Consider the following 288,358-nt stretch of genomic DNA (forward strand, 5'->3'; position numbering starts at 1 on the left):
TGAAGTAGAAGGTGCATTACATAGATTCACTTAGGTAATTTTTGTCATTCTTTGTAGTTTTGGTATACATATGACAAATCAGATTTATTAGAGAAAATGTTGAAATTTTTAAAAGCATTACTCAACCACATTTCGAAAACTTCTTAAAGTACTTTTTTTCCCCAAAAAAACCTCTTTAAGACAGAACAATACAAAAAAATATTTGTTATCTGTCTTAAACAAAAGAAGTCGTTATGAAAATTTGAATATTGCTGAAAGCTGAAATGTTGAAGTACTACAGCAGTGTAAATATTTGCATTCCAATTAAATGAAAATTAGTGCCTGCTTCTTTGAAGTTTCCCTTGAAATTAAGCAAGTGGACAAGAACTAATGTGGTCTAGCATGGAAAGAAATATAATTTTTAATACCCTGCAGCAGATCGAGCAAAATATTCGTATTCCAAACATTATGTCATTAGAGTTGATCAGGATGATTAGCTTTGATTGGGCAAAAAAATCCAAACACCATAGTTAATTATTTATTCAGATGGAATGATGGAGAGAACTTTGAAATTGTTGTTGGGTGTTGGGTGTTATTTTTATGGTAAATGAAAACTGTGCAGTTATAACCATGTTTTACATTCCTCACTACTTGAAGTCTGCTTCCCTACATTTGCATGTGGACGTGAATTTCTGGCGCTGTTCTGAACATCTACTGGTGAACAGGTCCAGCATAGCATGTATAAATAAAAGTGAAGGCACTTTGACTCTCCATAAAGCTAAGGAAAATGTAATTAGTTCTGCTGCATAGTGCCCAGGAGGAGTCTAATTGACTGTGAGGTAACCACACAAGTGTTTTTCCTGTCAAGAGGCCACCAGATCACAGGAAACAGTAGCTAAAGTAGAAAGACTTTGTTTATTCTACTCTTTTCTTATACATGTGCTGGAGGTGGGTTTTGCCAATTAAATTGGCCTACCAACTATTCATAAATACAAATGTAATTTTGCAATATTCAAGCACTGTGATATATTCATATAAAGGAAATTTATTAAAGTAATGCCAAAAAAAATCCTTTAAAGGCAAATATAAAAACAATTATTAGCTGCAGTAGTAGCATACCCCATTTTTGTAAATACTGAAGAAAAAGTAGTCTTACATATGAAGAAATTATTATTTAAGAAAAGACAACAGACATAGCAGTAGAGAGCTATGTCTACAAACCAAACAGGCTCGTAGCTTGTGGACTAGCACATGCCAGTGCTGTGACATTGCCAGTGACATCCAAGGGGTTTCATCTGTGTGACTGGCACCAGACAATTACTGCTTTTTTTCCAATCTCCACCCTTGACTGACTTGATTGGACCTTCAGTCATCTGAGGAAGATGGTGATGATGATGATGATGATGATGACGATGATAATGATGATGATGATGATTAAAATGCAACTGTTTGAAAAGAGACAGAGAGAGAGCTCACTGTGAAAGGTTTACTTCAGGCAGTATAGACCAAACAGCTGCTCTGCCTCCACACAGCCAGCTTCCAAAAATCCTGTTGTCAATGTGCTGATGCTTCTCCAGCCTTACCATTTTCTGTGAGGAATACTGTCCCCATCAGATAAAAGACTGTATATTTGCCGTCATGTTTGCTAATGTCTTTGATATCCTGAAGGACAATTCATTGTTTTAATGCCTGATGTAGTGCAATTCATCATGCAGCAAGAACAATGCTAATCCCCCTTCCTGTTTGCACCAACCATCACTCTTCAGCCACTATTGTATCTGATTCAATCTGAGCTCGTTTATATTAATCATGAGTTGTTTGTACAGAAAAAAGCCAGTTGCAAATTGTATGCATAGGTACCAGACTGATGAGAAATATATAGAGAGTACTAGAGAAGATAAAAAGAGGAAGTGAAGTGTGTTTTATTTTCTTAGCTATATAAAGCAAATTAAAAGGTTAAATAAACAGCACATAAAAATGTTGCAAAAAAATATTCGGGAAATGTAACGTGAAAATGCAGATAAGCTCATTAAATTGGAAAAGACCTTTCAAACTATCAGAAGACTTAAAATTCTCTAATGATTTGCACTCTTGAAGAACAGTAATTTGAACACTATAAGATGTTGCATATACCTATTCAATGGGATGGTCTCTAAGATACCAAATTCAATACTTTAGCAGTAAGATTTATCAATCTTTCCTTCGAGTGTAAGCTGGACATTTATTTCTTGTCATTTCCATTATTACATTTCCATTCTTACATTATACATCATGTACTGGGATGAATGCAATATTCTATTGGTTGTAAAAAAAAGATTAGCTTTGACTCTTCAGTTTACAATTAAACCTAAATATAAATGCTTCTTGCATTTATTCGTTACAAAATGCATATGCCTAGTCTTAAATAAAAGAAATAATTTTATATCCAAAATAGTAACATTGAAGTTAAGTGTACCATCAGAACTGAACTATATTCTTAAATAATTTTCTGACTCAGGGCTATTATATCTTTGCATGGGCATAATATGTCACAAACTGGTGTATTTTAAAGTTGACAGAACAAAATAATCCCACAAAATATTTCATAAGAATATTTTTCAATGTAAAGTATAAAACCAGGGAGTCAAGGTGCTATATCAATTAGAAATAATTGATCAAGAATTCTTATTTTTCTCTTTATCTTTTAATATTTATAAACCTGTTAACTTGGCTGCAAGTCAAAGTTGATTTTCATATTTCTGCTAATGACTAAGACATTTTCTTTCCTAGTCTGAAATCCCTTGTAAGGTTAATGCCCATTAGATATTAGGAAACCAATACGAGAATACAAGTAATCTTGATGTCAAGGTGATATTCAGTAATCTAGTCTAATATGTAGCAGAGTATCAGCATTAAAATAACCACAGGGAACAGAAGAAAGAAAAAACACTATTTTGAATGAAGTCACTAGATGACATTTTGGTAACCAGATCAGGTAATGGTGTCACTCTAAGTGCCATGAAAATGCCATGATTCTTTTTGTTTTTTTTTTAATTCACCAAATGGTCATATAATACAGCTGCTTCAAAGATATATGCTTAATTTCTACCTGCTAATGTTCAAGCATATGATGCAAGTAAGATTAGAACTCATTCGTACTGAAAAATTCCTAGTACTGCAAGGATTGTATTTTTGTGTAAACTACTTCATGAATTTTTCATGGAGTTTTATTTGTTTGTTTGCTTTGGTGGTTTGTTTCAGGTTTATCTTCTTTTGGTGTGAGAGACTGAAGAAAGCATATTTTTAAAATTGGCAGCTGCCCTCAAAATGAGATAAATAAAGGTGGTATCACTCCAACAATTTCGTTACACTGGACTTGACCTTAGGCTGAAAGTTTCAGGAGAACAGTAATAAAGACATTTAAGGTGCAGCAATAGTCTCATCTACAGGTTTCCAGGCATGATTCATGATATGTAGGGGACTGTTGAGACTGTTAATAAAAACAAAATTTCATAAAGTTTTGGGTGAAAAAGGCTTGGTCTGAAAGGTATCAATATTGATAGGAATTATTGAATAGACAGGCAAACCATTAGATTATTACAAGATACAAAAAAGCCTTTAAAAAATTCTTCCATCTGAAACAACATCAGAAATATATTGCTGAAGATATTTTTTTTGAGCTGGATATATGTTTTGCAATGTAATTCACGAAACAGGAATTCCATCATCCTCTTTATTGTTTCGGTAGCTAAAAAAGAATGCTTTGAAATGGCAGTTTTCTTCTAAAATTAAGATTTATTGAAGACATAATCAGAAAGATTAAACTTGTCAATGTCTGCTGGATGTATGGTCTGAACAACTCATTTTTCATTTTGCTAAACCATGCTTTAAGCTTATAACAAGTTTCCTAAAACTCCCTTCTTTGCTTGAAGTCTTATTTCAGTAACTTTTTCCAAAAGAGTAATGAGGTAACTCCCAAGTTTCTAAGCCATCAGAAGCAATCCAAGACTCCTAAGCATTCTTATCGTACTTCCAGGATTATAAGGTGAAAACTTTGCTTTATTCAGTTTTATTTCTATTCATTCCTTTATTCCATAGCTTTATGTAAATATATATAAAAGAAGCCTTGATAAAATCACATTATATTTCTCAAGCAGAATGAAATTCTACTGGTATCCCCACTGTTTGATTCATTGTATTAATTAATAAGTCTCATCACATACTAGCAGCCCTGGAACACGACAGGGAAGTAAACTCCTCATTCTTATTACTTGCAGGGTATTTATATATTTGTCCAATTTTTTTCTCTCATCTACAAATATATTTGTGCCTTACATGATTCTTTGAGTTTACGACTTGCATATACTGTTTCTGCCTGAATATCAGATAAAAGCTTAAAGCAAGGCTTGGTGTTTCAAAGGAAAATGCTTTTCTCACTTAGCAACAATTCATCATCTAAGCCTAGGGCCTCCTGAAAGCTGCTGCAAAGAAAAGAGTGGATGTTCTGGTTTTTGCACTTGCTTTCTGGCTGTCATTTATTTTATTAGCAACACTACAGGGGACCAATTATAGCAAGAATAAACAAGATATCTATTTAGGTTTTTCATTATTTGACTGTTGCAGTTCCTTTTCCTCCATTAGAGTTTTTCAGCTGAAAACACCCCATGGTTTTGCCTATAAACAGGATTTTGGAAGCATACTTAGAGTAATAGTAACCACTGGTGCAGAATAAACTCAATCATAATGTTAAAATTAAGTCTGTGGATTTGTTTCTGCACAACTACAAGCTTCAGTGTGAATTTAAGTCTGGCTGCACCTTACACTACCTTTAAAAAAACAATAGCAATGCTGCCTTGTTTCAAAGACTTTGCTAGAAAAGAACAGCTTTAGGCAGTGGTCCTCTGTAGAGCATTCAGGAGATGTACTTGAGTTAAATAATAGCTGTGTCCATGTGTCTAGGTCAATGTTGTCAAATTTACAACCTCTGTCAAAGGCAAGGCCAAGTCCTGACTTTGTTGGCCCATATGACTTACAACATACCTTGTACATCCTTATGGCTTACAGTATTTGTCCTACTATAATAACCTTGGAGAAGAAGAAAAGCACACAGTGTTGCACTCAGCCAAAGAAAAGAGTTTATACCAAGACACTGGCTAGTGATTGGGCATGAAATTTTGGAGAATGGACCATAAAAAATGAATTAAGTCTTTTGTTCCCTCAATACTCCAAACACAGGCTGTATGCAATCACAAGGTTTGCTCTTGCCAGAGCTATTTTTGATGATTGAGATTCCAGCCATAATTTTCTACTAAAGACCAGATATTTAATACCATGCAGACAAGAATTCAAACTGAGGGCAACTATTCACACTATTCACACTAATTAACACTTACCAGATCCGTGAGAACCTTTGAATAAAACTTTTCATTTTTAGTTTCATCTTTGTTTTTATTTTCCTGTTAAGTTTTCCTGCCTTTAATGCTTATATGCTTCCCGAGTTAATTTGTCTCACAGCTGCCTCATGTCTCTCTAAGTCTGTGAAAGATCTTCCCTGCCACTATATATAGGCTTATTTCTTCTAGAAGACCAAAACCCACCAGCCTATTTAACATCTCAGTATCAAAAAGCAATGACAACATTCATATTAACTATTCATAATCATGTGAGCAGTAGGATAAGTTACTGTCCTTGTTAAGTGTAATTTCTTATCCCTTATATGTATTTTATATAGACTATAAATCTTCTGGACAAGAACTCTTCCTCTGTGTAGGAAAGGATTAAGAGTTGTAGCTGAATGTTTTAGAAAAATGTAGGGCAAGGGTAACAGTGAGGATGGTGCTGTGGATGTGCTCTGCAAATCTCATTTTTTGAGTGTAACTTGATAGCTGAAGGTTTTGGGATGATGTGCATGTCTGGAGGTCATACCAATATAGATTGCCAAAAATTGGGCTGGAAATTTTTTATGGAAAGATAAGGGCCTTGGGGTATTTTGGCATATTTATCTGATATTGAACTTTGCACTTCCTTGAAAATAGCTGCTTCTTTTCAACTTAATATAGACTAATAAAAATACTATTTCTTCATAGAAGGTTCAGTACAAATAAGCATTTCTGCATTATTTTTGTTAAGTAGACTTTACATTTATATTGCACAAACTTGCTCTACACTTGACGAAAAGCATGAGAGAGTGCAGTGATTTTGTTTCAAATCCATATGAAATTCAATCCAGCACTGAATTTCACCCAATATTATTTAATAATTTTATGAACGTACTTAGAGAGTTAAAAATAGTCTGATTGTGGTATTACCACACAGGCTTGTGAAGCCTTCTCTACAACTACCTGAAAGGAGGGTGTAATTCCAGAATCTAAATTGCATTTTTCCCCAATGTTTTTCATTATTTCTGGATAGAAGAAGGAGGTTAGGAGGATTAAAAGCTCTGAGTTGATGTGAGAACGACATTCTGCCTTCTTGATCCTGAAAGACACCACAATTGGGTATGTTTTACACTGTACTTAAAGAGGACCTTTGTATGAAAAATTAATAGATAAGTTCCCTGAACAACAACAACAAAAAATCTCTGCTTGTAATTTGGGTACAGACTAAACATTGATATTTTGGTAAAGTAATTAAAATAATCAAAATATCAATTATTTCAGTACTACTTTGACATGGAATAGAGCTCTTGGTCTCAATGGCCCATCAGAAGCCAAAAAAGAAAATTTTGCTTATGAAGGAACTATTTTTCTCAAACATAACTCTTCAAAATTTATTGATCTGACGATTCATGTATGGCAGTAATTAGAATTAAGGGTCTCCAGGAAAACAGCTAAGAGATTATGAGCAGTATAATGCTACATCTAATCCTTAAGGCTGAATAAATGACATAAATGATTGCAGGTAAAGGTTCATTGGGGTGTAAATTCTGTGAAACATTGAGTCATCCTTCAGTAAAGCAAATTTCATGCAGCAATAGGTTTACTACTCCCATTTTAAAATCCAAATCCAGTAGACTCTCCCCACTGCTGAGAAACTTTTTGGTATGTTTAGAGTGCTTCGGTACCAACATGATTGATTATACTTAAACTGTGCCTAAATAAATATAATCTATCTGGCAACTGATTTTGCTTTCCTTTCTACTCAACTTTTCAAAGAAAATTAAGGCTTCTTATGCAAAATAAATTAAGACACTGTTTCTATATCTGCCTATCTCTTCTTCCCTACCGACATGTAAATCTGTTGATCTACTTTTACAAGACAAAGACAGTGGTTTAAGTTTCTACAGTGAGTAGGTTACTACAACCTTCATGAATATCGGCACCTGGAAGGATGATACCCAAATATGCTCCTCTGATATGGGGGAGACGGAAATTCAGACAGAAGGAGACAGTTATTGACTGCATTTGGAAGCTGATAGCCTCACAAGCATGCAGCTAGGACCATGGCTAGCCACAGCACATGTTTCTGGTGAATGTCACGAGATGATGGAAAATTTGGGCTTAGTTTTCTCGGAAGAGTTAGGTGATGACACTAAAATCTGTAGGAAATGAATCGTTAATAATTCAACAACTACCACTGTCTCCCTAATGTGTTCCAGTACAATCATCCTCATGATGAGGATTTCTGACATAACTGCTAAACTTCCAAGGAGTTGCTTGAGATTTAGAAACACTACTCTCATCGACTTTAAAAAGATTAGTGAGACTCTACTGCATGCAAACCTTTGAAAATTTAAGTGGAACCATTAAACATTAATGACTACAATGGTTAGACTCAAATAAATTAAAACAATTGAACTAATATTACCATAGTGCATCACCAGAATTCTGTGATTGTTTCCCATAAAATATTTTATTTTGTCCTTCCTTCAAATATTCCTTTTTGATGTCTCCTGTCAGGCACGATAAATAATTCCCACAGTAGTACTGTTTACTCTATTAGCGCTGTAGAAATGGGTAAGTGCTCTTTTGTTTTCTGTTATTTATAGAGAATTGCAAGCATTTTAGAGCTCTTATAAGCTATTGCTTAAGTATTTGTCATTGTGGTACTATAGTCAGTTCCAGAATATATTTATATACATACACATATGCACATACATCTTGAGCTTTGAGGAGATAGAAAAACAATGAAGGAAAAATGAAAATTGGTGAACTAGTTCTGAAAATGCAATATTTTTCTTAATGTTACAATGCATTTTAGGGATGGATTGGGAAAATTGATGGAGAAAGAGTACCAATTTTTTTGATAAAGTAATGACAAAAAGAACAAATATGGGGGGAAAAGCCCCAGTGTACAAAAATTGAAAAATAAATGTCAGCATTTACTGTGATAACAGGAAAGAGAGGATCACAGCCCTGGGAAGTCTAGAATCAGATATTTTGTGTGCAGGGGAATGAGAATTCTGCAGCCAGATGCACACATCTGAGTGCATCATGGGAGAAAGTGGTGGAAGAAGTAAGGGAAGCATAAAACCAGAGGAAGTCTCCATCTTGTTTTCTGCCCATCTCTACCTGCTCTTGTCCCTAACATCTCTCTCTACTAGCCCATCTCTGGATACTTCCTGAGAAACGTGTAGCTAAGTGGAGAACAGGATGTTGTGATTCCTCGGTGGAAGAGGGATGTATATGACATTGAGGAAGACCCAAATATAGAAGAAGTCCATGACTGCTGTGCTGTTGTTTGCTCAGGTGCTCTGCTCTCTGCTGAAAGGATCATGAGCTCCAAAGTGTTGTTCCTGTAGAAAGCTTTGCATAGAAGAGGACTGACTTGTCTGGGAAACCAAAGCAATCCAAGCAGTCCAAGCAATTTCACATGTGAAGCAATTGGGAGATATTGCAGTCAAACCAGATTTTCTTGGTCAACTGTTCAGACATCTGGAAGTAGAAAAAAATGGAGTAAATCCTGTATCCTTTGTTTTCTGAGCTTTCCTAGGAAGACATCTTATTAACATCAGATTTTAAAATAGCTGTAGCATGTGACACAGATAAAGGGCTTAAAAGTCCATGTGTTCTGGATAGTACAGTGATTGGCAATTAGAGAATGACTAGCAAGAGTGAGTAGCAAGAGTGAGTTCCAACCATTTCAATGTTTCCATACTCAATAACTGTGTTCCCTAAGCTGTAATTCATCACAAACTTTTACAGATACTTGGAGTGCTGCTGATTTGCTGCTCAGATTTATGGGGTGAATGATGGGATTCACAGGCTACATTGTCCTTCATGGTAAAAGACATTTTTGTCAAGTAGTCATATTAAATTTGTAATCAAAACTAACTGCACAGTAGCTACACTTTAAGGGTTTGAACCTATGAAAACATACTCATGCAAATAACTTGCCTACTAATTTAAGGGTGTACATTTTGGTTTCAGGGAGGTTAGTCATATGAGCAAAGTTGTGCATGATGTTTTACATATATTAATTTGGATCACATCATTGTATTTTAGTTATTTCTCTCTTCATGCAATATATTTACTATTCTTGGACAATCCTGCAGGTTATATAAGCAAAAAAAAAAAAGTCAGTGTAGACAATAAAGCTCTCCATATATGTTTTTGTAATTCCCCTAATTTTAAAGTAGCTGACTTCCCTCCCCCTCTTCTGTATTTGTCATTTAAATAAGTAAACAAACTAACAAACAGCAAGTTTTGCTTCTGGACTTCATTTTTCTGTCCTTTTTCATCATCTAACAAAGTGCTGAAGTAGTTTTATAAGAGCTTTGGTATAAAGATGTTCTAACTGGTGCATAGATGACTACAAAACCATCAGTTTAGCTCCACAACCATCACTAAACAAAGGAATTTATGTATAAACTATATTGTTTCTTCCTGAGTTAGTTTCATTCTGACATTTATTTCCATTTGTACTTATTTTATTTCTCACTGATTAAATTATTTCCCAAATCACCTTGCTTTTTCCATCATTCCTTATAGTTAAGCACCACTACAAAATTGGTTTTACTCAAGTTACATAGTAAATGCAGTAAAATGTGTTACCACAAAAGCACATGCCTCAGAATGTGACAACCTGAAAACATATAATTTTCTGTGTTAAAGTGGGTTCAAAAACTGTGATTTTTTTTTTTTTTTCACTTTAGCCAGGCAGCTAAATTTGCTCTATTTCTAGTCTGCCCTGGTCAGTTCCTAAAGTAATTTCTAAGCATCTAGCTCACAGTAAGAGAAATACTTCATTTTATATAAGTTAAGTTTTTCAGTTAAAAGTTGAACATCTTGGCCTAATTAGGTGCTTATTCAAAATATTCTGGTGACAAGGCAAATCTAACAGCACTGGTGAAATTGCACTGAAGACAAAGCAACTATATTTTAATTTTATCAGAAAAGTAGGTGAGAACTGTAACTACAGTATAGATTTTAATACAAGCCGTGATGGCTAAGCAAAAATTCCCAGTGTTTCAGTACATGTTGGCTAACTTGAGTTAAGCAAATCCATTTTAAATTAGTCATGATTACAGTTCTGTTGATATCATAAGTGCACCTAAGCTGCTGGAGACCGCTGGGCTCGATGAGTCACTCATCACCCCATTTTTTAGGCTCCTCATTCTCAGTCCTTCTCTGCTTCATGCCAGAAGCATGTGCCTGCTCCCATTTGGTTATAAACTGCAATACAGGAGCCTTGTAGGGCTTTAAAGCATCTCTGAACCTTTAATGCCGACCATTCATTGTACACTGATTCCTCTGGATCTGTGTTAGGCTTAACAAAAGGAAACTCTGAGCATATCTGGGCAGTCTGGGTATTTGCTGGGGTTGTCAGGGAAAAGAAATTGCACTGAGACAGAACCAAGATGCAGAAGATTGGGGAATTATGTTATTATAAGTATGAAAGTCAGAAAAGAAAAAAATAACATTTTGTATTAAATGGTTGCCAATTCACTTAATTTAAGGATATGTTATTGCTTTAGACAACATGCTACTAGCTCTATCCATTTCTAGAACAGAGCTCACCTGAACCTCAGCTAATTGCACTTACTTAGGACCCCAAATTTTGTATATACACTGTATTCATTGATAGCAATATATCTTTATGCATTTATATAGCATTCTAAATGGAGAGTTAACAGTATATATTTGTCATTTTCATAAATGCTATTCCTAATATCAGAAGAGAAATTAATAAAGATAATTCTTCTCACTGACCCCACTGACCTTGAAGGTATTTAGTAGGTAAGAAGGTTTCAAAATTTTAAGCCAAGTAACACTTTTATTGAGTCACACAGAAGACATGCATGTAAGCATGTAGTGAATGGAACGGTGCTAATGCATACACAAAAAAACTAACCCAGTCAGATATAGTTTACAGTATACTCATATGGTCAAGTAATAAATATCAATAAGTGCTGAAAAATAAAAGAACCAAAATTACTGAGTTCCTTAATAAAATGACTTAAAATAATTGGTTACAATTTTGTGCAACTACTATTAAAAAAAGCACAATTATTTTTAGTATCTAACTATTTTGATTTGAATTCCATTTAAGACAACACATTCCTGATAATCTTGTAAGTTTGTGTGCTAAGGTTATCTCAATTTCTGTTTTGTTTTATGCATGGTATAAAAAGGAGTGCTTTAAAAAACCAAAATAAATTATCAAAAGTTTAAGTTTTATATTCCCTTAGTTTATTAAGAAGCAGTACACCTAAAAGTACTGCTTAATTAAAAATCAGTATATGATTCCTTGGGGTTTCACTTAAAGGACTAAAAACTCACCATGCAGCATTCAGTTTTTCCATTTCTTTCACAAAGAGTCATTGAACAAAAATTTATTGCATTTTTCTCTTTACCACCTTGGCAGCCACAGGAGATGGAAAGCAGGCCCTTGAGCCTGGTCAGGTATCCAACAGCACTGCTTATCACACAGTTTTCTCCTCAGTTCCCCCTTCCAACAATGGATAAGGGTAAAGACTATCTGCATGCAATTACAATTTTTGGGCTGTCTTACGGTGACTTTGGTTTTATGTACCTTGGTTAAGGCACAAAAGGCTAATGGAAAAATAATCAACTTCCTATTTCAGTTGGAGCCTTGACAAATGATTCTCAGCTTTTCCCACAATTTATTAGATACTCCAGTTTATACCTAGCAAATGGTACAGATGCTACAAGAAATGTTTTGAATCTTTTTCTTAGGCAGAAGACTTTTATACAACTTCACATTCAAGGATCATGGCTTTTTACTTTTTCTTCAATAGTTAACTGCGTTACTCTATAATGTAACAATGCAGTTCTTGTTAGTGCCTGAACACTTTGTGCTCAACTACACGTAATAGTTTTCTTTTTCCTCGCAGAAGGAGTTGCTTGGGACAGGAAATAATGCAACACTGGAAAAGCAAGTCTATATGAGCTTTGGGAGTACGTATTCATGTAGTCATTGATAGCTGTATGGTCAGATATCTCTGACTAACAGAATGGTTGCTCTCATTTCACCTCGCATTTATTAGGCAAATTAATTTAATTTATTTTACAAGGTATTAAGTTTTGGTTTACCTCACTAATACCAGCACCAGTAGTTGATTCCACTTAATGAGACAAGGAGACAAGGACTCTAGGTACGTAGAATAGAATCATAGCATAGAGTCTACGCGTAAACTTTTCTCTCAAATTATGTGCTTTCTACATGCAAATCTTTTTCTTGTAGTTAAGCTTCAGTTTGAGAGACAATGACACCTTTGCATAGATGCCCATGTTTTATTCCATACTCTTCAGCATTTTCAGGGAAACAGCCATTTGGAGAGTTGGTAGATTCATAAAGAAATTAAATGAGACATTCTTACTGAAATTTGATTATGATTCACAGAATCTGAAACACAGGAAGGGAGTCATGTCTGGATGATTCTAACTTTGCATCAGGACTAACTTACTGGACATGGGTCTTATGACACGTGTGTACAGGGCACGATGCATATGACACACAGCAGTGTAGGGTTTGTGCTGAGCATAGCATTCCTCCAAAAGGTTTCTTCACAGTCCCAGTTTCTTAATAGAATCTCTTTATATTCCTCTGCTGTTCTAGAAAGCTTTTTTCAACATCTATGCTATCTGCTGGATTTTGGTCATCTGGCAATTCTGAAACTGCTTAAAATCAAATACAAAACTTGTTTCTTCCTTTTTTTTTCTCTTCCCTTCACTACACTTGTCTCTATATACAATCAATTTATTGTATCTTTCCTACTCTTTTTTATTCCTTGTGTGGCCACAATGCTGAGTTTAGGGTTGAGGTAATTTTACACATGTTTATCAGTTCCAGTGTTAAAAATAAATTGGACCAACTCGGTGTTTTCAGCTCTCAGAGTTCAAAAGTGAGAATTATAACCATCCATGCTGGGAATCAGAGATTCAGTGAACTCTAAGCTTTTCTTTAGGCAGAGGAAGCTACACTCATGCTTGTCAAGGAGATTAACGAGAAATCTGATTGAGTCTGGAAGACTATTGCTGCAGTGGATTACAAGTTTGATCTTCTCTTTTTTCAGGGATAAACAACCTCAAGGGCTAGGACACTGGCACAGAAAAGAAGATAATATCACTGTCTGTGAAGAAAAACTGTGGCCATATGGCAGGCCCAATAAATGAAAGTAAATGAAAGTGAAGACATTCATTTGATAAAAGAATTGTTGTGTGCTATTTTACAAAATCGTCACTTTTACTTTTGTATTTGTAGATCTTTCTCCAGCTCCTTCCTATCTTATTTATTCAGACTGTCATGGCTAGGCTTCGCGAACGAAGATCTGGGGATTCAGACTGTATACTCTTTAGGAAAGGCCAATGTAGTATTAGGAGTATGCACTGGATCCTGGAGCTGTCAAAGTGCAAATGTTTAAAATTGAGTATTTGAATAGTCAGATTAGAATAAACATAGGGATAAAGATTTATAGCTGCTATTGGAGTGTGGAATTTCTAAAACTGCATAGTACACTACATAAAAAGGAGGGAAATTACAGAGAATTTAGCAGCTGACAAAAGAGATGTCCTCTTACTCTTTGATCTCAAGGACTGTAAGGGTATTCAGAGAACACTTACCAAATAAAAAATTCATACAAAAAATTGAGATTGTCAGAACTGGACATTTCCCTCTAGACTGCATGTGTTACTTATTCTTATGCAGGTCTTATTTGTGAATATAAAAACAAACAAAAACCCCACCAACCAAGCAAAAAGAAAAAGATAATAATAAAAAAGCAGGATTTCAAAGTCCTCCTTTGTAGTATTTATTGTATTTAAAAGCTATTGCAAGACAGAACAGCACAAATATATATTATATATACTATATATATATACATATACACTTATTAGTAAAAATAGGGCTATCCTAGAATAACACCCAGAAAGTATACCACAGTAACACCCAACAGCATTAATTTCAGTGATAGCACATTTGCACAAAATTCAGCTTTCTCACTTCTCAGTAAATGTTTTCCGCGTAAGATCAAGAAAGGATTCTGATGGGTTTAACTCTGTCCTAAAGCAAAATGATCACTGAATCAGATAAACTACTAATCTGTTTAAAGCTTGTTACTCCTATTTTGCCAAGGCTGAGATGCTTTGCAGCAAAAAGCAGCCAGCATACTTCCTGCCAAGAACCAGACATCTCATGCATGTTTCATAAATATGTTTCTCCACTGAAAACACAAGGATTAAGCAAACACTAGTTCAGTTTGCGAAAGCTTCCACTAATGATTTTTAAATAACTCCAAAAGAAATCTTGGCTCTATTTAAAGCAACTATAAATTTTACCTCTGATTATATGAGAATAACAATAAATCGCACCAGTGTACTGAGTATGATGATGCCTATTTTTGCTACACTTGTTAAACTCCTAAGTATCTAAAAAGATGACTTTATACTATTAAGTAAAATCTCCTTAAGATTTGGATATGTAGATTAAGCCAAGATTATACCTGCATTGAATATTCATAGAAAATATTCACTGAAAGAAAGTAAGATTTCATAGTAAAACTCTGCCATTTATAAAATAACATAACATCACCATACACCAAAATTTTTTGTGAAATAGGTCTGTTCTCAAGGAAGATTAAAAACATTTCAACAGAGTAGCATGCTATATTAAAAAGAGTGTTGATAAAGAGTCCTTCTTTACTTTGAAAATCATAAACTTTATGCAAGTATGGAGAAATAAATATAAACATCATCAAGATTTCCTTTTCAAGTATGCTGGGATACCAACATGGAATATTAAAACACATTAAGAAATAGGCTTCTTGCCTGATACGCATTATCAGTGTAATCACTACCATAGCACCTCACACACCTGGGAACTCAGCTGAGGAAAGATAAAGAGAAATTTTCCTTTCCAGGCAGTAAAATGGCAAGAGAGCTGCTCACAAACAGCCACTGGGTGACCACAGTAGCCTCCGCTGCTCTAATGATGCACAGATGTAGATGCAGCTGGAAGGGCTTGGAGGGCTGGCACAGTGCACTGCTCGATGGAACATTTCCAGCCCCAGCTCAGAGCTCAGCCCTAGAAATCCTGCCTGCTGCTTCCCACAACATCAGTGCCTCTCTTTTAAGAACTGATGTCCCCATAAGATTCAGCTGCAAAAGGACACACCATGAGAAGAGCATATGCCATTTAAATGCCACAGGAGATGAGCACTCTACAGTGGCTGCTTGCGTGTCACCATATTAATGCAGAACATATCATCTGAAGTGCAAATATTTAAAATTTTTCATGTCTGTATACTATATCTATATACTAGGTATGCGTTATGTGTGCACATATGTGCACACTTTAGTAGAAAGTATTTTATACTCACAGCCTTACAAAAATCACTTATTTATAATGCACATTCTTTGTCCTGTTTGCATTTTGTAGTGTGCAAACACAAAAATAAAAAAATTCCCATTGTTCCTTTTTTCATGAAACAGTCTAGATCCTTCAGCCTTGCCCTTTAAAACCGTTAAATATGTTCGAGACCACACAAATTCATGAGGCAGAGTGAATAATTGAGGTACAACAATAATTGAGATAGCTCTTAACAAGCTGGCCTGGAGACCTGAAGCCATGGCCTTATGGCAGCGTTAGGCACCTCTGCTAGTCTGAGCAGATGTCATGTGCTACGGTTGTGTGGCTAGATTGCCATCAGTGCGAAAAAACAGGCTTGTTTCCCCAAAGTCATAGTGCTGCAGAGCACAGCATTTTGTGGAACAGGTTTCCTTAAGGCTTAGGGTGTACTTGGAAGCGAGCTGCATGGTCCCTCAACTGACGGCATTGGCCAGAACATCCAAGTTCACCTCTCACCAGAAATCAGAAAGTAATTTTTCTTCTCTGTTGAAAGTGGCATGTGTTAAGTAGTCCTAAGAAAATTAATACAGTCAAAATTCCTTAAAAAAAAGCAAAGTCCATTTGGCTTAGGAAACAGAGATAAAATGCAAAATAGTATGCATACGACAGAATTAATGTCATTGAGTCAAAAAATTATGTGAAAACTGACCTTGCTAATGTTGAATGTATTTGTGTGCATATGCAAAATAGTAAATATATGAAGTAGTTCTAAGAGTCATCTCTGAGACTTTGGATTTGTAAAGCAGCTTTTGTGAACCATATCTACCTGTCATGGTTTAACCCCAGACAGCAATCAAGCCCCACACAGCTTCTCTCTTACTTTCCCTCAGTGGAATGTGGGAGAGAATCAAAACAGTAAAAGTGAGAAAACTCATGGTTTGAGATACAGACAGTTTAATAGGTAAAACAAAAGCTGCAAACAAGGAATTCATTCACTGCTTCCCACGGGCAGGCAGGTGTTCAACCATCCCCAGGAAAGCAGGGATCCATCATGCATAACCACTACTTGGGAAAACAAAGACCATCACTAAATGTCCTCCCCTTCCTGCTTCTTACCCCAGCTTTACATGCTGGGTATAATGCCATATGGTGTGGAACATCCCTTTGCTCAGTTGGGGTCAGCTGTACAGGTTGTGTCCCCTCCCACCTCCTTGGGCACCCCCAGCTCACTGGTGGCATGAGGAGCAGAAAAGGCTTTGGCTCTGTGTAAGTGCTGCTCAGCCATAGATAAAACATCCCTTTGTTATTGACATTGTTTGCAGCACAGATCCAAAACACAGCCCCATACTAGCTACTATGAAGAAAATTGACTGTATCCCTGCCAAACCCAGTACATTACCCTACTGAAAATCCAGTCCTACAGGGAAATATTGATCTCATTCAAAGCAATTACAAACCTCCATTTGGCTACAGTGACATGAAAATATCACCCTGGATATTTCTTCCCTCCTCCCTGAACCTGAAATAGTCAACAGGCTTTTAATACAAAGCCTTCTGTAGATGATGGGGAACTTTTAATTTCAATAAGGCACCACTGCTTGTACAATAATAAAAAATATGGTTTGAAGCAAGTAGCTTTGTATGTGTCACTTCTGGATCTACAAAGATCTTTCTTGGTATTACCAGTCTTTCAGTAGAAAACAAAACAATATGATACAGGGTACAAATATCTTTGTGTCCTTTACAGTTGCACTGTTAATATATATATTTTATTATACTCTGTGTATGTGACACTAACTTTATTTGGTTTTATGGTACCAAATCACATATGCATACAATCTTTAAAGAGTTAATAACATTCTAGCTATTCACAGTGATATTGTGTTGTCCAGGATATGATACATCTTCCTTTTCAGAGAGAACAGGCTTCCATCACTGATCCTCAGTTTGATGGTAGACATTTTGGTACCAAGGGAAGTTTCTATTGCAAATTCTAGAAAGTTTTACTGAGATAACTTAACTTTCCTGCTTACTCAGAAGGCTGGTAAGATGTTGATGGGAAAAGATTCTATTTCTTTTAAACTCAATAGTAGCCATTGAGCCATGAGCCACGATTCTAGCATATCAGGAAATGGCACAGCCTAAGAGAAGGAAAGCTCCTGACAAGAAGAAGATATATGAGTGAAGAGGATTTCTCCAGCTAGTAAGCAGAAACCTTGGTTATCTAGCTGAGGAAAGGATGAGAGAATAAAGACTGAAGACAAGAAAAATGGAGATTGAAGCAACATATCTATACACATTTATATACTGCTGTCACTGAACTTTTTCATTTTCAATAAATGCAACATATAAACAAACAAAAAATCCATCCAATTTTCTGTGTCAGAATTCATGCACGAAAACATTTCCCTATGACACTAATTTGCAATGGAAGAATTCATTACACTTCCACTGCACATTTTACATCCTCAGCTTTCCTATGCCTGAGTGAGTAGGCTGCTTGTTTCTGTCTCTCCATTCTCCTTCCTTTGGATGTAAAAATTTCTCTTTCTGAGGTCTCAAAAAGCCCATTCTTCTTTCACATAAAAGCTCCCTATAATGACTGAGAAACGCAGTAAGTAGAATTCCAAGTAGAATTTCAGATGCGCTACTGGACTATTTTGCATTTGATGTGCACACAGGTAGATAATGGAATATTAAGCTTCATCCAGAAGAGCTCCACTGTTTCTGAAGCATACTGTTTAAATTCCACGAGCCAGTAAATGCAGCTACATGACTCATTCGACTACTGGGGCAAGAACCTAGACTGCAAGATTAGGAGGTCTATTGCTGAGTATGATAAAAAACGCCTACCTGCCTGACCACTGCATAATGTGCTCTGTGGTGGAAATAGTTATTTGGCAAGATACTCTAAATTTGAGGATCTCATATTAATTTTGCCCATGGTTCTCTATTCATTATCAGCTCAAGTATAGGTCAATAAATTGTAGAATTTCTAAAAACTCAACTAATCTTTACTCTGGTTACTAGGCCAGCTGTGAAAGATTTGCTTTGATATGGGAAACAGGCAAGGTTTGAGTTTTCAGCAAGGTTTGAGTCATCTTTTTTATCTTCACCATGTAAACACTGCATGGTCAGTCTAGAGCCCTTTTAAGCACTCAGCTGTTGTAGTCTGGGCCATTAGTCAGCTCCTGACCCTATTCTCCTCTGCCAGGGATTGACAAAAGCAAACAACTGCCAGAGTCCTGGATAAAATGCAGGTTGGGTTCTTCACAACTCATCCATGAAAAAGAGTTCTTCCATATTTAGATGTTGCACCATCTGCATAAAACAGCTCCTGGAAATTTTGTCTCTCTTTATTTTGGGAAGAGTCATATCCAAACATTTACTTTGCTACATTTCATTAGAGAAAAAGTGATGGGGTCCCTTCTCTGATGCTGAGTAACAATTTGCCGAACGTCTCTTTCTGGTGATGCAGGTGTTCAATTTTCATACATAAAAATAAAATTAGATTTAAGATGGAGGAATCTTTGAAACCCTTTTTCTGTTTGAAAGTGTAAGACAAGTTTTCTTCAGGAACAATAATGTAGGGTGAGATATAAAACACTATAACCTTAAACTAATATAAACAGTTAATGAAATCATTAAGAGAAAGCATATAAAATTAAAATACATACAGTTCAGACACAATTCACATGTACATTTTACATTGTTTGAATGTTTTAGATATTGTGTTATTATGAGTCTATGCAGAAAGAAAGAGTGCTATTTTCAAAATTAACCATACACTTGTCTTTTTTATTTCACTCTATGGCACTAACACAAACTTGTCATTAGCAATCTAAATTCAGAAGAGGATGCACCAGACCTTCTTCTGTAGTTATTCTGCTATTGTTTTTTTATTTTATGCAATAATTTAAACCCATTGGAATATTATGCTTTTGTTTTTACTCTCAGTCTAATTTTCACTGCATTATAATAGGCCAAGCAGTCATGGTAGGTGTAATGAACAACTTTTGCATTGCCAAATACATGTAGAAATTGAAGGACATAAACAAGGAAAGCTCCTGCACTAAACCCACAAACTTACTGTAATTGATATACAAACTGATGCCCCTCCATCTGCCTAATCCATCACATGTCTATTGCTCCTTTTTTTTTTTCTGGAATAATTCCTGATCTTACCTGGGCTCTTACAAAGGGGAAGGAGAGAGGTGATTTGCACGTGCAAAAACCCTACTTCAATGATCCCTGGTCCTTTTAAGCACATTGTCTTTATTGTAGGTTGAACTTTCCTCCCCTAAGTTTCCAAAAGCTAAGAAGTTAGGTTTGTTTGACACAACATGAAGATAAAAACATCTGAAGCAAATTATCCCCTTAACGCTCTATCAGAATTCTACAGATAATCCTGAGATGTAAGTGGTACTAGTGTAAGAAGTTTGAAACTGGGATGAAATTCCATTTTCTTCCTGTTGATGAGTTCAGCTACCTTCCTGCTCATAGTCTAGGAAAAAAAAAAGCTATCAGTACTGGAGAAATCTTATTAGATTCAATCCTATTTTTAAATAGCTAGGATCAAAATCTTCATTCAGACACACTGGTGCCACCCCATTAAATTCCAGCAGTGGCACCACTGGTAGAGAAAGAATGGCACTCAGATTTTTCACCATTAAGTAATCTGTTTTCATTACCTTCTCAGCAGTTTGTTTCATTTGCCTGCAGTAGGGAAACTAAAATTAGAAAACATTTCATGTTCATAGTTAGTTTGCTTCCAATGCGAAAAAAACAAGTCTATAAATTTGTCTGTTGGGTTATGGCTTGTGCAGTTCTCTTGTAAAGTTGTCTTTACATTAAAGTGATGAACTGTAAATGGCGTAGTGTATTATTTTGTCCAAACTAATTCAAATTAATGACCCTAGAAATATTATTTTAGGTGTCTGTTATAAAGCATTGATAATACCCATGAATATTAGCAGCAGAATTCCTATTCTTCTTTGTAATGTATGCGTTGCCATGTGTCAACAAACTTTTCTGATCATCTTCAGAACTTGCTGCCTCTTGCAGGAGTTCCACTTGCCAGTCTTGTGTCAGTTCTAGTAGCAAATGAATGTCAGGTAGCTGATAGCAAACTATCAAAAGTTTGAACGCATTTTTCTTGCCTTGACTTGCATACTTAAGTTCACATTTCGCATTACCTAAAGTATTACTGAAAATAGAAAAAAAAAACAAATCCAAGAGCAACTGTGGTGATCTCTTAGGCTCTTCACCTTTTAACTGTGAGAATAATGCTCACTTAGAAAGTCTAAAAATTACTTTATAGTTTCATTTACATGAAACTTTTAAAAAGGAGAAAAAGAAAAAATGTGGAATACTTTTCTGGCTCATATAAATGTTATTCTGGATGCTAAATATAGATTTGCTTTCAAGAATGAAAGAGTTGTGCATTTTCTAGCATTGTACTGGCTCTTGTTGCTCTTACTAAGAAAGTGTTAAGCCCTACCAACCATAGATAATAACATTTTGAAATTATTGAAAAAACCCCCACCAACTTTCATCCAAAACATATGGCACCAGAATTAGCACACATTTGGGAAATATGCCATCATAACAGTGTCCAGAAACACTCTCAAGAAGCTTAAAGATCAGAGGAGGAGATGAAGTGATTTGAGCTTCACAGGAACTTCTCACGACTAAATGATATCAGGACTATGTCTAAGGAAAAGTGGATGAATCATGAAATCCCAATGACATGAAGTCAACCAACTTCTGGATTTCAAAACAGAGGACTGAAGAGTAAGCTTTCTAGGAAGTAATATAAAAAAACCTAGTGTGGCAATGTTGCAAGTGAACACCAGTTTTCCAGAGTTCTCACAGACCTGTTGTGCTTCAGTTTGTCCTGGAAAAATGGTTCTCTAGCTCATCCAGTTGCTTCCATAGTAAGGCTGGTCAACAAGTAGAAACAATAACTTTGTCTGTACTCACACATCTCTAATTTTTTTCAATAACTCATTCGAAATGCATTTTTTAAATTTCTGTAATAACTTTTCCACCTCTCTTTCTGACAAAGTATTACAGACCAATCAGCATTAAACACACATTTGCTCAGTTTTAAAGGTCATTCAATAGTCACACACCAAGCTATCTTTAAAGGTAAAGCAGAGCTTGAAAACATATCTGGAATGTATGCCTCAGATGACATTTGGGTATAAATCCTAGACAAAATTTAAATTATTCTTTTAATATCAGGTATACCTTTCTAATTTCATAGAGGCCGCTAGATTTTTTATGCCCACAAGGAGCTTTCCTTACTGCAGGCAAATAAATCCTACAACATGCTGCATGGAGTATGTGTTCATGTGCAAGAACTATGAAAACCTGTAAGTCTTTCTGTCCTAGACGGGCAGAATTAATTCCAGATTTAGTCATCCTGCTGCATATCAGGACCACTGACAAGGAGGCACAGAATAACTGTGTTAGTAGAAATATGGCACTGGCAGGCAAAATGCTGTACTGTAAAAAACGAGAGGAATCTTCTGTATGTGGCTCATGAACAGGACACGCAGGTCAGGCCCACACTGATCACTCAAAAAAAAAAAACTGCCACAAACTGAAATTTAGCAGCTGTATCCATCTCAGTCGAAACTAAGACAGCAGAATATCAGTCTCTTTCAGATACAACATCTGCTCAAGCAAAATGACATACCATGGTGTTAATGAAGGATTTCAATTTTCCTACTGATGATGGGCTTTGGTTGTTTTGTAGAAGTTAACAGCCAAAGATAAACATAAGAAGCTGGAATCCTAAGAATTCAAACTGCACTTGTTTCTTCATGCTGTCTTCAGGGAATACCATCTTTGGCTTCCTGAAGAAAGAAGTATATTATGTGTTTAAAGAAGCAGCTTTTAATATTTTAATGCAGATAGAATATGGCCAATCTGCAAAACAGTTTCTATTTCAACAACAGCACCCTACGAAAATGCAAAGACACGTACGGGATACTGGCAGACCACTATCAAGCAGTTATAAACTAGGGCCAAGCAGGCATTTTGGTTTTGAATGGAACAAATGGTTCCTCTGTCCCTAAGGAAAACCCAGAGTGAAAAAAACTAATCAGGAATTTATGGCCTTGCAGGACTGCAATTTTAAGAACAAAAACAACATACAAAGTAAGAAAACAACAAAACAAAAAAAAAGGGAACCAGGGAGTAATAAAGTGCATTTATATGTTTAAAAAACCAAAACACAACCCATAAAAAAAATAATGAGGAACTAATAACAGATCATAGAACTGAATTACTAGTTTACTATGATATATCAAATATTGTGGAACTTTTCTTTCAGGAATTTGAAGAACACACACTGTAGTGCTACCAGTGAAGTTGGTGGGGTTTTTCTTGATTTTTCTACGTCCTAAAGCTGAAGATTTAAGCCAGTGCTTAACTTCTGCCCACAGAGCAAATTTAGACTGACTTGCATTAGGTAGCATGGCCTAAAGCCTTACAGGTGTGAGGGTTCAATACTAAGAAAAATAGCTGCAGCATACAACATAGTATATGAAAATAGTTATTGGTTGAGCTGCTAACTCACACAAAAGATGCAGCATTCTTCATTTGACACAATTTCCAAAAAGAAACTATGTTACGTATTTTGAATATTTCAGTCATTAAATATTGAGAAAGAAAAAAACCTCTTAGTATGTTTTATTAGTTTCAAGTAGAACAAGTAATGGTGACTATTGTCTGTTACTACTTAACATAGGACAAAAGTATACCCCTAAAAGGAAAAGGTGCAAGTGTCCCCTCAAGATAATGACTTTTAGAATGATTAAACCTTGAAGACTTTAAGTTTTGTACATTTTTTGCAGCAAGTATGCTGCAACAAGGAAAGACAAGTAGCATTGAATGAATTGCCTTTTTGTTTTCTAGTCAATCCATGAAGCTTTAAATAGCTTAAATAATTGTTAAATATATTTGAAACATGTCAAGGGTAGAATATTTATTTTATCTTAGGTGCCTTTATTAAGAAAAACATGAGCCTACACCCTCTTCAGCCCTGCCCAAAAGGAACAACCTTGTCTCACCTAAGAATCAGCTTTACTTCCTGTATATTGACCAGAGACACAGTCTGCACTTGAAGACATAAAATCTAAAAGAACTGCCAACCAGAAAGTTATAAAACAAACTTCCATTTTTACATGACATACTTTTAAAACTGAACAACTAAAAGGATTGCAACAGAATGGTCTACTTCCTAAAAATATTTTGATTCAGATAGCAACCAGTCCCCAAGGACACCTACAGATTTTGCCCACCACTGTAAACATCTCTCACAACTTTTTCTTCTTCAAACTCCATCAGAGCCTCTCAAATAACCAAATGAAAACTGTGAGTAAATCTGACATTTTGGTATATGCAAAGATAACCTGAACTGCTACCAAATAAACCCCATCAACTTACCTGCAAGATTTTTCCATACAAAATATGAAGTCTTCACGCAAGCTATTTTGCAATTACCACAGAATAGTTTTTCTTCTCCAATGGAAGTTCTTGCTCCTTGATTTCTTTGATTCTATCCTTATTATTTATAGCAGCTCCTATTGTTACCTACATTTTTAGAGTCTACTTGAAGTGTTTCAAGATACCAACAGCTGTACTCTGCCACAGTCCAGAATTAAATTCCTTATCCAAGGAAATGCCAGATGTTCATAGAAAAGCACAAAGAATCTACCATTAATTACAGACTTGCCAAGATAATTTCTTTTAGTCTTCCCAGCCAAGTACGAAGTAGAAGATTTTTCCCTTCCTAAAGGTATTTTAGTTCTTACATCAGTAGCTAATTATTTCTCGAAACCTGCACCCTGTTCCGTTGTGTGCATCCCTTCCTTAAAACTGTGATCCACATGAAATCTTGAGTATGTGTTTAGAATTTTATTTTTTATATATTGAAAGTTGTCTTTCGTTTATTAAGAAACTTGACTGACTTCAGAAAACAAACAAAAGAAAAGAAATAAAAGCTTTTGGAGAGAGCTTGGCCTTTTTTTTTTTCCTTCTTTCCAGCAATATATGGCAAAATCTATTGCCTCCCTGCTGCATAATGACTTCTTGGCATTGACTTCTCTGCTACCAAAATTTCTTGAAGTGGCAAGCAGATAAATTCAGGTGCAATTAAAAACAAATATATATATATACATATATATATACACATATATTTATACACACACATATATAAATAAGTACTTTCAAGTTCTTCTACTTTGGTATAACAGCATGTATATGCAATTATTTCTCTGAAGTCAACAGACTAAGTATAAAGCCCATCCAAACAACTCTGCTTTCTTTTTGAGGAAATAAATTCCCTTTTGTTTACTATCTGACACACCATACAGCAAAAACTGCTAACAGGAGGATATTGTCATTTTGTAAAATGAAAGAGCAGACACTTCAAGTTTCAAACATTTATTAAGCCTCAACAAAACAGTTTTAAACATGACCTAGTGCTGCGTGAGGCAAGTTTGATTATTTCCTGGATGATTAAGCATGACAACTGTGCGGACGGCTTCCGGAAGACCTTTCTGTGCAGCTTATGGACACGAGTGTGTTTTCAGAAGTCAGGGCGGTCCTTTTTCAGTTTACTGTAGTCTACATTAACCGAATAGAACTAGGAAATAGAAGGGGAAAAAAGTTAGTTAAGAAGCTTGACTACCCATTTTCCCTGGTATTTACTAAAAATATGCATCATTTGAACTCAAGTCAGGAAACTGAAATCATATTTTGAGTGTGTGAACTGGACAATAATAAATAAATAAATACAAACTTTTCATGTGCAGTAACTTTTTAATTCTCCATTCGGTATTAGAAGCTCTTCATTTAAAATGAGGCAGTGCTTATGTCTTTAACTAGAGAAAACCCACAGTGTTTCTTCCTTAACCCCCAGAATCTGAAGTCCATTCAGAGGAACTTCTTACAGTACTGCTGTAAGTGAACACACAGTGCCACATGGGAACATTTAGAGCCAAGTTTGCAAAAGGCAAGTTTGGTTTAAGCAGCTGCATCTAGAACTGCAAAGGATGACAAGGAAGAATGAAAGTAAAGAACAGATCACATGCTCAGTTTATATTAATATAAGTGGATCCTATTACAAGCAATTCAAAATAACCAAAAAAGGCACTGAGCACAATGAATTTACAGGCTAAAGGCAGATTTTGGCCTCCCCACATGACTTAATATCAAGCATGTGATGCTATAGTTTTTCTTAAAAAAAAAGAAATCCTTAATTATTAGCTTGATTATTTTTAACTACGCACAATTTTAAATTTGTTTAACCTTTTGAAAGAAAACAAGACAACCTACAGCACACTCAAATTACAGCTTCCTGTGCAACTCCTACAGTAATGATCAGGTCTTCGACTCTTTTATTTGAGAAGACTCAGGAAGTTAATATAACAAAGTGAAGTTTACAACAGAAAAACAATCTCATCAAAAGCTAAAACTTTTTATACCAGAAGATTTTACTAAATAGTCATCCTCAGTTTGGAGTATCTGTCTTTTTCATTTCCCACAGTGCAGATTTGGAAAAAAAAAAATCCCCAATGATACACACACCCAAATATGGCAAACCCCAAGGCTGTGTTTGCATGCTAAGGCAGAAGGGGAATGCTCCACAGGGCACGCACTCTTTAAAAGAATTTGTGCTACGCACTCTGCTGAATTTGCCTAATTTAGATATTTAAGAAACTACGACATTCCAGAAGCAGCAATGAAAACAAAGTACTATGTTCTTCCTGGACTTTTCAGGGAACAACAATATATTTTATTATGAAGTGTGGGGGTTTTTTGCTTATTGCAATGATTGGATAGTAAGACATGGTACCAAAGAGACACTAGCTTTGAAAACACATTAGGTTTGATTTTTAAGCAGCTTGAGAATAATCTTCAAATATTCTTAACAGGAATCTACTAAAACAGCGCTTCTGTAAAACATGATTAAAACATGATTCGTGTCCAGAGAACGGCACCGAAGCCGGTGAAGGGTCTAGAGAGTGAGCCATATGAGGAGTGGATGAGGGAGCTGGGGCTGCTCAGTCTGAAGAAAAGGATGCTCAGGGGAGACCTTATCACTCTCTACAACTACCTGAAAGGAGGGTGTAGAAGGTGGAGGTTGGGCTCTTCTCCCACGCAAAAAGCGACAGGACAGGAGGACATGGCCTCAAGCTGTGCCAGAGGAGGTTCAGGTTGTACATCAGGAAGAATTTCTTCACTGGAAGGATTGTCAAGCATTGGAATGGGTTGTCCAGGGAGGTGGGGGACGTGGCACTTTATTGCCATGGTCTAATTGACAAGGTAGTGTTTGGTCAAAGGTTGGATTCAATGATCTTAAAAGGTCTTTTCCAATCTAAATGAGTCTGTGATTCCATGATTTCTGCAGATTTTCTTTGCATGCTTCCTCATTAGTTCAATGAAATAAACTGAATATCAGTTAAAGAACATTTCTATTGCATCCAGTTACTTACAATTGTTTTGTTTTCAAACAATCAACTGGAGAACTGAATTAGTGTTTCTGTTAAACACTGACATTTTCCTGCAGTGCTTCTCATGAGTAAAGGCCAACAGGTTAGACCTTAAAAAGCTTTAGGTCACAACTTCTGAAGTTTTGTCCCTCACCCTGTAGTTTATTTCTTAGTATTACGAGTTAGTATATTCTTCCTCTCACATATAGCTCCTCTTTTTCTTACAGTGCTATATATATATATATATATATACACATACATACATATATATATATATATGACTGCTTTCATACAGACTCCATTATCAACCAACACCAGGAAAGTTTTAAATCTCAAACTCAAACCTCTCTGCTGTGAGTTCTAGAGACAAAACAAATGTTGCACAGCAGAGGAAATACATCACTCATGCAGCTACTTTCCAATATAACCAAACATCCTAAACAAACAGGCTACACTTCTGACATTTTATTTCCTAAAAATCTGTATTTCTCATTTTACCTTGTACTGGTCACTGGGAGACATTTTGTTCCATGGTTCTGGGTTATTTTTCTTGTCCCAGCTATTGAGAGAAATGCAAGATATGAAAGCATATTATGAGAATCACACTATCTTCAAAATGTAAAAAAAAAATTGCATGTGTACTGTGATTATTAGGCCATGGAGTCACACATCCAAACAAGTTTCCATAGAAAAAGGCATAGTCCTTCATCAGCAGTTTCTAAATATCATACAGTAAACTAACTGATCTCTAAATCAAAGGAGTCTTCACACAGTGTCACTGGTACTGGATCAAGACATTAAGGCCTCCGGGAACACAAAAATCAAGGCAGTGAAGTCTAATATATGGAGCAAAAGGACTGGGCACTGGGAATTACTGTGTAATTACTGTATACATACCTGACTTCAGGGTTGAACACTGCCAAGCGCATGAGATACAGGCCTGCGCCAATGCCACCAGATCCAATGATCAAAAACAGAGGGATCAACTGGAACGACGACAAAAAGAAATTAAATATCATAGCACAATGTATTAAAATAGTATTAACACACAGCATTACTGATTTCCACAATGGCAAACTAAAGAACAAGCTCACACACTGCAAGACATATCACATGGCCCTCTAAATCCCTGGCACAAGCTCCATGTGTGTGGTACATCCCTGAAATCAGAGAGGAACCATCATCTGCTAAGGCATGAATGAAAAAAATACTGCTGCATGCAGAATAATCAAACCAAAAATACTGTAACAGCGAGGTTCTGAAAGACAAACATCCAATCTTCCACTGCCAAAACAGCCCCTACCGCTTGTTCTCCGATCATGCAGTAAAAACATGGGAGTGGGGGCGTTGAGGGCAGAGGGATGCACAGCGAGAACGGAGGAACCACCCTGGGCCTAGCGGCACAAGCAAGGCCGGACAGACCGGAGGCAAAAGGGACCTGTCCGTGTGTGCCTGCCCAGCGGCCCGGCATCCACAGGAATGCCAGGAGTGGATGTGCGAGAAAGGGGAGGCCGGCGGGGCCAGGGGCACCGAGCGGCGAAAGGGGAGGGGGGGCGCAGGGCCGGGGGCTGGCCGGGCACTCACGGCCGGGTGCTTCTTGGCGTGGGTGACGATGACGCGCAGCATGGTGGCGGTGGCAGCGGGCGCCGCGAAGGTCTCGCTCTCTGCAGGCTCCGCAACTGCCTCCCCCGTCGGCCGCCGAGCCCCAATGTCACCGAGGCCCCCGCCGCAGCAGGTGCCGCCGCCGCAGCCCGGATGTAGCAGCTCCAGCGTTCGCCTGCTCGCCCTGCGCCGCTCTCCCCCGCCCGCCGCCCGGTCCTACCGCTCCCCGCGCCCGCTCCCGCCCCACCGAGCGTCCCGGGCTGTGGGGCCTCGTGTTATCGCGGCTCCGGCCCGCCCGCACCTCCGGCAGCGCCGAGGGGGAACAGGCAGCGACCTGGGCACCTCAGGGAGCTGGGCAGGCGGCAGCATCGCCCCTACCGCCCGCTGAGCGCGGCAGCGCCTGCGCCAGGGCCGCCCGGGGCTGGCAGGGCGGGGGAGCCGCGGCCGCCGGGATCGTGGGGCTGTCTGCCCGCCCCTCACAGGGCCACAGGGTGGGTCACTTTGGAAGGGACCGCAGTGGGTCACCTGGTCCTGCCTCCCTGCTCAGGCAGGGTCGTCCTAGAACACGTGGCACAGAAGTGCATCCAGACGGTTTTGGAACATCTCCAACGAGACTCCACAGCCTCTCTGGGCCGTCTGTTCCAGTTTGCGGCCATCCACACAGTAAAGAAGTTCTTCCTCGGATTCATTCGGAACTTCTGTGTATCAGTTTTTGCCCCTTGCCTCGTGTCCTGTTGCTTGGCAGCACCGGGAAGAGCCTGGCTCCATCTTGATGCCCCACTTTAGATATTTATACACAATGATGAGGCCTCTCAGCGCAGCCCCAGCTTAATAGGTCTAACTGCCTCAGCCTGTTCCTGTAAGAAGGATGCTCTAGTCCCTTAATCACCTTTGTTGCCCTCTGCTGGACCTGCTCCAGGAGCTCAATGTCTCTCTTTTACCGAGGAGCCCAGAATTGGACACAGTATTCCAGATGGGGCCTCACTACAGCTGAGTAGAGGTGCAGGATCACCTCCCTCGACCTGCTCCTCCTAATGCATGCCAGGATACCACTGGCCGCCGTGGCCCCAAGAGTGCTGCTGGCTCATGGACAGCTTGTTGTCCACCAGGATCCCCTCTTGGTGCTGTCCTCAAACTGCGTGAGAGCCCACTGCGGCCTTCCCGAGAGGTGCCTGCCCTTCCCGCTGTGGCACCAGGACTGCCCGGGAGGTGTGTGGAGGCAGCGGGTGCACACATGCACTCCTGTGTCTGCCCCCCCGGCAGGGCTCACCTCGCTGGGAAGGGCTGTGTGCTCACCATTACCCAGGTTAAAAGTCAAAGGGGTGATTTAAAGGTGAGACAAGACAGTTAGAGTTTAATTGTCCTGAAAAGGGTACAGAGAGTGAAATTCATCATAAAACTGCCAAGTTAATTATTCTGCCATAGTCAGGGTGACAAAAATTGGGCACGTACATGGCATTGAGAGAGACCTTTGACTTTCAAAAGTGGTTTATAATGAAATGTTACATACAGGTGATTCTCCCCCTCTACTCCACCTGGAATACTGCTTCCCACTCAGGTCCTCAGCACAGGGAAGGCATGGATCTGCTGGAGCGAGCCCAGAGGAGTCCACGATGATGCCCAGAGGGCTGGAGCACCTCTCCTATGAGGAAAGGCTAAGAGAGCTGGGGTTGTTCAGCCTGGAGAAGAGAAGGCTCCTGGGAGACCTTAGAGCACCTGTCAGTACATAAAGGGAACTAACAAGAAGGCTGGCAAGAGTAAGGGCATGTAGTGACAGGACAAGGTGGAATGTTTTCAAACTGAAAGAGAATAGGTTTAGGTTAGATATTAGGAAGAAATTCTTTACTGTGAGGGTGTGAGGCACTGGAGCATGTTGCCCAGAGAAGTTGTGGATGCCCCATACCTAGAGGTGTTCAAGGCCAGGTTGGATGGGGCTCTGAGCAACCTGGTCTAATGGAAGGTGTCCCTGCCCATGGCAGTGGCGTTGGAACTAGATCACCTTTGAGGTCCCTTCCAACCCAATCCATTCTATGATTCTATAATATTTTTGCCAAGGTTGGGTTGGATTAAATTATTTTTCTTGGTATATAATTCTAAATGAGCAACAGGGTTATTTATTGTATTGTGTCCAAGTGCTGCCCTAGTTTTTTATCGATTACTGTGTATCTTATATAGAATTGGGAACCTAGTGCCTATCTTTGGGTAATATCACCAGCCACTTTCATGTGTGATTTCTTTCACAAAAGGTAACTCAAAGGTAAATTTGCCCCTAAGGCATTACAAAATGCATTATTAGGTAGAGGCAATATCAGCATGCTACTAACCCAAGACAGAAAGTGTTCCTTTCCTATGTTAGAAGCAAAATAACTTTATATGTATGCTCATAGTTTCTGAGGCTGTATAATGAAGTAAAGTTTTGAAGTATAAAATAACAAAATGGCAGAGAATAAATGTGTCGAAGCAAATGGTCTTCTGTTTCACTTACTAGTTCCACAGAATGGCTTCTGCTTGTTTTTAAGAATTGTCTCAAATTGTCACAGTAAATTTAAAAAAAAAATAAAATCATATTTTTTCAGTTTGCCAGAGCCAGTTTAACTTGAATAACAGCTAACTATAGACAAGACAAAAATTCTGGCAGTTGGCATTATTCAGTAACTTGAACAGATGCATTTGTCAAATTTTTTGATTGCACCAGAAAAAAATTATAACAATGATTTCTTGGGAGTAAAGCAATCCTATTACCTGTTTCCTTCATTTGTTCCAGAGCTGGTAAACAGAAAAGGAGCATAGCTAGCATGCTCTAGGAGTTTCTTAACTGTTCCAGTATTCATTTTGTGGGGGGGACAGTACTTTTGATGTTTTTTCAAAATGACAAGAGCAATTTACTTATGCTAAAAGTATGGAAATTCACAGTATCACTGTCATTCTTTTATAAAAGATAAATACCTGAAACCTCCAAGAGTAACTTGGAAGGTTACTCATCCTCCAGTATAGTGGCTGAACTTTTCACCATATATTTGGATTGCAGGAATTACCAGTTGCCAAAGCAGTTGCAGGATAACCAGGGAGTGACCTAAGGGTAGATGGTAGCCAGAAACCATGTGTGGGTGCTCAGCAAAGCTCGCCTCAGATTGAAACAGTCTGCTTTCTTCTGCACAGCTGACATATGGCTAAGTGCAGAAATTCGGACACCTTGAGTGTCCTTTTTATACACTAGTGAGGCAAGATCAACAGGGATACATTATTTCCACTAGGCTATGTCTTGGGCACATATTTTTAGGAAAAACATTATGGTTTTTATATGCTTCTCAATATAATTTTTTTCCCAATGATTTATATTATTAGCTGTCTTCTTGTGCTTTTGTGAATTTAAACAGAGGCATAGTACCTGATCAGTTTGCAAAATTTCTCATGCATTTTATAGGCTTTCATAAATTTTTATCATTGTGTACATCAGCTTTTATTGCCTGGCCCTGTATGGCTCAGCTGCTTCATCATTCATATATGTGTTTTATTATTTATGGTACTTGAAATTTTGTGTACAGGAATGAATTTTGCAGATGAAAAAAATTAAAGAATGAAAACAATCCAAAATGAGATTTTTTCATTCTAAGTTTAGAAATTGAGAGTTAATATTCTTAAATATCACACAGTGCAAGCACTGCTAAAAATTCAGTCTCTCAGTTGTTTCATGTGAAATTCTGAGCATAAACTCAAGGCACTTCTTGGAATCTTGATGGTGGATCTGTGGTTCCTAGAAATACCTACTTAGCTGCTGTGTTTGTGTGCTTGTACTATGCCATAGTTATATAAATTGTATGGGTTAATATATGATAATACTGTCACTATATTGGCCATACTTGAAGACTAACAGTTTTCTATTACTCATCAAGAATCCATCCATTCCCAAAAGACAGTGAACACTAGATAAAGTTAGAGAATTTTGCCACCTTTTTCTCTGTTTCTCAGCTACTCAAGCTGAAAGTAAACACATCTATTTCCTCTTAAGGTTTGGTGTCTTTGCGTTCATGCCTGACAATTAAATTTATGATGTTTTAGTTAGATATGTCACTTCCTTTATTTTAAGTAAAGTTATTTTCGTGTAGGTTTCTGCTTTTAAATAAATTCTTCAGGTATTTCAGAATGATTTTGTGATGAACCAGTCAATTAAGAATTAGGAGATAGATTTCCAGTAGTGCTCGGCACTTCTGAAAATCCAAGTCCTCAGTTTATTCCACTGCTTTATCATTTACTTTTTCCTCTTTTCTTTTGTTCTGTACAGCCTCACCTCATGCCTTCTGTCTCTCACTTGTTCCTCTTTGATTGCTATTGTACCTTGTTCCTGTCCTTAGGCTCATTTGAGCATTTGATTTCAGAAACTTTTCTTCTATTCCAGATGCTTTGTTTTAGTATTTGGTGGCCTTCCTGTTTCTAAAGTCTTTCTTCCCTAAACCTTACCTGTTATTATGAACTGATTCATAGAAATCTGCAGATTTCTTCTCTGTTCAACATCAGTTATGGTGTGCTTCATTTTTTTTATATTAAAACCAATTGATTTTAGCCACAGATATGGTCATGTCTGATCTCCTGAAGAACAAGAATCTGAAGTCATAATAAAATCAAAGGTTATTTGAAGAATTGCACTCTTAAGGTTTGACAGAGTCAGTTCACGAAATAAAAGAAACAGAGACAAAATTGTAGTCAATTTAAAGTTACATATTTCACTTGGAGGAAAATAGGAAGGAGAGATGACTAGGTTTGGAGATGTTCCAATTGGTCACTGATTAAGAAACTAAATTCATCATGAATTGCCCTACAGCATCAGGACATTTCTCTGTTAATCAGAACAATGTATAAACTGAGGATTTTCTGTACAACTTATCAGTTTTGGTAAAAAGGCAAGGACTTTTAAAAATAATTCTTAGCAGAGAAAAGGAATTCTAGGAGAGCAAAATGTATTTAAAAACTTTGAAAAATATGTAAAAATGTAAATTTGGCTTACATGCAACAAATACACAAAATATTTCACTTTGGTGTTGTTTTGTTCCGATTTGTATGTCTGTTCCCTCAGTTGTAAGTCGTTCTATTCCTTTCTCTGCACTTAGCAGGGGGCAACAACAGAACAGGATATATTTATGCAGACCTCTGCCAAACCCATTTGCAGTGGTTTGCTTACATCTTCCTTAACATCTGACTTAAATTTGGGTTTAAGGCTGTTAAATGGAGTGGCTGCATGTTCTATTCTGGCATCCCTGCTCTAAGGGCAGAAGGGAACGTAGGGACTGAGGTGGAAGCATAGGGGCAGTAACATTGCACTATAGCATCCTGTGATAAATCTTCCATTAAGTGTAAACATTGTAACTGTTCTGCAAAAAAAAATCTTAAGAATTTCAGTATGTTGCAGTTAGTTAAGTGAACTGTTATGCTTACAGGGGAAAAAAAAAGGAAAGAAAAATTTAAGGATATAAACAAGATTTTTTTTTTTTAAACACCACCAAAAATATTTAAGAGAACTAGGGTGAAAGGGAAAAAAAAACTACTGGAAATTTTAATACTAAGCACAAGGGCTATAAGAGAGAAGAAATTAATAATAAGTGGTACCGAAATGTATGGCACAGAAATATTCTACTACTCTCCTTTATGTCCGTCAAAACTATGGGTTGGTAAAGGGTCCTGTCTCCATACATCCATTGAAAGAACACAATAATATTATACAGTTTAGGGGCATGTTATGCAGCATAACCTGTTAACAACCATATAAGCAAAATTTCTGTTAAATAGGGGTGCTAGAGATCTGGAAAACAAAACAAAAAAAAAGGTGAAAGTGGTTATATGTTCTATTACTAAAGGAGGAATTGTTTTATAGAATTTATAATCTGCTCAGCAAGCCAAAGAGTAAATACTCTACTAGGACAGAAAAACTTTTTTTTAGTTCACTTGTACTTATGTATATAACTTATAATTATTCATTTATATTAAAAATACAAATTATGTCCTGGATTTTTGCAGTGCTATTTGTAAACTTAAAAGTTTTTAGCCCTAATGTACAGATCCTCAGTAATATTACACTTTTAATAAGTGTAGAGTTATATAGACTGCTGTAGCATTAAAGTAGCTATAATTACCTTAAAGCTAATAAATCCTTACTTTAAAATGAAGGCTTTTAATTTAAAATGAAAATAAATACATTCTTGACACAATGAGAGTGGCTATGTGAATATGTGCTATTTAGCAAAAGTGAAATTGCCAGTAATAAAATGAAAATTCACAGAAAAATTCCTTAATTTTTCTTTCCCAAACTTAAGTATCTTGTGGCAAAATATGGATATATTTTCAAGACTTTAAAATTTTGTCCTTGAACATAATTTTTATAAAATCCTAGTTCCTCAGCTGTCGTAAATTTTAATTGGTGAAACTTTATAAAAAATCTAGAGGGAAGTTCTTTGTTCATCCATACAGAGTATGAAAAGAATCATTGGACAGGACATTTCTTAGCATAAAAATGCTCTTCCCCATTCCTCGCATAGAAAACGTATTAAAGTGTATATTGCACAATGAACCAGGTGGCTGCATGGGTTGTTCATAATGGAATACTGAGGGTTTGTATCTTCCAGTTGACAGATTCAAATCTGGCTCAGTAAATTTTCTTTAGGGATTTTTGGATCAGCATGAGACAGTGGGCAGCAACTCCGGTAACAGATCCTGCAGAAGCAATCAGGTCACAAGCAAGAGTTTGCCTTACCTATTGAAAATAAAACATGAAAGAATTCAGTAGTTATGGAAGAGAATCAGAAATAGAGATGTGTAAGAGTATAAGACATTCCAAAATGGATGAAAGTATTCAGGTTTTAATTACCAACATTTATAAAATGGATGTGGTGGTTTGTTTGTTTGTTTTTTAATGCAGTATCACTCCATGACTATTAGGAACAGAAACTAAGAAGAATGACATGGCAGAAGCATAACAGCTGAGAATCAAATCCTTAAAAGGAACTAAATTATGGTCCCTGCTTACTGTCTAGGTTCAAGAGAACAAATGAAGCAGCTGGTCTTTATATTTAAAATATATTTTATTTTCAATTATATAATCTGCCAAAGGTTAGGATGCAGAAATACAGGCCCCTCACAGCTTGCGCCCAACTGGGAGACTTGAATCTGATCAGAAGTTGTTACTGGAATGATACCCTAAAAACTTTGCTCATCCAGTGCCCTTTTATAAATAATTTCTTTCATGCAATTGCATCCATACATAATGGTATTTCCCCGTAAGCTGCTCTTGTGTTTGATTTGAAAAACTATTCAACTCCATAATAAAAGATACATTTAATGCCTCAATAGAAAATCAGTATCTTCACTAAAAATGTAAAAAAGGATGGGTACCTGAAATTGCTTTTAAGTAGATGCTGCTTCAACTACTCAGAAATAACTTACTGGAGTCAAAATAAAGCTGCTTCTGTTTCTAATGCCTATAATTGTCTCAAAGTATTTGATCTTTCATCCGAATACAGGAAGTTTTAATTTCTGGTATGGAATAAGGAGAAGCATGCTTGAAAAATCCTTCCAGGACCATTCTGTGACATTCTTTTACATATGCTGGGGAAGAAATAGATAGTCCTAACAAGTCCTCTGCTCTGATGTTCAAAAGTTGTTAGCTGTTAGTAAATCTTTTGTTTGCATATGGTTTTACCAAAATTTATTCAAGTGTTTGGTTGTTTTTGTTTGTTTGTTTTGGGTTTTGTTTTGGTTTTGTTTGGTTGGTTTTTTTGTTTTGTTTTGTTTTTTAATGCTTGGAATCTACACTGACTGAGACAAGTCACAGATTTTCAGGTCTGGCATGACAGTTAGGGTCACGCTAGTAAAAACTTATATTTCATCAGCTATCAGATAATTATTTATAAAAATCTGATCAGAGTTTGCTCTCTGAATAAAGGTATTCTCCTTTACTGGAAAATAATAGTTTGGTATTGATAGCCCTTTCCAGGACATATTGCTACTTAGGAGAAACTGATACACCTGCCACAGGAGTGACTTGAGCAGACAGTCTGGGAACAGAACAAACTGCTTATAGGCAGCTTCTGAACTGTAGAAATACACACGCATACACACAAAGTATAATTGACTGTGCAACAGCTGCATGGAATGATACATGAGACCTCACATTCACTATGCATTCCAAACATTAGAGAGAACAATATAATTATAACACAAAAACATGAAAACTGTGCATGTTTATAAAGTATAGTCTTATTGCTGTGGCACTACCTGCAAAAGCTGTGCCAACAAAAGATTACATAGTTAGGAAAGTATAAATAGATTTGGTATTCTAATTTATTTTTCTGTATTTTTTTTTCAATGGAGAATGTCAGTATTTTAATGGAACCACAATTTATAGAAAAATAAGACTTCCAAATCTAACAGTTTCAATAAGCCAAAACTTGTTCTCATTTACGACAATGATAGAGCCCTTAGAGAACAGGATGAGACATAATTCTGATCAAACTATTTTCCACAAACCTAGGCTGGAGAAAGTTCTCATTCATCTTCCACTAACAAGGACTGTATGCTTTTGTTTTCTTTATGGAAAAGGTAAAGAGGGATTCTTGCTATTTATGAACAGGACAAATACTGCTATTTTGGAAGTAAGAATGTTATTCATGTAGTTTCCAAAGAAAACATTATTTGCCTTCCTTTTCTGCTGTAGTTTTTAGAGGAAGGTTAGTGTTTGCAAAGTAGAAAGGAGTACTGAATTGAAATTGCACATGAATGCTTTTCAGGTAGCTGAGAAATCCAGTATGTTTTATGCATTGCAGCACGAAGAGACACGTCAATTCAGCTGCTTATGCCAAATGACAGAACTATTATTGATTACTTTAGGAGTCTTGAATTATGTTGCAGAAGCTGGCACTGTTGGGTAACACAGAGCCATCTGAAAAGCATGGGTGTGGAGCGTGTTCTACATGTGTTTCAGGGAATGACAGTGCACTGGGGCAATACATGTAACAAAACTTTAGAAATGCAAAAGTTAGGAGTTTAGTTTAAGCAAGTCTCGCTTCTGAAATCTGTAGAAAGATACAAGTGGTTCCCAGAGGCAATTTAAACTAGTTAGAATAAATCACTCATTCAGGATGTCATCTTTGGCCCTTGCCAAAATCACTGGAGATAAAAGCTGATGCATGGGGATAGACTTCAGTTGTATTTCAGAAGGTGTAACTGGATAAATCTCATGCTTTTATTAACCTTCAGAGCAAAACCAGGATATCTGCAGTATCCTGGTATGAACCTGGTAAGACCTGGAATGCTTGTGCAGAACATCTGATAAAATCTGTTTCTTACTATTTTCACATGGTTCATGCTGTGCAAAAACATTAGTTTAGGGGTTCCTCCTACGAGGGCTATGATGTCAGTCAGCGCAAGGGCTGATGAGTTTTGTAAGCAACCTGATTTTGCAGACAGTGGCATATAAATGAGGATAAACAACTGATATCTTAAAAAAGGTTTAAACCCTTTTATGGCTTTTCCAGCTGAAGTACAATTTAGACATAAACAAAATTGGCATGGGAGGGCATAGTGACAGGTTCTTGTAAAGAAGCAAGTAGTGGATCCCCAAGCCATTGCTCTTTTACAATATCTCAAATTATCACATTTGCTTGAATCATTAGTACTTTATGCTGATAATTTCTAGCATAACAGAATATGAAATCCAATCCCAGCTGGCATCCTTTCTGGGTAAATACTAAATAAATATACTGTACTCTATTTGGAAAATATAGCCTTTTTCAGACCATGTTCAACCTGGATGCAGATTGAAGTGCTGCATTGTACTCTTAACTCATCTGCCACACATTTTGAGGAATGACATTTTTTATCTGTGTATGCATTTATCTGGATTAGTACAAAACATTGTTCTGTTTCTAAGAATACCAAGCATGGCATAGTCTCTCTCTCATAAATCATGAAAGCTTTATCAAAAAGTGCATGAAAGAAATTGTTTTGGTTACTCTTGAGTTTTACTTACTTTTTTTTTTTTTTTTGAAACTTCTACTCTGTTAAAAATTGTGTGATGTACCACTTATTGAGTAGTAGTATTCTCATATTATCCTTTCTTTAAATATAGCTTCATTTAAATGTAGGGAATGGTATTATTATATTTATGGGAGAAGGATAATACCATTCTTTGATGTGAGAATGAGTCTATCCTCTGAATAATATATACAACATATCTGTAGGATTCACACTGTATGATTGCATGAAACATATAACTGTAATCAGACTTCTGAGCAGGAATTTATTTTATTTGAACAACAGACTCCTTACTGAAATTAAAATTATGTGAAGGGAAAAACTACAGCATGCCTTGATATTTCTTCTTATATGTACTGAGACATCAAAAATTTTCTTTGAGAACAGGCAGAACGTAAGAGTTAGCATATTTAATTAAAAAGAAGTTTCGTAAAGTATTTTTTTCTGTTAAAGGCTCTTTTCTCCTTACATAACACAAGAAATCAGATTAAAGACAACAGAATGTTTTGTTTACTTGCTCGTTTCAGAACATCCTTGGTCCAAATAAGTTGACTGCTGTCTTTCACTAACCTATTTGTCTGACTAACTTATAAGCTTGTATACTTTGAGATGTTACTCCATTGATGCTGTCTTTGCCCATCTGTTTTTCCTCTTTGGGACCTGCCCTTAAGAAATAGGCTGCCGTCCCTATTTACAGAGACATAAGCAGAACACTAGCACTTGTGTGAAAGAGCTGTCTTAGCAAACACACGTTGTACTCCTAAAGTATTCAGGCACCCAATACTCTTGCCTTTTCTCTGTGGAATGAAGAACAGAGGTGGATGAAATTAATAATTTTTAAAATTGTTATCTTCTGCAAGCATAATTTAAAATTCTGTAGCTCTGAAAAGCAATAATCTTGTCAAAAATATGTCCCATAGGAGATATATTTACACAACCTCTTCATAGCAGAATCATTACTAAGGGAAAAAAAACTTCCTGTAAGAGGCCAATCTGGAGATGAATTAAGTAAAACAAGTAAGTCCTTAAGAGAACCATCTGTCATATTGAACTTGAATTCAGTATATTTGTTTGTAGTGTGAAATGAGCTTCCATTAAAAGTTGACTAAATTGATATGACTTGTGATTTTAAAATCAGAAAATTCCAATGCAATGAGTTATAAAAGAAGTAATCCATACTGCATTTCTAAAGAAACAAATCAGTGCAGTGGGAATTTTTGCTCCCTGTCTCTCCCTCTCAGTTCTCCCATTTGATTTTAGAGGGGAGGAAGCATGATTATCAAGGTTATAGTTCTTTTAAACTGACTTCCTGGTATACTGTTTCATGACTGCAGAATCTGGAAGAGAGAGGAGAATTACTTGAGGGGCAACAGAAAAGACCGTGCACTGTGGATTCCACAAATCTTTTTTCTTTAGAGACACCTTGCATCACAGAATACAAACAAATAATAGTGAGAACACAGACAGGTATGGTTTCATTACATGGAACAGTAAAGGATGTAGTGAATCACTTAGGCCAAAGTAACACAGTCGTTTTAATTCACAGTAAGCTGAAAATGCTACTCTGAGAGACAGTTTTATCCTTCCTTTGGTCTTGGGTACTCATGTTCCAGTACCAGTTCACATAAGGTGGTGCAAAAGAGATGAAACAAAAAAGTTTTATCTGGACCAATTCCAGGTCACTTCTAGTGCAAGCATAAAGGATGTGATTGCAAAAAACATCCAGGAGAACTGAGTGGGAGAGAGGAGATGAGACCTGCAGTCAGATCTCACGACAGACCTGACTGATCTGACCGTACAGCTGCCTGTGTGTCACACCTGATCTAACATGGATTGCTGGCAAGCTGGGCGTTCGTGCCTGCTTTCCTCTCTCCTTCAATTTCCTGACCCTGTGTCCCTGACTTGCCCTGAATCAGTTGGTCTTGGAACCACAGGGCTTCTTCATAGGGTAGATTTCTGTCAGATCAGAAACTGGCTCAGTATATGGTTCAATAATTACAGAATTGGATATAGGTATTGAGAATGGAAGATGTCAGACTTCATGTGAAACTGCACCCTACCATCAATGTGACTAAGGAGACATCATTATGGTTAGACATTCTCATTAAAAAAACAGTTATAATCATGCCACTGTAATTGAAAAGAACTTTTCTATTTTAATTTTTATGGCATTTCCCGAGTTTAACAAATATTTAAAGCAATCTGGAAACCAACTCCATTCCCTATAATTGTCACATGTACATAATCTGTAAAAGCATAAAAATTATCATCGTTATTGTGTGTTCATCATACAAATATCTTGGAATAACGGAGCAGAATCTTATTGCTAGAAGTCTTGTCCATGTTTGGGACTGGAGATGTTCAAGTCTCTTCAGGATTTCTGTTTTACGAACTGTCAAAATTACAGTAGATTCCCCCTCCACTTAATACCACAAAACCCTCCAAAACTAAGTACTGCCAAACTAATTTCAAATAATATAGAAAAAGCCAGTCAATGTTTCCCTTTTTCACATTGAATGGATCATCACTCTGAATGTCTGGCTCAAGCAATATGGAAGGAAATCTGCCTCTTTTTCAGAAGTTTTGCAGCAGGATGATTTCATCCCAGTTCTCAAGAAATACTTGAAATTGAGACTGACCTGTAAAAACATTTAATTACTATAATATTATTTATAATAATATTGTTATTATTATAATATTATTTCTTAAACATCTGTATGCATTTATATGCTATTATTTCTTAAACGCTTATACCTTGAAAGTTTTATTTAAAAGTAGCATATAAAACACAATTACATAGAGACTTCTGTTGTCCAGCTCTAATAAGAACTGTCTGGGGGGCTCTGCCATCACCTAGGATGGTAAAATCTCTTTCTCTGACTCGCAAAATCAGTTCACCTTCCCACATCTGTTTTCAGGAACTTGTGCTTCTTGCCAAGCAATTGATGGTCACAGGCTGTAAGGCTGGCCTTCCTGTAGTCTATTTTCTCCCTAGCCATAGTATGAGATCAGATCTATCAGTTCTTGCTGCACTTTCCAGGCAAGGTGCCAGTAACTTTGCCATATGCCGCCAGCAGGGAACCTTAACAAAGACATGTCTTGGCGATTGCTTTTCCTTTTTAACAAAGAAAGAAAATTCTGTATATGTGTCTTGATGAAGGGCAGCTGTAGCAAAACTGAATGCCTTTTCTTTTGCAATAAATTGGATCTTAAATCAGCTCAAATTCACAATTTTTCAAGAAAAGAAACCTGCACAAGTTGGCAAAACCAGATTAAAAACAGATTAGATGCTATAAAATCAGTGACGATAAAAGACATCTTCTCTGTCTTTGCTAAACATTGTGTTAATCAGTGATATAATAAGTATCAGAAAAAGCAGCAAATTGATTCCTAAGTGTCACAATTACATTTTAACAAGGAACATTAAAAGCAGTTACTTCCTTTCTTTATTGCTTCCTGATTTTAATTGTAATTTTTCATACAAATCCAAACCAGGCAAGCTCAGCTTCTTTTATTTACAGATAATGAATAAATAGAATTTAAAAGGAAGCTGTAGAAATCCCTTCAGTAGAATTTATTATATAGTAATTCACAAAGATTTTTCTCAGAACAGCTGAAGCATTTTTTTGTCCTCAGCAACACCAAAACAAGATTGTATTGGAAAAGCTTTATGTGAGAAGGGTCATTGGCACTCACATTCAAAGTAATTATTCTTGTAAAATTAATTAATTTTTTTTTTTAATCCAAGCCCTTAGAATACTTCCCATTAGTAACAGCAGGTCTGTGCTTTTTATGTTCGTTGTGGCAGATGTTCTTTACATCCCAGCTTTCCTCAGAACAACGGAATGGTTTGATGGATGAACAACTGCATCTGGAAAAAGTGTATCAGTCAGCATCATTAAAAACCTGAGCTAGAGCCCACTGAAATCAGTAGGAATCACTGGCTTATGTTCACATTTCTCATATCTTGTTAAGAGGGAGTAAGTCTTGATTATTAAAAAAGAATAGAATGACATTCTTTACTGGTATTGCACATAACTTCTTTCTTTAACAGTGAGGAACAGAAAGGCTGTGTTAGTGAAATAATGTGTCATAGCACTTACAGATTGCTGGGTTTGGGATCCCATTAGGCTTACAGGTTTGCACAGTGATTATCAGGTGGCAAACACCCTTGGAAAGTCTGGATAGGCTCCTAAGAAGTGCTGGGAAAGGGTAACTGTCTGTGGTGCACCAGTACTACTGAGGAAAGGGAAGAACATTTAAGCAAATAAGGAAGCTAAAGACTCTGCTTTCTATGATAGCATTTTGTACTGGTTCTGGCCAGGACAGGGTTAATTTCTGCAGTAGCCAGGAGGGGGCATGGCTGGGACCTGGAGGTTATTCCAGGTCATTCTACACCACCTCCAGTCATTTTCCAGGGACAGGGAAAGGGACTTGCTTCTGGGTCAGGGTATTGTGGTCAGGTCGGGCTCTGCAGTGAGCATTTTGCATGTGAATCACTCACCTGTCTCTTGTACACTTTTGTTATTAATATTGTTGCTGTTACTGTTTATTTTCTTATCTCATTGCTGTTTCCAGTAAATTGTTTTATGTCAACCCATGGATCTTTACCTTTAATGCCTCCAATTCTTCTCTCCAGCCCATCACAGGGGAGGGGAGGGGAGGGGGAAGTGAGGGAGTGAGTGTGATTTCAGTGGGAGCACTAAATTGGAGAATACCATTCCTAAACCATGACATATTTTGTAAAATGCTTTTAGTAAAATGCTTCCTGCCCTCCTTGGGACCATGGGAAGAGGTGGAAAGTCAGATTTTTTACTACCTTGATAAGTTGAAAGAATGCACATTTACTACAAACCAAGAACAGTTCAAAAATAAAGGGAGTACTTTATCTGAAATTCATCTGAATGAAACATCAGGGAGCTGCAGGGGAGAGTTGCTCCCTGAGGGGAAGTGAATGAGAAGCTGGTGCTGACAGCAAGGTAGTCAGAGCAGAGCGCCAAGGCCCAAAGAAATAGAGCAGAGCAGATCTGGAGCTGGTAGCCAGGGTCAGACAGTGGTTTGTTGACTGCCAGCCAAGTACACAGTGATGAGGCAAGATCCTGCTAAGACCAGGCAAGGCAACACAATATTGTTGGGGCAGGAACCATGTGTAAGACCTGAGTTTCAATACAGCTCCAGAGCTGCAGAGCCCCCTCAGCAAGGCTTCTCCCAGCACTTTCTCACACAGTTCTTTCTCCAGAGCCTGATCTAAGGTCTCAAGGCTGCATCACATCACTGGTCTTGATCACTGGCAGGCACTGGCTGCCCTGGGAAGTTGAGGAGCACATTGGTGCAGGTCCCAAACAAAGAGTGACACTGTGTGATTTTTGACACTTAAAAACTAGAAAGTCATAACTGAGAGAGTTATTTAAACTGGAGAATGTGAAAGACTGCACAAATGCACAGCACATGGTTCTGAAATGGGGATCCTGCTGAAAAGAAAAACTTGGAAGTTCTGTATCTTCCAGTAAAGGACTGGTCAAAGGATATAAATGCTCAGGTAGGAAATGGGAAACTAACTCATTGTTATTTAAACAAGTTCCCAAGATGGGAACAAAACAGAGATACACATGCTTACAGACAAATCTTAGAAGTTAAGGAAATAAAATAAAAAATCAGGAATGTCCTCCCTTATTTAAAAAGAATTACTTAGCAGGCATTGGAAACTTGGCAGGCAGAAGACCATCAGTGGCACACTGTAATACCAAGACAGATATATACATGAGATTACAGAATAAACCGTGTCCAGGGCTAAGACATAGTATACATTCAAGAAATCATAATCAAATAAAATCAACAAATGAAACACCTCACTGAATTTGTATGGATTGAAATTCCAGGTCTGAATTGAACAGAGGTAGTACTGGGTCTCTCTTAATAACAACTCAGAAAGTGTGCAATATTCTGAGAAAAATCAGGAAGAGAGCAGTTGTACTGTAGGACTTCAGTTACTTCCCTTAAGACTGGAGGAACATGCTGCTGAGATAAGCAGAGATGAAAATGTCAGATGTTATGAGTGACTCTTTCACAGAATAAGTGGTTAGTGAATCCACTCTCAAAGATACAAACCTTGACTTAATACTCCAGAACTAGCAGGATCTAATCAAAATATTACTACTGAATTACTCTTCTCTAACTGTGACCATGTTCTTATTCAGCATTCCTACAAAGGCATCAGATCTCAAAAAATCCACATTTCTTGTGCTCTACTTCAAAAGGCATGTATAGAAATGTTAAGAAGGAGCTTCTTAACAAGACATTTGAAAGGGGTATTCCAAGGAATTAAATTCTTGTAGGCATGTAAGCTACTGGAGAACACTATACTGCAATCACAGCATTATTGTTTATCATCTATGTAAATGACAGTGTAAATATAAAAGGAAGCTGAAATCACTTTCCAGCAAAGTCAGGGAGACTACTATGAACAGGAAGGAATCCTTCAAATTGTATTTAAAACAAGAAAATAAAAAGTATCATAAGCTTAAATTTATTAAATGTAAAAATATGATCAATTAGGCAGACTGGAAAAAGAATTTGAGAATCAGCAAGATAAAAGCATCAAAATTAGTACTAAGACATATTTAAAACAGAAATCCAGCATCCCTTGGGCCAGCAGATGATTTGTATGAAACATGTACTCAGGAAGATGAATTCTCTCCATCACTACTTTCTGTGGAAAAGAAATGAAGTTGCTCCCATGCCAGAGTGCTATTCTCTGGGGGGAAAGGGCTCAGTGGACAATCTGTCTGGATTTGAAGTTATTGTGGAAGCAGCTACAGATAAAACAATAAGAAAAAAAAGATAAAATTCTCTCATGAAATACTAGGAAACCAACACTCTATCACAACCACTCTAAATGAACTTGGGTATGAAACAGTTCAACTTCTAATGGTGTAAACTTTTACTTGACTGAGCAGTAAATAAAATAGCAGATGCAATTCAATCTAGATAAATGCAAAGGAAGTGAAATGCAGTATAAATAGATGTAAAGAAATCTACGCTTCTGAGGAAAAGCAATCCTAGCTTTCTCTGTCTACTTAAGTTAGATATACCCTTAATCTGAATGAGCACAGCACCTCTATAGTCTAAAACTTTTGTATTACGTTGTTGTTATTATTAGTAGTATCAGTATTAGTATTTAGTATTCTTATTTCTTTACACAGTAACCCAAATGATATGTATTTATAAAAAAAGAACATTGCTTGTTGGATGAGTTTGTTGTCTGAAAGTCACATGGTAAAAATTGTTAATATTCCTTCTCTAGCTTTTATGTTTAGGAGCTTTAATCATGACTTAAAAGTCTACCACACCTGAAATAAATCATAGACAGAAAAACAATGCAAAAATGGAACTACTAAGTCTGCCCCAAATGGTTTGGTAATACAAACATAGAACAAGAAACAAAAATAGACAGGTATAGCACAGTACACTTGCTATACTGCTATATGTGTATAGCAGCTGTACAAATAAACTGTGAGACAATATGAGACACGATATTAATTTGATTTTACAAAATTTTTTGGGAATATGGTGGTAGAAGGGTATTTGAGAGGATAAATGAACCCAGTTTGCAGGTATTTACATGGAATACGTTTTAAGTATGAAGGATGTCAGGTAAGAAGCCCAAAAATTTGTCTGAAAATTCAGCAGAGAACAGGAGGCCAATGCATTGTGTTAAACAAATTTGTATGGCAAATGTTGTCTGCTGTAAAGAAATGGCAGATGAAAGGAAGAGTAATCTGTGAAATATACTGAATTCAAACTTAAGAAATTTATGATTTATGCAGCCAAGGTGAATTAACTGGAGGGATTAAAATGGAAAAGAAACATGGTAGACACTGAGGACAATCATTACAATCGATATGGCAACATCAGAGCTGCATTTTTGAAAACCAGAGGAAAGAACATTCACATAAATGAGAAGGGAGATGAACCTAGACAAGAATTTTAGCTGAATGGGCAGATAGGAAAGCTGCACATGAGGTATGTTTTGCAATGAATGTTTCAAATGTAACTTCAGTGGCAGAATCTGCCATGAGGTCTGAGTTGAGGATCATGTCCTTTGTACAGGCATGAGTGACAGGGGGTGGTCTCATAGTGGCTGAAAAGTAGGTAGGCATATAGATCCAGGTGGGAATATATATATAAATGTATGTATATAATTCAGAAAGCTCTACTTTTCCTGGACTCTTTTACAACATGTGTACCATACAATCAAAAACCCCCCATAATTAATTGACTGAGGCTAAGCATGGCCTTAGGACTGCAAGAAATCTCTCAATATCTGATGGGAACATTCCCTGGCAGCATTTGACTGCAGCAGACCTTGTAGCACTCTGTAGTTTATTTCAAAGTCTTATTGTTGGAGCCTATTCATACTGAACTTTCTCCCTTTGTAATTTAAAACAGCAAGGGCATCTGATTCAGTCTTTTTATATTTTACCATATAATACTAGACAAAAGAGCAGAGATCATTTTAACTGTAATGGCACAGTTAAAGAGTAAAAGCTGGAAAAATTCTCTTTGGAAAGATATTTCAAGAGGTCAGTCTCCCTACTATAGATGGTGATGTTTTGATGGACAAAAAAGAGTTTGCTGTTTGGATTCAGACAGGTAGGTCATGCCTATAATTGTCTGCTTACTGACAGGAAAAAAATAGATACAAGATTTCAAACTATTATTTCTCCATTCACAGCTGATGGATGAGTTAAAAACATAGTTACTCTTGAGTTTATTCCCTACTTGAGAAAATGTTGTACTTCTTCCTTTGAAAACTTGACAATTTCATTAAACTAAGAATGATATTTTTAAGGTAATTTATGTGACTGTGACTGTATTCTCTGCTGTCTTGCTATTGTGTAACTCCTTCTGAAATGGTCTTAACAGAACCACAACAAAAATTCTTTTTTTCTTAGGGCAAAAGTACAGGCAGAAGATACTATTTTGTCTCTTTCTCTAGCAGTTGAAGAGCAGCACTGAAATGGAGATTCAGACACCTACTCTTGCAACAGGCTGTGCTCTGAAGGCTCAACCTAAAGAGAAGCACTGAAATGCTGAGATAATTCAAAGACCTGATGTGCTTGACATGACCTGAAATACTGAAATATTTCTAGGCATTTTTTTAGGTATTATGTTAGTGATGGAGCTGCCGTGACATTTTCATACTAGATGTACTGTTTCAGCTCTTCATAATTTTCCTCTAAAAATGACCTTTTAAGATAATATTTTGTATATGCATGAGGGTAGTACTTAAAGGTGCTAAACTGACAACATTTACAATCTATTTAATGGATATAGCAATGTCAGTACAGTGCCCAGCTCCCAGCAGCATGCCAGTAATACCTCATTTCTTCAACCAAAAAGGCAACTGAACATTTCAACATTCTTGATTATCTGCTGAGATTGGCAAAGGCCTCGCAGAAATAAGGGGATTACACATTCTGAAGGTTCCTTTCATTTGGAGCATGAATTCTCCCTTCTTTTCCCCTTACTTGAAATAATCTGACTCTACTACAGGAAGTTAGCATCTACTAAGGGGGAATTACCTTTTAATAGGTGGTGTTTTAATAGCCAGAATCTTCCAAAGAATGATGACCAAAAGAGAAACTGCTAGTTCTACTTAATTTCTATGCTGTATGTTTTATTTACTTCTAATTACTACATTTGGAGTATTTGTTTGTAAGCCCTATGTTTGTTGCCCAGAAGGATACGGAAACAGTGAATAAATTTTAGTCACTTCACAGTTCTTTTCATTTTATTGATGTGGGGTTTTTTTTCCCTTTTGAGAAATGAGGGCAAAGTATGCAAGCTGAGGACAGAAGATAACAAAGAGTGTGTGCATGCTATTTTCAGAAATGAAAATGTGAATATTCCTTTAGAGACGGAAAAAAGGGGGGGGGGGGGGGAAGGTTTGAGACAAGAAAGAGTAAGAGAAGGGCCAAGAGGGCTTGAGTAATGGTACAGAGTACATAAGAGGAAAGGAGGAAGGAACAGCTGGGGAATGTGAGGTGCTAATGAGGAGCAGGGGCAGGCAGCCATTAATTATCTTCTGTTTAGTCACCTATTCCTGCCAGAATGATGTAGGTAGAGACTGGAATAATCCCAGCTTTGCAGGCTGCCCCAAAAGGCTGAACTGAAAGCCAAACAGTCCATACATCTGTGCTGACATTCATATTTAAGGGATTCGTAAATTCCTTCACTGTTCTACTCGGTGCTCCTCTCCCCTTGCCTTGTGCTGAAATCTCTCATTCGTCAAAGCTGTCTGTGCCCCTCATTCTGATCTTCTATTTGGGCAAATTTGGGGGCAGTTCTTTACTTTTCCTTCCCCTTACACGTGACTTGAGCTGTCCTGCCAATGACCGTGTATGGCACAAGATCAGGGGTTTGACCATTGGCAGGAAGGGAGTTCTGCAGAACTCGTTGTTGCACATGTCAACATGGATCTGCAGAGCCTAAACGAAGGAATCTGAGCCCTGCCACTTGTCTTTTAAGACTGAAATAGTGTGTGAAGGGAAAGTAGGATGAGGATGCCAGTTAAAAGGAAAAAACCACTCAGGGAGTGAAAAGCTAAGACATATGCAACTCCTATTGAACAGGGAAGCTGATCAGCATTTTGAAGAAAATACTAGACTGCATGAGCCAATAGCATATTTGGGTAGAGCTGGCAAAACCAGGTTCAGGATAAGAATTCATTTTGCAGTCATCCTTCCTATGTAGCCAAAGAATTTATGGAGGAAACAGGTGGTGTCAGTGTGAACACATCAGCTGTGAATGTGATAATGTGCTACAAAAAACCTAGGAAATTCAAGCACAGAACTAACATAGAATACACACTTATCTGTGGAATTTTCTGTCCTTTCAAATTACTCAAAATTGGAAACATAGGAAATTATTGTTGAAAATATTTCAGCTGCATAATTGCATCATTCATCGACTAGTCATCTCTGTGCTCTATTTAAAAGCAGAATGCTTATACACCAATGACACACTACCCATCTTTGCAATATCAAGGGAAGTTTTGGCTGTGGGAATGCTTGTGTGGGTGATACATGCAGCACTGTGCTAAATGTAATGCAGGCTCTGGTCATGGGTTGTACACTTGCCAAACTTTATGCTCCCTCCATGCTTCATTGTAGAACTAGTTTGGCCCTACTTGCATTTATCCAGTGTTAAACACACATCTTCCAATTTTAAAGCCCTTACAATTCTGCTGGAAGTTTTCATGTTTAGCACTATTCTTGATCCTTGAGCTCTTGAAATCATACCAGTGTGCCAGAGCATCAGTTAAGATGCCCTTGTTCTTCTAATTACAAAAACAAGTTTGAGGAAGAAGCCAACCTCAGGTTGGGGGGTTATTCCCTCAGGTCCTTTTAAACACCTCATAAAAGTTTTGTGGTTCATTTTGGCGGGGTGGGGGTTCTGGCAAAACCGCGTGTGGAACTGAGGCGAAGTTAGGACTGTTGAACAGGCAATGGCTCAGCATTGCTCTCCTTTGCTGTCTGTCTCCCACCATTAGGTCTTGTGCTTTTGAGCTCCCAGGCCTGTGTGATGTGGTCAAACAGTAATCCCTGGGGTTTGTTTTGTTTGTATTGTCGTAGAATCATAGGACCACAAAATGGTTTGGGTTGGAAGGGGACCTTTAAGATCATGTATTCCAACCCCCTTGCCGTGGGCAGGGACATCTTCAACTAGACCACGTTGCTCAGAGCGCCATCCAACCTGCCCTTAAACACCATTTCCCTCCCCTTTTTTTTTTTCTTCCCAATGCATTGGGTTGCTGTTCTTCGAAAGCGCAAGAATAAGCTTGACAATACAAGAAAGTCCATGAGGAACGCAGCTCATACAGCGGGGGTTAAATGAGTAGAGCTTTATAGCGCTTCCTTTCCACGCGAGGGGAACGGAAAAGTGCCAGAGTAGGTTCTTGAGGTAATACAAGAGATCCTGAGCAGACAGCCCCTGAGAACGAATGGCGTTGCTCTGAGCCCTTGTGAGGGGCTCCCGGGACTGCCCGTACCTCCCCCAGGGACGATCCCCGCCACGGAACCGCGGCCGCCGGGAGCGGGTCGGGCCCGGGCACGGCCCCTCCTCGGCTTCGCCGCGCCTTGCGCAGGCGCTGGGGCGGCGCGTGCGCGGCGGGGCGGGCGCGCGCGGGTGTGCATCCGGGTCGCCGCCGTGTCCATTGTCTGGGGAAGGGGCCCGGGGCTCGGCGGCGCTGCTCCCGAGGGCCCCGCCCGCCCGCCGCACACCCGCGCAGCCTTTAGTAAGTCACCCGCGCCGACCCTGCCGGCCCTGCCCCGCGGAGCTGTCGCGCTGCCCGTGGAGCGTCCCCGCCCTCGGGCGAGCGGGCGCATCCCTCGGGCGTCCCGCGGTCCCGGCTGCGCGTCCCCCCTGTCTCGAGTCGCTGGCGGATCACGCCGAGGCGCTTCCTCTGGGGATGCTGGTGGCTCCAGGGGTGTCCGGCCACTCCAGTGCCCGCCCAGCGCTCCCGGGGCCGCGGGCAGCCCGCGGTGCCGGTGCCGTGCGGGTTCCCGGCGCCTGCAGGGAGCACCCGCGCTCCGCCGGGCGGACCCTGCCCTGCCTCGCCTGTGCGAGCGGCTGTGCCCGCGCTGCGCTCGGGACTGCCCTGCCCGTCACCGCCGTGCTGCCTTTTCATTTAAATGCCCGTAGCGATGCTGAATCCTCATTGTGCCACCCTATAACAACACTGTGGTTTTTTTCCCTGCAGTGGACCGCAGTTCGAAGAGGAGACAAGTGAAGCCTTTGGCAGCTTCGCTGCTGGAAGCTTTAGATTATGATAGCTCTGATGACAGTGATTTTAAAGTTGGAGATGCTTCAGGTAAATATGCTTTCTCATCTCCTCGGTTCAGAATTTTCTCATTTTTGGTTTATGGTTGCTTATTTAATATTATACAGGAGACAGAATGCTTGTCGTGAACTGTTGGGACTTGGAGCCCCTTGAAGGGAGTGACATGATTGCATAACTGGAAGTCAGTAGTTCAACTGTGATGATTTTTTTTCTCAGTAGAAATCTCATGATTATCAAACAGGTTTTGGTAGAAGCATTTGAGTAGCTGCTGTGCAGATTGCCTTAGGTGTATTTATTGGTTTTTATTTCTTCAGTGTAGAGATTTGTTTAAAATATTTACTGTATTTTATTTTGTATTCAAATAAGAAATATCTAAAGCCATTTTGTTTAGAAGAAGTCTGGATAATAGTTGGTTGTGAACTTAGGAACTTGCCTTTTTCTCAAGGTTAATTCCAGTGGGTAAGAACCTAAAGCAGAAAGATAATCTGTTCAAGCTTTTATTGTTTTTTTACAATAGATAAACTTAAGATTTCAGACAGTTATGCAGAAAGGTGTATGCATTTCATACTAGATGGAAGTCCTTGCCCCAGTGTTGTTTTGCAGTCTTTTCTATATGTGCAGATTCCTGTATCTTCGGTGAACGTTCACAGAAACTGAAAATAGACAGGATGTCAAAATAAAATTAATAAATTCAAGAATAGTTGGAGGGAAGGAAAGGGAAAGAAGGGGCAGGACCATGTTTGTCAGTAAACTGCACATTGGGTGTTCTGTGGCACATGCTGGGGGAAAGGAGGGAGATATTATTTTCTTATATTAACATATACGAAAAGCATTATAACAGCTTATCAAATAACTTCACTTTATTTCTGCGCTGGGGATGCTGATGTATGTTTTCATGTGGTTTACAGAGCAAAAATACTCCCCATCTCCATTTAAAGGCTTATTTATTAACATTTGGCCAGGTCCTCTGTATTGGTGAACTTAAAAATGCTTAATAATAATTTATCCAGTGTCAGTTTTAAGATATGCGTTAATGCTCCTTGTCTGTGGTTTGTTTTGGTTTGTTTGGTTTGCTTTTCCTGGTGTGGTTTTTAGGGGTGGGGGTTGTTTATGTGTTTTTTTTTCCTCTTCCTTTATCCCCCAAGCTTAGACATATTTTCCTTCTGGTAGAAGCAGGCTTCAATGGCATGAGAGAATAAAACTGATGTAACCTTACCAATTTCATGCTAAGACTGTTGGGGACTTGTTTCATTTACTCTTTTAATTTTGTTCTGGGGATTTTTGATCCTTTCTTTTGAGTAAGGTACAATTTGCCATAAAAGGAAATGATTTTTAATTACCAGAGAAAACCTCCCTGTTCTGGAACAGCAGTGTAGACAGGACTTAAGGGAAAAGATTTGGAAAGGGAGTATGGGTGATGAACACATAATTCAGAGCAGTATATTAGTTGATCAAAAGACAGTCATTAATTAAAAATAATGAATACAGCTTCCTGACTCAACAATGTGTAAATGCAGAATATTCATTTGTAATTGATATCCTTTTTGACTTTTAGGATACTGTATGTATGCTTGGGGGTCAGGTCAGTATCTAGCCTTTAGAGTCAATCTCAGTTTCATTTTGAGGAAGTTGAATGGATTTTCCCTGAAAAGCACAATGCTGAATTGAAAGGAGTGTATGAGGAAAAACTCAAGTTCTACTTAAAAAATGTTTTTCTAGTTGCTGTTTTGTGTTCATGTATCTGATACAGTGTTGTTTTAGCATTTCTAAACCTATATCTATTATTTATAGGAGAAATGAATGTTCTGTTTAGTAAAGTTTAAAATTTAGTGAAAACACTGAAATAGCAAGAGAGTTTGATATTTTACACTATATTCAAAGATTTTTCAATGTGAAAGAACAAAGTTATGAGCATTTGGAGAAGCTGGGGAATAGAAAGTTATTACAAATAACCTCTTCAGTGGAAAGAAAAAGAAAATATTTCTTCCATGTAATACAAGTTAAATGAATAGGTGTAGGATATTTGAAACAGAATATCTGTGCTGATTTAAAAGGAAGCTGGTATAACATACTCTTAAATTTTGTTGTACTTAGTCCATTTAGATTTGGATGGAAGAAGTGATGAAATAAAGGGACTTTTTTATGTGCACACACACATACATACGTATAAATAAAATGGATCATTTCAAAATTTATATATATATATACGTAAGGAATTTGTGTGTATGCGCATAAGCAGCCCTACTAGACAAGTTCCATATTGTTGCTCATAAAAAACAGATTTTCCTTTTTCTCACTGTGAATTGAGCCTTCAAAGCCTAATGTGCATTTTTCCAGTACACTCAGAGATGTTACTCTTTTTCTTCTTTTAATGACTGTAGAGGTCTCTCCATGTGCAACCTGTTGCAAATCAGTATTTATTATTTGTTTGAATTCAGAATGACGTGATGTAGTTTGCTTGCAAAAGGAAATTAATGTGTCAGAAGGAAGAATCAGTTAGAAGTGCTTTGAAAACGAGCATAAATTCTACTTATGCACTCAGAAAAGTCCTGTAAGTATGGTAGTTCCACAGCTCTACAATATATGTTTATTTCATTCACAAATACATGTAAAGGTGTTTAAAATAACAAAACAAATTTGAAAGTTAAAAGTTAAAGAATTATTTAAATACTGAATTAAAAGAATTTTGAAGTTGTTTTCTCCCTGATGATTGTGTGATGTCCATATGTATGAGATTTAGGATCTCCAGTGGTATATGCTAGTACATGATACTGTGCAAATCTATGGGGACTGAGCTCTGAACAGTTAAACTTTTACACATGTTCATTGTTCTGCCAAATTTCTGGGAACGTGCAATGCAGTAAGTATTTGAGAAGTTGTTATTCAATACTTCTAGGAAGGAATTGGCATTTCTGAATTTTTGTATTTGGAGTTCTGGTGCCTCGGTAAATTTTTTCATTACAGAAAATATTTCAAATCACCTAACCTCCATTTCCACCAAAAAATCCATAGGAGATGTGGCCTTTACTTACAGTGTAGTTAATTTCTCTTCTTTTGGATTTAGATCACAACAATAGTCAGTTACTGCCTTTACCACTTTAAAGATCTCAACATTCTGACATCTCTTTAGGGAAATTGATTTTAAAACTGTTATATTTTTGTAAATTTACTTAATGTAAATAGTTTTCTGGCCTTCAGGCTTTTCATTATGTTAATATTGGACAAAGCAATTTTTAGTGACTTCTCTGTTTCTAGTAGTAATGCCATGTTCTAAAGTACTGTATTCTTCTGTTTTTTGTAAACATCTTGAATAATTTGTTCCTTAAGAAGGAATGTAATATGTAATCTTAATGTGGGATCAATCAAAAAACCTATCCCTCTGGAGTCGGAATGTACAAATATGTGATTTGAAATGATGGTACTGTAATATACACAACTGAAGGTTATTTGAAGTTTGACTTTTAAGTTAACCAGAGCATGCTTTAGAGGTTTTTTTGTTGATTTTTTTTTTCCTGCAGAGAGAGCAGCTGGAGATATACTGATGTCAGAAATCAGAGTATCGGTGTAGAGTAATTCCCAGCAGAACTCCAAAGCAAGGATTTACCACTTTTCTTCTCTCTTACCAGTGAACTCAGTCAGTTTTGTCAGCACATATACTAAAATTGAAATGCACATATACTAAAAGAGAAATGTAGTATAGTCCCTGAACAATAATAATATGTGAATTTAAGGACTGGCTCTCTCTTGCAGCATAGCTAAGAAGAGCACAGCTGATTGCTGCCTTGAAGAACTGATCCTGTCACCACTTCTGCTACAAGTCTTGTAGACTCAAATTTTTAGACACATTGGTAATTTTTTTTTTGATGTTGAGTGCAGAGCCTGACTTGCATATGTATTCTGTACCATTATTGCAATTGAAGTCAGTAGGAGCTCTGTTTAAAACATGTAATGATCTGCATAAATGCTTATATTAGGTATTCTGAAAAACCTGTGACTTGATCTAGAAATAAAAAGTTGCAAATATAATAACCTTTCTGTAATTTGTTTCCTGTTAGCACAGTGGAGATTCTGCTTTTATTTTCCTGTACAGAATGTTATAATATAAAGAAATGTTTGCAAAACATCAAAATACTCTAGTGATAAACAGTACTGAAATCTTGATGAAGAAAGTAATACATCTGTTTTTGAGTCTAAACTTAAATGATATGCAACAGTAAAGTTGTAGGGTGTTTTCAGTAGACAGTGAACGTAAAAGAAAATATTGATGAGTTAATCATTGGTAAATTATCACATAATTACATATTAATGTGTAGTTCCTCAGATTGGAATTCACAAGGGCTTTTTCCAATTGAGAAAATGGAAAATGCAAGCATTATTTTCTCTTGGATTATTTTCCTTTCAAGTAAAATATTTGTCTGTACAAACGTCTGCCACTTGAAGCAAAACTTTGGAGTGACTGACAAGCATTTCGAACTTTCATTCCCTTTGGAAACACTGAGATTTCTGTTATTCCGTGTGCCTACTGACAGCAGAGGAGATATGTAACAGAAATCTAGGCTTCATTCTGGTGTCTGTACAGGGTGGATTTAGTGATGGAAAAACATTATTTTTCTTTGTTTTTGCCCTACTGTGACTTTTTGTCCCTTGTCTTACCAGTCTGTCTTGCCGCTTACAGACCCCTTGCTCTTTGGCTCGGTGTCGTTCTGCTTGTTCACTCAGTCTTAAACAGGATTTTTGTGGTCTCCTACCTTACTCCTACTATACTTTCTTTTACATCTCCCCTTTTTTTGTGTGTGTGTCCATCTCTTGTGTATTCCGTGCCACATGGAGAAGATTCTTTTGTATTTTAGTAACTCCAGCTTGGTGGGGTGGTCTTTTTGTAGCCTGGACTCCTCTGAGAGTCTAGACATGCTCAGTGAGGATGCGATGTTTCAAGTGTTTCAGGAGCATGTACTTGTTACAGGGCATCAGAGACTTAGTCTTAATTTGTTCCAAACGCATGTTCATCTGTCTTTTAAGAAGTCACTTCCCCTGTACAAGATGTAAAACTCTTAGGGTTTGGGGTTTTTTTAAATATATATTCTAGCTTATTATTCAGTTATTTGTATTGGAAGTCAATTTTATGGATTATTTAGGACTGCAACTTTGCTGGGGAAAGTCAGGGGCTATGCAGTACTTCATCCCAAACAGATATTAAAAATAGGGAAACTGGAAAATGTCAAGGAACTTCAAAAGGTAGGGCAACCAGTTTCATCTGTGTTATGACATTGTCCATAAGGCACTTCCTAATGACTCAAGTCAAAATTGGCAACCTTTAGTTTTGAGTGGTTTTGTGACTTGAATAAAAATCTACTGAAATGCCCTATAATATAATTACTGCTAGTGTAAAAGGGAAGAAACTGCTTACTAAATTACTTTCCTTTGTGTTCCCTTCCCATTGTTTTTTCTATTAAACTGAATACTTGTTTTCTGAAACCTGTATTCACGAATCAGTGGTCAGTTCCATTTCCTGCTCTGACCAGTCTGACTTCCTTTCAAAACATTATTTGAGAAACATCTTTCTCTCCATAGAGCAGTAGGATCTTAGTCTTTATTGGTTTGGTTTTGTGTGTTTTTAATCATTTTACTTCGGACAGTTCAATTTCTTTAACTGCCAGCATTACTGTGTTGAATTGCCGGTAGTCTACCAGTGTTTAATCATCATATGCAGCAAAATAGCACAGAAAGCCGGGGGGGTATATCTAACTGGTGTTGAATACTCTTTTTTGAACTTATTTTGAAAGTGAGGTATTAAGCTCTTTCAGTTCTTGCTTATATTTATATCGGTCTTAGCGTAATGGACTTCTGTGTCTTTAATCTAATAGACAAATGTACCAGTTACACAACTTTGCTGTTGGCAGTTTAAAACTTCCTATTTTCCATGTATGATCTAGGTTTTCCTGCCTTTTTTTAACATCCAGTTATTAATGTTGTAACTTCCTAGTTAGTTTAAACATTTCCTTAAGGTATTCTGGAGAAGTACAGCTGATTTTACATGTTTGGTATAGCACATGTGCAAAGGAGTTTTTGTGAGTCTGGGGTTGTTCTTGTAAGGAAGTTTATGGGCAGAGGCTGTTCCATCTGTCAGGATGCAAACACCCTGGATAAGGGGTTGTACATGGTATGTTACATGGTGTTTTAACAGAGATACCTAGAGAATTTCACCATGTGAAAGACTTGTTCGCCTTGTGATGGGGAAGAAAGAGGCTAAAGGACCGATGGACAAAGTGGTGGTGCTTGAGTGACATTAACCTCACCTGTATCATGGTTTTTGTTACTGCCCTCAAAAAGAGGCTACTGTGGACTGGATAACTTGTCACCTGATGACTGTAGGTTATTATTAAACAATACTATTTAGTAGTAATAACTTGGTAGTTTCTTTCTGTATTGCATGCTCAGTTTTTCAGGTTTTTCACTACTTTTCAATGTTCCATGATCCTTGATTGTATTCTTGGTAGGCAGCTTAGAGCATGCGGGTAAGACTCAACCAGATAGGACTCAGTGCAAATAAAAGAACTTTCTAATGTGATTCCAAATGCTTCTTGTCTACTATTCGGAGTCAGTTAAGCTTTATTAATGGAAGAGGCAAGTCCAAAATTGAGTCCATGATTGCCTTTAACTAGCTTATCATTTAGAGTTCACTTAAACAATAAATCTGCTTTTTACAGAGCTGCTTGTTAAGCTAAATACTGAAGAATTAGACTGTCTCCTGTGAGTGGTTGGCTATGTACTTATGTTGTGCAGCATTTACTCTCTGTATAGATGAATTTTCTTAGAATGTTAAAAAAAAAATAAAAAATTCTGGGGTATCATGTTTAGAGTTGTTTGTCCTGCAAAACCCTGGGAGGATTTCTTTTTGACTGCTGTAGTGATTTTAGTAGCTTTACCCTGAAGTCTTGTGCATAGTACGTATTATACAAGACTCCACAACTGAGTGGAGTGTTTCTTTATTACACTTTTTTTTTGGTATGTTAATTCTGTAGCATAATGATCTGTTATGGAGAATTCCTTTCAGAGTTATCCTCTTTGGATTTGACTGCCACCTGCTGTTGTGCTTAGTAAAGCTAAGAATACAAGGTGTAGAGGAATAAATGATGTCTTTCTCCCAACTGTTATCTTTCATATTTGTTCTCAGTGGAACTCTATATTCTTCACTATTTGATAGTGTATCTGGCCCCATCTTTCACTTAGAGTAGCTTGACTTCTTTCCCATAGGAAATGACATGATATGGTCGCCAATTTGAAATAGCCATTCTTTAAGCATTTCTTTCAAGGAGAAAATTGTATACTGCAGCCTCTTCCTCAGTAAAAGTACAGCTGACAGAAGAACGCCTGAAAAAATTGCTGTTATCACAGAATAGCTTTTTCTGGAAAAGCACCTATCACAGTGGGTGCATTCAGACCTTACTATAGGTATCTCTTGTGTGTATATGAATGCAGAACGGAGAGTACAAAACAAAATGTGCAGACAGAAGGCAAAGAGAGTTTGAAGGAGAGACGTGAATGAAAATAGTGTTCATTTGTTCTCTGCTTTAAATTGTTTGCATGGCAAAGTATTGATGTACGAGAATCACTGTTAGTAATTTAGAGTGCTATTAAAGATCAAACTATACTCAGACTAAGATTCTCCACAAAATATAAAATGGAAGCTTAAATTGACAAGAGGTTTAAGCATATTTAGAAACTCAACAGCACAATTAAAGCATCAAAACAAGTATCTCTGATGGACTTATGGTAGGGAAATAAGAGAAAATAATAAGAGCTAACTTAAAAATCCAGTTAATTTTGACATGGCAGGATCCTATACTGCCTTATTTACAGTGAGACAAGTAGGGCACATAAGCACTCGGAACCTGTCAACAACATCAACAGCCTTTCTGTCATCTGCTAAGAGGGTCATCTTGTCATAAAAAATATTGGGTTGGTCAAGCAGGACCTGCCTTTCACAAACCCATGCTGACTGGGCCTGATACCCTGGTTGTCCTGCACCTGCCACATGATGGTACTCAAGATAATTGCTCCATGACCATCCCTGACACTGAGGTCAGGCTGACCGTTTCCCCTTGGATTATGGGTGCTTCATTCTGCTCCCTCTCTTTGCCTTCCAACTCAAGAGGCTGCGTACCTGGAGAACAACTGGTCTTGCTATTAAAGACTGAGGCAAAGAAGGCATTTAGTTTCTCAGCCTTTTCCTCATCCTTTGCCACTATGTTTCCCCCCACATCCAGTAAAGGATGGAGATTATCTTCAACCATTTAATTGATGATGTATTTATAGAAACGTATTTTGTTGTCTTTTATGGCAGTAGTCAGATTAAATTTTAGTTGGGCTTTGGCCCTTCTGATTTTCTCCCTCACAACATCCTTGTAGTCTTCCTGAGTTGCCTGCCCCTTCTTCCAAAGGCCATAAACTCTCCTTTTTTTCCTGCATTCCAACCAAAGCTCTCGACTCTGTGTTCAACCAGACCAGTCTTCTGCTGGCTTGTCTTTCAGCGCACGGGGACAGCCTGCTCCTGCGGTTTTAAGATTTCCTTCATGAAGAATGTCCAGTCTTCCTCTGCTGCCTCCCAAGAGACTCTGTCAACCAGGCCTCTCAACAGGGCAGCATCTGCTCTCTGAAAGTCCAAGGCAGCAGTTCTGCTGACTGCCTTCGTTACTTCTCTGAGAATTAAAAAACTATCATTTCAGTTTTGCTCTGCCCAAGACAGCTTACAACCATCATGTCAGTTCTTCTCTGTTCACAAACAACAGGTCCAGTGGGGAGCCTTCCCTACAAGGCTCCCTCACCAGCTGTGTCAGAACAGTTATCTTCCACATGCTCCAGAAATATCTTAGACCATTTCCTCTCTGCTGTTTTCAGTAGACATCTGGTAAGTTAAAGTCCCCTATGAGTATGAGAGTTAGGGATTGTGAGACTTCTCCCAGCTGCTTATAGACTGTTTTGCTTTTGTCTTCATCCTGGGTGGGTGGTCTTTAACAGACTCCACCTTGTTGGACTTCCCCCTAAGTCTTACCCTTAAACAACCCTACTGTCACCATCATTACGCCCTAAACAGTCAAAACACTTTCTAACATACAGTGCTAGTCCACCACCTCTCATTGCTTTCCTGCCCCTTCTAAAGAGTTTATAGCCATCCATTACAGCACTCCAGTTGTCTGTCATCTCATGTCTACATGATGGCAACTCTGTCATAGTTTTACTGCTGCACAACAGCTTCCAGCTCCTCCTATTTCTTACCCATGCCGTGTACATTGGTGTAATGCACTTCAGTTGGACTGTTGATCTCACCACCTTTTTGGGGGGACAAGCCCTAAGTCTTACATGACTATTTTTAGTTGCTTCCATGTTTTCTAACACATCAAAACCCTTGTATCTTCACTGCTACATGGATCTCCATTCCCTACCTTCACAGAAGCCACAGACCAAAGGACTTTGCTAGCACTCTGTCCCTCAAACATTGGTGTGCTGCCCCCAGGTATGTCTTTAGTGAAGCTGGTTTTATCCCTTTCCCCCTTCTGATCTAGTTTAAAGTCTTTCAATGAGCCCTACTAACTACTCTGCAAAGATCCTTTTTCCTTCTTTGAGACAGTTGTGCCATATCTGCTGCCAGCAGGCCTGGTGTCCTGTAAACCAATACATATCCAAACCCCAAAATTCTGTTGACAACATCATGGTTCGTGTTGGAAGGGACCTTTAAAGATAATCTAGGCAACCCCCTGCCTCGTCAGGAACATCTTTCACTAGTCCAGGTTGTTTAAAGTCCCATCCCACATAACCTTGAATATTTCCAGTGATGGGGCACTTACGGGTTCCCTGGGCAACCTGTTTCAGTGTCTCTCCATGCTCACTGAAATGTTCCTTGTGTCTCATCTAAACCCTTCCATCTTTCCTGTCACTACAAGCCTTGGTAAAAGTTTCTGTTTCTCTCTCCCTGGAGCCTTCTCTTCTCCAGGCTGAACAACCCCAATTCTCTGAGCCTTTCTCCATGGAGTGTTGCAGCCTTCTCACCATTGGCCCTTCTCTGGATGCACTCACTCATACTAGGGAAGGCTGAGGGATCTGGGCCTGTTCAGCCTTGAGAAGAGAAAACTAAGAGGGGACTTCACCAATGTCTGTAAGTATTTGAAAGGGAGGGTGTCAAGAGAGTGGAGCCAGGCTTTTCTCGATGGTGCCAAGCAATAGGACAAGAGGCAACAGGCAGAAACATACACAGGAAGTTCCACATGAATATGAGGAAGAACTTCTTTGCTGTGCAGGTGACCAAGCACTGGAACAGATTGCCCAGAGAAGTTGTGGAGTCTCCTTCCATGGAGATATTCAAGAACTGTCTGGACACAATCCTGTCACATGCGTTCAAGGATGACGCTGCTTGAGCAGGGAGGTTGGATCCGAGGACCCACTGTGGTGCCTTCCTGCCTTCCCCATCCTGTAATTCTGTGATTTTGTATCCAGACAAAGTTATTATAATTGAAAAATAATTTTTTAGACTTCATAGTATTTAATACTGTTTTTTTATTTTTCGTGCATGTCTAATGAGAGTTGAACTATATGAACTTCAGTTAGTTATGTTTTACTTTGATTACTACAGTTAGTAAGGCTGATAGGTGTAGGTAACTGACTGAACTACTCTCTTCTCAAAAGATTGTAAAATAACTTGGTTTTTTACTGGGTTTCTAAAGGTTAGAACATTTGTTGGAAACTTTTAGTTTCTATTAGCTTGTGAGGGGATGGATAGCATCAATGTCCTGATCCATAATAGCACTGATGGATTATTTTTGTGTATAATTTTATAATCTCCTCACCAAACAGTTCCATATGCAGGTATATGCAGACAAAGACAAAACTGACCATTATATTGAAGTAACAACTGGCTAATCATTGGCAATGTTCTGTGGGGTGGAAATAAATGCCATGTGAAATGTGTAGCACACTGACCCCAGTGTTTGTTGATTTGGATTTATATAGAGATGGATGTGCACAGAAATTCTCTGTGTAAGGTGATGCTGAAAGGTGGAGATTTTTGGCTGGTAGCTAAAGCAATTAAGAATTTTTTTTAATTTGCAAGCATCAACATGTTTCATCTTTGCATCTGTATGACAGTGGATCAAAAACTTGGTAATGGCTTTGAGCAAACTGAAAACTGTAACCATTGCCTAATAGATCCCTGCATTGGATCAAGCAACTTTATGTTTTCCTTTTTATTTTAAAAACCATTTTCTGAGTTTTCCTTCAATAAAACTAGTACTGCGAATGAAAAACAGTAGGTGCCCATAAGATGAGAAATAGTAAAGGTGGATGATGTTTATAAAATTTAACATGTTCACTTCATTTTTCAATATTTTTTACATGTACTTTATAGTAAAATACAAATCCTCTTCGATTGCACAGTTGGCCTGTGTTAATTAATGGAAATAGTGAGTACACATAGAATGATACCATGAGTGGCATAAGGGTAGAATTTATGCATTGTTGTGGAGCTGCAACACTGAATGAGGCACAGCTTATATGGGATTAATAAGTGAAATAACACTGGAAATTAAAAGAGACCTCAAACCCAGAAAAACAAATATATTAAAAAGGAAGGTATGGGATTATCCATACCGTTACTAGTACTTGTTACGTAAACTCTTCATTTTGTAATTTCTCTCTATTGGATAGCTGTTTTATTTTGAAGATGTAGAAAATACCTACAGAAATTAAAAACTGGAATGCTGTTTCTTTAAGGTGCGACTTCACATGGAAATTACTCTGTGCTACTGCTTATTGTTAATATGAGCTGCAGTTCAAAGGAACATATAATGCTCATTTAATAAGTTCTACCATCTTTTTTTTTGGCATCTTAAAATGCATTCATGTTTAACAGATTCTCAACATACCACTTGAAATAGCAATATTTGGATACCAGCTGAAAAAAATAGGTGGAATACCTTATAAGGGAGGATCAGGCATCATTCTTTTGTTTAACAACTTGCTTCAACAGATTTTATTTTTGGGGGTACATTTGTGTCGGAACTTTTTTTAAATTTTCATATGCTCAACAGATTCTGAAGGAAGTGGTCATGGGAGTGAAGATGCATCAAAGGACAGTGGTGAAGGTTCCTGTACTGAATCAGAAGAAAATATCTTGGAGGAAGAACCAGCAGAAGAGAAAGTAGAAGAGCAACAGCCAAAAAGCTCCACTGAAGAAGAGGTGCCAACAGCAGAGAAAGAGGTAATTAAAACTGAAAAGAAAGAGCAAGAAGATGAAGAAGAAAAGCCAAAAAAGAAGAAAGAGAAAGAGAAAGCAGCTGAACCTGATGCTGTAGCTGATGAGCAAACAAATGAACCAAAAAAATGGAATTTGCGCAGGAACCGACCTCTGCTGGATTTTGTATCGATGGAAGAACTAAATGATATGGATGACTATGATAGCGAAGATGACAATGACTGGCGGCCTACTGCTGAGAAAAAAAAAGGAAAAAATGCTCTGCGAAAAGAAGGGAGTGATGGAGATAATGAGGATGATGAAGATGATGGGAGTGGAAGTGATGAGGATGACAATGATGAGGAAGGTAATGAAGAAGATAATAGCAGCACGGCTAGTGATGGAGGATCCAAGAAGAAGAAGAGTAAAGTTCTTAACAGGAATAATGCAGATGATGAGGAATTGACAAATGATAGCCTGGCTCTTTCACAAAGCAAGAGTAATGAGGTAGTGCAACCAACTTTCTATAATATATCTCTTGACAAATGGAAACTACTCCCCAGTAGCTATTCTGTTAATTTGAAAAGTTAAACTGATTGGCTGGAGTTGTGTTTACAACACAATAATAAGTGAATAAGTGAAGAAACAAAATTATGCTAAATAGGCACTGCGTATGAAATAACCTTGCTTGGACCATTTGGCTAGCATAATGCCACTAAAGTCAATAGAGAGACTTCTCTTGGCTTTAGGGAGGTTGGATTAGTGCTAAAATAAAATAGGAGGTCCGGTATGCAAACCAACATGTATTAGCAAGACTTCTAGTTCTGTTTGAGTGTAAATGCTGCATATCTCTAATGTTCTAAAAGTTAAAGGCATCTGTGACATAATCATAAAATAGATAAAAGATATGTTATTCTTTATCCTAGCCCTTTTATGACAGACATCAAAGTCTGAACACTAAGTTCACTAATAGAAGAATTTTAAGTAAAGAAATATGCACACTGGGTTTAAAATCAAATAGAATAATTATGATAATTTATGTTGGGTTTGCTTATAATAGTCACAAATGAACTAATTTCTTACCATACTAAAAAGCATTTGGGAACTATGATTATTATATCAAATATTTTCTGATTGCAGAATGTGAAAAATATATGTAAGTGTTTAATAAAGCAACCTTTTTTTCCCTATGCACAATTAGTGTTGCTTTGAAGGTTGTGCCTGTGGAAAAAATTAAGATATCAGGTTGTCAGTATGGCTGACTTCATGTCCTGCAGTAGCAAAATTTTGAACAAAGTTAAAAGAATTGCTGTACTCTTTTTCAGGATTCAATTTTCAGGAAAGAATTGTAATGTCAACATAACATTTGAGAAGTAATAGGGATATGGCATTATTTAGAGTTCTGCTGTTCCCTTAAAACTTTATTTACATTTGTAAAATTATGGGGAACTGCACAATATTTAAAAGAATCAGCTGTGTCCATTTCAGATACTTTGGTATGTATTGTATATATATGATAGTGAATGAGCTGTGCTATTTTAATTACTGGTAATAATTGGGATTGAAAAAAAAAGCATAATTCTTGTTAGGGTTTTTTTCTTTATTAACTTTTTATGTGAGCATATTCTTTCATTGTTGAGCCCTGTGATTCTGGTATTGTTACCTGCATTCTCTTGGCTCAGGAGCTGAAAGTGCTCTACTGATGATTAGAACTTGAAACAGAGATAGGCAGTTTTATTTCAGAGTTGTTTCCCATATCAGAATCGAGCTGTGAGTTATGTGTTCTTAAGTATGGCTGTAATTTCCATTGATTTGAAAAATTAGGCCTGTTTCAGAAGCCCAGAGCTGTCTCTGATGTATGTTCTGTGAAGCTTCTTAGTATTCATGGACATGAGGTTCTTTCTTGCTTTTAGATTTAGGACAGTGATCAGAAGATAAAATCAAAATTTGCACATTTGAAGTTCAAATTATACTTTTGTAACCGATATTTTATCTTTATTGCATGTAAAAGAAAGTACTGTACTGTTTATGAGTAGGACTTGAACAGGAAATCTTGCAACAGTGAGTATCTGTAGACTGAATTATAGACTTTTTTAGATTTCTGTGATACTCAACTGTATTGTAACAGTATACTCTCCACTGCTACAATATTTTAAAATAGTAAAAAAAAAAAATTTTTTAAAAAATCTTGTCTAGCAGACAAATCTAGCAAAATCTGATTACACTGCAGAAGCTGAGTTCTTAGAAAACCAGATATTTGAACGCATAATTAATTTATGATAGAATGTTCAGATAATTAACTCTAAACATGTCGTAGTCCATTTTCCCTTCTTACTTTCCTTTACTCACTTTTGGAGGGTGGATGTGGGGGAGGGTGTTGGGGATAGGTTGGTTCTTGTTTCTGTGTGATTTTTATTTTTTTACATTTTATGAAAATATGTTGAGGTCTGCATTGATGCCAAAAATCCAGTACGAAGAACTGCTCAGAGACTTTGGATCTTTTGAGCAGCAAGGTATTTATTACAATGCTGGGAGCAAGTGTGGTTTGCACCACAGAAAGCTTGCTCGGAGGTATCACACAAAATCAGGGGTTTTATACAATTTTCATGTGTGATTCTTATACATATTCATATGATCGCAACACCTGTCTATACTTTTAATGATAGACATAGTATAGGCGGAGCTCAGGTGGAGTTTAGGGCAGTGCTTTTCTTGGCCCCCAATTTCGGTGGGGGTTCTGGCCTTCAGCCCGGGTTTTGGGGTCTTCTCATCTTCATCGGTCTGACCTCTCTACCTTTTCATTGTTCTCGGCCCGCGCACTGAAGCTTGGAGAAAGCCTTGCCTCCAGGCCTATTTCTCCTATTCAAATGTCTACCTTATCCTAATTTATTACCTCTAGGCCAATTGTATACTGCTTCTAGCATTCTTCTAAATTTTGGTCCAGTGGGCAGAACAGAACGAGTCTTGGTAGCTGAGGCAGAGTAGATGTTAGGGGGCCTGAGTTAACTTAGGGCTGACTCTTGTTTCAGCGTATACAATATTTTAACGTGTGCTGTAATTAAATACAATGTGGTTTTCTATTGTATTATGCACAGAATAAAAACTTGGCTTTCTTTCCTGCGATCAGGCATTGTTAGTAGATAAATGGTGCTTTTCTGTTTTTATAGTTACTACCACTTTATAGGATTCTCCTATTCTCAGTGAGGTGGTCATTGTATTTTTAATTTTTTTTTTCCCTTTAAAGTTAGGAGTCTATGGGCATATAGTTTGAAATGCTCACTTTCTTCATTAACACCGCAAAAATGGGAATTACATAGTGATTCATTACATAGTGAAATCATTTCTCTCACCTCAGTAGGGAGCAGGACTAGTTCAGGAGTTGGCAGCAGTTCCTATCTCTATGTAGATGTTCCCTTGTTTTAGACAGGTATGGTCTTTCAGGTGCTTATATGGACTAAAAGCAGGGGAGAGCAGCATACTTTCCAGATCACTCCTTCTCTGTGTCTGGATAGAAAAACAAGTTACTCAGCTGTTTTGTTTGACCTGTTGACTGTGTTCACGTAAGGTAAACCATAATGGATGGGGATCCTATCATTAGATCAAAAATTTGATGTCCTTTCATCATTGCTTGTTTGTTGGGGTTTTTTTGTCCGTGTTTGCATATGTTCTCACTGCCTAGACAGCTAGTTTTATTTCAGTGTCGTTTTTGCAATGCAATCCTGTGTATTCAATCTAAAGTAACAGTTTTGTTTTACTGCTTTTTTTTAATTACCAAACCTTGGGCTTCCATAATAGTAGAGATTGCAAATTTCCTTTTAAACTTCTCTTAGCAAAGCCAAATAACGGTTGAAGTCGAACGTACTCTCAGAATAAGTTATATCTGTAGAGTTGTGAGATACATCAGGGAAACCTGTGCTATTGCATAATTAATCTGCCATTTGCCTATCTGTAATGTGAATGGTAAGCTAAACAAGGGTATTTTGAGTAATGGTGGGCCACAGTAATGTCCCAGTTCATTCCTTTCCTTGAAATGCTTTGTTCTAAAAGGAGGGTGTTTGAACTCTGTAGTGGAGAATCTTTTATTTTTCATGGTTAGCTGCCTTCCTGTAAGCAACATAACTTCTTGAATGTTCTTTTCTACTTCTAGATGGTTTCTTAGGCATGGTATTGGTGCTGTATTTTATGTCATTAATGGGAGGTTAGAATTAGAAAATGATGTTTGTGATGGCATCTTTCACTTTTTTTTTTTTTTGTGTTGATGCCACAGAAGTTTTGGAGTATTTTCACATCTTTGATATTTTGAATGGATACCATTTAGGCTTGAACTCTCAGCCTCTGATTTGAAACTATTTATTGCTATTTCTTTGTACTGCACGGAGGCCATGAAACTGCAGAAGATACAGTGGCTGTATCTCACAATGAAAATAGTGAGAGTCTTAGAGAGTGTTTATTAAGAAAATTAAATTTACATACAGCTTTATTTGGTTTGTGAAGCACTCATCTGTGTTTCCTTAGAAAAATTCTCTGTTAAAACCCACATTCTATATAAGATCTGTAGTTCATGTTGCAGGTTGTCAGAAAAGGGGAATGTGCTTGTTCTGCAAATCCTTACTCCTGTATATAGTCAGAACAACGTAAGTTGTTGTAGTTTTAATAAATCATGAAGTTTTGCATGGAGCCATATAAATTTGCATCACAACAAAATCATACTGAGTTGATAATTTGTTATATTATATGTAAGTGAAAACTTGGCAGGCTTGTATTTAAAATTTTAACAAAATGAAGCAACTTTTCTGAATATTGGAACATTTGAAGGTCACCTGTGGCCATTTTTTTTATTTTTATTTTTGCTTTTAAATGGTTTCTTACGTATCCCTTGTTGTAGAACATAAATGGTTTGCATACATGTTTCTTTCTGAGGAAGTAACTCTTCTCTGGCCTTTGAATCTTAGCAGAACTATAACTTTATAGGTTTATCGACATCCATCCATCCATCCCAGTTCTTGTATTCGTGGGTGAAGTGTTTGAATGTTTTGACAACAGAGAAACTTATAGCCTTGTGAAAATAATTTTCCATCTTTTTTTGATTCTTGTTCAAAAACTGGGCAAATAACGGATCTTCTCTTTGCTTTAAATAAAATCGAAGTTCCTGGTGTAATCCATATGTGTCTTCATTTTTCAATATTAGGACTCATTGATCCTTGAGAAGTCTCAAAATTGGAGTTCCCAGAAAATGGACCATATTTTGATTTGTTGCGTTTGTCTTGGAGATAACAGTGAAGATGCTGATGAAATAATCCAGTGTGACAACTGTGGAATAACAGTGCATGAAGGTAATACAACCCTTCATTCTCATTGCAGGAGGAAAGCATATGCTTTGCCTTTAATAAAATTTTTACTTGGTTTCTTCAAAATAAATGAAACTTTTCAACTCTGGGGGGGTAATTTTTTGTAACACTACATGGATCATTTTTAGTGGTGTAACACCAATCTTCTACTTCAGCAAAGCAAATATAAACACCTGTGGTCTGCAGATACTGATACAATGAATCAGTGTGCAGATGTTGGAGCTATACTGTACATTGTATTTTCAGGGCTTTAGGATGTTCTGTTCATGTATTTTTGTCTTAGCTATTTGAGTATATGAAATTGATTGCGTAACTGGGATATAAGATCATAAGAATAGGAGGCTTTATAAAAGGAAAGGTTATTTCAGCTGTGTTTTTGCTGTGCCAAAAAGAGAGATGGGGAAGAGGAAAGGAATTGTCCATGGCATTGCATTACAAGTGAAAACAGCTAGTCTTGAACTTCCTCATAATTTTCACTGACAATTTGAAACAATTTTGATGTTAGAACATATTCAAGTAATTGTTTCGCTAATTCCTTCAAAATCTAGACTGTATGTGTGTAATGAATGTAGGAGATCTGGTTTTAAAGAAACACTTCAGGAATAATAATTTAGGTGAATATATGGAATTTTAACAGCCTTACACGGAAGATGAGGCTGTATTGTGTCCTGTTGCTCTTTCTCTTGAGGTTGGAAGATAGGGTAGATACTGACATAGAGAGGCACACCTTTTTTGTTAAAAAAGAAAAGCTGTTTTTTTCTCCATTAATAAATTTGGGCTTTTTTCCTGATATCCTGTACCATTTTAGAACTTCGCTTTTGTTTTCTAAGGTTTCCCAAGAAAATGAGGTAGGCTACTTCAATTCTTGAAATTAAAAGAAGGTAGGCTTTCATTTATGTGACCCCCTTAATTTAGAATTTTTTGAGCTGTTTAGCATGCCTTTCCAGCTAGGAAGTGGTTTTATTACTCCTTTATTCCCCTTTGGTTTTCTCATACTCGACTGAAAATTGTTTCAAAATAGTATACTTTATGGCCTGGGATGTAGTTCGGTTCTTTGCTTGACATCAGTTTGAAAACTGAGGATGGAATTTCTTCCTCAGGTTCGGGTGCCTTGTATTAAGTGTCCATGTGTACTCTTAACCCCTAAACCTGTTGTGGACTTTTGAAGAGCTAATCCTTGCTGTCAGTGGAGCTTAGAGAGCAGTTTAGTTGACCTAATTTATGATGAGCTGACTCACACTCCAGGTGCCTTTTGAGGGTGTTAATCAGATCTTATTGCCTACCACAAGTGTTAGGCTCCTAAATTTGGGTTTCTTGATATTCTTGCATAATTCCTTCCTCTGTGTCCATGATGCTTTTTGGAAAGTAATGTGCGGAATATATTTGATTTGAGATGCAGTAAGTGACTAAAAGTTAGTTTTATAGAATCTCAATAGATTACTGCCCCCCCACCACCCCGGCACAGTCTAATAATAACTCACAAGGAAAAAAACTTGTAACTGTCTTTTGCTGATGGTTATAAATGCCTACTATTCAAGAGGAATACACTAGAATCCCAAAAAGATCACTTTCTCATTTTGTTTAGTTTACTAAACCTGTGTCCTTAGAAGAAGTAAGATTATAGCTGGCTTTCATGTACAGAAAAATAGTTCCATAGGTCAGAAGTCACTTGAATTTCAGTCATTCGAAATGTCTTTAAAAGTAATTGCTGCTATTCTTCATTTTACTGTGTTACAAGCAAAGATTCCCTATAGTCCCAGGGATACAAAGAGTACAATATGTAGGTTTCTTTTGTTATTATTGCAGTAAAATAAATTAGATTAATTGAGAAGATTTAGTTTGCTAGTTTGTTCTGATAAGTTCTACAGTCTGTACCAGCTAATTGACTATAGATGTTGGTTAATTTTTCACACTTATGGTTGATTGTTTAGCTCTTTGCAATTGATTTTAATAATAAATACTTAAAAGCATACATAAAGCAGTTTTGTGTTCTGTTTGAATAGGTGAAGTCTTACAGAAAAATAAGCAGTATCTGTAGGTGAAAGTAATTGATGGCTGTGAAAAAAATGTAAATTTCCTCAGCAACAATTTGAAGCTGAACAGTTTGAAGTTTTACTTGATGTTAAATGTGTATTTTTCATTGCTAGATGTGTATATCAATTTGTAAATATATTAATATAGTTTCAAGTTGAAATAAACATTTATTTTGATGTATTGTTTCTGTACTTTGATATTTTGTAATGATAAGTAAGAGGAGGTGCTATTTTAAATCAGAGCTTTTTTCACTAATTTGTTTAAGTGATTGCAGCAAGTAAAAATGTTATAAAAAATTTGAGACATTTGAAGCTTTAGTTTGATATAGTGATCATCTATATCTACATCTATATATGTATCTATGTTCAATAACTTGGAGATTTCTACACTACCCCCAGAGGTCATTGACTCACTCTGTTACTTCTAAATGCATGAGTAATGTATGAAGATGCAGCCAGTCATTAAGAAGTTGCAGTCAAAACCAAAATGTGATGCAGCAGTTGCTTTTTGCTCCTGTTGACCTAAACATTCAGCTTGGGTGATTTCCACAAATAAATTAAAAATTAGTTAAAGAGATAATTACTGTCTAATCATATAAAGATTGCTTGCAAACTTGAGAATTATTTAAGTTAATAGAGGGAAGGTTTACTGTTAATATCATTGGCTTTAATCTATACCTTGTAACTGTGTGCCCAGATCATGGGTGTAGACTGTATTATGAGAAGTCCTTTGTACTCTTAACATGCAGCTGCTTTGTAGTTTAAAAAATATGTTCCAGTGATAAGTGAGTCTGTTTTATAAACACATTGAAATTCAAGAATTTATTTTTATCTTTGCAGGTTTGCTTTAGTAGATAGGTTGGGGCAAATGCAGACATCATACTGTGTCCTGAAATTTGTTCTAATATTTCAGCTTTTATGTTTTTTATAAAATGCTCTTTCTAGCACAGCATTGAAAGAAGAGGCTCCAGTTTTTGAATTGGACAGAAATCAATGCAGTGATGTTTACCAGCAGTTGGGAAGAGTAATACACCCATTTCTTGCAAACTGATTTTGATTCTTAGCAGTTGTCTTTTCCCTAGAATCAAACCTAAGATGCCAGGTGTCCTGAAATGCTCAAACAAAGCTGCTAGAATACCACAGGGGTTTTCTTCATAGTTTTTGTATGCAATTTCAAGTAGTATTGTAAATGAGTATGTTTTCTTTACTTTTCTATAGCACGATAGATAATTATTTGGAAGGAAATGTGCTCCTTTCACACCTTACTGATGTCCCACCGAGGGACTCAGGTAATGAGGATATTGGCGATTTGATTGTTCTTTCCCTGAAGACTTCTTTTTCTCCTTCCTTGTTGACTATTAACAGAAACTATTCTACTTCTCAGGGAGGGCTCTTACACCCTTGAGTGTCTGCTGAAGTGGAAATTTCTGTCCACCACAGAACCTTTCAGGTGGCTGGGAAAGGTTTTTCTATGACAGCTGCCTCTGTTTTAATATGAAGTTATTTACTAGCCATGAAAATGCTGCCCCTGATTTGAACCAACTTATTTAGGACACTAGGGCTCCCTCCCTTCACAGGGGTACTATTGCTCTATTTTTAGCTGTTGGTCAAAGTGTGGCCCCTTCACGTAAAGATGAACCTTCCAGTTGCAGTCTAAAAGTGGCTACATGCCAGCATAGTTGTTGACAAGAATCTGTTACCCTCCTTCAAGGGGGGGTAAGCTAATGCTGCCTTCCATTTTAAAAGTCAGACAGGGTCTAGATCTCCATTCACTCTTACTCTGCTAAGTTTTAGCTCTTCTAGTACAAGACAGCTTGTCACTGTGCATACTGCTCAATTACCTCTGCACTTGTGTGTTTGGTACCAGCACCTTTTCCTTTTGAGTACGTGGTGCAGTGGCTGCCTGTTCAGTCATGATTTGTGTTCTGTTGGATTGTTTGCTTCCATTAATGGAGTATTACATAAGGTCTTCCATGGAAGAAGAGGGGTGATAATTCATCTGGGAGCAACTCTACCAGCGCTCATGTGGAAACAGCAACATGGCCAAGGGTTAGACAGGGGTTCTCATTCAGAGCTGGAGTCACAGAGCCTTACTATACACCTTTACTTGCTTTACTGACAAGTTTTGTGATTGTGAGAAATTCAGTTTCCTTTCCAAAGAAACTATTTGCTGTGGAATGTTCATATCACCTATATGGCCTGCATCACTTGTCCAAAAGCTGCCTTTTGTCTGCAGACACGTGTACAAAAATCTATTCTTTGTGGAGCAAATAAATTGTTCAAAATGTAACTGCCTTTAAAACTGATCAGTAGCATACATGTAATGCTAATTTAATTCCCACTCTCTGTTATGTCTAAACAGCCTGTAATTAATTCATAAGTGTGTCAATTAAAAATTAATTCTCATTTCACATATCAGTCTATCCCTGTCCTGTCCCCGCCCTGCCAAAAAAGAGAAAAAAAAGTCTTTTTTACTGAATTTATACAGCTGTTCTTCAGAGTTTTTACTTATGTGTGAAGATAATTGTCATTTCTTTTTATAAAAGTCTTCTTTAGGCACTAATCTGTCATTTTGGATAAATGGGTTTGTGGTGAGATCTTGTAATAGCAGGACACCCCCAACTGTGTTGTCAGGTTTTTTGACATATTGATTGCAGTGTGTCTGAAGAAAATGTCTGGCACGCGTCATAGCATGTGCCATAACTGTAGGTAGTACACTTGCCAGCTGTTGCCCTTGGGTTGGTTGCTGTGAATTAAATGAGAGAAGTTCTACATTATTTCAGCTGTTTCTTTTCCATCCTCTGTCTTTGTTTCTTACTTTACTTTGATGTGTATGTCAGGGAATAAAATTTTTCATGCTAAAAGCAATAGTGTAGCCACCACTACATGCTTTACAGTGTAGTAAAACATTTTGCATTTTAATTTTGCCCCTTACTGTGGTCTACTGCTGTCCAATATAAAAATTCGCTTTTCAAAATCATGTACTTTAGTACTCTCCATTTACTAAAGAAAAATGCTGTTCTGAATTTATGATGCATGGAATTATTAGTGTATTTATTTTAAAGTGTTGGTCCAGTTAAGGATTGAATGAAATGTTTTGAATACTCTGATCTCACAGATTTTTGTATGGTTTACCATAAATTTCATGTTTTCGTGATTTTTACAATGAGATCGTGTTTCAGAGTATCTGTAGATTTAGTTAGTGTATGCAGATACCCTGTTTGGCAAAGATTACCCTCCCAGAGAAATGGAGGAAGAGCTGCAGCCAAGGCAACAACTGGGTCTCTCTTCTTATTTCTCTCAGTCATATAAATTTCAGAAGGATAGTTTTAATGGTAGCATTTTGAAGTGTTTGCAATTTCATTTCATTTTATTGACAGTCACATAAAAAAAATTAACTATTGACAGAGTACAAGGACTTTAAAATCAGGGAATAAAAAATATTGTTTTCTGTATATAGTGACATACATTCAATAGACAGCTTGACTGTAATCATAGTATATAGATGCCATTAACAGAACAGTAAATGGTGTGAGAATTGTAACTTCTTGAGTTTCATGTGTATAAATTCATACTAAACTGGTCTTATCATTTAGGGTTAAAGGTGTTCAAGGAGGTGTCAGACATAGAGTTATGATACAGTAATCTAAGAGTATACAAACATGAGGATTTAATGAAGTTTAGTTGAAAAGGAGCTCTTAGTGGTATTCTGTAGATCCAGACTTCAGAATTTTTGTGAACGCTAGGGAAAGGCAGGAAGCATTTTAAGCAAAGTAGTTACAAGTTTTTTTATTTTCTTCAGCATATTTTCCCATCAAAGAGGTGGGAGGTTGAATTAATGCCAAATAGGTCAGAGGCGCGGTGATAATATTGCGAACTAAACATGGCCTTTACAAGTTGTGTAACCTTTCTTCTGTTGTCCTTTCAAGCTTTAAGGAGTCACACTGTCTGTACAATCGTGATGCTTTTAGAAAGACCCTAAAGATAACTTCCTGATGCTTTTGCTTGTAGTGAGCCCTTAGGTTGCCTTGTGTTCCAGCACCAGCAATTCCCGATAGTTCAGTGGGACTGAACAACTTCTTTTTGATCATCAGCACAGCTGTTTAATACTAGAATGTAATGATTTACCAAGCAGCAGCTTTGTATCTACATCTCTGTGCATTTTGAGGAGTCATAAAAATAATGCTTTTTAAAGTTTTTGGTAATTGGACCAAAATAATTTTTTCAGCATAGCAAAAGAAGGCAGATAGTAAGTTGAACCTTTGTTGTATTCAGCATTTTTAAGGATCCTAAAATGATATATTTATAGAGGTATTTGTCTGTTATAGATGAAAGAATATTCCTGTGGTAAGAATATGAAAATACATCTGTTTCTAAAACCTCAGAACTCATCATCTCCATATTGTAACTTTTTTGACAGATTTGGACAAAAATGCATTTAGATTTTATATCAAGTGCTTTTTGTACTGCAGGTCTCATTTAACACATAAAAAAGTCAGTTAAAACCATGCAGTAGAAAACACCTTTTTTTCTCATTTTTAAAGGGGAAATAAGGGAAATATTAATCCTTTAGCATGATTATTATAAAGGTACTTGAAATGGCTAAAAGCACAGAGTTCATCTTTTTCATTAGCGTTAATTAATTGCGTCTTCTTGCTTGAATGTATTTGATAATCTGTTTATCTACAATTCTAGATTTTGACAAGGTGTTCATAGCATTATATTATTTAAAAATGTGGTGTTAATCTGACCAAACTACTTTTTTGCTGGCATTTCCTATTGCAATTTGTGATTACAAGAGAAGAAATAAAGCCAGAATATTGAGTGGGTTTTCATTATGGTTGCTAGTTAATACTCAGAAAATAGATTTCTTGAAAAACTATAAGATATTGAAGTTTTTTTTGTTTCCTGGTATGTTGGAACAATTTTGACCTGCTGCAGTTAGGCTGCAGAATTAGTAGACATGTAGTACAATAAATACTATAACGTTTATATATAGAAGTGATGCAACTTGCAGAAGAGACTGAGTTAGTTATTCTGGAATAACCAGCACACGTGATGACAGCACTTACTGTGGGAGAGTAGATTAATGTACTTGCTCTGTTTTTGACTGGGCAGAGACTTCAGTCTTCCACATCCCAGGTGAATGCTGTAATGATCTTAACTTTTTATTGTTTCAAATATACTTGGAATGAAATTCAAACTTTTAACAAAATGGATATATTTCTACAATAAGGTTTTGTTCTGAAACTGCTTTTGCCTTCCTATTTCAACTGAAGTGATATGAAGTGGGGTTTAGTTCCTTGTACATCTGAAAAACAAATACTACATCTGTTCCTGCACACACTTGGCATCTAAATCTTAAGCAATACTATGATTGTGCTAGATGTCATTGATGTCATCAAATTACATTGATGAAATTTGATCTCTCCTTTGATTTCTGTTATCACTTAACAACCCCAAAGCAGCAAATGACTCTTTTTAACAAACATAAGAAAAATTCTGAGTTAAAATACTCGCGTATCCTTAACAAGTGGTTTCTAATAAATTTTGAGACTTAACTCTTCATTGTAGTGAGTATTATTAGATCAAATTTAGGCTTCAGCTGTTGGGTCCCAAGACTTGAATAGAAAGTATTTAGGGAGTACTGCCTAGTTACCTATTTGAAAGTATTGTTCACAAAACTGACTTTTGTTTCATTGTTTCTATACATTAGTCCGAACTCCTCCTAGAAAGTAAACTCCAGACATGTATTTATCAGCAATGATTAAGGGTAATCTAGTCTGTTTTCTCCAGCTAAGGACCACCCCTTTTACTGGTTGTAACAGTATTGTGTTTAGCTTGTGCAATTAAGGAAGGAATAAATGCCTCCTTGTCTGTCAGAGATCTTAAACTCTTTAAAGCTGTCACTAAGTTTTATATACAAATTGGGACAAAAAGATTGAGTTAAAATTATGGACAATTTCTTTTTTTTTACTTCTTACTGTAGAAAAGGATCTAGATTTGAATTATATAGAAATCACATTTAATGTCAACATGTATGATAAGGATGGAAATAATTGCATTACATTTGTGTAATTTTCTAGGAAAAAGGATAAAAAATAATCAGGTATAAATGACTGATAAGTATAATTAGGCAGCTATTTCAGAATGAAGACAGACAGTTCGGGGAAGTCATCATTCTGATTTTAGCAGACTGATGGCACTTAGGTTAGAAAAGCAAATCTAATTACTTTTGGTCGCTGAAGAAGCATCAGTGTTTGAAAGAAACTGATTTTATTTTGCCATGTGGATCAAGGACAGTATTACTTGTTCTGTAATGTAAAGAAATTTTGAGTAGTGTTTGGAAGTCTGAAGGAATTCTAAAAACGTTAATGATTCATCAGCTCTATGATGTCAATGGACTGTGTGTTTGTACATGAGTGTTATTGCTGAAAAGGAGATTTACTGGCATGTAATCAAGATTGTGTTATTAGAACTTAAAAAAATTACTTTCTGGAAAGCTGCTTAAAGTGATATCACATTATAAAATAGAAGATGGAATTAACCTTATGTGTGAGCTGGACAATCATGTATATCTCTAAAGAAATTTGTCTGTGAATGCTCTTCTGCACATTACTTGTCCTTTCATTCTGGAATACTTTTTATAATGAAAAGAAACATTCTGTCTTCTTATTTAATTCTTATTGATGAGCCTCATTCTTAATGAAAGACTATATTTCTTAAATGATTCCTATAGTGTTGCTTATGTCGTTTCATTCACTCAGGCTTCTATTTCTGTTGGAAGGGGAACTAGAGCACTGTTGGCTATTTTGTTACAGCCAGCGGGTAATGAAGCACAGTAACAAATCATGTTGATATTTAATTGCAGAAGTCAATAATTTAACTGCTCTGAAAGTACAAATGTTGATTTGATCACTATATTTGACAAATAGCTGAATTTAATCTTTTAGTAAAGTCACTACTGTGTTTTAAGTATCGACAATTAAATATTTTTTCTTTTATTGCATACCAGCTAAATGTTCAAAGTGTGGGATATGCAAAAATATAGTTTTCTGGTGACTAGCTTTAAGATTTTCCATTTTGTCATTTGCAGTAGCTCTTAGTCTTGTGCAAAATTTAAATAACAAGCTTCTAAATCACTTTAAAAATACTGTTTCCCTAAATTTTTGGTAATTAAGCATGCATAAGCACCTTAACAATCATAAAGAATACAGAAGAGGAGTGGAGAAAGTGAATGATTGAATCTAGGCATATTTTAAAACCAGGTACAAATGACAGTGCTTTAAAAAAAAATCCATTCTTTATCAATCACCAGTGTGATGTCTCAGAATTGTCAGTCTGTGCTCCAGAAAGTATATGTCGGTTTTGAAGTTACAGGAAGCGTTTTTAAGCTCAGTCCTACAACTAAAAGTAGTCAAATAGTGGCTTTTATTTCATGTGTGTGTTCTCTTGTCTTTGATTTGAATGCTGAATACAAGGTGGAAAAGTGGAGTGCATATTTGTTGACTGGATTCTACTGACATAATGAACCTCTAGAGAAAAAAGCAAACTAAGCACTCTCCCCTTCTCTCCAAAAAATGGTAATTTTCAGAGAGAAGAGCTTGTTGCATTTAACTTGAAATATATTTCTTCATTTGAAAAAAATGCATTGAGTTTTTCTCAGTCTTTGTTGGTTGTTTTAAGTCTTGTTTTCTTACTTTCCTTCTTAATAGAAAGTCTGGAAGAAGACCAAGTGTTGCTAGAAGAATAAAGTAGAACAGTCTTTTTCTTCTTGTTTTTCATTTGTAATCTAAGACAGTCACATAAAATAGGTTACTTCTTAGAATTAAAGTCTCTTTAAAATGTAAATTTGACACTAACAATAATATTTCTAAAAATATTTTAAGTTTTCTTGGGTATCTCAGTATTTTTCTGAATATCATTCCCCTGAATCTATATGTGTGTGCATCCTCCTGAAGTCCTAACTAGCAAGTGTCCACTTGTACAATTGTCTTTTCTTATATTGCTCTTCCATTTATCCCGTATGTAGGTTGCTACGGTGTTGATGGAGAGAGTGACTCTATCATGAGTTCAGCTTCAGAAAATTCCACAGAGCCTTGGTTTTGTGATGCATGCAAATGTGGTGTCACACCTAGTTGTGAATTGTGTCCCAACCAGGATGGGATCTTCAAGGAGACTGATGCAGGCAGGTAAGACTGAATAGGTGATGTTTTGAATTTGGTGTCATCTTACATTTAAAAGATTAGGTTTGTTCCTGTAGGAGACAGTTCCTGTAGGAGACAGTTCCATAACTTAAACCTTGTACAGACTCTACTCAAGTCTATTGACTTTCAAGTATGATATAAGTGGGAGAATTACATGCCTTTTTTTTAGGAGAGCAAAGGACTGGATCTGTAATGCCAGGCAATTGTAAAAAATAGCATAAAAAATTATATTGAAATTATGCTTAAGGTATTCAGACAGACCCAGTATATTATGATTGTTTTGAATTATAAAAATTATATTATTGATTTTTGAGAATATGCTTTGCTTATGATAATTTCCAACCAGAGGTGGGCATTTTAAGATGGAATTCAGGTCTAATTTGAGAATAAGCAGATTAATTCTCATGTGATGTCTTCCATTCCTGTCACATATTCCAATCCTGTCACATAAATTAAGCAGTAAATATTAATGGTAACTAATTCTCTCTAATAAAGGAGAGCACTAGATTATAGGTGATGTCTGATTTATGGGTAATGTTACTGGTTTTTTCTGCATGGTTTTGTTTGCTTCTTTTTTTTTTCTTTACAGACCATGACAAGTAAATTCTTTTCTCATACGTTTTATGGTTGTATAAATTGCAGATGTGTGGTAATAAACAAGCTTTCAGATACTGAGCTTGTCATAAGCTTTTAAAAACAAATGTTACAGAAGTGAGTCAGGATTTATAGTGAATAATTTTGATCCCATAGGTGCAGTAGTGCTTCTTGTTTAATACTTATGGGGTTCAAATCCTTGTTTTCTGGTCTGTATTAGGTTCAAGAGTGTCTGTGCATCTCCCTTATAAAGCTTTTATACAATTAAGCAGATTATGCTTTTCCCAGTTGTTTTAATAATAATAGTTTTATAAGCAAAAAAAAAAAATGTTTTTAAAGACTAAAAGTCAATTGCGTACCTGGCAAATTTTATTTTAACTTTTTTATTTCTGTGTTCTGTAAGCAATCGAAGCACTATATATGTGATTTCCCATATAACCCTAGTAGAATCTAGAGTCAGCATTTTAGAAATTGCTTAAATTTCTGCTTGTAAAATGGTGTTATGCTTTTGGTTAACCTGGAAGTATTTTCTTTGTGACATTGGTTGTCTATGCAGAAGCACCTACCTGCCTTGGTGATTGTGGACGTTATCACAATAATTTTTTATTGTTATTGTATCTTTATCTGCTAGATAATGTGATACTGCTATCAGATGAATAGAGCCTATGTACTAGAAAATACAAATGCCAATTCGTAATTACTAATTCACATTACTAATATGTGAAAATTCCTGTGCTCTCTATTATTTATTTAAAAATTTGAATTCTCAAGGATAAGGGGACACTGTAGATGAAGGGTAGTGTCTTGGGACAGTATCCATGATGTTTTCATTGTACTCAGTAAACTGCAACCCAGTTCAGTGCTTTTCTTGCAATATTCACAGGAAGAGACTACCGAATCAAGATTCCTTTAACTCACCATAGCTCTTCATCCCCTTACAACCTTTTTAAAATAAATTCTTCATATACATCAGTGCTGGAAATTACACAAACCAAACCTATTAAGTTTCTCCTCATAATCAAGTTGGAATAACTTCTCTCTTCCTACATGAAAGGTGAATCATTAGAATAATGAGGTGCTTAATTTCTCAGCAGAAGCCTTTTCACATTAACCTCACAGTATCACAAGTATAAATATGAATTTATGAAATTTTACTTCTCAAAATGCTATTATCCAAAAATATAAATTCTGTCCTTGTTTCGGTATGGAGTTTTTCTTCTTCCCTAATCAACATCTGTCATCATTGCTCCAAGCTAAATGGATGGTAGAGTAACAAGAAAGATTATTCTTCTTTGATTACCCAATTTGTCTTAATTACAAGCTTCTAAAACATGTGCAGCTAAATAAATGAGCAGGAAAATATTTAGAACTGGTATTAAAAGCAGCTGAAACTTCTTCAGCTGTGAACTTGACTGACTCATGTATGTTTTTTAATAAAGATTCAGGTCTGAGTTCACATATAGGTGGTTAAAGAAATGAGGCACTTGTGTGCCAATCACACTGAAATGGCAGTTTAAATCTGTAATACTGCAATACTTGGGTGACATGTACTAAAACATTTTGAGAAGGTCAGTATGAAGCAAGCAGCCAGCTGTTGGGTTTATCATAGATAAACTCCTGCGGAGTGCAGCAGCATTCAGTACACCAGTGAAGCATGAAAAGACTGTGCAAATTAAATTGAGAAAGCAGCTGCTTGTAGAAGATGTGTATCTTCATATTGAACTTTGGAGGGTACATTTAGGAGTCTGTATTAAAACTTACTATCAAAAATCTCCAACCAGAACCTTGGATTTTTGTTAAGAATAGTAATTGTGGAGATATGTAACTTCAGCTTATAAAGATTTGTTCTATATTACACATTTTAAATTGAAGGAAGAGTATAGAAAGGAAGCCCTACTGAATTCAGATTTTTTTTTTTATTTACAAACAGTCTCTTTAGCTCAAGGTTACAGGTCTCATTCTGCATGTGGTATTTTGCTTTTAAAAAAATTTTTTTTTCCCCTTTTGCAAACAATTAAAATATGCTCATTTAAATGAGGCATTTGTTTTAGTAAATGTCTAACATTTACCAAAGTACACATTTAAGCACATACATAGGCTTTTTCTTATAGAAGAACATTTCTTTAAGGTATAGTAGTGATTTAGGCTGTGCTATTGCCACTTCCTGATACAGTGTGGAAGGGCAGAAGTGCTCCATTGCTCCCCCACAGGAATATCTTGTGCCTCCATTGGATAAGTGAGGAGTCAGACAGGAAATGTATTTTCCATATACTAGTAAGAAGGATCTTATTTTTTGCATATAGCATTGTATTAAGTTATGGGGTTGTGCTGGCATGCTGCAGTGTTTATACTGTAATAAAACCTGTAATGAGCTGTACTCCTTTTCTGAGCAGCAAGAAGTTTGGCAGAACGCTTGAGTATCTCAGCTTGTTCTCTGGCAGCTAGCAGGCTGTCATATTTGTACTTCATTATTTACAGACAAAGTTGTAAGTCATCTTTAAACTTTAAATTTTCTTTGCATCTTCCAGTTGTTAAAGTGCTGTGACCAAATAATTTTGTGCAGACAAAAATCTGTTCAGACAAAGCAATGCAGTTCTTGCATGTAAATGTGTATTTGGGATATACATTATTCTCACTGGTTTAAGTTTTTGTGTTTTAAAGGGAATTTACCACTTAGCGTCTCAAACCTGAGTAATTTAACTGTAGGGTAAAAACTTGTTTTCAAATACACAGGTGAAAAGAGTCTTGTCAGATATGATACTATGGATCAGTCAATGTTGTGGCTTATTTTAGGTTTACTGAGAAATTTCTTATAGAGTGATGCGACTTCATGGCTTTTAAATTGGTCCATCAACCTTGTGCATTGGAAGATCATTGCTTTCTTTTGTAAAGACTGGAATATATATGTATTTTTGAGCTTGCTACTGAGCCTTTCATGTTTTGCTTTTTTTGATTTTGTTTGGATATATGATTCATAAGTAATTAGTGCAAAACTTAATAAATCTGAATGTGATAAATTCCAGCATCGTAAGTCTAAGGACCATTGATGAGAAGCGTGCTGCTTTGGGAAACATGGGAAATCAGGGCTACATGTAGCTCCTGAATAGTATAATCATCAGCTTCAGTATTTCTCTCATTTGTAGACAGCTAGTTACTAATAGGTTAATAAACATGCTGTTTTAAGTGCACCTGAACTCTGGATGTTACTGCTCTGGTCTAATTGAATTTTTTAGATTTGAATTGAATTTTTAGATTGACATACAAAGGAAAGAGGAAGGAGAAGAGATAGGCTAAACAGTGGTAGAAGATTGGAAAAAAAGAGCACAGCAGGATAGATATGGATTTGAGTAGGTGGTTACAGGTCTATACTGAAACCCTGGTGAAAGGGCCAAGGGAAGAAGTGTTTCTCATATCATCATGAGTCTTCTTGAATACAGGGAGTAGTTTTTATTATTTGATTAGAATAGAACAGAAAGGAGTTTTAGTCTTCACTAGTGACATATTTGCTGTTAAACATTAATGACTGGTAAGATTGTAAAGTGCTGAATTAACATACTTGCTAAGAGTCAAACACAGGAGATTTCAACTTGGTTACGTCTGAAGTCCCTATGTCATGATTGTATCCCATGTCATGATTGACATGAGCATTGAGGAGCTCATAGGTTCAAGGTGATAGCTACATATCTCTGCAATGGTAAGGCCATTTTCTTGAATATTTTAAGATAACAAAAAATAGCAGTCTTGACCTTTTGTCTATCACAGTTTGCAAATAGTTGCAGAATTTTGATAAAATTGAAAGATTATTTGAAGTAATTTGTCTTAGTTAATTTGAGTCATGCATACTGTCTGTGCAGGACAGATTTTGAGTGTCCCTAACTGATGGTTTATGACAATGAGAGTTGGATCTTCAAGAAAGTGTTCATTACATGAAGAAGAAGAAGATTTGTCTTCTGCTGCAAGGCTCAGTTTTGGTAGCTGAGAGTTTCAGGAGATTAGAAAGATGTCTGTCAAAGGCAAACTTAAAGCTGAAGCCTTTACCATCGTGTGGTATTTCATTACTAGACACTGAGGTCCAGATTCATGCTGTCTCATTTTCTGCCCTTCCGGGCTGAAGATTTATATTTACTACTCTGCAGTTTGTTTACGGCCCGTGAAGAAGAGTCCAACTAAGTGACAGTCTGTTCACCTGAGTTTCAGATAGGCCTTTCTGTAATACCACCCAGATGTGTTTATTACTGAATGTAGGTCTTATCCACATTGCTTAAAACTAGTTAGTTTTGATGATACTAACAGATGTAACTAACAGTGCAAAGTCTGACTGATGCTGTGTTTTAAGTACTTCATAGCTGTATGCCCAGAGCTCAGAGTTGCTGTGACTACCTGGTAATTTTGTTCTTCCCCTTCTTACGCCCTGCCCCATCATGAAAGTGTCTGTCTGCCTTACCTTTATAAGTAATATCAAAATCTTCATATACCTTTCATGTTGCATGAAAAGTGTGTGGAGCCCCATGTGAAAGCCAGCAGAATAGAAAGGTGATGGTAGCCCAGCCCTTGATCCAGACAGGCAGAGCAATGCCAGTGGCTTTGAAAGGCCTTACTCTGTGGCTCAGTGTCTGAGCTGCTGAATTCCAAATAGGCACTCCGTCCCTGTTTCTAATGTACTTTTCTTCAAACATGTTTCTTCTAGGATCTGCATCTTTTTTTGGTTTTTTGAAATCTGCAAATGGTGAGTATACTACAGAATCAAAATGTTGATAACAGTAACCTAATTTTATCTGCTGTTTTAGGTGGGTCCATATTGTTTGTGCCCTCTATGTTCCAGGAGTGGCATTTGGAGATATTGACAAGCTGCGGCCAGTAACACTAACTGAAATGAATTATTCAAAGTACGGTGCAAAGGTAAGTTTAGAAGAGGTGCAGTGCTAACAAGTAGCTCTATTGTATGTTTTTACATAAAATAGAATAACATACAATTTCCCAACTTTAATTTTGGTAGCAATTTCACTGAGGTTCGTATCTAAAAATGAGATAAAGTTTGTTCATTGCTGTTATACCACTGCTCTTCCCTCTCTCTTATCAGTTTCCTTACCACTGTTCTCCATAATTTCTGTCACTGTTTTCCCCCAATTTCCCTGCTTTTTACACAGGTGCTAATTTATTTTAAAGGTAGTTTGACAACATCAGTGTAAAGTGAAGAGGATTTATGAGATGAGAAATGGGAGGTTAAGTTGATTAAGAAAGGGGCAGATGTACATTCAATAAAAATTACTTTAGAGTCTATATATAAGCTAGAATGAATACAAGCTAGAATGCATACAAAAAGGTTGCTGCAAAGCAGTATTTACAAAAATCCAAAGCAACATGAACCCCTCAGCATGAACCAAAAAATGTCATGAAAATTAAAATGGTTTAACATGTAAATGTTTTCAATCCAGATCAAAAGTGATCATGAACAAATGATACAGAAAACCATTGCAGTGGGCAGAGGACAGCACTTGGTAATTTGCTAAGTACTGTTTCTGTGGCTAATGTAGAGAGTGTGGAGAAGACATATCTATCAGGCTAACGTGAGGGAAGGTGGTGGTATGTCTGCAACTCTAAGGCTTCATTTCTGCAAAGTCAGTTTCATTTTCTGGAGTGTCAATTTGTTAAGTTGAATACTAAATGAAAATATATAGTGCATTTTTTAAAATACATACAGTATATAAAATAAATTAAAACACTTTGGATTGCCCATGTACAACATACCTGTATCAGGAACATGGACCTGCTGAGGCATTTAGCATTTTTTAGAAATATTTGTATAAAAAAAGTTTGGAGCAAGCACCCCAGACCCTGCGAACTATTGCTGCAATGAATCATACCCTTTAATAACATGAGTGTGTATAGGAGCAGGACAAAGAGTTTGAGCATCTTTTCTTTCTCTGAGTAAGGCGAAAAGTGAACTGTACGGGTGATGACTTATTAGTCTTGCAAAGCTATAAATGCTATTTGCTGTATTAAGTGTGGAAGTTACAACTTACTTAGCTAAATTTCCCTCTGCAAAACCAGCTTAATATAATAGTCTTTTTAACTTAATTTCTTATCTGTTACGTGTTGCAACTACTCAGCTAAAAGGTGCCCTTCTAGTGTAACGAGTGGGTGTTTTGAGGTTCTTCCGTCACAGAACTTTCCTTGCCATTCCTTTCTGTTGGTGTTTAACTTTATACATGGAGGTATCTTCTGTAGATGATATACACCTTTGCTCTCTATTTAACGAGTAGGAGACTTAAGAAATGCATGCCTGTATAAATTTAGATCATCTTTGTGCACTGGATAGCAGCACTGCTTAAGCAGTCTTTCTGTTTCCTGCTTGTGTGCTCATCACTCTAGTTTGCTGACACAACTGTTAGGTATGAAATTGTGGTGAGGAATGGATCTGACTGAAAAATAAGTTTGTTGGCTTTTTCCAGGTCACATTAGGGAATGTCAGTTTGCTGTATTGCAAATGACTGCCTAGAATGCACATATCTGAAGCCATAGTGCCTTAATTAAGTGAATTGCAACCTTTCTTACTTATATTTATGATTTTTGAGTATTTTTTCTGCATTGTCACACGTCGACTCAGTCATTGTTTATGAAAAGGATAGCTGCATAATTATCTATATTTTTCAGTCCAGAGCACTGCTTTTTTTTTGTTGTTTGACTCTGAACTTGTCGAACAATCGAACTTTTGCTGAGGAATATTGTTTTTTATGATACCACAATATCAAACCTTATATAATATGTACATATATACCTTATATAATTAATTGTGCTTGAATTGCTTAGGTGGTGTTTAGTTGTTTCTCTGAAGGGAAATGCAAGATGTGGAGGGTCAAATAAAAAATCATCCAACATATACCGTTTAGGTTGTTTAAGCACTTTACCATTGCTTGTTGAAAATAAAATCAGTAGTGGGGGTTGAGAAAGCATGAAGCTTTAACTAATGTCAGCTGTTGGGAGCATACTCGGTTTCTGTACCACACAGGAATAACCTACCAGTTTGATTTTTATACGTAAGATGTAAATTATCAAAATGCACCTGAAATATTTACTGTGGCTTTTTCCATTCTTCTTTATAAAGGAATGCAGTTTTTGTGAAGATCCTCGTTTTGCCAGAACTGGTGTCTGCATTAGTTGTGATGCTGGGATGTGCAGAGCTTATTTCCATGTGACCTGTGCTCAGAAGGAAGGCCTCCTCTCAGAAGCAGCAGCAGAAGAGGTAGTTATGGAAAGGATAGAATAAAAGCGCTCTATTGAAAGCTTATGAAGACAACGTGAAATTGTGGCTTTTTTGTTCACAGACCCTGAACACAGTTTTTGTAAATAGGTAACAAGGAGACTGTACAGGGAGAGCTGTTTGTTCTCCAGATTGTCCAGCCTGTGAAACAGAGTGGAAAAAAGGATAGAGAAGGTTAACACAGCAGTTGGCTTAAGACTATCAGTCAATAGAGACATGAATTCTAACTCTGTTTCGTGAACTTCACCTAGGGTGACATACTTACCTACCTGTTTGTGTAGTGTAGTCATCTCTGTTTCATGCCAAATAGGAGTTTTGAGAAATTAACTACATTTCTAATGTCAGTTTTTTTCATGCATGTGTTCCAGTATTTTCTTGAAATTGCACATATATGACTTTACTTGTGGTAATACTAATCTTGGGAATCAGAATGAAAAGCAAATATTTCTGACTTACTGATAATTTCTTAATATCTGTTCTTAGCACTTCTTCCCTGTAGTATGATCCAAAGCAATTTAGATTTGAAGCTTCAACTTTCCAGTTCATTTTTGCGGTATAAGTACTTTTAGATTGCCCGATTTCATCCTGATATGTATCATTTGGATTAAGCCTGTCATGTTTATAGCTGCTCAATTTAACTTATTGCTTTAGGAAGTACCGTAGGTAGCACAAATACAAGCATTACTTGCACTGTTGATCTTGACCCTTTTGTTTCTGAAAACAGTGGACCACTAAGGGTTTCATAAAGGGATCACAAAATACTTTGTTCAGTTAAGCTCATAAATACAAAGATAGCACATTGCCTCATTGTTATTGTCCTTAATAAATTATGTGTAATGTTGATTCTTCAAACACTCAGTGTGAATTTCTTCTAGATGTATGCATTTACTTGCCTTTCCAGCTTAAAGTGTTACGTGTTTTCTGTAATCAAAACATTTTTAATCAAGACCGCACACAATCTAATTTTAGAGGCTGATAATTTTTGGCAGTAAGCTGTCACATACTGTGAAAATCTAAATCAAAATAAAATGTGCTTATAAGGAAAGTCTGTGTAGATTTTATTGGTCTATGTTTTATAGGTGGAGTAAGGGAAAAATTGGTAGGCAAATAATTTATTAATATTTGTATTACTTTATGAAGGTAGACTGCTTTAAGTTTTTCTTCTTAGTCTATAGATTTATGAGTGTTTCTACACTTTTGAAAATATGCTGGGAAGGAAATGTACTTCTCAAACCATATATCTCCTTGTGGCTCAGATATTTCTAGTCTGCTTGCAAGTTTTGCAGGTGCTAAAAGTTGCTATAAACTTACAGCCATGACGATCTGAATATCTGATGGAATGAACAGTGAAAAATGGAAAAAAACCCCATCATCTGAGAGATGATAAATCATGTGAGGGTATAGCCACCAAAACAGTTGAAAGAACGTTTGAGAAATGCACTATATTGCCTTTGATATTATTCAGAATTGTTAAGCCCTTGTAGGATATGGTGTAAAAGACACAGTGAAGCAACAGGAAATTAACAATACATGTTATGTGTTAAAGGGATTCGTACTTACAGATTCATTTTGCTGCATTTTTTTTTCTGGGAATGCAAAACAGCGCAGAGAGTTAAATAGTTAATGCATTTAAAAACATTTCAGGTCATGCGATAAAAACAATGTAAAACCAGCTTATATTGTAAATTGCATCAAGATGAAAAAATTGATTTAGAGTAATAATTATTTTAAAAACATGTCCATTTGAACATGTGAACTGATTGTCAGAATGTTTGTGCTGTTCAAAGCCTTTTGGCCTCGTATGTCTTACTTTATTTTCGTTCCTTCCCCTTTGTTTTCTCTGAAACAGGATATAGCTGACCCTTTTTTTGCTTATTGTAAACAGCATGCGGACAGGTTAGACAGAAAATGGAAGCGGAAGAACTACTTGGCATTACAGTCTTACTGTAAAATGTCCTTGCAGGAAAGAGAAAAGCAGCTTTCACCAGAAGCTCAGGTATTGTATTCATGACACAAGTGCCTCTGTTTAATCATCCACGCTAAACAATACAGAAATAGAGACAATGGAAAAATGTTATTATAGTAGGAAATTAAATGTGAAATATATTGATAGTTCATGGTCATTTAACAATGCAGCTAACTATTTGTAGGTTTTAGAGTCTAAGAACAATTCTCAAATATATATGTATATTGCATATTTCAGTAAATATCAAATATGGATATCTGTGCTTGTCTGAATTGAAAAATATTACTTTGGTTTTGAGGCAAAAAGTTGGTAATTACTTTTCCATTGTAATTTGTAGATTTTGTTTAATATTTTCTTCAAGGTTCTTAGGAAAAAAAGACAGCCAAACAAAAAATTAGGCATATTTTTACATCTAAGATCAGTATTACTTCTTTCCTTTAATATCTTGAACTTGACAGAAGAGTTTAACTTGACTAAAGTATTGCCTGAAGCGATAAATGTCCTGTTGATATCAAGATTTCAGTCCCTCTGAGGGAATCTGTGTACTTTCATATGTTTCGATATGTGTTCATTATTATTTTTCTGATTCTGAAGAATTTATGGCATACTTTACTTCACCGCTTAGACTGAACTGCATTCCATGTAAAAAACATACCTGTGTAGAAAAACATCTTGTTATCTGAATGAATCCTTGTCTAATCTGTTGTAGCAATTAACAGGTACTGTAAATAATGGAAGTCATTTATGGGAGAGAAGTAACTGCTTTTTTTCTGACCTCAGAATTGTAGTGCGATGATTGGAAAATAAATTTCCGTAATATCAAACTTTCAATTTTTAAAAAAATCATACCTTTCTAGTTCGGCAAAGATTTTTGAATAGGAGAAGAGAATATTATTTGAAAATTACCTGTACTGTTGAGAATGATTTTGAGCATGAGGAAACTTAGTGTAGAAGCATTTTGAATAAAGTATTTCTGTGGAGTGTTGAGCTTCATGTAGCTTGATTTAAAACTGGTTTCATAATTCTTGCTGAATACACTTAGCTCTCAATTGCATCAAAATGCAACTGTGTAGGGGAACCATCACAATGATATGAATACTACCCAACATAATGGTAAGTGCTCATTGTGCAGAATCAGTTTGGGTATAACGGGGCTTATTAGCTCTGCTTTCAGGCATATATTGTACACTGATGATAATGCTGATAAGTTCCTAGCATTTCTCTCTCTTCCTTCTCTTTCCCCCAAACCAAGACCCTGCAGTTATTTAATCTAAATTATTTGGATTAAATGTTTTGAAATGGAAAGAATGAATGCTGAAAACTGCAGGTAGAGTTACTTGACATGGTGTCATAGGCACCTTGTTACAAACGTGGTAACTTGTGTACATTTTGTGCAACCACTTGTTTTCACTATTGATGGCTTTGGTATTGTATGAATTTTCATTAGTATTGTGTGTATGTCTGAGTTTATGTGGATGAAAACAAATTGGAAACTTGAAAAATACATATCCATGTCCAGTTGCATGTACTGGGATTTTATGAAATATTTGTCTTCGAGTGGTTTCTGTGTCATTAAAGTGCAGAACTGTAAGGGATACTTAATGCATACTAGAAATGTCTGACTGGAGAGTTGACACAGAGGTGTCTAAATTCACCCCTTACCTTACCATATGTTGTCTGCATGAGGAAGTTAAGATCCCATCAGTAAATTCAACCATTTTTTGTTAAATAAGGATTTTGTCTGAGAAATAAGGATCTTGAGACAGCTTACTCTGGGAAAAAAAAAAAAGGATTAAGAAGTAAATATATGCATATTTATATATGTATATACATATTTATATATATAGGTAGTGTGTGCATATATATATGGACATACAACAGCTCATTGCCAGAGGATTTTTTTGGCTTAAGTAAGATTTATAAACATTGACCTAACATAAATAAGTATACAGTTGTACAACAAAGGATATTTGATGCTTTGTAGTCCAGGCAGGAAGAACTGAGACAATGGTGTGGCCCAAGAAAGTAAATCCCTCTAAAGAGTGTAATAACAAAGCAGTCTAGGACTGTTACTGATTGTTGAAAGGTGTTCTATGTTGAAATACTCTATTAAAATATTAATAAAAGAAATGTACATTCCTTGAGCAAATTATATACTTGAAAATTGCTTAAATCCAAGTAACTTGAGGATTCCATTTAGACATTAGTCATTTTAATCTGTTATCTATAATAAGGCTCAGGGTATACAGTTGTATGACATCTTAAATGACCTCAAAGGTCTCAGAATTGAACATGTAGTCAGTAAAGAAGCATCTTAGTCGAGGAAGCTTTGAGCCATCCTTGGTCCTTCCAGTGGAGAATAAAGCGAAGTGGTGGCTGATGCCTGCTACTGTGGGTCCAAGAGAAAAGCCACTGGGGTCAGAGCTGAACTGTATGTCACATTTGCCATGTTTCTTGGTCATTAGTGTTCAAGGCCTAGTAAGGTAATGTGTTAAACTATCTGCAATATTACCTTCAAGGATTCTGTTTGTAATCAGAGGTGTTCCCTAACCATAGCGTGTATATATATGCACACTTTTTTACTTTTGTCTCAGGAGTATCTCACACCATATGGTGGAGCAGTCACATTAGTTTAGTTTCTTCTTTGTGCAGGCAAGTAAACAACTTCTAGCTGATAGTCAGCTGGAATTTTGCCTCTGAAGGTTTGTATGTTGATGTCATTTTCTGCCAGAATTGCCACTCCATAGAGTTCCCTCAAGACAGTCTTTTCCAACTGTCAGTAACAGCTTGATCTGGGGTAAATCTCCCAGATGCTCCCAAATGTGCAGATGTCATCAACAATATATATTGTGAGCTTCTCTTGTCTACTTTGCTTCTGTTTGGATTGTGCTTTTGACAAATTATAATTAGCAAGTTTAACATTTATAAGGAGAAGTGGCATTGAGAAAGGAGTTCCTATGAAATTATGTCAAATATGGCAAAAATGCTCTTCATCAACTGTTATTGCTCACATAGATAAAAATTTAAAATGTATCTAAATGTATTTATGATAGGTCAACCAAGGCTTTTTCCAGTAGTGAGTTTTCACAGTCCCATCAAATTATCATTAGAAGGGGTTATCTGAAAGCCAGCGGTCATCTCTGCTATTTTCATTGGTGGGGAGATCTCGTCAAGAAACATGTGCATAACTCCAGAACCTAGTGAAAGGATAATGTAATTTGTGTATGTATTTTGAAGTAAAATGAAATGTCTGGTTTTAATGGCTGTTTCTTGAGTTGTAGAGTTCTGGAGTGAAAACAGCATTGATTAGATTGTGTGGCTTCTGAAATGAAAATAAAACGTGGATGCATTCCAAATTATAACTTAAAACTAATTTCGGATTGTTCCTTTTATGTTTTTAATTTGTGGAATTCTTTATTGCAGGCTCGAATCAATGCCAGGCTCCAGCAGTACCGTGCCAAGGCGGAGCTGGCCCGCACCACCAGGCCACAGGCCTGGGTTCCCAGGGAGAAGCTGCCGCGACCACTCACCAGCAGCGCTTCAGCGATTCGCAAGCTCATGCGCAAGGCCGAGTTAATGGGAATTAGTACAGACATTTTCCCAGTGGATACTTCAGATACTAGTTCCAGTGTTGATGGAAGAAGAAAACATAAACAACCAGCTCTCACTGCTGACTTTGTGAATTATTACCTTGGTAAGGGTGAAAATGGCTTATTTTTCTCAATAAAAAAATATCACTTTGCTACATTGAGCTGTGCTAATTCATTGACTTTTTTATTTTACTTGTGTTTGGTTGTTACTAATAGATAAATGTGAATTATGACTTTGTTTTATGTCAGTTATTTAAGTGCTTGGTATCTCTATTTACACAGTTATTTTTTTTAAAAGACATTTCAGAAAAGAATAAAATCTTTCAAATATAAATAGGAGACTAAACTATCTTATTTAACAGGAGGGAATAGAAGCTCAGATACCTTTTGGTATAATATTTTTTTCTTTAATTCCTCCTCCATGTCTATGTGGAATAGCACAACTTCATGACTGTTTGCTAGATGGCTGATCAAAGCTCATAATTTAAACAACTGCAATATTTATGCAGCAAAATGTAAATGTTATGACTGTTCATTCTACTCAGTCTGTGTAATAAACCAGTAGGCCAGTTTTGTGTCTTTGTATAGTTATGATTTTATACTTTCCATTGCTTTTTTTTTAGTGCATAAAACTTAAAAATATATATTCAAGAATAAGAAATAATGCGATTTTCTTTTCAATAGAGAGAAATATGCGCATGATTCAAATCCAGGAGAATATGGCTGAACAGAAGAATATCAAGGATAAATTAGAAAATGAGCAAGAAAAGCTTCATGTGGAGTATAACAAGGTGAAATAAAAGGGATAATAAACCATTGTGCTGTTTTAGTATTGCTACTGTTAACTTTGATAGCATTTTTCTTTCCATGAAAGAAAATGTATTAGATGGAAAGCTGCACACTATTGCTTCTTTAAAAGCAATACTTAAAAACATATTTCTTCTTTTGAAAATAATCAGTAGTCTGTCTTTCCTCATACAAGTGGAATCAACTTGAAATGTTCTATGTTGACTGGACACAAGCTCTTTAACTGACCCCTCTGAGAGCTCCAGTACATGGACAGACAGGTCCCTCTCAGGAGTCAACATGTGTCATAAGGTCCTTCTTTTTTTCCTTCTTTGTATGTATTTCACTTGAGACTTCAAGACAATGGAGTTTGACTCTTCCCTCTTTTTCTCTTTTTCTCTTTTTCTCTTTTTCTCTTTTTCTCCTTTTCTCCTTTTCTCCTTTTCTCCTTTTCTCTTTTTCTCCTTTTCTCCTTTTCTCCTTTTCTCCTTTTCTCCTTTTCTCCTTTTCTCTTTTTCTCTTTTTCTCTTTTTCTCCTTTTCTCCTTTTCTCCTTTTCTCCTTTTCTCCTTTTCTCTTTTTCTCTTTTTCTCTTTTTCTCTTTTTCTCTTTTTCTTTTTTTCTCTTTTCCTCTTTTCCTCTTTTTCTCTTTTTCTCTTTTCCTCTTTTTCTCTTTCTCTCTTTCTCTCTTTCTTTCTTTCTCTTTCTCTTTTCTCTCTCTCCCTCTCTCTTTGTTTGTTTTATGTTTTGTTTGTGTCTGATTCAAGGTTCTTTATGAACCTACTTGGTTCTTTGCTTGGAGCCTCCCTCTCTCTCTGTCTCTCTGTCTCTCTGTCTCTCTCTCTCTCTCTCTCTCTCTCTCTCTCTGTCTCTCTCTCTCTCTTTCTCTCTCTCTCTTTTTTTGTTTGTTTTGCTTGTGTCTGATTCAAGGTTCTATTTGAACCTGCTTGGTTCTTTGCTTGGAGGCCTACTTGATAACTGTCAATCTAGGATACTTCGAGTGTTATTTATTTGTGTCAGTTCCAACTCCAGTTGTGTTCATCCTAGATTTAATGACTTGACTAATTTTTTGGGTGGAAATAATCGGTATTCACACACCTATAGTGTCTTCTGCATGTTTGTTTTGAGTATAACAAATTTGTGGTCCATAAATTATCGCATTGTTCCCCCAAAATGTTGCTCATGTAATTTTTAATTCATCATCATGGTTAAAAAAGAATTTTGTGCTTTTTTACTTAATAATAATTATTTTTTAATATTTAAATATTTGGAAACATAGAAATACTGTACTTTTTGTGACAGATGACATGCTGCAATTCTTGCCGAATTCAGCAACCTATCAAGTGATGGTTAATGATGAAAAAAAATGGTGTAGCTTCTAATTCTTGAACTGTGTGTTTTAAATGAGAACATATGGAAAATGTAGCAGGAGATCCTTGTGAACTATGCAAAGATGATAAAGGCAAAGGAAATTGTGCATGGAGCTTTTTATTGTGCATGGGGCTTCTGAGTGGGAACTAACAGTTACTTACAGAAGGAAAAAAAAACTTTCTTTTTACTTGTCCCTTTGATACATTTTATCTCTTTCTGTGAGTGTGAGTGGGTGTTCTTTAATATGGCAAAACACAGTTTTAATCAATTTATATGTTCACTTGTTTATAATCTCGCTGCTTAAGTAGTGCGGACAACATATACAAGATGTTGCTGTATTTTCGTTTTGCTCTCTACTTGACTTTGTGAAACCTTATTTGCATGCTGAAATGTTTCAGATCTTTGCAAAACAAGTGGCTACCCTGATTTTTGGTTTAGTTCTGTTGTATTACTGAATGGTTGCACTGATCTCAGCTATATTGATATGAGTTTCATTGTTTTTTTTAATCCCACAGTAAACTAATGCACCCTAGAGAAGTAAGAGGTTGAATAAATTTTATTAAATAACTCTTAATAAATTTTTATTCCTGTTTTTTTTTTTCCTGTAACTTTTCAGCTGTGTGAGTCCTTGGAAGAGCTACAAAATATGAATGGAAAACTGCGAAATGAAGGGCAAGGCATTTGGGCTCTTTTGGGTAGAATCATTGGACAGGTTGGTTGGTCGTCCCTGTCCCCGCCCCCCCACTCTACAGAAAAAGGCAGAAATACTTTTCCAAGAATAGCCCTTTTTGTTTCTGTCTGTCATTTCTATGGCCGAATAAATTGATTTGATTTGATCAGACCCAGGCTTTACTCTGGGGATAATGCTTTCTGATTGAAGTACCTAGCCTTCTGCAAACCACCTACTGGGAACCCGTAGCTTAATTTTGTTGTTGTAATAGTGTTCTTGTTTGCAAAATTCTTTCATTTGGTGGAAGTGATTGACCTGTCATTTGTGATGAACCTTAACATGAAGTGTTGGGTTAATCCTACTGGTTTTGTATCCATATTGTCTTTAGTTACTGTAGGCTTCAAATAATGTGTTAACTCCTTATGGCTTTTGTAAGACATAAATCCTTTTAAATGCAGTGATGGTGTGCAACTGGACAGAGCGGAATATTTTGATGAAATGAATATAAATATCTAGGACAGTAGAAGATTTGGATTACTTCCTGTTGCCAGCGATTATCTTTGTTCTCACTGATACAGGAAAAGAGAGAAGTGTAGATTCTTGCAGTGTTTTCAAATATGTTTTATGTCAGAGGTATTAAAAAGCAATGTTTTGTGTATGAGAGGGAGATTGAAATAATTTCCAGTTATGATTCAAGACTGAAGAAACTGCTTATTGTGAAAATGCAGTCATACAGTTAGGTCACAATTTTGTTGTGCCCTTTGTTAGTACTGAGTTTGTGCTGCTATTCAGAAAATGAACCTTATGCTTTATTTATGCAGTAGTAGTTCCAAAAATATGCAAGCTTTTTCTAGTTCTGTTTGTCTGCCCATCTCTCCTGCTTGCATAGAAGAATTCTAACATAGTGTATCTTTTGAACGAAGGATATTTTTTCTTCCTTTGAGTAAGTATTTAGAAATATATTTCCTAATGCAAATGTTAATAAATTAAAAAAAAAAAAAAGAAGAGTTGAGCAGAATTCATTTACACAGCTTGCATGACATTTTTTTTCCAGTTGGTTGAACAGATGCAGACCCATGGGACTGCTGAGAAATGACTTTGATAGATGGTTGCTGTCTGAGAAGCCAGCATACTGCAGATTAGTAGAAATCCGAAGAGAGTCTCGTTTGCTTTGTGGAGGGCTTGGTCCAATAAGATAATTTTTCTAATTAACCTATCGAGCACCAGTGTAGCTGCAATGCTGCGGAAAATAAACTGCCTCAGTATTCTGTCAGATTCGTGAATTTGCCTTTGCTTGTTTCAACTGCTTAGACAAATGAATCCTTGTCCATCCCTCTATTGGAAACTTGAAGAAAAATTCTAAAAACTAGTCTTTCTGTGTGTTTTTTTTTTTAATTGAAAAAATGAATATAAGATTACTTTATATTACAGAATCATACTGGGATAAATGTGTAGTTCTCTTGTCTGTAAAATAGCTAGCTAAGCAATCTCCCACTCATTTTATTTGTCCTTCATGCATTGACATTGAAGTGGTGTTCTTTAAAAGTGTCAAGACTCATGTGTACTGTATTTCTTCAAATCCAATAGAAATTGAACATACCAGCAATTTTACGGGCTCCTAAAGAAAGGAAACCAAGTAAAAAGGAAGGAGGAGCACAGAAGACATCTACACTTCCAGCCGTACTTTATAGGCAAGTAATTAAATCTTGACAGAGTAGTAAGTTATGGTTTCAGAAAGGTGTTCAGAGAAAATTATTTGCTTCAGTTTTTAATTAACAAAATGCTTTAAAGTTGTCTATACATTTTTCTTACTTTTGAATGCTAAGTTGAGTAGTGGTCCATTCTTCACCCTAGCACACATGAGTAAGATTTGGGTGTTTTTGCTAATTTGATGGCAGTGCTTCAATGGCAAAGGTAACTCTTTGCGTCTGAAATAGAAAGGTCCTTATTTTCTGTGATATGAAAATTAACTGTTCATCTTGTTTTTTGAATGCAATCATCTAAGTGGATGATTTTGTGAACAGTGATCATGCTATTTAGTCACAGTGGCTGGGTGCATAAAACACTTGTCATGTAAGAATTTTTACTTTTTGCTCATACTAAATTGCCCTACTTCTGTTTTTATTAATTCCCAAGAATATGAAATGTATTAACTTACTCTGTCATTGTTCCAACTTTTCCCCTTCTCCATAAGCTATGAAACTACTGACTGGGTTTTTATTAAACCTGATGGTGTATACTAGGATTCCAGAGCATGACTGTGCAAAGTACACGTTGTCTTGGATCTTATTTTCTCACCACAACTGAGAAGCGACGTGGTCTATCCTTATGTAGAGAGCAGCAGCCAGGCCTCCAACCACAGCAGGTGGTGTCTTGCCCAGCTAGAAGGCTAAATGAAGATGATTTACATAAGCAAAAGTTAATTTTAGTACTGCGAGAGGTAGAAATCTTAGGAATATGGCAGTGGGCTGGGGATTTGGCAATTTAGATATGTACACAAATAAGAGTCATGCTTTACTAGTTCTGTTTCATTCAAATCCAGTCATTTAGTTTCTCCCATGTTATAGTGCAATCAGTGAATACCTGATCTTTTCAAAGTAAGTTAAATTTCAGTTCCAGTAAAATAACAATAGAAAGGAAATGTAATTTGCTATGAGTTGTTACACTGCCCAGCATAACAGCAGCACAGAGCTGTTTCAGGGTGGTTACCTGAATAAGCATATGATTGTTACAAGTGATAGTAGCAGCATAATTTTATGTTTAAACATTTGATGCTTAAGTTTTTGATGAAGTTATTTCAATTTGCCACTGGTACATTTTGTTGAAGTATTGAGTGATTACTGATTTTTAGAAGTCCTCAAAAATTTAAACTTAAAACCATTTCTTTTTTTAACTCTGTTAGGTGCCGTTTATGCTTTACTGTATATAAGTAGAAGCTCCTTAAAAAAACCTCAAAAATTACTCCATAATTACTCCAAAAAGTAATTATGCACTTAAAAGATGCTTTCAAATTGAAGTTACCACATATTTGTATTGAAACTGGGGAAGGTGCTGGGGTGTATCGCTTATTCTTTATGATTTCAAATGTAATTGTAATGCTTTTCTGCTGTCTACATTAAGTTGTGGAATTTGCAAGAAGAACCATGATCAACACCTATTGCTACTGTGTGACACTTGTAAACTCCATTATCATCTTGGTTGCCTGGATCCACCTCTTACAAGGATGCCAAGGAAGACCAAGAACAGTTACTGGTAAGAATGCAGCTGATGAGTTGTCTTGTGCTATCTCTGTACTTAAAGTAGGATGTAAACGTGAATAGACTGGCAAATTCTAAGTGGTTTAGACATTGCTTTAAAGCAGTCTGAACTGAATTGTTTTATTTTCAGGTTATAAAAAAAAATTAAAAAAAAAAAAAAAAGTAAAGATTTTCTCATTATTGGCCGCTCTGTAGAAATAGGGTGTAGCTTTAATTTTCTTAGCTTTTGAGTTTGTTTGTGATTTTTAATGCTGCAATATAATAGCGGTAGGAAACTATAGGCTACTTTCAGTAAATGAAAGGCTTGGTTTTCTGTTTATCTTAGGACCCAGATATGCAACTTTGTCCAGATCTTCAGGAAAATACTTGTAAATATTTTAAAATAAATTTGTAAGTAGTAGATCTGTTTATTGCAATACGGGAAATGTTGGGTTTCCTGCTGTCTCTGTAACTCAAATGTGCAATGGCAAAAGCATGTGCATAACTGTACTTGTTGCAGTTACATTTCCATGAATTAAAGTTCTTTCTGCACCAGTGGAGCAGAACAAAAGCTAAGTGGTACAATGGAGAAACGATAAGGTGGCAAAGGTGTTGATTTCAAAACTGTCATAAAATTAGCTTGCTGCTGTATAGTGTTAGCATTCTGCATCTTGAAACTGCTCTGAAATGTGTTAGAAGCAGTTATTCGGAAGCAGCTTTTTAGCTGGCAAGAAGTTAGTGTACAGCATCTCCAGGAGTCATTCATCACCTTGTTTGAACATTAAGGTACCAAATCAGAATAGTACAAGAATTCCTTCTAAAAATACAGTAAAACTATTTTAATAGAAAAAAAAATTGGTTTCTGTTTTTCTTCATGTATCTCTAACTTTTTTTTATTATTTTTTAAAAACTTGCATAAAACATTTACTTAAGCTGTCTGGTTAGTTTTGAAGATTATGTGCAGAACAGGATGGTCAGTATATGTAATGGGAGGCCTGTCTTTTTTAATATCTTAATGTGACAAAACCTGGATGTACCTCAGTAAATTTGCTTAGTAAATTAATAGAGATTTCATTTAAAAGATGAAAGTCTCAGAAAGATTTTCACCATAATTAACATTTTTCTGAAATTATTTTTCCTTTAATTATTTAATATAGTGTATGATTTTGGACTTTCCATCTCTTTGGTCAGATTTATCAAGTAGTTATTTTACGTGGATGCCTTTCTTTTTTTTTTAAATTTTTTAGATAACTTCTGCATTTGCACGGGAGGTTTGATTTTTGTTCTGCTTTTTAACAGAGTTGAAAAGGCTCACTTAAAACTATCAGTCCAAAAGATGTAAGACTATAATTCTCAGTAGGTGTTAAAGGCAGCATAGGTCAGGTTAGGCAGTAAAGCTCTTTCATTTCAAAGCCCTAACTTATCTTTGTTGTGAATTTCATGCTTCAGTTATATCTCAGATCACAAACTTGGCTTTTACTTCTAATTAGCTAAGGCATATTCTGGAGTGTGAGATGATAGCAGAAAAATTGAGCTGCATTGATTGCATTCCTTTCATCATTGAACATGCCTTTATGTATTCTTTTCAGGATCAGTAGAGAGCATATAGAACAGACTCTTAATCTAAGTTTGAGTTCAGTAGGTCGTTCCCCCCCCACTGTTTTGAATACAATTTTTCTTTTGATTAAGATATGAAGAAAAGTGCAATTTTTTTTTTTAGATGGGGGCCATGTACTTTTCACATATTTGTATGGGATATAATGGGAATTTAGCAAAAATATAAAAAAAAAATTGGTATAGTGGAAAGTTCCTTAAAATACTAGGCAGGTTGGAAGACTTTATTTAAGAGTGTTTAAAAACATTGAGTTTAGTTCTCTTTTAAAATAGTAAGCAGGAAAAAGTTAAAAATAATGGTTTCCTCTTTTTTTTCCTGTTCCATTATCACTGCTAATAATTTACACATAATTACTAACTTTAGCCCTTGCAAAAGGTTTGATGATTGGAGTCATATACTTTACCAATGCTGTGGTATAATTTTATGTAAAAGTTGGGAATTTTCAATTTCTTAGAAATCCTGTTGATTAAACACTAGAATATTATTTTGATTCACATGTTATCATAATAATAAACCTTATCATTCTTCTTGACAACTTGTGTGTTTTTATGGTCCTGACCATTCTGGATGGACTGGAATTGTGCGTTTTCCCGGTAGAGAGTGATCTTAACTGGTACGAAAGCAATGCACAAGTGTTGACAGACAATACAATGAATCAAAATCTAATTGGGAAATATTGACATTTTCATTAAGAAAATACTTGGCAGCTACCAACAGAGATTAGCTCTTTCTGTTGAAATGAGATTGCTGAAAAACAATGATAACTTCCGGTAGCATATGAAATGCTGGAGACTGAGATGAACAAAACAGCGACTAACAATTATATTAAGCTTGATGGCTTTATTTTTGTTGGAAGGCCAAACTGTTTTAGTGGTGACTGCTGTGGGGAGTATTTGCCACAGTACAGAATGAACTGTACTGTTCTTGACCAGTACTCCCATGAACACACATTCAGTATCTGGACATTCATTCATATTCATGACCTCACTCATTCAGTACTGATCCAGCACATCTTGAATGTTTTTTCATCTGAGTCATTAGAAAATAATATAAAATTACTAACTTTTTTAAGCATGAGCAATGTGATGTTGCATCTAACATATACATTTGTATGTATTTGTCACTTTTCCTAGTTGAAGGATGTTTGGGTCATTGCAAATGGCAAATTTAGAGTACGTTTACTGTCTGTAAGAAGCTCATTGAAGCTCTTTGGCAAACTTTATTTGGTTCATATATACTGTCTTTTATCTCCAAATAAAAGCAACCCCTACCACCTCCAGTACGTCATTCAACACGTGTAATTTATAGAGCATAGGTGTCATCTTAAAGCTGTAGTCCATGTTTCTCAAGTTCACAATGGTTCAAGTCTTTGTAAACATGGCAAGAAGTGATTTTTGCACAGAGTATGTCTGTGGGACCCGTTTCTTCCTAATTAAAAACAAGCCACACTCTCCTGGAAGCATTGTAGTGTATTCACTAATCACAGAAGATTTAAATTTACTTTTTTCCCAACTCATTGCTAGTGAGTTGATGTTTGTGAGATGGGAAGTTGTCTCTGGTACCATTCATTCTTGTACCAAGTTAGGTTGAAAACACAACAAAATCACACTTCCTTTCTTCTGTTGGTTGTTAGTGCTTAATCAGAGACTTCCTGTATGATTAAAAAGTTTCAAATCAATACTGAGATTTCTTGATGGAACAAACGCTTCCAGTAATTTTAGCAGTAGGCACATTTTAGAAATAGACATATTATTGCTTACTACTGATTTTCTCTGTGAGTCTAGATTAGGTAAGTTCAGACTCAAAGCAAAACAAAACCTGTGTAGAAAAAGTTGAATCTTTGGCACAATTTCTCCTGTTAATTTGTTTATGGTACATGGCAATGCTTGATAATTTAGAAGTAGTTAAAGATTGTTGGAGGAGTTGTAAAGGTTGTAAAGACCTGTGGTGGCGGGTTCTCTGTTTGCTGCTTGTCCTTGAAGAGATGAAATTAAGTGAGCATGACTGTAGCATAACCAAAAAGAAGTCATAAGGCTACTTTCTATCAATATATTGGGATTAAACAGCAGAATAGGAAAAAAGTTCTTTAAATTCAAGAACCATGTTGAAATAAACGATAATAGGAGATGAAAGGAGATTGTTTCCAAGTCAGAGGAGTGTGTGTCTGTAATAGCTTTTCTGTGGTCCTGTGGGAGCCACCAACCAAACTGCTTTGTAGTTGAAGCTTGTCTGCTTTATAATAAGGTTGAGATGTGGTCGACTGATAGTAGAGGCTATTCCAGTAAATCAAGAGGTTGACTGTAAGTTCATGTTTATAACTTTCCTTTTTCCACCTTACCTTTGGTGTATTTGTGAAGTTTTGTTCTGTGACTCACACAACAAGCACCTCCACCCCCGTCATACTGTGATTTTGCTTTTCTTTTCTAGACGTAGCTTTTCATAATTTTGATTGCTGTGGCACTTGCACCATATGTTTCAGAGTAGGTGACACCTGTTTCTTGTTCATAAAAATGGAATTTAGGAACTTGCATGGAGTACCTCATCTTTTGATTGAGATGTTTCTTGTCTTCCTCAGTAACATCAAACTTAAAATACTTCACTTATTTAAATTTAAATAGGATAGTAATGTAACTACAGGACTTTACTGATCTGCATGGTTATTTTCTGTACAACTGTCTGAACATATGTAGATGAAAACCTGAGTAATTTCCTTTTAATAGCACAGAGCTAAAGAACAGGAATTATTTAAATCATAGATGCAGGGTGGTAGATCCAAGAGACTGGGTTCCCAACTCCAAATATTGTCGTATAACCATACTACTATTTTTTTTGTCTTACAAAAACTTGACTTTTAATACAGCTCTTTAGTTGTGAAATGCTTATTTTTTAATTTATACATAGCACATATTTCCACCATAATAATTGGGAAAATATATGTTTTGTAAGAACTTCTCATCACAGTATTTTTGAATATTTTTATAGATACTACTTACATCTGCATAAGCAGATCATAGTAGATACTTTCAGTTGTGCTTTCCATTACATAAATTACTGTCATGACTGATGCTGCAGTGATATATAGGGCTGTGCTCTCTGGTGCTTACCAAACAGAAAATCACCTTAAAGCTTTGAGTTGGAGAGCTTGAAGACAATGTGTCTTATAAAAGTAAAGAAATCAAAGTAACCTTTAGCTAAGCAGACCCAACATTTTGAGGGAATGTTGCTATTCAAAGCTTCTTTCTCCTGTTACATCACTGGAGAGCTCTTCTCCATAAAATCTTAAAATAGTAGTAGTTTGATCTGTGTGCCTTTGTTTATTTACTTTACAAGTGCACGTGAATACATAGTTGTGTGTGTATATTCACACAAATTTGTGTAAACATATAACTGTAAAAAGTAGCATTTTGTACCTTATATTTTTCTATTGGTTTTATATTGTAGTGTCCTGAAGAGGTCTAGAAGTGTTAACAAGTACTGGGTGTGAACTGAGGCTTGTAAAGAGTAGGAAGAACAGAGTACTATACACTTATATACTGACCCAAAACTGTTTGAAAAGTGTATAAATTGACTTCCTTGTGTTTTGGCTACTAATAAAGCCTCCATACTGTATGAGAGAGGGGAAAAATTGTTATCTTTCTTGCAGTCTACCCTGTAGTACTTCTGCTTTTCTAGACCAGCAAGTATTATTAGCACTTGCATGTGTCCTATTTACTGCAGACTTAAATGCTTTTGAGATAAGAGGTGATGAATTTTCATAACATTACAATGTAGCCACAATTATCTAAATTTTACATGTGGAAAAGTTGAAAGAGAACAGTCTTGACTTAGTCAGGGTTACGCTGACATGTTACCCAGTCCAGGATTAGATCCCCTCTATTTTGACTTGGTAGCCACCAGTCTGTCTCGCAGACATTGGTGACTCCTGTTGTCTTCAGGTGTAACCAGGGGACATCTGAGATTCTACTGCTTGGATTAGTTTGAAAGAATTAGAAAGCATGGAGAGTTGATGGAGTTGATATTGTGTTAGCCCTTACTAAAGTTCACAGGAGAGGAACTGTTGCTGTTGAACACGTAAATTTGAAGAAATCGGCTCAGACACAACAGACGTATCTGACTTTGTACTTTTGTTTATGCAGGATGGATATACCTTCTTGTCACAAGTGTGTATTAACATTTAACTTCAGATAATTGAGTACACTGGTTTTGTTTGTCTCCTTCCAAAGCAAATTTGCTTCTTCATTTAGATAACTTTAACGTGCTTATCCCTGCTAACACCACTCAATAGCAGAACATAATGTTGATATTTTGTTTGGTTGGTATATTATTAGAAAAACATGTTGTCATATGAGAACAGTGGTTCAAATGAATTGGGATTCATTTGAAAAGACTTACAGTTTTTTGAGTTTGAAATGTAATGTGAGAAGTAATTACAAAATTGGCTCCTACCAGTGAGTATAATTTTTAAGTTTTCATTAACATATTTTTAGTGAACGTCCGCATGTATGACTTTGCATAAGATGATTTTCTGCAAATAAGAACAAATCTTGATGAATTCCTATCTCGTTAATTCTGTTATAGAGCTTGTTAATAGCATTACTTTAGCATCTATTAGTTTTTGGAGTTCTGATTGTGATTTTTTCAATTCAGTGTTTAAAGTTTGTTAATTTATGTCTCTATCTTCTGTATTTTTAATTGTCTCTTAACTATTTTTTTGGCTTTAAAAGCTGCTCCCTTAGAAAATACATATTAGAATTTATTTTCATAACAAACATGTCTTCTAAATCCCTGCCACTAAAGCATGCTGTCATCGGAATGAATTCAGCAGCATGTCATAGTAAAGATTAACAGTGTGGTTTAGTGGAGGTGTCCCTGCCCATGGCAGAGAGATGGGAACTAGATGATCTGTAACATCCCTTCCAATCCAAACCACTGTATAATTCTATGATTAAACTGTGGCAGCAGTTGCAGTAATGAATAGATTACAGATGTGGTAGAATGAAAATGGTGAAATAGGGTGCATCTTTCTTGAAGATTAATTCCTACCTTCAAAATCTTGGTTTTCAAAGTTAAATAGTGTCAGGAATATAAGAACGTCTTACTTGTGTTTTGCTTGGTTGCTTAAAATGTACGTTTGAGGGACTTCTTGAGGTGTCCATTTGATTTATTGACTTTTGAATTTATCTTAAACCCAAACACTTCAATATATTTCTTTTTCTGCTTTTGTGACTACAGTCTTAAAAAGAAAATCTTACACTTTGCAGGCAATGCTCAGAGTGTGACCAGGCAGGTAGCAGTGACATGGAGGCTGATATTGCCATGGAAACCCTACCAGATGGGACCAAAAGATCAAGGAGACAGATTAAGGAACCAGTGAAATTTGTTCCTCAGGATGTGCCAACAGAACCGAAGAAAATTCCAATCAGAAACACGGTAAATGATGGTGGAGTTGTTGTTATGAGGCTCATGTTCATAATAATAACATGGTTTCAGATGAGTTATGTTGTGGACATTCTGAATTGCAGGATTTCAGTTTGATTGATGTTCTGTTTTTGTTATATATTCCATTTCCTCTGTTTAATGCTTTATTAGTTATGTTAAATATATAGTTTTGCTAAAGTAAAAAGCTGGGAAATAACACTACTGAACTGAAGAGCTCTACAAGCTTAAGGAAAAATTCAGTTTGCACTTAAACTTAGCCTTTACAGCTCTTCTTCACTGTAGTACTAAGGACACGTACTAGGCTAGATTTTAATACATCAAATTGCCAGTTATAACTGTAATTAGTAATTTCCTTATATACAGGCAATCTGCTGACTGACTGCACGTTTTGTGTTATCATGAGACCCTATTATTTCAGTTTGCTTGGCTTCTTGGTCTTGCTTGTCATTGTATGTTTTCTTAAACTTTCATGGTGGATAGTTTTTTTGAGAAGAGAAGCAAAAGCTCTTGCTTTCTGTGCTGATGAAATATTTAACATCTTTCATTTGAAAATAGAACTTTTTAATTAGTCACTGTGCTCTTTTCCATAAAATTTTGTTCTCCTGCTTGTTTGTAAAACAAGGTTTTTCATGTGTGGTGTCTCGCATCACCTATAAAAAGTACATAAAAATCAAAGGGCATTTAAGTCCAGTTTAGGGCATGAGTAGTGTTCCCATGACGCTTTGGACATCTTCCAATATATTTGATTCATCTTTCAATACATTTCTTAGTATCAGGGATTATTTAGACTCTCTCATGTTAGGGTTAGACAAACTTCAACTCTCATGAAGCACAACTTTATTTTCTTCACAGAACTTTCCAGGCTTCTTATGATTATACTAGGAGATACTATACTTAACTTCTGAGCATACACTGATAGGATTAAGCAAGTATTTTCCTGATCTAACCTTAAATGTTTGCTTTAATTTTGGGCCACAGAATTGATTTCCCTAATGGCTTCTCTTTTTTGGTCTATGACTAAGAGGAACTTTAACAATGACTACAGCCAAACTCATTAATTTAGTTTAAATTATTAGGATTGTGAGTAATCCAAAATTAAAGTTTGAGAAACTTTTTTTTCTTTCTTCTTCTCATCAAGGGAAAGTACCCTTCTTCCTTATGTGTAAGAACACATGGAATCTTAGAGCTGCCTGGGTCAGTTGAACTGACTGTTACCATGCTGTTGTTCACCCAGAAAGACTTATCTCAGTTCTTGCTTACTGAACCCTTTGCATCTCGTCTCCCCTTTTTCTTGTCTCTCTCTTCTCTCTTTTTATACCTAATGTAGTGGTATTAGGCTGTGAGGATTCATGATTCTGGGAGGACTAAAGAGAACCAAAAGTATTGCAGGAAAGACATTCAAACAAAGGAGTGATAGATAAGGCATTGTTCAGAAATCCTCCTTTGGAAGACAAGATTGGTTTATTCTAAGGCCTGTGTAACAACTGCCAAGCTTCTGTGCTAAATGGAGGGAAGTCTGATTGCTCCTAAGTGTTCCTCTAGTGCAGTGACACTGTTATGAGCAAGACAGGTGCTACACTGGTGATTTGGCACCTCATATGTTAACATAGTATATCTGCACATATTATGGTATGTAATGTAGAGATTAACTGACTTTGAGTGGACTAGTGTGTTGGCACTGTATGGAATTACACTGTGGAAAAATTACTGCTACCAGTTTGAGAAAGATTTTGTTCCTCTACTTGAATTTTTAGTCTCAGTTCTCTCCAGTTCTCTACTTTTCTGCAGCATACAGATTTGCAAGATAACATCTTTACTGCCCTGTTGACAGATCTACTCTGTCAAAGAGGAGCATCAAACACTGACCAGCCTGTTCCCCGCTCCAACGATTGGCCCTCTTGTGGGTAACTCCCCCAGTTTATGTACTGTTACAATGTTCTGTGGTGTGGAATATCCCTTTGGCCAGTTCTGGTCAACTCTCCTGGCTATGCTCCTTCCCAGCTTTTTGTGCAGTTCCTCCTTAGCAGAGTATAAGACACTGAAAAGTCCTTGACTTGGCTATGCATAACTTAGCAACGGCCAAAACATCAGTGTGTTATCAGCATTGTTGAGGCCAGATTAGCTCACTTGGTTAGAGTAGGGTGCTAAAAATGCCAAGGTCATGGGTTTAATCCCTGTATGGACCATTCACTGGACTTCATGATCCCTGTGGATCCCTTCCAATTCAGAATACTCATAGTAAATCCAAAAACCACAGTACTATACCAACCACTAAGAAGCAAATGAACTCTGTCCCAGCCAAAACCAGGACAGATGGCCAGAGACCCGTGACAATTGAAGTACGCTACTGTTCACAACTTCTGCATGACGCTGGAAGCTGTTTCCTCCTGTAATTTGGAAGTGTGAGAGAACTAAGACTGAAGCAGGTTATTCAGAGTCAGGACAGTGCTTCTCCCTTGTACAGTTCTCTACATTAATTGTGTGTCAGTGCAGTATTTTATATCCTAAAGCTGTATAACCTTTTTAAAAGTACTCTGTAGTATTTCCATCTATTAGTTTTCAAATATTTCAGAATATATTTATGTAGAATCATAGAATTACAGAATGTTCTGAGTTGAAAGAAACCCCCAAGGATCATCAAAGTCCAACTCCTGGCTTTGCACAGGACAACTCCAAGAGTCACACCATGTGCCCGAGCATTGTCAAGAAGCTTCTTGAACTCTCTCAGGCTTAATGCTGTGACCATTTCTCTGGGGAGCCTGTTGCAGTGCCCAGCCATCCTCTGGGTGAAGAACCTTTTCCTAATATCCAACCTAAGCCTTCCCTGACACAACTTCAGGCCATTCTCTTGGGTTTTGTTACTGGTCACCAGAGAGGAGGGATCCGTGCCTTCCTGTTGCTTCCCTTCATGAGGAAGTTGTAGACTGCAATGAGGTCTCCCCTCAGTCTCCTCTTCTCCAGACTGAACAAGCCATTCTTTGAATGTCTTCCCCTCAAGGCCCTTCACCACCTTCATTGCCCTGCTTTGGATGCCCTTTGATAGCTTTAATAGCTTTATACCTTTATTATATTGTGGCATCCAAAGCTGCACCCAGCACTCGAAGTGAGGTCTCTCCAGTGCAGAGCAGACTAGGACAATCACCTCTCTCAAATAACTGTTGATGCTGTGCCTGATACACCCCAGGACATGGTTGACCCTCCTGGCTGCCAGGGCACTGCTGACTCATGTTCAGCTTGCCATCAACCAGGATCCCCAGCATGACACTGCTCTCCAGCCTCTTATTTCCCAGTCTGTCTGTACACCCAGGGTTGCCTCATCCAAGGTGCAGAATTGGCCACTTGCCCTTGTTAAACTTGATACGGTGGGTGATTGTGCAGCCCTCTCATTTGTCTAGGTCCCTCTGCAGGGCCTCTCTGCCTTCAAGGGAGTCAACTTTTTGACATTGGTTTGTTTGACATCAGCAAACTTACTTAGTATACCTTAGAGTCCTGGGTCCAAGTGTTTATGAAGGTGTTGAAGAGAATTGGGCCTAAGATGGAGCCTTGCAGAACCCCACTAGTTACCAGTTGCCAATCTGATGCTACCCCATTTCCTGTAATCTAAGGAAATTAAGTTTGACAAGGCAGACTTTCCCCTCATGAAGCTGTGCTGGCTGTGAACGATGACCTTGTTGTCCTTCAAGTGTTTTTCAGTATCTCCCAGAACAACCTTCTTCATAATTTTACCAGTCATCAAAGTGAGAATGACAGGCCTGTAGTCAGGGTCATCCTTCTTGCTCTTCTTGAAAACTGGGACAATGTTAGCCAGCTTCCAGTCAGCTGGGACCTCTCCAGATTCCCAGAACCATTCAAATGCAGCTGAGAGAGGCCTTGTAATGACATCAGCCAGCTCTTTGATTATTCTGTAATGAATCCCATCAGCTCAAATAGACTTACAGAGATCCAGCTGGAGCAGCAGATCCCGCACAAGTTCAAGGTTGACTGGGAGTTGATGATTTTCACAGCTGTGGTCTTCCAGCACTGGGACCCCCTTAGCCTGTCATTGGTGTTGAAGAGAGGGGCAAAGAAAGTGTTAAACATCTCTGCCTTGTCTCTGTCCCTGTTTGTGAGGTGACCGTCCTCATCCTGTAATGGGCAGATGTTATTTCTGCACTGTACAGCAGCTGTTTCAAAGAAATCGAAGGACAGAGAGAAGATCCAGCTGTTTGGACTGCATTGTTTTGGAGAGAGCAACTATCATATTGTACATTAAAATTTTAACTTAAGTTTACAAGGATACCTTTCTGACTTTAAACTTCCTAAGAAAGACCATATATACAAGGGTAAATTTAAATACATCATAATTTTACTCTGAGCCAGGCTCTGTGCAAATTACAAATGAATGTAAATGAACAAGACATTAGGTCTTTATACTTAGTTCTGTTGTATAATGGCTGTATCTGTGGACAGAATTGAATTAATTGTTTATGCTTTATATAGTTAAAGCCCTATCTAGTGACCTTTTAGGTTTATGCATTTCAGTGCATAACTCTTTAAGATAGGTTTTTTTAAAATCTGTAATCTCTGTAATTCCAATTTCACACTTGTATAAGCGTCACAAATTATTATCTCTGCTGGTAGTTAATTTCAGAGAAATTAATAGCTGAAGATTAGCTAATAGGTAATAGCAATCAATAGCTAATTGCATAAACCAGAGTTCTATAAACACTTTTTTTTCTTATAAATCTGAATGTTTTTTAACACTGTCTTTTCAAAATTGTGCAATTTTTTTTAGTTTTTTTTAATGAAGATTAAAAATGCAAAATAACTGTTTCTTTAGAAAATACTTTAAAGAAATGCAGAAGTGTTTTGCAGCAGTAAGTTGAGAGATTAATGCTTCTGCTCTGCTCAGCTATGTATATTCCGGTTTTCAGAGTCTTTTTGAGGTGATCCATATTATAAAAAATCAGCTTTTAATAAATGTTAACTTCATTTGCTATCCTGGAATTAAAAAAGAATACACAGGTTATTTTTTTTATTGAGCATGTCATTGCTAAAATAATTTTTGTTAGTCTGGTGTCATATTTTTGCAAAATAAGGATTATCCTGTCCTTCAAAAAAAATTTTCTTAAGTGTATTTCAGTGAATTTTTTAAAATTTCGTAAACTGTGCTTTACCTACTGTACATGCTGTTGTCTGGAAGTGTAACAGTTTCTGTAAGAAATGTCATATACATACATGCACATCTTCTAAAGCAATTTTGTGCAGTTGGAGCTAGCTGTGTGCTCTAAGAGGTGGTAAGGAATGCTTTTTCCTGTGATTTTGCTGTATCCTTTAAAGTTAAGTAGTGTTTGTGGTTTTGGGTATTCCATCTTTCAATAAATACTGTCAGATCTTTGTACTCTTAATGAGCATTTTAGAGGCTGTTTTCTAGTTTTGTTTCTTTTTTTTTTGGTTGGTTGGTTGGTTTTTTTGGTTTTTGTTTGTTGGGTTTTTTGGGGGAGGGAGTTATTTAGGTTTTTTGTTTGGTTTTTTGGTATGTTTTTCTTTTTTTGTTTGTTTTTGGTTTTTTAGTGGAAATTCCATTTTTATTCATTTTTATTGAGAAGCAACTATCTACCTAGTGTTATAAAGGCGAAATCCATTTTGTGAAGGCATTTTGGAAACTTAATAGTTGAGACCTGTAAATAAAGCCTTCTGATACTCTGATATAAAACACAGTTTTGTTATTTAAAACCTGAAAATCTTTTTCTGTAAGTGGATTGGATAAAATCCAGATGAACAGATAGTGATTTTTCTGTTTAACCGTAAAAAGTCTGCATTTTGGGGAAAGAATTAGTAGCCAACAGTATTCTGTTCATTCTTCAGAACATGGAAGAACCTAAGGGACTGTAATCTAGGTAAAAAAAGTTTAAAAAACCCAACAAACAACCACAAACCCCCAAAACTAAACAAACCCCCACAAAATCCAAAAGAGAAACAAAAACCCCCAAACTTGACAAAGCACCTGCAAACTGTTCTTAGCATAGGGGCTTTTTTGTGTACTGCTTTTGTTTTACAAATGAATACTGATATTTGGAACAGTTTAGTATTTCTTGCTGTTTTTTTCTAATAGGAAAAGATAGCAGAAGAGTGATTTGTTTTGTTTTGTTTTGTTTCCAAGTATATTAAAGATAAAACAGGATTGTTATCTTGTATTTACCTGAAGCATTTCTACCAAAGTGGTTTCCAAACATCTGTCCTGTAGTTTAATTATGTGATGTCATAGATTCAGGTTTTGGATAAAACTTGCCTACAAGGGGAAAACAGATCATCAGTTCCAATTTGAGTGTAAGTATCAGTGCTTCATGAAAACAGCAAATAATTTTAAACCAGCTATCCATACTTATCAGTCATAATTTTAATTAGCATTGCCAATGATTGGCCAACTCATTTAAATATGACTTCTAAATAAGTACCTGGAAGACCTTTTAAAGCAACTATTCGTAGTGATTTTGACATAATGAAATTAAAAGATTAATTGCAGTCGACTGATCATTATTGCTCTAGAATAAAAATAATCATGAGTCAGCTTTCTGAAACTTAAGGTTTTCATTATAAAGGACATTGTAAAATACTTTGTTTTCTTCATCACTGAATATAAAAACTCAAATGAGTCTATGACATGTCAATGCAAATGTAAAAACTAATTCATTTAGCTTGCCAGATACATGGAGATGTGATAGTATAGGACTCTTTTGGCTTCAGATCAAATATAAAAAGGACACAAGTAAGATGCAGCTTTTCCACAATGCTTGAAGTGAATTGAGTGTATCAGAGTTTTGTGGGTTTGGGTTTTTTTGGTTTTTTTGTTTGTTGGTTTTGGTTTTGGGGTGGGTTTGTTTGTTTTTGTGTGGGTTTTTGTTTTGTTATGTTTTGGTCTTTTGCTGGGGTTTTGGTTTGGGTTTTTTTGGTTGGTTGGTTGGTTTCATTGGTTGTTTTGCTTTGTTTGGTGTTTGGAGATTGTTTTGGTTGGTTGGTTTGGTTTTTAAGAAAACAAGGAAAAAACCTACGGATGAAAGATCACTTGTTTTTAATGTAGCAAAGGCATGAAGAGATGGAAGTATTTTCCAAATGGTATTCCAATGGTGTAAATATTAGTATGTCTGTAAGTAAAGGTAATTAGCATATCTGTCACTTCTGTAGATAAGTACAGTTAAGTTCAGTTTTCCAGGAAAGAATCACTTGTTTTAGCAACACCCTGCAAACTGAGTTTTTCTGGCTTTTTTGTCCTCCTTCTGTTTCAGTTCTCCAAATGTGCATTTGGAGGAAATTTGTGTTAAAAAAGGTAGAAAGCAATCCTGCTAGTTCTCAAATTCTGTTTTATGTTTAAGCCTGAAATGGCAGTTTCAAATTAATTGCTAGATTCAGTGATAGTGTAGCTTGACAGCAGGAATGCTGCAACGGTTTTGCTTTTCTAGAAAATGAAAGTTCTCAGGAGAATGGGAACTAAAAAAGTAGAGAAAATGTAATTCTGTGTAATTAGGCTTCATGGTTGATTTGTTTCTCCTTATAATCATATTTTGATTTACTGCTGTTTCTTCTTCTCTGACAATTCCCTTTTTATTACTGTCATCTTTCTGGAAAATTAAATAATTATTTCAGAGATAGATTTTGAATAGTAGTGATGTGTACCATTTAAGTTGTTCACTTTGATCTGTACTGAACGAGTGTGCCATCTGGTGTCTGCGTAGCTCTCCTTACCTTTATTTAAAGTAATTTCATACCTATGTGGTACCATCAATTGAACTTTTTTTTCTACCTTTTAACAAAGCAAAGGGAGTCAAAGGGATTTTTTTCTGCCACTGGCTTCATTGTAACTTTTACCTTTGCAAAGGAAGTTTGTAACGTGGAACTCTTCCTAAGGAATGGGTGACATCGTGGGTTGAAAATTGCTATCTTGGCACGATGGTCATGGTTTATGTGCAACATAATAGAGAACGCAGTATCTGTGCAGTTTCAACCTGTGTGTTTTTTTGGAAATCTGTGGTTTGCTTTATGCATGCCATTGATAGTTACCATAGTGATCTTGTTAAGTCTGTTTTTTGGTATAGTAAAGGTTTTGCCAGTTCTGTTTTCTGAGAGTGTTCAGTTCTGCTTGTGTTTCATATCAGAGTTGTGCTCTGTTCTGTAGTAATAAATGACTCCTTGCCATGACCTCTTTGTTTCGTATGATTCTATAACATTCTAATGTTTACTGATTTTTAGATTCTCCTTAACAGTATATGATAAAGGCTGTGTAAGTGAGAGAGTTGGGATTCAAAAGTTTTTCATATGTGTGATATGTATCAATGAACCATAGTTTGATAAAAAATAAAACTGTGGAAGTATATAATTAATATTAGTGTGTTAGCTATAAGTTGACATAAGATAAAAATGCCTGAAGAGCTTAGATAGGAATCAGAATTAAAACATGGCTGTAATCTCATACTGGCCCTCTTCACTGTGTATTTCATGTAGCTACAGGTTTTTTCAAGCAGTCATTGTAGCTGCAGGTCTGTTGGGGAAACAGAAATCAAATATGTGCTATTTCAGAGAAGAAATGTGAATTTACAGATCCACAGAAATTGAAGCGTCTAAAGTCCTTCACATTTTTCCCTCTTATAATTGCAACACAAAGCAACAGCTACAGACTTTTACAGAGGAAAGAAATAACCATAGTACCAATAGTTTTGAGAGTCAAGTGTCTTTAGTAATTTCATCAATTTTTTATTGTGAACTCTGAGACTAGTTTTGAACTATTTATATGAAATTCTCGAATGAAAATGTGCGCTTTGCTAATGATGTCATGTACCACCAAACTCCAGGAGCACTTGGACTACTGACTATATTTCCTGTGCTCTTGTGAAGAAGAGTAATGCTTGCTTCACAATGCCACCACTGTTAGCAGTATCAGAAACTCAGTGCCAAAAAGAAGAGCCCTGTGTATATGACAGTATTGTTTCTGTGACATCCAAGAGGTATAGAAGCGTGAGCATAATGAGGATCATCATCTTTCCTGTCTGTTGGCACAAGCAGTACGTGCTAACGTAGTGAAACCCCTGAATTTACACAACTGGAACGGTGTCACCAGGTGTGCCAGGCCTCTTTGCTGCCTTTGTGTGCGTGTGCAAACAATTAAAATTATAACCAGTTAACATATTAAGGAAAGGAGAAACTGGGAGCAGATGTTTGAAATAGTTGGCAGAATTAATACAGCTTTTGCAAATGACTGGGATTTGCTTATGTTCTCTTAAATATTGTTCTCTAACCCCTCCTAGGTTTCTATTTTCTTTCCCAAATAACTTTTGAAATTGCTGTGCAGGTATCACCATTGATTTTTGGAAAAACAGTGGCTTAGCAAATCAAATCCAGAACCATGCTAGTTCACTTTATGTGGAATGGAATTGAACCCTTGCCACTGACCACAGATGCTTTCAGTATTTCATATTCTTTTCCATGTATTATTAATACTGTTAACTCCTCTATATCTTCTCATGTAGAAGATAACTCCTCTATATCTTCTCATGTAGAAGAAGAAATGAAACAGGTGACAGAATAAATTTTTATCCTCCAGTATCACTTTAATAAAAGCTCAAGACGAGTACATACTTGTGACTCTTTGGAATCACCTCCCTGATTTTCTTCAGTTGACCAGTTCTGGATCAGTCATGTTGGTGGGTTTTTTCCAGCTGGCAAAGCAAAACTTCCCCGAAAGAAGATTCTGCCATTTATTACTGTCTTTGGATAAACTGGTTTAATGCATGTGTCTTCCAGAGACGTAACAATGGGTCCAGGGTGGCTTTGGGTAATTCAAAGTCTTACGCTCAATGCATTATCTAATCTTATTGATTTTACATGTTTCATGTTGTTGTACAGTTGTTACCAAGTTGCTTATAGACAAAAATGTGAAAATTAAGCATTCACTTCTAGCTTTTCCAAGTTCAGAGTGGAGACACCCACTTCAGTTGGGTTTGAACCTGTTGTTTATCACGTTTTCCCACAATATTTTTTCATTCTGTTTTGGACAGTTCTTTTTTTGCAATTGTCTGATTTTTTTTTTTTAAAGTGTCTCGAGTTCTTTTCATGGTCACCCCATATCCCTCATACATTTGGTCTACATCATGTTGTATTATTTATGACCTCATCATTTATTATTAATTTCTTATGTCAGTATTATGTATTTCAGCCATTTATATCCTGATTCATTTAATTTCCTAAGCCAATATGCAATTTTCCACTCTGTAACAGCAGAGTGCTGCACAGATGGATACTTTTGTGACACAAAACATGATGTCTGAAGGAAATCAATTTTTTATTTATCTTTCCCTTGGCTATGGAAGCGTATGCCCTAGTTATCCTAATTTTTTTTCTTTTATTTTTTTCAGAGGCTTTCTCTAACATTTTTAATTGTGTTTTATTGCTTGCATTATATATTATAAAATAATATGTATTTTATGGAATATTTTAGTAACTGTCAACTTAGATCATTACAAACTAGATTAGATGGGAGCAAACCAATGTTGGGTTTTTCCTACTTCTCTTTCTTTCCAGGTTTGATAGCTATTTGTATGTGGTGTCCATCATGGTTTCTCTGTAGGTACTCTTGTAATGATTGTATGAATTTTTAGAATGTTAGAGAGAAAGAGGAAGGATTTTTTCTTTTCCAAATAATAAATACAAAGTCAGAAGTTAATGAAATAACTAAGTGAAATGGTGTATGTCTTACTGCTGTGAGATGGTTCTTCAACCTCCACAGATGGTAAGTTTTGAAGTAAAAGACAAAAAGGGTCATTGTTAATCTTCAGGTTTCATTTACTCAGAGCATTACTCTCTTCAGAGTAAAGTCATTTTAATTGATGTGAAAGCTAAACCTTAGTAAGATATTCTTGGAGAAGATGGCTTGCTTTCACCTTGATGATTTCATTGAATCAAATGACTTAGTCTCTTTACCCGAGGAACATAATCTTGTGGGGGATTTTAAAGAGTTTATCTAGAAGTTCATTTGATTATGAAATGTTAGGCTAAAGAAGACTCATGAGAAGAATTTAATCTCTTTTATCTTTTATCATTTTTATCATCAAAGTTTCTCTTTTCTTCTTGTTTAAAAATATTTCCATTTTATGCTTGCATCTTAATTTTAATTCATTGACCTTTCTTTGTCTGCTCAGATTATTTTAGGATGTATTGCTAATGAAATAAGGCACTACTTTTCTCTTTCAGTTCAGTGTAAGGTATGTTCTTTGTGATGCAGCAGCTAGACCGCTTATTTAAAAAAAGAATAGCTTTTAACTTGATTTTCTAGCAAAAATAAGTTATGCAGTTACCTACCATTATAGTAGCATTGCCTTTAGTAACCTATAGACCCATTATTTGTTTGAGAACTGTCTAGGCCTAAGGTAATTAAGTACTGGAGTATTTTTTAGAGCAACTGGATGGGAAGGATGAGACCCGTGTAAGAAAGATGTTCTCACTTTATTTGGGGGGACATAGGGAGAACTTCGGTGTGGTTTGGATGAGGTAGAGAAGGAGAGGTTAAGAAGTCATTGGAAAAGGGGAGGAATAGGAAAATTATGGTGTACTATCAGGAGGTCAAATTTTATTAGTTTGGCTGGTTTTAGCATCAGTTTATTAATTTATTTGTATTATTTAACTGCCACAGTGAAAGGATACGAAATGAAAAATAGAATCTGCACTTTTATCATGGTTATGACCTTGGCATGTTTGTCTGAGAATCAACCTATTGCTATAGGCATATAATTCTAAATCTTAAGTTGCCTGCAGAACGTCAGTCCCTGCATGGTGATTCCATTGATGCTGTAAGCTCTAATGCTCAGTGGCTGGAATTGTACTATGAATAGTAGGGAAGTGTCTGAGCACATAGCAGAGTTAGCTCTTACTTGAGTGCCCACTGAATGAATTCCAAAGCTGTGGATGAGACACAACCAAAGACTTGCCAATCACCTGTCATTATATGTCAATAATAGAAATATTTTTTGAAAACTTTTTAAAATATTTGAAATCATTTTGCACAGATACCTTTTATTTCTATATGTAGAAAATTATATTGGTACATCTGTCTAATCCACACCTAGCTGTGTTTTGATCTGGACTGAGTTGTCCATTCCAAATGAGAGATGTTTTGCAGCATATCTACCTTTTCCAGTGAAACAGAAAACCTGTTGGGATAGTACTGGCGTTGATGGGGATTTTGTTTGGGTACTGATAACATGAGGTTTTGCTTTCCTGACTTACCGTTTGAACACTTTTGGAAATGCAGGGACAGATTTCACAAGACTGACTTGCTCCATTTTGTGGTAAAGGGAAATCCTAAATTGAACATGTCTCTAGTATTGAATTGCCAAGTGTTTTGATTAAAAATCACTGTCTTTATTTGCATCTTTAACTGGATAAAAGTTATAAGTTTTGAATATGATCAACTTTATTACAGTTGTAATATATATTATATAATATCAAGGTTCCTTTAGCTTGTTTTTAATAAGAAATCTTAAATTTTAAATAGTTTATGGCAAATACATACAGCTCTAGTATTTGATGTTTATTGTCTCTGATGTTTTGATTCCGAACCTGCTAATGACAGAAATGATTCAAAGCAATTTAAAATGCAAATACAGTGCTTGGAGGCAAACAGCAGTGAATAATACTGGACAAAGTAACCCAGGTTTATCTAATTCTTTTCTGTCAACCTGTAAGGTAACTTTAGTGAAAACATATGTAAAATTACAAATGCCAAATTACTGGCAGGCTGTTGTTGAAAGTCACAGAATATTCAATTTTCAGTTGTGAATTTGATGTTATTTTCCATGGTGAATAGTGGCAATAGTATAATGATGTGAGAAGTGTCGCAAGTATCTTTAACTGTGGAGGTCAGTTTGGAAAAAAATAATGTAAAATTATGTTATTTTAAAAGCATATAAAGTATCCTACAAATATGTGTGCCAAAGGTGTTTGTTCTCTAGTGATTGTCAGACAAGCTTAAGTATGTTTGCAGGTTTAGAAAGCTAATGGAAGCAAGTGTAATGTAATGTGACATTCCTGGTCATATACATCACACATTGTATAGTAGACAGGTGAAAACCAACATTTTTGTGACCAAGGTGACTAAATTATTTATAAATCTTGTATCTCAATTTTGCCGAAGTTTAAATATGATTCATCACTCCTTAAAACGGAGTTATTAACTTGTAATATTTTCCACTTACAATAAAAAGTAATGTCATTGTTACCTAGATTTCCAAATTATATATAATTTTTCAAGATAACACTACTCTGATAGTACAAAGCATGCACTCTTGTCTCTTGCTGCTTAAACGTGAAGAGTGAGGACCATCTCACTGCCTATTTTGGCATGCACCCTTACAGCTACTTCTTTTTAATCTTTATACAACTGCATTCAGCAGGGCCTACATGGTTTAAAATTGCCAAAGTTTGAAAGTGTTCTGAGGACTAATGCCAGAGGCTGAAAGTATAAAATTGGCAGTTAATGTACTGATGTCTGATGAAATTTTTTTTTTGGTCTAGTTTTAATTTGCAGTGACTTTAGGTTGTGTAACATATAATTAACATGTAGCCAATGTTAAATTAACTCCTCTAATATGACACTGATGAATTCAGTTACCTGTAATAAATGACTTCTTCCAAATTCGGACTCTTGTGTGTCTACTGTGTGACTTGTGGAAGGTAGAACACTGCAATTATGACTATATTATTAATTGTACAGTAAATATTGATATGTATTAAATAGATAAGGTTTTACATTTTTTCAGAAATCATCCTTAGTGAAATGTGAAAGAGAATCCCAATGGTAATTAAAGTATTTTAAAGAGGCACAAAATAGACTAGTATTTTCTATTCTGCTACATTCAGTGCTACTACAGTTAATTCCTGTCTAATAAAAGAAAAAACTTCCCAAACAGTATGTTATTAACATACACAGATCAAAATCTGCATAAGTAGAAAGATATAGATGTGTTGGAGTGGCAGGTTTATTTACAGTTTAAAATAGTGAACAGTCTTAATTTGAAGATAATATAAATCATCTTCACAGAGGATCCCAAAAGGAGAAGCTTGATATTACTAACTTCTTTGGAATTGGATTTATAACTACTTGTGCATCTAAACTGCTGTGAGATGTTTTTTACTTTTTCTGAAATGCACACCAGCTGTTTAAAAAAATTTTAAGAAATCATAAATTAGTCAGTGACATTTTACAATATGACAAATTACTTCCTAATTTCCTCCCAGAAAAACAAGCATTTTAAAGTTTATTTATTTATTTTATTAGTGTCAGTGTATCAGACATTTTGGGTTGCTTGAATAGTCTCAGATGTCTCTTATTTCTTCCACATCCTTTCTAATATTCTTTCCTTGTTAAACAAGAACGAAAGAGTGTGACATTGTCAACTTTTGGCAGTTCTTTAATGCAGGAAAGTCATAATGCTTCTGTTTCAGAAATAATACATAGTGACTGCATCTCAACTCACGCAAGTTGTGTGTGTTAACTTAGAGCTTGTAAAACTTTGGTGCTTGCTGTCATAGTCCATGGAAACATCTTGTCCTCCACACTGCTGGTATTTATATTTTTTTGGTCAAGTGGAATACTGAAAAAATATCTACTTTTTTGTGTCACCCATTCCACCTGTTGTGTGCCACGTACTGGTCATATATTAGTAAATGCTACAGCTGTATGAGCATTTGCCGTATACCCATTATATTAAGCTGTAGTTTGAAAGCTGTAGTTCTTGTTACTCCTCAAAAACTGTAAGAGTTATTTTCTGTTTCTGTTTTGATACAGTTTTGGTTTTAATCTTATCACTTGACTTACAAATAAAGCACTTTTCAGTGCTCAGGAATTTATTTTAATACACTGCTCATGTCAAATTTCAAATTATTAGGTTTGGAAGTTTATGGAAAGTCTGTAAGAGATTTGTAGTTCTGCTGGCAGTATAGTCTTTTTTTAGAATAAGACTGAACATGCTCACATCACATGTTTATATTTACTTTTTACCTAGTTCTACAGATTTATATCCAGAATGTTCTAATTGTTGTTCTAATACTGGTTAATGTAGTTGTCTGGTAGTGGTTTTGTAGTTAATGCTTTAAGTTACTTCCTACCATTTGTTTTTGTTATTGTTAGGAATAATAGATAAATAACAAAAACATTCTGTTACCTAACATTGAATTTTAAATATATTCTCTTCTAGAGAACTAGAGGACGAAAACGAAGCTTTGTGCCTGAAGAAGAAAAACCTGAGGTTGGAATATAACGTTTTGTTTGTTTGTTTTTTTAACAGTTTCACAAAAAATTAAACTTTGGTCTGAAGTGTTACTTTCAGTGCCATGATTGAAAATATTTGCTTTCCTTCTCTCCTTTCCCTGCCTCCCCATTCCTTTCTTTTGCCTTCTGCTATGACAGGAACGGATTCCCAGAGAAAGAAGGCAACGTCAGTCTGTTCTGCAAAAGAAGCCCAAGTCAGAAGATTTAAGGACTGAGTGTGCTACCTGCAAAGGGACTGGAGACAATGAAAATCTAGTCAGGTAGGTTTGACACTGTGACCTCATGAGGAGTTCAGGTTCCATTTGTATCACTTTGTCATCATGATTATAATGAAGAAAATGTACTTTTTAAGAACACGATCAATTTCCTCCTCTTATTTAGGGGAAACATCAGAAATACTGACTTGATTCCCTTATTGACCTGGCAAAAACATTTACATTGTAAATAACCAAGATAATCTGTTTTTCTAACAGAGGAGAATTAATTTGCTCTTGTCAGGGTGAATTGTCAATGTTTTAGGGCAGGTCAGGAAGATAAACTAACCAGCATTTTAATGATATTAAAGCTACAGGTGCATCCTAAAAGTAATTAAATTTAAAAAATTAACAATTTTATGAGCTGAACTGTGGATTATGAGGAATTTATGTTTTTAAAAATGTATTAATGCAACCTCCATTAATGCAGATCTTGAAAGGGTTTGATAATCATGTTTCTTATCTGAAACAGAAGTAAAAAAAAAAAAAGTTGAATGATGTTTTAATAGGTGCAAAAATCTAATTAAAGTGTAGAATAGCTGCTATTAAATAGCTACTGTTGACCACAACTTCTGCAGATTTTGACTTTATAACTAGCATTGTGGCCTCTTTGCAAAGCTGTAGAGACTGCTCACAATTCTTGAAAGAAGAATCATGAAGCTTAGCAACCAGAAGGTGGATTTTAATTGAATCTACTGAGCTTTCATTAAAATGATCTCATAATAAGTTCAGGTTAAAAAAAGTGTGTTGTATTAGGTCCTGTATGCTTCAACTAGATTCCTCTAGACAAGTTCTTCTCTTTAGGTCAGATATAATTGCTGGTTTTAACTGAAGGACTATTCCAAAAGAAGTATTTTAATTTATTTCTAGGAATCAGAGTTATGAGAAAAGTCAGAATCACTGATATAGGCAAACAACACATAACTTTAGAGTCGCAGGTACAGATGCCTTGTACATGCTCAGAATAGCTGGGTTTAATATTAATTCCAGCATATGATTTACCACAGAAATTGTTACAACTTCAAGGTTGTGTGCCAGACTGTAGTTGTATTTCCAAATTGAAGGCAAAGTGCCTGTGCCAGCTCATTAGTAACTTGTGACTCTCATATACACAGACAAGCTAATACTGTGAGGTAATCCTAGATCCTGTTCAGTCCCAGACTGTGGAATAGAGGTGGGATGTTACAGTGATTGCTCTTACAATTACACTGATGAGAACTTGTGGCAGCAGGTTTTTAACTGCCCGTGACAAGATAAAGGGCTTTCTTCAACCCTGTTTTTTGCAAGAAATAAAAGATGCAGGAAGACCATTTTGTTGTGGGAAGGAACCCTGGTAAAACATATAATGTACTTTACTGTGAAAAAAGCACTGAATTAGGCTTTTTCTAGAAGTGTTAAATACCACACTGGAGGACATAAAGGATAAGATGAGAAAATGCCACGACGAGCTGGATATTTAAGTTGCAATTAAAAAATAGTGGTAGAAAATTAGTGTTATCTCGTTTACTACATGAAAAGATTTTAGTAGTAATTTAGAAGGGCCAAAAATAAGTGTACTACATGCCAAAACCCAACAGATTCTCTTATAAACCATCTTCATAATTAAGCCTAGAAACTGAACATTAATCCTGCATGGGAGAAGGAGTTTCTTATGTTTTAAGTCTTTGTTCATAATTCTCTGAAAAATATTTCCTTAAATCTTCTTATTTTCCCTATTATTTTTTAAAAAAGATAATTAATTTAAGTTTAGTTTTCTTCAGATATTTCCTATAAATAGCTGCAACTTTATCCAGTTTAGATTACCACTGCTTCTAAAGAGCTGTGGAGGTTTAGTTTTGATAATTACTAAATTATGGCAAAGTTAGTAAATTTGGATTTTTTTAGTATTATTTTTGCTCTTAAAACTGTATTTCATTTGATGAGAGTAAATTCAGGGACTGTAATAAGGTGCTAGCTACAGATAGGCTTTCTGCTATGCAGCCAAAGCTGTATAGGGGAGTGATTCACAGTGTGTTGCTATGTCAGAGAAAGTTTTCAGAATCCATTTTTCTCTTAAGTTGTCACAAAGTGATATTAGTGACCTTCTACCTGCACAGCTGCTTTCTCCTTCCTGTACCATCATGCAGGACTCCTTTGTGATGTTAGAAATAGTGTTTGAAATGCAAGTTGGTAGGGCAAGAGGTGTTTAGGAGGGAAAACAAAGTATTTTTTCAATATCCATTTTGTTTGGCACTGTTATCAAAGCCAAAAACTTCTCAGATCTTTGTCATCATCATTGCTCTTCACCAAACAAATGTTTTGTAATTATTTATAAATACGAAAATTGATCACTAAGATAAATAGAAATATGCAACTGGTGAAACTGCAGATTTAAGGAATATTCCTGAAGGGCCTTCTAGCTTTTCCTGCTGAGTGTTGTATCAAACAGGGCTGGTTACATGACTCTTGGACAATCTGCTTTTAAAAATGTTAGATTTTTCTAAAATTTATTTGACCCTCGCTTCGGTGTTGCGATCTAAATAAGGATTAGAGGAAGATAATTTCCTATTTCAAATTATTTCCCATTTCAAAGAATGCAGCAGACTATGTCGTAATGAATCTGGAATAAAAAAGTATTTTTTAACTAGTTACTACTCTTTGTCTAATGGAGATTTTTTTTTTTTTTTGATCTCCATTTTAGTTGCTAGTGTGTAGCATTGGATAGTTAAAGGATTATTTGTTATGTGTTCGATGTCTTGACTTACCATGTTCGTGTGGTTTAAAATCTTTGAATAATTACCTATGGAAGGATTTAAAATTCTTCCTAAAAAAGTATGTTTCATCCTAATGAGTTATAGTGCTTTATTAACTGGCTGAATATGCCTTAGTGACTATAGTGATTAAAGTTAAAATATCTTTAATTATTAGTTTTTGCCTAAAACATATTGACATGTTCCCTACTTTTATATATGCTAATAGTTGCCTTATGTAAGTATTGTAGACATGCCGAAATAGTGCTTATTTAATCATGGATGTCAGATTATATAGATAAGCTGTTTCACTGTAGTAGCATGCACTAGAACTGAAAGTTTAGCTTTTGTGGTTTTGTCCACAAGAAAGGATCAGTCTTGTGATCCTTATATGATATAATTTCTTCTTAGAATTTAGAGTGAATTTATGTTATAAATTCTTCCATACACATCTGTGTAAGTTTTGTTAACTAAATAATCCTGATTTTTTTACCCTTTGCAAGGTTAATGAGTGGCACAGTCAAGATTTACAGATCCATCAAACAGTGAAAAGTTAATTGAAAGCATGTACTCAAATGAGGCAAAGTCGGATCTGTAACTGTCATTATAAATGACAGCGAGAAAACTATATCTGTAATTAGAGAAAAGTGTAGATTTTGAGTATCTTTTTACTCAAATGAACTGTAATTGAGTTTTGAGAGGAATGGTAGTAATATATGGTCATTTTTAAATATATTTGACACAGATGGGTGTAATGTAAGGCATGAAGACACAGCACTTTTTAAAAGAGATAAGAGTTCAGTCAAAAGAGCTATAATGGGGACTAGAAACTAAAGTATTGTGAAACCAGAGGGTACCTATAACAATATACTCCTCATTCTCAAGCAGTAATCAAATATTGAAAATATTTGCTTGAAATTAAAGATTTACATTGAAATACAGGACTTTCTAAAGCATGATGTGAAAGATAAATTTTCTAAAAATCTCAGAAAATAATTTTAAAGGTTCTGTTTGTTTTTAGAACTGACCTCTGCTGTTTGTTTTAGAGAGCGTTTAGCTAATGATGCTTTTATTTTGTTTTATTTTGTGATTTTTTTTAGTTCTATGTAGTTTAGACATTTAATAGGTTTCCTGAGTGCCTATTGCACTTGTGCATGAATTGCTTAGAATCTCCTAGGGTTTTTTTTTTGTCAGGCCATAACTCACTAATGCAAATCTTTAAAAGCAGCTCCCCAATAGTTCCTTCTAGAATTTCACCATATTTAATAGAAACATGGTTAAAGAAGTATATTTCAGGTGACTTAATATGTAATAGGTAAAACTTGCCCTTCGTATTGTACCATACTCCAGAGTAAGTGATTATACTGCTGTACACACAAAGTGCTTCTAGCACGGTATTAGTGTCTGTTCTGCTTTGGTAGAATAAAAATTAGGATGAATTGTGTAGATAATTTTAATATATAGAACACGTTTTTAAATAAGAATCCACAAGCTAATCCAGTTTAAAACCCTTTGAGAGAGGACTTCTAATCGACTTCAGTTCTTTAGAGGTGGCCCCTTCTCAAAAAATTAACTAGTTCTCGACTGCTGCTATTAAAAAAAAAATACACCTTCAGTTGTTAGCTTTAAGATGTGCTTGGGTAATATTTAGGAATGTAGTACATTACATAAAATTGGCATCTCAACTGTAGATTTGAGAAAAGCAAAGTAAAATTAAAATATAGGTTATGTATGGGCCAAAATCAGGTTAAAGAAATCTCTGAAAAACATTCCATTTCTTCGTCCCATAATTTAGAGCAAGCATACTGTATGTAGTACATTCTTTTGTAGTTTTTCTGTATTGAGTTTTTCCTTCTGTATTGTCTGTTGTTAGAATTTTCCAGATTTGATTGAAATCAAATTTCATTTGATTTGCAACAACTGAAACAAAATTATGACTTCAGCATTACAGAGAGTGTAAAAAAAAATGAAGGTCATTTATTTGAAACAATAGAGAATAGAATTTTTTGAAACTTTGAATGCTGGTTATAAAGTATTCAAAAATGTAAATCTGTGAAGCAAATCATTAAGTGTGTATGTAGTACTTATTTTTAATGCATATGTTTACTACGAAGTAAGCTAAATGTGAAAGTACTTATTTTTCCCAATATACTGTCACACTTTACAAGGGAGTGTAATGTGCTGCGCATACAGTCAGTGTATCAAGGCAGACCTAAAAGGGGAAAGTGAGGAGTAGGAAAGAAGAAAACATATGCAGTGTCATATTTACTAAACAGAAAAACTGTTGAGTAAAACTGACTGTAAGGTTTGGCATAACTTTGAGTTATCCAGTCATACTGTAACTGAAAATCTTTCAGCATCTGTAATTCTGCTGATACAAATGTATGTATCAAGTTTAGGATGATAATTTATAAAGGATTGCATCCTTAGCTGCACACAGTGGTCAGCTTTAGTTCTGTTCTTGAAAGCAAGTGTTTTATGGACAGTCTCTTTTGAATTCTCTGAAAGTTTTCTCTCAAGAAATGTCACTGGACATGTTTCCTTAATTGTATTTGTCTTGTGTAAGTTTATCTTTGCATTTTTATTTCTTACATTTCCATGCAGAGAGGCATACTAAACTTAAAATTAAGGATTTCTTCCTTTGAAGCTCTTCATGAACTCAAGTTTATTTCAGAACAAGCACATTAATTGTTAATTACCTTCAGTGCACTGTAACAAAATTAACAGTCCGTTATAGTGATGGGAAACCTATGATTTACAGTAGAAGTTTAAGACCACTAATGTAGGGATTAATCACAAGGAAAATGTTAGTTAGTTAAGCAACAATTTGCAAGTCTTATGTTTTACAGAGGATAACAAATGCGTTATTTTATTGGAATGAACTAAGAGAATGAAAGGAAACGTAACATTCAGTGGTGTAGTTTATTTCTGCTATGTAATTTACAGGGATTAATTCTGTAAGTTAACTTTTCTAATTGCTTAAGTTACCTGTTAGATAATTTTTTGCATCATTTGCCTCATTATATTGCCTTCCGAAGAGTTCCTTTTTTATGCTAGATAGCAGGATAGTACATATAATGACAAAGGCACAGTTTTCCTCAGAGAGGACTTTATTCCAACTAAAGCACCTGTGTTGCAATGCATTTTACTGTAAAGTACCACAGGTTTTTCATTTCATGTAAATTTGTATGCTAGGGCAGCCATTCAAAAAAAGCCATAGGCATTGTGAAGCTCTCTTGCCAAGTACCTGGAAGTCAGGCATAGGTCTGGTAATAAGATTTATGCTGTTGTCATTCAAGGTTTCTCTAGAAGCAGACTGCTAGGTGCGTTTGCATCTGGGCTACCCCACTCCCTGAAGATGCATGTGCCTGGACCACTTGAAATTGTACTGCAAAAAGTCCTTGGCAGATTCTTGAGTTTTCTGTTAATTAGACACCAGTCTATTTACCTGGTACCTAATGGATTTCTTTAGTACATTTGTCTGGTACCTAATGGATTTCTTTAATACATTTGTCTGTTATTTTCCTGAAATGAGACAGCAAATTTGAATTGAAGTCCAGATTATTTTTTTCCCTTGATTGTTTTACTGGTTAACTCTTATGGAAATTTACCATAGAAGAATATTCTAAAGAATAGAAGCTCATGTGTTTGGATACTGATTTTGTGTTCTGTCTCTGGTTTGATTACCTTGAAGGAACTCTTAGAGGTAGTCTGTGTAGGAGTGACCCACAACTGAAATTTTGGAGTTGCTACCATGATTAAAAGACTTGTTTCCATTCAATTCTGTTATCAGAATTGGGAAAGACAGGTTGGGAAATATGCACAGGACCATCTGATGTAATTTTTCTGTAAAGTTTAGCATTGAGCCTTCCTTTTGAAAAGGAGAGCAAAACTGCATGAACGGTTATCTGACCTACTGTGCTTTCTGATCAAATGCAGGTCCAGCAAAGGATGATCTCCTCCCTACCCTCTAAAAAAGGATTTCTTTGAATTTTTGGGGTGCTTAATTTCTATTAATACACTGGGAAGAAATATAAATCTTTAAAGTATCTAGAATAGAGGAAAAATGCTTATTTGTCCCTCTTCAGTGTAATGAAAATTCTAAAACCCTTTGGAGTATTATTGTGGTATTTTACAAGTGTTCCTCTTACCAGTGAATGGGGGGGAGAAGTGTGAGCATTCCCCAAGTATTTTTCTTCACATTATTTCCTGAACTGTTTAGTGATCTGTCAGTCAAACCTTCTTGAAGTTCAACATTAATCTTTTTAAGTTCTCTATAGTGGACTTTAATCTGTAGAACCTTTGTGAACAGCAGAAGTTTTTGAACTCTTCAACTGTAAGTTTCAATGTCAGAAGTTCTTAGTATTGATATTAGAAGTATGCTGATCCAAAAAGCTTTTGTACCAGTGTCATAAACTTTAGAAGTATGTAACAAGATAACCACTTGTAAATAAGTAGTTCTTTCTGCAGGGTTACTTTGTTTTCCACTGATAAGTAGTATTTTTACATTTTTTGATTACTGAATTTTTAATATTTAGTTATCCTTTTTTCTCCTTCAGTTACAGCTGCTTGATCAAGTCTGTGCTGCAATCATGGGTTTGTACATTACAGCCTGAAACTATATGTTGCAGTTGTGATCTGTTCCCCAGACAGCTATGTATCTCAGGATTTATTTATTATTTTTCTGATTGCCCTAGGAAATATATGCATCAGAGACCTTTGCACCCCTTTTTTTTTTGTATTCTATAACTTCTAGGATTTATAATAATTTGTAAAATAAAAAAATATAACACCAGGTATCTTTGCTATAAGTAATGAGTGAACTCTTTAGATAAAGCAATCATTGAAAAAGATAACTCTTCAGAAGATTAAAATTACTTAATGAAGCAGGATGCAGAGAATTTGAAATCGCAATATTGTGATGGAAGAGGGGAGACTCATGACATATCAAATTATTTCCCAGTCTGGTTACCAGTAATAGGTTATGACTGCAAAAATATCTATCTTGATGGAGTCGGTAGCTTCTTATTTTTGTGGGCATTATTAAGAATTTTTCCTTACAGCATCATAATTGCATCAAATAATTCAATTCAGTTGGCGTTTGAATGTGTCAGATAGTTCATCATTCTGGCCAAACTGCTTCAGTCACTTTCATGCAACAAGGTTATCACAGCAGAGCACTTCGTACTATAGCATACGCAGAAAACAAATGTTAAGTTCATTATCAAGTCAGTTGTTTTGCATTGTTAAGCTGAGCCATTGCTACAGAAGCCACAAGACTGAAATTTATAGTTATGAAACTTATAACCTGAGAATGTTCATGTTAAAATAATGTGGTAGAAGACCACAGCAGGAGACAATGACTGTTTAAATGCTGTGTTGCAGCATCAGTTTTGACTTATTACAATTAGTGTCAAGTGAGCAACTGTGCAGTCAGTTTTCTCAATTAAATATCTCTCCACAGAACTGTAATGTAAATTATGGGCTATTAGAGTAAGAAGTCTTAATATGGAAAAGAGTGATTTTTACTGTTACGTGCTCATTTTTTCTCACGTTTGTTACTGCTGCCCAAAACTTGTGCAAGTCTTTGATCTGTAGTTACTTAATCTGTGTGGGGTTTAGGTAGTAGGTGACCTGAAGTTTGGGTGCAAAACTTCATCTATGATATTCAAAACTAATTTTGTCTTTGGGTTATTTTTAACATTACCAAAGAAACCTATACATGAAAAGCAGTTAGAGATACAGTGAACTTAAGGATTTTAAGTCACTCTTCTCAGCACTGAGCAGAGTTGTTCTTCACATAATTAAAATGGCATATAGCACAAGTTTTCATTAATAAATCAGTGGAGTGAAGTTGCGTACAGTTGCTTGCTAATTTGGGTCTAAATCAGGAATTTTGCTTATGTTATTCTTACCTGAGAGGCTGTAGATAATCTATGTGTATATGGGATACTGATTTTCTTTTTAGCTTAATAGTGCTATAGGCTGAGATATTGCAAAGTTAATTACTGGAGAACATACTTATAAAAAGATGAAAAATGAAAAAGAATAATAATAAAAAAAATTCTCATCATAATGCCTCTTCAGCGTTATGATATATTTGGTAAAGATTTTTTTTTCAGCATATGTTACAAGAGAAATCCAGGTTTAATATTGAACTTTATTTTGAGGTAGCTGAAATAATTTGCATATAATAACATCTAAATAGGTAATTTGAGAATTATGTCATTAATATCAATCTTTTTATAGAATACCTTTGTTTTTTTGGGAAAAAGAATAGATTCATAGGTTTTATTTTGTTTTCCTGTACTTCAACATGATTTTGATATCCACTGGATTTTCTCTACTGTCACTTGACTTACTTTAGTTCCCTCATGGTATGGTCATTGAAATTACAGATCGAATAATCTAAAATCTATTACTAAAGTAATTTTTTTATGTATGCAAAATTTAGGAATTTGTAGAATAGAATATTTTTCATTTATTTTTCTGTCTTGTTATTAATTTTCTTTCTTTAACATATTTTTTTAATTTTTGTGGGATTTTTTCCAATTAAATTTTGGTTTAAAATGTTTTTCATCTGTGTCATATCCAAGGCTGGATTCTGGTTTTGCTTTGCCTTCAATTAATAAAACTGGATCTCCTTTACAACAGTTGACACTGTTGTTATTACTTAGATTTTGTGTGATTCCTTTACATTCTCATCTCAATGAAATTAAATTTTTGTATCTGATTTGCTTCAGGCCACTTAAAATGCCAAGGGCAAGATTCTATATTAAGACAGGAATTCAGTATCACTGAATGATTCAGGTAGCACTTCATTACCTTATAACAACCTCATTCGTCTTCTTCTTGAGATTTTTTTCTATACATTACCCTTGAATGGATTTTTTAATACTTGTTCTTTACCTGGAAGTTTCTTTTTTTTATTTTTAATCTTGTCAATTGAAGAAATGTTTTTTTGATATCGTTGTCTTGTGGAGGTGTGAAACATGCAATTTAAGAATTTTGCCATGCTGTCTTGAATAAAGTTACAGCTAAATTTTTAAGTCTTGAGGAAGGACTAGTAACTTCACTAATCTTTCTTTTCTTTTCATATCACTGGTTGTAACAAAGCAAAGGTCAAGCGTAAATAAATGTGCAGTTCTCTGATTAACTAGCTGAACTCATCCCATTCCCCCCCATCTTCCTTACCGAATTGTCAGTTAAACTAAGTACAGTAATGTCGTTGTATTGCATGTGTACTTACTGTTGAGGAACACTAAATCCCTCTAATTTTGACTTTGAGATCTGATGTGATTCCGTATTAGGGAGATAGTCAGTTAAGTGTAAGTTATGATTGGAATATGGTTTAGTAACTGACTTTTACCATTGCACATAAACATAGTAATTATTCTAAATCATAGCATCACTTTCAGCTGGATAACCACTAAAATCACTGCACTGTGGTTTCCTGAAAATGCCACAATCCTTCAACTGCCAAATTAAGCCCAAGGAGAACAACCATCAGTAATGCCTGCACAGTTATGTAGAGGGATGAGCCCTGAACCAAGTGAAAAGATGTTCTGGAAGAACAGTAACCTTTCCCATGATATGCACATTTTCCATTATATTTCTGACACAAAATGCTGTGAAATGATTTAATGTTGACATTTTGTTTTGCTGACTTTTCCTTTTCTTATTAAATAGAACAAAAAGTTAGGTTAGGAAAGTAGAGGGAGGGTGGCCAAGCATTTGAATTTTAATACAGAAACCTCTACTTTAAAGTCAAAAGCAAGGCTTTTCTAGATATACATTGTTTATGACATTGGATTGTACAGATTTTGGGGAAAAGAAAATGTACATATCTCCAGCATCAATATTGAACACCTTGCTCTGTAAGGTTAATTGATGTTGTTACTTTGCAGTAATTGCATACCAAGTATATATGATAATTCAGTAAAACATCCTTTCTAATTAGCAATCAGAGATTTTACACATCAGCTATACAGCACAGCACATACAGTACACTTATTTCTTCTTGTCATTTTTTATGTATATTGCTAAAAATGATTGTAGAAGGGAGCAAAACATGAGTCAACGTGGTAGAATGAAAGGTCAGCACTTGTCACTTGGTTAAGGATAAACTTTTAAGGAGTGAGAAAACAGAAAGAGGCTATCTGTTTATGTCAAACAGGAGCTTGTCTGCATCTACAGTAACGCATGTAAGAGTACTTGGGCAGACAAATTACTTGTCTGAAGTGTGGTTCATGCATCCTTTGGCACCTTTCGGTTTCCTGTTTCAGAACTGATGAAAAGCCTTGCTTGTTTCTAGCACAGCATACAATTTTATCTTTGAAAAACACAGCTTTTGCTTTTGCTTTCTTAAGGATGTGTGACATTTTCTTGACACCTAATTTATTTTATCCTTCTTCCGTCTGATTTCAATGTGTTGGATGATGGCTGATGTCATTGTAAGTCATTCTGTTTCCATGAGGGGGCATCTAAATATGAATAAAATGTTTTAGTTTGAAATCACTGGAAATAAGCGTAGAGTTTTGGTTATACAGTAGGTTACTTGAAAGAAAATATGTGTATGTTGTAACATATTTTCTGTAACATTATTTAATGGTCGGTCAAGAAGGCATGCTCGCTTTGACAAATTCAAAATAATCTTTCCTTCTGGGAAGAGGACCTCAGTTTGTTGTAATTTAAATGTTTGTAGCTAAAAGTGAAACACTAGCAACTAACTTCCTCCTTTTCCTGTAAACTAATGTGTACAATTGGGTTTTAGGGGTAGGAGGTATCTTAGAAAAACTGTGGCGTCTGATAGCACCTTCAGGACTTTATCAAAGCTTCAGCATCCTACGCGTGTTAAAGCAATTTTGAGGAGTTTTTTGTGGTTTTGAGAGGAAACTGAATGGTAGTGATCGTCAAAGGTGACAATGGTACCAATACTTTAAAGTTGAAGCATTGCTCAGTTTTAGCCTGAGAAGATAGAAGTGAATACAAGTATAATTCAGTGATAGTAGTGGACTGATAGTTAACTTACTAAAGTCTAAAAAATAATGTTGTAATAAAGACTAAAATAATTGTAAAAATCCTAATGGCAGTAACCTAAACAATGGAATTTGTTGGCATTTATCTGACCATAATATGTAAGCAATAATTTCAGAGCTGTTTCTTACAAAGGACTATTAAAAATGAAATAGATGTTATGAAATTGTTTTTGCAGCCTTTAGCTGTTTGCTAACAATTTAATACAGCAATAAAAGCTAGCAATAGCAACACCAAAATTGCACAGTAGAAACTTGATTATAATTTGGTAAGAAAATATTGTATAGATTAAAGTGCACACTTCAGCGTAAACTGTGGCCAGGGTTTATCCTTGAGTTTAAAAATCTCATAAATTTGAACAGCTTTTTAAAGTGTTCTTGTTACTTAAAGTCAGAGACAAATTATGCCTGGTGCTGATGTTATTATCTAGGGAAATAGAGGAGAGGAGTTAAGTCTTCTATTCTGTAAGTATGCCTGTATTAAGCCTTCCCAGGCCTCAAAATGGACGTCTCCTTGGACCTTGTGACATGGACTTCTTATTTCACTATTCCCATTTCTGCTCAATTATCCCGGTGAATAAAACATAAAAGTTAGTGGATGGGATTCATGCCTGCATTTTTGCATCTAACAGAGACCATGTTCATTAGCACAACGAAATGTGAGCACAGACTTGTGGTTTATGCCTGGTAAACGGCAAATAAAATAAAAAAAATCATCTTTAAACTGTCTTCATGAAATTCTAAAGTTGATTTGACTGTTGTTTCCTTCATAGGGTTATTTTTGAGGTAGCAGTCTTTATGCATTTCTGAACCGTCTGTCCCTCTGTATAGAAACTCAGATTACATGAGGAGGTTTGCAGAAGAATTTTCTGGAAGTGAAGTGTACTTCATAAATGCTTATTGAACTTGATATTAAGTAGGTGGAACAGAATATATAACTGGTGTAATTGGAAAGAATTTGTGCAAGTCCAGAGCAATTTTTATTTGAGAATATCAACACATTTTGAGACATTTAGGATATATAAGTTATATTTCTATTTAAATTATTTTTATTTTTAAAAGTGTTTTGAGAAATAGGTGAAAATATGGAAATACTGCTCAAGACAGAGCTTTTGGGAAACTGAGAAAAGGAGACAAGAGGAGGACTAAGTAGGTAGAAAGGAATGTAAATGAGTAATGAATAGAGGAAAAATCAGTTTTTAAATTCTGTAAACCTCAAAGTAGAGAATGAAGATCTGAAATTTCGCATGAAAGCTAGAAGAGATCCAGTCTTGCGACTGCTGGGGACATAACTTCCTGGCAGTGTAGATTCTGCATTAACATTTCATGATGCAAGAATTGAGAGGAGGAAAAATGAAGTTATTTAAAGATGAGGCAAAATGTGTCCAAAAAATCAGCACTTAAAACCAATTGATGTTTGAAGGTGTTCAGAAAGAATAACAAACAAGATTCATTAACAAGATGAGAAATTGTGACAGGGATAACTTTATTTATAGAGCTATTTGCTTCAGAATTGAAGACCCATTTTAATAAATGGCAAGAGAACAGAACAACTTTTAGATTTTTCTGGCTTGATGAAAAGTATAACTGCCAGTGAATGACTGTGGAGGGATGTTAAGAAAAGCACTTGAGGAAAAAATACTTAAAATGTCCTCTTCTAAAAGCAAATGTAATATCTGTTAAGATTTTAATTTTGCATGAGTAAAATCAGTGGTGCTAGTTTTAATAGTCCAGTCGTGTAATGTGTATCAATCCAGTAATATTTAATTGAAGTTTTTCTATATTTTGCAGAAGATGTGCAACTACTGGTATGTAAAAAGTGTGAAAACAGCAGTTTAATATCTGAAAAGGCAGAGCAGATGAAAAGAGAAAATATAAAAGTGTTACTTTGTCATAGTATGAATTGTTTAAATTTACATAAAAACAGCTTATTGTCTGCTGGTACCTACTGACAGTTCTTTTAATAACACTTGCTGTGAAAAAGAGATAAGAAAACCAGCGGGCTTCTAAAACTCCTGTGGTAATCTTAGTTTTTCACATTAAAGAACAATAAATAAACTGCAGGACTTTAATTTTCCTTAATTTTGAAAGGCTTGTCTGAATCATTTCTGCTTTTATTAGAAACAGAATCACAGAATACTTGAGATGCGAAAAGACCTCTAGAGCTGGTCTGTCCCAGCCCCCTAACTCAAATAGAGCATGTTACTCAGGGCAGTTGATTGGGTTTTGAATATCTCCAAGGATGGAGAGTTTTTGCAGCCTCTTAGGCAGCTTGTTCTGTTGTTTGTTCCTTCTCAGAGTAAAAAAAAAATAGTCTTACGTTTAACGTTTCCTGAATTCAGTTTTTGCCTGTTGCCTCTTGTCCTTTCACTCAGCACCACTAAGAAGTCTGGCTCTCTTTTCTTCCCCCCTCAGGTATTTACACAATGGGAAGATTCCTAGTGAACCCTCTCTTCTCCAGACTAAATAATCCCAGCCTGCTTAGCTTTATTTTATATGAGAGATACTCCAGTCACTTAATCATCTTCATAGTTCCTTTGCTGGACTCACTCCAGTAACTGGTTTTTTGTACTGGGGAGCCCAGAACTGGACACAGTGTTTCAGGTGTGGTTTCACCAGTGCTGAGTAAAAGGAAAAAGTGTATTTATTGTTCATAAAAGTAAACCATTAAAATCTTTTTTAAAAAAAAATCTTAACAGGCAAAATTTGGTTTGTTATATAGGCAGTCATTAAGAACACTACTTAAGGATGAGAAGGTAATTTTGCTTATTAAATCCATGTCTTGGGAAAGTGATGTCATAGTTGTAGTTTAAAAGATAAATTCATTGAGCAGCATACCGGAGAACTATCAGTGCTAATGCTTACAGTTTTCCACTGAAAGTTGTATCTTTTAGGGGAAGGCTCCACTATGTAAGTTCAGATGAAACATCCACAGTTCCAATCCCTTCCTCTGTTCTCTTTGAAAAGTACCTTTTTCAAATCAATTTCTTAATTCACTGCACTAGATTATCACCCCAACCATATCATTCAGGGGTCACCTATCGATTTGCATTAAAAGAGCTATATCATCTAACCTAGCAGCACACTGAGACACACAAAAAATCCCAAAACTCAACCTCTAAAGGGCTCTTTGCCAATTCCTGTCAACCTCAGAAAATAACAAATAACATCAAAGCTAAAACTCCACACTTTTTCTTAGCTACAAAGAAGGAGTTAGGAGTTAAAAGTGCTAGGAGAGAAGGCCAACGGTTGTTGCACTAGAGGGATGAGGTCGCTCCTGAGGGATGGAGAACATAAGGGCAGGAGGATTGTCAGTCTGTAAGTTATCCTTTTCATTCTTTCTGGTGGGTGGTGGGTTACCTCACAGCGTAGGGTAGTGGGTGCAGTTTTTACAGATGCTAAGAGTTAAGGTTCCCACCACCTTCATTTCAAGCAAAAGTGGGAACACATAAGCTGGCTTTCTGTGGAGTGATGGAAGAGTACTAAGAGTAAGGTTTTTTCTTCTTCAGATCCTAGTACGTTGAAGATCTGATGTGAACAGTTTGTGCAAGTTAGCCATTAATTTCTAAGCTATACCAAAACTATTGTGACCTCTTTTTCACTCTGTAGGTAGTAACTTTTCTCTCTCTCTAGGCTGTTGATAAGTATATCTGTGTGTGCACATGTGTTTGTATTTGGAGTGGTCAGTGTAAGTGGTAGTGAACAGTATTAGGCATGTTCCTGTCTACTGTCATTTCATAGGATGATAGAACATCCTGAGTTGGAAGGAACGCACAAAGATCATCAAAGTCCACCTCCTGGTCCTGCACAGGATAGTCCCAAGAGTGACACCACGTGCCTGAGAATATCATCCAAATGCTTCCCTCAGGTCCTTTCACTGGCACCAGAGAGAAGAGATCAGTGTCTGCCCCTCCTCTTCCCCTCACGAGGAAGTTGTAGGCTGCAAAGAGGTCTCCCCTCAGTCTTGTCTTCTCCAGAAGAGAAGAAACTGAACAGACCAAGTGACCTCAGCCATTTTGCATATGGCTTTCCCTCTAGACCCTTCACCATATTCATTACCCTTCTTTGGATACTCTTTAATAGCTTAATGTTTATCTTATGTTGTGGTTCTTCTCTGAAAAAAACAAACAAACCCAAACACATTAGTTTGTGCTGGTCCATGTGATTGCTGAGTATCTGTAACAGTGTACGTTCTGCCTTTTTTGCAAAAGAAAAATGTGGATTAAGTTTGCAGTATATGATACTTGGTACTTAAGCTGTTGGTCCTGCTTACCAGGAGCGTTTTCATGTGGAAGTTTGGTTCTTCTTTTGGAATGTTAGCTTCAATTCATTAACTTCAAATTCATACTATGATTTTTGTTTCTGAATTAGTGAAATCTAAACACTCCATTTCGTTAAGAATCATGAATGATGCGTATTCTATACAATGATTGCATTATGAAATGCTGACTTACAGGCAATGAAATGAGAAATGATGAAATGATAAAACACAATGTCCATGATTGAAACTTCATTGAAACAAATATTGCCCTCTGGAGTTTTTACCTGGCACTGATAGAGATGAAAGTTTGCTATGCTGGGCAGTGGTAATAATTGCAGTATCAGACCCCATTTTCTGTTTTTTATTACTTGTAAAACTTGAATCACTTGGATGCAAAATTCTCCATGTCTCTTGTGTATCTTTTAGGCTGGATGTTTTCAGGTAAAATTTTTAAACTGAGATTTGGGCAAATGTATTGTCTTGCCTAGGTGTCCCCCACCACATACCCTTAAGGCGAAAGGTAAATCGAAGTCTTCGATCAGTAGATTGAATTTTGGCAAATACCTCCCTTTCTTTCCCAAGGACAGAGAAGAAATATATTGATGTCAGTTAGATGAAATCTGGAAAATTGGAAGCATTGAAGGTTACTGTGAAAGGAATAGTTTCCTCATAACTACCAGAGTGATGGTACAACAGTTTTTAGATCTTCTGTTGTTGTGCTTCGAGTGTGCTGTGGACCATCTGAGTATGTTTATCCCTGCAGTTGGAGTTGCTGCAGGACTTGCAAGGAAAAGAAATTTGCATTGAGAAGAAAGATCTCAAGGGTGGTATCTCAGGTGTCTATGTTCATATGCATCACTTAACGATACAAAAATATCTGAGACAAGTATTCCAAATAGAACAAGACTGATTCTGCTGATTTTTTTTTATGGTTAATCAAAACATTAGTAAGTCTCCTAACTGAACAAAAAAGTATTTATTTTAAAAAAGAGAAGTATGAATGGCAAGCATTAATGAAAAAACAATGCATTTTTAACGTTACTTAGATAGTTACAGTTCCAATGTTTTTATTTTGCATTCTTAGAAACTATTCTAAATGCAGAAAAATGTTGGGTGTATGACTTAACTACTCAAATATACATTGATTAATAACTCTCTATAAACAAGAGATTTTTGGCTGAAATTCCATGTTTTAAGTTTTTATATATTTTCTTTGATGCTACATGCTGTCTTTCATCTATCTTGACCTGTTAATTAAAAAATAGGAAATTTATATAAATGCATTGTTTGAAATGCACTTACGTCTGCTTTTAATTGATTTTAAGAGTTTTTTCATTTCTTCCTGTACTGTACTGTGGAACATAAGTGCCCAACGACAGCAGTAACAAAAGTTTAGGAAACAGGTAAAATTGAATATTCAATATCAAATTGAATAATTTGATTCACCTTACATACAACACGGTATAGGGTGAGGCATCAGTTCTCCCTACTGATTTGTTTTGGTTTTGTTTTAGGTTTGTTTCATGTATATTTTACTGCCAAGATGTAATATTATAAGAATATGTATTACAAACAAATTATTATTTTCCTATCCAGAAAAGTTGCTTCATCTTTTGATTCATTTGAAAGAAACCACACTTCATGCTCCATCTACATTAGGTTGTTGATGTACCTGTCGAAAGTAACATTCAAGAATACAGCTGCATGGTATAATGACATTACAAAAAATCTGGAAAATCTTTCACTTGACTTCTACTTTTGTCATGATGAAATAATTTTCTTGAGGGTCTTTTTTTATATTATTTGAGAAGAATCTTAAGCGTGTTACAAGGTACATCACTGTCGTGGTCGGGACGGACTATGACACATAATATTCAACAAGAAAGTTTATTGGAAAGAAAAAGGAAGCAGCAGCAGCCCCGAGCTGCCATTTACAGCCTCTTAAATACAACCCTTTAGGCACACGTATATTACACAGATAGGTCAATTTAAATACACAAACTACAATTCTCACAGCTAATAGGTAGATTTTAGCTGGACTTTCTTAGTTCTACTTTCTCACAACATTTTTGCGCATCTGTCCCTGTTTTCCTTTGATGTTTATATTTTTCTCAGTCACTCTGCTCAAAACAAGTCCTCATTCTCATGAGACAGTATCTTCGTTCTCACAGGAACAGTGTCCTTGTTCTCCTGATGTTTTTCTCCTCTTCTCAGGGTGCATACTGTCAGGACCAGGGCCTCTATTCTCAGTCAGCTTTCCGTTCTATACCAGGGGTCTCGGTTTAGCCGAGATTCCCCACACATCATAGTATTATTTCAATTACCTTATTCTTTTGGAAGTGATTTATTTAATACTTAGTAGGAAGTTTCACAAATAGAGTATCTTCTTAGTGCGCTGTCATAAAACTTTTGGCATTGTCCTAAATATAATTAATTAGCAGATTTTTGTATGTAATACAGCTTATCTTTGTCATTGCTTTTAAGATTTATTTATGATGTCTGAATTCTATTTGCATGCATACATTCAACTGTGGCATAGAGCAACCATGTTATAACAACTGTTGTTCTAAGTACATTGTCTAAATAGTCCTTTTCAGAAGTGCTGCACAATGCTTTTTGTATATAGCTTGATTATAATGTAATGTAGATGTATCCATTGTTTATGCATATCGGTTAACTTCTGGCTTCTTTTGAAAAAACTATTACTAAATATTGCATACTTCAGAACTTTGTTTCAGAAAGAAAATCATAATTCTTTTTTTTGTGTACTTCAGATTTATTCTGTTCTTATTCAATTTCCACTTAGGGATATGTTGGTTTTTTTAGAAAGTTTAAAAATGAAGACTGAAAATGAATTATGAAATTATAGTGGAATATATGAAATTTTTGCCGTATAAATTAAGCAAATATATTTTGAAACACATCTTTCCAACCTTTCTACATCTCTCAATCAATTTGAAAAACTTTATGGCCCTTAAAAAAAAGATCCAGTGTTAAGATACTTATTTGAAAATACAGGGATGTGTATGAACTGTGCAAGTAAATGCACTGCATTTTCCATACTTTTTGTTTTCTGACTTAATATTTTGTTTGTAAGCACATCTGAGAACTTTTTACTTAGGCTGTTTTGTGTATAAAGTTGTTTATTGTGGAGTTGTAAATATAAATGAATAATACTAGTTTTCAGGGGGGGGGATTGATGGCTACATATATGCTTAAATATGCTCGCAGTTATAAAACCTATAACATTTTCTGACTTTTTCTTGGTGAAATGTTTATAATATTTGGGTTCCAGTAGAATATGAAATCACCTTTTAATAAAATAAATAGACCTTTATTGTGACTAGTACCATTGAACTTTAGGGTGGCATTAGGGGCACAATATTTTACTATTTGTGCACAATGAGAAGATTTATAAATCAGTCTTGGACACCTCTTAGAAATACACTACTGGCTTTTATGTACAGCAGACACTGTCTATAAAGAGGGCTAGGAAGTGAGTTCTGAGTACCTCTGACCTCACTGCACAATGCCTTGTATTGAAAAGGCATCTGCTAATGTTCCTTCTGAACCTGCTAAGCTGCAGGTTGTGGCTGTGAGCCCATGTGGTTGGTGGTCATGAGTAAGGAGAGTTTGACAGTGCTGTCTTGTATAACTGCCCTTTTGGATGCCTGTGGTTTGCATCTCAATCCCCCTGGCATCCTCTTTCCCAGACTAAACAAGGCCAGCTCCCTCAGCTTCTCCTTGTAGGTTACGTGGTGCAAACCCCTGCCACCTTGGTAGCCTATTAGGTGGACTCTTGTTTTCTCATCTCTCTTGAATTGAATGGCCTGAAATGGATTATGGCATTTTAAGCACAGTGTTATTAGCTCTGAGTAGAGAGGAAGAATAACCTCTCTTGTTTTGCTGGTCCTGCTTTCATTCAATTATACGTAGTTAGACATTCATTTTAACCCCCAGGTCCTTTTAGCAGGTCTGAAAGCAACTCATCCAGTTGCTTTTCAGTCTGCACTGGTGCAAGGAGTGCATGCAAAATTCCATTCTACTTCTTGGTGAATTTCATGAAGTTTGACTCATTATGATGATTTTTTAATGAACTCTGTCAACCTCAAAATCCCTCCTGTGGTACTTTGTCTGTTCCTGGACACCATATAGATCCCAAGCTATTGCCTGGGGTTCTTTGAATCCAACTGGCTTTCAGTCCATTCATGCAGCCTTGTTTTTAACTTGATAGGGAAAATGCTGTACCAGACTGTTTGAAAAGCCTTATGCTGAACACATTTTGAAATGTTACCACCATTGCTCTTCCCTGTTTCACTGAGCAAATCATTTGTTATGGTCATTTCAAACATGACCAACTCATCTACCCTTATTAAATCTTTACTGAGTGCTCTGGGTTGCTTTCTTGTCCTTCACGTGTTGAAACTTAGACAGTGGAGTGAAATTTAGATTTTCCTGTCAGAAGTCATCAATCCCCACTGATAAAGAGCCAGCCCACAAAAATTGCTTCATCTTCTTTTCTGTAAAAAATAAACAAAATTATTATAATAGTACTATATAACAAACAGCTTTAGGCTTTATTTTACATACTGAAATGGAAAAAAACATACTTCCCACTGTTTTGTTTTTTTTTTATCTTAAAAGGCTCCTCTGTTCAGGCTCTTTATTTCAAGTCAATCTTATAATGTAATTTATTGTATTATACAACTGCTAATTATAATATTTCTTACAGTGTATCCTATAAACAGTATATCCTATAAATAGTAGCAATAATAATAATAATTTTTTGTATTTGAAGGAAGTTTAGATTTTTTTTCCAATAAAGTGTTTATCTGAAAGATTATCGATATGTTATTATGTTTATATAGTACTTCTGAAGGAATACACAGTTCTCACAGGAACAGAAACAGTTACAGTGAGTGACAGTAGTCATAATAAAAAGCGGTGTAATATAAAAATTATAAATATTTTTATTGAGTTTATGCTTTTGAATTTGCTGGTATATTATGTCTTAATTACACACTGTTTATGCAAGAGGTAATTTTACTGCAAATATATTCTGTAACAGTTATTGTCAACAGAGTCCAAAGCCCTTTTAGCCAGCTTTGGCATCAGGCCGACAACTAGTGGTTGATACTGAGGGTCAGTTGTGGTTTCTCTGGAAGTGGTTTCTACAGGCATGTTGGAGGTGCACACTGCTTCAGAGCAGCCTGAATGATCCTGCTGCTATAGATACCTCAAAACTCCTAAAACTTCAAAGTATGTAGATTAGACATAAAAAGTGAAATACCAGCAGAACTTGTATCATCTCCTGTGATACAAAAAGTTCAGAAGGTAGTGAAGGACTGGTAGTTGATTTTTAGCTCCATTTTCTTTGCTAATTAGGTTGTCATAGGAAAACTCACAGTTATGTCTAACCCAGCAAGGCATGTTTTGTTGGTCAGGCATGTTTTGTGTGTGCAGGCACCCTGAGACTAAAGCTGGGTGAGTAAAGGCCAACTTAGTTGACCTGCCAGCTACATATTCCTGCCAACATCTGTTGCCACATCCTGATTCAGCTATCGTTTCATTAGCATATGATGATGATTACATTGTTCATCAATACTCCTCTCAAGGCTTTGTAACTCCCCCTTTATATCACTTCCCTGCCACCCCCTACCATGTATTATGCTGTTTAAAATTAATTGTGAAGTTCCTAGTGGTACGCCTATTTGCTGCTGAAACTGTGGTTACCAAATTTGTGGGGGAAGATATGATTTCATATATACCACATGCATGTTTATAAATTATTATACTCATTTTGTACCAAGCAGGTTTTTTCTCTTTTGAATGTAAATACTCAAGTGAAAATAAGTGCAGTCTGTTACAGTGTAGATTACATGATATTATACCATTGGGATTGAGAATTAGTTTTATACTACCATATAATCTTGTGTTATACGAACTCTTAACTCATTATTTTCAGTTAATAATAACAAAGATAAAAATGTTCTATGACCTGTTTTCCTAACTACAAAATAAATATTCTAGCAGATACAAGATTCATTTGAATTCATGGGTTGGCGTTCAGTCAAGTATATTTTTTTCTTACAGTGAGTACAGAGATTAAACTTGAAAATGTGCTCCTCATGCTCATTCAGAATAATAGCAGGAGGAAGGAAGAGTTTTGCTTTAAGTGGAAAAGGATAGTCACTCCTTGCACTTACATACTGAATCAGATAGAGACAGCTGCAGAGGGCAGATACGCATTGCAAAAAACAGATCAATTGGAACCAGTCCCATCCAAATGAAATTACATCACTCAATAACCTTCCTTTCAAGTCATTGAAATCTTCTGGCCCAAATTTCTCTTGTCAAGTTACTGAGTTTTGCCAATGACTAAAGTATCTTTAAATTGCTTCAATAGCATCAGGGACCTTGTTGTGGCAAGGTCCGTAAATGCAGTCTTTTAAAAGAGAAAGCTGAGTTTCATGTAGAGAATTGAGCGTATTGACTAAATATTTTTTCATGGATTCTCAGAAGCTTGTATTCACAAAGACAATGCAGAATGAAGGAAAATGACATATCCTATACAAAAGATTAAATAAAATATTGATAGCACACATGTGAAGTGGTTTCATTTGGTAATAAAAGCGTAATTTTCCTTTGAAGTAGTTTGAAAATGTGTACTTGTTTTGAAGTGGGCATAGAAGTACTTGGGAACAGAATTCTGTAAATCAAGACAGTCAACATGTTTGTGCACTGACCAGCTCTAAATGTCACTATTTATGATCCAGTGTGCCAGTTATTAAAATAAAGCAGAGCTTTTCTATTCTCGTGATGCCTCAGATGCTGTGATGTTTTGTCCTGCAGATAACTTTTTTACAGGCTAATCTGTGTGTATATTAGCAGATATAAATCTGTAACAATTCAGGAAGCATTTTTTAATATTTATAACTTGATCAATACTGAGAAGAATTGAAGTAATTAACAATGGCTAGAAGACACATTGCTTACCATTGTTTTGGAGGTTTTTTTTTTTTCCCTGCAAAGAGTGCTGTAACTTGCATCCACTTAATAGAGCTACTGGGTACAGATTAATTTCTGAGATCAAGAGGTGTACCATGAGCAGCCTGAATTTTAAAAATGCATGTTGCTTGTATCACCTTATATCATATTATACTACTTATCTCACAGATGGTTTGGTGTTTACTGCAGATACGGTTCCTTGCCTTCTAAAATTGGTCTTTGTCAGCACTTCTCTAATTAAATAGCTCAATTTTCCCCCTCCTTCATTATCATCTTACCTCATTAAAGATTTTCACAAATACATTTTTAGGCTTAACAGACTTTACCTGGTGGGAGAATCCTAATGTTTCAGAATTGGTAAGATATGCTGAAGCAGCTTCCTGCCTTCAGATCTTTGAAGTTAAACTGATTTTACTTTATGATTGCAAATGTATTTTAATTATGCCCATTTAGCAACCAGAAATATTGTTCTCACAATAGGTATTTAACCTAATGAAGGCAAGTATTTAAATTGCTAAAAAAGAACAAGGATCAAAAGTACTGACATAGGCACTATGATTGGCTACAGTTTGCACTTTTTAGTACCTTTTACACAAATGAAGGGTCTTCGGCAGTTCCAGTAGAAAGTATTCAAATAATTTGTGAGGTGTCTTGTCCTGTAAAGTCCTTTGAAAAGGAAATCTGCATATATTCTTAGACACCCGCCCTTTATGTAATATTTACTTAACTGTGGAAGTGGACAGCCATGTGTGGTGGGGGGGAAAGTGAGAGAGATGATTGCTGTGTTTCTCTCTCTTTGTACCGAAACTTGAAGGAAAGTGCTTTCATAATTATTTTTGTCCTGAACTGAAGGAGAACTGGGAGAAAACAACTCTTCTAAAGGACCAAATATGCAATTGAGAACCTCCCTGTTGAAAGCATCTATTACTTATTATCTGTGATGCTTTTTTCTATCTAATATTTGTTACACCTGCTGAAGAGAGAGGAAAACTTTTCAGTTTTGCCCATTGTCCTTATTTCAAATTTTTGTGTTCATTAAATCTTTTTCCTAAGTGAGGCTGAAAATACAGGTTTAGCTGTTGCAACTCTGGGTAATTCAGTCAGTAGAAATTTGAATGGACATTCAGAAATGGGAGCAGTTCTTTGGACGAAGAAAGGTTTGCAAATGGTATGTAGGGATGGGAGAAGAGCAGAAGCAGAGGCTAGAACAGGAGCAATGTCATCAGTGTGGGAGGTCTGAGGACAGTAGTCAGTTATCAAATGAGTTTGCAGGTTGCAAGCTTAAAAAAAGCTATTGTACCTATCTATTCATATTCCTTTGTCCTTTACCAATCTTCTACTTGTTAAAACTGTGTTTAAACAAAGTCAGTAGTGATTCCTTAATTAATAATACTTCAAACATGAGAGGGACGAAGATAACCCTAGATTGGGTAAAATAAATAATGTCAAGCTAAATTTTAAAAAGAGTAGGAATGGAAAAATTGTCCAACCACTTAAAAAATAATTTATCTTTAATATATAAGTAAATATTATAATAGCCTTTAAAATTTCTTGATATGTTGTTACCAATAAAAATGCAATACAAAGAAATATTCTTGGAATAAATAGTGCAGGTATAGGTTACTTACACTTTCTGCTTGAGCCTGTGTTCTTACAACCTTACCTAAAGTACTGCAAAGTATTAGGATCTTTGCTTTGCTCAGTAGTTACAAGTTTCCTCTGAGAATCTTGTTTGTACTTTATTACTTTAATTTGTGAGGTTATTGTTAAAATTTAAATTATTATTTTTTTAGTTCAGTTGTGAAGTGTGTTTCCTATATAAAACCATGTTTATATAAATAAATTTTTTATTAAAAATTATATAGATTTATGTCTAAGTGTTACATTCTGATGACCTGACTCAAATGGTACAGTTACAGCTACTCACAGTGCTGCTGAGAGGGTAGAGGTGGCTCAGAGACCTTGAGCTTATCTTGAATTGTTTCCAATGCTACCCTTCAGGATTCTGCACTTGAGTGTGCACTTATGTCAACCTCACCCACTCAGAGGTGATCAGAACAAAACTAGTTATACTCACTAAGGGAATGAGACTATAATAAAATTACTATAAAAGTATTTCTGTTTTACAGCTCAGCTTCAGTTTTCTTTAAAAGTTCAAAATTGGACTGCAGTATAACAGTTCAGGACACCCGATTTAAAATTTTAGTCATGCCCCAAGTAAGAGATGAAGTGAGAATTGGGAGTGGATTTACATATACTTCCTTGCCATCCCTCTAATTCTTAGACTCACAATCCTTACACTCAAAATTAGGTTGCAAAAACTGTTGATGGATGTGACATCACTATGGCTCTTTTTCATTAGACTGTTATATTTTATGAAAGTATGGCAGCAGTGTAGAATTCCTTTTTATTTACAATTCTATTTAAATATATTTTAAAGTAGAAAAAAACCTCACCAAATGTGGTGGTAGAGACTTTATATATGTCTTTCTTTGAAAATGTGTGTGCGCAGCTTAAAGACAACATGGATTTTTTTCCTACTGAAAATTTCACAATGCTGTAAGTTCCATAAATTTGCTGTATGGCAAGTAGTTTTAAGGAGTTTAAATGTAGAGAAACATCACTTTAAAATTGTATTGATTTAAAAAAAAAGCATTCTTGAAAAGAATGTCTGCTGCGAGTGTCAGAAGACAGGAAATATGAGTAGGGGAAAAAACCAACTGTACAGATTTTGGAATTATTGGCTCAAAGACATTTTTTCAGAAGTGACTGGAACTTCCTATGTACTGAATTATTACAATGCATTATGAAAGAAACCCTCCTTAATGTTTCCTAAATACTAAGACTTTTTTCTTTCAAATGCTTTTCTATAAAACAAGCATTTTTTAAGGTTTTAACACAGTACCCATGTTGTTTGTGCTTGTAGTCAATCCCATAGCTGCATTTCTGTGGGTTTCAAATGTAAGGAAAATGCTAGCTTCACAATCAAACCTACTTGTATTAAGTTGTTGCTTTTATGATTTAAAAAAAAAAAAAAAAGAAAATTCTGTTTCTTATGGTGGACTTTGTTCTTTGAGCTGTATTGAGAAAAAATTAAAAGGATGCTATACTTAACTCAGTTTAATGTTTTGACACTTAGAGACTCTTGAAAAGTTTGGTATGGCTGTCGAACTATTTGGATCTGAGCGTACACATTGCTTAAATTTAGTGTAATTGTTAAAATGTTTCATAAGACAGAGCAGAGCTGCTATGATCTTTCAATGTTAATATTTTTTTCTTATCACTTTACTGTGTAGATACCCTTCATGAGACACAACTCTGCCACAACTCATCCTCGGAGGCAATCGTGGAAACCTTTTATAATATGATTTTTAGATGTGGATAAAGCTCTCAATAGAGTCCCTAAACTAAAGGAGAACAGCTACCTTGTCTCAACTATAACCTTATTATGACAAAACGTTCAGTTTGCTTGTCAGGCTCGGATAGAATGTAACTGATTGGTTTGTTATTTGGACTGACAAGGTAGTTAATTTGCCTGCGTGTTTTTGCACTAATCAGGAACATTTTGTATGTGCATCATTGAAAAATCACGGATAAATGTCTTGTCAGGATTGTCCTATTAAGTAATGTCTTTTTCCCCTGTGCTTCGTTGGCAAATGATGTTATACAATGCTTGGATTCACTGAAGAGTGGCAGAAGCCTGTGGGACTTAAGTATTGTGCGTTCCTCTATGGTGATACTGAAATAAGCAACGGTTTGCCATCCGCCTGCCACTCTACTTATATACAGTTTAATAAGAACATTTCTATATAGAACACCGTGTTGTACATAGACATTACTGTAAAAAAGATTGTTTCCTAAAAAGAAAATAAATGTTCAGTGATAATGAGACCTGTAAAACACTTGAGACCTCCTATTCTGAAGGAATAGATTTGCCATGGAAAAATTGATTTTATGCTTATTAGAATGAACTAATTGTTTCTGACTGCAGACACTCGAGTGAATAGAACTATACCTATATTGCTGTCTAAAAAAATTTTGAGAAAAAGAAAAAATTGAGTATATGGAGACATTCGTTTTGTTTGACTTACTTCTCTGGCAGTGTTCAGGGCAAGTTTATGTCTTCCCAATACAAATACGAAATTGTTTCATACGTTGGGGAAGGAATGAAGAACTGATCACACAGCATGACAGCTGAGATCTTCGTCTCCGTCCGTATATATCCTGGTAGATGCACACGTAGCATTTTGATCTACAAATGGTACAGATCCAGTTCTTAAATCTACAATATCAGTGTGTTGATATCTTCATTGTTTTCATCTTGAACTTGCTCAGAAAAATTCTGCTCAAATGCAATCACACTTGTAACTTTATGATCTATAATCTTTGAATTTCTTGAGATATGGTGGGTTTTGTCATCTATCAAGGCACGTTTTCATTTGAGAATATTTTTTAAACTTCAGAAACAAATTACATGCTGTAATAAGTATTAGGAGAAATATACAAATTTCTGTATACTTATCTACGAGTCATATCTTACGAGGGCATTTCATGTTTGAATATTATATTAAATAAAATTAACCTGATGTCTAACACGTCGTTTTATTTTAAAAAGGGGGTGGGAGAATCTCAGAGCAATATTTTTGAATGAACTATCAGAAATGCTTACATTCTGTATTGGCAAGGCATACAAAGACACTTTAGAAATAAAAAAATTCGCAGTAGGAAACAGACATTAATGCAGGAATTTGATCTTTAAGGATTCATGAATCCTTTTTTAGGAAGAAAAACCTGAAGTTTATTGGCCACTTGTGCAGGATTCTGAAAGTAAAAAGTTATGGCCAAATGCTATGTAAGCAAGGGAGAAAAAAAAGGGTGTTTGACCATACATCATGCTGAGTTCAGGAAAAAAAAAAAGAAAAAGAGTAACGTTTACTGTGATTTATTATTGTTTATTAAACTAACACAGCCTACGTATTGTGAGTAGGAAAGAATGATGAATGTAGCATATCTTGGCTTTAGTAAGTCTTTTAAAATACTTTTGTGTGTGACATTCTGTTAAATAAGTTAGTGAGACATTCTGTTAATTAATTTGCATTAAAATGTGTAACTGATTAGGAAAGTAAACTAGCTACCATGGACTCACTGTCAAATGATATTTAATTCACTGAGTTCCATTCAAGCTCTCCTGGATTTAGTATTATTATATTTTTGTTAATTTTTGCTTTAGTGTATTAGGTACTGGAATAAAGTGGTTACATTTGCAGGTGATGACAGTGTGATGTGAGGAGCTGCAGTATTAGAATTAAAAAGGAAATTTTAAGAAAGCATTCAGAAAAAGCATGCAATACAGTAAAGAAAAAGGCTGTTGAGTGCATGATTATGATAAAATGAGTAACTAGTTAGAAGATATGTCTTCAAAAAAAGAAAGCATGGGGGACTCTTGATCACAAACAGCATGGATCAAACTGATCGTACCTGAGATGTGCAAAGAAAAGCGCTGTATTTAACTCATTAAAGTATTTCTCCTGAATTTTCAGAAAACCAGAAACTCACCCTTACAAGAACCTCAGACAGCATATTCTGTCCACTTTGGCAAATAGAGAAGATCCAAAGCATACTGAATTGGATGATAAGAAGACCACAAGAGACATAAATTAATAAAAAAACTTAATCAGTTTAATTTAGAGAAGGCTGGGGAATCTGTCTTCAAAAAGCCTAAACTAATACAAAGATGAAGAAGACAGAAGTTGTTGCAAGGGAAAAAAGAAGTTCTTCAAATCTGGTCAGACCATAAATAAGTTAAATTGTAGCAAGATAATTTAGGCAATAGAAAGTTCTTTTCTAACAATAATTACCCTAGACATGTTTGTTAGGCAAGTTGAGTAATCTCTGCTATTGGAAGATTTTAAGGACAGACTAATGTGCGTCAAATACTTTTTTGAGTATTGTTGATACTGTCCTGGGCTTGCTTGGTATCCTAAGGTGAATTCCTGCTGTAGTTTTTATGTTTGTTCCCCAGTACAGCTTCTGTTCAGGATTTTGTTCCTTTCTTGGTGTTTTCTTTTGACATTAGTTTAGTTCCCCCTGCCCCACCTCCCCTCACTCTCTCTTTCTCTCTCTCTCTCTCTTATGAATCATTATGTTCCTCATATCCGTCTCTTTTTTTCTAGAAAACCAGATGTTAACACTTGATGTTTCACTCTTTGAAAGACGTTTGATGGCAGTATTCAAACTTTAATGGACTTCTCTAGTAGTTCACAAACAATACACCATTCAGTAGAGTTAATAACTTGAACACCTGAGAGTGGCACTATAGATGCAATCATGTATTATGACTAGAATGTACTTCAGAAAAATGAATGCAGCATTTGCTAATAACTTTCTTAAATTTTACACTTTTCTATTTGTCAAGGGACATTTTTGGTGTCTATAACTGGTGTAGCATTATCTTAAAGTGTGTCTTGGAGACATTGTCTTCACAGAAATGCTTAGTTTAAACATTAAAATACTGTAAATTAAAGTTCTGTACAGTAGCTGTATATTAACAAAAACAAACACATCTGCAATAGTATTTATATAATTACATTCCCCTTGTGTATGTGGGCCATTAATGAATTTTGCAAAATAATTTATTAAAGCCATGTGTTGTATAGTTTCGAAGTGCTATGAGAGAGAAAAATGAACGCTTCTTGCTGAAAGGAAGCTGTTCACGTACAGGTATAGTAAATAAAGTTTCTTTGTAGTGTTCTTAGAATTACTGTGTACATGTAAATTGAAGTTTCTCAAAGCAAATTATTTGTGGACCATTCAGAAAAAAAACAGATTACATAGAAATACCACATAAAGATAGCCCTTTCAGATTCTTCCTTACTCATAAATAATCAGTGTTAAGGTTTTGGATATGAGGGGTATTTGTTTGTTTTAGTATTAAAATAATGAGGTAAATCAGTTAGAAGAGGTGGTAGTTTTGGGTTTAGCATGATAAATTTAGCTACACAAATGTTTACCAGATTAATGATTATTTTCTTTTGCTAGTTTGTGGTATTGACACTGTTTTTATTAATGCCCTTGAGATTGGATAGAAATTTAAGTAACTTGGAGATAATACAGTTTCCCATATCCAAAACTGTATAAGTACCTTATCATGAAACTATTGTTAGCTGAAGGTCAGTAAGCTCATCATACTCTGTCATGCTGTGTGTCCATCTTGCACATACACTGTCTTTATCAGTAATAGGTAGATATAAACCCCAGAAATAATAATCATCCCTCAGTTGGTATATTCTCTTGCTTTTTGGCAGTAACCATCCCCCTTTCTATTCCAGGTGTAACAGAAGGGAATAATACTCTATTCTCTCCTCTACCATTGTAAACTACAGAAGTCAGAGACTTTGTTTTGTGCTTGCATTGTACCTGGCATAATACAAATTAGAATGTGACTTAATTACTTGGTATTATTATTGCTTATTATTACTATGGTATAATGCTTATACCATAAGCATTATCCTTCCCAGAAAGAGTATTTCATTTACCTAAATCAAAATCATGAAAATATTAGAATCCATTAAGATATAGGTTGGAAGAAGCCTCCAGAGGATATCTGTTCCAGCCACCCACTCAATGCAGGACTGACTGCAAAGTTAGATCTAACTTTGAAATTAGATGAAGTTCCTTAGAGTTTTATGTTGTTGAATTTTTAGCATCTCTGAAGACAGCCTTTGGGATAACCAGTACTTGTGTATGAAGAGGGTCTAGAGTTGGGCTATATACTGGTTTATAATCAACATTTTGTGCATGTGCAGTCATGTAAGAATTTTCGTGCTGAAATGTGTCACACTCCTGGTAATAAAGTCACCTAAAGTTTGTCTGGCTTATATGAGAAAACTTCTAAATATCCTGGTTTCTTAAAACTGTTCTGTAGAACAGAAACTACAAGATGACCATCCATTTTTAGTTGTTATGTCACTTACAGGAGAGGGAAAAAGTATAGCAATCAGGAAGAGGAAAACCAGCTTTTCCAATTTTAATAGTGTTTTATTATTTTGACAATTTTTTGCCTGAAAACAAGAGTCAATAAGAATCTAGATCTAATATTTTAGAGTCTAAATACATTACTGCATCAGTTCTGGTTTGCGCTTGGCCTGCGACTTACCACAGGAAAATGAAAGCGATTTGTTTGGAACTCACAGGGCTGAACTGAAGAATTTTGGTGTAGCATGGTAGGATAAGATACAAAGTTGTATCTTCACTTATTTTCACTTTGTTTCAAGAGGTGTCAGAAGCGAAAGCTAAGAAGAAAGTTATCCACATATTCCATAAGGAAAAACTGCTATAGTTCCAGGCTCCTCCCTCAGTAAGTAGAATAAATGTACTTTTTGGAGAGCACTAAACAATGCAGTAAATAGATGATTATACAGTTATTTCACAATTAGATTTTTAATTTCACTGCTTAAATGTGGGCTCGGGAAAGTGCTTTCTCTGACATGACATGTAAGAGTCATCCTGTCACCCAGAATTTATCACTGCTGTGGTCTGGTTGCAGTTAAGGTATCACAGGAGCACTTCTCACCCGCTCCAGGCCAAAGTCAGTCATTTTAGTTCTACACTTTGAATTCACTTGAGCTTGGGGTTTGGGGAATGCTTACATGCTCTTTTTCATTGGATATATGATACAGCCAGTAATAAGAAGCAAAGTGGTGACAGTGACTTAAACTGTCATAGCTGGTTTTAAATTGTTAATCTGAACCCAAGAATATGCTGCAATTTAAAATGAATCTGCAAGCACATCTCTGGCTGTTTGCAATTTCAGAGTGGCCCAGTCCTTGGGCACTGAGGGATTAAAGGGGAGAGAGATCAGTGCCTGAGAACAAATGTCTGTTCTTCAGATGTGTGTTCCTCAGGTTTTAAGAGCCTTTAGTCAGAAATGGGGTCCAAAACAAGCCAACAAGGAAAGATGCTTATCAATAGTTGAATCTACACAGGTGCTGGAATAGCCACAGTGTTGCATCCCCTGAGCAAATGGGTGAGTGGACACACACCCATCCCACTGCAGTTCCTTTAGAGATTAAAAATTCTGAATTAGTTTACTTCTAGTTTTGTTCTAATTAAGTCATAGTTTGCCAGAGTAAGTCTTATATGACAAGTTCTCTAATTTTAATCATGATGTTGGTTTGTCAATATATATCAAAGTTTTATATCTTCTTTTTTTTTTCCATTAAAGAAAATCTTTCTAAGCTGTTGTGATGAATAGGGCGTAGTATATATATTTTGCAATTTTGTATTTTGTTCATCATGGTACCTTTTGGCATGACACTGCAGGCGGTGTGCAGTGATGTGCACATAACTGAGAGATTTTCTGTAGTCTCTGAAGCATATTTGGAAAGTTGTATTTAAAGATTAGCTTATTAATGTTGTGTTTCAGGGGCATGTAGGTAATTACTTTTACAGCTATAGATGGGTGATGCTGTCTCGCGAATGCAAAATAGGTTTCTGCACTCTGGCTGAATCAGCTCTTTGTGGTTTTTGATGATATTAACCAGTGGCTTACAAATGTGCCAGTGACAGGCAGGTTTTGCATTCAGGGCTCCTCTGTAAAAGCACAGGTCTTTTTCCCCAGTGCTCACAGGAAGACTTCTGCAGGCCAACTGATAAGACTCCCTCCTGTGCAGGTAGATGCAATGTAATGAAATTGGATGTGTGTGCTGGGTTTTGTAAATAAAATGAGATTGACCCCAGCCATTATCTCATTTATCTCATTTACATTGTAAAATCAGTATCTACACTATTGATTAGAGCATAATTAGTTAATTATGAACAGGAAAATGCAGAGTTATGTAGGGCTTGAGCACAGCCAGCTGTACTGCTAAAAAAACTAATAAAAACAATCCAAGGGCAAGAGCAGATGGAGATCACTTTATTAAACAACAAAGCAGACATATTTCAGGTATGGAAATGCCTAATCCAGCTTTCTTGCTGTGAATATGTAGCTGATCTGCATTCTAAACTTCTATAAGTGAAAAATGTTCTGTTATTTTTTAACTTATTAACCTTACTACTTCAGAATGCACCCATTTTCTTGGTATATAGTGGGCATATATTTATCCTCATTAATTGCTGGAATGAGGAACACAGTGATTTCTAATTTTGATGCATAAAGTAATTTCAGGCTTGTTATAACATTGATAGTAAGCAATTACTTGTCAGAGGTAATTTAGGAGATTAGGTTAGCTTGTCTTTGTGTGGAGCTATGTTTTTATTTGCACAAAGTTTAGAGCAGAGCAGCTAGCCACACCACTGAAGATGGCCGTGCACTTAACTGCATTTATAAATCATGGGCTTTACCACAAAGACAATTACCAACAAACAGTAGCATGATAAAATATTTCCTAGTTTAAGGACTGTTTTGAAGGTGTGACCTTGAATGCACAAGGGTAAAAATTTCAACAGCCTTTAATATGGAAGAAGTGGCTTCTTTCCCTTTTCCCCTCACACCTAGCCTAACAGTTTTACTTGTCCTATTAAGCCATCTTCAGGATGGATGGGATGATACTTGTAAATGACAGTGCCGTGTGATTCCTTTGCTTTGTAAATGTCCGGATTGTGATTGATCTGTGAGTGTGTTTTACCAAGAGGCTGCGAGACTGTTAGTGACACCTTTTGTGACCCAACATTTCATTCTCTGTAATTAAGTTGAAAGTACACTGTATTTTGTGTTCCTTTCTTATTTTCTGAATCTGACAGTGGATTTTCTATCATTTTTATGTTGCTAGACAAAAGAACGCAACTGATAGTATACACTTGAGGAATTAATCTTGTTTTACTAGTGCCATTTTAACCTAGGTGTAGGGTTTTCTTTCGGAATTAGGAGTTAAGAATGCCAATTTTGTTTTCCTCACTGTCATGTGTGTAAGATTCACATATTGTCCCCAGTCAGTCACAGCAGACAAGAGAATTGCCAGACAACTGGGGCATTGTCTTTAACCAAGGTGCAGTGTGTATTCATCCATTTTCCCAGCATCATGCTCTGGAAACTTCAAAGTCAGTGAATTTGTGTTCCACAATACAGAATTCATATTTCAATAAAAAGCAGTAGGAAGGAAGCGTTTAAAAATATTTGGTATAGTTTTATTTTTATGACTATGCAGATTTTTATGTTTTGAAATGTGAAAAAATACTTTTGTTATTTGCATTTTCTCAGCTGTGCAGATGCAGATTGAAGCTATTAGTAGCTGAAAACTTTCATATAGATATTTTCTAAGAAAATGCATTTTTTTTTCTGCAAAGCTAAACACTCTGAAGTGTTTAGTGACAATAAATATTAAAGCCATTCAGCTTTAGAATGGTGCCTCGAGATCTGTATTTAATTTCACAATTTTCTGGTTATTTCAACCCAGCCTTGCGAACTCCCTCTGCGTACTGCAACATGGCTAAAGGTGCAGTCAGGAACTACCTCATTTTAGACAGAAAATGGAAGAGATGTAAGAAGAGATGTAAAAGTGTAATTATAAAGGGGAAACATTTTATTTTGGACATATAAAACAGTTACCTCAAAAAAACAATCTAAATTGACACTTTTTAAATCAGATGTAGATTTTAGGATTGAGCTCTGAAAATACTCTAAATCAGTCAGAAATAGTGTGATGCTTTATTTTGTATTATTTAGAGGATCTCAAACAGTTTGCAAGAAGGGTGTTCTGTTAGGCAGTGCTCAAATGCCCTTACATGCATAAGATTTCAGATACAGAAATAGGTTAGTAAAAATATACTCCTTTACAGATGAGAACATTGAGACTCAAAGGAGGCTAAATCTTTCACTGAAGGTCACATACACTGTTGGGATTTAGGACTGTAACCCATCCCATCTACCACTCTCAACCTTTTTTATTATTTTATTATGCCTTTCACAAGAAATAAAACTGCATATATTCCTAATTTTAAGTAATATATTTTAAGTAATAACATTAGAACTCTTGTCTTGAAAGACCAAGAATGATTTCCCGTTATAAGTGTTTTCTTTTTCCTGGAGTTAGATTGAGTTATTGCTAAACAATCCTAAGTATGTATATTGTAATATGGTATATTCCATTTTTTAAAAAATACTGAAACCATGTCAGTCCAGAGTCGCATCCTGTGGATAATCAGATTATTGCTTTTAGTTTCTATTTAGCGGAAAACGGTACATACCATACCCTTATCAGTGCTCGTGTCTTACATGTAACTGCTGCAGACAGAAGGCTTCCGTTGTAAGCACAGCCTTGGCAGCAAGGACAAAAGTATTTGCTTTGGTTAAACAATCATAATCAGAAAACAGTTATTTCTTTTGATTTGGAGACTAATCCTTGGAGAAGTCACATGAACATTTTCTTCTGTTAGTACAGCGATATGTTCTGTTAGTTGAGTTCTTTCTGTGATGCATTCTGTATTCTCTTGATAAATTATATCCCTCTGTCTTTCATCTGATGATGCCCATGCCATGCTGTTATTCCAAATTTTGGATGTTTTTGTGTTTGCATGTACTGTACAGGAGGAAATGAGTACCTAGGGAAGCAGAGAAAGAGAATGTAGGGGATTTCTTAGAAAATTTGATTTTTAAGCATTTACTCTCTTTCCTATTTTTGGATCATTGGCTTTAATATAGAGTTTAAGAGCATTTAATGAAGAAAGTATTGCAAAGTAAATTTGAAAAAAGCTTTCTTTTTCATACAAAGGAATACAGAGGCATATGCTAATAAAAGTGAAGTTCAGTAGGGCATTTGGAAATCTCTGCTTTGAAAAATCTCTTTTGAGCATATTATTGTACTGATTTAAAAATCCTTTCATGAAGCACTTGTTCTAGGGTAGCATTTCTTCTGTGCTGGTACATTAAGTTTATGTTAACAACAGGTATGCTGTATGATTTGAGCTCTTTATGTGGACCACGCATAGTACAAAACACTAATGAAAGGTGTATTAAAGAAGGACATAAAATGGTTGTGTGTACATAGGGCAGTTTTATAAGCGAATGATAACAGTGAAATCCTTTTAAATTAATGCCCCTTTCCAGAAAATTCAAGATGAATGAGAAAATATTTTGTGCATTTATTTATCAACCATATTGTCCTGGTGTAAAAAAATATAATTCATATCTGTAAATTATACATGAGTTGTTTAATGTGTGAGTGAATTTTTCACAAAGTTTTCCTTGAAAAGATGTCTGCAAAATAGTATCTTAAAACAATGAGAAATCAATATGGTCACTGTCTAAAATAGTCAAAATATCTGAAAATAAATGGCAGTGAATGACATTGAAGTATCTAAAAAGTTGGGCAATTTTTTTTCTTTAATTTGCAAGTCTTTGAAATATTATCATGTATATAAGATGATGACAGGTGATATGTGAGTGTCTGCATCAGAATATTCCAAATTAAGCAGAACCTACTTGAAATGATTGTGTTTAAAATTACCCCTTATAGAAAATTGATTTTCTTTATTATGATAATGGGTCAGGAAATCTTGTGCTGAGAATTGCAGGGAAGCTCAATCTAAAATAGTACAGAAGTACCATTTAATATAAATATACATTTTGGTTTTCTGTTGCAGGTGTGATGAATGCAGGCTTTGCTACCATTTTGGCTGTTTAGACCCTCCCTTGAAAAAGTCTCCTAAACAGACTGGCTATGGATGGATTTGTCAGGAATGTGACTCTACATCCTCCAAAGTAAGTTAATTCATCCTGAAAATAGTTGAAGTATTCTGGTTTTAGGAGTGTTACTTAGTGTCTAAAGTTTTTGATGAAATGCTATGTGTAGGTCTGCTTTGGAAAACAGGAGGTCATAAAATAAAGATTTCAGATTCTCTGTAAAACAGGTAAAAAAACTAGAGTGTATGCAAAATGGAAATAATCAATAAAGAGAATTTTACTATCCCAGTTAAATGCTTGTTTTTCCCATTGTGTTCTCTCTGAGAAAGGTGTGAGTATGGCTACTGTATCAGCATTGGTAATATTGACAAGTGAAAGTATTTCAGAAGTAGTACAGAATATAAACCTGTAAGGACAGAGGTAGAAAGTGCATGTGTTTTCTAAACAAAGAAAGATGACTTGAATTACTAAACTTGTTTTTTTCACTGAAAATTTATATGAAGGTTATTAATACTTTATATTGATTGGTACACCTTGATCAAATATAACACTGTAAAACTAGACCTACGTTTTTGACTTGGATTAATTCTCTTTAATACTATTGAAAGTAATAGTATACTTCTGTAGTACTGACTTTTCAAAAAATAAAGATTTTGATTCTTTGTTTGTCTGCACAGAGTCCTCTTTAGTGCTGGCATTCTTTTCTATCATCACTGTAATCTCTGAAGATACACTTTCCAATTGATTTTCAAAATTGGATTTATAAATGCATCTGATACCTCAGTGTGAAAATAAAAGGGCACTCTAAAAGTCTTAAAGATTTTACAGGCTATTCTGACACTTTCTTTGTGTTTTGCAGAATCTTTTAACTAGTAAGGAGGTGAGTCAGTATTTGGATACACAGGGACGCAGCTGTGCATAAGTCACCTGTTAGCATACTTGGATACTTAAACTCTTTCATGATGTTACTTTTATGACTGACAGATGCAAAATGCTCAGAGAGGAGTATCATTTTTTGGCTCACTAGTGTCCCTTTCCAATTGGAAAAATATGTTATTCAGTTTCCCCTTGGGGGATTAATCAAATTCTTCTTCTGTAAGGAGGTAGGAAGACAGACATCGGAAATCAGCTGTCCAGTACAGCTTGGACATCAAGCAGTCTTTCTTGAATACCACTTACATCAAGAAACATTCCAAGAGTGAATTAAAATTGTTATTGAATTTCTATCACCTGCTTAAACTAAAACGGCTAAAATGGGATCTTGATAACATGAGTTAAAATCTCCCATCTCCTGTATTCTTGACTTCCAAGTAAATAGAAAAATCCCAGGCTTTATAATTTCCAGTTGTATTTTCCTGGAGATTATCACACCGTGTACCAGATAATTTTTTTTTAAATACTTTATCAAGTAAATTAAGTATGATGGACTTCACTTATTGCAGGGTGTATATTAGTTTTAAGGTGTGTTGAAAAATACAATGTTTTCAAGAGTAAATAAATTTTATCAGTAGAATGATTATCTATTTTGTGTTATCGTAGTGATTATTATGAATTTTTAAAATACTTGTTACTGTATCTGATTTTCTTTTTCATTCTTAAAGATTTTAAATGCGTAAATTTAAATAAAGTCTCTTGCACTTTCAAGAACAGGCAATTTGCATTGCATTTGAGTGAATATGTAATAAACATGGAAGATACTGAAAAATTGTCTTATGGGGACTCCTTGTGGTTTTGTTTAGTCATTTTCCCATAGCTTTTCAACAACTGTGCATAGAAATTTCTCCGATAAAGTTATATTGGCCTCTATGTTCCTAAAAGTCTTTTTTTAGTAGCTTTTTTCTGTTCTGTACTATACTGCATAACAAATTCAAAAAAATTAGTTAAACTCCTTTCAACCTTAATGTGAATGTATTTTTAAAAGGATTAGGATTTTGCTTATGTACTTCATAATTTTCAAATTCAAAAGTCTATATGGCTTTAGGTTTGTGTATCATATATCTGTGATTTTTCACAGCCAGGAGGAGATGATATGATAAGGCTTTTTTTCTACCCCACTCTACAGAGGGTAGCCTCTAAACGTGTGCTTAGAGCTCAGAAGAGGACTATTGTTGAGAAAGTTGGGTCATTTACTGCACTCTGCCTGACCTGTGGATGAATTGCAAGGCTGAGCTACCAGCCATTTCAGTCTCTCAGTCACTCACTGCATCCAATTTTTGATGTGTCACAGGGAAGTTTCCTGTATTGATTATAGCAGCAAAATGCAATTGAATTTCTTCCTTTGACCAAGGAGACTGTTGTTTAGTTCTCATTCTTTCAACTTTGTTCATCTTTTTTGATCCAGTACAAATCACTTTTATACATTTTAAAATTCCCCAATGATATCTTCATTAGCAGTATTGGGCCTTGAAAATAATTGATAGGTAAATTACATTATTTCAGTTACAAGAGAGATTGTAGTGCGTAACATATAATGACTACTTAGAAGTTTTTACTTCTAATTACAAATTTCAATTTTAGATGTTTAGGAAAAGTTGCATTCTGCTGACAACGAATAATGCTATTTTATTTTCAGATTTTGCTAAGCACTTGCAGGTGTCAGCAGTACAAGTGATGTAATTTAGCAGTAATAAACATATGCTTTAATTTGATATCTAGCACAAGTGCTGGACATGCTACTTCCATTTTTCTTATACTAGTCATAGGACTCTCCAGCAATTGTGTTAGTTTTTCCACCAGTGTAACATATTCCCATATTACCCTGCCTGTCAGATAATAGACAGACAGTGACTTGCTGTAGGGCATGAGGGCAAGAGCTTCTCTGCTGGTAATACTTGCTGTCAGCCTTCTGTGGAATGGGTAATGCTCACTACTAAGGTCTGACAAGCTCTCTCATCTCAAAAACATTGTAGATTTTGTTACATCACATGAAAGCTGAAATAAACCTATAAGGTCTCCATTTCTATAACATTATCCATCTACCCTGCAAAAGGATTACAGTGCGCTTTCAGGGTTGCCAAACAGCACTATAAATCATAATACTCCTGCTAGTTTGTATTAGTGGTATTCAGACAATATAGAACCTTGTTTTAGTTAAATTTAAGAAAGATAAAATAAATAGAATGTAAACCAAATTACTCAATATTATGACGTGGTAGTATTTAGTAGTAGTAGTATTTAGTAGGAATAAATGTGGCCTGACCATTTGTTCATTATGTACAATAAGATCTCACTATGAACTCTCTCTATGTTATTAGATGTGGACTCCTTTCTATTGCCTTCCAGTGAAAAGTAGTGTTTGAAATCTCTCCTCCAATTTTAAAATTTGAAAAGACTAAGGCAGTAAGGAGTTTAAACATATTATCATGCTGGTTACACTGACCATGGTAGTTGGGTTGCTCATCTTTACATGCAATCTATTTTGCAAAATGCTGCGGAGTGTACATGTTGGGTCATTATTTGAGTGCTGCAAGATCAACTGCCTTGTCTCTAGACTTCTGTTTAGTTTGCTTTTATTTCATCTTTTTACTGTATTGCATTTTTTCAGTGGAAATAAATTGTCAGTATATATGCATAGAATTCTCATCTAAACCCCTCAGGAAATATTTTCTGGAACTACAAATACATGACACACCAAGCCTGGCAAATAATATATTTTTGTATACATTTTGTGTTGGAAAGCAATTGTGGATGATTTTGCTTATTTTCCAAGCATTTCTTTGGGTATATCTTGCTTTCACATAATAATATGCAAATGTAATTGGACACTGTAATATTAAATTATTGAATATAATGTTTGAAATAATGTTTTAAGTTTAAAAGAGTTTTTGATATGCAAAATGTATTTCAAACCTTTACATTTGGTCAGATAAAAAGAAAAAAGTGTACAATACAATTTAATTCTTGTATTCCATGGAATTGTATTCCAGTCAAAAATAAAGTTGGTGGTTAAGAAGGCCTGTGAGGAGTGCAGAAGTGTCTTATCTATTCCTGAGTTGTGCAGGTGACAGTCTTGTTATGGTTTATGGATTTTCATCTTTTTCATTATGACTTTTTTTCCAAACTAAAGAAGCATTTCCTCACACACATAGTTTCGTACAAGTGTGTTAAAAATTAAACAATGAAAACAAAAATTCCTGATATCAATCTCTCAAGTTAGGAAATACCAAAATTAAGGTGGCATGAAGCACTGTAAGTCCTTTTGTGGCTATGTGGGACTTTGCAGCCTTTAATCACTTCATGTTATGATTTTTTTGTCTTCTTCTATAGGACCTCTGCCTTCTGTGATTTAGCTGTTGGGGGTCACTAAAAAGGATTAATTTGGGTTGAGGTATTAGGAGAAAATACTGTCTTTAGGTTTTGCAGGGCACGAGAACTAAAGCGATGATTTCAGAAATGGGAAAAAGAAAGTTTGACCTTATATTTGAAGTAGTTGAGTTGTTACCAGTAAATTGAATTTTATTTTGTCTCACCCCAGAGCTTCTGTGAGTGCTAGACAAAATTAACATTTCCAAATGTTTAGTAATTTTTTTCTCCTTGTTTGCTGTTGCCCAGCCTGTAAAAATGCTGAATTCTTTGAGCTGGTTGGTGATAGTGTAAGCAGTGTTTTGAAAGTACAAAGTGTGCATAACGATGTGGTGTAGACTATTGCAAATTGAGTACTTTAATAGAAATTTTATTTCTTACTCTCTGTGTGTCTTGGCTTCCCTATTACTAAATGTCAACACTGCTCCCTTATTTTGGACATTTTCTGTAGATTTGGATGAGCTGTTCTCTGGAGCTGCCTTTTCCTGTCCACTGGCAATAGGAGGAAGCCAAGACAGGTAGTTTAGATTAGTGAGGGTTATAGTTTAGGTGGAATTCTCCTTGCCTGAGTACACATAGAAGATGATTGAATCAGCGTTGCATGGACAGACTTTATCTGAGCTTTTACTAAACAGTCTGAACGAAACATTTTCAATTTAGCCAATATCTTTAACTTTCCATATATACAAGAAAACACTATTTGGATGTAACATATGAGGTTGGCACACAGTAGTAATATAATGCTTAATCATGCCTTAAATATGTTTTATATGTGCTATATTTTGTCATACAATGCAATTTTACAGTTATATTTAAAATACATTTTAAAATAAATATACCAAAAAAATCCTTAAGTCTTTTGAAATAGTTCAGACTTGCTTCAGTTGCATATTCTGACAAAGGGTAACCCTCATTTAGTCACCTTACATTAGAGAGATCGTTGCACCTTCTTTTGAGGACAGAACATAGAAGCAAATGTACTGCCATCACGGCACACAGCATTGCAGCTGAAGAATGATAAAAGAATACTGCTAATAAATCTGCTTGCTGGTTCAAGCAGAACATAATATAATGGGAAAAAAAGTTCAGTTTCTATGCAACATTTTTCAGCCAGAACTTAGGAGTATTTCAAGGTAGTTTACAGAAAAAGAAATTACATAGTGCAATTCACGGGCTGCAGTTGTCTTTCACCAGTGCAAATATTATGATTTATGTTATGGTCATCAGGAATGATCGAGTTAAACATTTTTGTGTGTATTTATATGTTTAAAAGTTTGTTGAGGACAGTTTAATTAGGAAATAAAGATGTTTTTTAATATACAGCTGACAAATATGTGGTTTTCCTACGTTTCTGACGAGCAGTAAGACATTGACAATGTAATGATTTCCTTAAAAATGAACAAATTCACCAAGTCTATAAAGCCCTGTAAAGATTTAACAGAAGTCCTTACACCACTTATACCCTGGTTTTATAATTTCAGTAATGCCAAACTTTGGCACAGAAATTAATTTCACTATCAAGAGTGTTGAAAAAGGGTGAAATTGCAGTGTATGGCAGTTCTTATTAGTTGGCTGAAGTATTGCCAAATGTGTTGTAATATTTGCTTCCCAGGTATAATATTTAAAAAAAAGAAATGAGTTGGCACAGCCTCTGTTATTTTCTGGCAAACAGGTATAACACATCTATGTAATGAATAATTTATATCATAAAATGTTCCAAAAATAATCAGCCTTGAAATTAACCTAAGATGGGACTTGATTTATGAATAGTGGATAAGTTATTTGCTATGAAATCCCCAAGTTAATCCAAATATTCACATACACTTATTTGGCAGGAGATTCCCATAGTGTAGATGGGAAGCTTAGGTTTTAATGAAAAAAAAAGGTTAAGCGCTCTAAAATATTTCTGGAACAGATACTTGTTTTAAATATTTTAATTCTTCTCCACATCAAAATCAATTTTACCAGTTCAAATATTCCCTGGTACTGATTGCCAGATCTTCATCATGGACTTCTAGAGCTTGTACTTTTTAGGTGCAGCTTAACTTTATAAAATTTTATAGTAGAAAATGAGCAATATGATATAACATTGTCTTTCCCATAACGTTGTCGGAACAGATCTCTCTTTGGCAGGTGACTGTGCAGCTAATACCAGGCAGAAGTTTAAAGAAAGTGGAATACAGAGATTTTTTGTAAAATGTATTATTGTTTCGAATGCAAAAATCAGATTTCTGATTCTGAAGGATAACACTGGGATAGATCAAAAAGTATTATAAGAAATAAACTATTAATTAGGAGTGCAAAGTGAAGTACATAACTTTTTCTTGCATTACACTTTGACAAAAGCCAGCAGTTATAATAAACCTGCTAAGAATCTCTTTTGCAAGTGGCGTATTTTTAGAAAACTCAGACTTAAACTATGCACTGCAGTTTTAAATGAGATTTTTTTTGTCAAAAGAAAAGAAAAAACCTCTTTAATGGTACTTTTCCAAGAATTATTTGGTTTCCAAGTTCATTTTCTTCACCATATTTTTTGCTATACAGGAGAAGGAAGAAATCCCTTTGCTGCTTAGCTTTATTCACTCTTTTTCATAAACAACCTAACAATATAGAGATTTTTTCCAAAACTGAAACTTTGCACACATTCTTTGTCTTGGTGTGAGAGCAGTAGTTTTTCCCAAAACTACTCCAGCATGTGTCTGTTTCCACAAGGTGCAGTCCTTCAGGAACAGGCTGCTCCAGGTGGATCATAAGTCCTGCCAACACGCCTGCTCCAGTGCGTACTCCTCTCTCCATGGGTTCACAGGTCTTGCCAGGAGCCTGCTCCAGCACGGGCTTCCCACAGGGTCACAACCTCCTTTGGGCATCCAATATGGGGTCCTCTGCGGGGTACAGGTGGATCTCTGCTCCCCCATGGACCTCCATGGGCTGGAGAGACACAGCTGCCTCACCATGGTCTGCGTCACGGGCTGCAGGGGAATGTCTGCTTCAGCACCCGGAAAACCTCCTCCTCCTTCTTCACTGACCTTGGTGTCTGCAGTGTTGCTTCTCTTACTCGTCTCTCTCCAGGTGCTGTTGAGCAGGTTTTCCCCCCTTCTTGAATACGTTATCCCCACTGCCACTGTTGCTGATGGGCTCAGCCTTGGTCAGTAGTGGGTCCAGCTGGCACTGGCTCTGTCAGACATAGGAGAAGCTTCTGGCAGCTTCTCACAGAAGCAAACCCTGCAGCCCCCCACCCTGCTGCCCAAACCTTGCCATGCAAACACAACACAAAAGTGAAGAAAATTATTTTTTCACAAGGCTTTGTGAGTGTCACACGAATCAAATCATTACTGAGGTAGTCCTGCTTTTCATGAGTTGTCTTGATAATTTTGCTTTTTTGTGACTAAAAATATGTTACTGAAGTTAAAAAAAGGATGGCTGAATTTAGAAATGAGCTTGGTCATTAATTACCACTTTGGTTAAAATGCACACCCATGTTCAATTGCCAGTGGAACGTTTAAGAGGTCCCTGATTAATAAAGTGCTGGAAACAAATCATGAACAGCATAGTGCTTGTACATTTTTAATGCATGTAATCTGAATGTATACAGTCTAAAATTTAAATGACTAAATATCTAGTTTAGTTATAATAAATATTACTCGAAGGTAATGGTTAAGGAAGCAAAATTTTTTCATGAGCAGCTGTTAGAAATACCGCTGCTACTCTCTACCTTCTTTTAAGTTATGCTTCTAACAAAATCTGCTTACAATTATGGTTTATCTGGGCAATAGCTCTGCTACTGAATTGTGACTTACTCTTCCTAAGCCATGACAGAATGAATTTACAACCTACATTGCCTGCTACTGTAATACTGAGTGGCAAGAAATCTCTGCTGGGACCTAGCTGCAATGGGGAAAATTCAGAAATCAGCTAGTGTCAAGATTGAAGTAAAGCCACTGAATGTGGTTTTATGCTAGCACAGCATGAGAGAACAAAAAACAAGAGCACTTTTTCCGCCCTGAGCAGCACCCCACAACAGGAATATTTTATATCTTCTCTTTGATATGCAGCTATGCATACTCTCAAAGAATGTGAGAAGGCTGAAAGAGGAGTAGTGTCTAGGAAGGACAGAGGAAAGAAGATTGCTTGCTTCTTACAGAACTGGAGATATTCTTGCTTTTAAAAATCAATTTGTAGATATTTACAATATTGGGCAGCATTGTGGCAATGAATTTTGCTCGTTGAAGATGCTGTATGGAATTGTAAAAGACACAGAGATAGTAGTTTTACATATCCTTTTCAAGTGAAGTCAACAAAAAGAAAATACACATTTGTGAGAGTCACTGCACTGTAGCTGCCAAAGCATATTTTACACCACTGATGAACATTCAGATGTACTTAATCAATCCAGTTGTCTTCCTACTTCTAGAGTTCCTAACATAATGAACCTTTTGGGTGTCGATACTTAGGGGTGTCATGTTGACAGTGGAGCCATAAACAAATCTAGCAATAAATTGTAATTGACCATCACTACTTTCAATCAACAATCCTATTGGAAATTTTGATTTTTATTTACTTAATTAGTAGAAGATATGTTGATTTTTGAAGTGTCTGAAAAAAAGTGTGAATGAAAAGCTTGTAATTTGCTTTTGAATTTTTAAACCTTTTAAGTCTTGATTAAATTCTTGGGTTAGATGATATAAGATTCCAAGAGGGCAGTATTCAGAAAAAAGCTCTGACATTTCTATTGTACACAATCTTTTTTTTGTTTGAATATTCATGAAAAATTAAACAGTCACCAGAAAATAACAAGGTGTGTTCTTTGCAGTGACATAAACAGTAACTCCTGATGTGCAAAGATATGTCTGGGGGCTGGTGGCATCCTGTTCCACTCTGTTGTTACCATATTTCTGAGATAAATTTCTTTACCTATATTTAAATATATTTAAATACATATATTTAAATATATTTCTTGCCGTGTGTTTTACAAAGAACTAGAAGGTATGTAATTAAAGAAGAATTATATACTTTAAATCCTCACTAGTCCAGCTTCATTTGGTTGCAAATTATCTTGGGACATCACCTGTAACCGTATTCTATATGACAGAACAAGAATTAGATCTTTAATTGTTAATCTCAGGATAAGATCTGAACACATTATCATAGTTGCCCAATTAACTGCTCATGTTTACTTTCAAGGTTGATTTTATTTTCAAGTCTTCCAAAGAAATGCAGCCATATATGTCACTTTACGTAATGTGTCACTCATCAGTATAAATTGCTAATGCTGCTTGGGCAAAATCTAATCATATTGAACCAGGAGAGAGAAAGAAGATGGGGTAAGAAACCAAAAAAAGTGCCATTTTATGAAATGCTAAGCAAGTAATGAATTCTAGTACAGTCAAGATTCTTGCTTTTCATTGTCGTGTTCGATAGTGGAAGTGAGATTCAGTTGCCATTGTCAAACAGAAATTCTCTTAGTGCCAGCCACATTTAATCATATTTTGCAGAAAACAGCTGGGCATTGCTGATTTGTGCTGTGTCAGCCACTTTCTCCTCAAAGGAGTGTCTCATTGCTTGGATTTTAACATTCTGTAGCAGAAAAGTTCCATCCTCTTAAAATTGGCTCAGCATATAGCTTGTGTGGGAATATAGCTGCAAGAGCATTACAATCAGCTCTACCAGGAAAACACACAAATATTATATAAAATTTTAAGGTGGCTTTTGAAAAGATTTTCACAAAACCTTTAAAATGTATAGTGCGTTGTTAAATTCTGGTAGCAATTAAGTTTATCTGAGATTTTTTAGTAAACGTGTTTTGATAACGGTTGAAAATTATTATCTGGTTCAGTGGTTTGAAACACCTTTGTGCATGTTTGAAAAGTCTTAAGTGTATTTCAGCTGCGACAAACAGTACCAAAAGATTTTGTATGTGGAAAACGTTGGAATGTGTAGATATCAAGATTTCTTTTAGCAGCTAATCTCGTGAAGGCTGAAGGGCAGATGGTATCCTTTCAGATATGGTGTAAATAGCCAAAAAAAAAAAAGTATCAAAAAGGAAATAGCAAGATAACTCAATATGGAAGGTACATACAAGTGTACTTCAAGTGAGTTAATCACATCAGATTTATTTTTGGAAGTAGAAGGGTGTCAGCAGATTAAGACAGTCATTGACATAATGAATATTAAATCTGTAACCGATCCTCTGCAATAAATAAGGACACATATCAGGTACTAATATTTACAAGTATATTGAGTATTACATGAAGGTGCAGTTTACCCTACCATTTTGTTCTGCCACATATCTCCACTGCTTCTTTAGGTTAAATGTACTGCACAAGACAGAGGAATTTCAGAGCAAAATGATACTCTAAATACTTTGTTTTGTAACTAGCTGGTGGTAAGGAACTTCTTGAAGATGTCTGTTTTCACATAAGGATAGCTTTAAAAGTCTTACATTTAAAGGTAATTATGAGAAAATACAAAAATATTGAGATATGGGAGCTGTGATTTATTAATCTGTTATTTATTCTCTCACTGAATGAACTGTTGACCTGTTGTTTATGTGCTTTCTGGATGCAGCATAGACAGAGACTGAAAAGCTCCTTTATATAAAAAGTAGTTAAATAGAAGACAATAGATATGCTGGTTAATACACCATGAATCATTTTACCCACTGACTCATTCTTCCATGCAAAGTGACCTGCTTCAGATAAAGAATAGTAAAATGGCTTAAGCAATCCCTTGGGAAATATGATTTTGAACCCCTGTAAGAAGAGAAGGAGAGAAGTGAACCAGGATCTTCCCTATGATGATGGAATGTATTCACCAGTTAATTCAGGGCAACAGTCAAACCATCATCTGAAAGTAAGGCATTCAGTGTGTCTCTTTTTTCTTTTTATAATTTGGGAAGAAATAAAAAGAAAAAAGGTACGGACAGTTATTAAACCCCAGAGAGCTTTCAGTGTAGTGAAGCTCAGAAGGAGGAAGGGAACTGTTGATGATCCAGGGTAGTACTGCTGAATTCTGAATCAAGCTGGCATTTAAAATACCGTGTTATTTTGAAAATTCCTATTGTTAGTTTAAATGATTCTGCATTCTGGTATGCTGACCTTAACAGATTTTATTCTGAGGTATCTTAGTATATATTTAAATTAGCATTTTGGTTAAGGTCAGAAATTCGTTTTTGAAAGGAATTACCAAGTTGCCACCAATTGCTAAGCTTTGGTTCACATTATGGAGTGGTTCCAAGATTGTGCCAAGTGAGTGCCTGTCAAGGGGCACTGAAGCCGAGGATTTATTCTGACTGCTAGTGGGCATACCGTCTTCATGACACTATCTTTGCAATGTGTATTGTACACCTGGCTGATCCTCAACACCAACTTCTTAGATCTAAAGAGCTGTTCCTATCACCCCACAGTTTACTGGTATGAAGTGACTCTTGCATATGCTGTATCAAAGGTATGTTTGTGTTTCGGTTTCATTGCCTATAAAAGTTGTTTCATTCCTATTTTAATAATCTGTGAAATTCACGTATTAGTACTCTCAAGATCAAAAGCCTAAAAATGAATACACAAATATATACTGCTGGGGTATGAAGTTTTATAATTTGTATGTGTCTGTAAGCACTGTATTCATATGCTATTAACTGAAAGCATCTGGTCTACAATGTTAAGCAACCATATTTAAGAGTAAAGTACTTGGTGTGTGTTTTCTACTACAGATGAGAAACATAAAAAGGAATTTTGTCAAGTAGGTGTAATCTGATAAAATAACCCAACCAAACAAAAAAAGAATTGCACCCAAACCTAAAAAAAATCACAAGGAAAATATATATATGCCTTAGAAACAAGGCAGTAAAGTTGACATTTCACATGAATTTAGTTTCATCGTTCCATGTATCATTTGCAGTGTTCTTAATTAGGGAAGAATGAGGAGTTTCTAGACCTTTCTAAGGGTGCTTTAAAGCTGCAGCAGTAGTTGTGACCTTTCAGTTCCCGTGAGCTCAGCAAAAAATGGCTGATTAATGTCATATCTTAAACTGTGTCAACTGGGCTGTTCGTTCCCTTTTTAGTAAACATCCCGTTGTCTGTGCAGCTCAGTGTGACAGTGTAAAATAACCTACTGTTTTAGCTGGCTACTTTATATTAATAAAAGTATGTATGTCTATTCAGTGGTATGAAGTTATCTGGAAATTTTCTTTTAATTATATTAGCAACTGGCATGAGTGAATAAATCAGGGGCACTCACAGAACAGTGTTCTTAAGATTTGTTTGAAACTTCTTAAAGGATGACCAAGATATTTTTTTTTAATATGGCACATTCAGATGTTAGATCTGTGAAGTAGGGTATAGGAAACATTTTTATAGGTTTTTTTTTAAGAAATGATAGATTCATTCTCTAAAAATATTTTTATAGCCTTGAATTAATGTTTTACTTTTCTGCTTTTTCAGTTCAAAATAAATGATGGTGCCTTTTAGGAATAGAGAGAGAGAAAGGAGGACCAGGAGAGAGACAAGCACGATAACAAAAATAAGGGGACAGAAAGAAGCACCCTTGGTGTAAAAGGGGAACTGTAAGCACACACACATTCATAAGAATGAGAAAATTCTACTTGTGGAATACACAGAAACCCTTACAGGGGAGAGTGGGGTGAATTAAAAAAAAGGGTTGAAGCAAAGTGGAAAGGAGGATGTGGAGGACACACAGAGAGCCTTCCCTCAGAGCAGGGTAAAACAGTTATAGAAAAATCTCTGAAACAACAAGCAGATAAGTGGGTGCCATGTAAGGATAGTTTAGAGAGCTATAAAACTTGTGTAATAAACTTAGACTGCAAAAAATTATGTACTGTGCAATCCTTTTCTTTATTTCATCTTGTTACTCGAAAAATATTCTGAAAATGAGGAGAGATGAAAACCAGTCTTGATTTAATAAGTAGCCTTTGACGATTTTGTGATGCTTTTGGTGATCACACATTTTAATATCACTTTGTTTTGCATTATGTTGGGAAAAGCTGGACTTCAAGGAGTTGAAAAGCAAGAATCAGTGCTGATGAAGATGTAAGGAGCTAAATAAATATTACTTAAAGGACTTCTCAAGATGAAAAAAAACCAAACAACTCCATGAATGTGCTGACCCTGTCTTGAGAATTAAGTTAGATGGTACAATTTAAAGCTTTGTTCCAACATCTGACAGACACACTCTGCATGCTGATGCATAATATCTGAAGATTGTGTGCTTGAAAGAAAGCCTTTTCTGAGCGACATTCTATTTTTGTTAGAATAAAGCAGCTGCTTTTTAGAGCAGAGATCTTCTCAAGTGCTCAATCTTCTCGTTCAAGTTAAGTATTAGCCAAATATTGTGAGCAATTTTGTGTATGCTGTCTCCCAAGCTGCTGAAGTGAACTAAAGCAAACTATTTCGACCATAAATTGTGCAAATGTGCAGCTTGACCCTGAGAGGTGAAAGAAAGTAAGCTTGGTGCTGTACCTTACTCCCAAATTGTCACTGCCTCAGCAATCCAAAAGCATGGAAAGTTTGGAGCAATTTAAACATGATTTGAAAAGAAATACAGCTGGGTAAAGCTTTCTTCTAGGGAGATTGTATGAATGGATTGCTGTGGTCTGCCCTTGATCATTTCTGAAGGAATAATACATTGCTTAAGGAAGCAGACAACTGCAAACCCAAATGTTAACCGTACTAATGCATCAGCTGTAGCTGCAGCACTGCCTTCCAGGAGTGATATCAGATGGCTTTGTACATCTGTTGCTTAGAAAATAGTTAAAATGCTAGGTGTAATGTGCCCGTATAATTTTGTAAATATGTTGAATATGTTGAAGTCAACAGTTGCAGTTATATGCAACATACATACAGCTACACAGTAAGCACCACACTTCCTGTGACTGTAGATGCTTGTGCTGTGTTTGACAGTTTGTTTTGCAACTCTGGGGTTTTTTGTTTCTTTAGATGGTGGAAAAAAGAGTTGGAGAGATCAGAGCTGTACAAAACAGGCACAGGGAAGATGAAGAATCCTGATCCAGCAGTAATGAATTATGTGTGTACTGCCTTAAAGAGGTTTTAGAACTCCATAAAATAACTTATTTAAAGTCTGTAAAGTATAAAATGAGGACAAAAATAATTTTCTAGGCTATAGTATATGCCTGTAACCTAATTCATAACTTGAAAAAAATAGCAGAACAATATATATGAAGAAAGCAGTGTGGACAAAAAAAAAGGGAAAAAAGTATTGACTTACTCTTACATGCAGTGATAATGGCATAGTACAACAGTCTTGTCAGTATATTAATATCTTTCAAAAGGATATTTATATGAAATCTGTTGCTCTGGTGCACCAGATAATTACCAAATTATGCAAGACATAGGAGATTTAACACAAAAAAAAGATAGATATTGGCTTTTTCCCTTTAGTGAAGAAATTCTAAAAATTGCTGGTGATGATATACATGTTAGTACACACATTTTTTGCCAGTAGTTTGAGCCACTGTGATCATTGGCTTTAATCCGTGACAGTAACAGGAAAGTTGTATTCTTTATTTTATACGTACAAGAAGAGATTAACCTGGTGAGCTTATAATTTGAAGTTTAATTCCCTTTTTTTGTATTCTGATGTGGTTTTATTATTTACAGTATTTTAAGAGTTGATTTTTAATACAGTTCAAAGAATTCCGGGGTCAGAAAAAGTAGCTATTGAAAAAGTAGCTAAAATAATAGCTTTTGAATGTTGAGAAATAGTGAATGATGAGAAAGTTAAAGAAAAATACAATAGGGGAGCTTGATTTGGAAGGTGGAAAATTCAGTCCCGAGAGAGGTAGGATTAGTACACTGAGTAATGGAAATGTAGAAAAATATGTGAGTTAGAAGGGGGAAACTAATTCAGGTTTCAGAGGTCAGTGAATGATAATACCTTCAAATAGTGAAATATTCTCCTGTTTGCTGTTTCTATTTGCGTGTGATAAAGTTAGAAGAATAAATATGAAAAACATTATTTTGAGAGTGTCCTTTGTAGCTTTAAATATATGTAAATGATTTTTTTCCATTTGAAGAAGGAATCCAGAGAAAACAGATGACCCTGTTTCCTTTCATACTTTCAACTTCTAGTAAAATACTTCAAACACTTCTAGTAAAATGTTAACAATAGTAGCGTGCTTATTTTAAAACAACAGTACAGGTGGGAATTTACCCTTTGCACTTGGAAATCTAGGTAGATTTCAAAGATGTAAACATGCTTTGTCAGTGCTGTAGTTTATTGGAAGAGAGATAATAAATTGGAACAAATGGGTATTTATTGGAAACTTCTTGTAACTTTATTGGTTCTTTCACAATGCACAGGGTATTCGAAGAAAAATAGCAAAACTAGTTCAAGGCTAACAAATGTAATTAAGTTTCTATATTTGGAAAACAGAGAATTATGAAAGGTCTTTGGTTTGTTTCTGTCTTTAAAAGAAGTCAGAGGTTTTAGGGCTAGCTTAAGGTTTATTACCTGAACTGAGGTGGTTTCAGAGTGAGCTGAGAATGAGACCCTGTTGTTTTAATAGTGTATAAACATAGAAGTCATCATCCCCTTCTCAAGAAAGAGAAAAAATAACCAAGGACATAACATTGGCGTTGCCTCTGTGACTGGCAGCGTAAGAGGTTAGCACATGGATGTGAGAGGTTGCATGTGTAATTTCCTATCTTTGGAGAGAGCAGGAGAGAGGAGATTGTCAGATGTTAAATAAAATCAACATGAAGAGAGTGACAAAGGCAGAATAGAAAGAGGAAGGGAAATTTTGCAACTGTGGAGCTTGACTTGAAAGTTTAAAGCCCATATTCTTGACTCACTAACTAACACAGGGTAAAATCTAAGGAATAGGAAAGTGATTGATCTCACATCTAAGTAGATTGAGATAAACTCTGCATTTCTCCTGGGGGTTTACTTTGGCCACCTATGAACTGTGGAGAGCTACAAATATCTTGTGTGCACCAGATTTTCCCAAATTCTGGCCAAGATGTTGTGAATACTGTCAAAGTATGCCCCCTGGGGTGTAAGAGAGAATAAGGACCGTGGGAGTGGTTGATCAGCTGCTGGAAGGGTGTTCCATAGTCTGGGCTGGAGAGGCACTATTGGTCTGACCCAGGAAGGCTTTTTCTGTGCAGCACTGAAGATGGCACTCTGTGAAGCTACAAACACTTCAGCACAATAAAAATGTGCTAATTTCATGCCATAGTGCTTCAGCTATGAGAAGCTGTCTTAATGTTTCAGAAAGGGCTTTTCTGCCCCTCCCCCTTTTGTAAGTCTAAAGGGGGACAAATATTTCTACTTTGTTACTATTAGAAGTCTTTGTTAGTAACTTTGGCTTCCAGTTCATTACTGCACTCATGTTTTCACAGCCTGGTGTGAGAGATAAACCCTTTGCAAATGAAGACAGCATCCATTTTCTTTCTACCTCAGGCCACACAGAATTGATTAGGTAATAAAATGACAGTACGATGTAATATACTGACGGCTCTTTAATTTGAAAACTAGTTCCAGGCTGATTCAAAACTTGTTTAAAGCTAATTTATGAGTTGTGTAATTTTCAACCGGACCAAAGTAAAGGATGATGTATGAAAACCGATGCAGAGTTAACATAATATATTCAAACCTGTCAGCTTGAAATCATCTATAAAGGATTTGTAGGTTGATTTGTTTCAATTCTTTTTTAGTTTAGTTTTAAAGAAGCAATGGCAGAAAAAATAGTGTCTGTTTGGCTGGTATGAACACCCTTGTAAGACACTATTTTTCCATTATCTTGTTTCAAATGGAAATTCTTATACTTTCTAGCAAAGTATTTCATGCATACTTTTAAAAATATACATAATTTTGCATTTTCGTCAAAATAAGAAGCTGTGTTGAGTCAATATCTGTGCTGACAGTAAGTGGAATGGTAAACAATTGCAGTACTTTTTAGCATGACGTGCATTACCTATGACTATACACGTCTGTATATACATATCTGTATCCTATTTACATATGAAATACCTGTATATGTGTCTTGATCTTGAATTGATGGTCTGGTTTTTGAAAAGCAAAATATAAAAATAGTAAAATTCTCAAATTAAGCCGCAACATCAGCATAGCATAATATATAAACATCTCCCTTTGAAATCTGTCACTTCCATGTGGCTCACAAATGAAATCCACGTCTGTTTTGCACACAGTATTGATTTTTCAGCTTACTGTGTCAGTAATACTTCTGCACAGAAAAAGACAAAACTAAAAGCACAATATGTGTTCCTATACAGTAGATGCAAATAGCAAATACACGAACTGGAAGGAAGGGAAGAAGAGAACTGAATGCTGCTAAGACTAGCTAGCAAGTTCCATCCTAGGACTAGAATATCTGATTTGTTATGTATTTGTGTCAACATGCAATCAAAATAATATTTTTTGCAGAACTGAGATTGGTTCAAGCCAATGCAGTTGTGGTATCTTAAACTGCACAAACATTTAGGTCACAGGAAAAGAGCCATAGTTCAAAGCAAGAAATGTCTTTCTTGCATAAACATGCAGAATATCTACACATTTCATGTTTCCTCTTCAAGGTTTCGTAAGTCCAAGAAGAACCATGTTCTAAGGAGCTTTGATGAAAAACTGAATTTTACAGGCAAAACTTAATTAGTGAAAATTCGGAATTTGTTTATAATGCACTTACATTTTCACAAAGCATTTCTACATTTTCAGGGAGCTGGAAGTACCATTTAGTAGTGGGTTTCCCCTGTAATTTAATAATTATTACAGTTAAATACTGTGATCCATTATAAAACTATTCATTGATCTGTCTGACTTGAAATAGAAAATTCGTGATTTTTCCTGTGTAGCTTAGAAAATATAATAATAATTTAATGAAATGGGAAGGGCTTAAGCACCAGAAAAGACATGTACCAGAATACTTACCATGTTATGTCCATAAACCACCATGTCCATCACTGCTATAGCTGAGGCTTACAGATCCATGAGAAGTGCAGTTGACATGGTTTTCGTCATACAAGGCCTTCAAAAAATAATAAAGTGACTTTAGGAAGGACAACAAACTAATTTTAATTATTCTTGAAGCACATTTTTCCTTTTAACACCTCTTTGGTAAAAACATCAATTTAGGTCAGTGATACAGATTTTTTGCCTTTCCTTTACAAAAGTAAACAATGCTAATAATTTTTCATTTTGTTTTACTTGCCAGAGTACAAATATAGGTACCAGGATTTGTTACCAGAACTGCTGCACAGTTACTCACACTTGCCACATACTCATAAAACACCTAGAAGCAGCTCCACGAAAGTTCTCATTTGCGCCTTGCAGCTTTTTTTTTGTACCTTACATGAAAGGATCTCATTCCATTTACTGAATATGTCTGTTTCTGAAAACTGTATTTTACATGTTGCCAAACTGGTTTAGAACAACATAGATTACCTGGCTTACATATGTTCAGGCTCTACACAGTTTTCCTAAGAAGTGACAACAGTGTGAAAAGAGATAACAAAACCAGTGCAATTGGAAAAGGAGGAGTATTTTCTTGGGTTGATTTCTGAATAATAAAGTAAATTTGGTTTCCATCCATCTCCCTAAAAATGGAAGTATTATATTAACCAGCTGGTTCTTAAGGAACTATTGAGAAGGATGGCCAAGCTGCTGGGGAAGAAGATACTCAAGACTTGATGTGAAAAAGAATCCATGACCCTATTGAGACAAAAGAAATTTAGCAAGAATATATGCTTACCAAATTGCAGTTTCTCAGGTAATTTTTGAAAAACACTGTTTATTACTTAAAAAAAACACACTAGTAACAGAAAATGGTTGCCACCATTATCTGGAAACAGGTAATAACAGCATAACAAAAGTTTGTTCAGGCACAAAGTACAAGCAGAATTCAAGGAGAGAAATCACTGAACCAAAGAATTCAGACAAGTATATCATTTTCTTCCAGCAGATGTGGTTGTTACTTTTGTTTTTGTAAGTAGCACAGAAGAGCTGCTGGAAACATATTGAGCTGATAAATTGCATGGCACCGATTTAACTTTCTCAAGGAGAAAATAAAACAGCACTGTTCCATACTCAGAGTCAGCTCATGGCTGTTGGGGTCAACAAGAAGAAATATTCTCATCCCCATAGTTCACTGGGAACCAAACTGAGTGACCCTAGACTTTGAGAGAGAGGATGTTTGCCTGTGCAAGTCCAGGCAAAACAGTGAGCTGTCAGGATTAAAAGGATGCAAAGTTTCTTTTGATGGCATATAGCATAGGGAAAATCAGACTTCTATTGTCAGATTGCTAGAGATGTTTTCCCTTGCAGTTCATTGTGTTTGGCTGTGGTCTTGATATTCTTCCAAAATATCTCCGTTTTCCTTTTGTTCCAGAGATCCAGTATTCTGCCCATAAAACAGTTCAGTACATTGGCATTTGGACTTCACTGCTAAGTGATTTAATTGATGGTATTCTTTAGTCTTCACTGAAAGCTATTTTTTCCTGAAAGCTGTTTTTTTCCTAAAATGTCTTCCTCAGACCAAACCTTAAACTTAACATGGCAAGCCACAGAATGGGTCAGAATATTCTTTTTCTAAATCACAGAGAGGTGATACCATGAGAAAGGTGTAAAAAGCTTTATGTAAAATATTTAGGCTCAGAAAGTATTTTTTCAAATTTATAGTCTCTGGGAACCCCCTCCATGTGTTAATTCTTTTATGGTACCTGGTCTTACCTGTGATTCCCTGTGTGACTCAGTAATGGTTGTTGGACCAGTGCTCACTTTTTCCCTTTCCATACGTTGGGCTAAACTGCAGTTGCTGACTATTATCATTATGAAATTTTAATTTACTTTTTTAGAGGTTCTTATGTTCAAAAACTTAATAATGAGCTCTGCAGCTTGCAGTTTTCAAAAGTGTAATCTTGATTTCCTTGCAATTAATGAATGTAGAAAGAAAGTGATATATCAAAAGCACACATTCTGCTTGCTAAGCGATGACATCTAAAATATCTTCTGTAATGAGCATCACGACAAGCACAGTAAAGATTGTACCGATTAATAGATTTTTTCTCTCTAGTAAAATATCTCAGACTATGCAGTTATCAAAACTTCTGTGTGAATCAGGGAAGGTATTAAAGTGTTTTTTATTTTGACTGATCTAGTAGCGTTGCATTGCAAAATCAAGGCAATTTGGAAAATAGAATGCAAATTACTTAAGAATTTTTATTTTATTTTACTGTAGTGTTAAATTTACTAATAGACAGCAAACTCTACTCACTTCTTTAACTTTATTGGGTTGTGTGCTGTATTGGTTTGCAGCGATTGGTAAAATACGTTTGTGGAGGGTTGTTCTAGCATGGCTCTAGCTGTTTTACAGAAACCTTCACCTTCAATAAGTGGATGAAATGTAGTATTCTTAATATTCCCTTCCTTGCAGTTCAGGAGCAGGGGTAGGTATGGGTAAAACAAGCACGCTTATTCAGAACTTTGCAATTCTGAAATGCCATATAACTGCTTAATAGGTATTATAGTGCTCTTGTGAAGAAAATATTAGTATTTTAAGAGAAAATATATGACAAAAGTTTTTGCCTCAGATAAAAGAAGTTGCCCAGGGTAAATAGAGTAGATTTTCAGACCTCAAGTATTTTTTATTTCTCTGTTTGTGCTTAGAGCACAGTTCCTCTGAAAAGTCTCATTTTCTTGGCGTGCCACGTCAACACGCTGCTGAGGGGTCTGTTTGTCTCTGTTGCCCTCAGGACTCCGAGCCGTCAAATGAGGTGGTCTCAGAGGCCCCAGGTAACATGGTACCCTCTACCTCAAGAAGTAGCTCTGAAGAGCTGATATCGGTGGCACAGAAACGTCCAGAAGAGGTAGGACATTCTGTGTCTATTCTTTTCCAGGATTGGGGGATACACATTTGCCTCTGTTTTTCATGCCTAGTGTTGTTTTTCTAATAACAGAGACTTTTTAAAGCTAAAGCTCAATCTTATCCTCCCATATCAACAACGTGCAAGACCAAGGTGAATCTCAGGACCCTGATTAATGGTACCCATAAGCCAAGTATATTCCATATACTACCTTTTAAATACTGCTTCTTATTGTCAGTAATTAGGAAAATTTTTTCCTGTCTTTCATACCACAATAGTAACAGGAGTCATGTTAGATTCTGGCAGATTAAATTTCAGTAAGAATCATAAATAAAATCTGTACATAGGTATATAGGTATATATAAGCCTTTTGACATCCTTCACAAAATTTAAGTATGTCTAACTTCTGGTTGTGCAAAGGAAAGACCCTTGTTTCTATTGTGCCTTTCTTTTTTCTCTTGTTTTCCAAAAAATGATACAAGATGCTAATGATGTAGTCTGATCATAAGTTCATACTCCCTGTTGTTATAAGCAAAGGTGCTTGTAAGGTAGTTCCATAGTGTAGCCAATGACTTAAGGTTTTTTCTGCCCCTACAATGCATCCTTGTCACAGTACAAGAGGAGAGATTGTCTGCAGAATTCAGACTCACAACTTCATTTCATGGTGGCAATAATTTTCTAAGAGTACCATTATTATCCTTAAATTAACCCTTCCTGTGAGAAGTAAGTTCTTCCTTTGGAGTAGCCTTAGCACGATTAATCTTGGCTTCCTCAAACAATTTAGGTATTACTATTATTATTATTAAAAATACTCCCAAGAACCAGATAATATAAAGATTAGTCTTTCATGGGTTTTTTCTGAGATTTCTTTTGACTGTAATGTTCGCAGTAAAGGAGAGCATGAAATACTAGCCAGAGAAAATACGATGCCATTTATTAGTTCTTTAGTGTAACCTTTTAATAATTATCAAATATCTTCATTCTTCTGATAGTCTTGTCACTTAGTCTGAAGAAGAGGGAAGTCCACAGTACTGAGCCAGGGGAATTCTTAAGAGTGTCTTCTGGATGAAGACCAAATAGATACTTTACTTATTTTGGAATATCACTACATATTCCAAGATAGAAAGTTAAGTTAGCACATCTAAGCAGTCCTGAGGTTAGAGTAGTATAATCTTTTAGTAATACTTTTGTATACATTCTTGAGTAGCAAATGGGACCTTTAGTCTATGGAGGGGCGTGGGTTCTGCCTCTTAATTCTAAGTTTTGCCAACTTCTCTGACTTCATTGGAGAAATTAAAATTGGGAGCACAGATGATGTTTAAAAATAAAAAGATGAGAAATGCTGCAGAAATAGGAATGAAACATTATTAGTTAGTAAAAGGTGACCAAGAGGAAGATGAATATACAGCTTTTGCTTTTGTGGAATAAAAACAGCTAAACTGTCGGGGAAGGGAAACTTCAGAAAAGCAAAAGGTGGGAATATACCTTTCAAATTTTACTGAATAGCTCAACAATAGTTTATATTGAAGCTGTTTTACTGAATGTGAGGTTACATGTTTTATAAAGGAGTGAGACTTTCTCCAGTCATATTAATGCAATTTATATAGAAGAGAGAGAAGTGAGTCAGAAGGAGTTTTGTGGTTTTGCAGGGAACCTTGAGAGGGGAGCACCAGTATGCTGAATTTCCAAATTCAGAACCCACCATGAAACAACCCACCTAAGTTACACTTGGGTAAGTCAGCATGATAAACAAACATTTATGAATTACACCCTAAAAAACAGGTCAAAAAAAGTGTTTGCAGAGTTTGACTTCAACTAATGCCTTTTTTATTTTTCATTTTATTCAAAATCTCCTGGCAAGTCTTTCAGTATCTGCTTAATGAGTTAATATTTGAAATTGACTACAGCTACTGACTGCTGCATTATTTGTATGATTTATGTCTCATCTGAATTCAACCCATCAGTACTGGTGAGAATGAAGTTGTTAAGGAAGAGTTCAAATGCAGCCATGGAAAAGAGAAATAGGAGAAAAGATTAAAGAAGGCAAAGTGGCTAACAGCTAAGGATTTTGGGAAGGTGGAGAAAAATTGAGAAGGCTGTGGAAAGCAGTGTTCAGAAAGACTCTTGGGCTCACAAATGTGAGGACATACAACTTCTAGTAGGGAGAAAGTAAGAAAAATCACATGAGTTGCCACGTTAGAGTTAAGTACAGATTTGTCCTAATTACAATTTGTTTTCTCTTAGGTAGGCCAGTCTGAATCTCATTAACTTGTGTCATGAATGGTATGACATTTGTGGGATATAATTTGATCACTCAGATGAGGCTTTGTTCTACTTGTCTAGTCATTTCTCCTAATAGAAATGATGGTTTAGTATTGAGCTCTCTTCAACAGGAGGGCAGGATGGCATCCAGTCCTCTTATTGCTGCACTTCTTTCCAACCTCTTTTCATGCTCTAAAATCAGATTTAACTGTGTGTAGGATTGGAACAGTGTCCAGCTATGTGGCATAGGACAAAAGCCACTGCAGAAATGATTAACATACTGAATGTTTAGATTTAGACACCTGTGAAATTTTTATACCTGTGAGGGATTCAGGAAAGTGTGTGTATTCATCAGTGTACTTCAGATGCAGAAACGCTTTGGGTTATAAAGTAACCAAGCTACCCTTAAAGTTATAAATATACTTTATTCAGTTTTCAAAAGCTGTGCAGACCTCAGTAAAATTTAAGTTGTACAGATTTAAATGCCTGAATAATTTTAATTAGTGTTCATCCTAAAATAAGGAAGTTTGCTCTGGTTGACTTAATATTATGTATATTTATTGGATTTTTTAAGAATTAGAATTGAAAAGTGGAATTGAAAGAAGAATTCAATGCATTTGAAAGTGGATAGGTGTGTGTCATCCTAATTTCACTGTAGTTTCATTAAACCTTCCTAGCAGTTTATATAGTGGTGGTGGTGGTTTCCCTCCAATAGTAATGCTTAAGACAGGAATTCTGTTCCCACAAGCCTTTCAAAATTCAGAACTGCACCATTGTTAGTATGCCCTGAGTCAATACAATAATTTTTTTCTCTGATATCACACATTCTTTACCATGAACAGATGAAAGAAAATTCTCTGGACACCGTGATTTTTTAAAATGTTTTAAATGTAAGAATACACCTATTTGAATAACAAAGGCTGATGAATCAGCTTTCATGACCCTTACTCCATTTTCTGTGGTCTCCTTCACTGTGCATCTGGCAGTTACAGCATATTTAGTAAATATATTTATATAGGTTTTTTTGATGGCTATATAGTGGCATTGAAGAAAGTGAAGGTTTGTTGTTAAAATAATTTTGCTTTCCCTTTCTCATGTAGTGGCTAAAGAGCAAGATCTGTGGGCTGTATCTTGATACCACTTCTCATAGCAACACTTTACTCCACAGGGATTGGTGGTATCAGTGGTTGGTTATCCAAGTAAGAAAATACTAGTTTTGACAGTTCCCTTAAACCTGAGTCTCATAAGAGGCATATTTTCATCTTTAATTAGAAGTAAAATAGAAGTACATGAGTTATGTGTTTTAATTTCCTTTGCCAATCCTGTGGCAAATCAGTTAATCATGTTTTAATAGTGTAAGCCTAGAGGCTAACAGAGCTGATCTTTTTGAATGTCTGCATTGCCAGAACAGTACAGAGGAAAAGCTGTGCTGTTCTTTCTCTTGCATAAAAAAATTAATTAAACAACCAACCGTATTTCCCCTACAAAAAAAGCATGTATAAAGCATGGAGCACTTTAGGGTAAAATATGAATGATGTGTTGGTAGCATATGAACATGAATAGGTTATGTATCTGTGGTGCTTTTTTGAGTGCTGTATTAAAACTATAAAAGCTGTGCAAAGCATTGTGGTTCTAAAGACAGACTGTAGTTGCTATAAATATGTTCTTCTTGTCATAGTGTTATTTAAAAAAAAAATACAGTTACCCACATAGGGTGAGTTGAACTGCATATTTAGTTTTTGAACACTAAATTTTTTTGTTTAACTTCTGAAGGGCTTTTCCACTCAGAAAAGGAATTGGAAATGTCCATGCTGTTTGGACCTAGCAGTCTGTTTTCTGATGAAAATCATAAGTGATAACTTGTTAGTTATTTTGTATCATAGATAAATAATTCCATTTTATATCAGTAGTTGTGAGACTGTGATTTTGGGATGAGGTTAATTTGTACTCTGAGCCTTCTGCTACACTTAGATCTGCAAACAGACAAAACACCACAAAAAATACACCACAAACACTAAATGATGTGCTTTAACAAAGAGAATAAAACATTGGATCTTCTGTGTCATCCATTTCCTCATAGATGTAGGATAGATCCCTCCAGTGCATTTTTTTAGTACTTTTTTTCTGGTTTTAAAGCTTTTGAGCAATGGTGGTTTTCACAATTCCAAGGCCTTTTCCTTTACAGTCTTTTACAATAAACATCCTGTAAGGTGTTTATTACAGAATGCTTATTGTACCACTCCTCTTTGTTTTCCATGAGAGAAAAGGAAAGAGTTGCAACAGATTACAGAACTGAAATTGCTATGCATTTCAGATGTTTTCTGGGCCTAAGTCAGATTCATTGCAGAAAAGACTGATATTTGGTTCCTTGACTGAAATGTGGTGATTTGGCCCATAATCCATCTCTTCTTGTCAGAGTGTGTCTTCCAGCCATCAGACTCATTTATCAAAACAGAAGAGTTGAGTCACCTATTCAGATCATTTGGCACTCAGGAGATTTGTTTGATTTTACTTTTCATGCTTCTACAAGTAATTATTATTATTATTATTACTGTAGTTCCCATTAATATGTCAGAACAAAGGTGCTTAGCCACATACCTAAAGAGCCTTAGAGTCTAACTGTGTTAAAAGTGAATTAATAATGAACAGAGAAAAGGAACATAATACCTTTGACTACTGAAGTGGTTCCTCTGTAAAATAAACTGGGAAATACAGTTAAGCATGTAAATGCACTGAAGTTAGGAATTCATATTTTCCATTTAATCTCTTCACATAACTGTTTTATGTAATCTTAATAACTAAACCTAAAGGTCGCAAGATGGCTGGAAAATGCTGCCATGCAGTTCTGCTTTTGAAGTCAAAATTTATTTATGTATATTTAAGCTGTAAATGGCCTTATGAAATGAGGGCTCCTCTTAGAAGAATATTATTAATTTAAAAAATGAATTAGGTCTGTTCAAAATTTCCACAAATCCAAGACATTTTTCTTTATTTAACCTTTTCACAGTCTCTGCCCTTCTTTAAAGTACATTCAGTCCTATATCATCTGTTACCCAGGAAGGTATTTAATACATGACTGGGCATCATTTGCATTATACAAGAAGATTAACTTTACAAGCTCTGTTATTAATCTGAGTAGCTCTACATATTGACCTATGAAAGAACATAATTAAGTTAGCTTAATTAAGTTAATTAATTGTTACACTCTGATGAACTTACTATTGAGAGGAAATTAAAGGCAAATAGAAAATGGCATTCATTGGTTTGAAATCATATTTTAAAGGATTTCACAAAGATACTTTATATATAGATGACAAAAATATCTATTGTGTAATAACCAAAGCTGAGACAATTAAAATCCCTGCAGTTTTCTCCTTTATTGCCTGACATTCAACCATATTTCTAAAAGTAATTTAAAAAGTGTGCTAAAAAATTAGAAAAAAACTGTTGTGGGTTTCTTTTTCCCTAATATCCAAATAATTGAATTCAGAAATCGACACCACTGTCTACATATGGACTACAGAGAAAAGCAGACCATCAAAGTTCATTAAGGGATATGATACCACACTCTCCTTTGGGGTAGAGAAAGGAGAGAAGGATTGAAAGACCCCCCCAGGGCAGCAGTCAGTCCCCCTTCACATGTGCATACTCATCAGCTTAAGAATGTCTTTCTCCTGCAGTGGTGGAAGGGAAAGGAGTGGCACTCCTGGAATTTACTCCAGTCAGCTGCATTTCTGTTGTCAGGAGTGCCTGCAGGTTCACTGCAGGAAAACATTCAGGGTTTCAGCACAGATCCTGTGCATGGATAGACCCTCCGCACCACTTGGGCATCTGGGGCGCGTTCATCAGTCTTGGTATGCACTGATATGTACCCTGCAGATCATCAGTTCCAAGTAACCGTAATTAATAAGCAGTAAGAGAAAAATGACAGAACATGCAAAAAATGTGCCACGATGAATGCTGCAAATGAGCATTTTATTAATCTGTGAGATTCATTAATTTTAGTGTGGCTTTAAATGGGAATTATTTTCCATGAAGAATTAATAGTTCTCTACTATTTCTTTTTCTTTATTTGCCAGGTCTATGCATTTTTTGGATGGCATCCTCAGGGATTTTAGGATTTCTGCTTTATTTTTGTTGTAAAAATTAGTATTTTAACTCAAGTGAAAATATTTTCCCTGAGGTATTATTCTTTGGCATTTCCAGATCACATGGAAGGGTCATTGATCTGTGGATACATTCTCTGGAAAAACAGCAGCATTGAAAACAGGAAAGCAGTGGCATTTAGGATCACTTGTGTACAAATTTGTATGCATATTCTGAAGATAGATAAGTTGGAATTGCATTCCTCCAAAGAGAAAAAAAAAGATCTTTCCTTGAATGATACTAGAAACAACTTTTAATATTGATAGGATCAGAAAAAGCAATTAAATTGCCTCACTGTATATTTAATAAGACACATTGTTTAACACCTTACCCACAAAAAAAAAAAAAAAGAAAAATTAGTTTTTGTAAATTCAGTTTGAAATGAGCATGTTGTTAAATTTGGCCCCTTTAAAGTGTTGTGGAGCATTAAACAACTTGTTATATTCTAAGAGGAAAGAACAGCATTAATTTCAGCTTCAATGACATGCTTAAGTCGTAATTTACTTTTTTTGTTAGAGGAAGGGAGTGGAAAATTGATTGGAAAATTAGAATTAAGCAAGCTTTGGGGAAAATACTAGGAAATTGTTCAAGTTGAAGGCTGTTTCCCACCTGCTGTATATTTTGATAGATGTATTGATGTCAGTGAACTTCAGTGTACCTGTGTGCACTGTCTGGTCAGCTTTGACTGTATTGCTTTGAGATATCCGTGAGGTGGCATGGTGCCATGTCGTGGAAGCTACTGTTGCCATTTGCTGTGTGGCACCATGATATACAATGGAAGTTCTTTCCTGGAGGAAAGTAAATGTAGCTCCTTTCTTCGATATTTTATGTGCACACTCCTAATGTTCTTTCTTTTTTCTTTCTCTTCTGAGGGATTTGTTGTCTTCTCTCTTATCTGTAATATTTGAATGAAAAATTAAGCTAATACATTCTCTGGTCATTGCATGCAGTGTAAATATTAGACTTCACATTGCACTATATGAACAAAGCAGTGATCCTTTTTCTAGGTGATACGTGATATCAGAAATTTTCCGTTTTATTTTAATATGACAGGTTGAAAATATCATCAGGAACCTTTTAATTTATTATAGGCTAGATTTCAGATAATGAAGCTTGAGCATAGTTGAAAATTTCAATGTCATCCTTAAGGGAATGAAGATAAGCAGAGGTCAGCCAGTAATCATTAATATAACGTAGGTTATATGGATTTTCCCTTCCCAGTTGCTTCAGGGTTATCTCTAAACTGGAGTGCAATCCAAGTAGTGTTCCAATGCTGCTTCATCAAAGTATTGTTTCTTTGCATTTCTCTCACTGTTAAACAGAATCTTTAGACATTGAAGAGTTCACATTGCCTAAATATTTCAGTGCAGTAGGATCAGTGATTTGTTATTTGTTAGAATAACTCTTTTTGCTATTAATGTATATTTTTTGTGAGTCATATATACATTAATCTACCTTAATTAACAGTAATTTAAAACTAAATTTATGTTAACTTCAAGTATGTATTTTCTGAAGACTATCAAGTAGATTAACACACACCATTATCTTTAATAGCCCTCACTGACCTGCTAAATCCTTCTTGAGTGAACAGTTTTCCTATAATTAATTTTTTATTTTTAAGAGTGGCTACTTAGCTATCTGAGTCTCCCAAAACCTCTAGATTACCTGGAATACTCATAACTATATATTCTATACTGTAGTTATGGGCTTTATTTTATTTAGAAACTAAAAGCGTTCCTGAAAATATAATTAGATTCAGAGAAACTTAGAGTGTGATGAGAAGTGGTATGTTTGGGAAGTTGGTTCTCCATTACCCAGTCCTAGTACGTTTTACTCTGGTAAGATTCTTGTTTAAATTGGTTGAAATCATCACAGGAAATTAGCACACACACCCCTTCTGTCAATAAAGATACTTCCATGTCCCCTTATAAGGACTGCTTCATATTATTCTTCATATACAAAATAGAGGTGGAGAGACACCTACTGCAAGACTTAGCTGGCTAAAATTATTTGAAAGATGCTTGCAGAGGACTTCTCAGGGCACCTGGAGGAGGCTTTAACCTAGTGAGGTGGGTAAGATGGGGTTTGGAGATGCTCTGCAATTCAGGGGCCAGCAGGCCAAGCCCTCAGCCAGTTTACACCAGCCCAAGCCCACACTGCTGCTGAAAGGGCAATCTGTGTTCACAGCCTTCCTGCTGCTCTTGTTGGACCAGCAGATACATGAGCTGGGTTGGTGAGCTGGTCTCGCAGACCAGGGATTGACATCCATGGGTGGTGGAGGATATACATAGCTGTGCACCACAACCTCCCTTTACAGTGTCAGCATGCAGTATGGTCCAGGACTGACAGTGAGGTTGCACTGTCATTTTTGTACTCTAGAAAAAATAAATTAAAATAATCTTTAAAATACTCATTATTGTTCCTGGCTTTAATGTATTAGCCAGTTCTTCTGTATTTATCCATTCAAAAAGAACCCTTTTTACTCATTTTGCAGCTGTATTCTCAGTTTACCCCACAAGAGTAGGCTTGTCATATCTGGGTTGTTCAGGAGATTGACTAAAATTAAGAACTACTGCCTAATGTTGTAACTAATGAAAATCCTACTTCTTTCTGTAAATTAGGATCCCTTACTCCTTGTAAGATTTTCAGACAGGTGATCAGTTACACAAAATTTAAACTGTGATTTGGTATCAAGAACTACAAGCACTGGAATTCACAGAAGGTGAATGAGGTGGCAGTGTGCCCAGGTGGCCAAGAAGGCCAATGGCATCCTGGCTTGTAGCAGAATTAGTGTGGCCAGCAGAACCAGGGCAGGGATTGTCCCCCTGTACTGAGCAAAATTATGAGGCTGCACCTTGAGTGTTGCATTCAGTTTTGGACCCCTCAGTACAGGAAAGACACTGAGGTGCTGGAGCATGTCCAGAGAAGGGCAGCAGAGCTGGTGTAGGGTCTGGAGCACAAGCCTTATGAGAAGTGGCTGAGTGATCTGGGGTTGTTCAGCCTGGAGAAAAGGAGACCTCATCACTCTCTACAACTACCTGAAAGGTGGTTGTAATGAGGTGAGCATTGGCTTCTTCTCCCAGGTAGCAAGTGACAGTATCAGAAGAAATGGCCTCAAGTTGCACCAGGGGAGATTTAGATTGAATATTAGGAAAAATGTATTCAAGGAAATAGTTGTCAGACATTGGAACAGGCTACCCAAGGAAGTGGTTGAGTCACCATCCCTGGAGGTATTTAAAAGACTTGTAGATGTTACACTTAGGGACATGGTTGGACATGGCAGCGTTAGGGTAATGGTTGGACTTGATGATTTTAGAGATCTTTTCCAGCTAAAGGATTCCATAACTCCGTGATTCTGTGTTCAAATCTATGATTCTACCCTGAGAATTCTCTCTGAAACTGGAATTAATTCAAGTAGTAGGTTCTAATTTGGGGGAGAATTACAATCAAAATTCCAAAATGAGCAGTCAGGGGAGAAAGTTGCCTTAAATTTGTACAACCAAATGACAATAGAATCATTCCCTGTATGTTTTTCAACCCATTGACTGTACTTGACTCCAGTGTTCTTCAAATTTTCAGTAGACTTTTTGTGTGTAGGCAGTCACTATAGGTAAACTCCGTTAGTCCAGTATTGGTCACATGGGGTGGGTATTATGAAAATAAATGTCCAGAGTTTAGGAGGATAAAGACAGGCCTATAAAAAATACCTGGTAGAGAAGGATAGAAAATTAAGTCAAAATAAAGTAATATTTCTTCTAATGTATCTCTGAATTTGGGAGGTATAATACTCAAAATGGAAGACAACATACAAAAACCATGAAGAAAGTGAATATAAGGAAGGGAGCAGAGATTTTTTTTTTAATTCATTTTGAATGCTTATTTTTACTCTTATTTTCTTACAGTCTTTATTTATATAGTCAGCTCTGGGAAAAAAATCTTAGTAAGTCGGCATTTAAAAATGGATTCACCCACAGAATATAATTTGTGTGCATGTGTGCATGCTGTGCAAAATTTTAGATGTTTGTTTCTGCAAAATATTGCTTAACAGCCTCTTTCTAGTTTCAAGGGTGGTATTTGAAATGAGGATACAGACAAGAGTTATAGTGTCATTCAGAGCCTGTAGAGATGATCATTAGATCACCATTGCTCATATTGTAGCCTGATAAGCAGCAGAGTAAAAATAACCCAATTTTGAAGTCATCTTGTTACTTGAGAAAGCTTTTAGTGTCTGCAGAGGCACTCAGTAATTCAAAAAGGGGAAGCTCATTAAAACCTTACAAAAGAAGTAAATCCAACCCCTGTTCCTGTAGGAAAGATGAAGTCGAAGAAACTTCCTTCTTCACCAGAAGCATGACACTCTGCAAGATCTCTCATGCCGTGGAGGGAGATACATTTGATCCCTCCATCCCTCCCTCAAGATCTAATGTAGAAATACTAAACACTCAAAGAAAATTTGAAATATATTTTAATTATTTTATCAAAGGTCAAAAGGTGGAGGAATTGGAGTGTTCTTTAAAATGCTACTGTTCCTAAAGTCTACTTTTTAAAAATTATTTCTATGATACTAGGTATTTCAGGCAGAATTTCTTTATCTCAAAGGTAATTCTATTTAATAATAACATTTAATTTTGGAAACTAATAGGGGTAAATTTGATTTGGTCTTGCCTTCATCTTGTAGTCTTCCTAGGTGTCTGCTTGTGGCCATTGAAGGTAAACAAGAAACTGGGGTAGGGAAACATTTGTTCTTACCCATTGTAGCACTCTATTTCTATGTCACAAGTTAACCTGCTAAAGCCCATGTGTAGTGATGAAGCCAAGAAATAGCGTCAAAAATTAAAACTTTTCAGATGCAGTATTGCATATGTGGTGTGGTTCCAGGTCGGATTTTTTTTTAAAACTAAGTTAGCATCTATGAATTGTGATTTATAGTTCACTGTTTAAAACAAATGTAGCAGTCTGAGAAAATGGTTCTGCCACTTTTCTAGAGTATTATTACTTTAGAACTTCCTAATTTTTATTTACTGAATTAATGGTAGTTTATTTTCATTTAAATCAATATGCATAGAATTTAATAAGTAAGGGATTTCTATGTTACAGTCTGTGAAGCTCCTATAACATAAATTATCAAATAATTCTGTGCAATTATATATTATACTTTTCTCATGGCTGTCTTACTCAAAAGCTTGTAATTTTGGGTATTTATTTTTAGCTCCATAATTTATATCATTGATGCGTTTTAATGTTGCAGTCAGGGTTCTTTGGTTAAAAGCACTGAATAAAAAAAAAAAGAAAGATCATTACTCTAAAGATCTTTCCTTTCTAGTACAAAAAAGAGACATTGTGGATTAAAAATAAAAAAATTAAAAATTATTTTGGATTAGTTCTTTTTGCTGCATTTTGGCTAGAGGTTGCACTTAATAGGATAAATCTCGTTTTTTCAAGAGGAAAGACTGATAATTATTGACTGATAATATTGTTTTAAATATTTGAAAATTTCACTTTTTTCCTACAGAGTTTATTATTCAACAGGTTATAATAGCCTCTACTTCTCTGCATAATATACAACCCTAAGTTTGTAATAGAAACAAGATTAAAGACAGTGAAAAGATCACAGAATGGAACAAACAGTTTCTTAGTCTTTTTAATTGGTAAGCTTAAGAGAGGTATTGCACATATGAACTGAGAAATTGGAAGGTTGTTTACACTAATATTTTTCCACTGTTAAGGCTCATCATTAAGAGGCTTTATCAAATCAGACCAGGGATCTGTATCAAGCAGCTTCATCATCCATGTAGTCATGAAGTGAATGTCATCAAAAATCACTGGGCCTAAACACTTATCAGCTCACTATGGTAAAATGACTGCATTTTTATTTGCACAATAACCTCAAATCCTCATATTAAAAAGTGGCAAATTTTTTTGCCCTTTACTGTTCTAAGTGTGACACATGTAACAATTATTCATCATTCCATAATGGATCATTTGTATCAGAGTCCTGTGTCTTTTCTCTATACATAGAATAAATATTTATGTTTTCTCATTTTTCTGAACTAGAAGATACTGATAGAATAGGTTTGAAGTGTCAACTATAATTCATTGCCTGCAAAGAAAAGCTTTATACTGATACTGTGTGAAAGGAAAAGAATATCTAAATCATTTCAGCAGCGAGCTTATAACCAAGATAATATCAGCATTTTCCTTCTTGAAAATATATATGCCATAAATTAAAGGACGTCTTCAGTATTTTATTAAAATCCTTCTGACAAGTTTAACCCCATCTTCAACAGGAATATATGTATGAATATGAAAACTTTTTTTTTAAAAAAGGGAAGGTCAATTGAAAGTTAAAACAAGCTTGCACTAAACTTCATACTAATCCTGCAAATATTTTTGTTTAGAACACATTAGCAAACTATGACACTTATTTAGTGTAAATTTTATTTTGTACTCATTTTATTCTTATAAAAAGCTTAAGATATATCTATCTATTTTGTACAATAGTAATGTAGTTTGGAAAAAAAAAACCAAAACTCAACAAAAGATATGTATACTGAGTCTATTTGAATGAACTTAATATAGTTAAAATTAACCTTAGCAGTAAATGTAATAGTGGAGAGGTGCATATCATAGTATATAATTATGTTCAAATATACACATAGCAAAGTAATTGGGTTAATAAGAATATAATTAGAATTCAAAGTATGTTTGTAATGAAGCGTTTTAGACATAAATACTATGATTCGGTATCTTAACACATTTTCAGCTCTGCTTCCAGCTTCTTTAACAAGAAATGCAGGAAAATGTTGGTACTATTTGTAAGGAAATAATAGCAGAAGAGAAAAGTTGTATATGATGAAATCCTGAATCTGTTTTTCAGAATTTGTATCTTTCCCTTTATTATTGTTTTAAAGTACTTCAAAGTATCATATGCCACATTCCTCTAATCCATTCAAGGCTGAGTGGTTAAGTTTTGTGCTTTCTATGTGAATGCTCCTTCCCCAAGCCCTGAGCTGGAGCAGCAGCAGCAACTCCCACATTTACGGTCGCTTGCTCCCTAATTCCAGCTGCAGCTTTGCAGTCTTCTGAAAGAGGTGCTCTCCAAGGCACCTCATCAGAAGAAACGTTGCTTTTTTGGAGCCGATCTCATGCACAGAAGATCCAAAGAATCCATCACAGGCTGGAACAGCTGTTTGCAAATAAGCAGAATGAAGTCTTCTTGTTTCTGATGTATGTGAGAATTTTACTTTGAACTCCAACTGTTTTTTTCCAGCAATAAATTTAACTTTAATCACTCATTAGTATCACATCAACTGATGGTGAAATAAGCTGGAAGATTTAGTAAGGTCATGTATTTAACAAGAAATGTGTGAAAATATAATTTTATGGGGTATACCCAAAGTTTTCGTTTACAACTGCTGCCTAGAAACTTGATAATTGTTTTCTTTAAAATATCAGATATTAAAAGACAATGTGCAAATGAATCTTTCCTTTCCATGACAAAATCATAGAAGCAGTCCATTTTATAAGCAATTAGTATGTTTGGAAGGTCATTAATGTAAAGCTGTGAATTTGTCCCCACTAGTGACATGAATAAGCTAAGTGATCTTATGGTATTTGCTGTTGTCAAATTGCATTAGCATCTTAGGCATGATAAGAATGTCATTAGTGTGAAGCAAAAATTAATTGCTATGATAAGGCAATAAAGCTTGCTTAATACTGCATGATCAGAAGCTTGAAAGAAACTTGCAATTTCAATTTTAATTCTTTCTGTAAATATTTCTATAGACTCTGAATCTTTACCTTTGTGATTATTTACAGACAGAGTAGAATTTACTCTTGGATGGGCACTCTGTAGAAACAGTGTTATGGGTGACTCCATTTGCTTGCCAGCTGTCCTTGCCAGAATGTTTTCAGCATATATATTAGGGAATTTGTTGCACTATCTCATCCTAAAATCAATGTGGAAGATAAGGATGATGAGTTATGTTTTATTCCTTCTATTGTCCACCGAATGCATCTTGTGTAAGCAAATTTTCTAACTTTCAGGGAACTCAAGCACAGGAAAGAGGAATCCAAGTCACAGACATTGAAATTAACAGTGGCTTTGTATCAAACTGCATAGAAATTAATTTATTAGCTTCGATCATGCTTTGTTCAGGTCTGAGGCATCTTTTTTTAAGATTATGCTTTTTATGTACACTGAATTTTGGTCAGCCATCTCAAAAGGCCTCAAAATAACACAGTACTTCAGCCCAAACAACTGCGTACATACAAGATGAGAACCTGCTTTAACTGGTAGGTTCCACTGCTTTCTGTTTCAGAATAAGAAAGATACCATATGAGGATATGTCTGTACCAAAGTATGGGGTCATACCTGTTGGAAATCAGGCACTTATTTAGGCCAGCACATCCAGCTGGCTTTTGGCTATAAAGACCCATGCTAGCAACTTTGCATTTGCAGCACATCTTTCAAAGAATTGGCTTCTAGTATAGTGTGGAACAAGTTTGTCAGACAAAAACTGCATTAGGCTACCAATACATATAGTTGCATGTAGCAGAGGCTTTTCTCACTGTGGTAAATTCTCAGTATCTTCTGATGCAAGAAAGTAGGGACATCAGATGAAATTGATTTCATTACAAGTCAGCTTTTTGTGCTTTGAAACAGAAGTACTGAGAAGTATTTGGTTGTTTTCATTCCTTCCTAAACCACAGGAGCGTGCCTACGTTGCATGAAGTATGATGTCTTCATGGCAGATGGAGCAGGCACACTGCTAGTATCTGATGCTTTTCAAACATACATCAGTACTTCTGAGGCAAGCAAACTCGAGGATCATATAATCTGGTGACTTCTGAATTCCAGCAGGAGAATTCACAACTTCAGAATGTTTTCTGAGGAGCTTGCTTCACATCTTCCAGCACCAAAAAGCTTCATTAAGGAAGGTTACCGCTTGTCAGAAATAAAGTCATGTTGCTCTTTTCATAATAGCATTCCAGTTAGCTGTAAGGGCATAGCTTAGAAATTTCAGCAAGTCAGCCAATCTTGCATTTGAAAATGGTATTACAGTGGAAGCAGTCAGGAGAGATATACGTGGGTTTTCTGAAGTGCAAGTTTCTTATACTGCATATCCTTGATTGTACATCTCAGTGAGTGTGAGAAAAATTGTTCACTGCTGAACATCTACTGCTTGGTTTTGAAGGGCTTGATAGATCACTGATTCATAAACGTTAATGTAGAAAGGAGGAGACTGATGCACAAGCCAAGCTATTGAAGAGATCTGTCCTTTCATTTATTTGGACAGGCATGACATTTTGTTGTTAATTGACTCTTCTCATCCTTTCCTGCCATGGGTTATGAAATCATATGCCCTGAGGAAATGAAATTCAATTATGCATTTAATATTTTTGGATTAGTGGGGCACATGCATCTGGCATGGTGAAAGCAGGATGATTTTATACATATATAAAAGTTAGTTAGAAAATTTATCTCAGTTGATATAAATATGACCACAACCTGCTGTATTCCTCAGAAAGTCCACAACATTTGAGAAAAGAGCTGCTATTATCACTTTTAAAATCTGTTACATTAAGAGTATAGAAATTTGGCAGAAAATGAACACCCTTGCTTTCCAGCTAGTCCTCAGAGATCAGAGGGGCTGGATATGACACATCTCATGGCATATGTCATGGAAATCCCTTCACCATATATCTCATGGCTATAGGCCTCATTCCTGTGGAATTTAAATCTTTTTCAGAGTATGAAACATTAATGTGATGGAAGTTCTAACATATTTTAAAGTTTGGCTTAAGAAAGTGATGACAAAAATATGTCACTGTTTCCAAATAGGTGGTGGTTGTCTGGTTGGAGCATAGTCCCAAAACATGTTTGTAATTCTTCAGGGAGAGAGACTGGTGCCTGTTTCAGTTTTTCCACTTTAAATGTAAAATTAAAGGAAAAATTATGTTGACAATTTTAAAAAAGTCAGATCTTTCCTTTCTAGAGAAATCTACTCTATCTATATATGAATATATCTATAAGGGGTAAGCTTATAAGGGTAACCTTATGCTTATATCAAGAGAAGATGTTCTTTTAAGGAAGTAGATGAAGAACAGCAACAAAGAAGAGCTTGTATCTAAACGAAAGGATAGCAAGAAGATTTTAAGAGTTATCCCAAGGATCTTAAGGAACTTTCCTGGTTAAAAAGATGAGAATTTTGTGAAGTAGGCTGTGAAAGCTAGAAGAAAACAAGCCTGAAAGTGGTGAAACACTTAAGAGTGAAGTTCTACACACGTTTAGAAGGCAGTTTGTGGGAGGAAAGTGGAGTGGCCTTGAGACGTGTTATTTTCATCAGCTTTTGTCTAAAGTTATTAGCTAAAAATAAAACAACCAAATAGGCATGGAGAAAATTCCCTTTTATTCTCTCTATCAATGGATAAGACCTTGAAAATGAAAAAATATGTTTGGGACTTTATCCAAGGAGTAGGAGAGGACTGTGTAACATTCAATGAAACTATTTAGACAAAATAAAAACCTTAGCTGTCACTTCAATCATTCAGAGAAACAACAGGAAAAAGAGGATTACAGATACAGCCTGTATTTTTACATAGTCCAGGAATGCAAATGCTTCTCATTAAGCAAGAATATTAGTTTATTGCTGAGATACAGTGCAAGAAAGCTGCAGTTCAAATCACCTTGGAAACAACATTGCCAGGAAATGTATTTTTTGTTTTCTTGGGTAGTCTTGCTCCTTTCTGCACATTTTTTTACCTCTACTGGCCTAACTTTGTAATATCATGTATAAACAGTATCCTTATACTTTGTGAAAAAATGTAGAAATTATTAAAGAACAAATTTACCTTTCTGTGGAGAAGTGTGTAAAACTCACGAGTTTGAAAGAAACTATGGTAAGAACATGTTTGCTTCACAAACTGTAGAAATTTTTAATTTGGGTACGTACCGTTTTTTTTCTACTTCTTCTACTCGAGGCATGTTAAAGCCAAACACCTTTATGAATAGATACTAGTTTGAGTAGGATAAAAAGCTTTGTGAAACTGCATATTGTGATGAGAATATCTTAGTGGTATACGCTTATCATGTTTAAATTGCCTAAAGATTGTTGGGTTTGTATTTTTTATTGAAATCCCTGGTGAATCTCACTGTGCTGACAGGAAGTCTGACATTATATTCACAAGCAATGAGCAGCAATGTTATATATTGCCTTTGAGACATCAATGGACCCATAGCTTCTACCAGGAGGACATGAGGATGCTGGTTTTCTGGCCCTTTCTTGCCAGGATATATAGACAGCAAACTGCTCGCATCCACCAGTGTCTGTCATTAGGAGATTGTCCAAGTGCTTTCTGGATTAATCAGTTCAAGAAAGAGAAAACCAAAGTAGCAATGTGCATTGACCAGGAAATTATTGTTTTCTATGGCAGTAAAATATGAATAAGGTTTTTCTGAATGGACTCCTGTCTGCTGCGGGATGGCTGTTTAAGGTACACATGGGTGCTTTCACCTAAGAGGAGATAATACCTGCTAAAGGAAGCTCTTGCTGAATAGGGTGGCTTATACACTTATGGGCTGCACCATTAATACCTAGTGCTGTAATAACCTACAAATCTGAGCCATTCAAGTGCAATCAATTATTGTGCCTTCCAGTGTAGTGCCTATTCCTCTTCTTCTTGTCAGACTTGAGTCACATCTTGATATATGAGAACTATATCCCGCCATAGCTAGTGTTTCATGCTGGTTTGTATGGAGCCATTTGTGGGTTAAATGTCTCAGTTAATGAGAAGCTGACTGTGTGGGATTGGATTACCACCTGAATTAGATGTCTAATACAATACATTTCCAGGCATTCTCTTTCAGTATTTTCACAACACTTCAGTCTATATTAAGGTGGAAATTGGATTAAAAGGACAAAGCGTGAAGTAATTTGCTGAAGCAAACAGAGTGTTAGTGCCAAATTTTGTGTAAAAGGATGCTGCTGAAAGGACCGCATGTCTCTCTTCTAATCCACAGAGAATCCCTCTGCCTCTGAGTTTAAGGACTTCATTTCCAAATACAATGCACAGGGGGTACGTAAACCCCTGTTAAACAGGTCATTTTGTGCATTCATCTCTTGTTTGTTTATGGTATTAAAAATGTTGTTTTCAGCCTGGAACAATCCCATTCATGTAGAAATCACTTTGTAAATTTAAATACTGTATTAGTGACAGCTCTGTTCAGAGCAAGGATTTTAACATGTTGGGCAATAGTAATAGCTATCTTCCTGAAATTACAGTTTTAAATATATGAAAGAAAATTCTACCTTTTATTTTTCTCAAAATTGGTTTTAGGTAGAGACAATTCTCACAATATCTGAAAATGTCATGTTGCTAGGACAACTGAATAATTGCTGTTCTTGGATGTAGGGAATATTGTGTGTGAAACTTCCACTGTCCATTGAGTAAACAGTAAAGTTTAAATTGTAAGCACTGGACAGGACATAAATGATACTTTTTAAAAGTTTAAAATCAGAAACTAAATATCTGAGAGTTTCTGCATCTGAAGATATAATTCTTGACCACAATCTTAACAATTATCTTCACACAATGCAAGACAGCCTAAAAATGAAAGTACATTCATGTAGAGAAAAACTGATCTAACTCCAACTGGCCACTGCGACTTTCATAGAGAGAATATGGACTACCACTTACATTCTGTTAGGATTTGGTCTTCCTTGGAGAACAGATGCTTCTGCTTCTGAAAAAGAGGAATAGACACATCAATTTCATTTAATCCCACTGGCTGATATACTAGCACTGACTTGATAGTTACTTCCTTACTACGTTATATTTTAAAAATTTACTGCATTGTCTTTTCATCATTCCAAACCAGACACCTTTTTTATGCATCGCTTTCTGGTTGCTCTCAAAGCATCTTTCCAATTCAATAATTTCCAGAAAACAAGTTTATATGAAGTAAAACTGTTTTTCATGTGCTTTATAGCTTGCTGCATATCATACAATATCGTGTAACATAAAATTCCTGCTATCAATGATTGCTTACTTAAAACCAGACAACTTACAATAACTACACTCAATGTTTTCTTTGCTAGTTTCAGAAAGAATGGGTGATGTTCTGGACTAGAAAAGTTAATGCTTTTAAAGCCTTCTGTACTTTCTGAATGTAATAATAATGACAGCACTTAGCAGTTGTATAAATCTTTTCATGCATAGAGCTCCATCCTAACACTGAAAGTATTATTAGTCACATTTTACAGATAAGTTCTTTAACATAGCAGTCAGTTCAATTTCCACACCCTCCAGGCTGAATAAGTATTATAGTAGGGGCACAAATGTCAGAGATTTTAGCTGAGAAATTCCTCAACTGATTCACAGACCTTACTTTACTAGCGATACATGCATTAACTTTATGCTGGTTTCTGTTAGTGAATCCCCTTTAGACTAGAAATCCCATTAAGTATCACTCCTCCATTTCTTCCTCTTCTTCAGTGACATTTTCCTGAGGTTTTTTGATATCCAGAGGTTTTCTCAGCTTTTTCTACACACCCCTGACCTCAACTCAGTTTCCCCTTCTGGACACATCTACAGACTGACTCAAGGCCCAGTACTGTTTTGGTAAAATATCTTCAATAACTGTCTCATTTTTATGTCTGTCCTGTACAATCAGTATATTTATTTTGTAAAGAAATATAAAATATTTCTATATGAAAGAGTTTTATATACATTTTTATTATAATCACTTTTGATTATTCTTCATTTAATAGCCATAATTGGGACAAAAATGTGATTGAGATACATGGCCATTATCCTGACCCACTTAGCTTTTATGATATTTTACTTCTTGGCCTTCTCTTCTTTCATTTTTTTCATAACTGATTTTAGACTCTGTATGATCAAACTCTCCAGATGTGTTTATACAACATATGGCATGATATGAATCAGTCAGATTTGGATTATTCATTAATATTATAGATAAATAAATATTATATCTATGTATTACCATCTATCAATTTGAACAGCAAAATTGTGGTAGGACTTAGAGACCTTTCTATATCTAAGTCTCAAAAGGCATAATTTGGGGGAATTTTCAATGGACAGGGTGTTACACTCCAGATTTTAAGCCATAAGCTGTCCAGAGTGGTTACATTTTATTTAAGACTTTTTGAAAACCTTTTGGTTCATTATAACTTCTAATTCACATCCGGAGAAAGAGTCACACACTCTTCTCTAAGAGAAATTATTTTAATTTAATGAGAAAAATAAGATATTTTGGCAAAAGGTTTTATGGGAGTAAAATACAATCAAGAAAAGCATTTTGCTAAAACACCCAGCACAAAAACTCAGTTCACAGAAAACACCTCTTGCAAACAATCGACATACTAGCTTCAGTAAAACACAATTCATCGGTTTTAAGTTACCCACTAGAGAAGGAAAAGAGTAAAAGAAGAAAACAGATTAAAAGGGTAAAGAGAGAAAAAAGAGAAAAGGAGAGAGAACCATAGGCTTCTATGGTTCTTAATGTGTTGGTTGTCTAAGGTACATCCAGATGAGAGGAAGCAGCAAATGAATTGTCTCCAATACTAAGTGATATTTGCCATAGGAGAACACGAGCCTGTTTTTTCTACATAACCTTTTTTTAAATATACTACATGTTTGGTTTGGTTTTGTGCATATAAAGGAGACATGTCCTAAGCTAATCTTAAATCATCAGTAAACAGAAAATAATGAAATAGCTACTGGCAGTTACTTCTTAGAATTGTGACATCCAGTTCCTGGAACTCCTGTATATGCAGAAAGAGAAAGCCCAATGAATAAAAACAGGCAAATAGATTGCAACTAAGTAAAATGAATGAATATGTAAGCTTTTCCCTGATGTTTTTAGGTAATGCTTATAGTTACAAGACTAGCTTTTGTGCAAGAACAGAGAGCAGCAACTACCAAACATCTCTGCTGGGCCATAGCTCACCCTGTGTAAGGTGCTGTTACACTTTTTCTAGAGGTAGTTGAGTGGCAGCACTAAGATTTCTGGAAAAGATAGCCCTCTGAAAATAGCCTCAACTTCCTTTTAAATACGCATAATTTGAATGCCCTGCTTGATCGAGGGGCTGTTTAAATGCAGTATTCAATTCCAGAGAAGCCTTGTTGTACAGTATATTTCATATATAACCCCAGTAAATGGTACTGTTCAGTTCAGTAATCAGATGAGTTGAATGTAATGATGCATGTATACATGTTTACAAGTTGTGGCCCTTAATGGTTGTGAAGAATATTATGTCTTGGTAGCACTGTGATACAATGTAATGAGAGACAAAAAGCCTTCTGAGTGAGTAATCTGAGGGATGGAGTTTAGTGAGCTTCAAAAGGAGTTTCAGTGAATGATATTAAGTTACTTCAGTGTTTTAAGAGAAAAGTACATAAACAACAATTTATAATGTGAGCTCTGTAATGAGCTCTTCTAGCATAAACATGCAAAACACTGATTAGTTGTAGCTGAATTTCCCTAGCTTTGGAAATCTTCTAAAATATAGCTTTTCAGTAATTGAATCTCATCAAAGTATTTTTTCTCCCACTCTTCTAACAAAGTTATGTGTGATTGGTTGGAGGGCGGGCAGAGATGAGAAGCAAACCATTGACAAACCAAAAGATGACTTTGATGTGGTACAGTTTGAAACAGTAACTTCTAAATTTATCACAAAGAAATCCACAGCGAACCTGAAAAGAGTCCTGTTTGTGGTGACTACCAGCAACAAGATGAGGTCTATAAATTAATTTGATTCTAAGCTTCTGAAAGGCAACTAATCTTTTCAACTAATCTTTTTTTTTTTCCCCAAAGTATATAAATATTGTTAGATACCAAGTTTTGGAAGGACATCAGAGTATGTTTGAAAGCAGATGTTGCTTTTACAGGGCAGGTTTTTTGGAAAGTTTCTTTTGATGATATTTGGAACATGAAATGGTTACACATCACATTATTTCCAGTTGAAAGAGTTTCATCAGATTCTGACTTCAAAAAATTACAGAGAAACAACATCACTATCCTGACAAATTACCCAAACATTCCTGAATTAAATAACATTTGGCTTTAGATCCTCACTTGGAAATGCAAAGATGAGTGGAGTTTGAAGAGAACTCAACCTACTGTAAAACCTAATACTTTTTTTTTTTTTAATTTAGAAGCTGATCAGCCTGAAACTATTAAAACCTTGCCATATTAAATTTTACAATTTTGATTCCAAATTAAGTATGTGTTTATTACCAACTGATACACCCTTGGTGCTTCAAAGACAGCTGATTTGATCTACTGTATGAAACAGGACTGTTCAGGCATCATTACAGGGTCAGAACAGTAAGAGCTACCTTCAAATACAGCAATGAAAATATAAAAACAATTAAATAAAATTTTATATTTTTTATAAAATATAAAAATATAAAATCCACAAACCCTCTTTTGCCATCAAACCAAATGAAGTCCACGTCTAAGTCCATAGATTTCTTGTTTTGTTAGATTTCAGGTCCATAGACAAATAGGTGATGGGAACCATTCTGTGAATCATTATGCAATTCTATATTATCACATTAAAAGTATGTTTATACAGCTTGGAAAGGAATGATTTTGGCTTCTGTGTAGGTCTTCAGAGCATGTGTTAATTCAGAGTAAATGAATTATAACAGTAGGGAAGGTCTAGGTCTTCCATGAGAGATTGTACTTGGCCTGCTAGTATGGAACTATGGATCTGATCCTGGCCTAAAATGCTCTTTTTTTTTAATGGATTTTGAAATTTTCCTTGTTATAGTTGTTGGATTCTGGGTTTAAATAGCTGTATATGTGTTTGGGGGGACCTACTGAAAGGAATTGTAGGTTTTGGCTTTTTTAGAAAAGCAGAAGTCTTTTCAATCACTGATGTCTTTGTCAGTAGCACAGATTCTATTTGCTCTCACACTCTGTTCTTTGTCTACTTCTACAGCTTTGTTCATTTCTGTCTGTTTTGTTGGCAACTTCATGGATTGCTACTAATGATAGGAATTCAGTATTACAACAAATATAAAGCCTTTTTTTTACAGCATTTACTTATATGACATTTTGAAAAATAGGTGACTAAATAAAGGCCTTTACTGTTTAGACTCCTATGTCATCATCCACTAAAAGATCTATCTTTTACGTCTTGATTCTGAGCAGAATTTCATGGCTGTACTAAGGTGAAATGTTCCAACGAAATAAAAAGAAAAAAGCTTTCTCAATTCTTACCTGTCACATTATAGTAATATTTTCATGAATTCCAAAGTTAATAAATTTAAAATACTGCAGTAGACTTTTTCCAATTAAATGAGCATTTTCTTTTGTCAAAAGGAAAGAAAGAACTTTGATTATGCTTTTTACAGTAATTTAATTAAGCATTTCCTGTAAGTTCATTCCAGTATCTATCATGGCTCACTAAAGTTGAAATTCAGTATAGAATGGTAGATTAATTGCCCTTTGTCTTAGGTGAAATAAGAATCCTAAATATGCAGAGTCATGAAATTTAACTGTGTTCCTCAATTGCTTATTCAATGCTTTGGAAACCTGAATCAAGAAGAGGGCCAAAGGTTGTTAAATGTAGCGAATAACACAGATTTTGAAGTTTACTTAATGAACCGAGTGTTTATTACTATGAAATAAATGCACCATTTAAAGAATTATGGTGGAAATGTAAAACATTAAAACTCTTATTAATTTTGGTCAGAAGCATGCAATGCACTCATTTTTCCTAAAACATTTTCATTAGGGTCTAGATTTTCTCTGTTATTGAGATAAATTTATTCCTTTCATATGGTAGTACTATCTTTTTCCATTAAAAATGTGTCCTTCAATGATGTTTACAGTGATGTCTTTCAACTGCCTTCAACTTTGAGCAGTATGTCTCAATAGCAGCTTCAGAAGCATTTTGCTATAACTCAGTTTTTCTTACTTTTCTATTTAATGTTGTTAATCATTTTGGAAGCAGAATATTCAGACCTCTTGATTAAAGGCTTTCTACAGCCAAACTTATTTGTGAAAACAGTTAAAGCATGAAAAAAATCTTCAGCTATCATTTAGTAACTACCAAGATACATGTCTAGCCTAACAATTGAGCACTTAAAAATTAAACATTTACTTGTTGGGGTTTTTTTAATTAAATAGTACTTAGAGCTATTAATTCCTTATTGTTGGGCTGAGCACCTTTTGTTCTCATGTAACTATTGGAAGAAGAAGACATTTTATTTCTTAGTATAAAGAATATAAAAATAAATAAGTTTTACTTCTTATAGTTTAGTAAATGTATAGTGTAAATATGGCTGGAGTATAGCTACAAATATTTAATATCATCTTGATTAGAATATGCATTTCTAGGCTATGGAATATTATTCTGTGTTAGTATTATGAATATATATAAAGTGGAATTTTCTGTTTTAAATTTACAATTTATAAAAATATTAAGATATTGCCACATAAATAGCAAATGCTATTGTGGTTTCCATATATGTGTTTATATATGCACAGATGTAATTATTATCATTGAGGGATAAATTTGCCTTAGAAAGGATCTTATTCAGGACAGTGTCAGACTTGAAAGCCTGAAAACTGATGCAAGTGTGCACTCTGAGACCAGAGTGGAAATTAAGGAGGCCTGTCCCATATAGGCAGGGGACAGTCATGTTAAAGTTGCTTTTCATCTCTTTCTTAGTTGATATTTCACGTTTGTGTATCTAACCATTTATAGGTGCAGTCTAATGTTCATAAGCCTGAACCTTCAAAGACTCAAATTGTTAAAGAGGAAACATTTTCCTCTACTTTCTTCAAGGAGAACCAGCTGAACTTGTAAAACAATGGTTGGGTTTCAAGCACCACCTGCCCTGAAGAGGATCCCAACTGTAGTGGCAGTCAGCCAAAAGGGCCACTCAGTGGAATGGTTGCCTCCTAAAAAGGAGAGGAACAGATGGAAGATTTGGAATCTGGCATGAAATTCCACTTCTGTACTAAGCATTAAATGAAACTTGACTGTAAGGGCTCTTGCAATGGTACATTTATCTGTATAATCAGAATTAGCAACGAGGAAATAGAAAATACAGAACACTGACAAACATTTCAAAAAGACTTTCAAGTTCTTGTATCAGTGCAAGTTAAAGGAAAGAGTTTGTGATAAACATGCAGCTGCTTGTAGCTTAAGAGGAGCTTTAGAGTAAAAGTAGTTCTGCTGGTCTTGCATTGCCACCTAGAGCACAGTACCATGTACTGCTTGGGGAAGGAAACAGTCAAACGTTGCTCTTTTCACTGGACAAAGAGGGGTGGAGAGCTGCTTCCAGTTAATTCATGTCGGCTTTGCTTACATTGTAGTGGTTAGTCCCTTTAAAGCCTACAGTTTTTAATGGAACAGATCAACAGAGATTTTGTTGTAGGACTTCCGTGAGCTTTGACAGTAAGAATTACTGGAGATGCACATTAAAAGGTACAACTGTCAGCTTGCCAGTGGTCCCTGAGGGGGCGTTTTCTTGGTGGCTGCTTCAGAATACTTCATGAAACAAATGTCAAACATAGTGACAAGGCTGTCACTATGAAAATGATCCATGTAGCAAGGGTCTCCTTTTCCTTGGAAACAAGCATCTACCTTATCACTGCAGAGCTGCGGTGACAGAAAACTGTCATCTATCACAAGAAATTTATATATGCTTCTAATATCCATTGGTAAAGAACTGTTCCATTTGTACTCTGTATTCTTGCACCACTCTTCATTATAAGGATTGTCAGTAAGGCATTTGAAAAAGATAGCATAGACTTTGGAAGAAAAATAACTTCTGAATATTACTGTTGGATGCTTACCTTTTGCCCATTTAACAGAGAGGCTACTTTAACCCCCAGTTTTTGCCTGACACTAATTTTCCTCCAAATTTGACCTATGACTTTGGAAAGCTGGACTTTATGTACACAGACAAAAGCTCTCATAGTTAATAAATTTCTTTTTTCCTGATATATTTTTTAAGAGTACTGAAAGTATTTTTACCTACTTCCAACTGGTGTTTTCCTAGCTAGATTCTGTGAGGCAGGAGATGAAATACCTTGGATGGACACCCTCACTGGAGCTTAGTATGTTAGTCATATTACAGCTCTTTTGGTTTAAGATTCTATAGGAAATAATAGTATCAGAATTAGTCTTGAGTGTTTTTGAGATTATATTTCTAAATTATACGATAGCATAGAGAATCCTTTAGCCATTCCTCATTATAGCAGGACATTTTTGTGTTTTGCATGTTTTCTTATTATTCAGATGCTCCTTGACATCATCCTGTAATATATACCTGTTTATTAAGTTTAGAATATGGGTTGCAGTTTGCAAAACACACAACAGCAAGTCTACTTTATTAAGTATACATTTGTAATGCAGCTCTAGAAATTACAGGTGTGGTGTAACGGACAAATCTGTGAATTGGTGCATTTCCCAGCACAGTTAATTGAGGTGTGATCTGTTCTACTTGCAAAATAGTGTCAGATTTCCTGCAGAGCTAAGAATTGTCTAATTCACTGTCGTCTTCTAGATTTCATGTCATTAAGTAATAGAGTAAAAAGGAATTCTCAGACATTCTGAATGAAATTGGTTAGAGGGGCAAAAAGAGAAAGGGACATTCAAAAGCCTATTTCTTGGCTTTTTTTTTCATTTTTTATTCCAGAATTTGTCTACGGGGGAATATTCTGGAATAATTACTCGAAATAAACTTTACATATCAGACCCATTATTCTCTGGTCAGAGCAATATTTGTAGTTGACCTTAAACATACCTTTAAAGGGGATGAAGTTATGTGACAGTCTCTCTCAACTGTCAGCTAAAAACTTTCAGAAATAGAATCTTAAAAGTCAGATTCTTACCTTTGGTTTTGGCAGCTGAAGATATCTAAATATTGAAGTATTCTCATTAACTTCAACAAAGCTATTGAATACTCAATACTTAAACACTTATTTAGGTGGCAAACTGTAGGGTCTTGGTTCTAAATTCTTGGCCCTGTTCTGTTGCTGTGACCCATAAATGCACAGCTACCAAGTACAGACTAAGCAGTTTGAAGGAAGCATCCATAGAGCACCCAAAGAATCCAGTACTCTTCCAAAAGGAGGAATGCCAGGGCAAAGGATGTAGGAAAACTGATGTGGAAGGTCCATTGCTCCGTCAGCATCAGATGAGGATGCAGATGAGTCGTCCAGTTTTCACTGGCTTAAGGACTCCTGAGCTGACATTTCAGTTCAGTGTTGGGTTTAACAGCACTTTATAATACCCTTTGTACTCTTCCTTATCACTGTTGGTTTTGTAAATCTGGAATAATGTCAATTCCAGGCTTTATTCATTTCAATATAAAAATAATCTTTGGGCTGGTAAGTGTGCTTTTTCAGTAAGAGTAATAGTACAGTTCTGAGGGATTCACTTCCCTTGGCTACTCTTACAAGTCAGCATTTCTGTGCTGAGGCATCTTTTAGGTGAGTGTATTCACTGTATAATATTTGAGTCTGTGGTTGCCTGTAGTCAGAAAAGATACTGAGACAAGTTTGATTTTTGGCATCCAATGGCAAGAACTACTTTGAAAGTTTGATTTGTGACATCTACTAGCAAAAACTACTTTAATATTAGGATTTTTAGAATGCAGGCATTAGATGTTAGAGTCATAGACATCTGGAAGCAAAATAAATGACAATGTAAAATAGAGATGTGAGGTATTAATAGAAATAATGTGAACTGATTTTCTGTCAACAGAAACCAGAATTCAGTATTTCATCTTCTGTACAGCCACTGGTAATAGAAACTTTGCACACTGACATCATGGATGGTTTTTTACAGATAACATGAAAATAAAGAGGTTTTTCTTTGCTATCCATCAGAATTAAAAGCATTTTAATGATAATGTTTGGCATAATTTCTGTATAATTAGGCTATGTAGACTATGTAGCTGAAACTTCAAACATTATTAATGACATTGGAAACTCCAACCATTTCAGTAATCTATGTGCAATCATTGGGCTGCTTCTTGGACTACTAAAAAGAAAAAAAAAGATAAAGCATTTCATAGAAATTTGGCATTTTCAGCAAACGGAAAGAACAGTGAGTCTTTACATCTTGTAGTATGGTTAATATGTGCTCTAAATTGCCAGTTCAGATCTTTCCCAAGCATACTGGCAGCGATATTTTACTTCTTATAATTTATAGGAGCTCATGTCCCAAAGTTTTGTGACAATTTTCCATCCTTAGTAAGTCTGCCATTCTAAGGCCTCCTGCTGTTACTTGTTTTCTGGCAGAAAGTTGCATGACTGCCAAAACTGGTGGTTCATGCTTGCCAGTATCCTCTGAAAATCCTTTCTGCCATCTTGACTGTTGTTCATGTGGCTGTGTACAGGTCTGGGAACTGATCTGGCTTAAGGTGTATCTGACAAAGAAAAAGTTTTCTCCCTGTGATAATTCATACGATGAGAAGGATCAAACACCATTACTCTGCTCTTTGCACAGCAGTCACTTCTGCTCAGAGATACCACACTTTGATTACTGTTTCAAAATGAGATGTGAGTTTCTGTTCTTGGAAAACAGAGATGAAGTAAAAGCACCTGTAAAAAATTAGGATGTCCTATGTGGAGCATGGTTTAGTACAATGCTGGTCAGAAAGTTTTTGTGCATAAAAATACAAAAATTGCAAAGTATCAGTCAAGCATCTGGATGACTTGTGTGTGGAAATCTGCCCACATAAATCAAATTTATGCCCTGCTGGTAGATTTTACCTGTTTGAATATGTTTTAGTTGGTTTAAGTAACAGGAGACCAACAAAGGAAAGAGTATTAGTTCTGCAAAATATACCAAAGCAGATGCTTCCATTTTGAGTATTCACACTGAGCAACTCCTGGAGCCATCACCACTCAGCCATCATTTCTGCATCTCAGATACGCTGATCACTGCAGCTGCTGCTGTAACCTGGGAAATCTGCCAGAGCACAAGCATGACCTTTTGAGCACAGAATTAAAACATTTCAAGTCTACACAAAGCCAGAAGATTCTGTTAAAAAAACCCTCTTTCACTAGATAAAACCTTTTGTTGTCCTCAAAAAATAGTCTCAGGAAGCTGATGTTCAGTATTGAACCTAATGTGCCTTCACCCTCTTGTGGCCCTCAGTGGAGGTAGGACTCTGTTGTCTTTGAAATTTCTGCATGCTCTGTGTGTTAGGAGAGTAAGCCCTAGTGGGAAAAAATGATAGTATAGGGTTTATATTCCCTGTATGAGGGAGCACAAGTCAGGACATTGGAATAATATCAGGTTGTGTTCTAGGGATGTGGGTTAGTTGGCATTGAGGTCAGTTGGGATACAACTTCTGTAGGAACCTTCAGAAACATGCAGATTTGCTGGTTTTTATTAAGAAGTTCTTCGTTAAATAACCTGCTGTTTTTCTATAGCAGCCAAAAGTTTCTGTGGGTGTTTTTTTTATTCCATTTATTCTTTTGTCACCTGTAAGCAGTACGTCTAAGCTTAGTTGCACCTCACTCCTTTGTAGTTTCCCATTCTGCCCTGCTTGTGTTTTCTTTTGAAGTTTGACCTCTATATATGGACTATACATTACACTCTCTTGAATATATTCTGCACTTCTAATTTCAGTGAATCAGCAGTCTTTGGTTTCACACACATGCACAGACTTGTTTCTCACCTAAACCAAAAGAGCCACAGGGCTCACTACATGTTTTAAAGGTAATTGAAGAGATGACAGTCCAGAAAGATAAGAAAAAATGCTTTTAGCCTTTAGTGGTCAGTCACGTAAATATTTCTCACTGCCTGGCCTGTCCCCAGAAGGGGGAGGGTTTAAAGGCAGAATGGCTTAGAGTGTCTGCTTCTTTAATGGAACAACTAGCTTTTCCATATTACAAGACCACTTTTTTTAAATGAGATCTTCCGTATTTTGTGCTGCCTGTATGAGATTCCTATATGTTTTCTACTTCTAAAATTTTATTATAGTGCTGCCCATGTGATCTTCCAATATGTTTTCTGCCTCTAAAACTTTATTATAGTCATTCCTACAAAGCATGCTTTAATGGTGAAAAAAGGACTAGGATGCAAAAAGATAAAATTATTTTCCTACATGAATGAAGATGCTGTTTTAAATCAGGATACTACACCCTGGCTTCCTAGGTCCCACATAATGTCCCTGGTGTTTCCTATCTCTCGGCTGTTGACTTGGAATGAGTGGTGTTATGGCAACCAGGATGCTTCTTCATTCCCAAATGTCAGTTTGTTTCTTGTGTATTGAAACATGGAAGATTCTCTGTAAATTGAATTAAAATACAGGCAGGAAAACCATACTTTGAAATTGTGATAAGGACTCTTCTTGATGCAGTAGGTTGCAAGTTGCCTTATAAAACAGTTTTCTCAGTCTTCCATAATTTATACTTTGGAGGTCATGATTTTGTACTGGACACAAAATAGTATCCATTCCTATGGAAACGGGCGTTATGATGTCACTTCATTTTTTCAGTGAGATCCAGAGGAACCTGTAGTGAGTTATGAGCCCTACTCTTGGAGCTGAAGCTGTAGAATATTGTAAGCCTGCTGCTGCCTGACATGCTCATGTTTCCTATTTTAGACCTGACTGATCTTCAGATAACATATGGTGGTACAAGTAATTGGAAAATTGGCAGACCTGTCAAGAAAATATGCTAGATGGGACAAAAATACGATGTTGCAGCACATAAAGTGTCTCTGAAGTTAAATTTATTGTCTTTTATCAAATGGTGAAGTAAACGTATCTCAAAAAAAGTATCTCAAAAAAATGAAACATTTTTCAATGGCAGATGCTTTTCAGAAGTAATTTTTAGTACAATGATGAAAGTTCTTGCATTCAAAAGTAATTTAGTGGAAACCTCTGGTCAAGAACAAAGGAAAGGTGTATAATACTGTCTACTGCAGACATTTGAAAATCTTGTCATCTGTGTGTGGTTTAGTAATTTCTTTATGTAACCATCCAGTAAATTGGTCAGTAAAATATTTACTCATTAAATTATTCTTCTGCTATAAATAGGTGATTAGACTTGTTTAAACTTCTTATCATTTTTATTTTAACTCTTGAGCAAAATCAAGCACTTGAATAAATGACATTTTTTGCTCATTTGTATGCTTGTTGGTCAGACAAAAGATGGCAAAAGTCTTTACAGAATTCTATACATCTGCATAAGTAGAAAGAGTTTACTTCTTCAATAAGTTGATTAATGTTCGTGTTTTCATTTTCTTTTACAGGAAGATGAAAATGAAGCTGAAGCAGAAAATCTATCTCAGGAGCTGAATTTGGAACAGAAAAAGTCAAAAAAATAGGAGATTGCTGTCTTATTTGAAATATTTGCAAGTTGTGTAACAGTGATTATAGTTTCTCATTGTAAAATTAACAAAAAAAGTTCTCAATAAAGTCATTGAAAATTAAATTCATGGTTCACTGGGGAATTAATTAAGTAGCTCCTGGTGATATTTTTGATTGCATTAAAAGCTGAATTATCAGAACTGAGTACCATACCAATAAAATTCTGAAAGCTTTTTGAACACGTTATGGAAAGCTGATGGGTTATTCATCACTAATAGCATTTACTCAGAAAACAGGGCAATTTTATATTTTAGTCTACAAAGAAATGTTATCCTTAAAGGATAGTTATAACTCAGGCATATTTTGGTATTTCTCAGCAAGAGTTTTTATTCTTAAAAGTTAGATATATGTGTTCTACTAAATGAGTTCTGAAATTTCTTACGATCAGTGATTAAAATAAATGTTTCTGAGGACTAGGTGGAGGGAAGGATTTTTTTATATGTATAGTATGTTTTCAGAAATAATGAGTTTTACATTTGTATCATGGGATTTTTAGTTGGTTTCTTGTTGCATTATACTTTTCTTTATGTAAACCTTTTCCATCTTTACGTGATCATTGTCTTTTAATGAATATCAAGCTTTCATCTTGATTAGGCCATCCTACCCAGGTCTAATTCCCTCATGCTAATCTTTCCATTCCAACAAAATTAAATAACTTGTCGCTGTGTCATTAGATTTTCAAGCGAGTAATAAATATCTAAAATAACTTTTCTTCCTATAGTCCTAATTTTGTTTTACAATTTACTTCTGCTTTTTAGCCTGTGCAGGTCAGTTCATGGGAAGGTTAGTACAAGAAAATCAGAGGTAGATTTATAGCCCAATAGTTTCACAGATTGCAATGAAGAAACAAAAAACCTCACTGATTGTTTTAGGATTAAGACAACACTCACCGGTGTCCCATGAGTGAAGTTTATCTTGCTCCAGAAAAAATTAATTGTATTTAATTGAAAAAGTTAACCTCTTTTCCCACTCTTCTATATTTTTACAGTTATTCTGTGTACTGAGTGTTAGATTGTAAATAGTATTCGCCCTGAATTTTGTCCTGTTTGTGTAAATTATAGTTTCAGATATTTTAAAAACAACATGCCTGTGCTTAAGCAATATCATTTATAAATTCTTTTCTGGTTCATGAGGTTCGAATGTGTGTAGTTCGTGGACAAATTTCAATCACAATTACTCTACAGGAGTTTAATAACATTAGATCTCATTTTAACGAATGCAGCTATCATGTAAATTAGCATATAAAATAAATTCAGCATTGGTCCATTTGGTGCAGATCAGCTACTGTAACCATCTCAGAAAGGAGGGGGAATATGATTTTTTCTTCACTGCAGTGGAAGAGACAGATTTAGGAAAGATAGAAACTGAGTTTTACCCTGAAGGACCTTAGGGACTATTCTCTGCATAGCAGTGTGAAGGATCATAGGGTAGATGAGAACAAAAGGATTGCTTTTGTTTTTTTCAGACTAACCCAGAAAGCCACAGTCAGTTCTCAGAGCTTATTCTCAACAGGATCTGAAGAAGGGGCAGAGTTTCCATTGGAACAGGCTGAAAGGCCTGTGAATTTTGAAGGACAGAACTAGTAACTTATAAAAATGAAGTTTTACATGGGACTTGCACAAAGGTAGCGTAATGGCAGGGGGATTTATTGGCTAAGATGGATTGTGGTCATGTCTCTGCCTGTCCCCATCTCCAGTGCACTTGATGTTTGGGTTTAACCATGCAAATTCTCCTGTCTGAAATAAACAGACAGAGTCTCATTTCTGCAAAATAATCTATTTCATTTCAGTCCATGGCAGCACGTTTGTCATTTTACTGTGAGTCTATGCCCTCTGACAGCCTAGGACTTGTACGGGTGTGTAAGAATAGAAGGGTGGTTATTCAGTGTTCAGGTTTTGTATGAAAATATATTACTTGGCTCTTGAACACCTGAGTGAGAAAAATAGTACAGACTTTGAAAGGACCTTTCATTTGATGCATAATGCTGATCAGCTTAAAAGGAGTATTTCTGTTTCTTTCCTAAATTATTCAAAAATTTAGTGTAAAATTATAATTACATAAATCCTACTTTTAGGTAACTCCTTTATGAGAAATCCAACATATGTCACTAGAAGTCTACGGTCAGTGTTGTTAGCCTGTCCCTTGGTTATTTACTTCAAAATTCAAGGACCAGAATTTAGACATTTTCACTGCAAAATAATAATAACCAGTACTGTTATCATAATCAGCTGGGGTGGAGATGAAGTGAAATGAATGTGACTGAAGCAAAATGCAGTCCTAACTTTATCCCTTCCAGAAAAATGTAGGAGACCTATTTTAATGACTTGTTTGGAGACATTTTTACTAAATAGAGGGGTTTTTAGCTGATAAAGATCAAATGGATCAGATGAACACTATACAAAATAGATGACTTTATTTCCTTTATTTCAATTCTGATCTAGTTAAAATTTGCAGCTGAATTGATTTCTTTTTCATTCTTGAGTTTTCAGAGTACCAATATGAATTACATTTTTGTCATATATGTTTTTCATTAGTGTCCAGAGGATTTTTTTTATACAATGCACTGTGTAAAGCAGATGGCTGCAACACTCCTGCATGACTATGACATGATACTTCTGAGTGTTACTGCTTATCAGAACTAAGATGAAAACCTGATGCAGAATATTTTGACTTTTATTAAAGTTGTGTCCATGCTGCAGTGAAATACAAGCCAGTTTGGATACTGCGAACAGCTCCTGCAGAATGAAGTTCAAAGCTTATATGAATAAACTAAAAGCTGACTTAGAGATGGGATGAACAAAAGTTGAGACAGCTTTAATTCAACTGATTACAGAAACTTTTATGGAGCAGTATATTCTTGATATGCAAACACACATAGGCACCTCTATGTACATGTGTGCAGCAGCCAGTTATAATGTCCTTTTTATTTGATTCTCTTTCCTTCTATGCTGTTATTTAATAATGAGTCACATGCTGATCTGAAAATCTAGATGGAGTACTACTTACTTCGCACTGCATCCCTCTCATGCATGACAGTGGTGGTGCTCCCCAGTTGGGAATTGCAGTTTTCTGGGCTACACTAGTGATAGCTATTTTAGGGTGGCTTAGGGGATAATTATGTTTTCGGTGCCTGAGGAGAAGCTATCATTTTCTTCATATTAGAGCAAATTCCCTGCTTTTTGTGCAGTTAATGGTGAATTACTGTTGATTTTTGTTCAGTCCTCCATGTTTGCTCTTTTCCCTCTTGTGGTACAGTGGGCTATAGAGAATTTTTTGGACTCCCAACACTGTTTTGTATCACAGACAACCACTTCATCCTCAGAGAAGAGCAAATTTCTCTCTTACTATAATTTTTGTTTTTAGAAAATAATGTCTGACCTTTTGACTGCCTCATATGGGGATCAACAGTTTGAGGTGTGAAAGTTCTTGTCAATCACTCACAGAGTAATGTTTCTGATTTATGAGTGTGGTTTATGTTGTATTGTAGACTTATGGGAAATACTTTGCTGTTAGATGATTTTCCTTAGTCTATGTTGTTGTCATGCAACGATGCTTGTTCTGAATGCTACATTCCTACATTAAAGATAGGACTAAATGATTGTCATGAGCTGAAAAACCAAAGGTACTTTTGACATAGGTGCTGTTAATTTCCTGTCTGTAGCTGCACAGGCATTGAAATTGTTGGATCTAAAATGTGGTGCAACCATAAGGATTTTGAACTAAAGCAGATATATCTTGGTATTTTAATCCCAGTGTATGTGTAATGTCTTATGGCTAAATGGGAATCCACAGTATTTTGTTTTTTCATATATTGAAGTGTATTGCTACACTGGACATTTGGTGCTCGTTTATAGTTTTTCTCCTGAGCAACACTAGATGTAGTGCATTATATGCACTGTGTCACATGCAGTGGCTAATCCTAACACAATATTCATTTTCTGCTCATTAGAAAGATTTTGTATACCTTTAAATTAAGAGAACTATCTAAAACAATTATTCTTTCTGAGGAGCTTCAATACTTGCACAGTAGGAATTTTTAAAGGGAGAGAACCATTCTGACAGAGAGGTATCTCACTTCAGTGCTTCTCTGTTATTGCAGTCCCATAAGCTGCCTACCTCTTGGTTGGTTGCTCTGCATCACACTACAGAAACTAACTCTCCCTGACATTAGGCTGGATAGGTTTTACTCTGGTTTTACTCTGAAAAGTGAAGATTGATTAGAAACTGACTCTATTTCACACGACCTAAAGAAAACAATTTTTACAATGAGTAAATGACTTCTATCACCTATCTAAGGCTATAGAGCGAAATCATAGCAGGTAATAAATATTTCCCCACCGTGAATTCAGTGTGGATTCTGCAGCGATGTTATCTGGGGGAGGAAGTGAAATGCTGAAGGCAACAGCATGAAAATGCATGGAGCTATGGCATAGTTCTGATTTGTTTGGAAGAACTATTAATTTCCTTGTTACAAAGCCAAGTAAGAGCAACCCTTTAAAACTGTTGAACCATGAAAGCCATTTCCTTAAGGGTTTTAAATTTGGGAACAGAGTCGTGAAATTTGTAGCTTTGATGAGACATTCTTTGCCTGCAGTCAGAATAAGAGCCAGATCATTGGTTTCCCAGCATGACACCTATGTATTCTTGTGTGCACTAGATATCATTAGGCTCATAATAACACAACTATCATCACATTAACGTCTGAAAGGTTCAGTTTTGATGCTTGGTTTAAGTTTCATTTATACCTACAGCATACTAAACAGCTGCATAAAAGCAAAAGCTATACCATACCTATATTGTGCTATTGTTATGCACTTTAACCAAAAATACAGTCATTTTATGCCTGATCAAATTTTTATTTTTATTTTTTTCTTGCCAAGTCATGTTTTTTTGAAAGAGCTGCAGCAGTGGACCAATAGCAGACTATGAATGCAGCAGGAGATAATGGTACTGTAAGACCACTTTTTTCTGGTTCATACACTAAGGACAATAGTGAACATCATATACATATTGACCTAATAACTGTAATTTTTAGTATATTATTGGAAGTTTATGTACTATGTCTGCCATCTTATGGTAGAGGGAAAGTGTGGCAGAACAAGCTGATTGCTTATATTCTTTCAGGTAAAGCAGTGTAGACTGTTGGATTCTAGCAAGGCACCAGCTTTTGGAAGTCACACAAAGAAGGAAATATAGCTGAAAACAATTAGTGTTCTCACTGCTTTGCTATATACTTCTGTGAGTTGCTATTGGAAAAATAAAATATATCACTTCATAGGATAAAGTTGCCACTATATCTTACCATTTGTATCAAATGAAATTTGCAGAGAGAGTTGCTAAGAGAAATCAGTTTTTATTCTGCCCTGTAACTGAACAGTTGGAGGGAGTTGGGGAGTTTGTTCTTATGATGGAGAGAAGAAGCTTGGAGAAGCAACAATATAGCAAGTCTAGTAACTTGTGGTTTATAGGCAAATTACTTACTACTGTGATCTGAAAAGTTTTCTCCGGATCAGTGTCAGAGCTCTCATTTCTGTGTATGGGAGATGATAGCTGCAGGAGTTCTGGCAAGAGGTAGTCTGCAAACTGGGACTGTGAGTCAAAACCAGCCAATTCCAGTGACTTGGAACGAAAAAAAATGCAAAGACTACTTGAATCATCAGTAGTTTGTGAAGGGTTCATCATCAGAAGTTGCAAAGGCTATGTGAGCCAGTATTCAGCAAGCTCTTTAAACCCTTGTGGAATAAAAAACACTAATTAGCAGCCTAGGAGATGGGATTTATAAAAGATAGACTATAACAATAATACTACCCAGAAGAAAGATTTTGGGATGATTTCATTTTAATTGTTGAAATGCCTACTAGTTATTTTAAGGATCACTGTTTCAGTCACCAATATCTGAATATTTTTGACTCCACACTGGACTGTTTTATTAATATTTTGCTATGAAAAATATGCTATGAAATAACATAAAAGTCAAGGAGCTAGGTGGAAAATGCCCCCTTTCACCCTTATTTTTTCCACAAAAGTATGCTGACCCTTCTTGAATCCAAGCATAGTGCAGATAATACATGGCATTGCTAAACCCACCCTTTAAACTGCATTGCTCAAGGTATGGAATTGTCTTTAATTGCTAAGCAGCTTCCTATTTAAATATTCTCTTTTGATGTGAAGTCACATTGTGGATTCCCATCCTTAAGATTTGGAGTCGAAACAAAACTGAGACTACCTTTTCTTCCTTGTAGATAAAACCTTTTTAGACCTACCAAGGGAATTATCACCTTTCAGAGATGTCAGCATGATGGGAATCAGCAGGGTGAGGCTGCTGCCAGCAGTGGGACAGCGAGACAGAGAAGACTTTCGTTCCCCAAAGCTTTGTTTTCATTACAGATGACAACAACCTGAAAACCCATGCTGAAGAAGAGGTATAGCTTAGATCATGTGTTTTAGCACATCCTTACATAGTCTTTTCTATATTTTGTCTTTGTTAAGAGAGAAAGAAGTAGAAGACTGCATTTCTGAATGCTTAAGTTATTTAGTAAGCCACGCTGGAGCAAAAATGGCAGACCTAGCCTCAATGAATACTCCTTGGGTCCAAGCAGTTACACAATTTTTTCTGATCAGCTTGCAATTTTTCATAAGTTATCCCCACCAAATTATTCATAATGAAGAGACTTTCAGAGCCAGGCCTGTTATCTTTTCCTCTTTTCTTCAGGGATGGAATTCTGTGTAGCATTAGACCCCAGAAGTGGTTAGAGTGTCAAGTAAAGATAATGTCTCACTAAAGAATAAAAATGCACAAAGCTCTCATTCTTGGTCTACTTGTTGGTGTCTAGTATCAGTTTAAATACAAATTTATGAACAACCACCCTGCTTCTGCTCTATAACCTGAGATGGTCCTTTTTTCAAAGACTCCCTCTTACCTGGGCATAGTGCCACTACTGAAATCACACAGGCCCACTTGATTTAGGTTTGCTTACTACAAAAGACAGCAGTTCAAGTATTTCTGAGAGGACACCAAGGTTGAATTAATTTCCTACCTGCCTACTGGCCAGTGAGTGTCAACCTTGGAAGATCAGCAGAGTTCTGCAGTAGGGCAAAATCCAATTTTTTTAGGGCCTAAGAGAAGGCTGAAGGTATAAACCTTGTGACTACAAAAATCACTGTTTTATTGGATGGATAATTACTAGGTAACTTTTCCAAGGTTATCAATTGCCTTGTATTCTTGTCTGAGCACTTAATCTTGGGTAGAAGCTTTTAGATCATTTTAGAAGTAAATATTTATTACACACAAGTGAAGTGTCTAATTGCCGACTTGCATACAGATTCACGGCCTATTCCCTTTACAACTTTATTCACTGTGAGACCTTTTTATCATAGCCATTTGCCATTATTGGGGGGGGTTATTAATTATAGTAATATCTCATTATGTACCTGGAGCCCAAATTCTTAGGAATAGTAAAAATGAAAGATAACAAATTGATCTTTTTCTAGTCTGAATTGAAATTTGGTACCTAGGGAGAATTTGGCTGTAGCCTATAGGATGTTTCCTGGTGGTATGATTAGTTGTCTTTCTTTGGTGCAAGTACCTTACAGGGCCTTAAAAATGTTCATAATTAGGTGCAATTTCCTTTGCACAAACCTGAGAATTGCATGAACCCTTGAATGGAATGAAGGATTCTAATAAACCAGTTACAACAGTGACCATTTACCTTAGAGAAATGATCAAGACGTATTTTTTAATCTTAGTATTTTACTTTTAGTATTTTGACTGTTAGCATAAGATCAAGGGACATATCAAATTTTAATACTAAGGCTCACTATTAACCATGTTAATATTTGACACTTTATTTAAAATTTTGATACCCAAAAATCCTCAAACGTAGCTAAAATGTGGAAGGCAAAAAAATACAACTATCTCCCCATCATTTATTTTATGTTGAACAAACAGTCTATGGAGTGTGAATAGTTTGCCTTTGGAGTCATCTGAGACTGCAAAGGAAAACAAATGTATCTTGGACATGATGTTATAGAAATGGAAAAAATGCACTTATTTTCAAACCTAGTTTAGACAAGCAGACTTCTGTTTTTACCACATATGATAAAAATAGAAGAGGAATGGTTGATATGCGTCAAGGTTCTGCCTCTAGTATTAATAGGAAAATCAGGTCTACCATTAACATATAGACATTCCGTTCAGTGGACAGAAAAGTGTTGTTTTTTTGAATATTAAAGTACATACCATTTATAAAGTATATGCAGTGAGAGAATTACAGATCTTTGACACCACTACAGCTTTGCTATTTTTGAAATCTCACAGGAGCAAATCAGAAGGAACAAACATTCAAGCATACCAGTAGAAATACCACTGCACATCATGATCATGGCCCCTAAAAATGGAACAGTCAATTTGCTATGTTTGCCCAAGATGGCAGTGAAGAGTTAGAGTCGCAGCAATTAAGCAGCAGTTTTACTATCAGCACCTTTGAACTTGTACCGCTACATTTCAAAGATCTTGATTTTTTAACTTACAGTTGGTTTCTCATCAGGGGCATAGTACCATTAGAAGTCAAATTATTATAACATTTATGATTTATGTTTCACTTAGAAATTGTCTTTCTCTTGCTTTTAGGATCACTGTTTTATCTACGGTGTAAGAAAACAAACCTCACCTTTATTTTCCTCTTTTACAATGAATTCTAATTTTATATCCAACCCTGTCTAATATGTGTATCCCCTAATACCTCATATCCAAACCTTCTTTGAACATTATCAGCTGCTTTTCTAAATCTAGATATCAATTATAGTATTATTTATATAGAGAAATATCTAAAAAATTGTATTATATTTCTTTCGGTTGCATAGATTTATAGTTTGTGCAGTTTCCATCCTTAGTAGATAATGACCTGACCAACCTGGCCCAATCTCAAACTGTCCCTGCTTTGAGCAGGAGGCTCAACTAGAGATGTCCTGAGCTGCTTTCCCATCTGAATTATTCTGTGATGCAGTGATAAGTATTTCATGTTTATATACTTAGTACTTTGTATGTGCAAATAGAAAAGGTAATAAAGCACTTTTCTTATAAAGTGCAAGTGTATCTGTTTTCCCTCTGGGAATGTGAGGAGATGCCACTTTCCAGTGATTGGACTTCATCACAAACCACACAAGCTTAAACTTGCAAGATGATATGTAGAGGGCAGTCTCCAAGATAAAACTTAGGAGGGATTAATATTTTTGAGTTTATGACCAGTATACAAGAGGGCATTGTTAAAGGATTTTTTTCTTGTATTCTTTTGTTTTACTTCCGTCAAGATAATTATTTTCTCATTGCTTATTGTATGTTTCACTCTAGATGAAACAACCTATTACAACCAACTAAAAAAAAGGGTTATAGCAGAAGATGATGTTTTTAATCAGTGTTTTAGTCTGTTAGAATAGCATTGACTATAGCATTTCTCTTGCCAACCATCTTCAAAGGATGGAGGTAAGCTTTTACTCTGTGAGGATCTGCCTGTCTTACTCTGCTGACAGAAGGACTGTGCCTATGCCTTGTAGTAACTGCTGGCTACAGAGCTGTTCTAGTAGCTGTCACTGAACTGTGGCTCTTTAGAAGTTCCTGGTCAGTGTTTCATTACATCTATGTCAGCTAAATGCTCTGTTAGGAATACAGTAATCCCAAAGTATAATGTACAGTGTTACTGCTTTAGGGTACACTGTATAGTGTCCTTTTAAACAAAGATGGCTTCACTTTTTGATTATCATTCATTAAAGAGTTCATCTATGATATATATAACATTTGAATAAAGCCTAAGTTGATGTTTATGAAAAAAAAGCAGTGTGGCATAAGGTGATGATTCTCCAGTGAAGCAGTAACTTCAGGAGCTCCAATTCATCAAGGGCTTTTTGACATCTTTCCCTTGGGTCAGGTCAAATGTGACTAAAAGCATTGGAAATGTCACATATGGAGGGCTGTTGAAGACAGAAGTGACACTTATTTACAAGCATTTGCTGGCTGACTTATCTTTGAAGCACTATTGATTACCTCATGAGGAGGAGGCTGTATATTCTTTTCCTTCTGCCAAAGTAAGGAAAGTTATGTGGGTACAGGTAATGGAAGCAGTGAATTTGGGGAAAAAGAGATCTATGGGTGAAGTAAAGTACAATGGACACTCTGATGTCAAGAAAGGTGCTGTAATAAAAAAGAGGAGAATAATCAAAGCTGCCAAGAACTCATTGGAGTTAACCTATGCTAGTATGGCAAGCAGCAGGGCCATTTATGTGACAAATTATTATACAAACTGTCTCGTTTTGTCTTTCTAAATTGTTCTATACCCATGTGCTGCGCAAAAAGCTGATTTCCTGTGTCACTGTAAGTACATCACGATGGCAGAAGGATGTAGGTTGTATGTTCTTGCAGGCTGCACCTAGCAAACCACTGGTCTATCCCAGCATATAGCCCAACAGCATTATTAGGAAACCCTGGCATCCTGCCCACCCCTCTGTCTCCTGTGCGCTTTTATAGTAGGTAAATATCATGTTCACAGGTAATCTTCCCTACCCTAACAAGCATAACCAACCCTGCTGCATTAATCACGAGTGAGACCACATGAGGGTCCTGCTATACTGTCAGCAGCATAATGTTTTTTGCTGCACGGTGGCATTAAGCCAACTAACATGAGTGGGAGTGGATAGGGCATTACCAGAGTCTCCTCAGCCCTACTTCAGGTGGGTCTGTTTCTGACAGAGCCTGCTAGTTTCTCTGAATTGAAATATTGGTTTCATCATGACTCAGAAGTACACCTATCTAACACTTGGGAGGCAACATTTTCAGCTCCAGTTAATTTAGTTATAAATAATATTGTTTAAATTAAGCATATGGACTCTGATTCAGTAGAAGCTCACACACATAGAAACACGTACAAATATGTATGTATGTGACCATTTGCTTGATATTTATTTACTTGACTATGACATAACTATGTTTTATTGTTAAACTATACTAGACAGTGATTTAATTTGTAATACCTGGAATTTTAATTTCCACTTTGAAAAATTTCTTAGTGAACACAATTGTCTTTGTGGGGACATAGGAGCTTGGGAAAAGTCTTGGTGTTCTGCTCTTGTAGAGATGGTAATGTAGACTTCTAATAGTGAGAAATACTAATGTATTTCATGACATCCTTTCCAATGAGTATTCTCATTAAAATATTTTAGAATGTGGTCAAATTGCATTTATGTCATAAAATGAAGTTTTACTATGATACAACTCTAATCAAATTACAATTATTTTCATTTGGAATAAAAAGACATTTCAAATTCTTGCTGTTTATCATCTTAACTTTACTAATTGAAGGAAATGGTTTGTACGTCCTTTAGAGGATATGCAAAGGACATTTGTATTGCCAAATCAGCCTTTTCAAGGTAGTATGTAATTGTTGAATGGCTGCAGAGTGGTTCTTCTACGTTTAAAGACTGATGCTTTCATTTCTTTTGTTGTCTAAAACCTAATTTGACCTGTTCAACTTATAGAAAAACAAGTGAATAAGAAACCTGACAACAATTTATTTGTGCATGCTAATTATACACAGTAAGCAAAGGAGTGGATATAACTAAGCTCAGAACATACTGGCTTTATGGCAGATTTACATATTTTTATTATGCCTATCCATAGACACTCTATAGATAATAGGACCACTGTAATGAGAAATGAACATGAACTTGTTTGTTGCATATTGCAAATGTCCAGTTTATTTAGAATTTAACTTCACAGTGCAAGAGGCAAAATGTGAGACCTTTGCTTGCTCGGGATGTTGGGAAACAGTGTCTGTTTCGTAATGTGATTCTCATTTTTTTTAAAGTTTTCATCTGTAAAATTATTTGAGGTTTCTATTTTGACATTAGACATTTCTTAACTGTGCAAGTCACTACACACAAAAGAATTTTCATTCCCATGTGAGAGAATTCAGCAGAAACTGACTTTAATAGCATCAAGTATTATAACAAAACATTTTGATTTCAGTACTGCCTCTTTTTATCCCAGCAGGAAAGCTCTTATTTCTGAATTCCCCATGGAACTAGTTCTTGTACTAGCTAATTGCTGTACCACTTCCCTGAAGCTTATGATCACTGAGGTCCAAGTTTCTCATAGAGAACTTGACTGGAAACAAACACTCAAATAAAGACGTTTTCCATTAAAAACTGGTAAACTAAAGCCCACATTCTCATAATGCCTGTTATCCTGTAAATATGTACACAAGTACAAAAATGTAATTACACCTGGAACTACAATAGAAATGTCAGTGTAGTGATGCTTTCTTACTTGCTCACCACTTGGATATTTGTTTAGTGGCATAGCATGAAGAACCATGTTAGTGACGTATACAAAGTATGTATTCAGGTTTTGATTATTAATTGATGAAAATGTATGCTTCTATTTTAATTCATGCCAGGACAATCTATTTTTATATAAATAACATATAATAAAGCCAAGTAATTTTTCCACATGAATAAATTTAAGATGTGATGGTGATTAATGGTTAATTTCTGAGGGCTTTTACATAAGATCATGTATTTAACACATAATAAAAATTATTTGCATAATGGGGATCTTGTAATAAATTATATCATGTTTGGATGGAGACTGTGCCTTACGGCCCAAGTTCTTTTATACTGGATAGTGGAAAAATCCCAGAATGTTTTATTTTTTGTTTCATGGAGTAACTATATCAGGAGATTATGTATAAGTAGAAGAAACCAGACATGTTAAAAAAATGCATGTGCAGATGAAGGATAGCAACCTGTCCTGATTTCAGACTTGAGGCACTCTTTAAGTCAACATATCTGGAGTCAATAAAAGATGTAACTGGTTTAATTCAGAGTTTTAGTGACTACTGCAGTAAGTAAAGGAAGACTTTGATTAAGAATATAATTCTTTACTAAGAGGACAGTGAGGAACAGATTCCTATTACAGCAAAAAGAAACATTTGATTCCATGCCAAAGGGTCTGATAAATCAGCATATAAAATGAAAGGACTTAGTGAATTTGCTTTCAGAATCTATCCATTACCTAAAGACTCTCTTTTCAATATAGAAATGGAGACAGGTGGTGTGTAGTTGCGACTGCTGAAGAATCCTATTGACATGGCCACTACACTACACCACGCAGTCATATTGGCCATTCATCCTTAGGTAACCCTTAGGTCTACATTTTGTTATATTTAGTAGATAATACAAAATGTGACTGTGTCAGATCTCAGATTCATCCCCTGAATGTTCCCTACATTATCGCATGTATCTTACATATAAAGATAAATGTTTGTAGTTTTTTTCCTGTATCTTCTCAAAGGTTGGAAAGACCACTTGATCTGTCTGTAATGATTGATAATGGGAGAAATCTGATGAGCTTTGTATCTGGAATAATACCACATTAAATAACAGTATATCACGTTTGCATGATTATAAGAACTGTACTGGTAGGTCAAAAAAATATTTTCTGTTCATTGTTCAGTCTTGTCAATAAATTATTCCTTATTGAAAAATGAATAAAATTTTACTACTTAATTCCTCTTATCACTAGAACATTGCCATCACCTTTTTGCATGTTTCACTGATCTTTAAATGACACACAATATTAATGAGTTTAAGGGTTATTTTCAAGGAGAGTTTTTGTGTGTACAGCTTATCTTTTGTTTAACAAGTGAACATTTCCTACTTTAAAGGCTGGACTTACTGTACCTCTTTTCTTTCAGCTCTTTCACTACTAAAGTGATCAAAAAGATGGTTGATGTGCAATTTCTGGAACAGATGTAGAAATCTTTTTCAAGTAAGTTTCATTCTTGAGCTCTGGTCATTTTGTATACAAACTGCTGAATTGTGAAGTTATTTTTTGATTTGTGTTGAGCATGGGCATCTTTCAGTGTAGTCATATCAAATCTTTACTCTTCTGACATTGCACTGACCCATGGGGATTTTTTTTCATCCAGCCTTTGTAATTTTAAATAGGTTTGTCTGGTACTGTTTAAGCTCACTTATATCTTGGTTGTTGCAGTGTTTCAGACTAGCTTTGAAGAACTGATGCTTATGTATCAAAGAGATAAATGCTTTAATAAATGCCTGGAATGTGCTGTGCTTTCATCCTCATTTTTTTCTAGGACTCTCCAGAGTTCCTGGTTTTGTTCTTAATTTGCTTTTTCTTAGGAGTCGTCATTGGATAACATCTAATTCATGACACCAAACACTGTACTATGTGCTGATGGTTATATATAGATATGGATTGGTTCCTTTTCTTCCCTCAGGGAATAAGTTGTAAGACATTCACTCATAGATATTTTGAGGCACGCTGTTAAAACAATTTGTTTCACTTGGCATCTTTTTTATCCAGCTTCTGGGCATGATTGTAGGTACAGATAAATTAAATTTCTCCCCTCCTATATACAACATATTGCTCTTTTATTCTACAGACTGTCACCCCATACAGCGTGGGTGTTTAAGCATGTGGCTCATCTTATTTACATGCATTTAACATGCATTTGTTTGATAATTGAATCCTCAAAGTGGCTCCTGGCACCTGAGGACATGGCTAGCACCCAGAGAAAATATATTTAGGTGATGCTTGAAGTGCTTTACCGTTTGCAGGCTCCAAAGCCTTGAGGGATTTAAATGCTAGGGTTAAATAAGCAGCTAGTTAATATAACCGCATTTAAAAAAATTATATTAGTTTTTAGAGGGCATTGATTTTGCACATCATCCAAATTGTCTGAGTACTCTCAACTTAACTGATCATTCACACAGCCTTCTTAGGCTGAAGTCTTACAAGATAACACACCTAGAAGTGAGGAGAGATGTATTTGCAGGCAGTAGTGGCGCTAAGGGGTGAGGGATTACTGTGAGCAGCACTGCCAAGATCATTCCAACAGCATGAAAACTGCTGATAAACACTGGAAAAAACCTGAAGTCCCCAGTTCACGGAGGTCTGCTTGTCCAGATAGGCTTGAACGACTGCCAGTGGGTGAATCAGATGCCACTTGGGTTTGTGCTAGAGGAGACAATCTGTTTCAGCAGCACCGGAGCCTGAAAAGAGAGAATGAATCAATGGGAAGAGACTCCACACACAATGTCCTTTTCATGTTACCAGGAAAACCAGTTTTATGTCAAATTATTCTGGGATCAGGCGTGTGCCATTTACCTTATTGGAAAGCAATAGCTCCCCTTTATCAGGCAGTACAGTATTCATTTTCATTCCCATCTTTGCATTAAAGAAAGGGATACGTTTTTTTTTGAAAATAGCATTGAATTAGGCTTCATTCCGTGAGGCTGTGCAACTGTTGATAAATTATTCTGTTTGCCGACATTTAAATCACTGTTGTTTTCACAATAAGGAGAATTTAGATTTTCTTTTGAATTAGCTGAAATTTTATCAGTTGCAGGTTCTATTCTACCCGTGGGACACAGTCTGTCCCACTTAGAAAAAATGCCAAACTAAATGAGAGCAAAATAAATTAATTTTAATTTTTTTTTTATTTTTTATTTCAAGCTTTATTCCTACCTCAAAAACACAAATGTGCACATACACACACACCCACACCCACACCCTGCATCACTCTGAAAGCTGTTTTTTGTGATTTGAAGGGCTAAAAATGGCTTGAATTACTTAAAATTGCCACTGAGGGACCTGGTAATTTTTATATTTAGCATAGTGTCTTAACTGTGTTCCCATCTTGACTCTAACAGTTCATCTTTTCTGTTCAGATTTGGTTTAGATTGTTTTCAGGTCTTTTAACTATATTCATTAATTTTCTCCAAACCTGACCTTTAAATAATTACCACTTTCTCTCGAAAATTTGAAAGACATTTACATTGGATGCAGAGAGAAAAGAAGAGTTTTGAATAATCTATCCTGCCAGGCAGTGAAAAGCCATTTCCAGGTTAAGTTTCTGAGGGGATAGATTATTGCTGAGTGATAAATTTGTACTTGATATTAACCAAGTAGTGCTTGTACAGAAGCAGCCAGGATGTCAGCTAGTGGTTCCTGAATAGGGAGACATGACACAACTATAATTTATTGCCTCATTGCAGCACTTTTATCCTTCCCCATTGCCCATCTTTCTAAATAAATTTGTTGCTTTGGGTAGCCTACTTACTAATCAGGAAAGTTACTATCAGTGCAGAAATGAATGCTGTGTAGAAGAAAGGAAAGCTTCATTTAGATGTAGAATTAATCCTTTTAAATCTTTTGAAAAATACTTTTTTCTTTCATACAGTGTGATCACTTTTGTGGGTATCTTCATGTCTTGCCACTTTTTTAATAATTGTACATCTTTCCATGCAGCACTTCTCAATTGTGTCACAAGTGTCCCCAGTGCTGTCTTTTTCCATGCATATTTTGTGTCTGTTGCTGATTTAAGCCATAAATATTTCAAAACTTGTAAGTTAAAAAAAAAAAAATCAATGATGAAATATATGCATAGTTCATAATATATAAAGATAATGGTGTGAAATGGCCATTTGAAAGTTCTGGAAAATTAATCATAATAATATTTATTACAGAACAGTCTCCTTTACCAACATATTTATTATAGTTATTGATATTACTATAGGCATCCTATTATTGTAGCCTTGTGCTTATTAGACAGGAATCAGTTTCATATGTAAAGGCAAAGTTTCAACAACTTTTTTTGCCTGGCGTTTGAAATACTGAAATGTATTCAGACTTAGCTACACAATGTTCCTGCATCATCCTACTAATTTTTTGTCCACCAGCTCTATTTTCTCCATTGGCCAGGGGCAGAATAGCAACACTGAACCTGCAACATTGAACCACAGCTACCTTCTGCTGCCCTGGACATGAAGGGTAGGACTTCAACCGCAAATAGCTCACTGCAGTGACCCCACTGCACTCTAGCCATAGGCATAAGTGCATGAAGCAATAGGAAGCATATGCTTCTAGTGGCCTCCAGCCCTGAAGTCTCTGAAACACAAGGGTGGTATCAAAACAGAGCTGGAGCAGTAATTGCATGCTTTCTCTAGTTACAGGCCTTTGGTGTCATGGTCATGACTCCAAATGTTACCATTAATAATTGAATCTCACCTGGGGTTTCATTTCCCCTCTGTGTCCTGTTTTAAACAATTATGAGTTTGAAACCTCTGGGTGAAGACATACTATGGGCATGTTAAAACCTCATATTTTTTTACTGCCTCAACTTTCTATTTGTTCATTTGTTTTTTAATTTTGTAAAAAGTAAACTGCCAGTTTACTATACAGGAGTTCAGAACTGAATGGCCAGTAATTTTATGCCTACAAACAGGCTTCATAGTTTTGATGTGATTTCACAATGCTGATGCTGAGAGATGTCCATTGCCCAGGCTTAGAGGGCAACTTTACCACAAGCAGCATGGTAGGTTCTGTGAACTGTCTTATCACCCCAGTGCTTTACGCACTTAGCTATGCAGGGCTCTTCTAGCTATAGGTCTACCTAGATGGATAAAGTAGTAATAATAATAGAATCAAAGAATCACAGAATCACACAATACGTGTGTGAAGGGATCACTGGATCCAACTCCTGGCCCTGCACAGGAACATCCCCAAGAGTCACACCATGTGCTTGAGAGTATTGTCCAAATTCTTCTCGAACTGTCAGGCTTGGTACTGTGACCACTTCTCTGGGGAGCCTGTTCCTGTGCCCAACCACCCTCTGGGGGAAGAACCTCATCTAATATCCAACCTAAACCTCCCCTGACACACTTCAAGCCATCCCTTGGGTCCTGTCACTGGTCCCCACAGAGAAGAGATGAGTGCCTACCCCTCCTCTTCCCCTCATGAGGAAGTTGTAACTGCAATGAGGTCTCTCCTCAGTCTCCTTTTCTTCAGACTGAACAGACCAAGTGACCTCAGCTGCTCCTCATATGACTTCTCCCCAAGGCCCTTCACCATCTTCATTGCCCTCCTTTGGACTCTCTCTAAGAGCTTAATATCTTCCTTATATTGTGGTGCCCAGAACTGCTACAATATTCAAGGTGAGGCTGGACCAGTACAGAGTGGAGCAAGACAATCACCTCCCTCGGCCTTGACTAGTAATAATAGTAATGTAGAATTTATTGTTTTGCTGGGGCAAAGCCAGCCTAGTTGCCATCCCTACAAGTTTCATCTGGATTTCCTCCAGCATTCTGCTCATTGCCAGTGGCAAAGACTGTGCAGCTCTGATTATGCTTCATCCTGTTGCCTGTAGGTTTTATCTGAGAGAGATTTGTGTAAAGCTAATGGGGCCATCCCTAGAACTGTGGCCCTGAGGGTCAGAGACAGCTCAAGTCTCTGGAGTACCAGTAAAGTTTCTGAGTTTGACACTTACAGGAAATTAAAAATGTGGTTTGACTTGGTGACCAGAAATATTTATGTTTGTAATCAAAGAATCACTGGGGATATAAAGCCTCATGCAACTTTTTATGGGTCAGTTTTGGAAGTTTACATGGGAAGAATTATCCAGTAAGAGAATTCTGACCCACAGAAAGGTAAGTGATGATGTTTGTGAATTTTCATGTGTGTCAATACATTCAACTGTTAGCAGAGCTGACCAAATATCATGTTCTTTTCATAAAAGAGTGAGATTGGGTAATCTGTTGTACTTTCTCAATTAGTTGTAATGAGAGACATTTGACTATGTTATTGGAAAACTAATATGATTACTGGATGCTGTATTGGAAAATTCATAATGATTTGAATCTGCTGGCAACATTTAATGAGATTTCCTGCGTTGCTTTCATTCATTCAAGTATGTCGTTCACCAGTCAGATTGGTTGAGATATACTGGCATGAAAGAGTTCCTTAAGTACAAAATTCTTATATAGGGGGGACTGTTCATGCCCCAAACCTTATCTGCACCTGATTATAGTGGAGAACATTTATTGGGGATTTTTTGGTCATTTTTTCCAAGGTGAAGTTTCTGTCATAAATCCTAATATCAGATTGCTACTTAATCTACAAATGCATTACAAAATGCTATATAGGAAGGTTTTCCTCATAATGTTTTCCTTGAGTAGAAAAAAAGGGCAAAATTAAATAAAATAAGATACAACAATAATTGTTGTATACACTCTTATTTTTAGATTCTAAACACAGCTTGTGGCTATACAGTGCTGTAAGACAGGCTTCATTACTGTAATGATAACCCAACAAAAATGCATTTATCCTTCTCTATTAGAAAAATGACTTGTGAAGAATAAAAGTTGTCTGCAGTTTTAAGTAAGCTGTATCTTTGAGTGTAACTTTGAAGTAATTGTTTTTATGTTGTATAATATGACCCAAATATTGTGTTTTTGTCAGCATGTCTAATAGGTTGCTCAATAACCTTGTTCTGCACAGGTCATTGAGCCCATTCATGTTCAATGATATACAGTATGGATGTTCATGGGTAGTTTGATACATCTTTAATAGAAGGTGAAGGAAATGGCACAAGTTTACTTTTTGACCTTCTGGAAGTGTGTTTCCAGAAAAGTGAATTGCACTTCTAGCTTCATCAATGAAAAGAGAAATTCTGGGGTAGAAAATTTTTAATTACTGCAGATAAACCTCTGAGACCTGACCAGTCATTTTCTGTGGTTGCCATTATAAAAGTAAATTAAAGGAACATTTGTTTTAGATAAATTATCATACAAAGTGAAAGGACATCAGAAGCATTTTCCTCTGACTTCTGAGTTCTTGGATTAGTTTTTGCTACTGGAATGACCTCATCTCCACCCTCAGTGCAAAATGCTCTGAATAAGTAGTTCTGCTCAGGGCTTTTAGCTTGAGACTCCATGAAAGAACTCTGAATACTAGATCATAAGTAATACTAAAAATTGATGTCAGTGAACATTAAAAAAATTAAAGTGGGCAATTTGCTTCTTAGAAAGTAAATATTTAATGTAAGAAATCATTATGCAAATTATGATTAAAAATGTCTCTACAATCAATAAAATGCGTATAATATTGAACAGACAAATATGAAAATAACCTTGAAAGCCTAGTCCTAGATCATCACTAACTTTATTAATGCAGAATAAAAATAGTTATTCTGGCCCATTTACCAAGTTGCACAAAACCAAATTCATGAGACCCAGGACAGGCAGGTCAGGTATGATCCTGGATAACTTTGGTGGAGTCCCAACACGGAGTTGGTAGAAGCCAGGTGTGATTATCTGGAGGATGGAGATACTTGTACTTGCTGACTTGTCACTGAACTGATGGGTGTGAGAAATAACTGGAGCAGTGTGGTGGAGTGTGACAGTGAATTGAACAAACTGGGATAACCATTCACTTCTCAATGGTGGTGCCAGGAGATGAGTTGACCTTGGGTAATGAAAAGAAAGAGATGTAGGTGCTCCTCCAGTGTGCCTCTTCTCTGGCAAATCACCAAGCTGTGTCTTCGTGCTCTGAAAATTGCTGGCAGAGTAGTGGGACAAGTGTTCAATGACACATTGATAAGACTTTTGTAGTGTTTTGTAGGAGAGTAGGCACAGCATAAACGAGTTTTAAAACTTAGTGGAGGTACCATGTCCCATATTCTGAAGGACTACTTGGAGGGCACATGCGGTAGAGTTTGGTAGAATAATATGATGGGTAGAAGTGTAAAACATAAGTCTGTATTTAAGTGTCTTTTAACGTGGTGTCTCTGAGCAAAAGATCCTGTGGAAATCTCTTTCCTGCTTCATGCCCAGTGTTCCTGCCTGACACACAGTTGGTTGATGGATGGCAGATGACAGTAGTGCCTATATGGTGTAAGGACTTGTAAGGACTTGTAATGACAGTTGCTTGTCTTAGACACTGTTAAGGCCACAGAATGACTTTGCCATGAGATAAGCACAGAATGGAGTGATGATGGTTTTAACTCCAGACCTGGTTGAGGACAGATCTAGTTAACACACCCTGGGTAATGCATCCGGACAAAAAGTCCCACTGTGGCAAGCTGTTTAAAGGAGTAACTGCTCATACATATATCACAGGTCAAAGAAAGATCACCATAAGTTATGGGACAGATGGCATCTGTGACCGCCAATGACCACTAAAGCTCCTCCTTGAATATGCCACTGTGGATACCTGAAACTTAGACTGTAACATAAGCCCCCACAGCAGGAACTTGAGAAAAGATAAAGGTGGTATTATTGTCTAGGTGTTACCTCAGACCCAGGGGGAGATTAACGAAACTGGGGAAGAATAATGTATCACTGATAATGCATCACTGAGAATTTTTGGGCCACAAGAAAAGCCAACTCAGGAATGGTGCTGAAATCAGCTCCAACTAGGTAAAAGGTAGTTCTGGCAGTGGGAGTGACCCAAGAAACCCACAGACTCAAAAGAAGTGAAAGACTGATCATGCAGACTAATTAGCAGTAGAGGCAAGGGAAGCATTTAACCAATAGCATTAGAGAACTGAGTAGCCAATGACCAATAATTCTTTTGTTTGCTAAAATGTACAAATAGTGAAAAGTTTTGAATGACTTCTGTACCCCCAACACCAAGAAGCCCACTGTGAAGAAGGACCAGTGGGATGCTGCTGGATTCATGGGTGATGACTATCTTCTGCTTGACCTCTCTCTTTCTCTCTCTCTCTCCTCTCTTTTCTATTTCTTTCTATTTCTCTACCTCACATTTTATTGTTAAATAAATTACGTACTGCATGTCCAGAGGTCTGGCCATGATGATGAAATTACATCCTATTGAGTTCGGCATAAGCTCTTGTTTGCACCTTAATTCTAGCAGAAGCATCTCTCAAAAATCGGATCTTGATATATGGGGAGGTAGGAAAAGGTACAGGCTACACCAGTGTTCTGCACATTAATAACTGAAAAAGTTTGTGAAGTGGGTTAACAGTACAATGGAGTATACAAATGTTGACAGGCCTGAGAATGGGATTTGCATCTTTTAGCTTAGACAATCCATATTACATCTTCCTTCTAGAAAAACAGCAGTCTAGAAAAAAAAAAGATTAATTTTTTCTCTGAATAAGCGTGTCTATAAAATTTAGCTTTCCCTAAATCTGCAACCAACTCTGCACAGCACAGTCACAGCAGGCCCTGTTCATGGAAGCAGTGGGACCTTTGTTCCTAGCTTGAACTTGAAAGCTTAGTGGTAGGTTCAAAGCACTGATCTCCATTACTACTCTCTGTGACCATGACCCCAGTTTTCTTACTTTATTTAGAGCAGTCCTGGGAATGGTATGCTCACCCTGCAGTTAGCTTATGGGTTTAGTTTAATTAGTTTGGTGGGAAAAAAATCATCAAATGGCACTGTTGTGTTTCTCTCCCAGCTTCTGTTCTTAAGAGCCTTCAGGAAATGGAAGTGAGACTGTTATTAGTTACAGGACTGACTTACATCTGGGTGGCATTCAGTAAGTCTTATAACATTGCCACAACTGTAACAGGTGTTGTACCATTGAGGAAGATGACTAATGAGCAGCTCTGTGACATTGCTGGGCAAATCATCAGTAATCGGTTTCCTTTTTATGGAGGAAGGAGGCTTATGAACAGGGAAAATATGCTTTAGGAGAAAAAGAATTAAAAGGGCTGTACTAAAATGCTAAACAGCACTTAAGAGGCAGAAGAAAACATTTAGAACAGGGTTTGTCTAATTAAAATTTCACTGAAATTTAGAGATCAAATACAGTGCAAAGTTTGTCCTCACCCTATCTTTGTCATATTTGAGCTTGGACATGTACTCTGCAGTTTCCAGCATATTACACATCTTATTTCCAACTTAAGTGAAAGGGAGTGGCTCTTCTTTAGTTCTTTAGCTTTTTACCCCAAGCATACTTTATTAATTGTGCCACAGTAAATTGCAGACATTATAAATCTTTCTGTGCACATGCCAGTGTCCTCTAAATTGATCTTATGGACATTTATGTTAGACTTTTGCCAACTCATTGATCTAGTTGCAATATCCAGAGCGTTTTTTACTTTAGTCTCAGTTTTACCCCTGAATTTATTTTTAATTGTATAAGATTGATTTAAAAGTCTACTTATGATTGTACTGTTGTGTTTGATAGAAATATTTAACTGTTTGAGAGTAAATGGATGAGAAATTAATAGCACTTCAAGAGCAAGTGACAATTGAAAAAGTTTCAGAATGAGGAATACTCTTTATGGTTGCTATTAAGTAAGACCAGCATTTTGCCTGAGACAGGACAAGGTAGTACGGCCAAAGCCTTACAAGTTTCTCTTGTAGCATACTTTAGTAATCTATTCATTCTCCAAAATTGTGTATCAAAGAAATTAGTCCCTGCTTTTACACCTGTCTTCGATACACAATTTTGGAGAATGACTAGATTACCGAAGTATGCTACAAGAGAAGTACAAAACCACTGGCAAGAGAGGGAGAGCTGCACAAAGTGCTCTGCCACCAGGCAGCAGGCAGGCTGTGCAAGAGAGTAGTATTTGGAGATGAAGCTCACCAACTCCAGCAGAAAAGCTATAAATGAAACATAAAAAGGGTATAGATTAGTTTTAGGAGAGAAGGCTTTCTGACTCTGGTATTACAGTCATTCTAAGGTCACCTGGATCGTTGCTGGCACTGTGAGCACAGCTATGGCTGTTGTGAGACACTGGATTATTATATTAATTATTGGCCCAAACCAACAATTACACACAACTCAATGTTGGTGTGGTGGGGGAAGGGGCAGGTTGAATTTCACAAAGGTGAGATGGTGCCCTGTTCCATACCTGAGCCCCTTGGAGCCTCCTTGGGCAGCCCTGGAGCAGCTGTCAGCCACTGGACACAGGGAGCACTGCCCCACAGCACACCCCCCTAGAGCCCCTAAGCCACCTCCAGAGTGGCTGGAACACAGAAATTCCCACCTGAGAGGGATTGGCCACAGAGGGCCAGAGCATATAAAACCAAAGACATGTGGTACCCACGTTGTTGGGCCCTAATGTCTGGACATGTGGAAGCTGGACTTGCACAGGATTCTGGGTGGTAGCTATAATTCTCTCTTTTTCTCTGTCTTTCTTTACTTCTTCTCCTAATCTCCTTTCTTGATAGTTTGGATAACTTACAGCTGGATTTTGCTAGGTCATATGGGTTAGCATGTGGTGAGTCAACACTTGGTGGAATGCTGTATTTTGTTTGAATGTTGCCCTTTAAACTTTTGCCAAGTTCCATTATTTTCTAAAGTTTGCCAGTAAAAGTGTGTTATTTGACCTCCTGAGAAAAGGTGTGCAGCGTCTTCTCCCATGCACTCTCTCTCAAGGTATTGAAAGAACTGAAGACCCTTTTAAAAAGTTCGGCTGCTGAATTTTTGAAGCCTTGCATATTTTTAAAGTAAAACTGCTTTGATGAGCTTATAGCTCAGAGCCTGGGGTCTATATCTTATCTTTCCTACCTTTGCACAGGCTCCAACAGTCATGGATGCTGGCTGTTAGCACACAAGATGGAACAGCTTTCTGGGCTCCATGGTTCACAGGTCTGCTCTCATCTAACGTGTGTGGTGGGGACACCATGAGACTGATATTAATACCTTCATCTTGGCTTTACCACAGTGGTTAGTGATTTGAATCAAGAGACCATTTCTTGGCCCTGGGCATTTTACATTTATGTAACTGCATGATCATTAAATAGATGCCAGAAATATTTTCTCGCCTTCATTCCCTTGCTTTTTTTCTTGTTTTCTTTTGTGAAGCAGTTTTGGTTGACCACATGCTGAGTCTTTCACTCATTGCAGCATTTAGCAAGAATACTCTGGCAGATAGACTTGGCTTATGAATTCATTTTCATAATGTTCCAACATCCACATCATGGCTTTTTCCCTGACAAGTGGGAGATTTAAAAAAAACAATAATAAAAAATAAGGACATTATAACCCAGCAGGAATGATTTTACAAAGTTACATCTTAATGCAAGATCTACATAATAGGAATCTTTTTAGGTCAGCATAATTGAGCTCTAGAGTTGGTCTGGGTTTTGTTTTTCTTCGTGTTTGTTTTTTTAGTGTCTGCTTTGGTTTGATGAACTATGCCAAGTGTGCTGTTTCAGAGATATCACAAAGAATCAGCAGATGCAGAAGGAGCACAACAGTGTCAAAGTGGAGCAACAGGAATTTGTGTATGTGTGTTTTGTTTCAGTGCAATGACTCTCCAGGAAAAGAGTCAGATGTTCAAAGAAATCCCTGTGCATGATCAATTTTGTGTATAGACATTTTAAAAAGCTTGCTGTTGATATGTAGGGGAGATTAGAGCAATTATATTAGAAGAACTTGCAGTACCCAGACTGGAGATGTTGCAAGTTTATATGATGCCCAGGAGAAAAAGACACTGTTATCCCCACAGTCAGCCTTCTAACATCAGAGACCCTAATTTTTCTGTTAGGGAATTAAATTTTTTTTTCAGTTTTTAAGGAGATTTGCAAAGGATTTTACTGATTTATAGGCTCATTCTCTTACTCAGCAAGTCACTAGAGACTTCCCCTCAAGCCCACAAAATATGGGAACCTACCAGCAAAAGCCACGCCACAGGCTATTCCTACCACAGCCTGAGCTCTGACAAGCAGTGCTTTTCTACAAGAGAGTGGATTAATTCCTCACTTTTCGGCAAACTAACTGGAAGCTGACGGAAGCAACAGAAAACCTGTCTCCTCTTCAGTGCCGCTGGCAGGATAAGCAGCTCAGGAACATGTTTGCCAGGGAGATCATCGTGCCGTCAGAAGGCATTAAAAGAGTCTAAGGAACTTCAGAGTCCAGTACGCAGGACAGCATGTGCACACAAAGTCATCACTTGTTTCTTGATGAGCTCACAGTTTCGAAGACACATTTTAGATGGAGCTGCTTGCAGAGTATCTTCTTGGTCTGTTAAAATCTCTTCCTCTTGAACTTGGCACATGCAAAACATACGCTGAGGAGTCTGAATATGTATTTTTAAATTATTCATTGCATTATTCAAATCAAATGTTGTAGTGTGACATGTAACATCAGAATGTGTCAAGGTGTTTTTTGAAGGTATTTTTTCTGTTTATGGACTGCCTTGCACAAGTGGCCATAAGTAACGAGTTATGAGCTCTACTTTCACAGCCTCTTCTGGGGCTACTTTGCTGAAAATAGTAAAAAATGCATTTTAAGAGATGATGGTTTTTAATATTTTCTGAAATAAGTATGTTTTAATTGCGATGAAGGGGTCTTAGATATAAGACACTGTGAAAAGTTCACTTAGTGGAATGGATATTTCTCTAGCTTCTGATCAGGATAAATCCTATTCTTCAGACCATGGAAAAATCCCATAAACATTGACAGAGAGAAAAATATAGTGTATATCTGCAAAATATTGGAAGATATAAGGGCCTGTAAATTATCTTTACTATGGATACACAAATTTTTTGCTAATGTTTTGTTAAATCAGTAATTTAAAGTATTTAGAAGTGGTTTAATTTCCTCCTTACTCATTCCCTAAAATATCTGAAATGAAATTAAAAATGGTCAAGACAGTTTTTTCTTAGCTGGTTCCAAAAAACAGGCCTGTTCAGTCTGAGATTTAAAAGGCTTTCCACCCATCTGTTTTCTTTTTTGGTCTTTGGCATTTTACCCACTGAGATTAAGTGATAGAAGAGGTAACATCTGTACTCTTTCCAAACCTGGATTACACTCTATGGGAAATAAACATAGGAAATTCGATGGAATGAAACTTTTATAAAAGGTTTGTAACGGAGGAAACTCTATGTGTACACAGTAAACACAGGGAAATCACTGCTTGTCCTCTGGGTTATATGCTGGCATACAGTGAAAGGCTCAATAGAAAAAAGAGAGAGTGTGTTCTTGTTTATTCAAGATTATGCATTTTCCTAACAAAGTGCTGTTTCAGATAACCTGTAATACTGGTTTTCTGCTTTGTGGACTAAAAACAAAGAAAGGAAATTAGAGACAATAAGGGAAATTCCAATTTATAAAGTAATAACTGAAAGCAGTGTTACTGCTTTCCCTTTTGTAGCAACAAAGATGGCAGTCAAATGGCATACTCTTAAAGCAGAGCTTTTATACACACAGAGCTTCATTTATAGCACTCCAGCTTCTACTAAAATTAGGGACTCAGAAATGAGGCATGTAGCCTTCCTTTGAAACAAATTCCTATTACGTGAATATTTAATGAAGCTTTCTAGACAGATGGAAGCACAAAACAAAAGCTTGTCTTAGTTACACAAAATGTACCTCAGAATGAGAGTCACTGGGCTCTTTTCTTGAAATATAACAAAGAAGGTTCTGCCCACGTTTCTGGAAAAAAAGACAGAAAGCCCAAGCATCAAGCATACTGCTCCAGTGACCAAAAGGAAATTGCCATTACTTAATATTAGGAATTATTGCTAGGAACAACCTGAAAACAGGAGTTTCATCTTGCAAAAAACTCAACATTCCATACTATGGGCTTAATTATTTGATTCTGTTACACAATAGCATGAAACGTTTTTGTTTCAAGTGGTGGTAGGAGAAAGTCACCCTCTGTCTAAGACAATTAATGGCAAAAGTGAATAAACAGAATAACCTGACTAATAATCTGAATTGTGAAAAATTTGCATCCATTCTCTGCTGATTCAGAGAAAAAAAAAATCTGTGAGTGACCCAGACCTGCTTAGCCATGTCTTGTCACTAGACAATCTTTGCCCACCCTGAAAGCATGCCCTACACAGTCTTGGGCAAACCCAAGGTATTTCTCTTGAAACTTTTGTCTAGGTAATTTGACCATTTTCTACCAGCTGAAGAAATTCTGAATAAAAAATTTCCTAGGAAACTATGTTTATGTTCAGGAATTATCTCTAGTCCAATACAGGGAAGAAATGAGCATGTGGTGGCACAAATCATACCTAAGTAGCTCACGTGCTGCACTGATGAGATGCGTGTTTTGTCCTGTAGTGTTGTAGTTACTGAAAGTGAAAAAATAGTATAAAAAAAGTTAAATATTTTAGGGGAAGCAGATGCAAAAGAGAAGTTGTTTAATAGATTGAATTGTTGGAATGATTTAAATGTTGAAATAGTTCTCTCACCATCTCGGAAGATCTAGAAATTCTCTGTTTAAGATTGATTAAGCACATCAAACTCTGCTTTGTGCTCACCCTCATCCAACTGGGAAACATCTGGCTTTGAGCTATCAGAGATCATAACTGTGCTAATAGAAGATTCTGAGAGCAATGAAAATTATTTAACATTTGTCTTTATGAAGTACTTAAAGTATCTTTTCCTAATGATGTTTCAGCTTCAAAAATTTACAAAAAAAGAAAGTTGAAATACATAAGAGGCAAGAAAGTTCAGCACACACATAGAAGGATATTCTTTGAAGTTCTTCAACTACCAAGGACAATTTTTGCCATTAAACCATGAGCAAAAAGAAACTTTTTACAGCTAAAGACTAAAAAGCTTCTAAATGTTGTAAACTGCTGAGGCCATCTCAGACCAGTAACAAAGATTTTGCATCATGTAAGTCCAAGCTAGGACATAGTGAAATTGATCTTTGGAAATCTGCACACTCTTCAAGGTTTCACAAATCATTTTCTACTAACACTTTACCTGTGGTCTTTATAGACATTTTTTATTCATGCTTCAGCACAGTTGCTCTGTTATGATCCATCTTAGGACTAATACGAACTTACCGTTTGGTGCAAATGTTCTTTATATAAATTATGGAATGAAAAGCAGAGACTTTTATATCCTTTTATTGCTTAATGTTTAATAATATGGAACAGAGGTTTTATATTACATTTTGGAGATGCTGATATAGGGAAGAGGATGGGAAATCAAATAAATGCATCTTTAATACTATGTTAATTTACAAAAGGACAAAGAATATCAGTGTTTGTTTCATTGACAAGTCTTTGTGAAATTGTTGAGAAAGTTTGCTGTTAAGCATACTCTCATCCTGTTTTCTCCTATGTTGATACTGCATATTCTGTGTAAGCAGTTTCCTTTTTCCTTCATTACCACTTAAGTGCTTGAAATTATAACAATTCTTTAGGTAAAAAAATCAATATTTTGTCATAATTTCAAAATACTCTATAATCTACCATATTTTGAAATGCTTCTGCAGACATTTTCTCAACTTTAATCCTTGTTATCCTAGAACCACGGTAACCCTATAATCATTTAATGATTATAAAATAAGACATGGGATATTTGCGGATTACCATGACATTCATCTGAGATGGCTTGAGTAATATGTTTTCACTTAGTTTCACTACTTATTGCAACAGTTTTTGCCACAGTTATAGCAAAATGCAATTATTGATATTTGGGCTTTTTAAATTTTAAAAATTAATAACTGGATGAAGAGAGGTTACTTTTGCAAACCTGCCTGAACTGATTTTGTGTGTTTCAATGATAAAATATAATTATAATTGTATGGTATGTTTAAAATACAATGTACTTACAGATTGGCAAATACATACTTATAGTACTGTTTAAGTAATTCCACACAGTTGTTGCTAATAGTTTTAGTTACTCAGGAGTGTATACCATTTAAAGAAAAGACACTTGTGGCTGATTTTGCATGTCTCCTGCTAAGACTGAGAGAAGTGTTCCCAGAGAGAAATTTTACCTCTTTATTGTATGGAAATGATTTGCTGGTACACCTTATGTTGGAACTATGCCTCAAGTCATTACATCTAACCATGAGACAAAGGAAATGGGTATCACCTTTGGAAAAAATTCATATTTTTGATACAGAGATGCAGAGCTGCTTACATTTTAGAATGTGTAAGTCTGAGTGATGCAGGGTGAAATGTCTTCTCAGGAAGGGCAATTGCTGGTCACAACATGGTGAGAACTTGAAGAGTTATAATCTAAAATGAAAATAAAATTTGAAGATGCTTATAAGAAAGCTCCCTCCCAAAATAAGCAAAAGCTGTTTATGTTAGAATCCCCAATTTTGAGGAAGAGAGGTGATCTGAAGAGGAAAACAACCGGAGACTGGAAAAGAGTGTGAGAAGCCAGGCAGGAATGCTGAAAATAGGAGAAATGTTACAAGCAAAAAAAGGTTACCTTCCTCTGCTTGTTTCTGTAGCTGATTGGATTCAGATTGATTCTTGGATTCAATGTCCTAAGCAATGTTCAAACTGCTGATTATGTCTGCAATGTTTTTTCTTTCTGCAGCGTCTTTTTCCAAAACAGCTGGTGCTTTGGAGTCTATCTGGCAGGATTTAGCTGCACACAAGGCTCAATGTTACACCATGTTGAAACCATTTCTTTGCTTCTTGTGACGTGTAGTCTAGGGCTAATGGAGCATTAATATTTCAAAATTGAAAGGCTTCACTAAATGAAGGGAACAGGCATTGGATAGTGTCCTCTCACGGTCAATGGTGGGATTAAGATTGGAACTGAGGAAAGGACTCAGCAATGTTTAGTACAAAGGAGGATGAAGACAAAAGGGTGACTGAAAACGATATCAGATGGAACTGCCGAAGGGTGGTTTTGGAAGCTGCTCTTTGCTAACTTGCCACTTAGTTTATACACTGAGAGAAATTAGTCTTAATGTAGGCCAGTATTTCTGTGCTTTAGGAGCGACTTCAAAAAGAAACTGAATCAAATGTGGAGCACACAGGGAGTCTATAGAGGACGGCACAAAATATGCATAGGCAAGAGTCTAAGAAGGACATTAAAGGATGATGGTATGGTGTGCTTTATCTTTTATGTTTCTAACCATATGTACTTCAGGACTGAATTAACATATTTACACTGACATTTCTTTTATTATTGCTCCTAAACAACCAGTTACAATATCTCTGATTATTGTTAGCACTCTGTTGTAGGCATATTATTAGCGAGATGGGGACTCAAACCCCTCATGCTTCTTCCCTTGAAGTATGTGGTACCAAAAAACCTCTAAAAATTAAGATTTATTGTATCTATTTGATCCTTCCACCCAGGGGAATTTTCTATCAGACATATCAAAGAAGTTCTATTTGTTCTGCCTACTTTAGCTTTTTTTCTACTTTGTGGATAAAATGAAAGACATTCCCTTTAAAAGCAATTTTCTCAAATCCTCTACAAAAGTGAAAATCAGTGGGTTTAATGATTCCCTTGGCAACTGGCTCCTTAGGCAACAATGCAGCAATTATAAATAATATTAATATGTTCATCTGATTGCCTCTGATAACAAGTCATTTCAGAATCTCTCTTTTCTTTTTATAACATGGGGCACTGGTTGTTGAGGAAGAGGCAGAAATACTCGTGTGAGTATGTGTGTAAGAGAGAGAGAGAAGCAGAATTCATTTGCATACTAAGCAACTGAAAAGAGAGGATCAGGAGTTCATTTTTAGAGGTTTACTTATAGTGGTATTATGACCATCCTTGCCAAAATAGAATAAAAGCAAGGACCTAAAATTAATTAATTTTTTTTGTTATTCAGTAAATCACCCATATTAAAAACTTAATTGACTTACCATGATGTAAAATGGAAAAGTGTCATAATCAAGGTTTTTAAGAAGTAATTTGAATACTTGCATTTCTGTGGCAGCCAGCATGGAATATTTTAAAAGACCTTGGTCATTCATTAAGAGGGCAGTCAGAGATTTACACAAAAATTAAATAAAAAGGAAAAAAAAAAGCAGAAGAAGAAGGATCCAGGGGAAGAAAGCTTGACATTCATGTTCTTAAACCTGAAAATGTATCATGTTTGCTGTTAAAAAAAAGAAAAAGTGGAGATGGGAATAAGAGAACTTATGCAGAATATTTCTCTGTGTAACACCTGTGCATTTAAGAGGCCTTATCTGAAGTAGAACTAACCTGCTTTCATTCTTGCAATGTAGTTCAGTGTTTTTCTGGAATTATAGAACTTAAAATACACAGAAATCTCATTTGAAATAATGTTTTAATAATTACAGCTCACAGAATAAACATATTTCTGTAGAACAAATATAATTTTTACTTCACAAACAGTGCTTCTACTACTAGAGACGAAATGTTTACCCACACACCCTCTTGAAACTGTGTATACAGTTTCTTATAGAAATATTCCTGTGTAGATTGTTAGGGACAATTTTCTGTCATAAAAATAAATAGTATTTAATTTTATTGGATACAAAGGTCATATGAAGAGATTTCATCCTTTTCCTAGAATTTTCATGGACTCAAACAGTAGCTGATTGATTGAATCTGATATATCAGTAATAGTTGTTCATCTAAATTAACTTCACTGTTGTTCCCCAAGTTTTTTCTCATCCTTGACCTCAATAAACAATGATTTCATATGTTTTCTAGTTAATTGCCCGAAGTTATTTAGTACTTTCTAGCCAAGAATGGGATGCAACTGGATAATTATTTCCAATTAACAGTAAATCTATTATTACAGTAAAATTAGCTCTATTTTTCACTTAGTGTTTTACGTCATTTATTTTGTAATTTGCAATATCAGAAAGTACCAGATGAGGTACCTGAGAAAAGACCAAGAAAACTTGAAATAGTGTAAGTAAATTTTCATAAAGAACTCTTGAATAACACCCCCAAAGCATACAGAATTGTGTTATATGCAGGTGACTTTTAAGTCACCTTAAGTGTAATAATTTATCTAAAACATGCCTGATACCCTGGATTTATTTCTGTCAACTTAAAACAGAGATGATGTTCTGTAAAATAATGTAAACATTCCTAACCTCTCTTGAGCTGCAGATATTAATTAAAAAGAAAATAAATCTTGTACTAATTTTTTTCTAGGCATGGCAGTGTTATTCAGACATTGGAAAACAAATATAAAACTTTCATGAAGATAGGACTTCCAGATCTCTCTGAAGACAGTATTTTCAGTGCAGAGCACATACATCAACAAAAAGCACTCAGGATCTGCTAAATTAGAGAACCATGCCACAGCTTTGAGACGTACCTCTCACAGTGTTATTCCACAACCACATAGAGTTGCATCTCTGCATCAGCCCGATGTCTCAACCATGAACCACGATGATTGCCTTCATCTTAAGCACAGATGCAGATGGATAGGTTTAATGTAATTTGCTAAAAATGGCTGAAGTGGGATTATCCAAAATGGTTAAGAAGTGTCAGAAATGTAAAATCTACATTTTTTAATGTCAGAGAACAAAACAACACAGATAAATGATAATCCAGGCTGAAATGATACAGGAAAGCACAGATTCAAAACTCCCTGATCTAAATGAGAACTGTTTTACCAATGATTTTTGTTGCATCAGATTTGAAAAAGCAAAGGATTAAAGAAAACCAACAATATTTCTTCATCCCTGTTGCTGAATTCTTCTTTCTGATGCTGTTATACATAGTGAAAATCAGTGATGATGGCATTTGTTTCGATGTTTGTATTTCAAGTACTGGATGTGAATATTTATTTACTTAAAACCCATCATATCTTTTCATTGCTCAAGGTGGTGGGGAGGGAAGAGAAGTGATTTTTGTTGGTCTTGATGCCAGTGACAGGAACTGCAATTTCCCTGGGGAAATGACTAACTAGGTTCTGCAAAAGCTTTGATGGTTTTTTTAGTGTCAGTCAAAGAAAGATTTGAGATTTTCAAAAATGTACGAGATAAGAAACTGAGAAGTAATGTGTTAAGATTTTTTTTTTTTTTTTTTTTTTTTTTTTTTTTTTTTTTGTAACTGATTAATTACCATGTGTTTTTGCCAGTCACTGATTTCAGGAAATCGTCTCCCACCTCTCCACCTTCTCTATTTCCATATGCAAATGCTCATTATATGTTGTAAGTAGTTCTCACAGGTAGGTCTACAGAGGCTTTTGCTGTAGTGCACAACTTTGATACAAAGGGAGGGTTTCAGGAAGAAAGCCTAAGCAAAAAGGAAAATGAAATTTTCAGAGAAGAGATCTATTCCTTAGTTAAAGAAGTAAAAAAGGATATGCGCAGAAGTTGGTGGATTTGTGACCTATAAATTAGGGGAAATGGATCAATTAAGCTTAGAAAAGTAAACAGCAGCATGGAAAATATGGAAATTCAGGGACAAATGTGCTTTTGTTAAGTATTTTGGGAAGCAACATCTGTGTCAAAGTGGATTCTCACATGGCAATGACATCTTAGAGTTACATGTGTGTGAGAAAGAAACGAACTACAGAAGAAGTAGAGGAAGGCTGTGATCTGTCAGGATTTTGGTGCTCAGAGAAGGAAAGCAGTATTTGGTATTTTGTTAGTGTCTCTGTAAATAACATGAGAATTTGCAGTTTCAAAAAAAAGTGGAATTATGGAGAAGATAACTGATGGAAAAACCAATTTATCTTTCAGGCTAGAATCATTCCCAGAGTGATTACCTCTAACCAGATTTTGAAAATACATAAATTATTTTTCCATACAAAGTTAATTGAATTCTAATTTAGAGAAGAAGACAACAATTTGGAATATTTGCAACCTAGCAAACCTGTCATCTACTTGAGAAAGCATCATTATTCCACTTAGTGCTAGTGGCACTCATTACTTGCTAGGCACAGACAGCTGTTTGAGTCCAAATTTAAAAAGTAGAGAAAATGTATTTGGCAACTATAGTCCTGCCACAATTCATTCACAGTTCTACTGCAGATAGATACAGGTAATATGGACATCATGAATATATTGTGTCTGAACAGTGCAGCAAAAATCCCATAAGGGCATTACTCACACCCCTTTGGTTAGGGTTGCTTTACTCAAAGGGATCCATCTGCTTCTGACACAAATTTCCTCATCTTCTCAAAAGATGAGGAAAACCCAGATCTGCACTGAGTGCTGTCTTGTAAGACAGATGTTTAAAGTAGTTATAAAGTCTTATTTGCACATAATAGCCCATATATAGAGGCTACTAACTAGAGCTGCCAGTAAATACTTGGATTAAATTTGGCTGGTTCAGTGGTGCTAAGCCTCTAACAGTGCTCTCAATAGTAGATGCTGAACACACTGGAGCACCTTTACAAATTGCATTATGCTGTCAGCCCCAGAAGGCTGACAAATTTCCATAGAAAAAGTGTTTCTCGGTTTGGTAATATAAAAGCTTTGTGTTGGTTTTGTTTTTCTTTTTAAGCGTGTTCCACCACGATTAGTACATTTGAACACCATTGTTTTCCAGACAACTCCCTGATTGAATTGGGGACCATGTTAGTTCTCCCCATGACCCGTCAGAAATAAAGAATTTGTTTACTGTAAATTGCTCACCACTTACTTCTAGGCACCATCTGCCACACTTACGCACAAAGAGCTGCATTTCTAATAATAGCTCTTTTAACTTAAGGAAAGTAATAAAAGATATTTATGTACAAACATGGGATATAATTGCAATTTGAAATCTTCCTACTTACTTTACCCTTACATATAAAGTTTTAGTGCCAATAAATTAACTTATTTTAGATTTCAAACTTTTATGTAACCGTTGAAGTTTTGCATCACCAAGGAAAGTAACAAATAGGGTAATAATTTTGTCCATAAACTTGGCTTAGCTTAACCTATCTGTATGTTTTGACTTCATCAGAAAATTAATGCCTTTTTACCGGTAATAGCCTTTTCTCATTACATATCTATGAGGTCCTGATTTAAGAAGAGGTAAAAAAGGACCTTGCTAGCACACCGTCCCTAAGATATTGGCATGCTGCCCTCAGGCTTGTCTCTAGTGAGCCTTGGTTTATCCTTTTCTTCAAATCTGGTTTAAAGCTCTTTCAATGAGCCCTTCTAACTCCTGAGCAAAGACCCTTTTCTCCCTTTGAGACAAATTTGTGTATAATTTTATTTATATTCTGGACTTTCATCATCTTAGCACTCTTCTAGATGTGTCTCTAGAAGTCTTTCTGTCTTTCTTTTAATCTTTAGGGTGTTCCTGTTAACCAACTACCTTTTCTAAATTTATTTTATGAGTCTTTTTATTCAACATTGTCCAGGACTATATTGTGTAAGTGTATAACTCTTTTACTGGAAGTAATTTAATTCACTGGGTATGTGTCATGAAGGAAATTTTTTTCTTCTTTCCTGTGTAATGGAACATTATTCAGCAAATCTTTCTGTATTTTAGTATTTTCATGGACTCGCCGCCTTTATCCTCTTTATGTATTTTGCCGCTGTAGAACTATAAAAATGGGTTCTCACACAGATTATATGGACACTTTCTTCTTTGCAGAATTCTGTTTTCTAATTTCAAGTAATCAGTATGACTCAAATAAAATACTAGTATTAAAACAAGTTCTTATTCCATGTACTTGGTGTTTAATTATTTTCTTTGCTTTCAGAACAACGTTACAACAGGTGTAAAGACCAAAAAATTTGTCAGCCTTCACATAGAATGCATCTCAATATCTATCATACCACCTGTTTTGAAGAACCTAGGAACCATAAATGAAGGTAAACAAAATATGCTTCCCAGTTTTATTGCTATCTTCCAAGCTTTTTCTATATATTTTTCAAAGCATGTGTGGCAGTGCTCTCTGGGCTCATTACATGCTTGCAGCTTTCATTCCTATTTTCCTCTCAAAATGATTGAGAGCTGGTTAGGGTCCCTTACTGAGAAACTTATTTCTATATCTTAAATATCTTCCTCACAAAGTATCTACTATGTTCTGTCTTTAAAAAATGATTACATTGTTTATAAGAGTCCTTTGGAAGTTGTCAGACACTTCCTTACTGGTAATTTTATCTTGTAAAGACTGGAAAGGTATATTCTTCAATAGCATTGTTCCTGTAAATACAAGTAATGTTGGAAACACTGGTGAAAATTTCGAGGCACAGTCCTTTCAATCCCTTTTCAGTCTCCTATACTTGAGTTTTGACACCTCTTCATTAATTTTAAATCACCCATTTTCTTTTTCTAACAAAAAATAGCAATAATATCAAATTATGAGATTATTTACATAATCAAAGTTATTTTGGTAAAACTATTTAAATGTGGCTACTATTGACTACTAAAGTCAAACAACTTCCTAAAAGGAATTTAAATATGGATTAAGAAGCCTTACAGTTTTGGCTTAGTATTAACTTTTATACTGCCTTATAAGAAACCCATCTTCCATATCAGAATTCTCATCTTTTTAAGGTATTACTATTGAAAATTAAAGTACATTTTTTTTTCATGATATGGTTGTTAATTTATGTTATTTCCTGATTCTGTTGCTAGGTTTGTTTTCTGTAGATAGTATGAGTGATATGACAAGTCATATCCTTTTATCTTTATCTTTTAGTAAGGTAGTTGTATTGATAAGTGACAAACTAGAGAACATATTTTCAAAGCATTTGTTTTTGCATGACTGTAGTCTTTGAATCCACATGGAAGACAAAAAGCAATCTATTTAACAGCAGTCAGTGAAGTTTTATGTGAAACTACATGTTCATATATGTTGGACAGTGTAATTCAACAACAAAAAATCAAACAAAGCAATTCAGAAGGATTCATATATATATAATTCTAATTATTTTTGAAACTGTCATATTGTATCCCTATGAAAATTTATGAGGGAAATGTTTCTTCAGAATATTAACAGTACATCATTTCCTTCAGTGACAGAAAGTTCTGAAATATCAGGCTTATACTATACCCAGCATTGATGGAAATAGCAGGAAACCTGAGAAGTAATTAACAAATCAACTGGTACAGATTATTCAGAGGAAAGAGGATAAACTGCCCTCCCTGAATACGTAACCACAACTCTACCAGGAAAAACAGATGAAACCATGAAGCCGGACACTGCATAACTTTTCCATTTTTGTTTTCCTATCAGTGTCTTATTATTGTGGTTATGAAATGATCTACCTTGATTACTTGAGGTCTATCCTTTTCACCTTTAATGCCAAAAATCAGTGACATGGGTTTGCCCAAAATGCAGATCTGTCTAGCAACACACTGTGAAAAGAAAAAAAAAATCTTTTTCAGGTATGAATTTTGTAATTTTTTCCTTTTGTTGACTATCTCCCCCCTCTTCTGTTAATAAGGAGCTGCCACTCTCCCTTCTCTGCACCACTCATTATCATCCTGGCTGCCCTGTTGCTGTGATAGCTCAAGATTTCCTGAGAGCAATGGGATTTGTCTCAGCTCTCTGATCATGGCAGGGGGAGGAGCTGTTTTATACTTGCTGAAGTGCACTTGCTCCTAATCATCATGTTGGGTCCCTAAGCAGTTTCTTCACAAATAGGAAGGAAAGACTCTACAGAGTCCAACATCCTTCCCAGGTAGCTTCAAACACTTTGTCTGTATTAAACACTGCAAGTTTGCAGGTTTCGGACTTGTCCCCACTGCCTTCAACCCCAGGCAGGCTTAATAGCAAAGCAAATATTAGTTTTGTAGATCTACAGGTATAAGTTTGGAAATCATAAGTTTGGAAGCAGAAAGTTACAAAAAGGGAAACAGAAAACACAATTCCAGCTGTCCAGTTGCTTAATTTCTCATGAATGTCTCCAGAGCTTGTCCCCCTGTACGCTTTTGCAGCTTCCTACCAACCTGGATTCCTGTTTCTTGTCCAAAGAAACAGGCAGAATTGATGAATTACATTTCACATCTACGCTGTCTTTCCAAGAAATGGATGTGCTTGTTGGCTCAGCCAGATCCATTGGGTGTTTATAGGTGACTTCCCAGCTGTGTCATGCAGCTAGTCAGGCAGGTAGCCAGCTGGTTTTGCCACCCTTTTTGTAGGGCTGCTTGCACCCTCGTTTTGGTTATAAAAAAATTTTGTGACAATTTTGATTTCTTTTTTTTTTCTAAGAGCTTCCTATAGAAATCGCTTGTGATGCTTCACTAACACAGCAACTTTAGCAACAAACTGGTTTTCTGAGGCAGCATAACATGAGCTAATGCCATTGGTATTCCTTGTGTCCAATATGATAGTACTCATTCTTTTTAGTTTTCTGTTATGAGCAACCAAGATTTTCAGTTGCATTTTGTTATGCTGTTCACTTGATTTGTTATTCACAAAGAACCTTTGAACAGAAACTGACGAGTGTATGAGCCAAAATACTGACTTGAGAGAAGTCCTTTGGCTGCAGTTTTACTGGCCTGTCTAAATCAGAAGGGAATATTGCAAGAACATTAAACTTCCTGTTTGAAAGTTAAATCTGACAAAACACGCTTACCAAAACGTACATTGCAAAATAAAATGAAACGTTTCTTTGATATTTTATGTTCTCTCTCTTCTGAGGTATAAAGAAATTCAAGCTGTTAATTTTCACTTTTTATATCTTACTAATTTCATTTTTAGCTTTGAAAAAAGTCAGAAAAATATTAGGTCCAATGTAATTTCATTTTAATTTGGCTCAATATAATGCTTACCAAAGGATGGTAGTTAGACTTGCTAAAAAAAGAATGCAACACGAAGAGGGGAAAATGGCCTTTTGAAAAAAAAAATCTCAGACACAGTAGGAAAGCTGGAGACTTAGTCCTTATGAACAATCTTTTGTCTCCCGAGGTAAGACATTTAGTCTTTGTTATCTCAGTCTTTTACCAATAAGAAGAGATACTTAGGAGCTGTATTTAGGAGCTTGTGAAATAAGTACCTATGAACTCTTGGAGCGTGTTGTAATTAAACAATGTTCTTTTTGCTGTTGACAGATGATAATTATACCATCTGAGAGAGACTGATGGCTTATTTACTGATTTCATTTGTATTATTTATGGGAATTTATGTTTACAATGTGCTTTTATAAAGAAAAAGTTATGATATCCAGAAATTTTGTTTCAAGATTGCAGAAACCACTATTATATGTATCTATAAGCTTTTTATTTTTTACCCATAAATCTCTAACCATGCAATTAGTGAAGTGGAAGCAAAGGGGTTTGCTTCTTCTGGGCCTACCTGCTATTGCTCTCAAGAATTTGTCTCTCACCATTGGCACCTCTGGAGAGTGAATATTGTACCTGTGGTAGGCAAATCAGCACTGGGGAGGTGCAGTCTCACAGCTAATGTGACTTGAGGATCAGCCAGGAATCCAGGCCTTTGAAGTCAGATCTTGCTTCAAGTCCTTTTATAAACTCAGAACAGAATTGTCTTCCCCATTATGTTTTTTTCTATACCTACTTCTCACAGTAGGAGGTTTTAAATTGCCAAAGTTAAGCAGTTTAATAATTACTTTTGAAAAGTGAAAGTGCACAGAGCTAGGCAATTTCATTTCCGTTTTGAAAATAAGTTTTTCCTCTTGTTTCTGAAAAAGGTGGTGAAAATTATGATTGCTTATGAAATTAGTTTGTATAACTGGTTAGGTATTTGATTATTTGAGCATCTGTCTTTAACAGCTGAGGTAGTTCTGTTGCCTTAAGCAGAAATCAGTGAGGTGAGAGCAGATAGTGGGAAAGAGACAGAAATTGCTCTCAGGCTACTTGCCACACAAGAAGTCTAGTTGCAGAGTGCAGGAGCTGTACTAAAAAGGCAGATGTAATGGGAAAATCAGTGAGATCCACTTTAAAAATATACATTTTTGCAAGTAGAAAGAATTCCAGCTGCAAGTTATTTGGTGTGAAAATCTTTTCCTTTTCTTAAATATAACACCATGATGGTAAAGAAAATCCCTGAAAAAGGAACTAGTTGGAACTTCAAAGAGAGTCCTATGTTTCTCTGTCTTCAGTAGTTTTTATTGTGCCTTGTAGTATTCCCCTGCCCCCCGAATTGTAACAGACACGTAAGATTGAATAAAAGATTTAAAATTCTGACCAGGAGAGGAAGAAAGTGATTTTCTGATATTTTAAAATGTTTTAAGATCAGTCACTTCATATATTTTTTCTTTTCAGGCAATACTATTATTTTTTTGTTGTCCTGTCCCTTCCAATGCTTCCAGTGCAGGTCACACATCTGTTCTTGTTCTCATGTCTCATACCTGAAAAACTAAAGAGGGCAGGGAAATTGTGAAGATCACTTAGGCAGCATCTCCTTATAAACTAAGCTCAGAGCTCTGTTGCTAATCTGGTTGCTGACAGTTACCATTGTTTGCCCCTGGCTAGGATTAGAATTTAGACATATGGATCAGGACTGTGGCATGGGAGGTTAAGGAAACACGTAAACTAGTAGTGTATTAGATCAAATGGGAGAATACTTTGCTCTGTCAAAGGGATGAAGTAAGAATCTAGCATAATTCTGTTGTTATTCCTCATAAAGAAATAAAACAAAAGTTAAAATAGATGATGGTCATAAGATCACAAACAGCCTTGGGGAGGGTAGAGTGGGAATGGATTCCAAAGGAACTGTTGTCCTCTTACAGGATTATTACTTTGTTCATAGAAAGAGGCAAGTTAAAAGTGTTTGTTTTACAGCTATGTAAAAGATGTTCCTTTCAGAAGAAATGAAGGACAACACCCCCATGACTGAAAGGACATGCCGTCTGCCAGCCCAGCATCTGCCTTCTGGCACAATCCCCAGGACCTCAACCTTCAGAAGCCAAAATATCTGAGAGAGATAAGGTCCTCACTTAGTAAGACAGCAAATGTATTTGAATTGTAACTTTAGTTTCCTTTTACTGGTCATACAATGTACCAACGCCATAACAAGGGGAAGGACCAAGTTTCTCAAAATAAAGTAAATGATGCATGAACAATATGTAAAATATTCCACATCCTTTCTGTCCAAACCTGGGAATGTACCATGCTTTGTTACATAATGTGGCACATTTCTTTCATTGTCTGGAAGAAAAATGGCTAAAATGTGTAAAATACAGAAGTAAAAAAATTAGTATCTTTCAAAAGTGCCACAAGAATAAATGGTTCAGCTGAAACTAACTTGGGAAAAGTTTGATGAAGTATCTTTGTCTTATATAAAGTAGTCATATTTCTATTATTTGAATCCTATGCTAGATTGGAAGTCTATAATATGCAGTCATAAAAACTTTCTGTTTGTGGATCATAGAATCATTATAGAATCATCGTAGAATATCCTGAGCGGATATCCCTTGTGGGAAGGAACCCACAAGGATCATCAAGTTCAACTCCTGGACCTACACAGGGCAACCCCAAGGATCACACCATGTGCCTTAGAGCATTGTCCAAACACTTCTTGAACTTCAACAACCTTGGTGCTGTGACCACTTCTCTGGGGAGCCTGCTCCAGAGCCCAGCCATCCTCTGGGGGAAGAATCTTTTTCTAATATCCAATCTAAATGTCCCTTGGCACAAATTCAGGCCATTCCCTTGGGTCCTGTCACTGGCCCCCACAGAGAAGAGATCAGTGTCTGTCCCCTGGCTTCCCCTTGTGAGGAATTTGTAGACTGCAATGAGGTCTCCCCTCAGTTTCCTTTTCTCCAGGCTGAACAAGCCATGTGACCTCAGGTGCTCCACATATGGCTTCCCATAGAGATAATTAATATAATTAATTTTGGTGCATATTTTTTCCCCATATAGTATTACAATTTTTTTTTTTTAAATTTAGTATGCTAGCAATCTATGCATAGGGGAGAATTTTTTTAAAGAAAAAATAAGCTTGATCACAGGTGTAGTTGAATTATGGCTACTAATGTGTCTTCAGCCTATTATGTGCAACAAAGGAAAAAAGAAGCAGTCATTAACCAGAAGGGTACGTGTTAAGCAGAAACAAACCTTTTTATTGTCCTGCGAAGCAGATTGGAATTGATTGGATAATAGATATTAGGCAGGTGGGAAGTGTATCATTACCTAAAATGCAATTTCATAAGTGTCAAACAGACACAGCTGTCCTGCATAGATAGTTCATAGATTGTTCTGAAATGAGTGTTGACCTACCAGCCTAATATATCTCCCAAGTAACAAAGTTCTCACACATTCATCTCTTTTGCAAATGCTTCCAGCCTGTAACAAATAGCAGAAAAATGAGATAAACTACTAATGACTGCAAAACCATGATAACCCATAATATAAAGTTCCTTAGAATTAGTAATGGAGCTCATTTTTGGTTTTTGGGGGGTTTTTTTCAGTCAAAAGAAGGATTATGAAGAGCAGAAACCCTCATCAACCACAAGATCTCTAAAAGCAGTAGAGTACATTTGCAGGTAAATCATTCTGGGACAAAGGGACAGCTAAATAATGCTGTTAAAACACAGAACTTCTTTAACAGATATTAAGAAAACTACATTTATGAAAATTAATTAAAGAGAAAAAAATCTCTTGGACTGTATTGTTTTTCACATGCAAAACACCTGAATTTTACATCTTTAAATTGATTTAAAGAATGGGGACAGAGGTTGCATTGCTATACCCTTATAATTGTTGTTTTAAATAGCCTGCAATTATAAGGAAAAAAATCTCATTTCTGATGGAGTGGACTCATTGGTAAATGTTGGTGGTTTTTGTTTGTTTGGGGTTTTTTCCCCGCTATTTATCTTTCATAGACTTACACAGCCTCATCACCTGCAGAGCTGAGGACTAGCATGAATCCTCTGGGTCACATTAGAGATCCTGGACTGATGCAGAATGGGCATTTAGTGACGTCTGAAGTCCAAAATGTTTAGCATATATCAAGAAAACAATATCATACATAAGTTATTTATTTGTTCATTTGTAAGGCTGCTCTGGAACAGTTAAATGCCATCTTTAGACTGGAAGATGCAAATTGCAGTGTTTGCATGATTGAGTTCTTTAAAAAGATTGTATGTGACAGGCTTTCTGCTCAAGTATCAATCTTGCCACAAATTTCTTTGATGGGGTTGTCTCTAAGGCTCTGAGACTTAGCCTCAGAAAGACAAAGAGCTAGTCAAACAGCTAAAGCTGTCCAGATGGCTTCTTCTTTATTGATGACCCATCTCTTGTCACACAATTTCTCTGCTACTTTTGGGGGAAAAAAGATCAGAAATCCCTGTTTTGTTTCCTGTATGATTGTCCCTTAGTACTTTTTCTCATTATTCTGTAAATGAACATCAAAGAGAGAATCTGAAAGACATATATAACAGAAGACTTGTCTCCACAGATGCAGGGGCAGTAGGGAGGGTAGTGCAAGCGTCATGCCCAAATAATGATAAAGACCGTGATTTCCAAAAGCACTGAAGTGAAGGAAGAGCCTATGTGTTATCTGCAGATGTTTTACAACTGATTTTATGTTAATTGACATCCATGATAACTGTTTTCTAAATCACTTTCAAAATTATACAAATCTCCTTACTACCCCAAGCACTGCTAGTATTTAAATATTTGCCTGATTTTTTTCTGTTCTTTTGGCCTCTCAGCATTTTCTACATCTCTGTTAATGGGGCCTGCCTTTCAGAGAATATGACAGTGTTGAAAACCAGTGTTCAGCACAGCAGTTCACTAGCAGGAAACGCTAATGGGAGTGGTCAGTCATTTTGGCTTCTTTAGTATAAATCAAATGAATTTCAGCCTAGTGCTGGCCATGGCCCCTTCAACAGGGTCAGCCAAAATGTCTGTGTTAGACATAAACTTCACCACTCAGCAGTGAGATCTAATCAGGTTTTTTAACCTAAACAGGGACATGTCCTCCAAAACATTTTTTTTCTTCCTCAATGCTACTGCAAGTATTTCTGCTTTAGCATGGATAATTCTGCCCCCTCTTTTTCCGTAGTGGCAGCTGAATTTCTGCAGTTCTGCTTTGGCATTGGAAATGTTATGATTGTTCCTGTACAGACCAGTAACATTCTCACTTGAACTACAGGATTTATGGAAGCATAGAAAGCATACAGCTAGAGATATCTATAAAAGCATGGGGCTTTTTCTTTCTGGAATTTTCAGAAAAAAGCCTCTGATGTTGAAGAGATTTAAAATTCTTTTTTTGTTATGAATACATGTCTATAGAAATGCTGATATTGTTATGTGCTACCAATGTAAAACTCCTAGCATAGTAAAATGTAAAAAAATGTCTTTTTGTATAAATTGAGTACACAAAAATATTTTTCTGACTCATGCTTAATTTTTGCAATGCTCTTGAAACAGTTAATGAATTATTCCACCTCAAAATATTTTCACATATTCTTATCCCTAAACATGGATTTAAGTGTTCCATGATATATCTGTGGTTCATTAATAAAAATACATCCCTTTACTATAAATGAATATGTCCTTAAGAAGCTTCATAGAGAAACATATTTTATAATTTTTAATATAGTTTTCCTAATAGTTATCATGTATTTCATACAACCATCTTCTACTTTGTCAGCTTGGAGCAAGATAGCAACTCCTCTGATATTCAGGAACTGCTGTTGTACCAACAGCCTGAGCACCTTTGCATTTATTATCTTTTTGCAGTGGAATAATAATATGGAAGAAGGGAAAGGGTGGGAAAAGAGCAGGTCCTTGTCATTTCTTTCTCAAATTCAAGTATATGCTGCTCTCTTGTGGAACTTCTATGGTAGTTACAAGCCCTATATAAAGGTGTCCTTGCCTTTCTAACTGTTTCATTTTGTTCCACTGAATATTGCTAAGACAGATTTAGTGCATATGATGTAGCAGGTTTTTTTTCAAATTATACTACATAAATACCAATTTGCCTACTAATGTACTGTTGTTTGGTATTTTTCATTCATGGTCAGCTTCCATTGTTGACATAGCTGTGCTTGCTGCTTTTGGAATTAAATTTGTGCTGTTTTGTAAAAAAACATACTTTTGCTAATACTGGAAAACTGCCTCTTTTACTCTTTAGGTGACACTGAAATACACCTGTAGTTTTTTCTGGTTCACTCTTTCAATTAGCCTTAGTAAGAAAATAAGTGGTTTAAAGAAGGGAACAAAAACTTGGGTATCTGTTTGCATGATGTTTGTGTCTGTGGGGTATGTCGTCCAAATTATGGACTCTAAAATCTACTATTATTTGTTATGAAACTGAGTGCTGAGTGAAATTTTTGGAATAATTTTTCAAAGTGTGTCAATGTCCAGCCAAAGAAAGGAGGTGATACAGTTACAGAGCCGTGCTCTCTGAGGCCCTGGGAAGCAAAGAGCTCCACAAGCAGGAAAACTTTGATGCCTGGTGTCCTGAGGACGTCTTTGGGGTGAGATTTTCTGCTTTCCAAGGAATATAACTGAATACATGTGTGTTTGAGTTTACATGGTAGTTACTGTGTCATAAAGAGCATCTCTCTACCTTGACATCCATTTTCATTACAAGACAGAAGCATTTGAGGCTGTTGCCCTTCTGTCAGATGTGATCAAAAATGTTATTTATTATTGAGTGATAGGGTGGTAGAACAATTTATTACCTATTTATCTGGAAAACATAAGATAATAGTAATAACAATAAGCCTCATTTGTGCCTGAACATACCCTACATTCTTACATGTTATGCAGCATATTTTATCCAGTAGAATCCTAAAGAAATACACAGACTAAGTGTCCCCCCTTCTGGCTCACCCTTAGAATTTCTACTGCAAACCCAATAGTTTGTTTCTGGAAAGTCTGGTTGAGTTCATTGGTATAACACACACCCAGCAAAATGCTCTACTACGAAGAAACACTTCATTCCCTGATATAAATACTTGCTGCCACCTCTGCTGAGAGAAAAAAATATTCTCCTTAGTGCAAGTACTTATTCCTGTAAGCAGCAAGGATCTTTGAAGATATGTTAGAGTACCACCATCATTAAAATCACACAGGCAATTTCAAGAACAATGAAGTAAGCCCTGTTCAGAAAGCTGGGGTAGGGTTTAGACATTCGGTCCTCTCTAACCCTTGGAGAAGCACCGCCTGTGTTCAAAGGGGGGTAAGAAAGGTCCTGGAGGTATCTTTAGTGCAAACTGGGCTTCCATGAGGCAATGGCTAACACACTATAGACACAGCCTCTGGCTCCCTGCACACCAGCTTCTCTGTGTAGCCAAGCCTTGTATTCTCTTGCTTGCAGACAGGATACTCTCCGGTGAAAAGAGGGAGTCCAAAGAATCAAGTCATAATCAGTGTGCTTTTGTGACTCCTGTGAAAAAGAATGAGAGTTACAAAGGAAAAGCAAGTAGATTTTGAGTGTACAATATTTCAGAAGAGATTGGGAGAAGGTGTTTTTATGATATTCTATTATGTCTCCTCTTTAGAGAGAGGCTAAGCCAGTGCCAAAGGAATAGTTTTCCAATGTGCTATTTGTTCACAGGATGGATGGGGCTGACAAACTGACCATCAGAACGGTTTCTTTGTCCTTGGAGCTCCAGGTGGTTTAACAGTGCTGACAAGCTACGTGTTTTTACCAAAATGACTGTTCATTCCTTTTTAGATGACTTTTCAACCCTTTCCAGCTTATTTTTCAAGGACTTTTAAAGGAAAAAAAAAAATAAAGCAGGGTATAATAGGAGGGCAGTGGGGAGGTAAGGGTAAGGTAATATGGGGTGTACACATTATAGGGAGAGGGTCTCTCTTGCCTTATTCAGAAACACATTCACCTAGAGAAAACTCAGAGATAGAAGTATCAGTGTTCATGTCACATAAATAAGAATCATGGCATAATCATGGCTATAATCAGATTTACTATCAGCAAGATTGAAATGACTGTATTACGTTCCATGCATTTAAGGATTTAACGTGCAGTATTAAAATTATTCTCAAGAGCCTTAGAAGAATTTTAATATAATATTTTTGTATTGATTTTAATAAAATATTTGAAAGTTTAGTCCTTTAGGATAGCTAAAGATAATATGATAATTACCTAATGTAGACAGCATATAACGTTGTTGGCATTCATGATTATAACCTGGTTTAGTCCATGTAGATTAGAATAGAATAAAGAACAGAGTGATTTATTGCTAATAAAGAATAAGGAGTTATTCTTGCTTACTACTTTAAGTTCTGATTTTGACCAGCTTGTAGGGATAAATATAAATTGGGGGCCGAACAGAGAGGACTAATGACTTCCTTTGAGCTGTTCCTAATGCAGCTGGCTCCTCACTGCCAGGATCTGCAGCTGAGTCACAGTCAGCATGTTGACCACCAAGAGCGACTTCCAGGCTTGCAAGCTATCTTAGCACCTCTGTAATCTCTCTGCAATATTTGTAAGGATATATTTCATTTTTATTATGTATCTTTTTCTAATTATAGATAAATTCTTTACACCTTTTGAAATAATCAGTCAAAATATTCAACTACTTTGCAGGTGGAGACAATTTTGCCCAGAAAGGGATAGAAATAGGGAAAAGTGACTGCATATATTCTCTGTTACCTAGCTGTGGGTGGAAAAAATGCTGACTTCTATATGCAGTAGTTACTTTGTTAGCTTTTCAGGCAAGAACTGGGGAAGAGAGTTGCCTTATGTTGCACAAATTGGGCTAGAGACCTTGAATCCATTGACTCTCAGAACTATGTTGACTTGGTTGAGGTCTGAGGATTATTGGGATAAATGGCACTGGCATCCTGAATTTCTGATAAAACTACATTGGCAGTTCATCCAAAGAGGGCCAAATATCCACATCCAGTGCATAATGGGGTAATTATATTTTATTTGCATCATTCCTAGCACCCAAAAGATGGATGTGATATTTGATGGAAACTAAGACATTTGTTTTGAAAGGTTTCACCATTACTTGTTTAGCAAATGGTTGTGTCTAATCTTCTTTCCTGCACAGCTGTCCTCATTGCTGAGCTTCTTCAGGGAATAAGAGAGAAAGTTTCTGCAAGAATGCTGCTCCCTTCTTAGGAATGGTCTCTTTGCCTTTAAAAGTCTGTTCCCTAAAATGCTTAAAAAACTTAATTAACTTCTGGTCCTCATTCCTTTCTTCCATTTATTTACAGAAACTGCTCACTGGTGCATACGATTGCACTTGCTCTTCAGCAGCAGCGTAAACTTTGCATCATCTCATCAGGGAATTGCACTGTATTGTTTCCTTCTGTCTTATCACTTTACTTTCATCTTATTTTAAAAGCTTATTCATAGCACTGAAGCCTTTCCTCAAAGTTGTTGGGTGTTTGCTAAACTTTTATCACGTTGTCACAATTCAGCTGCAGATGCTGGCACTGAGAGAGGGAACTGCACACACAGCTGCACGAGTAACAGCTCGAAGGAGGTCATTAGTCCTCTCTGCTCGGCCTTGAATTTATATCTATGTCTGATATCAGAAAGGAGATCTACATGCTGTGGATTTACGTGTCCTTGTTTCTAGGCATGCTAAATCAGCAAAAAGGAGCACAAAGGGCCATGGCAGTGACAACAGTGACAGCTAGAGCAAGGAAAAACATCGGCAGAGCAGAGATTTGCCAGCTGTACTGTAGTGGATAGTGCAATGCTGTGTTCAAAGAGATGCAGATGAGAGCAGGAATAGGAAAAGGAAACGGTCTCTGATGGGACCCTCCCAGTGCAGTAATCCGTGTCTCTAAATCTCCACATTGCCTTGATTTTATTTCTGCATCTGCTACAAAGACAGCGTCGTGGGAGAATTCACAGGCCGTGCACCTCCAAAACGTAACGGTACCCGGATTTTGGGCAGAATTTCTGACCCGCCTCCCGCGCTGCGCGGTGGCACCGAGCGAGCGGGGGGCGGTGCCCGCGGGCAGAGCGGCGCGGCCGCAGCGCCGCCTGGTGGCCACGGGCCGAACTGCGCCGGGACCCGCGGCCGAGGACCACCCGCCCCGTGCGGAGGCAGCGACCGCCAGAGCTGCCGGTGCTTTGCTGTGAGGCACCGACACACACGACAGGAAACTGACAGTATTTTAAAACTTACAGGATTTGCCGACTGTCGCGTTCTGTTTGAACAGGCAACTGTCTCACGGTGAAGTAACTCCCTGATACCGCTTCCTCTCCGATGTTACCGTTGTAGGATTGTCATCTTACCGTAGCAGAGGGATTTCCTGTGTCAGTAAGGGGAGAATTCCCTGGAGTTCCAGACAAAGACAGACCCACAGCTTGCCATTGATGCTGAAGTGCAGAGTTGTAAGAACTCTGGTATTGTGGTTAGCTGGGGAGTATAGGTCAGACTAGAGGCGTCCTATGCCAGGGAAACAATTAATATGTCGTTTTATCCCGTGCAAAATATTTATCACCTAGAGCTGATGATCGATATAGCAATTGGATTTTTCAGATACAGTCAAGGTGTTTTCATAACAAAAGACTCATTTTTTTCAGGTAATGAAATCCTCCAATAACCAAATATGAAATATTGACATTACTCCTGTGTTTATTTCCATTTAAATTTTTTACCTTTTTTCATTCTCAAAACATGCAAGCTCACACTGGCAGGAGTGTCATGAGCTTTGTCTCTGCATTTTATTACCTACTGCCAAATACTCTTCTCTCCTCCTTTTTAAGTCCAGCGCATATTTCAGCATCAGTGCTGCTAGGCATAACCAGCTTGTCAAAGTTTATTTTAGAAGCTATTTACTGTAATTTGTGAGGGAGATTGGTGACTCTTTGGTTGCTCCACAGCTGCTTTGCAGTCAATCAAAAGTAGAGAAGTAATTTAATTCCAGTGTCCTCTCCAGAGAAAATCTTTGAAAGGACAATAATGAAGTAGGAACATGATGGACACAGAAAAAAGCAGAGCACAGGACAGATGCCTCAGTTGTGTAGTTCCCATCCAAAAAGTGTACCTTGCTCATTATTCATGTGTTCAGTGCAGGAGCTCTCATACCCATCTGTTACTGAGGAATGAGCTGGAAATAGCTGTTGTACTGTTGCAGGAACAGTGTCATGAAGAAAGAGTAACAAAACCTCTGGTAATAGTGTTAATAATTGTAGACTCCAAATGTAAAGATAGGGCAGGACTTGGTTTTATAAGCAAGGTAACAAAGTTATTTTCCTGTATGTGTTTCTCTGTTGCAGGCCCACCATTAACATTTCTAGGTTTAACCTCTGGTAAAGGGCAGGTTTAACATGCCTAGACTGAGAAAATTCACCTTCCCAGGACACTGACCATCTCACATCTCACCACATGTTCCAAGGGAGGTATCTCCTTTTTCTTCACTTTGACTTGGTACATGTGAGGCTTTTGAATGTGTCCACCTTAGTTGCCATGAGGTTTCACTCTGATTTGTTCTGTTTTTAGCACTGAGAATAAAAAGAGATTTCACTTTTCTTAGTAGTGATTGCATTTTAATTTCTGAGAGAGATATTATTTTGTAAGAAAAGAGAAAGATGACTGTAAACACAAGCAGAGCTATTTACTGATAATATCAAACTTAGACATTAATAATGACCTTTCTCTCACTTCAACAAATAACTAGGTGCTTATTCAAAAGATGGAGCTACTTTTTTCAGCCCCCTCAAAAATGCAAGCCAGAGTACTGGACACCTGACTGTATCCTGGGGACTCCTTCATGTTGTACATTTTCTGTTTTTCTGCAAGAGAGAAAATGTGGCTGTTACAGTTAAGTCTTTAAATGGGGAAGTCTTTGAAAATGTCTTGTCATCCACATATGCAAGTTCAGGCCTTACATACTCAAAAATCTTCTGATGTCTTGGGCTCAGAAGTGTGTCTTGGCTCAGTGGTACCTTGCTCAAATATCTGATACCTCGTGTGCAGTTTCTCGTATATCCATTTATCATTTATTAATGGTATCATTAGTATGTTTCCAGAGCTATTGCCCTAGCAATGGATGTTGGACATACACAGACTAAAACAGCCTACATATGTATAAAGGTTTTTGATGCAACACTTTGTTCTTCCTCCCTCGTCTTGTACCAAGACATTGTAACACACCAGTAGTTCAAGTGTCTTAGCACACTTACTCACACACATATATATACACATGTAGTTATATATATGCAAACAGATTGGTTTTAAACTATCAGTAAATTTTCCAGAAGTCCAAAGTTTGTAATAATTAGCACTTAGAAAATTTTGTGAAGATTTTCATCAACATCATTCATGTTTTGACATGCAAAGACTAATGTTTATACAAAAAGTCTGCTAAAGGTTCATTGCTTTCATTTGCACCTCTGTTTGATTAATCTTTTTTCCTGGTCCATCACTTTTTTTTTTCCCATCAGTTAGGGGTTTTTGCTGTTAATCTAACATCTTTGAAGTCTCTCTTTGATTCCAGGAAATGAAAATTGGATGGTAATGTTTGAAAAGGTGTTATTCCTGTTAAATAATGAAGTCATTCTGGCTCAGTTTGTTCACTGATAGGTTTCCATTTGGCTAATTGGTCTGATGACATGTAAAAGTGTTTAGAAGACATCACAAAAGTGACAAAAAAAACATGTCCCCAATTTGTTTTAGTGTTCTGGTAAACTTTTCTGAAGTTTTTTCCTTTCTTCTTTTTAGAGCTGTAAACACCAGAAGGAGACTTTATTAAATTGCTTTTACCTCAGACTACAGACTACTTTCCATTAAAGTAATGGAAAAGGGAAAAATGTTTGAAACTGTTGCATCTTTTTTCTTTTTCTAAGGCAAGAACACTGAGAGTCCACACAATGGCATTTTAATAACTAGTCTTATTACCTTCACAGCAGTAGAAAAATGGGGGCACCTGGGTTTACCAAACTGGTTAAAAGGAAACAAAACAATTCCATACAATATTATCCTCGAAAAAGCACATAGGAGTATAAATATGTTATTTTCAAAATGTCAAGCAGTTCTATAGAACATATATATGAAGTCTAAGAAGATATTCACAGACTCTCTCTATTTTGCAGAATCTCAAGTGCTACAGCAACCCCTGATAGCGCAGCTGCATTTCCCTGAGTAATTAAGTCAATAACAGCATCCTTTGGAGACCTTGTGGTTCATATCTGTGCTAATGATGACCCATAACTAGTCCATCTTCTTCAGAACTGAGAACAAGCACCATGGCACATCTTGCATCAGTAGAGCTGCATTTCTCCTTTGCCTGTCCTTTAACCATCACCAAAACACACCTTTGTGCCCAGAGAGGCTGTGTGCATACTGCCTTGTGATGACTGTACTGTGCCTCCATGTACACATTGCCTGAGAGACTCCTGACTGCCACAGGGTGAGCCATCCTTGATATTCAGCCCAAGGCCACTTCACTTAAGAGGTAGTGTGTGAATGTGTGTAGTACACAGGTAGAGTAACTTCTATGTAAAAGTGAAAAGGAGAACAAATATATTCTCAGTGTATATTACTGTATGTATATTCCAATGAGGTCATGTTTCACTTCTTTTTAAAATTTTAAATCTTTTAAGAATTATAATCAATGGTGTTTTGAATTCAGACATATCAGTTCCTCTATGATCTTGATTTTTTTTTCTATTTCTCCCCTGGTAGTTGAAAAAAATACTTCTTTTATTGCATTCTAAATTAAACAGTTGTCAAGATACCATGATATTCTCTATGGATTCTGCATTGTAATCACAACTGATGAATCTGAAGTTCTGTGGTATTGCCTTTGGTAAGAGGTGGTTGTGGTTTTCCACACCAGCTTGCCCATGAGTACTCTCATCTCTTCCTGTTTTTTATTGTTTCTTGAACAATTGTTCATGTTGGACAAGAAAAACGTGCAAACTTGAGACCCCTCTGTACCTGGCTGTCTGTTCTTGCTGCTGCTGTTGCAGCTCTCTGTTCTTCATATTACAGTACTCACTGGAACTGCAATTACTAATTCAAGAAGTAAGATCAAAGCAGATACTGTTAACAAGTTGATTTTGTTTTGCTTCATTTCACATATTACCTATCAATTGATCTGAATCATTTAAGGTCCTCCCAGCCTGGCATTGCTTTGGTAATTTCTGTTGTTTTATCAGGTAACCAAACATGTCTTTTTGAAACTTTTATTTATGAAACAGAAGAAACCTACAATAATTAGGGAGTTTGGTGCTAGAAAATTTTGTAAAGTTTATATGTTTATCTGAGTGTCTTGTCTGCTAGTTTGGTGAGTCAGGCTGAACAGTGAGTTCTTTTTATCCTCAACTCAGTGAAGCTGGCATCCTTTCCATCCTTTGAATCATTATATTACATGCCTCCAGAATAGCTATATTGCTACTCTGGCCCTCTGCTGTGCAAATAAGCAAAGTAGCTTTCCCTTAATTTTTTACCCTTTCCCAATCAATATCCTTGCTTATAAATTGTTACACTGTTGTGGCTGTGGTTTACTTTTCATAGGTTTATGCTTCATATCACTGTATACATATACAGAACTTGGTGCTCAAGTGTTGTGTCTTGGCCCTGTCCTCACTAGACCACAGGGAAATTATGGAGAATCTAAACAGAGTTGATTTTACCTAAAGGTACTTTGCCTGGGAGTCCAATGCATGAGAATCTTGTGTGTTAAAGAGGGTTTTGGGAAGCCATGGAGGCCCTGGTTATAGGTGGTACAGGGCTGAAATCAAATCTGGGAATCGAACTACTCATCTTGCAATACTGTTGTGATTTTCTGTGCAAAAGAAACAGAAACATGATTCTGAGTGTTTGTTTGCTACTGAAAGATCATGAAATAGATATTTGTTTTGCCAGAGAATTCATTCAGGTGTAGCTGCATCACCAAAGTCTACAGAAAATTTGCATCACCCTCATAGATGGAGATAAGGGCCTACAAATGAAAAATTAACATGTTGGTTGAATTTGTTAGCATACTTATTTGTTAATATCAGCTTCCATATCCCAGAAGTGTCACATATGTTTGCTATAAAACAAGTGTACAGTGTGTGAAATAGTCTGCTCTAATTACAATCTAGACAATGCCAGGAAAGTGAAGCTAATTCAAGTCATCTCTATTAAGTCATCCAAAACATAGCATTACATGCCATGAAATCAAATTACTTGGATGCAGACTGGTGACAAGGGAAATATTATGTGGCGAGATCATGCCTTTTTTTCCCCTTCTTTCAGCCAACAAATTAGAAGCTCATTTGAAAAGTCAGCTTAATTTGATATACTGATGTGGTGATGACAACTCGGATGGCATTTAGCTCTCAGGAAGCAAACCTTTTAAAAGAAAAGACCAAAATCTTCAGTGATGGCATGGAGTATTTTCGTAGTCTTATAGATTTTGGTCCCTAAGAATCTGAAGGTGGTAGGTTAATACATGTGGGCTGTGCTTTCACTGTATTTTAGGTCCATTTTACAAGCAGTGAAAAAATGTGCTTCTATTAGACAAGAATACAAAAAAAGTTGACATCTTTGGTCAATTGTAAATCTGGCAATTGTTTATATGCAGGATATACCAAATGCAGGTAAGCTGAAAGAAAAAAAGTCTTTACTGAGATACTTGTTGGCTTTTAAAATACTGGAAAGTTGTTGATAAATTTATTTTATTTTTTGCATGAATATTTTTTCCCCTCAGACATTACTAACTGTAGATAAGAGGGGCTTACTTCACTTGTCTGTGAACTAATTAATAAGTTTTATATGATAATTTTTAGTATTGGGATCCCAGTCTGGCCTACTAGGTGCGAGAAATAATGATATTGTCCATGTTCGTACCTGCAGGTATTAGAATCTATAAAACAAAACATCTTTCAATTATTTGTTAATCTCATCAAGATTTCTATGAATCCTAACCCATTATCTGACTCGGTGTCCAAAGAAAACAGAGTAAAGCATGAAAACAAAAGTGTATATGTTTTACAATACTATCAGTTATATAATCATGTGATATTTTTTTCTCACTGGGTCCAATTTTCATTCACTTCACATAGTCAACTCTTACAATTAATTTCTCTGCACCTTCTTCTCAAGTTTCATCCCTATCTTCTTCCCAAATTCATCTTTCTTCATCTCTATAAATCCCTTAATCTTCTTAGTGTGCCATACCAGGAGTATGTATCTTGTGGGAGTTCAGTTTCCAGTATATGAAGATGTTTCTATGGGACAAGGGGGAAATTATGGGTTTTAAAAGATTTGTAATTTTTCCTGATTTGAATGGTTTTAAAGAAAGGCTAGGTTTGACTTTACAGTCAGCTCCTCCTTGCAGTTCCCCTGTTTTGAGTTCTCCCCCAAACTGGAGAAAAAGTAAGGTTTCTAACCAAAGGATTGTCAGGTATTTTTTTTAATAAGAAAGTCATCATAGGGTACCCAGTTTTAACTGAAGCTTTAATGTGGGTAGATGGCAGGATTTCGAAGCCTGGAAAGAACAGCTTTAGAAACGGGTCCACTACAGCGGCAGCCTTCCCGGGGCTGAGCGAAGTAGAAAAACAACAGCTACTTGTGTTTTTTATTGTACGGGTTCTCCCTGAGTTGTGTAATTTCCCCGACCCACACGGCCCCATTTGGAACCGTGCTGTCTCCCCTTCCCGATCGCGGACTCCGCCTCTGCATAAGCAGGTAGGCTGTCTCACCTGCCTCTCCGCAGTCCCTGGTTCTGTTACTGGAACATGGTCCTCCTGTATCCTCCATTGGTCAGTAGAGCCCTCAAGCCACTCCCTTTTCCCTGGACCTTGACCCAATCACGTTCCATCTTCTTGCCCTCCCCTCGAGCCCATATAAACAGTGGGAGTTTCGAAATAAAGGCCTTTTCGCCTTGGAACTCAGAGAGAAAACTTGGTCGCTCCCTCCCTGCCAAAAAGGGGACCGCACGACTGAGTTCTCCAGGAAACCTCTAGTAGAGAGTCCACAATCAAGATCCGTTACTTTAAAACAATATTTAATTGCATAAAGATCAATGAAGGTACAAGTAATTGAAACAAGTTGTGATAATGGTAAATATTGCAGAATTGTCACCCTAGACCACCTGGCCTATCCACAGCACAGCACTCCCTAATGAAAGGGACCTGGGTGCTCTCCCTGGTCATCAGGATTGTTTGGATCAGCAAATGTTCCACTATTGTAGGCAGTTTATTTTTAATGTTTTCCCAGTTGAGACTTCTACTGCTTTCCTGGAGAGAGTATGCTTTAGTCTTAGGAATCATAAATACTGGAGCTGAAGTTTGCACAGGTACTTCTTCAAGGCCATATATCCAGACCATATATCAAAGTCTTTTTTTGTCCACATGCACTTGAGTTACATGTTGTTCTTGTGTTATTCTCAAGGTACACTGACTATCTGAATGTGCTGGAATTTTATGCTGTTCTTACCTCACCTCGTTATGACATTCACATTCTTTCAAGTTCTCCTTTAAAAAGAATTTTGTTCACCTGTCTTCAGCTCAAGACTCTTTCCACCATGCTGTGGGTGGGCAGGCATGTTTCAGGCATTTACGTGTGCGTGTGACCCTTGATGTTCGAGGAGGAATCATACTCTGGGTAAAATGACTGTCAGGCTCTCCTGCCTCTTGTCTTTTATGAATTTAGGGCAATGGTACCTGCTGTAGACCATACCCCAGATCTGCTTCTTACTTGACTACTCTGGAGCTATTAGAAGGGTGGTAGATGCTAAGAGATGTCATAAGTTCAAAAGAAAATTGGTCCCAAAGTAAAAGCCACCTAAGTGTGCTATATACAGTGGCTGGCGGACAACTACTGGCCTAGAGAGTCCTGAAACAAACAACGCTTGGCTTGATATTGTAAATGCAAGGAAAAGCCCTATGCTACAAAAACTTTTAATTTTTTATTATTCTTTAAAGATTACTTTCAAATTTTCCACTCATTAATATCTTTTGCTAATAAGTTGTTCTGTGAGATGTATAACTGCTAAATAATTCTTTACTTATTCTGTCCCTGTCTTCACCAGTCCTTTGCAGAGCTGTAGTTAAAGGCATTATTATTCTATTTACTATCACAAACGTAAGTTATTTTGAAATAATTCTACTCTGCTCTTGAGAGAGAAAAGCCTCATAGCACATTTTTTCATGTCTTTGATCACATCAGATTTTGATGTGGCTCATTGATTTATGACATATTTTCCCTTGCTCTTCTTTGTCCCTCACTGCTATCTTGTAGTTTTTTGCAGTCAAACCTAGCTACTCTTTTGTTCACTTCAGGCAGTTTTTTATTCTAGTTGTTCATAATTTTAATATTTTCAGTAACTAGCCCATAGGCTTCTTTACCATGTTTGCTCAGTCAGTATTTTTTTTTAGCATTAGCAAGTTCTGTGTCCATATTGAACAGCTTTCTAGCTTATTGGTATATTAGGTGGACAACATTAGTTTAACTGGTTAGACTTGTGACACAAAATCACAATTCAGACAAAAGCCTTGCTTATGGTAATAAATACTTATGTATTTCCTTCTAAAATTGTCATTGTTGATTTTTTTTTCTGTCATCACATTTTTTTGCATGTAGTGCAGTTTTAGTAAATTTAGGATTTTGATTCAGGTCTAAATTAAAAGATCCTGCTAAACTAGCTTGAAATTCTCCATTAAAAATAGTAAGATATGTCCTTAAGGTAAAGACAATATTTTCTTACATTTTTAAACATCTCTCTAATTATTTGAAGGCAGACTGTGTCTAGCTTTTTAAATTTTGATGTACCAAGAGAAGATTAGTGTATCTATATTCATATAACTCAAAAAATCTATCTATCCTTTTTTCTCATCCAGCTGCCCCAGAATTCTCTATGCTACTGCAGAGTTGTTACACTTAAAATCTTGCTTATGGGCATAAGCAGTAAGCACACCTTTTATGTATGTAGAGCTAAAAAATTATTAATATTACTAAAAGTGAAGCATTATTAGTCCAGATCTCATTGTTTAAAAAAGAAAAATAATGCAGTTAAAATGTTTGTATAAATACCTGCTAGTGCCTACTCCTTCCTCCCAGTGTTAGGCTGATGTCTCCACTGCTCCTCTGGGTGCTGAGCTTGGGGTTTCACATTGGTGGCAGTGGTGAAATGTCAGTGAATTGTCAGCCTCTGTAGTCTTTCAGTGTGAGGAATGCAATATTTGTGGTGATCCTTACTCTAGGATCAGTTTGGGTAATTTCTATGTGTCTGCCAACACCTTTCTGCACCTTTGCTTTGTCTTCATTGTTCTGTAGTTTCATATTGCACCAATTTACTATACACGGTGTTTTTTATGTATATTAGATACTATTTCTTTGTTATCTCTAAAACCAGTTCTGTCCAGCTCCAGGTCTACAATCATCATGTTAATCATAAGGACGACTCTGCAAAGAATAACTGCTTGTTACTGCTACCCGTGTAAAACTATGATTCTACTATACAAAGAAAAAGAAAAAAACCTAAATGTAGACACCTGGTGCCCTTCCTGCTATTCCAACTTGATTTCCTGTGGTGATGCTCTTAGCAACTAGTTCAGCTGGGTTAAAAGCCTTCCAGAAGATGAGAGAATGAAACATGGACATAGATATATTGTATCTGACAGTCAAATATGTACAATTCTGACACAAACTAAAATCGGGAAAGATTCTCCTCGCACCCCCTCCCCTAAAAAAATAAAAATAAAAATTTAAAAAAAAAAAAAAAGAAAAGGAAAAGGCTGTGGAAATATGAAGACATGCACAGACAGTGGATTGTGCAAGTCTTCTGCAGAGAAACTTCGAGCACAATGAATTTCCTTGTCCTTAGGGGGTTGTATGCTAAATGGAAGATCTGGAAGGTTTTTTGAAAAGCAATTTGCACACAGTGACCTGGAGAATTCTTTAAAATAATATTTTTTCCCTCTTTAAAAGAAATTTAATGTTTTTTACTTTTATTTAATTGTCCTGTGATTCTACTGTAAGAAACCCAACAATCCTCCTAATCCTGTTGCATTTATGATTTCTTCTTGTATACATAGTTCAATACAATTATGAAGAGATAGCTCAGGATGTTTTGCATACTAATTGACAACTGCTGAAGTAGAACTTAAAAGTTTTAAACAATTTAAATCAAGTAATAATAAATATTATTATCACATATATTATTTTCTTATCATCTCCATAGTGTAATTATAGGTATATAAAGCCTTAAATAATAGCAGAAAGCTTTATGGCTTATTGTTAAACATAAAGACAATTTTTAATATGTCATAGTAAGGCATTTTGATGAGACCCATGAAGTATTCTGGAGAAACATACTGTTTTGCCATTTCATTGATCTAAGGTGGCAGATGGAAGTCTTGTCATCTGCAGTACCACCTCATTTCAAAGAGAATATATTAACAGATATGGAGTATGGCAATTTTTAATGTAAATAATGCTTTCCCTTTCTGAAAGAGCCCATTTACAGTTTTGAGGCCATTAGACTTCTGTCCTGGCTTCTTCAGCACTGCAATTCTGCAATAGGATTTGAGAGTCAGTTTGAGACTGACAATTAACTTCTTGCTTGTGTTGCAAAGCTTCCTTTTATATTCCTGTAAAACTGAACAAATGACTGCCCCTAATGCTATGCTCATCAGCTAGTAAGTGGAGGCCATTTAAGGCAGAAATGTAGGATTTAGCTCCAGCTGCTGTTCTAATGTTGCAGAAAGCTTTTGCTGCAGTTCATTAAATTCAACTTCAGGCAGTCACAAAACTGCCAGCTAATTATATTTTTCTTTCCTCAGCTAAGTGAAACCTGGTGTCACCAATTTCCACTCACAAAATGGAGCTACAGAATCCTGCATTCTGAAGACTGAAGAAACAAAGCAGTGAGGAAGCAACCAACATAATTCTTATAAAAAGAGGTAAGACTGAACCAGTGAAACTTTATTTCCTACCAATTTGTCAGACTACTTTGGTAGTTAGACTCTGTGTGGGACATTGTTTCTTTGCTAGTAGGTCATACAGCCTTTATTAATAACTGTTTATGTTTTTGGGACTAATAATCAGATTGGGAATGCAGGTTATGTGGGTTCAGCTCTCTGGTCGAAAAGGAGCAGACCTGCAGCTGACAGGTCTGCAGTACTTAGTACTCTGCAGTACTAAGTACATGGGATGTTTTAGTCTCTATTATGTTGGTACAAATCAAATTAAATAATGAGCATTTCTTTCATTTGTGCAATATTGAAACTAAAAGTGAGATTCAAAGTTGAAAGATACCTGTATGGAGATGCCCCTTCTGACCTTAAGTACAGAATATCTACCTGAACACAGCTCTGTGTTAACACATGTATGATGCTGCACACCTCTGATAAACTGTTTTAACATATCTCAAGATCATCTGTACTACCCTTGATTTTAAGTTGTTGGTACAGCTTAAAGTAACTAAAACCAGAACATTCATGTGTGTTTAGAATAAGTAACTAAAGTCAGACATCCATGTGTGTTTAGAATAACACTCAGAAACAGAAAATGTGAATAACCTCCTGCCATGGAGCTGCTCATGGGAATAGGGGTTTTTGTTGACTCTCGTGGTGATTTACTCTTTAGGGACTTCACAAACAGAGAACATTTCCAAGCTAGTCCATCAAGCTTTCATCTCAGAATTCTTGGACAAATAATAGATAGTGAGAATTTGAGCTTCTGTAAATCATTGTTTATTGTCATATCACAGTCAGGATTTCAAAGAGGGACTTCTCCTTTCTGCTGTAATTGTACACACAGAACAGAGACCTCTTACTATGCTTTTACAATTAAAATTAACAAATATACAAAATGAGCATAACAACGGAACAGTATAGAAAAGTGTGAAGTAACAGCAATAGAATGGTATAGTTAATATATGTAGAATTGAGTATCTTCAAGGTTTCTAAATACATAGCTGTAACTTTCGTTGGAAGAAGAGAGGAAAAATGATTTCAGCCTCAAAATTCCCGTTTTAAATATGCATATTTTTGCTTTTGACAGCATGTCTTCAAATACTTGTAAGTTGTCAACTGGTAACTATTGTTGTCTAACTGTATCTTAAGAGTGAGAAGACACATCAAAAGAAAATTAAAGCTATGATAGCAATCTGTGCAAATCAGAAAAGTTCCACATAAGGATGAAATCCAGCATTTGTGTCAAGAACCAAGACACAATGAGGACACAGGAAGAAAGACATTAAGGGAGTTGGGTTTAGAGTATGAAAGCAAGACACAATATGTCACCGTTGTCTTTCTATGACAGTTTTCATATTTTTTATATGACACAGGTTGTTTAAATAAGTTTGAGTTTAGTCTGAGAGAGGTTTTTGTAGGACTTCATTATGCAGTATATTAAAAATAACCTGTCAGTACTGGACAGCCAACAAACTGAACATCCATTCACAGAATTGTTAACTAAATTCTGGTCATGAGCTCAAGTAATATTTCCATATATTCATCTCAATGAGCAGCCGTGGGTAGAATTAAAAGGATGAGAATTATGTCACAGTTTGATATGTATAGGTAAGAAAGAGAGTTTGTTTTTATAATTGTTAAGGAAAGGAAACAATTAGACTTGCTTTCAAATGCAATACTGTAATTGTGAGGAAATTTTTTTTTTTGTAAGCTAAACAAAACTGACACTGAAAGGTATTTTTCAAAATAAACAAAACCTCATTAATTTTTTAATTTCAGCTTCAGAAACACAAGGTCACAAACATAAGGACTAGGTTCTGAATACAATCCACAAAAAATTAAAACATATATGGGAGCCACTAAACCCTCATCTATAAATGGACAATTACCAAATCTTACTTTCTATAGAAAGATGGGTGTCCTGGGTTGAGCAGCTGCCCCCTGGGGTCTCCAAACCACCTCAATGGGATTTGCTAATACACAAATGCATAGTGCTAATTTAATAGGTTCAACCTTGAACCTTGATTTCTTTGAATATGGAAAACAACAACAGGTATGATCACGGATTATGATCCTGTGGCCAAGTTTTACCTTCACCATAGTGACAAAACAAAGGACTTTTTCCCTTACCCAAAGGGGGTCCAAACAGTCATGGGCCTCCCAGCAGAGCCTTATGAGAGTTGGGAGAACTAATGACCTCCTTCAAGCTCTCTCCAGGGTAGCCCTGTACCCACAGGGTTGCCTCCCTCACTGCCAGAGTCTGCAGCTGAGCCATGCTCAGTGTGTTGTCCACCCACCACCTTTTCAGCAGGGCTGTTACCTGACCAAAGTAGGACAAGTAGGATTAGGTATTGAACAGCAACATCTTGTCAAAGGCTGGTCAGAATATTAATACCAGAAGTGGCTTATGCATCAGGCTGGAAGTGTCAGCTTCCAGCACCACCACCTGTGTGTACACAGAGGTTGGCGTTAACAACCTGACAGAGTTCAAGAAGCATTTGGACAATGTTCTTAGGTACATGGTGTGACTCTTGGGGTTGTCCTGTGCAGGGCTAAGTTGGACTCGATGATCCTTGTGGGTCCCTTCCAACTCAGCATATTCTGTGATTCTATGAACCTGTCACCCTGATGCCGATGTATTCTCATCAGGCTCAGTCCTGTCCCAGAGCAAAGATGCCATTGGCAAACAGAAAGAGCAATAGCATCTCCCCAGTGTCACTGAAGGGGTGCCTCACAGTAAAGCCTTCCAACTTTTCCATTAAGCAGGACTTAGAAAATTCCCACTTACAAAAGGACGTAGAGATGCTTCACCAGTATGTCCACACAGGACCAACTCTCCACAGTCAGGGACAGTGCCTAAATGAAGGTAAGAAAAATTAAACACCTGCACCCTCTGCTGAAAAATAAATGAACAGGCAAGCAAAGACTAAGATACAGACACACACACACACACACTCATGGTCCCCACCCCCCTCTGAAGAAGTGTTAATCTGCCTGGTCATTAGCTGGTTTTCGAAAGACAGTAAGCTTTACTGTGTCTAAGAAAACAATAAGAAGATTCAGAGATCACCTGTTCTGTAGTCTGTATGTAGTTCTGCATAGAGATACCAAGCAGATCCTGAATGGCTGCTTAAGCTCACTGCTGTTTCAGCAGGATAATTTTTTAGACCTAATACTGTTGGTCTTCACATTACTAGAAGGCTAAAATATTTACAAGGCTTATCTAAGCCTCTTGATTTACCTCTCAATTTATGTCCTTTCATTATACTTGTACTGGAAAATCATACTCTCCTGTAATTTTTTTTTTTTTTAATAAAGCTACCTTTCCCAAACTGTTAGCCTTTACTCTTGAAGTCTCACAACCAATTGTCAAAATCCTATGTTTTCTTTACTGAATGTGAAGACAACATAATCTTCAATAGTATATCATAGCTAAATCTATTCTGCAGAGCTTAAATGAGAATTTTAGTTTTCTTCTCTCAAATACGTTTTTGAAATTCTGTTCTTAAAATTCTGCCTATATTCAATTAAACAGATTTAAGTGATCTAAGAAATTCCTCTATTAAGTTGCAGGTAGGACTCAAGAAAAATACTTCTCTGATTTTACTGTGAATTCCTGCAGGAGAAAACATGGGTAGGAGGTACTTATGAAAATCCTGAAATGCCTCTAAAATCAGTTGTGTGCTCTCAAAATTGTGTTAACCTGGAAGAGTTACTGGGGAGGTAATAACTACTGAAATAGGACAAATCCCCTGTGACTTGGTGTGTAAATACACGGCAGAACTGGACATGAAAAAAACTGAATTTTGGAGAGCACAGAGATAGAATATGAGCAGTTACAGAAAAAAGTGCAAAGTGAATCTTTTTCATTTTGTATAGGGACAGTGACAGACTCAGCTTCACTGAAGTGATGTCTTTTAGTGAGATCTTGATCCACCTCTTATTCTCCACAAAAGGGTTGGATTTTCTGATATAAAAATGCCAATTAAGGAAGAAAATTTAAAATATCAATTATTTATTGCATTTATTGGATATTTATCAATTAACTAAACATCTTTTGTAAATTTCTAAGTCAACTAGGACTGTAGCAACAGACTTGACAGTTACTATAGCATCAGCAATTATTTTTCTTTTTAAAGACTTGTTTTTAACAAGAATATGTTTGCTAACTCCTTAAAAAAAAACCCAAAACAAAACAAAACCAAAAAGAGACTATTTAAAATGTGGTCATATTTTAGGGATCTGGCTTTTATTGTTACTCTATCCCACTATATACTACCTCTATTAAAAAAGACATTAAATGATTTTGTGTTTATATTTATTGTCAGCAATACATCAGTTATGTAAAAATAACCCAGATGAAAATGTAAGACTTGTTACATTTTCACATCATCTGTATTAACTGAATAAAGCTTAGTGACAATATACACAAATTTGCAGTAGTAGTTGTACGTAAACATTTTGTGCATTAAAAAAGAAATGTACATAATTTAAAAAATAAAAATGCATTACACAATTTACAAATTAACATTAACAAAAAAAAAGGTAAACATTCCTCAGACAGCTGCCTCCTTGTTCTACAAAATAAATATTCAAGTAAATTAAATTAGGCAAAATAAACTCTTAACTTTGGGTGAGTACAATTTACATAAAGGTAAAAAGACAGATTTCCATTTAATTCAAGGTATATTTTACAGTGATTTACACATAGAATTTTTAAGTTGATCTCTTCAGATTGTAATATTGGAAAAAAAACTTTATTACATTTTGACAGGAAGAAGGGGGTTTCAAAATTGATACTTTATACCAAATATAAACAAGCTTGTGCAGTTGCATCAAAGCTTCAAAAAGGAACTGCTCCAGGACTCAAAGCAGACACAGTAATCTAGAAACTACAGTTTTAAAAAGGAAAATACAAACCACCACATCAACAGGGAAATGTCTACTTTGCTATTTTCTGAATGGTTTATTTGATCACTGGAAACATTACTTTCACAAACTAATAATCTACAGTAGTGGCTGCTTTAGGCACTGGATTTGTAGAAGCACTCTGATTTTTAAAGCAAATTGCTTTTCATTCTATACTGATAATTCACCTATTATTTATTTCTGTTTCAATGCTAGAGGGCTTAATCACCTTAGCAACTTTTAGCTTTACATAAAATTTCTGCCCTCCTTACAGCCTAATATTTTTTCATGATAATGAGGGAAGCCATTCTGGCTTCAAATCTCCATGCACTTTGTTCATAGAAAAAATAATAATAAAAATGCACTCTAGATTTTAAATGCAGCACTAGTATGATGCAGATGTGCACCAGATATTCACTGATCAGATATAAAATGTAACGCATACTAAAATACCTGCATGGATTGCAAAGGCCAAACATACTGAAAAAACCCTCCTATCTCTTTCTTTGTTTGTCCATTTTATATGGTACAAAAAAGGAGATGCCATACCTTTAATTTCAAGTTATTAAATGCTTAGATTTAGGACATAAAACTCTTCAAGGCAAGAACTAGGCAACAGCTCCTGCTAAGACCAGCCTGTATAATAAATAAAGATGACTCACTGTCAATGAAAGAAACCCTGTTCCCTCAATGCCCTATTGGTCCAAAACAATTTGATGACACAGAATCAGACTTTTAAAAGTACAGAAAACATTATTAAACTTTATTTCTCCACATGTAGTTATCGTTCTTTAAAACTTCATAACTTTTCCATGTATGTCTGACAATAGAGGAATCAACCAGGTTTTTCTTGTTTTCTACTCAAGAACGCCAAGGTAATTAAAATCATCAAGATTTCTATTTTTCCTATGGATCTTTACAAAGTGATGTAAGAGTGAAGCCCTCAGTCCTGAAATACATATATGAGTGAACCACTGCTGTGGCAGGGGGCCATGGAACTTCATCCTCTGTGCCTGGACCAAGGTATAAAATGAGAAATTAAACCTGTAACAAAGATTGTTACTATTGTTCCTCTGCTCATCCTTCCCATTTGGGGAATACTTACATAGTGGGAGGGAGGTAATTTTCTTGATTCAGTAATGCCACACTAGTAATATGTTAGCTAAGTTAAAGTAGGACCATAATCTCTCTCAAACATCCACAAAATGCTCGTTGGTTCCAGAAATTATTCTACATGAAAAAAAAGTGTGTATTTTTAAGGACAGATGTTACCTATTGACATCCATGAGAATCTTGCCATTGATTTCGGTTCATCTGGGCCAAAGTTTGCAAAGCTACAGTTTTATTCAGTGTGCAAAACCCGGTGCTTCTTGAGTAAATAGCATGATAAGTAGGCAGAAGTGGTTTAGGTTATAAAAAAGACCTGAGAACCTAATATTGAACTTTATATAACAATTATTTTTGAGAGGTTGCCTGATAGAGTTTTCTATTGCTTACTAGTGGCACAGTCACTTGTATGTTCAGGCTACACAAAGAAGCCATTTGAGGAGAATAACCCTTCTCAGGTCATGGATCACATCCGTAACAGGCATGTAGATACAAGCCAATGACCTTCATGTTGGAAGCGGTAACTCTGAAAAGCCATAAGCATGGAAGAAGTTAACAGTGAGTTTTCATACTGCCAGATTTTTTTTAAAATTTGTAAGTATTAAAATGGCAGAACTATTGATCTTATTGTTTACTTGCCAGTACACTCAAGAATTTAACTAATTAAAAGAGTCTATCCAATTATCATAATTAGAAAAGATGAAAGGGCTCTGAGTATTTCACTGTCAGCAACAGTGAAAAAGCTTTCACTAGCAAAAGGAAAGAAAAGCAAAACCATTTTATTTCAGTTGAACAATCAGAACAGCTTTTTAGACAAGAAGTATGTCACTCAGGATTACAGGGCAACCACTTTTCTTTTTCTTTTCTTCTTTTTCTAGCAAAGTTAACAAATATAAAAAATCTAGTCATAAACAGCCTTCAAAGTACAATTAGAAACCAGCAGGACAATCTATACCAGTATAGGTAGATGGGGCAAGAAACTAGACACTTGTATTACTGCCATGATGTAGACTACAATGGCTGCTGTGATGAGGAATGGTGTGTACAGTACACGTCTTTAGCCAATTCCATCCAGTCACAGTCCAAACCGAACACTACTCTCTTCAGGATTCAAGACCTGTCTACTTGACACTCCTTGCACAAGATACATCATTATCCTTTCTGAAAAGAGGCAGTTTCTATGGCAATACTAGTTAAGTGCATATCATGCTGCACTAATATAGTGCAAAAATTTGCCTTACATGTAGCAAAAAAGATGCAGGCAACAGTTTGAGTAAGAGAAAGTAGAAACGTATTGTAACATTTACAACAGGTATTCTTTTTCCAGACAGCAACCACTAGAAAATATTAAATCTGAGAATGCCTCCTTTCTGGATGTACACATGAGGCCTTTATACTTTGGAGTGGTAACAGGACAGAATTTTGCAAGTGAGTCATTGCCCTCTGAAATGCAGGTTAACACAAGTTATCATCGACTGGCAAACTCTTGAGCTTGCTCAATGGGTTGATCCCAGTTAAAAGTTAATATTGTACTAAGCACTAAAATGCTCTTTAACAAGTATATAATCAGATAGAGTAATACATATGGTTCAACTGAGTATATATGTTATGCTTGAATATAAAGAGTCATAGACAGCTTGGTACAAACTCTTCATGCGTACTGATTATACTTGGTTAATGATGCAGGGGCTTCCAACTTTCAATACTATGTCAGCTACAGTATTCTGGAGACAGAAGTGGTGCTTATAGTTTCTGAGACTGAGGAAACACCAGAGATCTCCAACTGCAGTGTCTATTAACGTGATTCTGCCAGATTTCTCAGTGCTGATGGTCTAAAGTAAAGCAATAATACCTTGAATATCCATAGGTATTATGAAATCCATTCTTCTTTATCTATGGTGCAATTACAAAAAAAGACAGAGTCAAAACACTTAATCCACTCCATAGAAAATCCCTGTGGCTTTGGACACCTTCTTATTTCAATCCAATAATTTGGACTCCATTTGTCACCATGAGAAGTTATATTTTACATGTCTGCATCTCCATCATAAGCCAAGGTTAAAGGTTTCAGTCGGTTGTTCTGCCTTCTCTGGGGCTTCTTTGGCTTTTTGCTGAAACAATAAGATAATTTATAAATAGAACAAGCAACCAATAACATACAAAGATGGACTTCAGTCATAAAGAAAAGATGAGCATGCTGATAATGCATTCGGTTGTTCACTTATAAAAGCTATAAGTCTAAAAGCTTCACTTGGATCTCTAATTATCTCTTTATCAAACCAAAGCAATATCTCACTGAAAGCTCAATTGTACAGAAAGAAGCTGTTATGGTGCTGATGTGACTTGATAAAATCCTTGGCAGGTACTTCTGCAACATCAGTCAGTTTTCAGAAGAACTCGGAGCCTGCCATGCAACATTTGGTCATATATCAAAGCTGCAATCAGGTTCTTTTAAATTACGCTATTCAGATCTTAAACCTCTCTCAACAGATCAAGGGTTTCCACAGGAAAGTTCCATCTTTTGATTGGTTTTATCTCATTATACTTGCTGGAATGACTAGAGTTGATTCTAGGTATTATAATCAAACTGATCATAAATAGCAGGAATATGGCTGTTAGCCATAACATTCCTTGTCCAGTCTTGAATTAGATTATAATTCAGCAGTATTTTCAATCATTTGATATAGTTTTAAAAACTTACCAGGCCAAAGGAAAATGAATGTTTATGCATGCTTTAGTACTTGTCTTCTTTTAGAGTGTAATATAAGCATTTCTTTATATCAGGCCTGTGGATGCTCAGTCTTGTCCAGAATCTTATCTCAGCTATGTCACTTAGGCTGCCCAAATGTGAAACTTGATTTATATTAAGCCAGTTGTTACAGTGGCTTGCAGTGGCCAAAGATTACTACTAAAAAGCAAACAAATCCAGAAGCACCCTAAATGCCCAAATGCCTACTAATGCAGTACAGCCTGATGTATATGACCACACTTCCCTCACCTTTTACCTGCACAATCATTTCGATCAGAAAATCCAAAAAAGACCTAGAAAACTTCAGGGAGCACATTTGTAAAGGTGACTTATTAAAAAAAATATCATTTCATGTATGAAAAAGACAAGAAAATTTTCAGACTTTTTTTGGTTGTGTATCTCTATATCCTGTCGAATATAAAATCTGACTTGCCTGATTACTAGATTTCCTTCTTGCTATTCTCTTTCCATTTTGAGATACAGACAAAATAAAACTATTATGGACACTGTAACAGAGACAAACAGAGAAAAAGTAAAATGTACACTAAGCTACCCCTTATTTATAAGTTCTTCTAACCTCAGGAGAGCATGTGATTATGCATCAACTAGAGTAAAACCAGAATTTACTAACCTGAGTCTGAACAAAAGGACATGGAAAATTAAACACTGCAGTTCCTACAGCAGCAGATGTAAACACTTGCATTACAGTCTGTGTGGGATTGTTTGTTTATAAATAATTAAAGAACTCACCAGGCTAGATAGATCATAGAAACAATAAAGATGAGTAAAACAAATGCACCAGCAGCTACACCATAAACCCAGGTCTTCAGCCTCCCATCTAAAAGGAATGAATGTTAGTCAGTAGTGTTTGAGTTAGTGTTGTTGAATTATTAGTTCTGATATAGCATAGAAATACTTTAATAATTCAAAATGAATGTATTCACTAAAAATTACAGATTAATAAGAGTAAATGCTGTTAAATAAGTGAGCAATGACTTCTCTCTGCACTTGTGCTCTGCTTTTCAACCAGTCTGGATAATTCAAATGTAGCTGAGATGTGGGACAGAGGCAGCAGGTGAGATATCCAGAAACTCAGCCCCAGGGCCCGCTGGTAGTGAGCAATCCCTCAGTTTCATTGCAGGGCAGTCCATCAGCCCAGGGCTCATATATGCTGTTAGCATCACTTTCCATTCTAGCTCCAGTAAATCAATCTGCATGTTATTTTTACTCCTGTTTCTACTTACTTTTATGTTTTTAAATAATCCTAGCATGCTTTATCTCATCCATACCTTAACTGTACATACACAACTTTCACTACAGCATAAAGTAATATTTTTTTAATATCTTTTCCCACCAAATGCAAGTTTTGTTATCATAAAACTACTTCTCACAGAATAAAAATATACTAAAAAAGACAATCCATGCTCATAGATAGAACAACTGTCTTTTGTTAATGAGGACTGTATTTATGTGCAGCCTGTGCAGTTTGTATTTTGGACATGATGTTCTTACAGGCTGAGGTACACATACCACTCTCCTTCTTGCCTCGATCCTAGAAGCACCCAATTCTACCAGGAAAAATGATGTGACCTTGTCTGTGGGGTTTTGCTCTGACCCCAAATAAGCATGTCAGAACTAAAAGTACGGGCATGCTCTTTGACTCATTACTTTTATCTGACTCATTTTTCAAATTTCTACATGAGTTTTTGAAAACATTGTTTTCCAGGATGTTAGCTAGCCTTGTTACATTTCCTTGACAATAAAAAAAAATCCATTATAAATCTGAATTATTTCATTTACAAATGGCAAAAGTTTTATTTCATGAAGTTGTGTATATTTTCAATGTAAGCAAACACAGATAAAATTTTTCAGACCAAACCCTTACTGCTTCCTGATATCTCTCTAGAACAAAGAGACATCATCAATGCAGTTTATATTTCTGCAATGTAATAACAAAAATTAGTCAGATGGAGTTTGCTCTGTCACACAGCAGTGCTTTCTACTGCTCTGCAGTTAAGCTTTCTGGTCTCTAGCAATGCAAAATCTTGCAGTCATGTGGACAAGTTGTTCAAGACTAATCAATATCAAAACATTTTACCTTTGCTACGTTAATTAACCTAAAAAACATTATAACTGATGTAACTGAAATTAACTGATAAATTAAACAGTAGATTTGACCTGACATCATCATGGCTAGGTTTCGCGAATGAAGATCTGGGGATATTTGACCTGACATACTCTATGATATAATATCAATGAGAGGAATTCAGACTTCAGTACTGCTAAATAGGTTAGTTTGTTCTCTCCTTGCCTTATTTCCATTGGTAAATTTAAGGGTTTTCAGGTTGTTTTGGGTTGACTTGTTTTAAAATAGTAACATCTTGAAAAAAAGACTGGAAATATCTTGTGTATGGATTTATTTAGTTTTGTCAAAGTAAGGAACTCTGTTAATGAGGTCATTCCTATTATGCAACTACTGGCATCTAACTCAGGCTTTCTGAATTCCCTGTGGACAGATTATTTCTAAGTATACAAGGGAATTAGCATCTCAAACTCATCTGTTTGTGGTAATACATCAGCACAGATAACTGAAGAGGATAGTTTTAATACCTTCCTTTCTGAAACTGCAATAAAATTTGTTGAAGATAGTGAAAGAACTATTTTAAATTTAGACTTAGAAACTGTAAGGAAAGGAATAATCATGCCAGAGTAAATGAAAACCTTTCCAATAGATATCCAATCCTGAAATTAAAATGATCCAGCATAAATCTCATCTGAAGTGCAAAACGTTCACTTTCTTTCACATTTGCTCATACCTTCACTGCATAAAGGATTAGTTCTATTGAATATGGTTGGGATTATCTGAACTGAGCTTTGTCTCCTTCCTAACTTGAATTACAGAAAAATTGGTGAGTTTTCATGAAATATCTCAACTGGACTTTGCTCCAAAACCATGCCTGAGCTCACATGAGCATCCAAATTCCTAAACAGTTTAAGGCAACTGTCTGATATTTGCTTATTGTTGCCAATCTGACTTCTACAGCCCACCCTCTGGCCTTTTCAGGTGCAGTCAGCTAGAATGAGTAAATGATAACATATTTGTTAAGACGCTGTTTTTTAAAGGAGGACCAGAAAAGTTTAATTTTCTTTTTCTTTTTTTTTATTGTTGATTAAAGTACTTGGACTAAAGACCATTTTATTGCAGGTATCAAATATGTATCATAGTACAAATAACAGTAAATGCTAGCAGGACTAATGGGATCTAACGTAAGTATTTCTAACTTCTAAACTGAATGTTATTTAATCTGCTTATTACAAGTATTGTGATAATTCTCAATTTTATAGATTATGCTTGTAAAGATAGTGCTTTCAATTCTGAGATTAAAAACATTCAAAAACCTTTAGAAAGAAATGAACACTTTAAGACATAAGTGTGCTAGATTATTTAGCTCTATGTGATTTAAAAAGCACTTAAGATGATAACCAATTTCTCTCTTCCATTTAAACAACATTTTGGACAAGCAACATATATCTTTACGTGAAAGTATTTTGTTAATTAAAGTTTTATTTATCTCAATACTTAATAGCACTAAGAAATATTTACTGGTATGTGATTACATGATGGACTATACAAAGTATTTTTTATGAAATAACTGACATTTCATGCCTCTCTTGCACGTAAGTCCTTGCTCAGCTCTTACAAGCATGGTCCATTATAAAAGCAAATACTGCATACAGAGACTTCAAGCATGTCTATGTTAAATGTCAATAATATGGTTAGATTTTGACTAAAATGAATTAGCTTAAATATGGATATGGCAGAAAAACATTACCATATCTATACGGATTATTTTCCTACAATTTATCCTATGGCTGCAGAGTTCAAGCAGCCTTTACCCTTTGCAGTCACCAGATCTACCTTTTCGTTCCTCTGTCAACAGCATTGTTTGTTAAGACACCTTAATTTAACATCCCGGCTTGCACCTTTGCAGCCAACTTGCTTCTGAAGTCACATTTCAAATAGCTTTTGTGAATTTTAACAGGTATAAGGGATTAAAAGGAAATCTTCTGCAATATAAATTTCATTAAATATATTGATGGAGTAGTGAGAAGGCTAGAGGTTTACTTATCTCCCTTTGTTTTCAGTCAGAGCAGATTCCTGCCTTCTTAAATGAACACTTGAGGGTTTTTCTTTTCTTCCTTGGCATCACAAAAATATAAATGCCAGTACTTAGCACTAAGAACTGCTCATTGCATGACTTCACCTGGCCCAAAAGGCTGTAGAAACCAGGTCCTTCCTCGTCCTGACTGGTTACTGGAGGGCTGGGTGGGGTTCACAGCTCGACTGGTTTTCACATCTCCCTTTTTATCCTCCATGGTGGGGATCACCACCACTGGGATGAGAGTGCACTGTTCGAGTGTGCCATCGGAGGACATAACTTCAGTGTATCCATCTTCACAACTGCATGTTCTAGTCTGTAGGGAACAAGTGTTTTACACTGTGTAGCAGAAAAATAAAGTTTTCTGAGAGCTACAAAGCATAACAAAATGGATGACTGGAAGAGAAGACTCTTTTGATGAGTGCTAGCCTGGAGATACCTCTTTGTATATTTTTATGCAAGTTCATACCATATCAACAGAGAGTATTTAACATTTAACTGAAAGGTAGAAAATGGTGTGAGGTTGATTTTAACAAATCAAAAACTAGTACAATCTCTGAAAATACTTTTTGTTGGCACAATCTTTGTAATGCAGAAAGATGTGTGGGAAGCCCTCACGGGGGTGTTTTATGCTCCAATGCAGTAGCACATACCTCACTGCAGTAAGCGTGGGGATGGCTGCACGGTGGGTTACATGACCTGTCAGCATCTGGTTGGCGCATCACTAAACAGCCCCCTGTAGGACAGAAAATCATATTTTGACATGGTAATACCTCACCACTGATGAAATTACTGACGCCATTACTTGCTGCAGTATATCATGGATGTCAATTTTTTGGCTAATTTGAATTTGAGAGTCCTTCTCTTGTTCCAAGGTGAAATACTTGGTATCAAGTATTTTCTTACAGGTAGAGTAAAAGGATACAGCAAATGTATTTGATTTCATGTGCATTTTAGAGAACTATTAATTGGCAATGGAGCCTTTTACTTTCTGCTTTGTTCCTTTGGTGGATTGCTCAAAAAAACAGTTTAAATGCTTTAAAACAGCTTTAAATGCTCAAGGGCTCTCTAGGCTTGATTTGACTCTCTAGGGCCTTCCTCATGACTCTCATATTAAAACTGTGGCCAAAATAGAAGTAAAAGCATATTTTTAATTTATGTCTTTGCCTATTAAACTGAAAACAATTTACTCTTCCTGTTTATGAAAGGATTCCTGTTTTCTGCTGCTCCTCAGTGGTCACTTTTACACATGCTATAGCTTTGTCTTCATGAAGTGAGGCTTCATATTAGTGTAAGATTTTTTTGAAAGGAAAGCAGTATTATCAGTAAAGCATGTACTGAATGTTACAATACTGATAATATAGTGGGTTTCAGTCTTTTTCCTTTTCATACGGACCTAGTCCTCATTTCTGTAACTTTATGTACAGTGCAGTTATTGTTAGAGACCAATACACACAATCAGGCTTTCACTATCATTTCAGCCAGAATGTCTTTAAAATACGTTTAGAAACAGTTTGAATTTACCTGTGTTTCCTTTTGGCTTACAGAAGAGGGATATGCATCGTTTAGTTTAAAATTTATACTGCTACAGGACAACTTATCTTTCATCTCTCACATTAGTAATATTTTTATACTGGTGTGATATGATAATGAAATCCTGATAGCTGAGGTTGGTCACAACCATAGCAGATGCAGTTAGATGTGGTTATGTAGATCCAAGTGTTAACAGGATGACCGATGAAGAACAATGAAAACCCTGCTGGTTACCCTAAGTTTTCCCCATCCCCAGAAAGGAAAATCATACATCCTAGCATACAGATCACATGCCTGTGGGAATCTATGCAATAAAATATCAGTCATCCAAGGAAGCTGCAGAAGGAAATCGCCCATGGGAAATAACACCTTCAAGTAAAAAAGAGCTATTCAGTACAGCAATATTATGCAAGTAAGTAAATAGATAAAGACCTTAAAATACCAATAGGATTCAATTTAATTCTTTGATAATGTCTGAATTACAATATATTATGTTAGAGCCAAATGTGCAGCAATAAGGCAGACAAGAAACACAGTTATCAGAGATATGGGTTGATTCTAGATCACAATAGGTAATCTCCATTTAAATCAATCATGTTTGAGCTCTTAAATACTGTAGTTTATACAAAATACTTTCAAAAAATGTACAATTGTAAATTAAAATCTGGTTCACTACTGTATATTTAATATAGAGAAATTCTCACAGAACTTATACTTAAGTGTTGTGTCTGAAAACAATCAGAAACATATGAAAAATATAGTTTTGCATTGCACAGACTGGCGATTGCATGTTCTGGAATTTTCCACTATTCTTCATTTCGAACCAGAAAGTTACCACAGCTTTAGGGCCACATACAAACAAAAATGTCTTCCAATGTCTCTGAAAGAAGTTATACAGTACAAGTCTGAGGTTTGTCAACCTAGGAGGTCCCACTATGAAAAATCTGCCAACAACACATATTCATACATTTGTCTTTCCTAGAATTTATCTCATGGCCATATTCAGTCACATCAGAACAAATTATTATTTTCATGTGACTGATTGTGATTTATGAATACATTCTGATTTTAACATCTCAGAGCCATAATCTCCAATATGCTATTTATTTTTAAATCCTAGAGGACCTTTCATAGATAATATCCTGTATTAATCTCAATTAAAATTCTTACTTTAGAGTTTTACTTACCATACAAGCATCTTAGCTAAGCAGGAAGGAATCAAGGTGCACAAATAATGCCTTGTTGCCTTTGCTGTGAACATGATGTGTTTTAATAGTCCAACAGCATAAGGTAAGAGTTGCAAGAAACTTTGAACTATTATTTCAACACCTTGTAAAGCTAATAGAGATATTTTATTTCTACTGTTACAATAAACAGTAGTGGTGGATTTCAACATCAGGAAGTATTGTATTGGCAGTCCATGAATAACAGCTCCCCTCCTATGACTGACCTGGCAGTGGTTGGCATTGAGGATGTGTTTACAGTCTCTGGGATTCTTTTACTGAGCTGATACAAAAACTATTTATAAAACAAATGCATAACTCTTAGCTTAAATGAATCCCTATTTCTGAAAAAAAAAATCCATATAAATAGACAGATATGAAGATTTTCTTCTGAGACCTTAGTTATTCTCTAATTCATGTTTTTTATGCTTTGGTTTGCAAAAAAACTCATTACATCACGTAGCTGTTCACTGAAGTATCCTGATATAGATTTATGGTGTCGAAGTAAAGAAATAAACTTATATCAGCACATTTATTAAAATTTGATATTTTGTAATTTTAAGGAGATGTATCATATATGGATGACATTATCAAGTTTGCAACTTTCTCTGCCTTTGTATAGGCACTGAAATAATGACCTTTAATACATAAAAGTTCTATTTGTTGTAGGGTTAGAAATCTAAAACCCTAAATTTAGAAGTGCAAAAATGCCTATGGTAAAAAAAAAACAAACAACCATATATAATGTAAAATATTTCAGGTCCACTATAGAAGATAATATTTATATTTACTTTTAGCATTACTTGCTGCATAATTCTGGAAAAGAAACCACATCTTTTATACACAAAAAGATGATGATTCAAATCAACATGTCAATTCTGACATCAGGAAGGGTTTTAGCAGATTTTTTTCTTTTTTTTTCAATTTATTGGAAAACCACATTATCCACCTGTTTTCCAGGCTTTTTCTGTGTTTATATAAAGAGTAGTTACCTGTGACGTTTAAACCATCTGACCTTTGGCACCACACGGTCCGAGAGGATCCCTTCCATGGGCTAGCCATCCATTTGTATTCATAACACTGGCCATCTACAGAGAGAAGATTTGTTTTTCAAGAAATTTGATGATGAGATCTTAGGCTACCACTGTTAGCAACTACATTTCATCAGTAGATCATTCTCATTCTGTGACCACACTCATTATAATTAACAGCTTGAACAGCTAAGTAGGGTCTTCCTCCTTCATCCAGCAACTTAGAAGACTGCACTGCATACATGGAAGCTCCAACATCTCCTGCACCTACTGGACACACACAGAATAGACCAGATGTGTCCTGGACACTAACTATAAAGGCTGTACACTCTGCTTTTTGAGTA

At 36.0% G+C, this 288,358-nt stretch overlaps 3 protein-coding genes and 1 long non-coding RNA gene across 17 annotated transcripts in view; 2 read left to right on the forward strand and 2 right to left on the reverse strand.

The window, feature by feature from the left end:
- Window positions 1-25,145: 25,145 nt before the first annotated feature.
- On the reverse strand, window positions 25,146-28,969 carry NDUFA4 (NDUFA4, mitochondrial complex associated). The gene is made up of 4 exons (XM_027639395.1): window positions 28,797-28,969; window positions 28,110-28,198; window positions 27,711-27,771; window positions 25,146-25,363 (listed from the first exon to the last, which is right to left on the reverse strand). Exons 1-4 carry the CDS (start codon window positions 28,836-28,838, stop codon window positions 25,307-25,309), a joined length of 249 nt encoding a protein of 82 aa, XP_027495196.1. The 5' UTR covers window positions 28,839-28,969; the 3' UTR covers window positions 25,146-25,306.
- A 22,055-nt stretch (window positions 28,970-51,024) lies between these two features.
- Window positions 51,025-211,865, forward strand: PHF14 (PHD finger protein 14). 4 transcript variants are annotated; one of them, XM_027639169.1, is made up of 20 exons: window positions 51,025-51,132; window positions 51,598-51,708; window positions 63,759-64,408; window positions 69,090-69,234; window positions 79,315-79,474; window positions 84,871-84,982; window positions 87,189-87,326; window positions 89,194-89,340; window positions 92,734-93,004; window positions 93,585-93,691; window positions 95,673-95,768; window positions 97,314-97,417; window positions 98,847-98,978; window positions 105,839-106,007; window positions 121,238-121,288; window positions 121,450-121,571; window positions 158,180-158,297; window positions 179,258-179,371; window positions 181,018-181,100; window positions 211,042-211,865. In XM_027639169.1, coding segments are annotated over exons 1-19 (2,820 nt in total). In that variant the 5' UTR covers window positions 51,025-51,131; the 3' UTR covers window positions 181,090-181,100; window positions 211,042-211,865. The 4 variants fall into 4 exon arrangements, with proteins under 4 accessions (XP_027494970.1, XP_027494968.1, XP_027494971.1 ...); XM_027639167.1 differs by lacking the exon at window positions 181,018-181,100; XM_027639170.1 differs by lacking the exons at window positions 179,258-179,371; window positions 181,018-181,100.
- A 48,592-nt stretch (window positions 211,866-260,457) lies between these two features.
- Window positions 260,458-282,469, forward strand: LOC113945192. Of its 2 annotated transcripts, none has more exons than XR_003526987.1 (4): window positions 260,458-260,621; window positions 271,169-271,288; window positions 274,070-274,169; window positions 282,265-282,469. It is a non-coding gene; the product is annotated as an uncharacterized LOC113945192 (long non-coding RNA). The 2 variants fall into 2 exon arrangements; XR_003526986.1 differs by lacking the exon at window positions 282,265-282,469 and adding an exon at window positions 275,183-275,474.
- THSD7A (thrombospondin type 1 domain containing 7A) overlaps window positions 275,605-288,358 on the reverse strand; it is a 282,013-nt gene continuing 269,259 nt past the window's right edge. For 8 of the 10 annotated variants that reach the window (XM_027639106.1, XM_027639103.1, XM_027639110.1 and 5 more), the window contains 5 exons: window positions 287,976-288,071; window positions 284,881-284,963; window positions 284,333-284,543; window positions 280,818-280,905; window positions 275,605-279,429 (listed from right to left, as the gene is read on the reverse strand). In XM_027639106.1, coding sequence (XP_027494907.1) covers window positions 279,345-279,429; window positions 280,818-280,905; window positions 284,333-284,543; window positions 284,881-284,963; window positions 287,976-288,071 — 563 coding nt within the window. In that variant the 3' untranslated portion in view covers window positions 275,605-279,344. Of the gene's footprint in view, window positions 279,430-280,817; window positions 280,906-284,332; window positions 284,567-284,880; window positions 284,964-287,975; window positions 288,072-288,358 lie in introns of those variants that run through there. The other 2 variants (XM_027639111.1, XM_027639112.1) reach the window with 2 other exon arrangements.

The sequence above is a fragment of the Corapipo altera genome, unplaced genomic scaffold, assembly GCF_003945725.1.
Source record: "Corapipo altera isolate COAL_440 unplaced genomic scaffold, ASM394572v1 44, whole genome shotgun sequence".
Taxonomy (NCBI): domain Eukaryota; kingdom Metazoa; phylum Chordata; class Aves; order Passeriformes; family Pipridae; genus Corapipo; species Corapipo altera.

Bases quoted from the DNA above. Each gene is read 5' to 3' on its own strand.
- NDUFA4 (XM_027639395.1), bottom strand. From the start codon at position 28,838: ATGCTGCGCGTCATCGTCACCCACGCCAAGAAGCACCCGGCC. The intron at 28,199-28,796 runs GTGAGTGCCCGG...TCGTCGTTCCAG, and splicing joins ACGCCAAGAAGCACCCGGCC to TTGATCCCTCTGTTTTTGAT. The intron at 25,364-27,710 runs GTAAAATGAGAA...TCTATTTCCTAG, and splicing joins CTCCCAGTGACCAGTACAAG to TTCTATTCGGTTAATGTAGA.
- PHF14 (XM_027639167.1), top strand. The intron at 64,409-69,089 runs GTAGTGCAACCA...TTTCAATATTAG, and splicing joins CACAAAGCAAGAGTAATGAG to GACTCATTGATCCTTGAGAA. The intron at 98,979-105,838 runs GTAAGAATGCAG...TACACTTTGCAG, and splicing joins AAGACCAAGAACAGTTACTG to GCAATGCTCAGAGTGTGACC.